A 288,358-nucleotide genomic window follows, 5' to 3' on the forward strand; every position below is an offset into this window, starting at 1 on the left:
TACCCAGATGGTGAGCGGGGATGCTGCAATCATTAGCGTCACCATTCCTCTGCTATGCCTCTTGAAAAGTTCCCTGCAAAGCATAAAGGCAGACGCTTTGGAATCAGAAACGGAGGCGGGGGAAGACAGTATGTCGCTGGATAGTCAGAGCAACCTCATGTCTATATCTCAGCGCGTTGAGGAGGAGGGGGAGGAGCATGAGGAGGAGGGGGAAGAGACAGCTTGGCCCACTGCTGAGGGGACAGATGCTGCTTGCCTGTCATCCTTTCAGCGTGTATGGCCAGAGGAGGAGGAGGAGGAGGAGGATCCTGAAAGTGATCTTCCGAGTGAGGACAGCCATGTGTTGCGTACAGGTACCCTGGCACACATGGCTAACTTCATGTTAGGATGCCTTTCTCGTGACCCTCGCGTTACACGCATTCTGGCCACTACGGATTACTGGGTGTACGCACTGCTCGATCCACGGTATAAGGAGAGCCTTTGCACTCTCATACCCGAAGAGGAAAGGGGTTCGAGAATGATGCTATACCACAGGGCGCTGGTGGACAAACTGATGGTAAACTTCCCATCCGACAGCGCTAGTGGCAGAAGGCGCAGTTCCGAGGGCCAGGTAGCAGGGGAGGCGCAGAGATCAGGCAGCATGTACAGAGCAGGCAGGGGAACATTCTCCAAGGCCTTTGCCAGCTTTATGGCTCCCCAGCAAGACTGTGTCACCGGTCCCCAGTCAAGGCTGAGTTGGCGGGAGCACTGTAAAAGGATGGTGAGGGAGTACGTAGCCGATTGCAGCACCGTCCTCGGTGACGCCTCTGCCCCCTACAACTACTGGGTGTTGAAGCTGGACACGTGGCCTGAACTCGCGCTGTATGCCCTGGAGGTGCTTGCTTGTCCTGCGGCTAGCGTCTTGTCAGAGAGTGTGTTTAGTGTGGCTGGGGGAATCATCACGGATAAGCGTACCCACCTGTCAACCGACAGTGCCGACAGGCTTACACTCATCAAGATGAACAAAGCCTGGATTTCCCCAGACTTCTCTTCTCCACCAGTGGACAGCAGCGATACCTAAGCAATACGTAGGCTGCACCCGCGGATGGAAGCATCGTTCTCTCTCACCATCCAAAACGGGGACATTTCTGCTTCATCAATCTGTGTATAATATTCCTCCTCCTCCTCCTGCTCCTCCTCCTGAAACCTCACGTAATCACGCCGAACGGGCAATTTTTCTTAGGGCCACAAGGCTCACTCATATAATTTTTCTAAACAATTTTTATACGTTTCAATGCTCTTAAAAGCGTTGAAACTTTAACTTGAACCAATTTTTCGTTCAACTGGGCTGCCTCCAGGCCCAGTTACCACTTAAGCCACATTAACCAAAGCGATTAATGGGTTTCACCTGCCATCTTGGTTGGGCATGGCCAATTTTTTCTGAGGTACATTAGTACTGTTGGTACACCAATTTTTTTGGGCCCTCACCTACACTGTAATCATAGTAATTTCTATGTTCTTCGCCTGCACTCATGGTACAGAAAGGTGTGTGGGGTTGGCCTACACTTTAGCTACATAAATGTCTATACTGCAGCTACTGAAATGTGAAAGAGACTGTTATCTCCCTAAACTGCTGCAATGGGAATGTTACTGGGGCCTGTCTTGAGTGCTACTATTACTGAAATGGAACTAAGACTGCGCTCCCCCTATACTGCTGCTAGTGATATGTTTGTGGGGCCTGTCCCTAATGCTACCGCTGAAATGTTAATAATTGTGGGCTCTGCCTATACCGCTGCTAATGGTATGTCACTGGGGTGTGGAAACAGAGGCTTCACAAAGACATGATGGCGGCGAGGCCATTTCCCACCAACGCTGTTACTGTTAAGGTGCATATAACCACGGACACGTGTAGAGGACACATAGTGCCTCCAAAACATCCCCCTCCTCCTCCAACAATGAAAACATTCTTGGCAAATACCTTTGCATTGGTCCGTCTGGTGGCAGTCCAAGAATTTCACCTTTAACGACACAACAAGAGAGCACCACCACCATCCCCCCGCCACGGCCCACTTAATCCTGGCCACATTCCGAAAACCAACTACATAAAACCGCGCTACCAGGTCCGCAGTCACCACCACATTATCACCAACGAGGTTACTGTTAAGGTATATATTACCAGTCAGACTGGGGCATGCAGTGTGGGCCGAAACCCACCGGCATTAAGCATGACATTACTACCTCAGCTGTGTTGGGTAATGCAATGGGATATATTTATGTACCGCCGGTGGCTTCCTGGCACCCACCCATGCTGTGGGTCCACAGACAATTATAAATGCATCTGTTTCCACTTCTAAAGAACCCCAGTCAGACTGGGGCATGCAGTGTGGGCCGAAGCCCACCTGCATTAAGCACGACATTACTACCTCAGCTGTGTTGGGTACTGCAATGGGATATTTTTATGTACCGCCGGTGGCTTCCTGGCACCCACCCATGCTGTGGGTCCACAGAGAATTATAAATGCATCTGTTTCCACTTCTAAAGAACCCCAGTCAGACTGGGGCATGCAGTGTGGGCCGAAGCCCACCTGTATTAAACACGACATTACTACCTCAGCTGTGTTGGGTACTGCAATGGGATATTTTTATGTACCGCCGGTGGCTTCCTGGCACCCACCCATGCTGTGGGTCCACAGAGAATTATAAATGCATCTGTTTCCACTTCTAAAGAACCCCAGTCAGACTGGGGCATGCAGTGTGGGCCGAAGCCCACCTGTATTAAGCACGACATTACTACCTCAGCTGTGTTGGGTAATGCAATGGGATATTTTTATGTACCGCCGGTGGCTTCCTGGCACCCACCCATGCTGTGGGTCCACAGAGAATTATAAATGCATCTGTTTCCACTTGTAAAGAACCCCAGTCTGACTGGGGCATGCAGTGTGGGCCGAAGCCCACCTGCATTAAACATGACATTACTACCTCAGCTGTGATGGGCACTGCAATGGGATATTTTTATGTACCGCCGGTGGGTTCCAGGGAGCCACCCATGCTGTCGGTCCACAGGGACTTCACAATAGGGAGTTGTACCTGCCTGTGTCTATGAATTAAAAACCGCGGTCTGACTGGGGCATGCAGACACCTTGACAGAATGAATAGTGTGTGGCACATAGGTTCCCCATTGCTATGCCCACGTGTGCAGCTCCTGATGGCGGTGGCACAGGATTATATTTCTCATTGCTTCTGTACAGCATTGTGGGCTATCGCCCCGCCCCTTTTAAAGAGGGTCGCTGCCTAGCCGTGCCAACCCTCTGCAGTGTGTGCCTGCGGTTATAAATAGACATGAGTGTGGCGTGGCATGAGGGCAGCTGAAGGCTGCGCAGGGACACTTTTGTGTGCGCTGTGGACACTGGGTCGTGCGGGGGGGTTGGGCAGCATGTAACCCAGGAGAAGTGGCAGCGGAGTGTCATGCAGGTAGTGATTGTGCTTTGTTGGAGGTAGTGTGGTTCTTAGCTAAGGTATGCATTGCTAATGAGGGCTTTTCAGAAGTAAAAGTTGTTGGGAGGTGGGGGGGGCCCACTCTTGCCGGTATTGTGGCTTAATAGTGGGACCTGTGAACTTGAGATGCAGCCCAACATGTAGCCCCTCGCCTGCCCTATCCGTTGCTGTGTCGTTTCCATCACTTTCTTGAATTGCCCAGATTTTCACACATGAAAACCTTAGCGAGCATCAGCGAAATACAAAAATGCTCGGGTCGCCCATTGACTTCAATGGGGTTCGTTACTCGAAACGAACCCTCGAGCATCACGATAATTTCGTCCCGAGTAACGAGCACCCGAGCATTTTGATGCTCGCTCATCTCTAATAGTAACACAATACGAACATACTATCAGATACAGCACCTCCACAAAGAAAAATAGATGCACTCTTCTTAAATCCAGACCCTTAAATCTTCCCTATCTATAGACTGAAGCAGTGACTGCGCAGACTGTTAGATGGATGCATCCAATGTAACCCTGAATAACAAATGATTAACTGTTTACAGAAGTTGATCTCTTATCACATCCATGGAAATAAATCTGCAGACTTGAGAAGCACAGCTTGTTTGCAGCAGCATTTTTACACCACAGTCCTTAGTGACATTGAAATCTAAGTCTCCGTGCAGCCCTGAACTTAGCCTGGACCTGCTTGTTTTCCTCTTTGTTTCATTATCTTGACCCTGAGGTAAAGCAGTTTCCTGAAGTATTGCTTGCAGGAACAAGTCTGTTATTTTCCAGCAGCAGAACAAGAAATTCAGCAATATAGAGTCCTCTTATAATAAGTCTATTCAGGCAGCCAGGAAGCAAGGAGCTGTCCGGGTTCACAAAAGAAGTCTAAAGCCTGCAGCAATCGCCATTGTGGAGCTCAGGATTAGCAAGGACTTTTCAGCAGCTCCAGTTAATGACATTTCATAAGGTTCTAGTCTTGATTCCAAGACTGAATGAGCTCTGGTTATATATCCAACAGTCATTGTGCAGGGTTTTATTTTCTTACACAGTTGGGTCATGGCCAGTTTGCGTGGATTGTTGTAAGAAATGGACAAGGCCCACTCCAGGAAGTCAAGGTTTTAAGTTAGAAGTAAGGCATGCCGTGTTTTATACTTGGTGAATGGACTCGGCAATGTTTTTGTCACATATTATTATTTCATTTCATTAAGTAGTACAAGCAACATGGCTGTATTCATCTTATAGCGCAACACTTAAAATGAAGTAGACCAGCAATGTCCTAGGGAATATTCACGTAATGACATTTATTTTACCACAGCCGTTATAAAAAGCTTCTCCTTTCCCCTTGGCAAAGAGCACCACCCCAGCCCTATATCTAAATACTTTCATGGGAAGAGTGCCTTCTTTGCCCCCCCCCCCCGTCCCCCACTCTGGCACCCAGGTCACATGCCCCGCTACCTTTCTCAGTGCTTAACATCCTATTTACATGCTGCAGTTAAAAACCATGAGGGTGACGATGTGTGGGACAGCACGGACACACTGCAATTGATAACTGTTGATATAAGCAGTTTTAACTCCTTAGCTGAGATTATAGCGTTGCGCCTATGTAAGATTACCGTACCGTTCCTGGGGTACAGACAAAACCGCCAAGAATGCAAGCCACCAAATTGCTTAAAGGTATTTTCCGGGAGTTTAATATTGATGACCTGTTTTAAGAGAAGGTGACCAATATCAGATTAGTGAGGGTCTGACTTCAGACACCCTCCTGATCTTTGGAGGGGCCATTGCACTTGTGTAAGTGCAGGCCCAGATGCTGCAGGTTCCTCCGGCAAGTATTTTTGAGGGTTTACCTGGAGGGGAGGATAGAGAGTTCTGTCATTGTCATAGGTGGAGGCCCTAGGTCCATATCTCTTGAAGAATGCCCGGTTGCATGGCCGCATGACGAACTCAAGATGCAGCGGTGCAGGAATGACATACCAAGAGCAGTTGTGACATAAACTTTTATAGGCCTTAGGAAAACGGCAACTTTGCGTCATAATCAGGGCAGTAAAACTTTGAGCATACTGAAGGAGAAGATAGCAAGGTGAAAATCCCGGATCACGAACACAGTCTCCAATGTAGAAACTGTTCTCCACCACAACTTTAGTGGGATCACCAGAGCTCACTCTCCTCTCCTTGTTAACTTTGCACAACTTGCCAACTACTCCCCTGGATACGAGGACACACATCCTCATATAAACTCTGACCCTAAATCCTGGAGTGAAGTTTTTCTTAGACACATATGTGCAGCATCCTGTGCTGAGCCCTTGTGTAAGAATACCACCATCTCTTTCTGTGGCTCCATTGTAATAGAAAGATGTTACTAGTAAAACGTGACCTTCTATAGTTAATAATTGGCTGCAGCAGTCTCATGTCCAGGTCAGCAGCAACCAGGAAAGAAAGATTGGCTGTTGTGGGAAAACTCCTTTAAAGACTGCTAGAGTACATTATTCAGCAGCATTGCCGGATCCTGACAGAGTCGTTGGACACCAAAAAGCATGGCTTCCTAACTGCTAGCTTGCAGTAGGAGATGCTAAACGTCAGTTCAGGCCCATGCAGATGGCAGGAAATGTGGTTCTCATGGTGTTCAGTGTTTGGACGATAGAACATCAGAGGCATTGAAAGGTGCCATAGTGCAACATGACCGTATGTGGTGATACCTGCAATCAGTGAGTTTAGCATATGGGTCCAAGTGCAGCCATTGTGAAAGTAGCTGGTGTGTTGCTGCAGAGGACCACAAAACTGCGAGAGCCTCAGTGAAGCTATGTGGCAAGTGGTCTGGAAACAGCGATTTGAATACCTACGGAATCTGAGATGCCACACAGCAGGGCTTTAGAATAACTGCCGTGGAACAAGCTGGTAGAGAAAGAGAGTGACTTTGTTCTGTGGATGCCCTGAGACCCACTGAGAAGCCTGGCCACCCAAGCATCGAAGAGTGAGAGGATGGCTAGGGCTAAGAAGGAAAGCAACAAGCAATTGTGCCATTGGTAGTAAGTCCAAGTGGAAGTGGGATATACCTCCTCCTGAGTAAGAGGGTTAACATTCAAGAATAGTGAGCCTAATTCTGTGAAATGTGAGGGATTTATTAAATTGATTTATTCTGCAACTATCAAGTATTGTATACTGCAAACTAAGAGTAACCTGTGTGAAGTTGAAGTTGTACGGTTGCTGCAAAGTACAATGAGCGGTTCCTTGAAAAAAATAAAACTGTATCTTTTATCCAACAGGACTTTGACTGGAACTGTATTTGCCAATCTGTGTCATTGAGGCATAATCTAGAGTTATGCAGATTGTTGCACACCTGCTGACAAGGTTCATCTGGAATTCCATGAAAGGTGGTAGCTTAGCAACAATGGAGGTAGTGAGCGATTCCTTACTGTGAAGACCAATCGCAGCACAAGAGGCGGCCTAAGACTAGCATTCATTTTGACAAATTCACTGTCTTCTATACAAGTGAACAGGAAATATCATATGACTACCTTGGGCCTCATTCACCTTTCCTAGACAGTAATTGTTACACCAAAGTGTAATTGCATTGTTGGCGCACGTGTAATCCTATCGAGGAGCCTGTTGTACCACTAACTCTGACATCTGAGATGGAGCAAAAAACTGTAATTCTACCATCTATAGGTGGGTCTTGTTTTTACAATGTACATCCTCCAGCAAAAATGACATCAAAACTTCATTCTACGGGTCAGTATGATTACGAAGATACCAAATTTATATCTATTTTTTTTTCTGTACTACTTTTAAAAAATCAAAACATGAAATAAAATTATTTTCTGCCGCCATCTTCTGACCACCATACCTTTTTGATGTTTCCATTGACATAGTTGTATGAGGCTCTTTTTTTTGCGGGATGTCCTGTAATTTCTGTCAGCACCATTTTGGAGTCATTTTTGATCAATTTTTTAAATTATTTTTTTTCTTGGAGATAAAATGACCAAAAAGTGCAATTCTGGTGTTGTGTATTTTTTTTTTCGACAATGTTCGCCATGCTCAATGGGAACTGCAATCAATGGAAGCTGCACCTGCAGTTACATGCATTGGCCACTATACAACGGTCAGAGCAGCAGCTTCAATTCCATACCCCTATGTGTTGCAGCACTGACAGCGGACAAGTCCCAAGCGGCAGACTCCACCTATCTTGAGAATAAGTAATCAATAGTACTGTATTTCCCTGGGAAATACCCTTTAACCCCTTAACGACCAGCCCATAGTGTTTTTACGTCCTCCCGAAGTGGGCCTTATTCTCTAAGGACGTAAAAACATGCTTCCTGCAGAGAATAATGCCCCTCGGGCTGTGGACGTGACAGCTCCATGCTGTTGGTGTCCGCAGGTAGCTGACAGCATGGAGCTGTCATCCCGGGCTGTTCGGAGCCCCCCCCCCCGGCATTGCGATCGGCGCTATGCAATGGATAGCGCCGATCGCAAAAAAGTAAATAAAAGTGCAATAAAAGTTAAAGATTCAGCTGCTCTGATGGATCGGATCCATCGGAGCAGCTGAAATTACTCACCGATGTCCGTCGCACGACTCCCAGCTGTCCCGATGCTCCGGGCGCCGTAGCCGTCCTTCTGCGCATGCGCGCCTGGCGGCATTACGTCAGCCGCATGCGCAGAAGGCCCGGCGGCGCGGGAGACTTAAAATCTCCTGGCTCCCGGCTCCTGTAGGTAGCCGGGAGGCAGGAGATGTCAGCAGGGACTGCGGTGAGCGGTCCCCGGTACCGCGATCGCCGTTATCCAATGGATAGCGGCGATCGCAAAAAAGTTAAAAAAAAGTGTAAAAAAAGAAAAGTTTCACCTCCCCTCATGGATCGGATCCATGAGGGGAGGTGAAAATACTCACCTCAGGTCCGCCGATGTCCTCCGGCCGGTGTCTGGACCCCCCGCTGGCTTCTGCGATGTGCCGATGCGGCGCGCATGCGCAGAAGCCGGCGAGCCCGGCAAATTCAAAATCTCCCTGCACCCGGCTGTCACAGATAGCCGAGTGCAGGGAGATATGACTGGGGACCACTGTATGCGGTTTCCAGTCATATGATTACTGTTATCCATCAGATAACGGTGATCATATAAAGTTAAAAAGTAAAAAAAAAAAAAAAAGTTAAAAGTAAAAAAAAGTTTAAAAAGTTAAAGTTTCATCTCCCCTTATGGATCGTATCCGTAAGGGGGGATGAAATTACGTACCCAAGGTCCCGGATTTGTTCCCTGGTGGGATGTTGATCCGCGGATCTTACCCCAGCTTCGGCGCATGCGCCCGTCAGCATGATGGCGGACGCATGCGCAAAAGTGAAAGATTGCCCAAGAAATATAAAATCTCCCTGCTGCTGGCTACAAAAGGTAGCCAAGAGCCTGGAGATGTCACGGGGAGCCGCGGTATGCGGTTACTGGTCACGTGATCGCCGTTATCCAATGCATAATGGCGATCACGTAAAAGTTCTTTAAAAAGTGGAAGTTTCATCTCCCATCACCTATGCGATCGGTGAGAGGAGATGAAACATCTTCTCGGAGGCTTCCGCATTTGAATCCAGATGCGATTATCCTCCATGGACCCTTCCGGCTGCTGCGCATGCGCCCGCCGGCAAAATGCCGGACACATTCGCAGGAGCCGGGAAGCCCAGGAAATGTTAAATCTCCTTGCTCCCAGCGACCAACGGTTGCTGAGTGCTTGGAGCAGTGACCGGTGGCCTCGCTGAGCGGTCCCCGGTCACATGATAAAGTAGCGAACTAACATTAGGCCGGTCACGCGTGACCGGAGAGGAATTATAGGTTCTGCATGCGCTTGATCAGCGGTAATCCACGGATCAATCGCATGCATTGGATTACACAATTCCCCCCAATTAGCGGGTCGGAATTACGTAATCCACTCGCAGAAACAGAACACAGCATGCTATATTTTACCACGAATATCTGCGACCTAGAGCCCTTTGTGCTCTATGACCGCGGATATACTCGCACCCCATATGCAAACACATTGTGTACGGGCTGCGGGTACCCGAGTCATCTCTAAGCGACGGCGCGGGAAATGCAAGCAAAAAACCGCCTGTGTGAGTAGGCAGTTATGTGCAGTACATTACGCAACCGTACGCAGGGTCACAGCCGGGCTCACAGCTGGAATCCGCTGCGGGCCTCCGCAAGCAGATTCCGCCTACGGCTACGTGAGCCCGGCGTTATTCAGACCGCTACCTGTAATCCGTAATTTACAAGAAGCCCCGGGAACGCTCGCCTTCCTGCAGTTCCAGGAGCAGCTTGTTGAGCGCCTTCTCTGTGAGACCGCTGCACCGCAGCAAGATTACAAAGCCTCACAGCGCCACTTTCTACATCCCATCACCGCTGCTGAGGTTACGAAATACCCCCCAAAATACATGAGAGGAGGGGGGGGGGGATACCCGGTTTTCTTGCCCCATGTGCCCAGCCCAACCAGCCTCCGTAATTACCCCTGTCTTCGGACATAAAACGCATTTATATTATTACCTTTATCTAATATTTAGAGAATGCCAAAAAATGGGGATGGCGGGGGGGGGGGGGGGGGATTATTTTTAGGAAGTCAATTTTTTTTCCGTATAAGTGGGCAATGGGGCCTGGGATTTATTCAGTTCTGCCCTGAAATCCAGCGGGCATTCCCTCCATTATGGGCCTAGTCATGTGTCCTGTAAGTAGATTAGGGCCACAATGGGTATGTTTCTGAACAGGGGACAAACAGGGGTATCCATTTTGGGGTGAAAGTCTTCATTCCTATGTAAAAAAAACAGTTTTTAAATTGACAAAATTGCCAAACAAATGAAAATCTTAATTTTTTCCTTTTGCTTTGCTTAGATTCATTCAAATACTTTGGGGTCAAAATATGCAGTACACCCCTAGATGAATTTGTTAAGGGGTCTAGTTTTTAAAATGGGTCATTTGTGGGGGTTCTCTATCGTTTTGGACTCTCAATGGCTCTACATGTGGGCAATGGGGACTGGAATTTATTCCGTTGTACCCTGAAATCCAACGGGTGCTCCTTCCATTATAGGCCTAGCTATGTTTCCTTTAAGTAGATTAGGGCCACAATGGGTATGTTTCTGAACACGGGACAAATGTGGGTATCCATTTTGGGGCGAAAGTCTTCATTCCTATGTACACTTTCCAAAAAAAACTGTTTTTAAATTGACAGAATTGCCAAAAAAATGAAAATCGTAATTTTTTCCTTCTGCTTGGCTTAGATTCATTCAAAAACTGTGAAGTCAAAAAAGTCATTATACCCCTAGATAAATTCGTTAGCGGGTCTACTTTTCAAAATGGGGTCACTTGTGGGGGTTCTCCATCGTTTTGGTCACTCAATGGCTCTACAAGTGGGCAATAGGGCCTAAATCTCCTTCAAGCAAAATTTCTGTTCCGAAAGCCACCGGTTGCTCCTTTCATTTTGGGCCCCATTGTGCATATAGACGTAATACTAGGGCCACAATGGGTATGTTTCTGTGCACAGGACAAACAGGGGTATCCATTTTGGGGTGCAAGTCTTCATTCATATATGTGCGGTACAAAAAAAACTGCTTTTGAAATGACAGAATTACCAAAAAATGAAAATCGTATTTTTTTTCCTTCGGCTTGGCTTAGATTCATTCAAAAACTGTGAAGTCAAAAAGTCATCCTACCCCTAGATAAATTCGTTAAGGGGTCTACTTTTCAAAATGGGGTCACTTGTGGGCGTTCTCCATCGTTTTGGTCACTCAAGGGCTCTACAAGTGGGCAATGGGGACTAAATCTCCTTCAAGCAAAATTTCTGTTCCGAAAGCCACCGGTTGCTCCTTTCATTTTGGGCCCCATTGTGCATCCAGACATATGATTAGGGCCACAATGGGTATGTTTCTGAGCACGGGAGAAACAGGGGTATCCATTTTGGGGTGCAAGTCTTCATTCATATATGTGCTGTACAAAAAAACTGCTTTTAAAATGACAGAATTACCAAAAAAATGAAAATTGTAATTTTTTTCCTTCGGCTTGGCTTAGATTCATTCAAAAACTGTGAAGTCAAAAAAGTCATTATACCCCTAGATAAATTCGTTAAGGGGTCTACTTTTCAAAATGGGGTCACTTGTGGGGATTCTCCATAGTTTTGGTCACTCAATGGCTCTACAAGTGGGCAATGGGGCCTAAATCTCCTTCAAGCAAAATTTCTGTTCCGAAAGCCACCGATTGCTCCTTTCATTTTGGGCCCCATTGTGCATCCAAACGTAAGATTAGGGCCACAATGGGTATGTTTCTGAGCACGGGACAAACAGGGGTATCCATTCTGGGGTGCAAATCCTAATTTTCATGTGTACTATAGAAAAAAGTCCTGTCTTTAAAATGACATATTTGCAAAAATATGAAATTTTTGTTTTTCTCTTCTAAATTGCATTGACTCCTGAAAAAAAACTGTGGGGTTAAAATACTCATGACACCCCTCAGTGAATACGTTAAAGGGTGTAGTTTTTAAAATGGGGTCACTTGTGGGGGTATCTATCATTTTGACTCCTATGAGCCTTTCCAATCTTGGATTGGTGTAGGAAAACAAAGTGTTCCTCAAAATGCTGAAAAGTAATGTTACATTTGTACGTCTCCTAAATGGTTAAAAAAAAAACCGAAAGTTTTTCCAATGTGCGCCCAAAATAAAGTAAACGGATGGAAATATAAATCTTAGCAAAAATTTCTATATTATGTTTGCACATATTTGAGATATTGCAGTTGGAAATGTGGAAAAATGACGATTTTTTCAAAATTTTCCCAATTTTGGCGCTTTTAATAAATAAACACAAATTCTATCGGTCTTTTTTTTCCACCTAAATGAAGTACAACATGTGGCGATAAAACAATGTCAGAATCGCTTGGATATGCAAAACCTTTCTGGTCTTTTTCCATGCTAAAGTGACACGTGTCAGATTTGCAAAATTTGGCCTGGTCATTAAGGCGTAAACAGGCTTGGTCACTAAGGGGTTAAGGAAATCCATTTTCAAACATTGTATTAGAGAATTCTGAGTTAGAAGATTGTTCCCTATTTTCGACCCCCATCGATTGAAAAGCAACTCTAAAAACTATCTATCAGGGTACTTCACACATAGCGGAAGGCTAAGATTTTGACACGTTTTTTGACCCAGAAATTCTGTGGATTTTCTGCTACCTGTGGAGGTACCCTTTCTCAAGGATCTGGCACATTAGGGTGAGATGTAGTGATGAGCGAGCATACTCGCTAAGGGCAATTACTCGAGCGACCATTGCCCTTAGCGAGTACCTGCCCGCTCGAGAGAAAAGGTTCGGGTGCCGGCGGCGGGCAGGGAGCTGCGGGGGAGAGCGGGGAGGAACGGAGGGGGGATCGCTCTCTCCATCTCTCCTACCCGCTTCCCCCTGCTGACTGCCGCAACTCACCGCTCCCCCACGCCGGCACCCGAACCTTTTCTCTCGAGCGGGCAGGTACTCGCTAAGGGCAATGCTCGCTCGAGCAATTGGCCTTAGCGAGTATGCTCACTCATCTCTAGTGACATGTAATTCTTCATTTCCCCTGTGATGGCGCTGCATGGTAATTGAACACTTGTCACAGATTCAAACACAAATTACAGCTAATCAACAGAGGGCCCGCCAGCAAATTAACCCGTGAGCATTTTATAATCCAGGACCCTTCTAACCAAATTGACAACCCTTTAATTTGTTGTCTCTGCCAGGTCAGAAAGCGTATCTATAGGGGGTGCAGGGGGCCCTGGTGCCTAAGGCACAGCTGGTAGGCCAGAATCAGTGTTCAAGATTTTGCATTGGGGACCGCAAGCTTCAGGTTACACCTCTGTCCAAAGTGGCGAAAAACTGAGCCAGAGTAGGAAGACAAAGCCACAAATCAAAGGCAACACTTTCAAATGCAGTAAAGTTCATCTACTGTGACAAATTGTCTTTCAATTTAAAGTTTCTGCATACAATGCAAAGCTGGTATTTAGAAAATGATACCCATAATGAACCTAAAACACATTTGCACCATTAGTTGGTCAACAATATAGAAAAAGCAGTCATGATGTGGGAGTGTAGGATCCCAGCAATTGAAAAGATTTGCATTTTTAGTGATGTGACCCCTGACCATTTGTAATAGGTAACAGAGACAAATGGGGAAAAGCTAGCAGTTAGATGTTGCTAATATTGTCAGTAATTAGCAGCTTACAGATAGTAATCTTCTGCAGCAAAGCATAACCAATCAGGACAGCAGCGTGAGACAATGGGGGAAAGCTTTGTCATTTTTCACATTATTATTCACAGAAATAAAATAGACAATTTAAGGAAATTCTATGTTGTATTTTTCACTGGTAAGGCAGTCTGTGTATAAGAAGTAGCTGCTGCTTTGTGGAATTACAGGGCCATTCAAATAGAAAAACTAGTGGGTGTGACAGATACGGCCCATTTCTAAAGGCAAAAAATACAATACAATAAAGAAAAAAGGCACAAAACCTCATTGTCTAATAGCTGTGAAGTCTGGAATTGCATGTGCCTCCGCATTATACGCATTTGGAAACACTTGGCTTTTCTTTAGTTGTAAATACTCTTGAATTACTTATTTCTCATGTAATCAAACTATTGGTAGCGTCTCTTTAGCACTAAGTATCTCCACATGCCTCCACCCAGGTCAGTCACCACTCTCATCCAATTATCCTTAAAGCTCTCCACAGTGCTGCACCTCCCTATATCTCCTCCCTCATCTCTGTCTACCACTCTTAGGTGTGTTTAGATGTAATGAATATCATTAAAAAATTGTTAAAATGAGCAAAAGTAAACAATAATCGATAAAATGATATTTTTCTTTTGTTTGCCTTCCAAAGAATACAATAAAAAGCATTCCAAAAGTCACATGTACCTCAATGTGATACCAATGAAAACTACATCTCTTCCTGCAAAAATCAAGCCCCATAAAGCTCTGTTACTGCAAAAATAAAAATTGTATGGGTCTTAGGGCGCATTCAGACGACCGTATATCGGCCGCGTATTCATGATATATGGCATCTCTCTCTGCAGGGAGAGGAGGCTAAAAGAACCGGGAGCAGTGCTCTGAGCTCCCACCCCCTCTCTGCCTCCTCTCCATCCCTCGGCACTATTTTCAATGAGGAGAGGCGGGACAGGGCGAAGCTAATTTCCGGAACTTAGCCCCGCCCCGTCCAACCTCTCATTTCAAATAGTGCAGAGGGGCGGAGAGGGGGTGGAGAGGAGGCAGAGAGGGGGAAGGAGCTCAGAGCACTGCTCCCGGCTCTTCCAGCCTCCTTCCCCTGCAGAGAGAGACGCCGTATATCGGCCGGCGTGAATACCTGGCCGATATACGGTCGTCTGAATAAGCCCTTAGACTGTGCGATGCAGATTCAATTTTTTTTCTTTAAAAAATAGGTTTTTATTGTGAAAAAATAGTAAAACCTAAAAAAATCAGTATAAACTTGGTATTACAGTAATCATGCTGATCCACACAAGAAACTTATCATGTTATTTTTACCGAATAGTGAACGCTGTGAAAAGAAAACCCCAAAACAAGGATGGAATTTCTGCATGTTTTTTCCATCTCTCCCCATAAAAAATGTAATAAATGTTATAGAGCACATTATATGTACCCCAGAGTGGTGCCATTAAAAAATACAACTCACTGCACTAAAAACAAGCCCTCATACGGCTATGTCAACCAGTTATGTCTCTTGCAATGTGATGATGAAAATCACTTGGTCCTTAAAGGGGTTTTCCATAGAAAATACTATTGATGACCTATCCTCAGGATAGGTCATCAATAGTTGAGTGGCTGGGGTCCGTCGCTCGGAACTCTGACTGATCAGCTGAGCAGGCGCATGCTGTCAGTGCTGCAAATACACAGAGGTCAGAGTGGAAGCAGCAGAAGTCTCTGCGCCTACCTATGTGTAGTGGCCAGCGCTTGTAACTGCAGGTATGGCTTTCATTGAAATCAACGTAAACTGTGCCTGCAGTTCCAAGCATGCTAGGAAATTGCCCCAGGGTCCCTATTTAATAGGGGACTCATGGTGATGGGAATCCAAAGAGAAAATTTAAGCCAACCACATTTACTTATCATAATATTGGTGGTATTATTCAGGAATTCAATTGCAGCATCATGTATTTACCGTGAGGCCTCATGTCCACGAGCGGGTCGGATTTCGTGCGAGAAATCCCGCATAGAATCTGCTCATGCCCGCGGCCGGTGACCACTGCGTACCTGTGTCTTGCAGGCTGCCGTGTCTGTGCGGACCTCGCTACTTCCAGGTTCATATTGTATTGTGCATGGTCCTCATGGCTCGCTGTCAGACATGTGCGGTACAGTTTTGTTTTTGTTTTTAAATCTCCTGCTTACCCGCAGGATCTGTACCCCATCTGCAGGTGCAGCTGCGGGCGGGCTGTGGATCAGACGGCTGCGATTGAGTTTAACGGAAGCCATCAGTGCGGGAACAGCAGTGAAATGGAGCATGATGCGATTTGTTTTCCGGACCAAGAGGTCTGCAAATCAAATCTGCCTGCTTTAATTCATTAGTGGACGTCATACTTCTAGAACTATGCGCGGTTTGATTTGTGGATTTCCCTCGCAGATTCTGCAAATCAAATCCGCCCGTGGACATTGGGCCTTAGGGTGTGTTCATACGTCACTGATTTACTGAAGATTTTGTCTCAGATTTCTGTAGGCTGCATATGGCAGTAATAACTTGGTACTGAAAAAAAATGTCGATGGTAGGCTATGAATACTTTAGAAATGAACCACCCCTTTTAATAAAAAGTATCATCAGAAAATCACCTATTATGTAAATTTTTGATTTTTTTTTACATTTTCAGTCACAATCTATATTTTAAAAAATCCTGCATTTTTCACACTGACCACAGAGCCTAATAATTAGTGTTGCTCATCTAGATTGGCCAGGCGATAAAATTGGCCCAATAGTCTGAAACTAATTTTTGGCAAAAATTGCAGGAAAATTGAATTTTCCATAATGCCTGCTGCAGAAGTTAGTATGCAGCTAAGCAGCAGCCAGGGAGACTTGCTGATTTTACCAAATGTGTCCTCAATCCTGCATATTGGTAGCAGTTTCATGGGACACCTGCATCACATGACCTAGCCATATATAACATAGGCACAGTGTAACCAGCGGCCATTTTACAGTTGCGCACAGGACAGAGACGCTGCATCACGTTTATATGCCTATATAACATGTGTCTGTTGTTAGGGCCAGATATTCTACAGAGGATATATAGCTGCTGCTGTGAAGGCTTGTATACTAGCAGAGAACTAAAACGGGGTTCTGTTGGAGGAAGCAGAGAAAGAAGCTGCATCACATTTACATGCCTATATGAGACACAGTCTGGACATCTTACAAAGATACAATCTATACTCTGTAGCCTTCTGTCCTTACATACATTACCGCACAGAAATAGAGCATGCCGCGATTTGTTTGCCCCGCGAGATTTCGCGCGGCCAAACCGCGGGCGTCTGCATAGGATTGCGTTCGTTAACACAATCCTATGCAGGCTTCCAGCGGCGGAAATTCCGTTGCGGAATTTCCGCCCATCTGCAGGCGGCCTTATGCAGTTAGCAGTGGTTTTCTGCAAACTACAAAGTTAGCTGATAAATTACATATAAACATGCTAAAAAGTGGACCAAAACAAATAAATAAAAAGGAAACATGAAGAAAGCAAGGCATAGGGGATATGAGAGTGGTTGAGATGGTAGAGGATGGGCTAAGTTGGCACTTCAAGTGGCTCCCACTAAAGCAACAGCTCCATGTTCTGGAGACGAGGCAAGACCGCTGCCATTCCTTAGAAGTGGTTCTGTCCATACGTTACATCCACAGCATGCAAAACAGGTCGTAAAATGGATGACAAAGCATACATCAATAACCATCAGTTCCTCTTCCTCCCAGTCGCAGGCCCAGGCAGTCAGTCGGCTATGAGCATCCCCTTCCTACTTCACCCCATGCCAATATCCTGCACCCTCCAAAGCAAGCCACATGGATCAGTCTTAGGAGCTGATTGATCATTCAGTGTGATGGATGTCTACAGGACAGTCCAAAGAACCAGAGGAAGACGACCAAGACATCTAATGCATACGGTCAGCCCTCCCCAGGCAATGTGTACTCAAGGAGATGTGGAGGCAGAGGTGCCAAATGCTGATCCCACCCAGGAGAGTCATCATAGCAGCTTGTAGGGAATGTGTGTGTGAGGGGTGGGTGGGGGGGCCTGTCATTACATGTCAGCACCTTGCTAAGGCAGTGAGTAGGGTGTCACAGAAAAACAAAAGGGCAGTGCCACCACCCTCAGCTACTACTAGTTGCAGCAGCATCATCCTCACAGCTTGGTCTGCTCACAGGACCTGTGCAGCCTGAGCATTCTTTGAAACCATGCGCGATGACAGAATAGTGGTCATCTGTAAGAGCTATGTGTTAGGTTGTGCTGATGAGACCTGTAGTATTATGGGTTTCCAAGAGTACATTCCCATAGGTGTGGCATGACTGAGCTGGCAGGTTGTTGTATTCTCCAGCCAGCCAATCGCTACAGATCTGTTGCATATAAATATTAGCCCCTCTGGCTAAGGGAGCTGGTTTTCCTCATTCCCCCTTGTGTTTGCATTCATTCTGTTTGTTCGGTAGGTGTGAGCTGCAATGTGCTCTGTGTGTCTGTGACGGTTGCCAGACATGTGGTGTGAACGGTCCTGTTTCGTTTTGTATGCATTCCATGCTGTGTTGGTGTGAACTGTGTCCTGTACTGCTTTGGATCATACTCCACCCTGGATGAGTTAGGTCCATAAGTTCCAGCACGGATCTGTCATTATCAGGACGATTGCCCTGCTTGTAGGCAGATGTCATGCGGAAGTTGCCTCATTAGAGTAGGGACACACGAGACAACAAGGACTCTTAAAGTGGGCTTGCAGGTTTAAGTATCTTGGCCAAAATACAAACTTATATGTCGTACATACTGTATCAATTTCTGTTCATGCGCATGGCTATGTTTGGTCATGTTTTGGGCGTTTGTCAATCTTTGCATTATGTCTGTATTCCGTTCTGTATCTGTTCCACCTCTCTACTGGTTTTTGGATGCCTGGTTCTTGATTGCTTGTTCTACCTATCCACTGGTGGGCGGACGCCCAAGCCTTATCCTGTTCCCCTTTATCCGTTGGTAGGCGGATGCTAGGGCCACATTTGTTTGTCTGCTCCTGCATCTAGCCATCTGTACAGCAGACTGACAAGTCCGCCCTGACTGCTCCAGTACAATGCGATTCTGGAGTCCTGTTGGAAGTCCAGGATGAACGTAACGCTATGATAAGTATTTAGAATGCAGCAAGAATATAAACAACTTCAACACAATGTGTATTAACAGCCACACGATCTCCTATCACTCATTGCCTTGGAGAGCCCACCTGGGCAAGATGGCAAAGAGTCAGCCTCATCCTGCTCCCTTTTCTGCTGACTCTTCCTCCATCTCTCTCCTTTGTAAAGGGGCAGCAGCGTGCCTTTTTCAGGCTTCTCTTTCGCAACTGACAATAGGGCTGCAGGCTTCAGGGCCAGGAGTGGGAAACGGAAAGCAGAAGTTGAGTCACCACCATCCCCACTGCCTTCAATGACATTGACATCTACCCCATATTTCAGCTTTTCCTAGGTCAACACCCAGCCCTCCATCCCCCAGCTGTGGGAATGTAAAAAAAAATCACGCCAATGATTAGCAAACACTCGAGGTTGGTTACTTGACGCCTGTGGACTGGCTACAGATCAAAGACATGAGTGACGTTTTAGCCTGCTTTGAGGGAGCGACCAAAATGGTCAGTTGTAATGACGCACTGATCAGTATGGCCATCTATGTTGTCCGTCTGCTGGAACAGGGATAATGACTAGAGATGAGCGAACGTACTCGTCCGAGCTTGATACTTGTTCGAGTATTAGCGTGTTCGAGATGCTCGTTACTAGAGGCGAGTACCACGCGATGTTCGAGTTACTTTCACTTTCATCTCTGAGACGTTAGCGCGCTTTTCTGGCCAATAGAAAGACAGGGAAGGCATTACAACTTCCCCCTGCGACGTTCAAGCCCTATACCACCCCCCTGCAGTGAGTGGCTGGCGAGATCAGGTGTCACCCGAGTATATAAATCGGCCCCTCCCGCGGCTCGCCACAGATGCATTCTGACAGAGATCAGGGAAAGTGCTGCTGGTGCCGGAGCTGCTATAGGGAGAGCGTTAGGAGTATTTTAGGCTTCAAGAACCCCAACGGTCCTTCTTAGGGCCACATCTGACCGTGTGCAGTACTGTTGAGGCTGCTTTTAGCAGTGTTGCACAATTTTTTTTTTGTATATCGGCCGTGCAGAGCATTGCGTCCGCAGTCTGCAGTCATTGTACAGAGTATAGGGCCAGTACTGGTGAGGCAGGGAAAGAGATATTTAGGCTATATAGGCAGTGGGCTTTTCCAAAAAATTGATCGCCATCATCCCACCAGAGGGAAACAGTATACGTAATATTATACGCTGCCTACAGTATCTATCTGCTGGGGGTAGTAGTCGTAATTAATACGCAGCTAAGCGTTACAGCAGGCTTGCGCAAAATTGTTTCCTGGATCTGCTGTCTCTGTTACATGATCGCCGTCATCCCGCCAGAGGGAAACAGTATACATAATATTATACGCTGCCTACAGTATCTATCTGCTGGGGGTAGTAGTCGTAATTAATACGCAGCTAAGCGTTACAGCAGGCTTGCGCAAAATTGTTTCCTGGATCTGCTGTCTCTGTTACATGATCACCGTCATCCCGCCAGAGGGAAAGAGTATACATAATATAATACGCTGCCTACAGTATCTATCTGCTGGGGGTCGTAGTCCTAATTAATACACAGCTAAGCGTTACAGCAGGCTTGCGCAAAATTGTTTTCTGGATCTGCTGTCTCTGTTACATGATCGCCGTCATCCCGCCAGAGGGAAACAGTATACATAATATTATATGCTGCCTACAGTATCTATCTGCTGGGGGTAGTAGTCGTAATTAATACGCAGCTAAGCGTTACAGCAGGCTTGCGCAAAATTGTTTCCTGTATCTGCTGTCTCTGTTACATGATTGCCGTCATCCCGCCAGAGGGAAAGAGTATACATAATATTATACGCTGCCTACAGTATCTATCTGCTGGGGGTAGTAATCCTAATTAATACGCAGCTAAGCGTTACAGCAGGCTTGCGCAAAATTGTTTCCTGGATCTGCTGTCTCTGTTACATGATCGGCGTCATCCCGCCAGAGGGAAACAGTATACATAATATTATACGCTGCCAACAGTATCTGTCTGCTGTATCAGCTCAGCATTTTAAAAAAATAGAAGCAAAATACTTAAGGCCTACTACTGGCCTTTGGCCACTTGACTGCTTCTGCGCTGTGAATTCCACTAGTTCAGTCATACGCACCTACGTCTCACTACAGGCGTGCGCAAAATTGTTTCCTGGCTCTGCTGTGCGTTCCGTAAGGGAAGTCAGCCTCCAACCACAGGCCAATAAGCGGCACATTTAATTACAGCGTTCTGTTTCTGCACTACTGGTAATACAACATGCTGAGGGGTAGGGGTAGGCCTAGAGGACGTGGACGCGGGTGAGGACGCGGAGGCCCAAGTCAGGGTGTGGGCACAGGCCGAGCTCCTGATCCAGGTGTATCGCAGCCGACTGCTGCGGGATTAGGAGAGAGGCACGTTTCTGGCGTCCCTACATTCATCTCACAATTAATGGGTCCACGCGGTAGACCTTTCTTAGAAAATGAGCAGTGTGAGCAGGTCCTGTCGTGGATGGTAGAAAGTGCATCCAGCAATCTATCGACCACCCAGAGTTCTGCGCCGTCCACTGCTGCAACTCTGAATCCTCTGGCTGCTGCTCCTCCTTCCTCCCAGCCTCCTCACTCCATTACAATGACACATTCTGAGGAGCAGGCAGACTCCCAGGAACTGTTCCCAGGCCCCTGCCCAGAATGGCCAGCAATGGTCGTCTCCCACCGGAGGAGTTTGTCGTGACCGATGCCCAACCTTTGGAAAGTTCCCGGGGTCCGGGGGATGAGGCTGGGAACTTCCGGCAACTGTCTCAAGAGCTTTCAGTGGGCGAGGAGGATGATGACGATGAGACACAGTTGTCTATCACTCAGGTAGTAGTAATTGGAGTAAGTCCGAGGGAGGAGCGCATAGAGGATTCGGAGGAAGAGCAGCAGGACGATGAGGTGACTGACCCCACCTGGTTTGCTACGCCTACTGAGGACAGGTCTTCAGAGGGGGAGGCAAGTGCAGCAGCAGGGCAGGATGGAAGAGGCAGTGCGGTGGCCAGGGGTAGAGGCAGGGCCAGACCGAATAATCAATCAACTGTTTCCCAAAGCGCCCCCTCGGGCCATGCCACCCTGCAGAGGCCCAGGTGCTCAAAGGTCTGGCAGTTTTTCACTGAGAGTGCAGACTACCGACGAACAGTGGTGTGCAACCTTTGTTGCGCCAAGATCAGTCGGGGAGCCACCACCACCAGCCTCACCACCACCAGCATGCGCAGACATATGATGGCCAAGCACCCCACAAGGTGGGACGAAGGCCGTTCACCGCCTCCGGTTTGAACTGCTGCCTCTCCCCCTGTGCCCCAACCTGCCACTGAGATCCAACCCCCCTCTCAGGACACAGGCACTACCGTCTCCGGGCCTGCACCCACACCCTCACCTCCGCTGTCCTCGGCCCCATCCACCAATGTCTCTCAGCGCACCGTCCAGCCATCGCTAGCGCAAGTACGCCGCCACGCACCCGCACGCTCAAGCGTTAAACGTGCACATAGCCAAATTTATCAGCCTGGAGATGCTGCCGTATAGGGTTGTGGTAAAGGAGGCATTCAAAGGTATGATGGCGGCGGCGGCCCCGCGCTACTCAGTTCCCAGTCGCCACTACTTTTCCCGATGTGCCGTCCCAGCCCTGCACGACCACGTCTCCCGCAACATTGTACGCGCCCTCACCAACGCAGCAACTGCCAAGGTCCACTTAACAACGGACACGTGGACAAGCACAGGCGGGCAGGGCCACTATATCTCCCTGACGGCACATTGGGTGAATTTAGTGGAGGCTGGGACAGAGTCAGAGCCTGGGACCGCTCACGTCCTACCCACCCCCAGAATTGCGGGCCCCAGCTCGTTGGTGGTATCTGCGGCGGTGTATGCTTCCTCCACTAAACCACCCTCCTCCTCCTCCTCCTACGCAACCTCTGTCTCGCAATCAAGATGTGTCAGCAGCAGCACGCCGCCAGCAGTCGGTGTCGCGCGGCACGGCAGCACAGCAGTGGGCAAGCGTCAGCAGGCCGTGCTGAAACTACTCAGCTTAGGAGAGATGAGGCACACGGCCCACGAACTGCTGCAGGGTCTGACAGAGCAGACCGACCGCTGGCTTGCGCCGCTGAGCCTCCAACCGGGCATGGTCGTGTGTGACAACGGCCATAACCTGGTGGCGGCTCTGCAGCTCGGCAGCCTCACGCATGTGCCATGCCTGGCCCACGTCTTTAATTTGGTGGTTCAGCGCTTTCTGAAAAGCTACCCACGCTTGTCAGACCTGCTCGGAAAGGTGCGCCGGCTCTGCGCACATTTCTGCAAGTCCCACACGGACGCTGCCACCCTGCGCACCCTGCAACATTGGTTTCATCTGCCAGTGCACCGACTGCTGTGCGACGTGCCCACACGGTGGAACTCTACGCTCCACACGTTGGCCAGGCTCTATGAGCAGCGTAGAGCTATAGTGGAATACCAACTCCAACATGGGCGGCGCAGTGGGAGTCAGCCTCCTCAATTCTTTACAGAAGAGTGGGCCTGGTTGGCAGACATCTGCCAGGTCCTTGGAAACTTTGAGGAGTCTACTCAGATGGTGAGCGGCGATGCTGCAATCATTAGCGTCACCATTCCTCTGCTATGCCTCTTGAGAAGTTCCCTGCAAAGCATAAAGGCAGACGCATTGCGCTCGGAAACAGAGGCGAGGGAAGACAGTATGTCGCTGGATAGTCAGAGCACCCTCCTGTTTATATCTCAGCGCGTTGAGGAGGAGGAGCATGAAGAGGATGAGGAGGAGGGGGAAGAGACAGCTTGGCCCAATGCTGAGGGTACCCATGCTGCTTGCCTGTCATCCTTTCAGCGTGTATGGCCTGAGGAGGAGGAGGAGGAGGATCCTGAAAGTGATCTTCCTAGTGCGGACAGCCATGTGTTGCGTACAGGTACCCTGGCACACATGGCTGACTTCATGTTAGGATGCCTTTCTCGTGACCCTCACGTTACACGCACTCTGGCCACTACGGATTACTGGGTGTACACACTGCTCGACCCACGGTATAAGGAGAACCTTTCCACTCTCATACCCGAAGAGGAAAGGGGTTCGAGAGTGATGCTATACCACAGGACCCTGGCGGACAAACTGATGGGAAAATTCCCATCCGACAGCGCTAGTGGCCGAAGGCGCAGTTCCGAGGGCCAGGTAGCAGGGGAGGCGCAGAGATCAGGCAGCATGTACAGCACAGGCAGGGGAACACACTCTAAGGCCCTTGACAGCTTTCTGGCTCCCCAGCAAGACTGTGTCACCGCTCCCCAGTCAAGGCTGAGTCGGCGGGAGCACTGTAAAAGGATGGTGAGGGAGTACGTAGCCGATCGCACGACTGTCCTCCATGACACCTCTGCCCCCTACAACTACTGGGTGTCGAAGCTGGACACGTGGCCTGAACTCGCGCTGTATGCCCTGGAGGTGCTTGCTTGTCCTGCGGCTAGCGTCTTGTCAGAGAGGGTGTTTAGTGCGGCTGGGGGAATCATCACAGATAAGCGTACCCGCCTGTCAACCGACAGTGCCGACAGGCTTACACTCATCAAGATGAACAAAGCCTGGATTTCCCCAGACTTCTCTTCTCCACCAGCGGACAGCAGCGATACCTAAACAATACGTAGGCTGCACCCGCGGATGGAAGCATTGTTCTCTATCACCATCAAAAACGTGGATCTTTTAGCTTCATCAATCTGTGTATAATATTCATCCTCCTTCTCCTGCTCCTCCTCCTGAAACCTGACGTAATCACGCCGAACGGGCAATTTTTCTTAGGCCCACAAGGCTCAGTCATATAATTTTTGTAAACAATTTTTATACATTTCAATGCTCATTAAAGCATTGAAACTTGCACCTGAACCAATTTTTATTTTAACTGGGCTGCCTCCAGGCCTAGTTACAAATTAAGCCACATTAACCAAAGCGATTAATGGGTTTCACCTGCCCTCTTGGTTGGGCATGGGCAATTTTTCTGACGTACATTAGTACTGTTGGTACACCAATTTTTTGGGGCCCTCGCCTACAGTGTAATCCAATTAATTTTTTGCCCACCTGCATTAAAGCTGACGTTACATCAGCTGTGCTGGGCACTGCAATGGGATATATTTATGTACCGCCGGTGGGTTCCAGGGAGCCACCCATGCTGTGGGTCCACAGGGAGTTGTAACTGCATGTGTCTACTTCTAAAGAACCCCAGTCTGACTGGGGCATGCAGTGTGGGCCGAAGCCCACCTGGATTTAATCGGACGTTACCTCAGCTGTGATGGGCACTGCAATTGGATACATTTATGTACCGCCGGTGGCTTCCTGGCACCCACCCATGCTGTGGGTCCACACGGAGTTGTAACTGCATGTGTCCACTTCTAAAGAACCCCAGTCTGACTGGGGTATGCAGTGTGGCCCGAAGCCCACCTGCATTTAACATGACATTACCTGAGCTGTGATGGGCAATGCAATGGGATATATTTATGTACTGCCAGTGGGTTCCAGGGAGCCACCCATGCTGTCGGTCCACACGGAGTTGTAACTGCATGTGTCCACTTCTAAAGAACCCCAGCGTGACTGGGGCATGCAGTGTGGGCCGAAGCCCACCTGCATTTAACATGACATTACCTCAGCTGTGATGGGCAATGCAATGGGATATATTTATGTACCGCCGGTGGGTTCCAGGGAGCCACCCATGCTGTGGGTGCACACGGAATTCCCATTGCGGAGTTGTACCTGCCTGTGACTATTTATAAAAAAACGCGGTCTGACTGGGGCATGCAGACACCTTGACAGAATGAATAGTGTGTGGCACATAGGTTCCCCATTGCTATGCCCACGTGTGCAGCTCCTGATGGCGGTGGCACAGGATTATATTTCTCATTGCTTCTGTACAGCATTGTGGGCTATCGCCCCGCCCCTTTTAAAGAGGGTCGCTGCCTAGCCGTGCCAACCCTCTGCAGTGTATGCTTGCGGTTCCTCCTCATGGCAGACGCACTTATAAATAGACATGATGGTGGTGTGGCATGAGGGCAGCTGAAGGCTGCGCAGGGACACTTTGGTGTGCGCTGTGGACACTGCGTCGTGCGCGGTGGGGGGGTTGGCAGCATGTAACCCAGAAGGAGTGGCAGCGGAGTGTCATGCAGGCAGTGATTGTGCTTTGTTGGAGGTAGTGTGGTGCTTAGCTAAGGTATGCATTGCTAATGAGGGCTTTTCAGAAGTAAAAGTTGTTGGGAGGGGGGGGCCACTCTTGCCGCTATTGTGGCTTAATAGTGGGACCTGGGAACTTGAGATGCAGCCCAACATGTAGCCCCTCGCCTGCCCTATCCGTTTCTGTGTCGTTCCCATCACTTTCTTGAATTGCCCAGATTTTTACAAATGGAAACCTTAGCGAGCATCGGCGATATACAAAAATGCTCGAGTCGCCCATTGACTTCAATGGGGTTCGTTATTCGAAACGACCCCTCGAGCATCGCGATAATTTCGTCCCAAGTAACGAGCACCCGAGCATTTTGGTGCTCGCTCATCTCTAATAATGACCTGATATTGTCACAGAAGGAGAAAGGGATACTAATCTCCCAAATGTTTGGCCAGTCCACCATTACTCAACACCACAGGGAGTGTGATTTTTGGCAAGAAAGGGGGGCTGGGCATCTTCTCCAATGCATTTCTGCACCCACGGGAGAAGTATAGAGGAGGAAAAAGAGAGGGGGGGGGGGGATAATATAGGACCAGAGGTAGGAGAAGGAGCTACGCAATGCTCCTTTTATCTATCACTAACACCAGCCGGGGGACACTCTTGGACCCAGAGGAATGTGGGCCATCACCCTTAGGCACTTTGTGACATATGAGTGCTTTTATGCTATGGTGCTTGCAGAAGGACTGTGGCATAGCCCTCATCAAAACATCAGATCATTACTGGGTGGACACCCTCCTTGATCCCCGCTACAAGGCCAAAATGACAAATCTCAAAAATGACCTCAAAATGCAGCACTATCAGGACAGACTGTTAAGCAGACACAAGTCCGTGTGTTGTCCAATTTACTCAAAGGCAGCAAATTGATGTGCATTGGCATGTCTTATTTCTCATAGTTGAAATGGGTAGAAATTGGTCATACTGTGAGTTTTTTCGGTCCACGTGAAAAATGTCAATGTGAATGCCCTTATGGGCATATAATGGGGCTGTTTGCAAGCTGTGGATTAGCACGGATAGCCAGCCCACAGCCCAAAATATGCTAGTGTGCGGCGTAAATCCGCTGAAAATAGAACATGCCGCGATTTTTTTTCCTGGTGAGGAAATCTGTGGTAGAATTCCGCATGTGAGCATTGGCAGGCAGAAAACTATTAGGTTCAATAGAACCTAATAGCTGCGGAATTCACGCGCGTTTTTCAGCAGTGGAAAACACGTAGCGATTCCGTCCATGGACATTCACCCTTAGGCTTAGTGTCTATGGGCGGGACGGAATATCGCTTGCACTAATGTCAATATTATCTTAATGATAGGTTCATCGTGGAAAATTGCAGCAAATCGCAGCATGCTGTGATTTTTAGACGATTTTCCGCTCGTGTACTTTGGGCTGCACTTTCCATAGTTATTCTGTGGAAAGCCTGTCATACGTGCTCCGTGTGCGATTTATCGCCGTGGATCACGCTATGACAAATCGCCCGTGGACACTCAGCCTTAGTGCACAGGTGGATTCTTCTTCTGCAGCACCATAGGACAGGTGAGTTATAATTTATTCTGTATTGGAACATGTTCTTATTACAGCTGCATGCGATGTAATCGGGAAGACATAACCCCAAGCTGAAAATTCCTCAAGACTCAAAACAACGTTCAGTACATGATATTATGGTGTTCTGGAGACATTTTATCATTGTCTGGGTGAAGATGACACAAAGCTGACATCCTTAATGATGAAACAGAGATGTCCCAGATTCTCACACCTTTGATATACAAATGCTTGTTGCACAACACATACTAATACCATGCAAGGTCCAATGAATGTTAGTGAGGCAGATGGACAGAATTTATAACATGTGATGTCAGCCATTGCCCAAACTTTATGAAGCTACTTATGCTACTATGCCTTCCAGCATTCTGCTACGTATTTCCCATTGTTCACTTAGTGTTAATACATCCCACAGGGGTCAGATCACATTAGTCTTGTTCCCAATAAGGGGTTAACAATCTAATTTCTGTATTTCAGACTCACAATCACTAGAGCCAATTGCACAGGAAGCCAAATGACCTACTAGTATGTTTTGGCATGTGGGAGGGTATCAGAGCCCCTGGAAGAAGCCCAAACAAGCACAAGGAGAATATGCAAACTCTATCCAGATTGGATTAGGAATTACTGCACAGTATAAACCACTCAGCCGCCCTGATAAACTATATTCTACATTTTAGCTATTTATGCTAGTACTATAGTACTGAAACCATATTGTATATATCAGCTATTTGTACTAGTAGTATAGTATATAGCGTATTTTAGATATTGATAGTAGTAGTATAGCATTGGGAAACTATATTGTATACAGTATAAATAAAGATTATTATTAGTATAACATTGAAAACTACTGCCCATTGTATAATTAACAGTAGGTACACCATCCTATTTAAAGTCATTGGACATCTGGGCAAGAATTAAAAGTAGTATTCATTTCCATATGTTAACACTTAGTGGGCCTCCTTTGGCCCTAATGACATTGTATACTCTCCATGGCATACTGTCTGCTAATGTCTGATACACTTTAGCTGGTATTTCATTCACCCTGCAAACGTTTGGCGAGTTTTGTCAAAGAAGATGGACATCGTTTTTATATTTCCTGACCCGGCATTCCAGTTTATCCCAGATATATTCAGTAGGGTTCAGCCAGTCCAGTCGTGGAACATTCATATCCTCAAACCAGCATAAAACTGCATTGGATTTGTGACAAGGTGTGTTGTTTTATTGGAAGTATCACTGACTATTCCCAGAGTATTACCACACTGTTGGCAGCACATTTTTGTCTAGAATGTCAAGTTACATCACTGTGTTCACAGTCCTTGCCACTACAACTAATGGACTGAGACCATGCCACGTAAAACCACCTCAGACCATAACAGAACCTCCGCCGTACTGTTGGCACAACACACTCTGACAAAGACTGCCTGTCCACGGGCGTTGCGGTATCCCGCGGTGCATCTCCGCTGTGGAAGCCCCCACCGGGGAGCAGGAGCCAGAGGACGGATCTCTGCTGTGAGCCTATCTGACACATAGGCTCATCGAGGAGAATCACGGCAATTCGCAGCATGCTGCGATTTGCCGTCCGCGGGCAGAAAATTGCTATGATTCTCCGCTCGTAGACAGGGGGGCTGCCTTTTCCATAGCAACGCTATGGAAAACGTGCACTGCGTTCACCGCAGCCGGATTATCGTGGCAGGGAACGCAATGCAAAAGGTGTTCTCCAGTCGTGGTCCACACCCAGGTACGTCCAACAGATCTGAAGATGGAGTAGCATGGTTCATCACTCCATAGGACATTTTTCCATTGCTCAACTGTCCAATAATGATGCTTCTTGCACTATTGTAGACAAATCAATGAATTAAACTTTGTGATGGATAACTTATATGCAGCAGCATAACCCGCATATCCAATAGTGCGCAGATCCCATCACAAACAATGGTTGACACCTCTGAGGGTCTGCATGATATGTAGCATGGGTTAGAATATGTTACATGTTAATAAGATATTCTATTGATAGAGGTGTCCAAATACTTTTGGTAGGAAAGTGTATTTGTACTAGCAGTATAGGATTTGCAACGGTATATTGTATATTTTGCGGTAGCAAGAATAATGGCATGGTAACTATTACTACTGGCAGTAATAGAATGTATATGGTATACTTTAGTATTTTATACTAGTATTATAGCATTAAAAACTATTGCTATACATAACACGCAACGCCTATTGATGACGACCCACCTGTTAAAATCTATGCACAAAAAATTGGTGTGGATTCCCATTAAAAGCAATAGATCACTGTTGGATATGGATTTTGCAGCAGATTTGATGCAAGAATAGTGTGGGGTCAGAGCAGATTCCATGTGAAATCCGCAGGAACACCTGTCAAGTGAACATAACCTTAGGGTATATTCACATGCAGCGTAAGGCTGCCTTCACACTGAAGATTTCGCCATGGAGTGATGAAGAATAGACACTGATTCTGCATCAAGTCTGCGGCAAAATACACCACCAAAAGTGTACCATTCATTAAGATTCATTGGTGCAGGGATTTGGAATACCCATGCAGAAAAAGAAAAATCACATGCTGCTTCTTGATGCAAGATCCATGATGATCCAAGATCTGCCCGAAATCCACATAGGGAAATCCAAACACGGAAAGGGGCTAATCCATGTGTGGATCCATCGCAACAGCATGTGCAAATCAGCACAAAGCAGATTATGAGGCAAATCTTTTCTGACACGGATCGTGCCGTGTGTATATACCCTAAATGCTGTGGGTTTTTTCACATGGATAATTTTCTGCATTTACAGTACAAACCATATGGATGAGATTTTAACAAATCTTATCCATATGATGTAGAAAAAAATTGTGCAAATTGTGCAAAATTAAATGCGGATTGACATATGCTGCGGATGTCATTGTTTTGTGTTCGTCTTGCAGTGGATTTCACCTTTTGCAATGCAAAGGGTTAAATCTGTTGCAAATTTGCACCAAAATACGTGGTTAAATTCGCAACATTTCAACACTACATAAAATCCACAAAGCAAAAAATATACAACTGTAAAAAAACAAAACAAAATCGATAAAACTATAAAAAAACAGAAAACTATAAAAACCATGGGCCCACAAACAGAACAGGGTCCATGGCTCTTGCCCTGGGAAAATTATCATCCTGCAAACGCTTCCACCTTTTGCATTTTAATGTTTTGTGAAAAATGAAAGAAATGACAACATTTTTCTATAAACTGTAGTATTTTTCACACAATGGCCTTATTTGCAGGTATTGTATATTTTACCCATTTATGCTAGTAGAACAGTACTGGAAACCATACTGTATATATCAGCTACTGTATTTGAACAAGTGGTATAGGGTTAGAAACCATATTTAATATATTAGCCATTTATACTAGTATTACAGTATTGGAAACTACATTGAACGATCACCGCATTGGGAACATCTCCTCAAAAATGGGTTGGTCCATCCTTTTTTGGGTGATCATGGCATTCAGATGTTGGGAAACAGATTCCAAAATTGTCAAACATCATCCAGATTCAATTGGACCCATGCCTGCTCTAGCTACTCTATCCATTGGTGTGTTATGGTATACTACCCTTGATATGCCAGCCCGGGTGCCCTAGATCTCACCCACAACCCCTGTCCCTGCCTACTTGCCTCCACTCCTGGCTAACCCCAGGCGGACACCTGGCGGCGATTCCTACTCTCACTAGGGACCAAAAAAGGGACGCTGCCGTACTTGGATGGAAAGGGTAGAACACTGACAGGAAAGGCAGATGTAAATAACCAACATGAACAATACTAAGCAGAACTGAGGCAGATGGTAAAACCTAGCGTATAATAGCAAAGTATAGCAGACAAGATGACAGAAGCAGGAGACCAACAGAGGCAGACTAGCTAGCACACTGAGGCCAATCGCGGCTGTTAACCCTTTAAATGCCGCTGTCAATTCTGACAGCGGCATTTAAATCCCCCGAAGTACGCCCCCCCCCCCCCCGCAGTGAGTTCGGGGCAGCGGTGCAGGTGTCATGGCAGCCGGGGGCCTTCTAAAAGGCCCCAGGGCTGCCTTGGGAGACTGCCTATCAAGCCATCCCTGCGGGCTGCTATAGCATTACGTCATACTGCAGGAGCGATCAAAGCATCGCTGGTTGTAGTCCTCTAGGAGGACTAAAAGAAAGTATAAAAATAAGAACAAAAAAGTTTTACTAATTATTAAAAAAAGAAGGAATAAAAGTTTTAAAAAAAACCTTTTGCAATATTTGCAATAAAAAAATCAAAATATTAAACCAAAAAGCCCTCTCCCCCCCACTCCCCGCTGCAACCCCCCACTCACCCACGGCGACCCCGAATCTTTTCGCCCGAGTACGGAAGTACTCGAAAATCGCGGCGCTCGAGCGAAAAAGGGGCGTGGCCGAGTACGTTCGCTCATCTCTAGTACTGACCCATAGAATAAAGTTATCGGGTCATATTTGTTGCAGTTTGTGCGCTGTAGAAACAGGACTAGAGATGAGCGAACACCAAAATGTTCGGGTGTTCGTTATTCGGAACGAACTTCCCGCGATGTTCGAGGGTTCGTTTCGAACAACGAACCCCATTGAAGTCAATGGGCGACCAGAGCATTTTTGTATTTCGCCGATGCTCGCTAAGGTTTTCATGTGTGAAAATCTGGGCAATTCAAGAAAGTGATGGGAATGACACAGAAACGGATAGGGCAGGCGAGGGGCTACATGTTGGGCTGCATCTCAAGTTCCCAGGTCCCACTATTAAGCCACAATACCGGCAAGAGTGGGCCCCCCCCTCCTCCCAACAACTTTTACTTCTGAAAAGCCCTCATTAGCATGGCATACCTTTGCTAAGCACCACACTAGCTACAACAAAGCACAATCACTGCCTGGATGACACTCCGCTGCCACTTCTCCTGGGTTACATGCTGACCAACCGCCCCCCCCTCCCCCCCACAGCGCACACCAAAGTGTCCCTGCACAGCCTTCAGCTGCCCTCATGCCACGCCACACTCATGTCTATTTAGAAGTGCGTCTGCCATGAGGAGGAACCGCAGGCACACACTGCAGAGGGTTGGCATGGCTAGGCAGCGGCCCTCTTTAAAAGGGGCGGGGCGATAGCCCACAATGCTGTACAGAAGCAATGAGAAATAGAATCCTGTGCCACCGCCATCAGGAGCTGCACACGTAGGCATAGCAATGGGGAACCTATGTGCCACACACTATTCATTCTGTCAAGGTGTCTGCATGCCCCAGTTAGACCGGCCTTTTTAATTCATAGACACAGGCAGGTACAACTCCCTATTGTGAAGTCCCTGTCGACCCACAGCATGGGTGGGTGCCAGGAAGCCACCGGCGGTACATAGAAATATCCCATTGCATTGCCCAACACAGCTGAGGTAGTAATGTCGTGCGTAATACAGGTGGGCTTCGGCCCACACTGCATGCCCCAGTCAGACTGGGGTTCTTTAGAAGTGGACACATGTAGGTTAAACTCCCTGTGGACCCACTGCCTGGGTGGGTGCCAGGAAGCCACCGGCAGTACATAGAAATATCCCATTGCATTGCCCAACACAGCTGAGGTAGTAATGTCGTGCGTAATGCAGGTGGGCTTCGGCCCACACTGCATGCCCCAGTCAGACTGGGGTTCTTTAGAAGTGTACAGATGTATTAAAAACTCCGTGTGCACCTACAGCATGGGTGGCTCCCTGGAACCCACCGGCGGTACATAAAAATATCCCATTGCATTGCCCAACACAGCTGAGGTAGTAATGTCGTGCTTAATGCAGGTGGGCTTCGGCCCACACTGCATGCCCCAGTCAGACTGGGGTTCTTTAGAAGTGGACACATGTAGGTTAAACTCCCTGTGGACCCACTGCCTGGGTGGGTGCCAGGAAGCCACCGGCGGTACATAGAAATATCCCATTGCATTGCCCAACACAGCTGAGGTAGTAATGTCGTGCGTAATGCAGGTGGGCTTCGGCCCACACTGCATGCCCCAGTCAGACTGGGGTTCTTTAGAAGTGTACAGATGTATTAAAAACTCCGTGTGCACCTACAGCATGGGTGGCTCCCTGGAACCCACCGGCGGTACATAAAAATATCCCATTGCATTGCCCAACACAGCTGAGGTAACGTCAGCTGTAATGCAGGTGGGCTAAAAATTAATTTGATTACACTGTAGGCGAGGGCCCACAAAAATTGCTGTATCAACAGTACTAATGTACATCCCAAAAATTGGCCATGGCCAGCCAAGAGGGCAGGTGAAACCCATTAATCGCTTTGGTTAATGTGGCTTAAGTGGTAACTAGGCCTGGAGGCAGCCCAGTGTAACGAAAAATTGGTTCAAGTTAAAGTTCCAACGCTTTTAAGCGCATTGAAACCTATAAAAATTGTTCAGAAAAATTATTTGAGTGAGCCTTGTGGCCCTAAGAAAAATTGCCCGTTCAGCGTGATTACGTGAGGTTTCAGGAGGAGGAGCAGGAGGAGGAGGAGGAATATTAGACACAGATTGATGAAGCAGAAATGTCCCCGTTTTGGATGGTGAGAGAGAACGTAGCTTCCATCCGCGGGTGCAGCCTACGTATTGCTTACGTATCGCTGCTGTCCGCTGGTGGAGAACAGAAGTCTGGCGAAATCCAGCCTTTGTTCATCTTGATGAGTGTTAGCCTGTCGGCACTGTCGGTTGACAAGCGGCTACGCTTATCTGTGATGATTCCCCCAGCCGCACTAAACACCCTCTCCGACAAGACGCTAGCCGCAGGACAAGCAAGCACCTCCAGGGCATACAGCGCTAGTTCAGGCCACGTGTCCAGCTTCGACACCCAGTAGTTGTAGGGGGCAGAGGCGTCACCAAGGATGGTCGTGCGATCCGCTACGTACTCCCTCACCATCCTTTTACAGTGCTCCCGCCGACTCAGCCGTGACTGGGGAGCGGTGACACAGTCTTGGTGGGGAGCCATAAAGCTGGCCAGGCCCTTAAAGACTGTTGCACTGCCTGGGATGTACATGCTGCTCGATCTACGCACATCCCCTGCTACCTTGCCCTCGGTACTGCGCCTTCTGCCACTAGCGCTGTCGGCTGGGAATTTTACCATCAGCTTGTCCGCAAGGGTCCTGTGGTATAGCAACACTCTCGAATCCCTTTCCTCTTCGGGAATCAGAGTGGGCAGGTTATCCTTATACCGTGGATCGAGCAGTGTGTACACCCAGTAATCCGTCGTGGCCAGAATGCGTGCAACGCGAGGGTCACGAGAAAGGCATCCTAACATGAAGTCAGCCATGTGTGCCAGGGTACCTGTACGCAACACATGGCTGTCTTCACTAGGAAGATCACTTTCAGGATCCTCCTCCTCCTCCTCCTCCTCCTCCTCAGGCCATACACGCTGAAAGGATGACAGGCAATCAGCCGGTGTACCGTCAGCAGCGGCCCAAGCTGTCTCTTCCCCCTCCTCCTCATCCTCCTCATGCTCCTCCTCCTCCTCCTGTACGCGCTGAGAAATAGACAGGAGGGTGCCCTGACTATCCAGCGGCATACTGTCTTCCCCCGCCCCCGTTTCCGAGCGCAAAGCAGCTGCCTTTATGCTTTGCAGGGAATTTCTCAAGATGCATAGCAGAGGAATGGTGACGCTAATGATTGTAGCATCGCCGCTCACCACCTGGGTAGACTCCTCAAAATTACCAAGGACATGGCAGATGTCTGCCAACCAGGCCCACTCTTCTGAAAGGAATTGAGGAGGCTGACTCCCACTGCGCCGCCCATGTTGGAGTTGGTATTCGACTATAGCTCTACGTTGTTCATAGAGCCTGGCCAACATGTGGAGCGTAGAGTTCCACCGTGTGGGCACGTCGCACAGCAGTCGGTGCACTGGCAGCTTAAAGTGATGTTGCAGGGTGCGCAGGGTGGCAGCGTCCGTGTGGGACTTGCGAAAATGTGCGCAGAGCCGGCGCGCCTTTACGAGCAGGTCTGACAAGCGTGGGTAGCTTTTCAGAAAGCGCTGAACCACCAAATTAAAGACGTGGGCCAGGCATGGCACGTGCGTGAGGCTGCCGAGCTGCAGAGCCGCCACCAGGTTACGGCCGTTGTCACACACGACCATGCCCGGTTGGAGGCTCAGCGGCGCACGCCAGCGGTCGGTCTGCTGTGTCAGACCCTGCAGCAGTTCGTGGGCCGTGTGCCTCTTATCGCCTAAGCTGAGTAGTTTCAGCACGGCCTGCTGACGCTTGCCCACCGCTGTGCTGCCACACCACGCGACACCGACTGCTGGCGACATGCTGCTGCTAACACATCTTGATTGCGAGACAGAGGAGGAGGAGGAGGAGGAGGGTGCTTTAGTGGAGGAAGCATACACCTCCGCAGATACCACCAACGAGCTGGGGCCCGCAATTCTGGGGGTGGGTAGGACATGAGCGGTCCCAGGCTCTGACTCTGTCCCAGCCTCCACTAAATTCACCCAATGTGCCGTCAGGGAGATGTAGTGGCCCTGCCCGCCTGTGCTTGTCCACGTGTCCGTAGTTAAGTGGACCGTGGCAGTAACCGCGTTGGTGAGGGCGCGTACAATGTTGCGGGAGACGTGGTCGTGCAGGGCTGGGACGGCACATCGGGAAAAGTAGTGGCGACTGGGAACTGAGTAGCGCGGGGCCGCCGCCTCCATGATACTTTTGAAGGACTCCGTTTCCACAACCCTATACGGCAGCATCTCCAGGCTGATGAATTTTGCTATGCGGACGGTTAACGTTTGAGCGTGCGGGTGCGTGGCGGCGTACTTGCGCTTGCGCTCCAACAGTTGCGCAAGCGACGGCTGGACGGTGCGCTGAACTACACTGCTGGATGGGGCCGAGGACAGCGGAGGTGAGGGTGTGGGTGCAGGCCAGGAGACGGTAGTGCCTGTGTCCTGAGAGGGGGGTTGCATCTCAGTGGCAGGTTGGGGCACAGGGGGAGAGGCAGGGGTGCAAACCGGAGGCGCTGAACGGCCTTCGTCCCACCTTGCGGGGTGCTTGGCCATCATATGTCTGCGCATGGTGGTGGTGGTGAGGCTGTTGGTGTTGGCTCCCCGGCTGAGCTTTGCGCGACAATGGTTGCACACCACTGTTCGTCGGTCGTCAGGCGTCTCTGTGAAAAACTGCCAGACCTTAGAGCACCTCGGCCTCTGCAGGGTGGCATGGCGCGAGGGGGCGCTTTGGGAAACACTTGGTGGATTATTCGGTCTGGCCCTGCCTCTACCCCTGGCCACCGCACTGCCTCTTGCAACCTGCCCTGCTGATGCCCTTGACTCCCCCTCTGAAGACCTGTCCTCCTGAGTAAGCATTGCACACCAGGTGGGGTCAGTCACCTCATCGTCCTGCTGCTCTTCCTCCGAATCCTCTGTGCGCTGCTCCCTCGGACTTACTGCCCTTACTACTACCTCACTGCAAGACAACTGTGTCTGATCGTCATCGTCCTCCTCACCCACAGAAAGTTGTTGAGACAGTTGGCGGAAGTCCCCAGCCTCTTCCCCCGGACCCCGGGAACTTTCGAATGGTTGGGCATCAGTGACGATAAACTCCTCTGGTGGGAGAGGAACCGCTGCTGCCCAATCTAAGCAGGGGCCCGAGAACAGTTCCTGGGAGTGTTCCCGCTCCTGAGCAGGTGTTATTGTAGTGGAGTGAGGAGGCTGGGAGGAAGGAGGAGCAGCAGACAGAGGATTCGGATTTGCAGCAGTGGACGGCGCAGAACTGCGGGTAGACGATAGGTTGCTCGAAGCACTTTCTGCCATCCAGGACAGGACCTGCTCACACTGCTCATTTTCTAATAACCGTCTCCCGCGTGGACCCATTAATTGGGCGATGAATGTGGGGACACCAGAAACGTGCCTCTCTCCTAATCGCGCAGCAGTCGGCTGCGACACACTTGGATCAGGAGCTCGGCCTGTGCCCACACCCTGACTTGGCCCTCCGCGTCCTCGGCCGCGTCCACGTCCTCTAGGCCTACCCCTACCCCTCAGCATGCTGTATTACCAGTGATTTGATTTCACAGGCAGCTAATAAATTGGCGCAAGACTGCAGGCCAAATATAATTTTTTCCCTTTTTTGAAAACGAAAGGCCCCACTGCCTCTAGTGAATGTATAATCTAAGTTTAATAACTGTGCTGTTTTCCTGCTAATGTGTCACAGAACGTGAGGGTAGCAGAGTTATTAACTGTGGCAGAGCAGGTATTTTTTTTCCCAATTAAGGAAAGCAAATGGCGAAGCCAGGAGTAAAACGTAGCTGGGTGCGTCTGATTTTTACAGGTTGCACACGCAGCCGACACGTGTCCACCGCCCTTAGGACGGACAGAGGCAGGACAAATAGAATTATTTTCCGTTTTTTTGCACCAAAAGGCAGCACTGCGTATATTCTATGAACATGAGAAGTTTAATAACTGTGCTGTTTTCCTGCTAATGTGTCACAGAACGTGAGGGTAGCAGAGTTATTAACTGTGGCAGAGCAGGTATTTTTTTTCCCAATTAAGGAAAGCAAATGGCGAAGCCAGGAGTAAAACGTAGCTGGGTGCGTCTGATTCTTACAGGTTGCACACGCAGCCGACACGTGTCCACCGCCCTTAGGACGGACAGAGGCAGGACAAATAGAATTATTTTCCGTTTTTTTGCACCAAAAGGCAGCACTGCGTATATTCTATAAACATGAGAAGTTTAATAACTGTGCTGTTTTCCTGCTAATGTGTCACAGAACGTGAGGGTAGCAGAGTTATTAACTGTGGCAGAGCAGGTATTTTTTTTCCCAATTAAGGAAAGCAAATGGCGAAGCCAGGAGTAAAACGTAGCTGGGTGCGTCTGATTTTTACTGGTTGCACACGCAGCCGACACGTGTCCACCGCCCTTAGGACGGACAGAGGCAGGACAAATAGAATTATTTTCCGTTTTTTTGCACCAAAAGGCAGCACTGCGTATATTCTATGAACATGAGAAGTTTAATAACTGTGCTGTTTTCCTGCTAATGTGTCACAGAACGTGAGGGTAGCAGAGTTATTAACTGTGGCAGAGCAGGTATTTTTTTTCCCCAATTAAGGAAAGCAAATGGCGAAGCCAGGAGTAAAACGTAGCTGGGTGCGTCTGATTTTTACAGGTTGCACACGCAGCCGACACGTGTCCACCGCCCTTAGGACGGACAGAGGCAGGACAAATAGAATTATTTTCACTTGTTTTACAAGCAAAAGGCAGCACTGCGTATATTCAATGAATAATAACTGTGTTGTGGCCCTGCCTATACAATTCTTTCCCTGCAGTATCAATGGAGGGTGCAATGCTCTGCAGAGGCGATTTTGAGAAGCAAAAAAAAATGCAGCACAGCTAACAGCAGCCTGGACAGTACTGCACACGGTTAAATATGGCCCTAGAAAGGACCGTTGAGGTTCTTGAAGGCTACACTCACTCCTAACACTCTCCCTGCCTATGCAGCACTTCTGTCCCTAATGCCAGGTGCAACGCTCTGCAGAGCCGATTTTGAGAAAAAAAAAAATTGCCACTGCTAACAGCAGCCAACACACAGCTATCAGTGGCCCTAATAAGGACCTTTGGGGGGTCTTGAAGCCTACACTAACTACCAATTCTTTCCCTACAGCAGCTCCGGTACAAACAGCACTGTCCCTCATCTAACTCACACGGCATCTGAGGCGAACCGCGGGAGGGGCCGACTTTTATGTTCGGGTGACACCTGATCTTCCCAGCCACTCACAGCAGGGGGGTGGTATAGGGCTTGAACGTCACAGGGGGAAGTTGTAATGCCTTCCCTGTCTTTCAATTGGCCAGAAAAGCACGCTAACGTCTCAGGGAAGGAAGTGAAAGTAACCAGAACACCGCATGGTGTTCGTTACGAATAACGAACATCCCGAACACCCTAATATTCGCACGAATATCAAGCTCGGAAGAACACGTTCGCTCATCTCTAAACAGGACGCAACGAAAGATGGTGGAATGTTGTTTTTTTTCCATTTCTCTCCACTTTTCTTTCAGTACATAATATGGTATAATAGATAGCACCATTGAAAACTGCAACTTGTTCCACAAAAAACAAGCCCTCATACAGCAACGTTGATGTATAAATAAAGGAGTTACGATTTTTTAAAAGGGGGGAGGAAAAAACGAAAATGAAAAAAAGGAAAAAAGCTCAGTCACTAAGGGGTTAAAGATATAGGCAACATGAAAGTATAGTATGGAGAAAGCTCTGTAGATAATCTGCGTTATCACTGCCCCCTTAGAGTAACGATTAATTCTGAAGAGCACGTTGTAACTCTGGAGCCCCTTTTGCATTTGATCTGTCGTCACAGTGAAGAACTAGTAATGACACAAACGTCATTGCATAAGGTAGAAAAATTAACAGCAGTGGTAGATTGTGATAGAGATATAAGATGCTTTAGTCATATGGCTTAACTATGGGTGTAGAGATCTAGAATTCCCAGAGAGTATGTTTTGGGTTTAGAGGGTAGAGATAATTGGATTGGAATTTACCGGGGGGAATTACTTATGCTCTTGTGAGTGTATGTCACATGCACACGTCCCTGGTGAACATAGAGGACAAGAGCTGAATAGGTTAATCACAGCAGGGGCAACCAGGCAATATGTTACTTCCCCGCAGGGCATAAACATAAGCACAACCTCATCATACATACCCCAAACCGCAGCCTGCAACCAGGATTATGCTCTTAGGCTAACTACTCAAGCATGGTTTTTTTTCTGCTTCACGTCAAACTACTTCATTAAAAGAAAAATAATTATGAATACGCAAACCTTCATTTTGCCATAGAAATCAGCAGTTATTAAACATGTACGGCCTGCATAAAGAGTTTTAGTAGAGCTTTATGTATTTGCATCCACTTTAAATTAGGAGGAAATATGAGACTAGAGGAATTACTAGTATCAACTAAATACAAGAAATCAGCAGCCGCACAATAACAATATTTGGGAGCTACAAATAAATCGTTAAATTAAAAAGGTAAGATAATCAGTCTGAAGAAGCGTAGATGAGTGGTTTAAGAGAATTCAAAGCCCCGGGCAAATTGGGGCTTTCTAGGATTCATTAAGAAACAATATGTGAAAAAAAAACATAACATTTGCATTAGCAGAAACATAAAAGTTGATTGTAGGGAAAGATCAAATGGTCTATGTAGTCTGCCTATCATAGCAATGATGATGGCAATAATAATGGATTGCATTGTCTATCTGAATATTGAAGCAAACTCGGTGATCAGCTGGTCCTGTTTCAGAAACCCATGGAGATCACCAGGATGGGCAGCTGCTTCAGGGGGAATGTTTCCATGTAAAAGAATCGGTCACGGTGCAAAACATGGGTGGGCTTTGTCTGTGAGAGTGGGGGCTATCTTAGGCTGCCTTCACATCTGCAAGGTTGGATTCCATTTTCCTGCTTCATTCAGGGAGCAAGAAAGGGGAATCCCCTGGCCGAAAGGGTCCGTTTTATAACAGAACCGAACAGCGCCCAACAAACCCTATTGACTATAACAGGGTCCGTTCAGTTTCCCCTCAGCTGCCCAGACTTTTACCGGAAGAGAAAGCACTACATGCAGCGCTATTTCTTACAGTATTTTATGCCAAATATGCGACGGAACCTCCGAGGTTCCAACGTAGATATGAAGGCAGTCTTAGGGGTTCTCTACTCTGAATTACAGAGGAGAATCCCAATCGAGAACATCCTCTATGATGGCTATATTGCATAACACACCATATGCAGACTTGGTGTTGTTTCCGCCACAGCTGATTAGAAAAATAGCGCAAAAGTTATAGATTAACAAGTGGCATGGAGTGTGAAGCAAGCCTCACCCACTTTTCTTGATACATTTGAATATGTCAAAAATGTGGTGCCAGTGCTTAATAAATGTGGCATAAACACCTTGGGGGAAATTTACTTAGACGAGCATATTATCTGCCAGTCTAAGTAAAGAGTGCCTTTAACCCTTTCCAATCCACTGTCTGACCTCTAAAGACATTAGGATTTAAAGCTGCACAGCTCCGATGTTGGAAGACGTCCACTGGGGTTCTCTTACTGTATATTGCCAGCCTCTCTGCTGTCGGAGGCTATCCAATGTGTAACCTCATGCAGTACTGGCTTTAGCCAGTATATAGCACCATTGTATAACAGCAGTAAAAGAGTAAGCCCCCTAGGAAAACCAGGATACAAATTGGATTGCAAAGGGTTAAGTGAAGTGTGAAGGAAGAGGGGTGGAGCAAACCCAATGGTATCAGAGTCTGGAGTGAAGTGTGTCAAGTCTGGCCAGTCTGTGTATCAAAATGTGAAATCTACACCAGCTATTATTTTATGCACATTTTTGGTGTAAATTTCTTGGGCTGTGGGAAGATGTGCCTTTTTTTGCTAAACCTTCCCACATTTAGAAAAGTAGTGAGCTGGGTAAAAAAAATAAAAAAGTTGTACATTTTTGCTTAACTGTTACTTGTGCTAAACTCTGTGGCTTTAAAACACCAAAAACTATCCCAATCAGCGGTAGTTAACCCTTATTTGGCCCTTTAAAAGTATTTCCAGGTTGTTTTCCATATTCTAAGCACCTTCAAAAGAAGAGAGAGCAGCAAGGAACCTATAGGTCAACTTCTACAGCATGTGGCTTCAGTTTAATATAGTAAGGGATGAAGCCAGGCTTTCGTTCACCCACAGCAACCATTTTGTTTGCTGCCCCTCCGCTACAAACCAATGCTGACTTGAATACATAAATTTATAACTCAGTGGCCCAGTTTGCCTGCCCTGCCCCAGTACTGGTGCTGGATGGTGGCACTGTGCTTCTCCACCATGTATGGTGTATCTGCTGCCAAAATAGTATCCCCATAATTATAAAAATGGTATTATTAACACTAGCTACAGTTGCCAATAGTGCCTCCCTACCTAGAACCAGGCTATATGCTCTATGAGCCCTAACCTAGTAACCTCCCTTTTGTTGGTTGGGGACTTGTCGCGCACACATCTAGTGAGGCTCTGTTCACATCTGTGTCGGAGGCTCTGGCGCAGATCCGACACTAAATCCTAAATGACATAGCACACATATCTGCGCTATTTCATCTGGGAAAATGTTGGACAGCCCGAAGGATCCCTTTATAATTCATGGAATCTGTTGGACAACGTCTATCAGTGAAGTGCTGATTCTGGCACCTGTGTCGTTATCATGGTCTGTCTTCTGAGGGGAAGTCAACATATTGCAAAGCGTATGCAACCCAATTGACAGGTTCTCGTTAATATACAACTGTAAAGAGTAACCTTTTTGTGTCCATTTCTCTAGTCAGCCATTTCCATTCACATACATTAGAATTCAAGTATGGCAGATAATTGTATTCACCTGCAGTAATTTAATTAGATTTTACCATATTGTAATGTATTGTAAGAAATGTTTTATAGTGCAATTTAGCAGTACAAATATAGGAATAGTTAGGAAAAACCTCCCTACAGGAAATTATTAAAAGCAGGGGAGAGCTTGAAAGAGTTAGCAGGAAGGCAATTACATATCCCTAGGCCACTTTTATGTTCCACATGAGATGCCGGCACCAAGATATGGATTAAACTATCTTCAGCTTTGCACATAAAATTCTAAGCAAAGGCTATTCTATGTAGCAAGTCTATGTTTTTATACAAGCATGCCATGAACCAGGGCAAACGATAATAGCCTATTATATATGCATAGCTGCTCATCTCGAACCCTCATACAAGTGCTTTCAAGTCCTATTTGCAAGAGAACAAATAATTTATCAATAATGATCAAACTTCAGATGACACATGGCAACTGATAAATTGTGTAAAAACAGAAAAGCTGAAATTAATACTATCTGGAAATGCCAGTCGGTGAAAAGGAAAGGTCTTCTCTATCTCTTCTTACCAATGCCACATCACAAGTCCAATCACTCCCATCAGCAAGACATCTACTTAAGAACTGGTCCTTACAAAGTCCTCCATGCATACATTACTGGCCTTGGAAAGTTGACCAATAGAGGACTTAGCTGCCTGTGAAGCATTCATTCCTTTCCATTAGACTTGTCAAGGGCAATCTTGGACAGAATACCAAGACTTCCAAGCTTTCTATAAAGTGATGCATGCACTCTATCCTCATAACTATATTCACATACCCTTAAGCCATTTTCTTGATACACTTAGGCCCTAGTATGTGATATTTGACTGTGGTTGGCCTCGTAGTCAGAATGTGTTTCTGAATATCTAAATGATTATTACATCATCATTCTTGTACAATACTGTTACCACACCAGTTTACAAATCAGTTAAATACATAGAATTTACACTCTTGTTGCTATGCTTTTCTTTTCACGTAATGTATTCTGTGCTGTTTTGGCTGACTTTTTTTGTAATTTCAATTAAAAAAAGAAAATACAATCCCATGTGTACACTAATTTTATCGGAAGTTAATAAACTTAAAAACATGGTATGTAAAGCCACACACACATTCCAAATATTTTTGTCAAGTTGGAGGAAATATAGCTAATAATAACTGTATTATTTGATGAATCCCTTGAACAATTGACGATCTCTCCATCATCCCATTCACCCTCCCCACCAGAACTATCAATCACAACCAAACCCTTACCAACTCCTGCTGCTTTAAGCACCAAAAAAATCCACTGTCTTCAGTCAAAATGCTTGGACATTCCCTCATCATATCCCGCCTAGACTACTGCAACATTCTGCTCTGCAGCCTTCCTTTTAATCCATCCTCAACTTCACTCCCCTTGTTTATCTGCTGCCTCACCTCCACCTATTCCTTCATATATCTCTCTTCTAATCTGCCAATACCTCCCTATTCATAATCTCCAATCCTGCAAAAGAAGCTTGTCTGCTGTCCTTTTGCTCTCCTATCACATCTTTGTCTCCAAGATTTCTTCCACACATCTATGAAACTATAACAATCACTAGCTGAGAAGATCAGACTTTCTACCACTATTTAAACTTTCAAAAGTAACCTGAAAACCTACTTCAGAAATGCATACAACCTGTAATAATACTGTCTCCACTAGTAACGCTATAAGTAGCTTATACCCTCACTTTAATTCTCTTCCCCTTTCCTTTGTAGAATGTGAGATCCTCGTGGGCGGGGCCCTCTCTCATTTTGTGCCAGTCTGTTTTCTGTTCCAGAAATTCATTTAAAATAATTTTTGTATTGTAGACATTGGGCATCTAAACATCTGCAATGATCAAAAGGTCAGACACCATAACTAAAATCATACATATGAGTTATGTAATATCATAATCATTGTTATTGTTCCCTTCCTTTTATTATTCAGCCTTGTAAAAGCCAATGATTTCAAATAAGGGGAAGAAAATTGAAACAAATGGATAATACCAATGGTACAAATGAATAGGACTTGTATTTATAATGTCTCATGCACAGGACTAAAATGAAACTACATTGTACAGCTTTTGGTGGGTCGTTTAGTTCCAAGTCAAGTTCCCTCTTTCATATTTCTATATTTTTAGGCACTAAAACACTGCCTGTGAATCGAGGGGACACTTTTTTGCAATATACAGCATGTAATGGCTCCATTCAAATGTACAGATGCAGCAAAGTTTAAAGGGGTTGTCTGGGACTTTGTGTTTTTTTTTCTATTGATGACCTATCCTCAGGGTAGGTTATCAATAGATGATTGATGGGGGTCTGCTGCTTTGAATCCCCACCAATTAGCTGATTCCTGGTGCCACTGTCAATGTGGTCAGCACTGACAACATTGATGTGGCCTGGTTTGGTACTGCCGGCACAGCTCCTAATGAGAGCTATGCCCGCAATGTCAACCTCGACCTCTACACTACGGACGGTGCAGTCAGCTGCCTGCACTGTCCTTGCTGACAGTGGCACCAATAATCAGCATTCTTCTAAAAAAAAATGCATGCCGGGTCTCTTTTTCCTGCCCACCCACAAAGCCCCCTATGTATCTTAGTAGTGTGCTCACATCTCCCCCTATGTTCACTGCCGGTAACCACTAGTTCTACTTCCTCTCCTATTCAGCAGTCGGCTCATGCATAGTTGCAACTGTAGAACTGTAGTAGGTTGAACTGAGCATGTTTGAAAGGAAACTTGCAATATCTGATCTCTCCACCACTGCAACATGAAGGTGACATCACATACAGATGGACAGAACCGGAAGAAGAATGAGAAATCTGAGTAAACATGATTTGGGCGGATGGAAAGTATTACGTCTGATCCGGACACCAAAACATCTCACCCGCAATAGTTGTCCCAAAGGACGGATATACACACAATAAAGAACTCGGAGAACAAACACTAGCAATAACGGAACTAATCAATGGGAAAGGTAAATCTCACCCTAACTACCTAACATAGGAAGTACCCTGCCTAAAAGCAGGGCAATCACTCTGACAAGGATGGCTTTATGTTAGCAACTGGGGAACTATCTAAACTGTCCTTAAGATGGAACAGGGGGTAAAAATATGCTAGGTGTTAATAGACAACAATACCATAGTGTATGGAAACTGATAAAACACTAAAGACTTATCTAAGGGCGCCCACCCACTGGCGTTTGCGATTTTCGTGCGTGAAAAACGCAGAGTTTTCGGCGCGTTTTTGGCGCGTTTCCCGCGCGTTTTTCGTGGCTTTTTCGCGGCATTTTCGCGGCTTTTTCCGTTAATTTACATTAACATGCATGGGTGCATTAAGAGAAAAATAAGGACACATATGCAACTGACAGTTCCTATGTTAAAAATTGCAACGGACTGAAAAAAAAAACGCCAGTGGACATGAGTACATTCAAAACTAATTGCTCTTGAGAAAAAACGCAAAACGCAAAGGAAAAAAAATCGCCTGTGGGTGGGCGCTCTAACTGTGAGGCAGCACCATACATAAAGAGACTAATCCAGCACTCCACATACAAAGGAATAACCAGCACCCTCTGAGAGGAGGCGCCAGAATAAATATACTATAATTGTGGCTGATTAGTCAGCTGGGGACAACATCCTCCTTCCAACCCCATACCACCAAATGATGTGACCTGGTTGGCGCCTGGCATCGAATGTCAGGGTGCATACACCAGCACTCCTGCCACATGGTTCAGATTGACTTCATAACATCAGCCTGGGCTTGCTTCCTCCATGTAGCGTACGTTGCTCCATGAAATTGTTGGTGAACTACGACTGAAAGAGGTGAATGTCATGTCACCAGGTGAAGAATGAGCAGACGCTGCATATTTCTATGTAAGTGTATATTACAAATTATACTAATAATCTATGGCAGCATTAATGGCCCATACTTTATGGCCCAGAAAACCCCTTTAAACTTTGGGACATTTGTAGTGACGTCCTATTGGGATATCAATTCCAAGGTAAAGTAAATATTTTCAGAATCTACAAATCCTTCGACAAAAGTAGCCCGAATTGCAACTTCTATGACACTGACATGGTAGAAAGATGAAAAAAGAAGACAGATGGGAGCACTTTGACGACATGACCATGACTGAGCATGTCATTGTGAGTAGAATGGTCAAAGAATACAAGAACCAAAAAATAGAAATTGTTACTGCTGACAACTTGACACAAAACTTCTCCATTTCTCTTGTGGACTCAGTTTAGATTTTTTCAGGTCAGTTCAGTAACTGCTTCTTCTTCTTCCACTTAAAATCCATATTCAGCCTGAAGTCTCTACTTTACTATATAGAAAGAATACGTTTCAATTCCATAACAAAAGTGTCTACCAAATTAAATTTTCCATAAAAGGATAGTGCTGTCTTGGCGTGAAGCATCTACCTCTACGTTTTATGGCATTTTGACAAGTGAATGGATGCCTCGTGGGAAAATGCTGTGACGGGTAGTCTGTTACAGGAGATACTTGTGAGAGCAAAAAAAAAAAAAAAGGTACTCTGAGCTATTTAATTCAGTGTGATAATTTGCATGCCATTACCCAGAATTCTCCTCGGGAATTAATCACTGCGTGACATATGCCAATTGGTTCAAGTATATTTACAGGGTTCATGTGCATATACAAATCCATACATGATGGAAAAGCTTAGAATAACTTTGAGGCTATCAGGTTATACATGCTGATGTTTCATTACATTGTTTGGGGCTTTTGCATGCAATTTATTCTTCTTCACTGGATTTTCTTGTTATTCCAGGCCTCTAGCACCTAGAATTGTGTTAGTTTGTGTGCTGATAAGATGCAAACCTGCACTGATTAAACTGTCACATGTTTCTGGAAGGACGGTTGACAGTATCAGGATTATGCTATGAGGGAGCTTGTAGCAATTTCAGAAATACAAATTTACCAGGAGATTTGACTTGTACATTTTAGGTTTGGGGTATATTGATTCCAGCAGTAGTGGATTGAAAAAAAATATAACAAGAGGGAAAAGTGGTATAAAAAGCGGATAGAATCTGCCCACAAATGATGCATTCCTATTAAAAAAGGGTGATTGTAAACCTAAACAAATACACTGTTAGGGTGTTGGAGAGAATAATGAAAAAAATATTATGCATTTTATTCCATTTCCATGTGGTGCTAGCTGTAGTCATCATTTATTCTGGCCTCTATCACCAGTATACGTCCACAAGGAGGCTAGATCATTTGTATCTAAGTACATTGCAAATATTAAAGAATACATTACTGAGCCGATGCTCGGTGGAGGGTGGGGAATGGCCTGACATTAAATCTCTATGCAATCTGAGTTCCAGTTAATATGAAACCTGGAAACCATACAAGCATTTCGGTTCTCTGTAATTTGCATAGGGTATAGCATAGCAGGTTTTATTCTGCAAGCCTTGCACACATTGGAGTAATGACACTGCACTTGTCTTCATGTGCCTAGGGAATAGCTGAGTGGGAGCCTATTCTCCAGCTGACAAAATTTGTCTTGCAGGCACTGCTCCACTTCACTGCTCTGTGGTCTTAGCAATGCCCACTCAGCCTGTTATCCTTATTACTAGAGGAATAAAAGCACAACAGACGAATAGAATATCGACTCGGAAATCAAATAGAGAAGCAGCATATTAGTGGGATTATATATTGTTATTTTGACGTTAGCATAAAACCGCTTTCCAATATCTTACCAGGATAGATGTCTATAGGGCTAGCCGTAGACATAGAGCTTTTCTCCTGATCGTCTTAAAGACAATGTACTTTATTATATTTTAACATGTATTGAAGGAGAGATCCGTTTTTCCCAAGATCGTGGAATCACTATGGTAAAGCAATTGTTTTAATCCCTTGAGTCCTATAGGAGTAACAACTTTGCAATATTTTCTCATGTTGGGTAAGGGCTTCGCACAGTGATAAATCTTAGAGGCATACCTAGATTTTGGCTGAAGTCAAAAACTCCAGATGTTAGTCTTTGTGTTTATTCCTGAAAGCCCAAGATCATAATCTCTCCAAGGGTCCTTTTAAACAAAACGATTATTGTTCAGTTTATCAATGGATTGTGTGAAACTGAACAATATCATTCAGTGTAAACAGTGCCAGTGATTCAATAATGAATGATAATTCGCTCAGTTACCATTCATCATTCAGTTTAGGTGGACAAAAAAAAATCAAACGACGATTGGCCTGTGTAAACCAGCAGTCATTCTACTATGAACGATCATCGCCTGTTTACTATGAATGGAGACGGGCAGACGGAGGGTATCTTCAGCCCGCTCCGCCTCTATTCACTGAATGATTATCGCTCCTGTGTGAGAGCGCAGGAACACTAATCGCTGGTACAACTGCCGGGTGTTTAAGCCACTAGGCAAAACAGTGTAAAATGAGTAATAATAATAAACTTTATTTGTATAGCGCCAACATATTCCGCAGCGCTTACATAGACAGGGGGAACACAGAAAGACAAAAAATATGAACATTACAGAACCACGGTTACATAGTAATCAGTTGATGGAAACAATAGGGGTGAGGGTCCTGCTCCAACAAGCTTACATAGTACGAATAGTGGGGTGATACAGAAGGTAAAGGGCTGGAGATGTGCACTGTATGGCGAGGTGGAGAGTGAAGGATGCTATACACATAAACAATGGTCAGACATTTAGCCGTGTGACGGCAGAAACAGTATGACTGCAGGAGCGGTTTATGACGGCTAGCAGGGATTGCAGTCAATAGGTCAGGGAGCATGTTATCAGGCGGAGTACAGAGGGGTTTGTTTAGGGAATGCGGTATGCCTCCCTGAAGAGGTGCGTTTTTAGAGCACGCCTGAAGTTCTGCGAGTCCTGGATTGCTCGGGTAGCCTTTGGTAGTGCGTTCCAGAGGACCGGTGCTGCTCTGGAGAAGTCTCGGAGACGGGAATGAGAAGTTCGAATTAAAGGGGCGCTCAGTCTGGTTTTGTTAGCAGAGCAGAGAGCCGGGGCTGGGTGATGGATTTAGATGAGGGTGGCGATATAGGGGGGCGCTGCACTGTGGAGGGCTTTGTGGATGAAGGTAGCAAGTTTAAATTGAATTCTGTATTTAATTGGCAGCCAGTGCAGTGACCGGCGCAGGGCAGAGGCGTCCGAGTAGGGTCTGGACAGGAAGATGAGCCTGGCCGCCGCATTCAGGATGGATTGGAGAGGGTAGAGTCTGGTGCAGGGGAGGCCGATCAGCAACGAGTTGCAATAATCGAGCCGAGAGTGGATGAGGGCAACAGTGAGCGTTTTTAGCGTGTCCACAGTGAGAAAAGAGCGGATTCTAGTGATGTTCTTCAGGTGCAGCTGACATGTTCGGGCCAGAGATTGGATGTAGGGGGTAAATGATAGATCAGAGTCAAATATGACCCCAAGGCAGCGGGCATATTGTCTAGGAGTTATGGTTGTGCAACACACTGAAATGGAGATGTCAGGATGAGGTCGGTTAGTGGAGGGTGGAAATACCAGTAAGTCAGTTTTAGAGAGGTTTAGTTTTATTGTTCACAATATTTTTATTGGGTTTTCGAATCACATTAAGATTAACATCAAATCGTTTACTTCTCACCGGTTCTATTATCATTAAGTGTGGTCAAAATAACGTTTTGTGAGAAAAGATATAATAGTCTATCTAAGTATTAAAATATAAAAGTAAAAGGATGGATAGAGAGGGAGAAGCAATTAAGTGAAAGAAAGACAAGGGGGTCGGAAGGGGGGGGGAGGGAAGTGGGGAGTGCCAACGGCATCGCAAGAACAGCTCACAATTAACGCAGCATAGACAATGGGAGTTGTAAATATTAGATTGAAACAACGCCTGATTGGAGCCATATCTTCAGATCCTTTGAGTTCGGAAGAGTATCCAAGCTGACCAGGTTAAGTAGTACTTTTCTCTTTTATTCTCGTCGTGTGCGATTATTTCTTCCATTTGGGCTATATGGTCCATAGTTTCCAGCCATAAAAATCTCGTGGGTGGCGAGGAAGATTTCCAGAGCCTTGGGATTATTTGTCTAATGGCTATTAGGAAAAATTTAAGTGTTTTTTTTTTTTTTTTTGGCTATGGAGCCAGGGAGTATAGATAACAGGGTCGCTTCCGGTGTGAGGACCACCAAATCTCTAAAGATGAGGTTTAGTTTTAGGTAGAGAGAGGACATAGTGTTAGAGACAGCGGACAAACAGTCGGTGCTGTTTTGGAGGAAAGGTGCAGAGATGTCACGGGCAGAGGTGTATAGCTGGGTGTCGTCAGCATACAGGTGGTATTGGAGGCCAAATCTCCTGATGGTTTGTTTAATAGGGGCTGTGTAAATAGAGAAAAGGAGGGGGCCGAGGACCGAGCTCTGGGGGACCCCAACAGCAAGAGGAAGAGGAAGAGGAGGTAGAGCCAGCAAAGGAGATGCTGAAAGAGTGGTCACATAGGTAGGAGGAGACCCAGGAGAGAGCAGTGTCCTTTAGGCCGATAGAGTGAAGCATACTGAGGAGGAGTTTGTGGTCAACAGTGTCGAATGCTGCGGAAAGGTCGAGGAGGATCAGTAGGGAGTAATCGCCCCTCGATTTGGCTGTCAGTAGGTCATTAGATACCCTTGTAAGGGCAGTTTCTGTCGAGTGTTGAGGTCGGAAGCTAGACTGTAGGGGGTCGAGGAGAGAGTGCTTTGATAGATAGCTTACAAGGAGGGAGTAAACTAGGTGTTCTAGTAGTTAGGAGATAAAGGGGAGATTAGAGATGGGTCGGTAGTTGGCAGCATCAGTCGCGTCCAGAGTCGGCTTCTTTAACAGTGGGGATATGATGGCGTGTTTGTACACTAAGATGCAATTTATTAGATGCCCATGGTCAAAAAGAGTGGGAGTGAGAGAAAAATGGCTCAAGGCACAACGACTCCAAAAAATGGCGATGATGAGATATAAAGATTTTACTATATAAGGCCTTAGTCAGACGGGCGTTTTTTCGCGCGATTTGCGGATCGCATGACGGATGCGCATCCGCAAATCGCGTGACCGGTGCCCGAAAATCGCCCGAAAATCTGCTCCTAGCCGCGTTTCATTAGAAACGGGCCGGAGCTGTCCAGCGCATTGCATTCAATGGAGCCGGCAATACAGCCCGCTCTATTGAAAGCAATGCGCTGCGGGCGAGTCGGGGATGAATTGTCGGGAAGGGCTTAAATATATAAGCCCTTCCCTGCAATTCATCCAGAAAAGTGTTAAAATAAAAAATATATACATACTCACCTGCTCCCGGCAGCCGGAGTTCAGAGCGTCCGGCCTGCAGTGCGTGTGAAGGGGGTGTGAGTCAGACCTGCCCCCTGATTGGCTCATAACGCCCGTCTGACTAAGGCCTAAAGGAGTTGCAGGATATTAGAAAAGTATGGCTAGAAACAGCGCCCCTATTGTCCACCTATGGTATAAGGTACTGCACTTGAATGAGGCTGTGCTGTAATACCACACACAGCCCAAGGATAAGAGTGGCGCTGTCTAAGAAAAAAAGCAGTCATGTTTTTTTCTTCTTATACAACCGCTCTAAAGAAAACTTTAATGATTTCCTTATTTTAATGTGTGACCCATATGCTGTTTCCGCAGTTTCTCTAATCTCTAATGATACATTCCAGTGCACAATTTCTCTACCACAATGGACTACAGTGTGAGGAACTGGACCGAGAAAGGATAAGCTTTTCAGCAGATGGTGCCAAGATATGTTTGAGTTGACTTGGAGCCCCCTCATGCTTGAGGCTCTAGTTTTACTATTGCCAGTATTACACTGTTTGCATGAGCTGGGGCTGCATTCCCAAATACACTCATACTTATCATGATGTGACAATGACGGCGGCTTTGGAGTTTGCTCAGTTTTCAAAGGAGTCAATGACTTAATCTTTGTATTGAATAGTATTGTGATTGCCATGGATGCAAAGTACAACATAACACCATTTGCTTAATAATTCACTAACCTTCTTTTAATTGGTTATCTATCAATCTCTGTAATGCCTGGAATGTAGAAGCTGAAACTCAATCGTGCATATATTAAACTGCTCTCTAATATACATCTATGCATGTATTATAACAACTTTATCACTGTTGTGGGGCTTTAAGAGTGATCTGTGTTTTGCTATATCACTTTATAATACTTCTCACACTAATACTTTGGTAATGCAAAATCACTTAAAGTTTATCGGTAGTGGCATACAGAGTTTATAGAGCCATGCTGGAATATGGTCCTCATTAACGAGAATCAAAGAGGCCCTGAACCATCATGGATAATGGACTTTAGTATTTCAACAACAGAAGAGCCAAGTGAAAATCTGAACCTAATGGCAGAATTTCTCAATACCTATACTTTGTAAATTTGTCTATATGAATACCTTATGATTAGATATGTAGACATTCCCTATATTCCCTATCTTGTAATCAATAACAGCATGCAATTAATATTAAAGTCCAATGACAGAAAATAGGTTTAAACCCTACTAACGGCTATGGACACTTTTGGGGGCAAAGTTTTTTCTGCCACTTAAATGCGTGTATTTTGGACTGACAATTAGTTTTGCAATTGGGTTTGCTTAAAAATTTTGCACCATTTGTCTTTTGCGGCTTCTACTTATAACTGTATATAGAAACGATGAGCGCCTGACAATTGTCTTAAGACTTACCGCTTCTGTGCTTTCATACAGGAGCAATAGCTATTCAAGATGAATAACTGCCTGTTTACACTGACTTACTCACTAGTCCCTTCATTTTAGTGTGTTGAAATGAAGCATATAGCGATCACTGAGCGATTTCCAACCCAATACTCTGTGGGGTCCCGTGTCCCATAATTTTTTAAGCTGATAGTTGTCCTGTGTAAAGCCATCCTAAATCTCAATAGGAGATCAGTAAAGGCCCATTTACACAAAAAGATAATCTTTTAAACGATTGAAAGGTTGAAAGTTTTAGCGATTATTTTGCATAAAGTGTTAATGGACACTAATGTCCATTAAAACTTTATTATCTTCATTTGCATGTAAAAGGGACTCCTGGAGCTGTTTGCAGAGCCCAGCATGCGTGCTGGGCTCTGCACACAGCTGCATTGTTCTTCTCAGGGCTGCCGGCAGAATAGAATGGGATCTCCCGACTCCCACAGAGAACACAGCATGCGGTCTGTTGAGAAATACCTTATCTCTCTGCGGCTGAACGATGGATTTTAAGCTCATCTTAAAATCATCGTTCAGACGAAAAGTGCATGATGGCAACGTTTACACACAACGATTATCGCTCATTTGTGGTCGTTTGAACAAATTTTGAGCGATAATCATTACATGTAAATGGGCCTTTAGTTTTCAGTCCTTATCTTTTCTCTCCTGCACTTTTTATCAGCTATTTTACTTCCATAACAATGATAAACTTTGTTGTGGTCATAAATGAGCTAATGAGAATGTGCATGAAAGGAAAGATAAGGACTGAAAACTAAAAGGCCATTTACACGGGACGATTATTGCTCAAAATTCGTTCAAATGATCAAAATTGAGCAATAATCATCCCGTGTAAATGCAAAAAAATTGTTTACTGTTCATTCACTTCTCGTTATCGCTGACTTTCAGTCAGCATAAAGAATATCGCTGCGTGTAAAACGCTCCCCACTCAGTGCTTCACATTAGGTGAAGTCCTGAGCGAGACGCCAGCGATCCGGTGGTGAACTCTGCCTGACTAAACACTCTCCCCGAGCGCTAACGACTTTAGCGGTGACATCAGCGCTTGTGCAGTGGTTTAGATGACTGTCATCTAGAGATGAGCAAATCTACTCGGTTCAGGTGCTTTTGAACTCGAACACCGCTTTTTCCGAGTAACTCACTACTCGGACGAAAAGATTTGGGGGGCGCCGGGGGTGAGCGAGGGGTTGCAGAGGGGAGTGGGGGGGGGGGGAGAGCTCCTCCCTGTTACCCACTGCTACCCCCTGCTCCACCACCACGCCGCCCCCTGGCGCCCCCCGAATCTTTTCGTCCGAGTAGTAAGTTACTCGGAAAAAGCGGTGCTCGAGTTCAAAAACACCCGAACCGAGTAGGTTCGCTCATCTCTACTGTCATCCCATCTAAATAAGACATAAGCGATGAGTCCAGTCTCACTGACACAAAATGATCATCCTTCAGTTCATCGCTGGATTGCGTGAAACGGAATGTTAATCGTTCATTGTAATCACTGCCAGGGACTGAATGACGAAACGATAATTTGTTGCTTATTATCATTCATGCTTCAGTTTATGAATGTTTGTATAAAAATTAAATGACATCTATGAATGACTACCTGTGTACTGTGGATGGAGATAAGCGTCCGGAAGAGATCTCTGCCTCTATTCACTGTGAAAATAAGAGAGAGAATAGGGGAGCCAGGCAGAGCGATGTACAGGCTTTGATCCTTGGATGGCAGTGGTGGACGGACTCATAGATGTTTTGCTTTGCCATCAGAGTTGAACAGAGCCGCTCACAGCCCAAGGCGCACAGCTTTCAGCTGAGAACCTCTGCTTCTTTGTAGTAGTGATCGATATTAGTCTTAACACTCTGACCCCGACCGATCATTACTTTTGACGTATCATTATGACATGTCAAAAAAGTTTCTGAAACTCTAGTTTTCCTTTTATCAATTTCTTCAGTAAGGACATATATGCCATTTAAGTAGACAGAGAAGCTATAATGGGGTCCCTAAGATTGGGCCAGACTAGGTTGCCTGCATCCCTGATTTTAATGGGTGCTAAACACTTGTACAGGGATTCACAGGTGCTAAAAAGAAGGGTTTGGGCAGTTAACCCAACTGTCGTAGAAAAGAAAAGGTGCAAAAAAGCAGCAAGTCCTGCTGGCCCAGAAGGTAAGGGGTGAGGTGGTGATATCCTGCACCAGAATTGGGGCTCACTCTAATCTTTACTCTGTTGCTCCCCATGTGTATGCACACCGGCTGATCTCCTACACTCATAACTCAGATATTTATTTTCGAGTGCCCTTTATTTGTCTTCATTTTAGTCGTCAGTTTTTCTTTTCACTTGATTTTATTTTTTACCATAGTGTTCATAACACAAATGTGAGGAGGTGAGGGTTTGTTCATTTTCTCCTTTGTAAAACGGTAGAAAATAAAAAAACAAGCAGCACTTGTCACATATTATTCACTTATGTTTTCATTATGACTGTTTGTAAAGGTGAGTGTTTTATTTCCTGTAAAGACACAGTGCAAAGATTCTCATACATTCTCACAAACCCATATCACAGAAAAGGTCAATAGGATGTTGAGATGACTAAGCTTAGATTTATAAGTAATGGCTTTTGAGAATACGCTCCATATATGTAGTTTTCTATTTGATTTGATATTTTTTTGTGAATTTTAGACTGATTAAGGTAGGACTCCAGAATCTTAATATGGAGAGTGTGTCAATGTACATCAAATCAGGGGCGTAACTAAAGGCTCAGGGGCCCTGATGCAAAAGGTGAGCTGGGGCCCCCCTCTATCTGTATCTGTACCCGTACCCATACCTAAACCATGCTGCACAGAGGCGTAACTTGAAGCTTCTGGGCCTCAATGCAAAACTTGCAACAGGGCCCCCAACTATAATGCTTTATTCATAGTACTGGGCTCCCTATATGGAGAAGAGAGGCCTTATGGGCCCCTAAGGCTCCTGGGCCCGGGTGCAACCGCATCCCCTGCATCCCCTATAGTTACGCCCCTGCATAAAATGTTTAAAGGACTTTTGTCATCTCCTTTGAGCCCCATAAACTACATTAAGGGGTGCAAAGGCGAGGAAGGGAAGTCCAGAGAGTTGTGTTTCCTACTCAACAGGTTCTAGCTCTGTGCCTCCAAGAAATCGGCACACACATAGTGTGACTTTTTTCACAAGGCTGTGTGTGCACGCTCTCCCATTCATCTTTATGTGAAAGTGGGAGCACAGAGCCTTGTGAAAAGAGTCACACTGTGTGCGCACTGATTCTTTGGGGGCATAGTGCTGGAAAAGGGGAACCTGGTGAGTATAAAAAGCAGCCTCTCGGACTTCTCATTCCCCCCCTTGAAGCCCCATGATATAGTTTATGGAGCTCAAAGGTGATGACAGACACCCATTAATGCATATAATAACTACTGTATAACCACTCCCACTAAATCCATAATACATGGCTAGTATACAAGTTGTGGTGCATGTATACCAATGTCAGCGTTAAAAGTAATAAATAATGCATGCAGATTAACTTGGTTGTGATAACTTTCTGTAACAAGTTATCTCATCATAGGGCTATTTTACATGCAATGATTAACATAGTAACATAGTATGCTAGGCTGAAAAAAGACAAGTGTCCATCCTATTCAGCCTGTTTCCACCCCTTATTGTTTGCTGGATGGTACAAAATTGAATCAGTCAGTATAAATGCTGCCAGAGATTAAACAGCAAATGATAATTTGCTTATTGTTTCTCATTCGCTTCATGCAGGCATAAAAATGAAACGACGATCGACCCGTGTAAACAGGCAGTTGTTCATCTATGAATGACTGCCTGTTTACTGTGAATGGAGGCAGGAGGCCCGAAGCGATCTCCAGCCCGATCCTGTATGGCACAGGAGCAATAATCATTGGGACGACTGCCCAGTGCTTAGGTGTCCGACAACTATCCCATGTAAAAGGACCTTTAAGCCAATAAAAAGCTATTGTTATCTCATCTTAACACAAAAAAACATTGTAAAGTAACTAAAAGCATATATAAACTTGCACAGAAAGTTATCATAACAAGTTAAAAGTCATGTTAAAGGGTATTTCCAATTAGTAAATCCATTGGTGGCAGTGAGTGGATGAATTATATAGATATAAATAAACTAACACTCACCTCTCTGCTGCCATGCGGCTCCCTTGCCATGCCTTGGCCCTCTGTTGATCTGTTTACTTCCGCTGCAGCGGTTATATAGTTGTTTACCCACATGACCGCTGCAGCCAATAGGTGGCCCCCGACACAGTACATCCAGTGCCGTCTTAACAGCATTATTGGCCCCCAGGCAAAGCAGTGTACTGGGGCCCCTACGACAACTACTGAAAGGGTTATTCATATTTGAACATCACAGAGCAATGTTCCTTGCTCAGAACCCCCTCTATGACCCAGAAAGAATAACAGCTCCCATTCTGGGGGACCTTCTGCTGTCCTGGTATTATAGGATGGCCATTTATGTGAATGGCTATCCTGTAATATTATATATTTCCCATTTTCCTGAAGCGGTCATTGCAATAGAAATGTATACCTGGCTATGCTTCCCTTTGCAAAATCAGATGATTGCAGGGGGTGCATGGAGCATTGCTTTTAGGATGGCCTATAGAGATATGGCATAAAATAAAGTGTCAGCTATACGGTAAGACTCCTTCCCAATTTGTTACATCTACTAATAGTAATGTTAGGGTAAAGTCTTAGCTTTAAATTCCAACTGCAAGATGATGCTCAAAACTGATGTATATTATGAGAAATGGTGCTTAGGTGCAAGATCTCCAATTACACAAGCTACAGCATTAATATTAACTATTTGCTTTTGCAAAACAACCACTATACTTTACAACATTACATATTGACAAAGGCATTTGTCCAATTTGACAATCTACACATTTGTGCTGTTCCTCCAAAAATAGTCAAAATTACGACACAGATCCTTGTCAGTCAGTGCTTAAGGACTGGACAGCAGACGTCTTGGTAATCCATGTTGGAACAGCCTTGCCATTTGCTTCCACGACTTGAAGCAACAGTTGTTTTTCTTCTTCCTCATTAGTAAAAAGTCTGAAAATTCATGCACAAGCTTGTCATGGACATAAGAACCTGAAACTGCCCCAAATAAAGGTTTGTTAAAAGGAAATAAAAATTAGAGAGTGTCTTACTTTGTAGATGAAAGTTGAGCTTTGGGGCCACCCTAATGCCTATATTCTGGGAGGTGTTGGCATGCTGCTGGTACAACCTATTTAAAAGAACTGCAAAAGTGCCGTGTAACCTTAACAACTAAAGCAAATTAAAAAGAGCAACTGCAAGACCTACTGTAGACGTAGCTATTCCCAGGGTGCAGATGACAATGGATGTATATAAAGTCTTTATATTAAAGATTTGGTTCTATTTGTTCAATGTTGCAAATGTTTGTTCAAGTTATGTAATAGTTCTTAGCACAAGAATGGGTGAAAACTGACTATGTATGCAAATAGCTTATAGCAAGACTGGGTAAATTAAACTTTATTAAAACATAGCTCCTTAAAATGTGTTTGCTGTCGAAAGAAAGGGAAAGGGAACTCGCTGACATTAGCCATCTGCTCCAGACATGTATTTATTTTATCATTTGCTACCACGAGTATCTAATTATGAATTCCAGCAGAATCATAAAAGTGAAATGGTTTATATTTTACAGCCCATAAAAATATAATCTAAAATGCCATCCAGATTATTGATACCTGATTTTGGACCCAAATATAAAATTACCATAAAAATTCAAGAAAGGAAAGCAGTTTTGTGTTGTGTATTAATGCAAGTAGCCGAAGACGTCTGCAGTAAAACCAGAGTGCACAAAGATTCATTTATAGCTATAACAATAAAAACAAATCTGTCTACATTTTATTATAAACTATAAGTACATTTCACTCCTGGCCTAGGAGCTTACAAACTAATCTCAGCACCTAAGGCAAGGGGAGATCTAATGACTTTCCAAATTATCATGACTTTTTTTTCTCTATATCATATATTAATGACATTGTGGGGGCTCATCAAATATTTAATGGAGATTGGTGGAAAGAATGTGTGTAATAGTAAGGTTTGATAAATCATTTACATAAGACTTATCTGACCCGAGTCTCTTCCTAACCCTTCTGTTATGCTGAAAATTACGTATAGGCTTAAAAGGCTCCCGAATTTCTTAAAAGGAAAGACTTTGTTCACCCATATTTATTTAAAGGAACAGTAAAAAGGGAAAAAACATAAATTAAGATAGCATTCCTGTCATCTCTTTTTTCATATTGCAATTGATACTGTGAGAAATACTCTATCCTACCAGAAGTATTTGGACACCCCTATTAGTAGAATGGATTGTGTCTTCTTAGCATGTCACATGTCCTAAAGCATACTACATAAGGTGCAGACTAGTGATGAGCGAGCATACTCGCTAAGGGCAATTGCTCAATCGAGCATTGCCCTTAGCGAGTACCTGCCCGCTCGGGAGCAAAGATTCGGCTGCCGGTGGCGGGCAGGGAGCTGCGGGGAAGAGCGGGGAGGAAAGGAGGGGAGATCTCCCCCCTGCTCACTACCGCAACTCACCTGTCACCCGCGCCGGCAGCCGAACCTTTTCTGCCGAGTGGGGAGATACTCGCTAAGGGCAATGCTCGATCGAGCAATTACCCTTAGTGAGTATGCTCGCTCATCTCTAGTGCAGACCCTTGGAGGTGACAGCCATAGTTTGAGACACGAACTGCATGCTATTGGATATACATGATATGCCGCTGCATGCAAGCCATCCATCAAGGACCGCAATGCATTGACCCATTCACATTGGTGCAAGAAGGGTCATCAGTTAAACAATGGAAGGACATTTTCTGGAGTGCCGAATGAACTACTTTATCTTCAAAACAGATGGGTGTACCTGAGTGTAAAGGGTGCCTAGGGAATGCCTTTTGCCGGATTGTGTTGTGCCAAACATTAAGTATGGTAGTGGTTCTGTTATGGCCTGGGGAGGTTTTACGTGGCATGGTCTTGGTCCATTGGTAGTAGTGGCAAGTACCATGAACACGGAGGTGTATCTTGACATTCTAGACAATAATGTGCTGCTGACAATTTGGCAATACCCTGGGAATGGTCAGCAATACGTCCAACAAGAAAACACACTTTACCACAAATCCAAAGCTTTTTTACATTAGTTTGAGGTTACGGATATTCCGTGATTGGACTGGCTGCACAGAGTCCCGATCTAAACCCTACTGAACATCTTTGGGATGAATTGGAACATTAGTTTAGGAAATATGAACAGTCTTTGTGTTCCTTGAAAGTCCTAACCAGATATTTGCAGGATGAGTGGAGGGAAATACCAGCTGAAGTGTATCAGACATTAGTATGCCAGATGGCCAAAGGAAGCCCCACAGAGTATTAACATTTGGAAATAGATGCTACTTGCTCAGGTGTCCAATTACTTTTGGTAGGATAGTGATTATAAAGAAATCTTCTCTACATGCCTTAGGAAATTTACAATTTTCCCCTCCTTCTTGTAATCCTATTTCTGTCTGTAAAATAATTGGCTGTCGTAAAACTCTCCTTTCACTGCTCAGTCTGTAATAGGAGATCATGAAGCTGGAGCCCCGCCCCTAGTGGCTAGTTTACTTGTATCCTTTATCTGTAGGTTTAGTGTTCCTTTAAGCATTTATTCTTCAGATGCAGTCACTATGAATACAGAGCCCCATGTCTCCATCCCTAACATTCAAGGTGATGAGGGGAAAACAAAACATGACATGCCTTTCTGGAGTTCAGCCTGCCATGCATGGCTAGCATTTTTGTTCCTATCTAGTATTCACTTAGAGCTTTTCCAATCTACCTAATAATGAGGTCTACTACTACATAGATAGGCACATAAGGACTGTAATATTATCACGCTGCTTTACACACTTCCTTCATTGAAATAATCCATATTGCATGTGTGTGAGAACTGAGAACCTAAGTGACACAATTTCGAATACTTGCTTTTGTTCCAATATACAAGGTGATTCAAAAAGAATGTTGCAAAAGTAAAGCTGATTTCTTCATACATGAATTGACCTACAACAGCCATAATGGCATGAAAGGATAGAAGAGCTCTTCAAGATTTTAATGCATCTTCCAGATGGTCAATGTGAGTCCTGTTGGTGACATGGAAGATGTCAAGTTGGTAGTCTAGCGCTGCCCAGAAGCGTCCGGCATATTCTCTGTTATCGATTCCACTGCAGAGGAAATGTGTTGTTTTAGGTCTAGTGTCATCAATGGCGCCCACATCGAACATCTGTAAGGTGCATTAAAAACATGAAGAATTCTTTCATCTTTTCATGCCATTCTGGCTGTTGTATATCAATTCATGTATGAGGAAATCAGCGTTACTTCTGCACCATTTTTTTTTAATCACCCTGTCGCTTTATATAGAGCAGACTGTCACTTTGGAGGCATGGATATCTGGTGGGATACTTGGATTTGGAGCATGTTGGTACCCCACTCAGTGCTGCTTTATCCATAGAGTAAAAGGTGCTACTGCACCAAGCCCAACTGCAGCTCAGACCTCCACATAGTTACAAGCCACATCAGCCCAATGACTCTGTTGTTGCTACTATGAAAGGAATTGTATGGGGGCCTCTAAGGCATGTGGCTGCTATGGCTAGTATATACGGTTAAGGAAATAATTTCTAAAAAAAACAGGCATTGAATTGCACATACTTTAGATTTTGCTGTAGTGAAAGTTAGCACTGCTACTCTAGCCTGGGGAGAGGCTCTTTGCACTGGTCCCACCAATGTGTTACAAAGGGTTCTTGTGCTGACTTGCAGTTGGAGGATCATCACTCATAGACTACTCTTTGCATGAAGTTAGTATATTCTCACTGTGTTTATGGGTGTTTAATCTGATTTGTAAAAATGAGGGAAAAAATGCTATGAAGTCACCCGGCTTCTTATATAACTGCTCCCTTGAACATGGACAAATGCAAATTTCCCATTCTATGTACAGTGCTGTTAAAATATATATTGCATGCGTTGGATACCGAGGAAGTTCATCTCTTCAGACTGCCACTGCAATCAGTCAATATTTTCAGGTGATTATTGAAAATGGTCTTAAGGCCCTTTTGCACAGGCCAGTAATTATGAAAGAATGTTCCTATGAAAGTTCCTTCATCTGATTGTTGCTCCATGTAAACAGGACAGCAATCAGCCGATAAGCAATTAAACACTTATTTGTTGGCTGATCATATATTTTGTGCTGATGCAAAAACCATTATTATCGATAAAAATACAAAATTGTGGACAGCGCTCCATAATGTAGAATATCTATAGGTGCATATGTCTCGCTAGAAGCACAATATTGATAATGAAGAAGTGAGGGGGACTTACCCGGTGCCTAGTGGAAGCTGATGTGGAAGGGGTCAAACTGCCCTAACGATCCTGTGATACCGGAAACAGAATTGCTTCAGATCACAATGAAACTTGTAAGTGCCTAGAGATAGGTATATAAATGTATGCCTGTATTATATGCCGGTTGGAGCTTCGAAACTCGTTGCATTTCGGTCTTTAAGACCAAATAAAAGATTAATACCTAAGCTTGTTTGTGAATACCTGGATGCAGACTTGGAGGAGCGCGGGGATCTTTTTTCTGGATTCGATATATATTATTATTGATAGGACATGTCACCCTATAAATGGGAGATGTGCTTCTGAAAAAAGTGAAACTGTATGAGGAATAAACAATTGCATTAATGATCATTTGTCCCCAATACTGCTTGGATTGGCTTGTGAAGGCCATTTAAATGAGAGATGATCTTGTTGATCAACAATTGTTATCTGGTTCAGATCTAACCATGGAACAGCACCCTTATTCTTGACAGTCAAACAAATTTGGGTATTTTGATATGAGACAACAAGCAGATTCACTATCTAAGAAACCACCATTGGCAACCCACTAAGTGTGTGTATAAGATTATCATACATGATAATATCTTGGAGAACCACACTGCAGTACATACTGTAGTTTATCATGAAACGTTGGATGCATTTCAACTCATACTCTTTTGTGGTATTTGAACTACTCTTGTACAATACATATATACTTTTACGAACTTCAACAAATAAAAACTTTTATAGTAGTAGCAAATTTAAGGCTCATTCACACTTAGCGTTTAACCTCCATTCAGGTTTTCCATCTCTCTTTTCTGTTTTTGAAGCAGAGAGATAGAATTAAAGTGATACTAAACTGTTCTGTTTCTACCACCATTGATTCCAATTCCATTGATAACCCCCCCCCCCCAAAAAAAAAACCCCAAGCAAATGGAAAGCATTTTTTTTGTTTCCGTCTGTGTTCCACTTTTTAAATGGAACAAATAGAGCTGCAGACTGCGCTATTTATCCTTCCAAAAAAAAAAAAAACCTGGCGGAATGGAAACTCTGTTGAAATTAATGGGGAAAAAACTGATCCGTTTTTTTTTTCAATTTTATTTCAGTTTCTCTCCTCAAAAATGGGTCTGAGAGACGGAAACCCCAAACTGAGCTGTAATGCAGGTGTGAAAGCAACCTGAGCAGAAACATAAATATTTCATGGGCAAAAGTCCTGGAACTAGTCCTGAACGGAGAGTTGGCAATAGAGATGAGCGAACGCGTTCGTCCGAGCTTGATATTCGTGCGAATATTAGGGTGTTCGGGATGTTCGTTATTCGTAACGAACACCATGCGGTGTTCTGGTTACTTTCACTTCCTTCCCTGAGACGTTAGCGCGCTTTTCTGGCCAATTGAAAGACAGGGAAGGCATTACAACTTCCCCCTGCAACGTTTAAGCCCTATACCACCCCCCTGCTGTGAGTGGCTGGCGAGATCAGGTGTTCGCCTAATATAAAAGTCGGCCCCTCCCGCGGCTCGCCTCAGATGCCTGGTGAGTTAGATGAGGGACAGTGCTGTTTATACCGGAGCTGCTGTAGGGAAAGAATTGGTAGTTAGTGTAGGCTTCAAGACCCCCCAAAGGTCCTTATTAGGGCCACTGATAGCTGTGTGTTGGCTGCTGTTAGCAGTGGGATTTTTTTTTTTCTCAAAATCGCCTCTGCAGACCGTTGCACCTGGCATTAGGGACAGAAGTGCTGCATAGGCAGGGAGAGTGTTAGGAGTGAGTGTAGCCTTCAAGAACCTCAACGGTCCTTTCTAGGGCCATATTTATCCGTGTGCAGTACTGTCCAGGCTGCTGTTAGCTGTGCTGCATTTTTTGTGGGCTTCTCAAAATCGCCTCTGCAGAGCATTCCACCCTCCATTGATACTGCAGGGAAAGAATTGTATAGGCAGGGCCACAACACAGTTATTATTCATAGAATATACGCAGTGCTGCCTTTTGGTGGGAAAAAACTGAAAACAAATCTATTTGTCCAGCCTCTGTCCGTCCTTACGGGCTGTGGACACGTGTGAGCTGCGTGAAAAACATTGCTAAATCATACGCACCCAGCTACGCTTTACTGCTGGCTTCGCCATTTGCTTTCCTTAATTGGGAAAAAAAATACCTGCTCTGCCAGAGTTATAATAACTCTGCTACCCTCACGTTCTGTGACACATAAGCAGGGACACAGCACAGTTATTAAACTTCTCATGTTCATAGAATATACGCAGTGCTGCCTTTTGGTGGGAAAAAACTGAAAACAAATCTATTTGTCCAGCCTCTGTCCGTCCTTACGGGCGGTGGAGACGTGTGAGCTGCGTGAAGAACAGTGCTAAATCATACGCACCCAGCTACGCTTTACTGCTGGCTTCGCCATTTGCTTTCCTTAATTGGGAAAAAAAATACCTGCTCTGCCAGAGTTATAATAACTCTGCTACCCTCACGTTCTGTGACACATAAGCAGGGACACAGCACAGTTATTAAACTTCTCATGTTCATAGAATATACGCAGTGCTGCCTTTTGGTGGGAAAAAACTGAAAACAAATCTATTTGTCCAGCCTCTGTCCGTCCTTACGGGCGGTGGAGACGTGTGAGCTGCGTGAAGAACAGTGCTAAATCATACGCACCCAGCTACGCTTTACTGCTGGCTTCGCCATTTGCTTTCCTTAATTGGGAAAAAAAATACCTGCTCTGCCAGAGTTATAATAACTCTGCTACCCTCACGTTCTGTGACACATAAGCAGGGACACAGCACAGTTATTAAACTTAGATAATTCATTCACTAGAGGCAGTGGGGCCTTTCGTTTTCCAAAAAGGGCAAAAATTATATTTGGCCTGCAGTCTTGCGCCAATTTATTTCCTGCCTGTGAAATCAAATCACTGGTAATACAGCATGCTGAGGGGTAGGGGTAGGCCTAGAGGACGTGGACGCGGCCGAGGACGCGGAGGGCCAAGTCAGGGTGTGGGCACAGGCCAAGCTCCTGATCCAGGTGTGTCGCAGCCGACTGCTGCGCGATTAAGAGAGAGGCACGTTTCTGGCGTCCCCACATTCATCGCCCAATTAATGGGTCCACGCGGGAGACGGTTATTAGAAAATGAGCAGTGTGAGCAGGTCCTGTCCTGGATGGCAGAAAGTGCTTCGAGCAACCTATCGTCTACCCGCAGGTCTGCGCCGTCCACTGCTGCCAATCCGAATCCTCTGTCTGCTGCTCCTCCTTCCTCCCAGCCTCCTCACTCCACTACAATAACACCTGCTCAGGAGCGGGAGCACTCCCAGGAACTGTTCTCGGGCCCCTGCTTAGATTGGGCAGCAGCGGTTCCTCTCCCACCAGAGGAGTTTATCGTCACTGATGCCCAACCATTCGAAAGTTCCCGGGGTCCGGGGGAAGAGGCTGGGGACTTCCGCCAACTGTCTCAACAACTTTCTGTGGGTGAGGAGGACGATGACGATCAGACACAGTTGTCTTGCAGTGAGGTAGTAGTAAGGGCAGTAAGTCCCAGGGAGCAGCGCACAGAGGATTCGGAGGAAGAGCAGCAGGACGATGAGGTGACTGACCCCACCTGGTGTGCAACGCTTACTCAGGAGGACAGGTCTTCAGAGGGGGAGTCAAGGGCATCAGCAGGGCAGGTTGCAAGAGGCAGTGCAGTGGCCAGGGGTAGAGGCAGGGCCAGACCGAATAATCCACCAAGTGTTTCCCAAAGCGCCCCCTCGCGCCATGCCACCCTGCGGAGGCCGAGGTGCTCTAAGGTCTGGCAGTTTTTCACAGAGACGCCTGACGACCGACGAACAGTGGTGTGCAACCTTTGTCGCGCAAAGCTCAGCCGGGGAGCCAACACCAACAGCCTCACCACCACCACCATGCGCAGACATATGATGGCCAAGCACCCCGCAAGGTGGGACAAAGGCCGTTCACCGCCTCCGGTTTGCACCCCTGCCTCTCCCCCTGTGCCCCAACCTGCCACTGAGATGCAACCCCCCTCTCAGGACACAGGCACTACCGCCTCATGGCCTGCACCCACACCCTCATCTCCGCTGTCCTCGGCCCCATCCAGCAGTGTAGTTCAGCGCACCGTTCAGCCGTCGCTTGCGCAAGTGTTCGAGCGCAAGCGCAAGTACGCCGCCACGCACCCGCACGCTCAAACGTTAACCGTCCGCATCGCAAAATTCATCAGCCTTGAGATGCTGCCGTATAGGGTTGTGGAAACGGAGTCCTTCAAAAGTATCATGGAGGCGGCGGCCCCGCGCTACTCAGTTCCCAGTCGCCACTACTTTTCCCGATGTGCCGTCCCAGCCCTGCACGACCACGTCTCCCGCAACATTGTGCGCGCCCTCACCAACGCGGTTACTGCCACGGTCCACTTAACTACGGACACGTGGACAAGCACAGGCGGGCAGGGCCACTACATCTCCCTGACGGCACATTGGGTGAATTTAGTGGAGGCTGGGACAGAGTCAGAGCCTGGGACCGCTCACGTCCTACCCACCCCCAGAATTGCGGGCCCCAGCTCGGTACTGGTATCTGCGGAGGTGTATGCTTCCTCCACTAAAGCACCCTCCTCCTCCTCCTCCTCCTCTGTCTCACAATCAAGATGTGTTAGCAGCAGCATGTCGCCAGCAGTCGGTGTCGCGCGGTGTGGCAGCACAGCGGTGGGCAAGCGTCAGCAGGCCGTGCTGAAACTACTCAGCTTAGGCGATAAGAGGCCCACGGCCCACGAACTGCTGCAGGGTCTGACACAGCAGACCGACCGCTGGCTTGCGCCGCTGAGCCTCCAACCGGGCATGGTCGTGTGTGACAACGGCCGTAACCTGGTGGCGGCTCTGCAGCTCGGCAGCCTCACGCACGTGCCATGCCTGGCCCACGTCTTTAATTTGGTGGTTCAGCGCTTTCTGAAAAGCTACCCACGCTTGTCAGACCTGCTCGTAAAGGCGCGCCGGCTCTGCGCACATTTCCGCAAGTCCCACACGGACGCTGCCACCCTGCGCACCCTGCAACATCACTTTAAGCTGCCAGTGCACCGACTGCTGTGCGACGTGCCCACACGGTGGAACTCTACGCTCCACATGTTGGCCAGGCTCTATGAACAACGGAGAGCTATAGTCGAATACCAACTCCAACATGGGCGGCGCAGTGGGAGTCAGCCTCCTCAATTCCTTTCAGAAGAGTGGGCCTGGTTGGCAGACATCTGCCATGTCCTTGGTAATTTTGAGGAGTCTACCCAGGTGGTGAGCGGCGATGCTGCAATCATTAGCGTCACCATTCCTCTGCTATGCATCTTGAGAAATTCCCTGCAAACCATAAAGGCAGCTGCTTTGCGCTCGGAAACGGGGGCGGGGGAAGACAGTATGCCGCTGGATAGTCAGGGCACCCTCCTGTCTATTTCTCAGCGCGTACAGGAGGAGGAGGAGGAGCATGAGGAGGATGAGGAGGAGGGGGAAGAGACAGCTTGGGCCGCTGCTGACGGTACACCGGCTGATTGCCTGTCATCCTTTCAGCGTGTATGGCCTGAGGAGGAGGAGGAGGAGGAGGATCCTGAAAGTGATCTTCCTAGTGAGGACAGCCATGTGTTGCGTACTGGTACCCTGGCACACATGGCTGACTTCATGTTAGGATGCCTTTCTCGTGACCCTCGCGTTGCACGCATTCTGGCCACGACGGATTACTGGGTGTACACACTGCTCGATCCACGGTATAAGGAGAACCTGCCCACTCTGATTCCCGAAGAGGAAAGGGGTTCGAGAGTGTTGCTATACCACAGGACCCTTGCGGACAAGCTGATGGTAAAATTCCCAGCCGACAGCGCTAGTGGCAGAAGGCGCAGTACCGAGGGCAAGGTAGCAGGGGATGTGCGTAGATCGAGCAGCATGTACATCCCAGGCAGTGCAACAGTCTTTAAGGGCCTGGCCAGCTTTATGGCTCCCCACCAAGACTGTGTCACCGCTCCCCAGTCACGGCTGAGTCGGCGGGAGCACTGTAAAAGGATGGTGAGGGAGTACGTAGCGGATCGCACGACCATCCTTGGTGACGCCTCTGCCCCCTACAACTACTGGGTGTCGAAGCTGGACATGTGGCCTGAACTAGCGCTGTATGCCCTGGAGGTGCTTGCTTGTCCTGCGGCTAGCGTCTTGTCGGAGAGGGTGTTTAGTGCGGCTGGGGGAATCATCACAGATAAGCGTAGCCGCTTGTCAACCGACAGTGCCGACAGGCTAACACTCATCAAGATGAACAAAGGCTGGATTTCCCCAGACTTCTGTTCTCCACCAGCGGACAGCAGCGATACGTAAGCAATACGTAGGCTGCACCCGCGGATGGAAGCTACGTTCTCTCTCACCATCCAAAACGGGGACATTTCTGCTTCATCAATCTGTGTCTAATATTCCTCCTCCTCCTCCTCCTGCTCCTCCTCCTGAAACCTCACGTAATCACGCTGAACGGGCAATTTTTCTTAGGGCCACAAGGCTCACTCAAATAATTTTTCAGAACAATTTTTATAAGTTTCAATGCGCTTAAAAGCATTGGAACTTTAACTTGAACCAATTTTTCGTTACACTGGGCTGCCTCCAGGCCTAGTTACCACTTAAGCCACATTAACCAAAGCGATTAATGGGTTTCACCTGCCCTCTTGGCTGGCCATGGCCAATTTTTGGGATGTACATTAGTACTGTTGATACAGCAATTTTTGTGGGCCCTCGCCTACAGTGTAATCAAATTAATTTTTAGCCCACCTGCATTACAGCTGACGTTACCTCAGCTGTGTTGGGCAATGCAATGGGATATTTTTATGTACCGCCGGTGGGTTCCAGGGAGCCACCCATGCTGTAGGTGCACACTGAGTTTTTAATACATCTGTACACTTCTAAAGAACCCGTCTGACTGGGGCATGCAGTGTGGGCCGAAGCCCACCTGTATTACGCACGACATTACTACCTCAGCTGTGTTGGGCAATGCAATGGGATATTTCTATGTAACGCCGGTGGCTTCCTGGCACCCACCCAGGCAGTGGGTCCACAGGGAGTTTAACCTACATGTGTCCACTTGTAAAGAACCCCAGTCTGACTGGGGCATGCAGTGTGGGCCGAAACCCACCTGCATTAACCCTTTCCAGTCCACTGTGTGACCTTTGAAGACATTAGGGTTTAAGGCTGTACAGCTCCGTTGTTGGTAGACGTCCGTCGGGGTTCTCTTACTGTATATTGCCAGCCTCTCTGCTGTCGGAGCCTATCCTACGTGTCAGCTCATGCAGTACTGGCTTTAGCCAGCATATAGCGCCGTTGTATAACAGCAGAAAAAGAGTAAGCCCCCTAGGAAAACCATATACAAATTGGATTGGAAAGGGTTAAGCACAACATTACTACCTCAGCTGTGTTGGGCAATGCAATGGGATATTTCTATGTACCGCCGGTGGCTTCCTGGCACCCACCCATGCTGTAGGTGCACACGGACTTTTTACTACATCTGTACACTTATAAAGAACCCCAGTCAGACTGGGGCATGCAGTGTGGGCCGAAGCCCACCTGCATTAAGCACGACATTACTACCTCAGCTGTGTTGGGCAATGCAATGGGATATTTCTGTGTACCGCCGGTGGGTTCCAGGGAGCCACCCATGCTGTGGGTCGACAGGGACTTCACAATAGGGAGTTGTACCTGCCTGTGTCTATGAATTAAAAAGCCCGGTCTGACTGGGGCATGCAGACACCTTGACAGAATGAATAGTGTGTGGCACATAGGTTCCCCATTGCTATGCCCACGTGTGCAGCTCCTGATGGCGGTGGCACAGGATTCTATTTCTCATTGCTTCTGTACAGCATTGTGGGCTATCGCTCCGCCACTTTTAAAGAGGGTCGCTGCCTAGCCGTGCCAACCTCTGCAGTGTGTGCCTGCGGTTCCTCCTCATGGCAGACGCAATTCTAAATAGACATGAGCGTGGTGTGGCATGAGGGCAGCTGAAGGCTGCCCAGGGACACTTTGGTGTGCGCTGTGGGGGGGGAGGGGGGGCGGTTGGGCAGCATGTAACCCAGGAGAAGTGTCAGTGGAGTGTCATGCAGGCAGTGATTGTGCTTTGTTGGAGGTAGTGTGGTGCTTAGCAAAGGTATGCCATGCTAATGAGCGCTTTTCAGAAGTAAAAGTTGTTGGGAGGGGGGGGGGGCCCACTCTTGCCGCTATTGTGGCTTAATAGTGGGACCTGTGAACTTAGGATGCAGCCCAACATGTAGCCCCTCGCCTGCCCTATCCGTCACTGTGTCATTCCCATCACTTTCCTGAATTGCCCAGATTTTCACACATGAAAACCTTAGCGAGCATCGGCGAAATACAAAAATGTTCTGGTCGCCCATTGACTTCAATGGGGTTCGTTGTTCGAAACGAACCCTCGAGCATCACGGGAAGTTCGTTACGAATAACGAACACCCGAACATTTTGGTGTTCGCTCATCTCTAGTTGGCAACTATGTTAAAACTTTTATTTTGAACTGTTTTTAACATTCTACAGATATCATAAAAAAAATTAAAAAGCCATACAAAAGGTTAACGAAACAACCTGCAACATGAGAAATACAGGTGAATAATAATATAATAATGATCTTTATTTGTATAGTGCAAACTTATTCCGCAGTGCTTGAAAAGACAACATAAGACAAAGGTACATAATAGAGAGTTCTTTCCAGTAGTCCTGGGCAAAAAGCATCTATATAAGCTGGAGATCACATATTATAGACTCAAATGGATATTGGTTGTTCTACCGGGAAGAAATACATCAGCCCCTCTAATGCCTGCTATTAATATTAAAAAACATACCTTTACAGACAACTGTTGTAGTATTCTTGATCACTCATGAGCACAGTGCAGAGTTAGATGGGTGAGGGTCTGTGGCATTACTGTTTCCCTGGTGAAGAGCACAATAGTGGGCCAAATTTCCTTCTTCCTCTAAGGAGAGCTAATTTGCATATTTTTTTCCCAGGAAACATTGCATATGCCAATGTTCATCAGGTAGTCAGAGAAGCAGTGCAGTCATCTTTGTTTGTCCTGGACCAGAGGGTTGCTTTAGAGGTTGCACATTGACATATAGAATGACTGCCTTCTAATAGGTGGCACTAGAAAAATAACATAGTATGTTAGGCTGAAAGTAGACAATGTCCATCCAGTTCAGCTTGTTTCCACCCTCTTCCCTTGTTGATCCAGAGGAAGGCAAAAAAATCCAGTTTTTTTCTTATTATTTGATCAGCACTGTTGCATCGCCTATAAGACTCCCTACGTCAATTTGGTGCTCTCCTCAAGGAAAAACAGCAGGCTCTAAAATGAGACAGGCAAGGGATAGGTGGGGATCAGACAAAGATGAGGGCAGTATGTCTGACATAACAATACTTTTAGACTAGGCAGAGTAGGCTTTGGCATAATTAGGAAACACTGAGGACAGTTTGAGCATGGATTTGTTCCAGTGCTTCATTATTTGTGTGATATATAGACATAATATCAGTGGTTGGCTGCCAAATGCCCAACAGCTTATGTGGGGGCAGACTAAATCAGACAGGTTGAATTCTAACTTTAGTGCTAAAGGTGCCTGACAACATTCTGTATCTCTTAAAATTAACACGACTGAGCATATTAGTAAGGGAATACTACTCTGCAATTGCCAGCTAAAAGGGAATCTATTGCCAAAAATGACCCATTATTTAGGCTGTATTTACACAGAAGAGTGCTATAATGCTCCAAGAAAATCAGACCGATATCGCATTCGCAAACCTGCAAGTGTTTTGCAATTGAAATGCGTCTTGTGAGAAAAATACTTAAAATGGAGAAAAATGCAGGCCATGCGATTTGCATGGAAGTGTGATGCGAGTGCGATTATTCTCACGCACCTATAGGAAATAATGGGAGATTCTTCAAAAGAAGCGCCCAAAAATAATCTCGCACTATCACTGAAAGAGACAAATCACTTGCGTAAACTAAAAGGAACTTTTTTATTAAAACACTTTTTCTCATTTTTTTCATGCCCCTGTGCATCTGGTCACTTAGTGCTCACAACAGGCCAATGCCTATTTTGTAGGGATCACTTTTTGCTGGTGCCATGTCCACTGGGGCAGTAATGATCTTATTATCATTTGTGGCAAGACTATGATGAAAAATACCACGTCTTTTATAAAGCTGGAGGCAGATAACATAGTATCCACCATTGCCAGTCAGTAGTGGACACAGTTCAGCTACTACTCCCCCTTCTGTAGTGTCCTCTGCATATGTCACAGAGTATGCCCACAAAATGCATAGAGATCAGTGAGTCCCTTTCTTACTGAGGTTCAGCAGATATTCCCACGCACCCTAAGGGCGCTTTCACACGACAGTTTTTATGTTCAGTTTTTGTGAGCCACAACCAGGAGTGGAGAGAAAGTATAATGGAAAGATTTGCATGTCCTTCGTATTTTGGACCCACCCCTGGTTTTGGCTCACAAAAAACTGAACATAAAAACTGTCATGTGAAAGCGCCCTAAGGCTTCATTCACATGGGCTTTTCATGTCAGCTCTGACAGCTTAATCCGCACTAGAACTGTGAAACGGATTTTGATGCATATCTGTAAGCAGATTTAGCCCCTTTCAATAAAGCAAATCCAAATGTGGTATCCCGATGCCTTTTCCGCATGCAAGCTGTACCAAGAATTGATATGCCAATACTTTTTTCCCACAACGCAATTTTTTTAGGTGTAACATCTTACCGGCACTGGATAGGAGCTGTGGGTGTAGTAGCCGCGCGGGATTGTAGAGTAGTCAGGAGGCAGCCAGAAGTCGTTACCGGGTAGTCACGTTTGCTGTACCAATGGATGAGGTAGGAAGCATAGTCAGATGGAAGGCAGGAGTCGTTATCGGGTAGTCATGTTTGCAGGAGGGGAGCACGTTTAGGAATTGATGCTTGATCAAAGCAAAGAGAACAATAATCTCACACTGAGGGAGTGGCAAGGCCAGGCTTTTATAGCATGTCCAATCAGGAACAGAGTGGAGCAGTCCAAAGGGCTAATGGCTCAGTAGGTAGAGCCGCCACCTGGAGTGCAGGAGGTCCTGGGTTTGAGTAGCATTCAACAGAATACTAAAATTATACAAATTTCGCTGCATAGTTGTGATGAGGATCTGAACCCAAATCTATGGCAAAATTCCACTGTGTAAACAAGGACTGCTATGATGTGGACCTATTGCTTACATTGATGACTGCTTAGGACCCCCGCTAATCAGCTGTTTGAAGAGATTACGATGTGCAGCGGTCTCCTCGAAGGCCAATGACATCATGTTTATGTATCACGTGGCCTGTGAATAGCTTAGTTCCATTAAACTGAATGAAATTGATGTGCTACACCAGGCACCACAGCTACAACACATTTAGCGCTAGGCCGTGTATGCAGTGAAGTGGCTACAGCTCTCGCCTGAACAAACAGCTGATTTGAGGGGTCCCAAGCAGCAGACCCCTACTGATCAGAAATTGATGACCTACCCTAAGTATAATATTGGTGTTGTGGAAAACCCCTTTAACTGCTGATGCAGCAACTCAGGCAGGATGGCGCCCCTTATAGTCAAGTAAGACAACAAAATTAAAAAATGAGAAAATAAAAAAGAAATTAGGAAAAGAAAGACCTATTTCAATAAATATAATTAGCGAAAATAGAGTAACTTTAACTGGCTGCTGTGTTTAAGATTAGAGATAAGCGAGTATACTCGCTAAGGCACATTACTCGAGCGAGTAGTGTCTTAGCCGAGTATCTCCCCGCTCGTCTCTAAAGATTCGGGGGCAGGTGGGGGAGAGCGGGGAGGAACGGAGGGGAGATCTCTCTCTCCCTCTCTCCCCCCTGCTCCCCGCCGCAACTCACCTGTCACCGGCGCCGGTCCCCGAATCTTTAGAGACGAGCGGGGAGATACTCGGCTAAGTCACTACTCGCTCGAGTAATGTGCCTTAGCGAGTATACTCGCTCACCTCTATTGAATGCTGATATTTTGTAAGTTGAACCGCCACTTGTTGGAAGCCATTGATTGCACTACTGATGACTTCCTGTCTGACAATTGCAGAAGAAACAGCACACTATTGTGGTATGCAGCAGCGTACTTTCCTCTGTTTAAAGTGAAAGTAGATTTTCTCTTCCTGGTTCTTTGTTTAAAGTGTTAACCAATAGTGTGAATAAGCCAGCCTACTTGGTATAAAGCTGTGTGAACTTCTTTTGTCTAGGCACTCAGAGATTTGGACTGAATTCCCTCTGGGTCTGTGCACACACAAATAAAAAAAACGTATCCACTTCCACTAATCCATTGTCATATTTAAAAATGTCAGAACACGATGTACGCCAACATTACCTATTTATTGTCCCCACTGTCACAAGACGACGGGTACTCTTTCTAGCCTATGCCTTTAAAGGAGATGTCCCGCGCCGAAACGGGTTTTTTTTTTTTTAAACCCCCCCCCCGTTCGGCGCGAGACAACCCCGATGCAGGGGTTAAAAAAACCACCCGCACAGCGCTTACCTGAATCCCGGCGGTCCGGTGACTTCAATACTTACCGCTGAAGATGGCCGCCGGGATCTTCTACCTTCGTGGACCGCAGCTCTTCTGTGCGGTCCACTGCCGATTCCAGCCTCCTGATTGGCTGGAATCGGCACGTGACGGGGCGGAGCTACACGGAGCCCCTCTCTGGCACGAGCGGCTCCATAGAAGAAAGCTGAAGACCCGGACTGCGCAAGCGCGGCTAATTTGGCCATCGGAGGCCAAAAATTAGTCGGCTCCATGGAGACGAGGACGCCAGCAACGGAGCAGGTAAGTAAAAAACTTTTTATAACTTCTGTATGGCTCATAATTAATGCACAATGTATATTACAAAGTGCATTATTATGGCCATACAGAAGTGTATAGACCCACTTGCTGCCTCGGGACATCTCCTTTAAACACATGAAGGTGGTAATAAAAACACAGGTTGAAATACTGTGACCTATGTGCTTTATTGTGGAGCGGGTCAGGGCAAGGTGGTCCACAGAGGAGTCTGCTTTGAAACATCTTAAGATATCTCATACTTTGAACTAAGCAGGGAGAAACACTTAATTTTTGACTACATGGAATTTTCTACTCGCAGTGTTGGCCCAATAAGCGAAAGGTGGCTGCATTTTCCTATTCATGAGAATGCAGTGATTCACTAATCCACTAGGAAACAGTCACATCAATATATATTTTGCTATAAAACACGGATGCGAATTGTTAACTGCACTCATTATTGAACTCAGATCTCTTCCTATCTCCCAAGAAGCCTACATTGTGTTATCTGAAAATAACATCTGCAGGAGCGGCTGCCCTGAGAGGTTGAAAGTGCATGGATGTTCCTGGTATAATGCAATGCATTTTTCTTGTTCTTTAATACAGGCAATTTAGCCTGCATATCACCAATACAGCTTTAATAGAACAAATACCGTATCATTATGGAGTCCACAAGGAAAGAAATGAGATGCTCCATTTGACAAATATGTGGCACAGGCTGCATACAAATCTCAGTAAGTGAGGAAATTGTTGGTTTATAGCCGAGATAGCGTGAGCAGAAGAAAGAAATGTGTAAATATCTGTTCTGGTATAAATAAATGTTTGAGGGAAACCTGTAACCTTCTTTTGACCCAGACAGTGAATTAAAACCATATCAGAGAATAACATTTCTATTCCCTGGAGATTAGGCAGCGGTAATAGAGAAGTGTTTTACCAAACACAACCTATAAATGCGGCAGTCACAAGAAAACGAGAGCCTGCGGGGATATTTATCTTTTCTTTTTCTGCACCCCTTCACAATGGGAGGTGCTACGTGATGTCCCAAACTGCGGCGGATGAGGTCATTGATCAATCAAGGGAACTAAGTACGTGACATAAGTCTCTATACATTAAACACATGATAATTTATTAAGAATCAGAGGCTTAAAGGGCAAAAAACTATTGATGACCTAACCTCAAGATAGGGACCCGCCACTTTGGATCCCCAGCGATCACCTGATTGTACAGCCTGCTGTCAGTGTAGCTGGCCGGACATGTGTCATAAGGGGTGGGAGCGGAAGTGCCCCAGCTGGTTTCACTCCTGTTGAAATCAATGGGAACTGAAGCGGCTATTACACTTCCATGTCCATCATCTATGTTGGAGATGGAAGTGCCGGAGGTGTAATAGCCGCTTTTGCTTCACTTGGAGTATTCGGCACAGATCCATTACAAAATCCTGGAGAAAATAGTGCAGCATGTTGCACTATTTCATCTGTAAAAATTCTGGCCATCATGCCGGAAGCTGGATGGACACCATTATAGTCAATGAGGTCTACCTGGCAATCTTTAGGTCCAGCACATGCCAGCCCCAATGGTTCTAGTATTTCCATTGTTTGGCTCTTATAATGGAACTGAACAATGGAAATCAGGGAGATCAAAGTGAAGGCCTTAGGCAGGTGTGAATGAGACCTTAGTTATAAGCCAAAATTGCCTTCATAATTCTGCTAGTTATTATGGAAAACAGTCAATAGTCAATAAATAATGGAAACTGAATATCACCATTCCTTTTGCCAATGGATCAAACGCTTCAGCGACACGCCTCATTGACAAGAAGTAGCAAACAGTTGTCACTCTATTCATATATTTTGAGGAAGAATAACAGAGAAATAGTGTTCTTTAAAAAGGTCCTGAATTGTGATTTTATACTGAACACAAGTATTTGGTACAGCAGATATGTCAGAAGAGCAGGTGTTGCGGTGGTTCTGGGATTGCCGCCTTACTGATAGTCTGGTGCTGGTTTTGGAGAGGTTCCTACATCTTCTGGCTCAGTGGGTGTGCTATTTGGTGTGACGTGCTTGGTCACACCTGTGCATGATTACTTGGGCTATTTAACCTGGCTGGAGGCTGAGCTGAACTGCAGTTGATTCTCACTCTCCCCGACTGGGCTAGCAGTCAGTAGATTTTTGCTGGATCGTCAGTTGCTAGCTGCATCTTAAGCTAAGTATTGCATTTGTTTGCTTTGTTATTTTGGTTTTCTTCCCTTTCCCCACGTAGGGTCAACTAGGGGGCCGAGGTATGCGGTCGGGGCCATCCTTATCGGGGCAATCGCCCTGCTTTCAGGCAGGGCCCTTCCCAGTGTTTGTTTGCATAGGGACAGTGTTTCCTTTATTTTTGTTCCATTCTTGTTCTATCGTTTATTTGCATTTTTGGTATATCTGCGAGTGACAGGTTGGACGTAACATAATCAACCGCCATATTTACTCGGTGGGATCCTTCCGTTTATCTAATATGAATCCCATTCAGGCTTTGTCAAACCAGCTAGGGGTGATGGGACTGGAGGTTGCTGAGGTAAAGCAGCAGCAACCAACCCTGGGGGCTTCAGGTAAGGAGCCTAAACTCGAACTACGTGATCGTTTCTCTGGAGACAGACAGAAATTTGTCTGCTTTAGAGAATCTTGCAAGCTGTATTTCACGTTATGCCCTGTATCCTCTGATGATGAGTTACAGAGGGTTGGCATTGTCATTTCCAGACTCCAGGGGTATGGGCTTTCTCCTTGCCTCCCTTCTCTGAACCTTTGTCATCTGTGGATCGTTTCTTCAACACCCTAAGGTTAATCTATGATGACACCAATAGGGTGTCACTGGCAGAGGGAAAGCTCAGAGCTTTACATCAGGGAGACTCTTCCATTGAGGATTTCTGTGCCACGTTGCACCGCTGGGCGACTGAGACTCAGTGGAATGACCCTGTTTTGCAAAGCCAGTTTTACTATGGTCTGGTTAATAATATTAAAGATCTATTGGTTGCTTATCTGATGCCTCGCAGTCTTGATGATGCCATGTCCTTGGCTGTTGGATAGGGAAAGGCAAAGTGAGCTATCCGCTATTTCATCTTTCCTGCCTACTGGTTGGGAGGAACCCATGCAACTGGGTACATTAGTTGGCAACATCAGGAGGGGGGAGAATTGTCCTCGTCATTAGCCTCGGTTGGAGGAATTAGGGGGCCTGAAGGTGGGAGGGAAGGTCCCTCAAGGGTCACTGATTGCTTGGATGGCGTCCTCGAGGCTGGTTCTACCCACTGAGATCCTTCTAGGGGACAATAGCAACCCAATCCCAGTTTTTCTTGATTGTGGAGCTGGTATTAACCTAATCCAACAGGAGACGGTCAATCGCTTGGGGTTGGAGATAAAACCTCTGGATCTGCCCATTCCTGTGTCTGCTGTTGATGCCTCTCCATTATCACAGTAGTGCCTGAGATTTTGTGTTCCAGATATATGTTTAAAGATCAGATTATTTCATTCCGAGATCATCACTTTATGTCATGGAATCCCTTCCAACGCAGGTAGTCTTAGGCCTACCGTGGTTGCGTTTGCATAATCCTGTGGTGGATTGGGAGAAGGGAGACATCTGTAAATGGAGTCCATACTGTAGTATGAAAGTTGAGGAGTTACCGGAATATATTGCTGATTTCGCTGATGTTTTTGATCCGGAGGGGGCAGATAAGTTACCGCCTCACAGGGAACAGGATTGCGGTATTGAACTTGTTCCAGACTGCAAACTTCCAAAAATTGTATGTTCAGCCTAACTACGCCCGAGAGACAATCTATGAAAGTTTATATGCAGGACAGTATGAAAAAGGGGCACATACATTCTTCAAATTCCCCACTGGCCGCCGGGTTTTTCTTTGGCAAGAAAAAAGATGGGGGTTTGCAGCCTTGCATTGATTTCAGAGAGCTAAACAAAATCACCAAGCGTAATCCATACCCATTGCCTCTCATTCCCGATCTGTTTTCACAGTTGAATGGTGCCAACTGGTTTTCAAAGCTGGATTTATGTGGGGCATATCATTTGATTCAGATTAAGGAGGGGGACAAATGGAAAACTGCCATTAACACCCCTGAAGGGCATTACGAGAACTTGGTTATGCCGTTTGGTTTAACAAATGCTCCTGCGGTTTTCCAATCCTTTATCAATGAGGTCCTCTATAAATTTATCGGCTGCTTTGTTTTTGTATACCTCAATGATATTCTTATCTTTTCGTCGGATTTTGATTCACATATTTCTCACGTTCGTCAGGTGCTCCAGGCATTGCGTGATAATAATTTGTTAGCAAAAAAGGAAAAGTGTGTTTTTTCCGTAAAAGAGATCACATTTCTGGGACACATTATTACTCCGAGGGGGTTCAAGAAGGATCCAGAGAAGGTCCGGGCGGTACAGGACTGGGTGCTACCAGAGAATGTGAAGGTGTTTCAAAGGTTTTGGGGGTTCGCCAGGTATTATCGGAAATTTATTAGGGGATTTCAGTGACGGATATGACAAAGAAAGGTTGCTTCTAGAGATGAGCGAACGTGCTCGGCCCCGCCCCTTTTTCGCCCGAGTACCGCGATTTTCGAGTACTTCCGTACTCGGGCGGAAAAATTCGGGGGGTGCCGTGGCGGCGCGGGGGGTTGCGGCGGGGAGTGGGGGGGAGAGGGAGAGAGAGAGGGCTCCCCCCTGTTCCCCGCTGCTCCCCCCCGCACCGCCGCGCCTCTCCCCGCCCCCGGCGCCCCCCGAATCTTTACGCGCGAGTACTGAAGTACTCGAAAATGGCGGTACTCGGGTGCGTAAGTACTCATTACGAGTACGTTCGCTCATCTCTAGTTGCTTCCTTTCTAAATGGTCCCCAAGGGCATTATAATCTTTTCATGCTTTGAGAAGATGTTTTGCGATAATTCCTCCAAACATTTTGTGGTGGAGGTTGATGCCTCAGAAGTTGGGGTTGGGGCAGTGCTGTCTCAGGGAACTAGTATGTCGCAAGATCTTTGTCCTTGTGCGTTTTTCTCACGTAAATTTTCTACTGCTGAGCAAAATTACGATATTGGTGACAGGGAGCTGTTGGCTATTAAGTGGGCTTTTGAGGAGTGGCAGCACCTCTTAGAAGGGGCTAGACATAAAGTGACAGTTTTTATGGACCACAAGAACCTGATCTACTTGAAGTCAGCCAAAAGACTTAACCCAAGACAGGCGCAGTGGTCACTGTTTTTTTCACGCTTCGTCTTTATGGTTACATATCGTCCTGGCAGTAAAAATGTTAAGGCCGATGTGCTTTCCAGGAGCTTTGTCCCGGTGGTTTCAGATGAACCCAGTGCGCCAATTCTTTCTGATGGGGTTGTAGTGTCAGCAGTTTCACTAGATTTGGAGGAGCAGGTCCGTAAAGCACAGGATTTAACCCCAGCAAGCCTTCCGCTGGGAAAGCTTTTTGTGCCTGTTCATTTGAGGCTGCAGGTGCTGTCTGACGTACATAGTTCTGTATTAGCTGGTCATCCGGGGATTAATGATACCCGAAAATTACTCACAAGAACTTTTTGATGGCTGTCATTACGACAAGATGTTTTCAGTTTTGTCTCTTCTTGTGAGGTTTGTGCCAGAACAAAATCACCTCAGACTGCCTCTGCCAGGAGGTTGATGCCTTTGCCGATACCAGTCAGACCTTGGACTCATTTGTCTATGGACTTTATTACAGATTTGCTGCTTTCTGAAGGTAATACTGTCATTTGGATTGTGGTAGATCGTTTTAGCAAGATGTGTCATTTTGTGGCTCTTCCCGGTTTTCCCAATGCTGAAACCTTGTCCAGATTGTTCATTACTCACATTGTGAGATTGCACGGGTTACCAGCAAATATTGTCTCAGATCATTGGGTCCAGTTTGTTTCCAGATTCTGGCATTTTGTTTGCTTTCGGTTGGGAATTCAGCTTAACTGAGAGATTTAACCAGAGTCTGGAACAATACTTGCGGTGTCATGTCTCAGAGAGGCAGGAAATTGGTCTGGGTTTTTGCCTTTAGCTGAATTCGCACTTAACAATAGATCGTTGGAATCTACGGGGTCGTCTCCTTTCTTTTGTAATTATGGGTTCCATCCATGTTTTGGTTCTTTTTCTAAGGAGGTGTCAGAGGAACCTGAGGAGAATGAGTTCTCCTCTAACATTGGGAGGATATTCAGAATAATTTTCAAAGGACAGTTAAACATTTTAAGCGGGTGGTAGATAATAGACCGTCTGAGGGGACTAACTTCTTGGTGGGAAACTTGGTATGGTTGTCAACTAAGAACATGAAAATCGAACAACAGTCTTTTAAATTTGGTCCAAATTTTATCGAGCTATTCAAAATCATTGAAAAAAATTAATCCTGTGTCTTTTCGTTAGGAGATTCCTAGTTCGATAAGAATAAATAATGTGTTTCATAAGTCTCTGTTAAGAAGTTTATTGACTCAAGAAATGGTTCATCTCCGCCAGCTCCGGTTGTGGTTGATGGGGATATTCATTTTGAGATAAGTCACATAGTGGACTCTCATCTGGTTAGGAGAGCACTGCAGTATTTAATGCATTGGCGTGGCTATGGTCCTGAGGAGAGAACATGGGTACCGGCGGCAGATGTCCATGCGGATCGGCTTGTGAAAATTTTCACAGACTAAATCCGAATCGACCTGGTCCCAAGGGTCCTAGAGCCCCTTCTGAAAAGGGAGGTATTGTTGTGGCGGTTCTGGGATTGCCGCCTTGCTGATAGTCTGGTGCTGGTTTTGGAGATGTTTCTACATCTTCTGGCTCAGTGGGTGTGCTATCTCAGTAACGGTGGGGTTCCCAGCAACCACACGTACAACTATCATACTTTTCTTGGCAAGAAATGTAAGCAAAACTAAAAGTGCTGGCTTTGTACAACAAGAAAAACTAATGACGTGTACATCAAGCCTCTCTAGGCGGCAACATCATGAAGAGTGAATATAAATAGTGGCATACATAAAGACCTAAATTCTAAATTAATGTTCCATATCTCATACTAGTATTATAGCTCCATATTTCATGTCAGTTAAAATGAGGCCTCGTTGTGCAGCTCATGGAGGCTGGGCTTCATGGTTAATTACAGCTGAGGTTTGGTTTAATCTTTAAAGATCTTCATGCGGCCACTAGAGGTAAAAGCTCCCTGTTGTTGATCTCTTATGTTCTGTAGCTCCAAGGACATGTTTTGTTTTCTTCAAAACCTCAACAAGACCCCACATCCTGCAGCAAGACTTTGAACTAGCATGCTGCCAGTTCTGAGGAACACAAGCCGACTCCTATATCTGATGACAAGCCTTTTTAAGCACATTGAAGCACCTGCAAAACATTTTCATCTCTTATAGCTTTGTACAAATGTATCTCTGAAGACATAGTTCGACCTAACTAGTTAACGTTTCCTCGTAGCTTACATCTCTCTACTCTGCTCTCCTCAGATCTCAGCTATCTGCCCCAGTTTTAGGGTCTATTACTCTACGACAATACTATGTTCTTGGAAAATAGTACATCACATGTTAACCTGTTCAAAACTCTGATTATGAGATAAAAGCAAAACCTAAAAAGTGTTTCTCCTGCATACTATCTCGTATAACTAGGTAATACCTACCGCTCTCAGAGAGATAAGAAATAATTTGCCATGGTAAGACAATTTCATTTATGAGCAAAATACTACACCACATGACTCAAGACCTCCATGGAGAAAGGGGCTTGGACCTCTGAACCTTTTTTTCTTTGCATGTACGTATGACTGACAATTTATAAGTCATTGATCATTGGCGTCATATGTTTCTGTTCTGTGTAATTGGAACTCCCTTGGACTAGGATAGTTGGAGAAAGTGAACCTTCTGTATCAGGGCTCTTTCACACGATCGCATAAACGGAGCGTATTTACGCCCAGGCGTATATACGCTCGCAATAGAGCCACAGTATTGCAATCGATTCGTTCACACGAGCGAAAACACTGTGATCAAATACGCCGGCAGCGTGAAAAATAGAACATACGCGCTCAGCGTATATACACTCAGCCAAAACATAGTTCTGAAACTGTTTTGGCCAAAATACGTCGGAGTGTGAAAATGTCCCTGCAGAGCAAGCGTATTTTCTCCAGCGCAAATACGCACCGTTTATGCGCTCGTGTGAAAGAGCCCTCACAGTGATACTTACAGGCGTCATTGGGTATCATACATATGGAGTAATACTTCTACAGGAGAATACCTGTGCATGTATGTAATTCAGTTGAACATGCCATGATTTTATAGGTCAGAGTTCTACAAAATATTCAAAATTGTTAGTATACTGTATGTAGGCACAAGAAGGGCCCATTTACTCATATGGGCACTATATTACATCTTTGTACAACTCAGGATTCCCTGGTCTTATTGGGGTTATTCAAGACTTTTACTATCGATAACCAGATCTATAGTTGATCAGTTGAGGTCTACCATTCAGGATCTCCCCCATATCAGATATTTGCTGAGCCAGCTGTCAGTGTTGAAAGTGCTGTAAGCAGGGAGTGCTGTAAACATTGTAGCAGCCTGCGTTGGTAAAGCTGGAACAGCTTCCATTGAATTCAATGGACTGCACTATCAAGCCGGGCCTCTACGATACAGACAGCACTGTGTGCTTCCAGAGCTGTCCACACTGACAGGTGGACCAATAAACAGCGGATCAGTGGCAATTCTGAGCGTGAGATCCTCACAAATCAACTGCTGATGACCTATCCTGAGGATAGGTCATCAACAATAAAAGTCCTAGACAACCTCTTTAAGCCTTAACTGCTACAAGGAAATTCTTAGGTCATATACCTTAAAGGAGCCAACGTCCAATGAGCCCAGTAGTAACAGTGACCACCATAGTGGCCCTAGTAGTAACGGTGTCCTCTATATTGGCCTCAGTAGTAACAGTGACCACCATAGCGGCCCCAGTAGTAAGTGTCCCTATATTGGCCTCAGTAGTAATAATGACCCCAATAGTGGCCATAGTAGTAACATTGTCCCCTATATTGGCCCCAGTAGTAACAGTAACCCCCATAGTGGCCCCATTAGTAATAGTGACCCCCATCGTATAGTAGTCTCAGGGATGCTGCCCGGCCAGAAGCCAATAGCAAAACTCCTATTGGTCTCTGGTTGGGCAGCATCCCTACAAGCTTTACACTCACCCCACTTGCAGTTCCGGTCCAGCGGCGCAGTACAGAGTCTGTGACCGTTCACCTCTACCCTTGGCGCAGACGTCAGCAGTCAGACACTGCACTGCGCCTTTGAAGAGAAGCGCTGCTCCGATCCCTGTGCAGCGGCTGGCGCTTGTAATTGCAGAAGCTCTCATTGAAATTAATTGTAATTGCAGGCTGGGGTGCAATTGAGTTCAATGAGAGCTGCACCTGCAATTATGAGCACTGGCCAAAACACAAGGGTTGAAGCAGCGCCTTTCCCTCTGACCCTAGTGTATCCTGGTGGGCACTGCCTGGATAGCCCCTTAAAATTCTAATGCACGGTCGGTGGGGCACATAAAACCTTGCAACATGTCTAAGGGCTTCTTCACACGGGCGCTGCGATTTTCGGCCGCCTGTGCCGTGGCTGAAAATCGCATTAACGAGTGGTATCTGTGACCAAGTCGCAGCTGTATTTCCCATTTTGATGCCCATTCAGACAACTGGGCTGTGGCGTGTATACGCCACAACCCAGAATACCGTCGGGTGTAGGGAGAGAGTTTAGCTCTGCTAAACTCTCTCCCCCTCTCCGCTTCTTGCTGGCTGCCAGCAAAGGGTGGAGGCGAGACGGGGCGGGAGCTAGTGTGTTAAACTCCAGCCCCTTGACAGCTTCTGGCAAGTGGAGTGGGCAGGACAGGGCAGGAGCTTAGCAGAGCTAGTGCGCTAATCTCCCAACCTCTCCCCCTTAGCTGGTAGCTAGCAAGGGGCAGAGAGGGGGAGGGAGTTTAGCAGAGCCACTGCTAAATTCCCTCCTACCTCCCTTTTCCAGCAACTTTCATAGGCTCCCATAGGAGTCTATGGGATGGGTTGGCGTATTCCGGCAAATGACAGGTCCAGACCTATCTTTTCTGGTCAGCATAAAAGAGGTTGGCCAGAATTTGCACCATGTGCGCTATTTTTTTGGTCCAGCTGATTTTGTGCACCAAAAAAATCGTCCAAGTGCATTGGAATCCAATGTTTCAGATGGTTGTGATTTTCAGCGGCTATTTTGCCGCTATAAACTGCTTGTGTGAAGGAGCCCTCAGGTTGTAAGCCAAACTAGAACTTTCTCCATAATGAAAGGATGGGTGTCTTCTCCTTAGAAGAAGACCCTTGGTTGGCTTACATCCTCAGACACCATTCCGATGGCAGTATTTGGTCAATATTTTGCATCAGCATTTGTAAGTCAAAACCAGGAATGGCTGCAAAATACGGAAGACATGCAAATCTTTTCATTATACTTTTCTTTGTAGATTTCATTCCTGGTTTTGACTTGCAATTATTGGTGCAAAATGCTGACCAATGTTGACTAATGCCTCCTTCATGCGGCAGTATTTGTGAGCCAAAACCAGGAATGAACCTGCAGATAAAAAAACATAATGCAAAGCTGGCACCACTTCCATATTTTGGATCCACTCATGGTTTTGGCTTACAAATACTGCTGTCTGAACCTTAATCATGTTTTAAGGTCTGTTAAAAGGTCAGACTTTGACTTATAGGGAAGCTGTTTTCCAATTAGTGGCACTGCAAAGCCATTTTCCATCTGTCTTTTGCATACCTTTTCCCAGGAAGCATTGCATGGCCTATAAGTCTCCCTATACCTGCTTGGTGGTATCCACAAGGAAAAACAGTACTCTTCCATAGCTAGGCATATTTAGCGGGGGCTTGAGAACATAACATGACCAGTTTGCATGAGCTTTAATTTTGATGTACTGGCTGATACCCAGCTTTCCTAGATACATATATTACTCATAAACAGCTGAATAAAATATTAAAATGTTTCCTACATGGGGATATCTCGCAGACAGATGCTGCTTTTATCTTAGAGGAGGATGCTATTTAAAATCCTTTGTGTGTCTGAACTTATCTGGATTTTTGCATACTTCCTTGCCTAAAATTTTTTTTGGCTTCTTGGACAGGAAATCAGAGAATTCTAGAAAGCCTTTGAGATCTGACCGTGAGGTCATTATCACAAAAGCTTTATTTTCCTAGTCTGTTACAAGTAAGCTGAATATAGTTTTACTATTGAGTAACCTCCATATTTCATTGCAAAGAAGTCATAAACTTAAAATGAAAATATGAAATTCAGAAATATTCACGGAGCATCGGAGTATAGGATAGGCAATAAACCGTGCCACATTCTGGTATCATATAATGTTATGGTATACTGAATTACATTGAGAAGTTGAGCAATATGTGTAACATGAAGTACTACAGGTACAGCTCCCATTGAATACAATGTTCTTAGGGAAGTAAGGCATACAAACAGGAACTAACTGAAAGTAAGTCTTCTATAGGTCAATACTAGCATGACCAAAAATATGTCAAACCAGAGTCTTTTCCATAAATCAAAAAACAAGCACCAACTGGTGCCCATATCAGGGCTCCCGCTCATCATCAGTGCTTGAGTTGACTAGGTGAGAAGCCTTCAGATGGGAAGAGGTCTAGTTTATTCTTATGGAGAACACCAAGAGGGCATACAATTCTCCCTGGGAAATAAGGTATATAAACAGAAGATGGAAAAAAGGGTACAAGTTTCTCTACATCATCATGGCCGTCTCCACAAGGAGAAACATGACCCCCTTCTGACCCACATCAAAGGTCTGTCTTTGAGTCAGAGTTATGTATTATAGAGGTGAGGAGAAAGAATTGAACCACTTTTCTTGACACGGATGTCTTTTCCTTATGGAGAAGACTCAAGGTTTTCTTATATCCTTACTCATATTGTAAGTCCTGTTATATGCCAAAATGTGGTATTTTTCCATTTGTATACCTTTTACGGAGGAAGAGCACATGACGATGGTGAAAGGCGAGTTTCATATGCAGTAAATTTGTGTTGTGTATTCTGCACCAAAATCCTATGGAGAAGTGTAGCATAATGCAAGTCAGTGGGTTTATTAAAACCCAATTTCCATGGTTTGGAAAAAATGGATGCAGGTTTGTGGACATACGACACATTATCCAATTTTCTGTGGATTTTGCTGTAGATTTTATCCTTGCCATTGCAAACGGTCAAATTCAATTTGCGCAAACTCTGCAGTTTAAATATGATGACTTAAGCCAATGGAAGAGATGTAAATTTTTCCATTATTTTATCTGTAGAGTCAAGTCTTGGTTTTGCCATCTTAATACTTTGTATGGGGCCTTTTTCCATATTTTAATTTTATGTGGACATGGTTTAAAGCTCGGGCTACATTGAAATGAGCTCTGTGTGAAGTCTGGTGCAAGATCTAGGTGGACACAGTCCACTTTCCTGCAAAACTTGTAAAATTTTTTCCTTTCTTGAACCAAACTCAATTTAAGGCCTTATGTGGACAATCATGCGCATTTTGTCTTGTAGCATGGTCAGCAAAACAACAGTATTGTCCACCGTATTGCTGCCATCTAGTTCTGCTTCCGCTCTACAGCTCACAATTTCCTCTATTTGGAATACGGTAGGCAATGGTGCATGTTGCACTTTTTTATGTAACTACCACACATGCTTCTGGCAAACCCCAATAGAATGCAGTGACTTATTCAGTATCCATGTAATAACGTGAGTGCATAAGGCCTATTTATATAGTTGTTACACTGTTTATATGGGATAAGGCCCCCGGAACATTAGGGTATTTGGGGCTTTATGTTGTCCGTGTTAGTCTACGGACAGCACACGGCCCCATTATAGGGCTAGGAGGATGTGTACACTGATGGTTTTTCACACAGATCAATGATCCACCTGAACATATTGCATGCCCTATTCTTGTCCATATCATAGATGAGAAATAGGTCATGCTAATACATATTAATGTGCTGCCTGGTCATAAATTAGACTGCACACGGAAAGTGCCCCGAAGGCCAAATACAAAAGAATGGCGCAAAACGAAAAGCTGATTTACTCACACATGACATACAACAGTCAGAATGGCATGAAAAGATAGAAGAACTGTAACTAGTCTGGTTCTTGGTTGGAGCCTCCGGTGTTGTAGACTGTGCAGACTGAGAGCGTGGTCAGAGGAGAGCCAGGAGTCGGTAATAGGTGATCATAGTTCGCAGGACAAGGGGCAATGTTGTCAGGAGGAATGCCAGCGGTCGATAACAATAGGTCTCAGTTTGGTTGCAGAGGAGCAGGCAGGTAGTTGAGCTTGATTATGACTATGAAGCACAATAATCTCAGAAGGAACTGGAGAAAGGGACAGACTTTTATAGGAAGTCAAATTAAGGAACAGGGAGGAGCCAATCAAGAATGTGGTTATGCAGGGGAGCTGTGCAGATGGCTGGATGGTTCAGCAGGGAGAGTTGCTGACTGGAGTACAGGAGGTCCTGGTTCAATCCCTGACAGCAGCCCACTCATTCTTGGATGGCCTCCGAACATCCCAGGGGCTGGCTTACCTGTATTTCTCCTGTGGAACTACCCCGTGAATCTTGGAGCATGCACATTTTGGTTCAGCTCCCATGAATTTTCCTCTGGCCCGTACCCTTTCCACTGCACAAAATATTGTAATCTTCCCCTGTGCCTTCTTCAATCAAGAATCTTTTCTACTACGAACTCTCCTCCCCCTAGACACTCATTGGTGGAGGAGGTGATTGGTTTCTTCCCAGGAAGGAGTTATCCACAAGTGGTTTCAGCAGCGCCATGTGAAACACGGGGTGTATCGTCAGCTTGCTAGGGAGTTTCAGACAAAAGGCGACCTATCCAACTTTTATGGTAACCCAGAAAGGCCTGATAAACCTTTGGTTCAATTTAGGAGACGGCAAATGCATCTTCAGGTTTCTAGTGGATAGCCAAACCTGATCCCTGACCTGGAAGGTAGGAGAAGCTTTGTGATGTCTATCCGCTGCCCCCTTATAACGTAGAGACTAGAGATGAGCGAGCACCAAAATGCTCGGGTGCTCGTTACTCGAGACGAATTTTTCGCGATGCTCGAGGGTTCGTTTCGAGTAACGAACCCCATTGAAGTCAATGGGCGACTCGAGCATTTTTGTATATCGCCGATGCTCGCTAAGGTTTTCATTTGTGAAAATCGGGGCAATTCAAGAAAGTGATGGGAACGACACAGAAACGGATAGGGCAGGCGAGGGGCTACATGTTGGGCTGCATCTCAAGTTCCCAGGTCCCACTATTAAGCCACAATAGCAGCAAGAGTGGGCCCCCCCCAACAACTTTTACATCTGAAAAGCCCTCATTAGCAATGCATACCTTAGCTAAGCACCACACTACCTCCAACAAAGCACAATCACTGCCTGCATGACACTCCGCTGCCCCTTCTCCTGGGTTACATGCTGCCAAATCCCCCCCCTCCACGACCCAGTGTCCACAGCGCACACCAAACTGTCCCTGCCCAGCCTTCAGCTGCCCTCATGCCACGCCACCCTCATGTCTATTTATAAGTGCATCTGCCACAGGAAAAGCAGGCACACACTGCAGAGGGTTGGCACGGCTAGGCAGCGACCCTCTTTAAAAGGGGCAGGGCGATAGCCCACAATGCTGTACAGAAGCAATGAGAAATCCAATCCTGTGCCACCTCCATCTGGAGCTGCACACGTGGGCATAGCAATAAGGAACTTATGTGCCACACACTATTCATTCTGTCAAGGTGTCTGCATGCCCCAGTCAGACCGCGTTTTTTTATATATAGTCACAGGCAGGTACAACTCCGCAATGGGAATTCCGTGTGCACCCACAGCATGGGTGGCTCCCTGGAACCCACCGGCGGTACATAAATATATCCCATTGCAGTGCCCATCACAGCTGATGTAATGTCGTGCTTAATGCAGGTGGGCTTCGGCCCACACTGCATGCCCCAGTCAGACTGGGGTTCTTTAGAAGTGGAAACAGATGCAGTTACAACTCCCTGTGGACCCACAGCATGGGTGGGTGCCAGGAAGCCACCGGCGGTACATAAATATATCCCATTGCATTGCCCAACACAGCTGAGGTAGTAATGTCATGTTTAATGCAGGTGGGCTTCGGCCCACACTGCATGCCCCAGTCAGACTGGGGTTCTTTAGAAGTGGACACATGCAGTTACAACTCCGTGTGGACCGACAGCATGGGTGGGTGCCAGGAAGCCACCGGCGGTACATAAATATATCCCATTGCAGTGCCCAACACAGCTGAGGTAGTAATGTCGTGCTTAATGCAGGTGGGCTTCGGCCCACACTGCATGCCCCAGTCAGACTGGGGTTCTTTAGAAGTGGAAACAGATGCATTTACAACTCCCTGTGGACCCACAGCATGGGTGGGTGCCAGGAAGCCACCGGCGGTACATAAATATATCCCATTGCATTGCCCAACACAGCTGATGTAACGTCAGCTGTAATGCAGGTGGGCTAAAAATTAATTTGATTACACTGTAGGCGAGGGCCCACAAAAATTGCTGTATCAACAGTACTAATGTACATCAGAAAAATTGCCCATGCCCAACCAAGAGGGCAGGTGAAACCCATTAATCGCTTTGGTTAATGTGGCTTAATTGGTAACTAGGCCAGGAGGCAGCCCAGTTAAAATAAAAATTGGTTGAGGTGAAAGTTTCAACGCTTTAATGAGCATTGAAACGTATAAAAATTGTTTAGAAAAATTATATGACTGAGCCTTGTGGGCCTAAGAAAAATTGCCCGTTCGGCGTGATTATGTGAGGTTTCAGGAGGAGGAGCAGGAGGAGGAGGAGGAATATTATACACAGATTGATGAAGCGAAAAGGTCCCCGTTTTTGATGGGGATACAGAACGATGCTTCCATCCGCGGGTGCAGCCTACATATTGCTTAGGTATCGCTGCTGTCCGCTGGTGGAGAAGAGAAGTCTGGGGAAATCCAGGCTTTGTTCATCTTGATGAGTGTTAGCCTGTCGGCACTGTCGGTTGACAGGCGGGTACGCTTATCCGTGATGATTCCCCCAGCCACACTAAACACCCTCTCTGACAAGACGCTAGCCGCAGGACAAGCAAGCACCTCCAGGGCATACAGCGGGAGTTCAAGCCACGTATCCAGCTTCGACACCCAGTAGTTGTAGGGGGCAGAGGCGTCACGGAGGACGGTCGTGCGATCGGCTACGCACTCCCTCACCATCCTTTTACAGTGCTCCTGCCGACTCAGCCGTGACTGGGGAGCGGTGACACAGTCTTGCTGGGAAGCCATAAAGCAGTCAAGGGCCTTAAAGAGTGTTGCCCTGCCTGCGCTGTACATGCTGCCTGATCTCTGCGCCTCCCCTGCTACCTGGCCCTCGGAACTGCGCCTTCGACCACTAGCGCTGTCGTATGGGAATTTTACCATCAGTTGGTCCGCCAGGGTCCTGTGGTATAGCAACACTCTCGAACCCCTTTCCTCTTCGGGTATGAGAGTGGAAAGGTTGTCCTTATACCGTGGGTCGAGCAGTGTGTACACCCAGTAATCCGTAGTGGCCAGAATGCGTGTAACGCGAGGGTCACGAGAAAGGCATCCTAACATGAAGTCCGCCATGTGTGCCAGGGTACCTGTACGCAACACATGACTGTCCTCACTAGGAAGTTCACTTTCAGGATCCTCCTCCTCCTCCTCCTCAGGCCATACACGCTGAAAGGATGACAGGCCAGCAGCATGTGTACCCTCACCAGTGGGCCAAGCTGTCTCTTCCCCCTCCTCCTCATCTTCCTCCTCCTCCTCCTCCTCCTCACCGCGCTGAGATATAGACAGGAGGGTGCTCTGACTATCCAGCGACATACTGTCTTCCCCCGGCTCTGTTTCCGAGCGCAAAGCGTCTGCCTTTATGCTTTGCAGGGAACTTCTCAACAGGCATAGCAGAGGAATGGTGACGCTAATGATTGCAGCATCCCCGCTCACCACCTGGGTAGACTCCCCAAACTTTCCAAGGACCTGGCAGATGTCTGCCAACCCCACTCTTCTGAAAATAATTGAGGAGGCTGACTCCCACTGCGCCGCCCATGTTGGAGTTGGTATTCCACTATAGCTCTACGCTGCTCATAGAGCCTGGCCAACATGTGGAGCGTAGAGTTCCACCGTGTGGGCACGTCGCACAGCAGTCGGTGCACTGGCAGATTAAACCGATGTTGCAGGGTGCGCAGGGTGGCAGCGTCCGTGTGGGACTTGCGGAAATGTGCGCAGAGCCGGCGCACCTTTCCGAGCAGGTCTGACAAGCGTGGGTAGCTTTTCAGAAAGCGCTGAACCACCAAATTAAAGACGTGGGCCAGGCATGGCACGTGCGTGAGGCTGCCGAGCTGCAGAGCCGCCACCAGGTTACAGCCGTTGTCACACACGACCATGCCCGGTTGGAGGCTCAGCGGCGCAAGCCAGCGGTCGGTCTGCTCTGTCAGACCCTGCAGCAGTTCGTGGGCCATGTGCCTCTTATCTCCTAAGCTGAGTAGTTTCAGCACGGCCTGCTGACGCTTGCCTACCGCTGTGCTGCCACTACGCGCGACACCGACTGCTGGCGTCGTGCTGCTGCTGCTGACACATCTTGATTGCGAGACAGAGGTTGTGTTGGAGGAGGAGGAGGAGTAGGAGGAGGGTGGTTTACTGGAGGAAGCATACACCGCCGCAGATACCACCACCGAGCTGGGGCCCGCAATTCTGGGGGTGGGTAGGACGTGAGCGGTCCCAGGCTCTGACTCTGTCCCAGCCTCCACTAAATTCACCCAATGTGCCGTCAGGGAGATATAGTGGCCCTGCCCGACTGTGCTTGTCCACGTGTCCGTTGTTAAGTGGACCTTGCCAGTAACCGCGTTGGTGAGGGCGCGTACAATGTTGCGGGAGACGTGGTCGTGCAGGGCTGGGACGGCACATCGGGAAAAATAGTGGAGACTGGGAACTGAGTAGCGCGGGGCCGCCGCCGCCATCATACTTTTGAAGGACTCCGTTTCCACAACCCTATACGGCAGCATCTCCAGGCTGATAAATTTGGCTGCGTGCACGTTTAACGCTTAAGCGTGCGGGTGCGTGGCGGCGTACTTGCGCTCAAACACTTGCGCTAGCGACGGCTGGACGGTGCGCTGAGAGACATTGGTGGATGAGGCCGAGGACAGCGGAGGTGAGGGTGTGGGTGCAGGCCAGGAGACGGTAGTGCCTGTGTCCTCAGAGCGGGGTTGGATCTCAGTGGCAGGTTGGGGCACAGGGGGAGAGGCAGCGGTGCAAACCGGAGGCGGTGGACGGCCTTCGTCCCACCTTGTGGGGTGCTTGGCCATCATATGTCTGCGCATGCTGGTGGTGGTGAGGCTGGTGGTGGTGGCTCCCCGGCTGATCTTGGCGCGACAAAGGTTGCACACCACTGTTCGTCGGTCGTCTGAACTCTCAGTGAAAAACTGCCAGACCTTTGAGCACCTCGGCCTCTGCAGGGTGGCATGGCGCGAGGGGGCGCTTTGGGAAACAGTTGGTGGATTATTCGGTCTGGCCCTGCCTCTACCCCTGGCCACCGCACTGCCTCTTGCAACCTGCCCTGCTGCTGCCCTTGCCTCCCCCTCTGAAGACCTGTCCTCAGTAGGCGTAGCAAACCAGGTGGGGTCAGTCACCTCATTGTCCTGCTGCTCTTCCTCAGAATCCTCAGTGCGCTCCTCCCTGGGACTTAATGCCCTTACTACTACCTCACTGATAGACAACTGTGTCTCATCGTCATCGGCCTCCTCACCCACTGAAAGGTCTTGAGACAGTTGCCGGAAGTCCCCAGCCTCATCCCCCGGACCCCGGGAACTTTCCAATGGTTGGGCATCAGTCAGGATAAACTCCTCTGGTGGGAGAGGAACCACTGCTGCCCAATCTGAGCAGGGGCCCGAGAACAGTTCCTGGAAGTCTGCCCACTCCTCAGAATGTCTCACTTTCATGGAGTGAGGAGGCTGGGAGGAAGGAGGAGCAGCAGCCAGAGGATTCTGAGTTGCAGCAGTGGACGGGGCAGAACTGTGGGTGGACGATAGGTTGCTGGAAGCACTTTCTGCCATCCACGACAGGACCTGCTCACACTGCTCATTTTCTAATAAAGGTCTACCGCGTGGACCCATTAACCCCTTGAGTGGCGGGTTTCCTACCACCCTGTCGTGCCCACCAGGGCAGGTTTTTTAAAATGGTCTAATCATTGAATTTCAACTAATTTTGCAGTTGCGTCTCAAGAGCCATAACTTTTTCATTTTTCCATTGACATGGCCATAGAAGGGCTTGTTTTTTGCGGGACAAGTTGTGATTTTTTAAACAGGAGGGAAGAAAAAAAGAAATGGGGAAAAAAGAAAAAAAGGGGCCATGTCATTAAGGGGTTAAATAATGTATTAACTTCCTTCTCTGGGTCATTACGACGCACGGATACCACATGTGTGATTGTATTTTTGATTTTTTTACAAAGTAAAGGGAGACAAGTGTTTTTATAATTTTTTTTTTAAATAATTTTTTAACTTTTTTTTTTTTTTTTTGTCCCTTTAGGGGACTTCCACAGGGACCCATCAGGACCCCCTGATCACATTCCGGGGGTCTGATGGTGACAGCCCTTTACATGCTGCAGTGACAGCCCTTTACATGCTGCAGTCACATAGACTGCAGCATGTAAAGGGTTAACACAGCAGAGATCGGAGGTTTTCTCTGATCTCTGCTTTAAGAGCAGGTACCTAGCTGTCCTCTGACAGCCAAGCACCAAGCTCTCCCTGTCACAGAGACCATCGCTTGCTTCTGACAAGCCGATGGTCTCTATGGCAACCTGTAAACAAAGCAGGACATTACCGATATGCCGGCAATATCTTCTGCTGGTTTTTCAAAGCCCTTGCTTTGTTCTCTGTGGGACTGTGCAGGCAGAGCACACTGTCACAGCTTGTGGCATTGTGTTCTGCAGCTCCCATAGTGATACATAGCCCGGAAATCTTCCGGGCTATGACACTATGAGCAGTGGAGCTCGTCCCGGAAAATTTCCGGGCGTGCCACTCAAGGGGTTAAATGTGCTATGAATGTGGGGACACCAGAAACGTGCCTCTCTCCTAATCCTGCAGCAGTCGGCTGCGATACACCTGGATCAGGAGCTCGGCCTGTGCCCACACCCGGACTAGGGCCTCTGCGTCCTCGGCCGCGCCCATGTCCTCTAGGCCTACCCCTACCCCTCTGCATGCTGTATTACCAGTAATGCAGAAACAGAACGCTGTAATTAAATGTGCTGCTTATTGGCCTGTCGTTGGAGGCTGACTTCGCTTACGGAACGCCAGGAAATAATTTGGCGCACGCCTGCTGTAACACTTAGCTGCCTGCGTATTTATTTGTAGAACTACTACACCCAGCACACACGGACCCAGAACACTGAGCACAGTGACAGTCAGGCCAAATAGATTTTTTGCCCAATATTTTTTTGAAAAGGACCACTGCGTATATTCACTCAATAATATATGTCTTCTGGCCCTGCCTACACAATTCTGTCCCTGGAGTATTACTGCAGGGCGCAATGCTCTGCACGGCCGATATACCAAAAAAAAAAAAAAGTGCAACACTGCAAAAAGCAGCCTCCACAGTACTGCACACGGTTAGATGTGGCCCTAAGAAGGACCGTTGGGGTTCTTGAAGCCTACAATCACTCCTAACACTCTCCCTGCCTAACCACCACTTCTGTCCCTGTAGTATTACTGCAGGGCGCAATGCTCTGCACGGCCGATATAGCAAAAAAAAAAAATGTGCAACACTGCAAAAAGCAGCCTCCACACTACTGCACACGGTTAGATGTGGCCCTAAGAAGGACCGTTGGGGTTCTTGAAGCCTACAATCACTCCTAACACTCTCTCTACAGCAGCTCCAACATGATACCACTGTCCCTCAGCTATCTCACAACGCATCTGAGGCGAGCCGCGGGAGGGGCCGATTTTTATACTCGGGTGACACCTGATCTCGCCAGCCACTCACTGCAGGGGGGTGGTATAGGGCTTGAACATCGCAGGGGGAAGTTGTAATGCCTTCCCTGTCTTTCTATTGGCCAGAAAAGCGCGCTAACGTCTCAGAGATGAAAGTGAAAGTAACCCGAACATCGCGTGGTGCTCGTTACGAGTAACGAGCATCTCGAACACGCTAATACTCGAACGAGTATCAAGCTCGGACGAGTACGTTCGCTCATCTCTAGTAGAGACAGAAATAAGTTTATGCAGGGAGAGTTGCTGAGTGGCGTACAGGAGGTCCTGGGTTCGATCCCTGACAAGAACCCCTCACGTATTTACTGCACCTTAGAAATGTTTGATGTGGGCGCTGTTGGTGACAACAGTCAAGTCAGTAGTCCAGCTCTGCCCAGACTCATCTGGCATATCCTCTGTTATTGATTTCACTTCAGCAGATATGCATTGTTTTAGGGCATCTAGTGTCAGCTAATACGCCCACATTGAACATCTGTATGCATCAAAAATGTGAAAAGTTCTATCTTTTCATGTCATTCTGGTTGTTGTGTGTCAAATCATGTATGACTAAAGCCATATTCACATGGCCGAGAGAGAGTTGTGCCTGAGGTCTTCGGGTGCATCTCACATCGGACAGCACACGTTCACCCTATCAGTGTGCTGGCCGATGTCCTAATCTCATCAGACAAGAATAGGACATGTAGCAAATTTTCAAACTTGGACTCTTAGGGTGCCCACCCACTAGCGTTTTTTTACTGCGAAATTCGCAGCGTTTTTTTTTTTCTGCAGGGGTCTTTGGGCTATGGGACATGCAAAGCTAAAATCGCGATTGCGCAAAATCGCGATATCGCGGTAAATCGCGATTTTGCGCGATCGCGATTTTTACATTACAAGTCCCATAGACCCCCTGCAGAAAAAAAAAACCTGCGAATTTCGCAGTGAAAAAAAACGCCAGTGGGTTGGCGCCCTAAGTCTGAGTTAAATATTGCTCATGTAAATGAACTTAGGGCTCATTCACACGGACGTACTTTCACCAAGTATTATGGTGAAACGTATATATCGCATGCATAATACGCGGTGAATAGAGTCGATGAAAGTAAAGGGATTTTCACTGGTCCATTCAGACTTGCGTATGGTAATTGCGTATGTGATGCGCGTAAGAAGAACCACAGTAAGGGCTTATTCAGATGAATGTAGGTGCAACTACGCTCGCCGGCATTGAAGTGTAGTTGCACCTGAACGCGCGGAATCCCTTGCCCGGCTTTTCAAACTCCGCAGCAGAGCACAGAAGTTTGAAAATAACCGCAGCAAGATAGGTGCTGACTGATCTTTCTCGCATGTAGGCTGGGTTCACACAGCACGGATTTGCCGTGGAAATTCCGTGCGGAATTTTTGTGCCGCAAATCCGCCCACGACTCCTAATCCTGGGATTAGCCAGCCATATGGACGAGATTTTGCAAAACTCTCCTCCACACGAGGCGTTCAATCCGTTGCGGCAAAGCCGGGCGGAACCAGTGATGCGGCGCGAAATTGACAGCCGCAGTATGTCAATTCTTTTTTTTTTCCATTGTGACCTCACTCCTCTCTATGGGGAGACAAAGCCGCAACGGAATGTCGGTAGCCGAACTGCTCCAAAACCCACGGCGAAATGCCACGGGTTCTGAAGCTGCGGCTCCCTGCGAAAATCTCTTTTCGGTACGGGAAAGATGAGGCGAGTCTTATCTATTCTTGGACGTACAATTAGCGGCTCAGAATCCCGTTAGTGAAAACGAACCCACTGAAATCCTATTGAAATCAGTGGTTTCGTTTTGTCCCATTACGCGGCCGTGATTATCATGGCCGCATAAGGGGAAAAACACGCTTGTCTCAAGCCGCCCTGGGGGCTCATGTCCAAGACCGTGTTTTCACTGCGTATCACACGTGCGATGACTGGAGTCAATGGACTTTGATTGATGCATGCACACCAGCATGTGGACACTGCGGATTCATATGCAAGGGAAATAACTCGCAGCATGCTCTATTTCTCTGCGTTCATACACAATGTGAGCACTATACACTGTATGGGCAGCGTATGATATGCTGCCCATAATCAATGCATTGTGTATGGGCAGTGTTTCCATACGCATCCCCGCTCTGAGTGGGGCTGAGAATTTAAAAAAGAAAAAAAATCACACCGCGCATGTCTGTGACCGTGTGATTTGCGGGCATGCGCAGTGCCATACGCGGCCTCTGCCGGCAGCGCATATGGCTGGAAATATGTAAAATGCTGCGGAAAGATCCGCATTGATTCACGCATAGGGCCGTGGGCATGAGCCCTATGTTTTTTTTTATCGTGTAAGAGCCCTATTGCTCTCTATAGGTGCATATGATACACAACGCCAGCGCAAGTACTAGCGGAACAGTTGCGTTTTCACGCATGTTGCTAGGAAACATGCTAATTAGAGATGAGCGAGCGTACTCGGTTCGGGTGTTTTTGCACTCGAGCACCGCTTTTTCCGAGTAACTGACTACTCGGACGAAAAGATTCGGGGGGCGCCGGGAGGAGGCGTGGTGGAGCGGGGGGTAGCAGTGGGGAACAGGGGGGAGCTCTCTCCCCCCCACTCCCCTCCCTCCTGCAACCCCCGGCGCCCCCCGAATCTTTTCGTCCGAGTAGTCAGTTACTCGGAAAAAGCAGTGCTCGAGTGCAAAAACACCCGAACCGAGTACACTCGCTCATCTCTAGTGCTAATGAATTAAAAAAGAATACAGGAAGAACATCATTCTAGGGTTGGGTGTTTTTTTTTTTGCATGCGTAACATACACTGTACATACATATGAAGTACATAAGCAGGAAAAATTGAAGGGTTACGCAATTGCAATTCTGCAATTTTTACGTATATGCCCGTGTAATCGAGCCCTTATTCAAATGAATGGGTTTTTTTCTTCTTGTTATGTAGCGTCCATTCTCGGCAGTCTCCTTCCGGCAGGTCAGTGTATGTTACGTCACTAGTGACATAACTTCACTGCCTAGCAAGGAATGCTGATCTATTGCTGAGACTGTGTATGCGCGCTGTCTCACCGCAAGTGTTCATATACTATTGTTGTGAGACAACGTGCATGCGCAGTCTTGGCAATAGCGCAGAATAGGAGTCGGCATTCCCTGCTCGGCAGCAAACACTACGTCACCAGTGACCGGGTACACTGACCTGCAGGAAGGAGACTGCCGAGACTGTACGTAGTGTCACAGGAAGAAGAGGATCCGGCTGGCTGGCGGTGAGGTGATCGGGGGACTGCAGGAGATAGGAGAAGATTGGGGAGGAGAAGATGCCGTAAGAAGACTGATGGGGGAGGAATAGGTAAGTATTCTTTTTTTTTTTTATGACAGAACCCCTTTAAGGCCCCTATATGGCAAGATTAAATGGAGAAACATGCAGCCAGCGGTGATGTAGGGATCGTATATTGTTTGCTAGGCATGCATTTATCTAGCTAGCTTCATCCGTTTAGTTGGTGTGGACGATCGGACACTTTAGGGATCAGCCCTCTCCCCGCGGATCTGTCTTGCTCCATCCTTTGTATGTTACTGTTGGCTGTGATAGTATCATGCCAGCACGTTCTTTGGCGCCATGTCTTCTTTTTCCGCTGCAAGCATTATCGAGGTTTCTAATGTATTAGCTCGCATTATGTGAAGCATGAGAGTCTTTATTTTTTCCCTCCAATGAAAACTTTGGTTTGACGCGGTCTAGGACTATTTTGTTCGTGATCTTGGCGGTCAAACGAATCCGTAGGAGCTTCCTCCAGCACCAAAGCTCAAAGGCATCACTCTACCTCCGGTCCGTTTTCTTGAGAGCCCAACCTTCGCACCATAAGTTGTGATTGGGAAGAGGATTGCGTTGGTTTCCGGCATTCGTTTTTCCAGATCTTATCCATACTTGCCGAGTGCGATTCGGCGTTTTATTTCCGGTCCTGCTTCTCCATTACGCTTGATCTGAGAAAGATAAAGTCTTAATCATATTAATCATCTTTATTTGTATTGCGCCAACTTATTCCGCAGCTCTTGAACCGCTGCGATTTTACACGGCCCAATAACCGGGCCGCCTCCAGCCATCCCTTCTGCCGCTGCCGTTTGGTAAATGATACAAGGCCTGTCTATACCAAGCGATGCAGCGGCCGATGAGAGATGATTGCCGCGTCCACATTAAGGATCAGATCAGTGATAATGTAACGATTTATTGCGGATCGCTCGCTCGCCGCACGCACCTACGCCGAAGCATTATGGCGCACACCACTCGGATCTAACGAGTATTTGTACAATGATTTTGCGGTGCATAAAGGACCTTTAGATGGAGCTGAAGGTCATGCAGGGGAGGCGCTGACGGCATTTTAATGGTGGTTGGCTCACATTCCATCAGGGAATGAAAACCATGTTTTTTAATAGGGCTGTAAAGGCAGCGCAGGGGTTAAGGAGGCTCTGCAGTGACAGCTGTCAGCACACAGAGGGTTAGCTGGCTGGGGGTGTGGACTCGGCGCTCTCCTCCCTGTCAGCTCTCCTCACACACTTCCTGACTCTGCCACATTTCTTTTGTTTTGAAAGGGGCCGTGACGTCACCCGCCGCCTCCATCACTGGGGCTCCGAGCCAGCCGAGGTCACAAGGTTCAGCCGGCCACGCCCACTCCGTCCGATCCCACCTCGGCCACGCCCACCCCCTCTTCCGCAGCAGAGTCCTCCTCATTTTTCCCGTCAGGAGGTGCGATATCCCGGTCACGTCAGACATCAAAGGCCACAGAGAGAACTTCAAAGGACAGTCGGCCTGCCCCTTTCCTTTATGACCGCCCCCATTCCCATCCTTTCCAGCCTCACTCCTCTATTTATGTTTCCAACCGGGATGGATTTGAATAGCCACGCCCCGCCCAATGACGTCACGCCAACTAGGCTTTACGTTGCCGGAGCCTGATAGGGGCGTGCCAAGTGTGAGAAATAGGCGTGCCCACGTGACGTGAGGGCGTGGCTTGCCGCGCCGCTGTGTGAATGCCGATCTCGCCCTTCCTCCCCCCCAGTTTATAACGTGGGGCCACTTCCGCTGGCTGCTCAGAAGCGGTGCGATCATGGCGGAGCGCGGTCAGCAGCCTCCCGCAAAACGGCTCTGCTGCAGACCAGGCTTCGGCTCGGCTTGCAGGCAGGGCCAGCGGGCGGCGGGTGGAGGAGGCCAGTGCGGGGCCGGCGGCTCCGGTCATGGTCTGTCGGGAAAGACACAGAACCCGGAGTCTCTGCTGGACATCGCGGCCCGCAAGGTAGCAGAGAAGTGGCCCTTCCAGAGGGTGGAGGAGCGCTTCGAGAGGATCCCGGAGCCCGTGCAGCGCCGCATCGTCTACTGGTCCTTCCCCCGCAGCGAGAGGGAGATCTGCATGTACTCGTCCTTTAACACGGGGGGAGAGGACGGGGCCGCCTCAGGGGGGGTGACCGCTGCCGCGGGGGGCACGGCGGCCACGGGGGCGGCCTCAGTAGCGGCCACGGCTGCTGTAGCTGCGGTGGCGGCGGCGGTGGCAGGCGGCGGCGGAGGAGGAGAGAGCAGCGACGAGAACAGACTCCCCTTCCGCCGGGGGATCGCTCTGCTGGAGGGCGGCTGCGTGGACAATGTCCTGCAAGTGGGTGAGTGTCCCCGGCCGTCATCTGCATGTGTCACGGGAGCCCCCCATCAGGTGTCAGCGGCCCCCCACATCCCCTGCGGCCCCGCAACACACAACAAAGGCAGCAATTTAAAGGGCAACGGCAGCGAGGAGGGGGCGCACAATGCACCGCACACCCCATGTCTGCCCTGATCGTGCCACCGGGGCTTCCTTTGTTGTGGGCTCTGGCCTTCCCTGTCACTGCTGGGCACAGCCTGGTGCTGACTGCTGATGGGGGCATCTGTGTCAGTCCTAAGCACCGCCTATGTGTGCCTTGGTACAGCCTGCTGTGGAGGTGCCAGTCCTCTGCATGTGTGGGTCTGTGCCAGTCCTAGACACAGGCTTATATGGATCTTTGTGCCAGCCTATACACAGCCTAGTATAGGTGTGTATGTAAATCTGTACCAGCCCTATTTACATCCTGGCATGTATATGTGCCAATCCTAAACACAGGCTTATATGGGTCTTTGTGCCAGCCCTGTACACCATGGTATACAGATGTGTATATGAATATCTGTGCCAGCCCTATTCACATCCTGGCATATATGTTGGTGCTATATAGTCTCTTATAGATATGTTCTGCTATTCTTATACATAGCATTATGTGTGAGTCTCTGTGCCAGCCCCATACCTGACTGGCAGTACAGCATGGTATGTGTATATGGATCTATGTGCCAGCCCTATACACATCCTGCCATGTATGTTGGTTCTATACAGTCTTTTATACATGTGCTGCAAACTTATGCAGATGCTGGTGTGCCTATGGATATCTGTGCCAGTCTTATTCACACCCTGGCATGTGTCAATCCTGTACAGCCTGTTATATATATGTAATGTGCCAGTCATGTGCAGAGTTATTTATGTGCCAGCCTATATGCATCCTGGTGTCAGTCCTAGACACAATAGGAATCTTATCAGAAAATATATATATCCTGTTAAGCTTGTGTATACATGCCAGCTTATACCCATCCTGGCACTATAGCCTGGTCTCTAGATGTTTGCATATGGATAGAAGTGTGAGCCTAGACCCATCCTGGCATCCCATCACTCCTAGGCACTCAACCTGTCTCATCCCATCCTTGTCCTCATGTCTCTTATAAACAATAAGCCCTTCCGCCCTCCTCCGTGTGCCATTTTCTATGCCATAATTTAAAGCTGTACTATATTTCCTGTCCATTTCCAGCTGTACAATTTGTTGTTCACTGTTATCAGCCGTTCTAGGCCAGGGACTGGTATCTATATTCAATAGGATGTCTGGCAGGAAGTCCCAGGAAGGGGAAAAAAAAAATCAGTATTTTTGAGCGTTGCTCAATGTGCCTACATGACTGGCATCCGGGGTAGTAGTCCCTTTAAACAAAAATCGAGGTTGTCTACTTCTTGTTTCTCACTAATTGCCTGGAGGTGTCTTTTAAGATTTGGGTGTCTGGGAGAAAGAGGTCACACCTCCTGGTGGGCCGTGCTGCATGACAGGATTGTGTGTGAAAGGCCCAGGGAGAGGGGGTGGCGAGGGCCGGATCACACACCCCTGGGCTGTGCTGCATTGTGCCAGCCTGAGCTCAGAATGGAGCTGTTTCTTGTCAGGACAAGGGAGTGGAGTGAAAACAATACCCACCTTTCATGTCCCCCTTCTCGCCTCCACCTCCTCCTCCGCTTTTATCCTTTATTTGTATTGTTCCAGTCCATACCATCTTATTATTGGCACAGGTTTCCAGTGACAACTTTGCCCACTGGTCATGTCTTGTGATTGATGAGCCACTGCCTGGATCTGAATGTATGGTGCCAGTTTATGGGGGCACTGGTCATTTATTTATTTTTTATGTTTTCATCCTATGACACTGATCATTTTTCCAATGGTTAGACACTATCGTTGGGAACAATACATTAGTCTGTGCCGGGATCAGAGGGTTGGCCACTGGCGTCACGTATGCCCGTTGTGCATCTCAAATAGCCGTCAGGCGTCTTCGGGTTTGTTCTCATTTTCATGTTTATTTGTGTCTCTTCAGTTTTCTGTCACCCCCTCAAAAGGAAGCCAAACAAAGGCGGCTCTTCTACTGCTTTTCAGTGCTCGTTAAATAGAGGAGACTTGACAAAGCTTGGCAGGCTGCGGATTTAAAGCGACAGTACCCTGTTTTTATCGGCTGCTGAGAAAATGGACGCTGTAGGAATAATTGTCCTTTCGTAATCCTGCTCTAATGCCGTCAGATGACCTATACCCCCATATAATGTTACCCGACCAATATCGTCTATATACCTTTTTGTGGTTTCGACCAAGGCCTGTCTGCTGGCGAAGCGGGCCGGTTGCCCTTTTTATCCGCCTAGAGGGCCTTCATCACTGACATCTTAGCTGCTCTTACGTTGCTTTGTTTTTCTCGTCTGGTCTATTCTCCTAGTCGTGAGTTGCATTTGTGGTTTCTGCGAGGAACCCACCTCTTTAGTTGGCATTAACGAGGAGTTTTTGTCTGTGCTTGACTCTGCACGCAGGCGATGGGGGATGACAGCGGAGGGAGTTTTGGCTGATTGCTTTTTAAGCCAGGAATTCATTGTAAAAATAAAGCCAAGGGGCAATAAATATAAAAAGATGCAATCTACTGGAGACAGGCGTACAAGCCAAGGCTGCCTTCGCTTTCAGCACTGGAGGAGAGGGCCCTTTTTTTTTTTTAGAGATTAGGAACATTTTTTTTTTTCTCCTCTTGCCTCAGCAGATGGGGAGTGGGCCTGTGCCCTCGTGATGGGGGAGAAGGGCGTCTGACGTACCTCTGATGTGACACTTGGGCCTCCTTTCACATAGTAACAAGAAGTAATTTTGATACATTTGTAGCAGTGCTGAGTTCCCATGGTACTTGCTACATATTTGTGACAAGGCAACATCCGCTGACGGCAGAAAGGACCGCTTCCCCAGTCTGTATTGCATTCTTGGCGAATCTATTATAGTCCACTTCCCCGTTTTCTATTACGCAAGGCAAAGATGGCAGCGTCTGTTTGTTTTCTCGTACCAAGGACAAACCCATACATATATAGATTCCTGCAAATGATGATAAAACGTTTTTTTTTTTTTTTCTCTAAACCCGGTTTTATTTGTAAACTACTAGTTTACTAAACGGGTGGATTGGCTCTAATCAGTTACCCAGCACTGGTTATCACGCAGCATATATAGCATGTTATGGTAAATACTCGCACTCGTGTAACTCGGTGATGAGTTATCCTTTAGATGTCTGTCGTATTAACATTCTGCCCATCCTTTACAATGTGACAGGGCTGATGTGTGGATTGTAATTGCAATGTATCAGTGTTGATCAGATAACACCCCGGGCAGGCGCTTTGTGGGTGAATCAGCAGAGCTTGTCCTAGCAATGTCTGACCATCCATCCTTCTGTGTATGGATATTTCCTATCCCTTAAAGCACTATTGTCACGACGTGTTAACATGATTGCATTGATGTGCTTGCATGTGGAACTACAAGTTCCAGTAGTGAACAGGGTTTTAACATGCTGTCTGCAACCTACGACCCCCAGCATGCAGGGTCTTGTAGTGTGCTGCTTGGCTTAAAGGGTGGGCACCTCACATATAGGGTTACTTGCAAGTTGGCATACAGATTTTTGGGAGGCCCTTTTTCTTTGTGCAGCAGTGTGATTTGTGGCGCTTGTTATGCAGTGAATGCATGCTTGGCTGCACCCGGCTAAACCAATTTCCTTTGCCGTCAAACATTCAGTAATATAAGGGACTGCGCCTGTATATGGTAATGTGCATTAGTAGGAGTTTAAATACAGTGACGGGTGTCAGGCCGGTGACTGGTTTCCTGGGCCTTCCCTTATGTCATTGTTGGAACATGCTAGGGCTTAATATTGGGTGTATATGTAATCCTCTACCGATGTCATGCGATGTGCCGGATGTTTACACGCCGCGGTTTTAATCCGACATCGTGTAAACAAACATGTCTGTCTGCAGTTTCCATCTTGGCAAGGTAGGCAACACCCAGCTGTTGGAATCGAGAAGTTAGAGGAATCTCTTGGCACTCTTTCAACCCTGGCATGGAAATGAAACTTGGGGGCATTTAAGAACACAGGTGCAAAGGAAATGGTGGTCTTGCAAAATTGCATGATATCCCTAGAGAATTGCCCAAGAAGCTGGCAACAGGGTAGATGGTTCTCCTTTATATACCTTGCTACTGATGTCTGAGATTTGCTCTGGAGTAGTAGGGATATACTGCAAATGGCGTGTTTATATGCCATTGGGTGCTTCAGGTGACTGCACATGAGGAATGCTTGCTACTTCATTATTAGCACTGTGACACTATTGGGAGGCTCTGGTAGTCTGAAATCTAGCTCGTGACATTTATTTTTTTCCCCCTGCTCTACACTGAAGGTACTTTGTGCGGGCACTGTTTAGTCCCTTTGCAAAATGGCTTCAATTGCACTAAGGATAGAATGATTAAAAACTGATCTTAAGTTTTTTGTTTGTCCTTGGGATGGGTTATCAATATCAGATTGGCGGGAAGGTGACTCCTGGCACAGCAGTTGGTTAGCTATTTGAAGGGGCCGAGAGGCTTGGCCAAGCACTGCAATTTTTGTGTGTGATGTCATGCTGGTCACATGGCATGTGTATCTCATTCATGTTTTTTCAGATTGAACTGCAATACCATGGACAGCCACTATATGTTGTACAGTGCTGTGCTTGGTATTCAGTGCAGAAGCCACAGCACTCACTGGAATGCCTCAACAACTTGAAACAGTCCATCTGGTCAGGGAGTCGGTCCTCACTGATCTGATGTTGATCGTTTTGTGTTTTTATATATTTTTGTCCCGGAGAACTTTTTTAACCACCATATATTTACGGAGTCAAGTAAGCTGAAGGGGGCAGGTGATGGTAGTTCCCTGTTAAGGATGCATAGCTTAGAGGGGTATTCTGCACATTTAACCCCTCTAGTACTGATGACCTGGATGATGGCTCTATCTGCATTGGGATCGGAGCTGGAAGTGTAGCAGAAGGCTTCTCACTAGAATCAATGATGGCTTTAGCTTTTACAACGCTTCCAGCTCTGACCCCCAATTTGGACTTTCTGTCCCTGCTGCTGTCTTGAGGGGTGGATTCCTGGCGGTCAACTGCTAGTAACCTATACTGAGGATGGGTCTTCCGTACTAAAAGGGTTAAAGGTCAAACACATGGAATACCCATTTTGAAGGGTTATTTGGACCATAAACATTCAGGGCATAATCCCTAAGAGTCCATGTATGCCTGAGGTGGGAGACATCACCTATCTGGGAAGCGGGCCCTATCTACCTCTGAGCCCGGTTGCAATGTGAAGTATTGCATTATCCATTCTAGTCCATGGAAAGTGATTAAAAACAGACCTTTCTGGTATGTTCTATGATGCCATGCGTACTGCTGAGTAGGACTACATATGAGATGTATGTTTAGGGGATATGGGTTCCTTGTGGAGAGTGCCAGTTTGGGGTTAGGAGTCTTAAGGTCTATTTAGACAACGATTATAGCTCAAAAGATGTCTTGAGCGATAATTGTTGTGCATCTACAGCACAAGGTGATCGCTCAAACGTTGAGTGATCACCTTGCGCTCCAAGCGGGGCATGCACTAGACAATTGGGGCCACTTGTCTTCTGCATCCAGCTTCTCCCCTCTCGGAGCACCTGGCTGTTATACAGCCGAGCGCTCCGGGTGAGGTATGCAGAATGCAGCTGGACCACTGTTCTTCATACCCCGCCTGTCGTTAGTGGGATACAGCTGAAACAATAGTATGTGAATGCCTGATAAGGCGTCTGAGTCTTAACGAAAACTGCACGATGTCAGTGCAGTTGGACACAACGATGATTGCTCAAGACTGCTTTTAAGCGACTTTCTTTGAGCAATAATCATTGTGTCTAAAGGTTTTTAGAAGTCACGCAATGTTCCTTGGGAAAAGGGTATGCAAATTAGCTTTCCTCTCCAGTACCTCCTATAAGAGTGCTGGCACATACGAGTTTGTTCGTGCCGCCTGTTTATACCAGCAGATAGGTTACTTACTAAATCCCTTAGGCTGGGCTCGCACGAACGGGTTGGATTTCCACAGCGGAAGACCTGCGATTTATTCTCAAAGTATCTGCACGTAATTACGGGTGCGCGCGGTTTTCCGTGCTGACGAGCGCTATGCACAGCGTGCCGACCGCACGTAAGAAAGCTGTCCCCCTCCAGCCGGCACTTCAGTTTCTCTATTGAAGTTGCAAGCGTTTTGCCACTTATACGCAAAGTTAATTGCATATGGGCGATGGAACACTCTCATCCATCGACTTCAATGGGGCCCATCTGCACAGAATAGAGTGTTCTGCTCCAGGAAACCGCAATTGCTATCTGCAATCTGAGCGACACTCAAGTCCATGCCTTTCAATGGCTGTATATTACAGCATGTCACACGCGTGGGCGCCGATTACGGCATATGTAAATCATATCCGCCTGTGTGACCCCGGCCATAGTTAGTTCACCGTGCTGGTGAGTGAGAGCGACTGAACAACCGGTATAGAAACTGATTAGTGAACGAGCCAACCATTTTCATGCTTTCGTGAAATTAATGAATTATCATCCAATCACCGGTTGTTTACACAGACTATGGTTCGAACTTTCTAGTTTAAAAAAAAAAAAAAAAAATATATATATATTTTTTTTAATCTTTACATATCAAAGCCCTGATTCACTCAAACTTATTTTTGCATTGTTTTGCATGTGCAATACGCAGTGACTAGAACTCACTGACTTCAATGGGTTCGCTCGCATAAGGATATTTTGCAAGTGTTTTGTTCATGCATAAAAAATGCAGGATTTGCGCACGAAAATAGCTTTTTGAACTAGCCAATTTAAATGCATATGGCAATGTGTTTTTTTTTTTTGTTGTACACAATTCAGTAAAAAAACTCAATGTTATGCAAATATGTGGTCATGTGACACCGGCCCAAGTCAGTGTTCAAACCCTTAAGAAGCCTTACAACATGTTTTTAGATATAAATGAAAGCAGAATGTAGCGCCGGCTGTCTTGGTCGCTCTTCATCACTGCGGGGCAGGGCTACGGCTGGGTTGAGAGGCCTTTGATGTGGGGCTGGGGAGGAACTGTTTCTCCTTGAGGAGAGTGCCAAGTTGGCTTACACTCTTATAGGCCATGCAGTGCTCCCTGGGGGAGAAGGTTATGCAGATGAGCTCCGGAGCTGGATGGAAGCAGCCGGCCCCCAGCAGATTGCTTTTACACACGTCAGGATCCCGGTTGACCCTTTATTAATAGTTTTGCACCCCTTTAATGTTTTCGGAGTTGACTGCAGACCTCCTAAACTTGTGCCTTTGGTGCGCGGCCCCTCAGATGCTGTAGGCACACCTGGTTCTGTTATTACCAGCCCCATCTGTCAGGATGATCAGAGGCTCACAAGTGCTGTCTGACGGGGGAGGGGCAGTACAGCCGGCCGCTCTTATTTCTATCCAGGAAAATTTCCTTTAACAAGGAAAACTGGTATTCGGGTCCCTTTGATTTATTTGATCTTGCGCTAAAACATATGCAAAACGAAAAAGGAAAGATTTCTGTTTTCCCCCCCCGACTGCAAAGCATCAGATCACATGCAAATAATAAAGCGTTGGACACGGGCCTAATGGTGGGTGCTTTCAAAGGGAAATGAGCCGTTGGTGTGGCCCCTCGTCAGACTTCCTTTCATCTCCGTGACCCCGTAGTTTCAGGACACCGATGCAGCTTCATGGCCTTCCCTTTAGCGGAAGCCGTTTATCAAGCACTAGTAACTATGTTGGCGACAAAAATAATTTGGGGTGGACCAACAAGTTTTCTGAAGTCATGAAAAGTTACTTTTTCTGCTGTCTCTCTGGTATTAACATGAAGGCTGGGCGCACACGACCGTATGGTAAAACGCAGTGTCTTACCAGCGTGCGGTGCTGCCTATCGCTGCGCTTCTGCGCATGATGGTGTATCGCACACATGTTGTCCACTGGCTTAGTTTTTTGTTTTTTCAATTTAAGTCATGTTTCCTAGCTATGCATTAAAAAAGCCGTTCACACGCAATGGTTTTTCGTACGCACCCGTAGAGGGCAATAGGGCTACCGTGCGCAGTACGTGGTAAAATAGAAGATGTTGCGTCTTTACACGTGCATTATACGCAGTGAATATACACAAGTTTGAATGGCTCAATGTATACTGAGCCGGGCTCACATAAATGCACCCAGGATGGCCACAGCAAAATAGGGCATGGTGTAGCATCGACTCCCTGAGTCTGGTCTGCGATGTCACGGCTGTTGCAACAATGTACACACAGGACGACCGCTGAACTCATTTACTTTAGATAATGCCAAGTAAGACTTGTTGAAATGTTGACAAACTCAGCCATCCGTGGCTTTAGTTGTGTTTCAGTCAGTTACGTTTCCCAGGCTTCTCCATGCCTTCTCCAGTGCACTTCCAATGACCTTTTACAAAAATATGTGCCGCTCCATCGTTGCCTCAATATGCTACAGTCCAAAAATATAGTGTTATCTTCAACCTTGAGAGGTTCTGGTATACACTGGAGATCAATGCATTCCCCTAACCCTGCGGGACTTCAAGGCCTGGTGATTAATGGCCGCAGTACTGGGCTCCATTATAGGGAGGGGGCTTTTTTTATCTAAGGCACTTAGGGTTTTTGTTTTTCCTTAATCACAAATACTCTGTTCTCTTCAAGGCTGTTAAAAAGGTCACTTCTAGTGACTTGTCATGCCTTGATGACTCGGATCCAATAACTGTCCCCGGCCACTGACACGCAGCAATAAGTTTGGTTACTTGGTGAAGTAACACATGTGCTGCCTTCTCATTTCAGTACTTCAGTGGGTGACTTGTTTTGGCGCTTTTGCGCTTTTTTTCTTTTTTTTCCCTCCCCACACTGCTACTTTGATGTAGGTTTCATGTGAGAAGCTTGCACAAAGTATGTATGTATATTTTTTTATATTTTTGCATTTTAAGCATACATTTACTCTTTAAAAATACTGTACGCAGTATAACTTTTAATCAATTTTCTCCTGAGTCTTTTTTCCGTTTACTGAAAAACGTACGTCTTCAAGTTCAACACTTTTCGTGTGATGCAAGTTTTACAGTAGAAAGTCCTACTGTAAAAGCTATTAAATGAGGCCTAACGGGCGCTGTCCGCTCTGGCAGACTTGCTTGTAGTCTTCAGCCAGTGCTTCCTGGTTTGGAGGTTCAAAATCCCCGCCTCCAGGAAGCGCTTGCTCTGACTGGCTGAGCCACAGTGCTCGAGAACCAATCAGAGCCAGCGCTTCCTGGAGCTGTGGATTTTGAACCTCCAAACCAGGAAGCACTGGCTGAAGACTACAAGCAAGTCTACCAGAGCTGCCGAGGAGATGTGACGGAGCGGGGACAACCCCTGTTGGGTGATTGTTGTGTTTTTTGTTTGAATTTTTTTTTTTAATGCAGATGGGCCTTGTTTTTGGGGTAGAGCTTATATTTTTTTTTGTCAGATAAAAAAAAAATGCAGCCGCTACACTTTTCAGTCCTACAAAAAACATGTTGGGTTAAACATGGCCAGACGTATGTATAGTTTAACTGCGGTTAGCCCATTATAACCTATGGATCTCTGAAATGCTACATTTTCATCCGTATCTTGGACTAAAGTGTGCGTCTCAGGGATAAACATATGCAAGTGTGAGCAGGCCCTTAAACATGGCCTGCTTCATGAGGCGTTAATTATATATAAATCGTAGTAACCGTTGCCCATACAGCATTTTATATGGATCGTGCTGTCAGTCTGCGCACTTGTACACTGATCTTCGTATTTTTCCATCTGTCCTATAAACCCAGATTGCACAGACGCCTCTATCAGCAGTATCAATGGTATACCTTCTATAGAGGAACTAGGGCTGGTGACCCACAAACATAATACAGATGTGTGCCGGCCTGGCCATGGGTGGTCTCAAACTCAAATGAGTGAGGAGACCCCTTAAAGTCAGGTCGGGACACTGGTCCATATTACGGACACGTGTGGCTGGAATAATGCTGGTGGGTCACTAAAATAATGCAGCTAAAGTGGCAAGAGACCATAAGACTGCAGACCTTTCCTAGCAATGGTTACAAAAGCCCTGCTGTAATTAGTTGCGTTGGGTAACACTGTGTCCCGTCTGTCATGGGTTTCGTAAATGAGACCTTCTGTATCTTGTATCTAGCGCTCGTTATACGTGATTGTACTATAGTCCAGCGTCTGATGGTCTGGAAATTCTAGTATTCTGGAGTCTATGTAAAATCTCTAAAATTTTGTCGAAATTTGCTAAAACCTGGAATGAAAAACTGCAATTTGTTGTGGCTCATTTCTGTCATCTGTGTTGGTTTTTTTAATCCTGAACTTGTGAAGCCTGTTAGATGTTTGGTTAAGGGCTCTTTTAACCCCATCTTATCAGATGTCTTGTAAGAAGATATTATCTTAAGCATTAATAAGAGCTGATGAAGACTGTCGTCATTGTTGGTGTTTTCTTTATTTGAAAAAAGTCTTAAAATATTCATAAGATTGTGTGCAGAAATAAGAAAATACTAGTGTATGTATATTTATTGGTAGATCTCATAGCTGTTGGAAAGAATCTGTCGCCCATAGCAACCCATCACAGCGCACCTTTAATGAAAGCTGTGCTGTGACTGGTTGCTATTTCTTATATTGCTGAGGTAAAATGAAAGCTCCACTGATTACCTATTTTGGGCGACCGTTTATTTTCGACAGCTTTCATAAATCTGCCCCAATATCTTGTTTGTTCATGCAGCTATGAAGTTCGTGAGTGACAGTCCATACGTTGACTGATCAGTTCCAGAAAGATGGCTGCCTCTCACTTCTGAGAATCCCCATGACCTCCATATTAGTGGCTTATGCTATAATGCTGATTTACAACTGGGGAGATTGTAGTAAGTCTGGAAAGGAAGAATGAAGCAGTCGCTCCCATTATTTAGAGGCCTGGGATCTGGTTGCTAGGGGCGACGCCTTCACCTTCCCATAGGTTACTTGCATCTCCTCCATTGGGTACAGGGCTTCTTTCACGACGTCTTAAGTTCTGTAGCGTCTTGTATAAATGGCCTTTGTCTCAGTGTGCCGCTGGCGTTTCCTGTAGCATGTTTTTAGTTTTTCTAGGCAGCTTTCATTGTGCTGTTGCCCAATTTGCAGTTGTAAGAAGCCCTGGGAAGTGAAGACATTGCACAAGGGTCCCTTCAGAGCCCTTTGTCAGAGTCTGTCAACATGGTGCTTCCTCTTGTGCTCCTAGGCCTCACATCCCATTATCTGAGGGAAGCAGGATCTGATGTGACTCCTTACTTCCTCAAACCACCACATCCTGCCAGATTACGGCTTGTGGTAAGATGCTTCGGGCTCTTCCTCTCCGAGGACCTCATGGCTTAGGAAATACACACTTTGCTAATTCTGCATCGTCAGCGGAGCAAAGTTGTTGTGCTTCTTGTTTGTTCGCTTTAAGACACCCTGGTGGTTACAACGGCCTCTTGGTGCTGTGCTTCTAGAATATGGCGCAATATGCGGGTCACTTTGTACGGTCTGTCCAAAAATGGATATAAAACGGTACACAAGAGGCATTTTGCGCTGCTTTGGAATCCCTAATACAGATTGGCATAAAAGTACACCATATTATGGCCTTAAAGGGGCACCACTGCCACCCCTGATTAACCACTGGTATGGCTGGGGCTGCTGTGGGTAGCCAGGCGGTTCACTGCAGGGAAAATGTACTAGAACAAGGCGGCCGTTGGATGCAGGGCTGTCCTGTAATGCGGGAGCTGCTGCGCTCCATTCTGACTCTTGGGGGGGGGGTGGGGGTGGGAGTCCTCTCTGATCATATTCTCTAGTGGGAAATCTGATCATTCTTCTTAGCACAATTCCTTTAGGCCAGTGTCATATGATCATATTGTAACCCGTCCGTAATATGGTGTTAGATGACGCAGTAACTTCATCGTTATCTATTTTTTTTAATTTATTTTTTTTAATTCATACATACTGATGTTTGTCCAATAGAAAACCATACCAATTGATGTAACTGCAGGGGCAAAAATTAAAATGCTGAATTTTTAAAAGCCAGCAGCAAAATATGGCCATGTAAGGGGGTGCATGGATTTGCATTAGCTCTATTCGCAAAACGTGGACCAAATGGGGAGTAAAAAAAGGCACTCGTCTGAAAGCAGCCTTGGGCTGCAGTCACACGGCGCCAAAATCCGCACAGTATCTTGCACTATGGCGTGTGATTCAGATATTTGATGTGGTTTTTGACTCGTCTGCAGACCTCTCACCCTTTCATATAAAAGGGTGAAATCTGCAACAGTGGGTGCTGCTGCTGCAGAAAGTCCTCAAGTTCTGACACATGTGAGCGTGCCCTTAGGGCTGGCTCGCACAAGCCTATTTTGGCTGCATATAAGGGCTTGTTCACATGGACGTATGAGTAAAATGCTGCGAGACTCCCGCAGCCCCTGCAATCTGCCCGCAGATCATAGGGGCTTAGATGGGTACTGCGCATTCCTGGGATCATGGCGTAACGGACGTGCCAAGTGTGACTTTCTTTTTCTTCATATCCTGCTGCTCTGTGCAGAGCAGGGCTCTGAATTAAATGCTACCCTTTTGCAGATAGGGGCGAAGGGGCAGCCCTTCAAGGCCTCCATATGAAACGCAGAGAAATGGAGCATGCTGTGATTTTTCTCCTGTGTTTATATACGGATGTCCCCTCGCAGCACCAATGCTCGTGTGAATGGAAGAACGAAAATCCGTAGACGTTCACTGTCTCCATTCACTGCACGTGTAATACACGGTGTGAATGAGCCCTTATGCATGTAATAGGCAAATGGAATATGTATTTTATGTACCCATAGCCCATAATGGTGCATATTATGCACCAAAATAGGACCTGCTGCATTTTTCTTTATTATATAAGGCTGGGTTCACATGGGGTGGATTTGCCGCAGAAATTCCATGCGGAATTTCGCCACGGCAAATCTGCAAGCGGACGCTAATCCCGGGATTAGCCAGCCATGTATTTCTCAGAAATCTCGTCCACACGGGACGGCAAATCCGCTGCAGCTAAGCCGGCAGAAGCCACCGCTGCAGCGCGGTGGATTTGCCGACTGCAGCATGTCCCTTTTTTAAAAAAATAAAAAATAAAACTTTCCCCCCGCTGCGGCTGCGCTCTCCTCTATGGGAGCGCCGGCCGCAGCGGAAGAGCGAGCGGCCAGGCCGCTTCAAAACCGCCACAGGTTTTGAAGCAGTTGTTCTCCCAGCGGAAATCTCACGTTTTTTCGCTGCGGCCAAACCGTGAGATTTCTGCCGAGAATCCGCCCCGTGAGAACCCAGCCTATGTTTGAAAAAGGCAGGTCTGAATAGCCCAATGTATTTCCATTGGGTTTTAGCCCTGCGTAGTACATGCATTGAAAAAAAATAATAATTATATGCACTATGCAGCCAAAATACACATGTGAGTGAGCCCTGAAGTAGAAACTGGACCTAACAGCTGGTGGTGTCACAACCATTTTTCACTTCCCCATATGCATTTTAACATTCGAGGAGCAATTTTCAAAAATGACTCAAGTTGCAAGGAATTGTGTTAGAAAATCTAATTAATTTAACAATCTTTTGCTCTCAAACTGTTCTACAATGGGAAATGATTCACTTGGCATATATGTTGCCATTTTAAACAGAAGCAAAGGTATCTCTACCATATCCCAAGGCACAAAATCTTTAAAAATGGACTTGACTCACTTTGGAACAATGTTCATGTGACCGCCATAGACATCCCATTGGGATATGTTTAGGGAGTCGGCGTGCTGCACTAACATACATGCTACTGGCTCTCTAGGCACTACTAACCTACATGGGGGTTCAACACAAACACTGCTGCGTCAACCCATAATATGGCTTCTTCTAAAGGCCCCTTCACATGGACCGTTTGTCAGATCATCGGCTTGTGAGTTGGGCTGCTTTCAGACGAATATTTTTGGGCCCCATAATTGGTCTGTTTTGCAGAGCAGAATACATGGCTTATGTAACTCTCCACATGGCTGTGTTTTTCACTGCTGGTTTTCATAAATGCACTAAAGTCATGCTGTATTTACCTGCATACTGTTTTTTTTTTTTTAAACTGGGCAATTATGGATCAGTTTTTGCCCAATGGAAATTACAACCATAGGTAATTGCCACTTTAATCAATATATTTTAATGTCCTCTGTAATGTGCCCAACATACAGATGCATATCACGGATGTTATAATACACTCGACGAACAGCCCTAAGCCAACAAACCAGCTGACAAATCTGAAATTGCTGGTTTGTTGGCTGATCGGAACTTATATGTGCAAAAAAAAAAATTGCTCGCAGGCAGCATATCTCCCCGTATAAATGCCCATTTAGACACACAGATCGCTCAAAAGATGGCATTTGAGCGATCATTTTGCATAATCTCCTAATTGGTACTAATGCCTATTACTACCAATTAGTGTGTGAACTGCTGGCAGCTGAATTTATTCATTATTTTGTACCAATGTAGATTGGGAGCTGTAGTCAGGGAACAGACACTTACTGTTCGCTGAATACATCCCTTTTGCTCTGCCGTGCTGATTACAGCTGAGACAATGTAATCAGCTGTTAGCTCTCCCCGGGCAGAACACAGCATGCGGGCCATCAGCTGTTCCGCTGAACGACTGATTTCATGCCGAACTGAAATCCATCGTCCGGCAAAAAACTGAAAGATGGGCCCATTTACATGCAACAATTCAAAAGATGGGTTTTGAACACAATTTTTTTTTCAGTGCTTGCATAAGTTTTTTTTAAATGGTTTTTTTTTGTGAATATTGCCTTGAATGGCCGACTCTAGTTAGTGAAATAGACCAGAATGATATGCTGCGCCCCCCCCCCCTCCGCCTTCTTACAGACCACTGGTCCGTTTAAAAAAACAAGTTTCATATGCGACTAGCCCCATTGACTTTAACAGGTCTGTGCAGTCAGTTGCATGCATGAACAGCACACGGACCAACAATACGCCCATGTAAATAAGCTGTGTGTGTGTGTGTGTGTGTGACTTCACTTATCCCGTATATCATAATTTCCAACATTTTGCAATATGAACATGGCCTGGTGTGATACAAGGCTGGGGTTTCAGCGGCTTCACATGCACATGGTGAATGTCCCTGTTTGAACTTGGCCTCTAAGGTAATGGTCATCCCACCCACAGCTGTAATTTAGATGTTCCGGCATTTAGCAGGGTCGGTGTCACTTCTGCCAGTGTTGGTGACGGAGCAGGGATTGTAGTGACCGCACCCTATCGCTTATGTGCTGAATTGTGACTGGCACAGAGGGTGGCATAGACGTGACTTATTTAATGTGTAATACGTTTTTATATGTTGGTTGCATGTTACATCTTCACTTAGATCAGATCAAGATTACCACCCCTGACTTGTGAAAGCCTTTATTTTCTTCGCTCATGTGGAAAATGTATTTTTTAAGAGGTCACCTCAACTCGCCAGCGCTTGGCACATGCCACGACTGTGTGATCCAGGAAACATTCATTGGCTGCTGGGATGTGAAAGATTTATTTGATGAATGGTGGCTTTTAGAGCTTTTTAATCCTTAAAGTAGCAGCACCCATTGCCTGAATGAATTACTGCCAAGTGGTATATAACAGTGGGCTTTTTGTGAGCTCTGAGGAGAACAGTACTGCATAATGTATTTGTTAATAATTCAAGACCATCGTAGAGTAAACAGTCATAATCAAAGCTGTTCTTTGTGCTTCATCACATATTTCTAAAGTAGAATTAATTCTGGACCCTGGAGGTTCCAAAGCAACCATCACATTTTCCTCCCAATATCCCCATGTACTGTGAATTTATTACATCCGACTGTAATGTAAATGTGATGGGTCTCATATGACCTAGAAATGTGGTCTGTTTTTCCCTACTCGAATGTTCCCTTATTTATGAAGATTGCAGAGCCACCAAGAAATTCATGTTTGGTTTTGGGGTAATCTCATAGGCTCCTAAAGCTAACATTATTTTGTCTACATGGGCAATTTCCAGTAAAATGATCTGGGAAATCTGTTAGGCCCTTCATTTGTTGATTGGTGTAGAAAGTAGCATGTTCTTCCAAGAATTTAGCAGGTCTTATTGTGACTGGTTGACTTCTTGTTGTCTTCAGTAGAGTTGGACAAACCCAAGATGCTGGCTAGCCTAGGCACCTAATTTATATTTGTGGTATTTTATTTTTTGGGCACTGTGGATGTTGATTCTTGGAACTTGTAACTCCCAGGCCACTAAAGTCAAGAGGACCACTGAAAGTCAAACTAGCTCCCGATATTTCAGTAATATCCCTTTGAGTTTAGTTCTATGCTGGCCATATTTGTTGATCCGGACAGAATAAATGGCCTGGTCACTGAGAACCTCTTGTAGACTCTTCATGGTCTGCATTACCAAACCAGTATCTACTGAGAAGACATCAGTTACAGTAGATTTATCACCCACTCATTGTCTGCAAAGATGTGTGGGACAATGCTAAAGAAGCACGTATGTAACACGTTGACTTGTGAGTGATTTTTATCATAACCCAAGGTATCACTGTATAAGAGTGCCTCAACTTGGCAGGCTCTCTCCTGAATTTTTGCTTTGTGTTAAGAGACTTGCTCTTAATGTGGCTGCCACTGCTGCTAGTGGCCCCATTGAAAGCAATGGCCTGCCGACAACCCCTGCAGTGATTTTTGGGGAAAGGCTTTAAATATAAGCCCTTCCCTGAAAAATCATCCCTAGCCGTAGTAAAAAATATATATATACTCACCTGTCCGCCGCTGCCGGGCTCAGGCATGTCTAGCCACCGCTTGTTCTCCCTGCATTTTTAATCCCCGCCTGCTGAAACGTTTCAGAGCAGTACAGGGAGAACAAGTGGCGGCTAGATGCGCCTGAGCCCTGGCAGCAGCGGACAGGTGAGTATATATTCATTTAAGTTTTTACTGCAGCTAGGGATGATTTCAGGGAAGGGTTTCTATTTAAAGCCCTTCCCCGAAAATCACTGCAGGGATGCTGGCATACTATTGCTTTCAATGGGGCAACACCATCCCCATTGAAATCAGTGGGAGAGCTTCATGATCCGGAATGAATTAATGGCTTTTCCATTCATTTCAATGGGGAAATTGGTTTTGAGATGAGTGTTTTGGGTTAAGAGCTCCATCACTGAACAAATTAAACTCTTAACGCAAGGCACCACTGTACTTGAAAAACCCATACAACAAGCTTTTTTTAATTTTGTGGGTTGGCACCAATCTGATGTAGGGCCGGCCAGATTTTGCCCGCTTTCTGTCTAGTATATAGTCAGACGTGGTGTTGGTGTTGACCCAAGAGTTGCTGTGAGCATATTGTAGGTGCAGCTGTTTTGTCTTGACTGTACCAGCCAACAGAACTCTGAATGTTTGTTACTGCCCATTTACACGGGCTGAAAATCTCATGATTCTTTGCCCAACAGACCGCTTCACCGTGACATCACCAGCTGGTTCACACTCTTCCTCGGGCACTTGTTTATACACCCACTGATCAGTGTATAAATGGCACGGTAAGTGCCTAAGCTGGCAATGACTTTTATGCTGGCCTAAACTGAACAACCAACAAGAAGCTTGCGATTCTCGTTAGTCGTTCAAACGTTGGCGTGTTCTTAAACTGAACGTTCATTCCGTTTCATTCGTACAATTATTGCTCAGTGTACACGGGGCTTAGCTGGATGGTTTTACGGTCTGTCGTCTGAATTCCGGTCTTAGTAGCCACAATTAGACATTTATAGAGCCTGGTGGTAGATTTCTTGAAGAGCAGATTGTTTACACCTTCCAGTTTTCCCAAGAGCTACCCCAAGGAGGTATGATAGAATTCTTTTGTATAAGTTGCCCCTAGCAGCCCGCCGACTGTTCTGACTAACTGATTGGCCGCTCTTGGGCTTTGTTCGCTTTATTGCCATAAACACTTGAAGCTGTCTGGAGCCAGTTACAAGTCATTGGGACTGGTTTGGAAATTGATGGTCATGGCTCCTTTAAGAGCTGTCATTTTTAAAGTTCTTTTTCTTTCCATTTCTATACCTTCCCAAGCTGCAGAGTTGTCACCGGCGCTCTCTAATGCTGTCTGTCTTCGGCGCGCCTGGCGTATCTCCTAACGTCTCGCTTGTGAATCTTGGTGTTGAACCTGTTGATGGGGGAACCACGTGTGCACAGCTGAGCTTTCTAGAGTTTCTGGGCGAACAATTGTAAATGTTTAATGCAGAATGTGTAAGGTTTCCTGGCGGTGCCCTTCCCCCAACAAGGCCATGCTTGTTAAGATGTATACTTAAGCTGGCTCATGAAAATGTAGAGCTCATGACATAACAGAGGCTGGAATAATTCCCACTTGCCCATTGAGTTGGCAGAACATCTGTTCACGGATTTTTCTGTACCTGAGCCTCTCGACAGAAAGCGTTGTGTGTTTTATCTGCCTTTCTTTGTTTTGACTGTAATGTAGACACTCTTGCACTTTAGTGCAGCATAAGAGCCCAACAGTTGATCCGAGTATGTGAATGTCGGCCGTGCGTGGCTGCGCACCTGTCTGCAGACAATGGCGTGAGCTACTTCATCTGCCAAACCAGCGTGTTACTCACTGCTTTTACAGGGACTACAAACTTCTTGGTGTCGGCACGGCGTACCAATTCCCATAGAAACGGATCTTTAACTTTCCTGAGTGTTGTTTTTTAAAGGGGATTTTTCAGGCTTTTTTTTTTAAAACTTATTTTTGTACTGCCCTTTTAATGGCTCCTGTACACATTAGGGAAAATTTGGGAAAACGCACCAGCTTTCAAGAGGACATGGATGACTATTGAGTGTGGGGAAGGCTTCCCAAATCTTCCTTGACAGATATCTGGGGAGAGGGGCAAGTTGAGTATCAATTCCCCATCTTTTTGCTTCCTATAGAGATGGGCGGCTACTGCCAGAACTGTTTGCCAGCAGGAGCCGAACGCACCCCATTATAAGGACTGGTCAGCGCCGTTCAGGTCTGGCATATGCTGGATCCGGCGCTTCAGGTTTTCCTGTTTGGCTCCTAGGACAGAGTGCAACCAAGCTGTAAAATGTGCCAGGCTTATCACCGTGACTCACGCTGGATGATGAATATGATGGCATTTTAGTCTAATTTTATACTGCTTAGTAGTTGGCTCCGTTTTGACAGATTTTGTGCCAACATTTTGGTGAGAAGCACACTTGGGCTACACACCTTCCCATTATAGCCACAAAGTGTCACGTGTGTTTTTTAATATAATGTCCTATACATGTAATTGTGGCAAGGGGTTTATGCAACTTCTTGTTAGACCTCACTTGGTTACGTTCACATGGGATTGGTACAATGCAGGATTTCTGGTGTATAGTCTTTTAAACTCCTAGCAAAATAATTTTTTTTATTTTTAAATTTTTTTATTTTTTAATCTGCAGGTATCTGCTCCATGTAGAGAAAAATGTGCATACGGCCCAACGCACGCGGCCGGATTTGTCTTGCAGAATATGGAGGGGGCGCCCGCCTCTGGATTCCACAGCAAATACCTGCCATACCATGCAATGTAAAAGCAGGTTTCCCTGTCCCCGGGCAGAAAGCAATTGCAATTTCTCGCTTGCGGGGGGAAAAAAATTGCAGCATGCTCTACTTTGTGCTGGATTCAGTGTGGACAGCTTCCATTGAAGTCAATGGAAGCTGTCTGTCCCGCAGCCCTTCCGCAGTCCTCATTAGGGGATCCTCAACATCAGCTAGTGATGGTGCGGTCACATCTGTACTGTGCATGCGCACCAGCCAGCATGTCCGCTGTACAGAAGAAAACATCGGCCAGGTACTGCATCTGATTCTGCTGCGGGATCCTGCATGCGGAATATGACCCAGCCCTGTGCATTCGGCCTTGGTCCTGAAATCTGCAAGACCTAAAGACTGTTCACAAACGGAAGTTCACAGCATACCCTTCCTGTGTGAACATGGCCTTATAGGGGTATTCCCAGCTCAGTTTTTCATAGCGGAGATAGGGAAACCGCTGTTCTAGTTACTGGCCCCCCAGCCAAGGCCTATGGACACAGGTAAGCACTTCATCCCAGTGTCTTCTGTAGCTCGCATTGAAGGGAATAGAAGCTATGGTAATGGCATAGTACGACATGCTGTGACTTCTGTAAAAGTGCATTTAGACAGAGGATCGCTCAAAAGATGGCTTTTGAACGATCATTTTGCATAATCTACTAATGCCTCTTAGTACTAATTAGTAGTGTGTGAGCCTCAGGGAGCTGAATTTATTCGAAGGACCACCCGCTGTTCTCTGAATAAATTCTTTGTTCTGACAGCTGAGACAATGTAATCAGCTGTTATCAGCTGTCCCCAGGCAGAGCACAGCATGCAGTCCATCTTATCAGCTATTCTGCTAAGCAAGGGATTTCAAGCAGAACTGAAATCCATCGTTCGGCAGAAAACTTAAAGATGCGCACGTTTACACGCAACATTTATCGCTCAAAAGATGGCTTTTGAGCGATAATCGTTGTCTTAATGGGCCTTAACTCCCCAAGTTCTGGAAACTGTGTAGCATGCTGTGCTACTGTTTCTGTAGCACGTTCACTTCAATGAGTGCTGCAAAAACTGAGGGCCAGGTTTTCCCATCTTGGCCATGAAAGACTGAGATTGGAATACCCCTTTAAGTGGGAAGCAAGCCAGTTTCTACGTAGGCTACAATGAATCGTGATGCAAGTCACTTGCTGTCGGTAGTGCCACTTTGTTTGCATTGACCTAAGCGAAGAGGCTGCTGCCGGTTTGAGTGACGGAGGCAGGAGGATGGGTTTCTTCAGTAGCCTGTTCCTCATAGTACTCTTCTGTTTCCCAGTGCTCCTTTCAGCTGTTGCAGTTGTGTCACTTTCTCCACAGTGAGAGCCAGTAGTTTGGATATCGTCCTCGCTTTGGGCACGTAGGTGGCCCATTCCATCTGTAAATACTGCTCATTCCAGGCCGGCCTGGACAGCGGTGTGCGTGGAACGCTCAAGATCCTTGGTGCTTATTAGTTTAGCAGATGTAGCATAGAGTGACAAACAAATGTTCCCATAAGTCATTACCCACCTGCTTGGATTTGCACACTGGCAGAAGGGCTGGTGAGGCTGTGTTTTCATGGTACTCGCTGTACACGCTCTTGTAAATGATTGCTTGTTGGAGAGCTGTAACTGGACTGCAAATTTGGAAGGGGGTTGGGAAAGTTAAATTGAACGGACATTCGGGCCCTCCTTTTCTGCTCTTGTATTACCGGCTTACAATTGTGTTTCTTGAAGTATAAACTTAAGAGTCAATGTAATGCCATATTTGGGTGCTAGTGTTTATTATAGGGTCCCCTATCCACAGTATGACCATTAAGACCCCGATCCATAGATATCTTCCCTGGCATGTTACTATACTCTGATAGTAGTGGCCGGGCATGTGCCACTGCTCCATTCAGTGGGAACGGCCGCCGATGAGAGTTGAAACAAGGTTGTCAAAATTGAGGGACCAGCCGGGTAAGATCTCTGTGGGGTCCCAGTGGTTGAGTATCAATAAGTTATTCACACTCAACAGGATAGGGGGTTACTTCTTGATCGGTGACAATCCAACCTCTAGGACCCACTGATCCAGAGAGCTTTCCTGACAGGTCCCTCAATTTTGACAATGGTGGTTCAACAATTGGCTGCAGTTCCCACTGAATAAAGCAGTGGCGCACATGTACAGTCAAAATCTGGCAACAGACCATGGAAGATGACTATGGATCAGTTGGGGTCCTAGTGGTCATACTGTGGATGGGGGACAGCTTGCTGAGTTGGGAATACCTAATCAATAAAAAGGAGTCCAACACAGTCATGCAGATGGTACCCTGGATAGAGCTAAACACCTAATTTGCTTAGAGCAGTGTTTCTTAACTCCAGTCCTCGGGGACCCCCAACAGGTCATGTTTTCAGGGTTTCCCTCAGTATTGCACAGGTGATGTAATTATTGTTGGAGCCTTAGACATTGCCATAGGTGGTGCTACTATAGGATATCCTGAAAACATGACCTGTTAGGGATCTGAGTACCAGTTGAGAAACACTGGCTTAGAGTACTTTTTGCACTTCCTTCACAGCGCTACTGCTCAGGCTGTTTTCAGCTCCTTCTGGCAGCTGAAGGTGACCCCATATAGCGGTCTTCAGCTGCTGAAAACTCAACAGAGCAGGAGTGCTCTGAAGTGAAAGTGCAGGTACTCAAAGGAGTTGTCTTGTCTTTAAAAAAGACCAAAAAAAAACTTTTGTCCAGAAACGACACCACTACTGCCCATGGGCTGTTTGATATTATAGCTTGGCTCTGTTGAAATGAATAGGCTGAGCTTCAATATCAAATGCAGCCTTTGGATAGAAGGGGGCTGTTTCTGGAAAAGAGCCGCTTTTTTTTCTCGTCAAAAGGAAACAAGATGGAACTGAAACAAAAATAAATCATTGAAATCAATGGGGATTTTGTCAATTTCTACTTTCCTGGTCCTGAAAATGAAAGGCCGATGTGAAGGCAGCCTAAACTATACTCCGTATGTAACCTAGTAATGGTGGGTGTCTGCCTGGCATCTGTGAGTACTCTACACAGGATCTTTATCTGTTTGCATTCAGTTTCATGTTAAAGGAATCCACTCCGACTCTTGAAAGGGTTACGAAGTGTTTCCACCTCCCCCATCTAGGTGCTTTCCACACGACTACTCAAGTGTATAAGCCAGAGGAGGCCTATTAACTCTGCGGCTTGCTCCCTTCATCGGAAGGGTTAATCTGGTGCCTGGTGAAGGCAAGACGTTCCGTGGATCAGATTTATGGGGATTGTGTGGCTCCCAGCTGTTGGAGTCGGCTTCCAAAGCCCCAGAAGGTAAATACAATATAAAGCCCATCTTTGAAGTAAGGTTATTAATTTGCGGGGGATGAGGTGCTATGACGAGCTGTTGCCCACGCTCTTGAGTTTCCGGTGGTTTTAGAAGATTATATTTTTGCTTGTTCTATAAGTGAACAAAAATAAACTAAAATTACAACAAATTTGTCACTGAAATTGGTTTTTTGGTGTAGCTATAGCTCTGTATGTAACATACTTATAAACCAGATGGCAGGCTACAACCGTCGCCTTCATTCTCCATGGGTGTATCTGGTTGTATGTCACCACAATTAAATATTCAATGGAGTGAAAATTGTGTTTACCAATAATTCTTCATGGGCCACTGTGTTAACCTGTGTAGAAACGGAGGCCATCTTGGCAGTGCCCGCTTTGCTGGCAGTTGGAATTGCCTGTATCATTTGCATGTGAACATCTGGGACTTTCTGCGCTTCTCTTGCCAATTTTCTAATATGGCAGAAAAAGGGGGCCAGCCTTAGTGTAAGGGCTTATTCACATGGCTGCCATTACAGGCTGTGCTGGCCTTGTATTCCACATGGCCCCATTATGGCCTATGAGGCTATGCACAAGTGACTTTTTTTTCATATTAATGGGTGGTTCGTGTGGAAGACGTCATTGAATGCCTTCTTCTCACGGATGAGAATAGGCCGTACCGTGTGCACGGTCTGATTGGCCAGGACGGCAGGTTGCTATGTGTGGTTTTACGTGAAGATTGTCAGGCGCAGCTCCACAATTTGGCTGTGAATCTGGCCATATGTAGTGTGGTGTATACCATAAACTGGTGTAGCACACGGACATTCAAAGATGTGTCAGAATTTGGAGGCCCTTTCACAGAATAGTAGGATTAGGTGCATAGCTCTGCAACCGTGGCACCGATGACCCCTTGTTCTCCATATTCTCCTCTGTATGGATCAGGTCGTAGTGCTGTCAGTGATGGCGGACTACTTTTTAAAAAAATTTTTTTTTATGCTGCTGGCCTTTATTAGGCTAACCATAGTTTGACTAGAACATAAGTAATGTACAACAGAAACCACCTGCCTTCGTGGTGCCATATTCAGGTGAAGCTCAAGTCTTCGGAGTTGTGCTGTGCAGTTTGTGCAAGACCAGTTGTCTGAGATTAAAAGGATTTGCTGTTTTCTCAGGAAGTGGCGCCATTTCCGTCCATGGCATATGTCTCTTATTGCCTTTCCTCACCATTTAAGTAGATGGGGCAAAGCTGTAATACCTGGAAAGGCCCATGGATACGAGGGATACTGTTGTAGACGGGGAAAATCTACTTGTATTTCCCGATCTTGTTTGATTATAGTTGGACCTTCTAGGTCCAAGCGCATCCCCCACAACTGTCATATTAAGGCCCCCTGTCCATGGGTGCAGTGGAATATCGCTAGTGATATGCCGCTGGGGGGGAACTGACAGTTCTCTGTGGTGAGCCTATATGACAGATAGGATCATCGCAGAGAATTGCGGTATGCCACGATTTGAGTTCTGCGAGTGAAGAATCACTATGATCCTCTGCTTGTGGACAGGGGGCTGTGCTTTCCATAGCAACGCTATGGAATGTGTGCACAGTGCTACTCATCGCTGCGAGTAACGCAATGCAAGGTCGCCTGTGGACAGGAGCCCTAATTCTGTAGCTTTAGGCCACGACCCCAGTTTGTATTTTGGGGTCATCACGCCTGTTATGGTCAGAGCTCAGGGCTGGTGGGAGGTGGACACTTTATCTCATACACAAAGGCAAGAGTGACGAACTGCCGAATTTCCATCAAACTTTCACTGTACGCGTTGATCAGGTGATGACGTGTATCCGTGAGCAGGGTCTCCTGGGTCACATGTGGAAACCTAGATGTGCTGGGATTTGGTGCGCTGCCTAGTAGTGAGACCCGCGGCTCACACCCATCCTATCTTTAGCCTTGTGTGCTTCCCTCTGGCTCGATGAGGACACAGAAGCCATGTGAGTTCAGGATGCAGCACCAGCGGATGTGGAGCAGACAGGACTGGGTAGCTAAAATGTTCCCTTTCAGACCTGTTGCTGAAGCGTTAACCATGTGTGCGCTGTCACTTGGTCTTTCCATCAGTTTTATGGCATCAGGGCCCTTATGAAATATCTAGTTGTTAAAGCCATGAAATACTTTAGATTTTGAGCACACAATTTTCTGTACTGATGAAATTTTTAAAAATTGAAAAATTGTGTAGTTTTGGAGAGTTTTTGTTTTTTTTATAGAACAGATATCCCTTGCTGGTTTTATGTAACTATAGGTGTTGAATAAATAAGACTTTACATCTGAATACACCAATTTACTTCAAGGGGTCTAAATATTCATAATCCGTTAGTAAAAAGATATGGACAGGGCTTATACCACAACTTAAAAATGCTTCACTCTGTCACATCAACTCTGTCCTTCCTGGTGGTGACAGCTGCAGCCAATCACTGCCTGTAGAAGGCCAGGCTGTGGTCTGTGATTGGCTGCAGCAGTCACAGGTCCTGGTCAGCCGCAAACGGGAAGGACAGAGTTTGTGAAGTTGTAAGTAAAGACATGCATAGCGGTAGTCATGGCTTACAGCCTGCAACGTTGCCGTAAAAACAGGTTGTTAAAGGATAGCTAAACTTGAAAAAACAAACTTGGGATACAAAATATCGCTTGGTATGTGTAGGTGCTGAGACACCCCCACCCAACTGCTAGAACAGGCAGAAGACTCTTGTACCCATTCAGCGGTCTCCATCCATGCTCTGATCAGTGTGGGTACAACACTCAGCTGAGTTTCCTCTGCCTATTTGTTTTGGTGGTTAGCGGGGGGGGGGGGGGGGGGGGGGGAGAAGGGGAGGGAGGGAGTCTCAGCAACCCCCCCCCCCCCCCCCCCCCCCCCCAACTAATCAGTACTTCTGGCAGGATGTGTTTCAAAATTGTCAGGCAGTTATCTATATCAATTTGTAAAACGGACCCGCCACTTGTTGGGGTACACAGGGGTCGCCACTGTCATTTATTCTTGCTATCAAATACTGGACTGTTTGACGGCGCCTGGACACAACGGTGGACAGACTCGTAATAAGGCGTCACTTTCTTTAAATGTACGACAGTTTTCCTACTTCTGGGATATTTTCCTGTTTTTGGTTGACATAACTTTCTCTTCATGCCTGTATATTCACATAGGCCATGCAAACAACTAAAAAGTTGTACATTTTTATCCAGAAATGTGTATTTGTAGATTAACTGACTTTGTATAGTCGTGTCTAAGGTATAAACATTGTTTTTGTGGTCCTGAAATTTTCTTTAAAAAACTCTAGAAAATGGTGTGTGCAAAAAAATAACTTTCCCCTCTTGCATGGATAAGCTGGTTTTGTACTGGGCATGTTAAGGCCTTCCGTGCAGAACATTGCCCTGCCCAGATTTTTTCCCCCTTCTCCCCCCTCATCGTTCCCCCTACCACCGCCTCTCCCTCCAAGCCAACTAGTTGCGGAGAAGGGGTTAAAGGTGGATTGGCTGAGGCATTATGCAAGCTGTTAAGTAAAAAGGAAGTGCATTACAAAATGCTGAGCTCAGTAGTCTGGCTCCCAGCCAAGCCTTTGCTTTCTTCACTACAGCTGAGGGCTTTCTAAGCTTCCCACAAGTGGGTTTGTCTGAACTGTTTAGGAATGCTGCCTCAGTCGCCAGCTGACGTCAGTGCGAGCGGTTCAGCTGAGGGCCAGGCTAGACTGACAGTGCGGCGGGGAGGTGCCTGCCACTGCTGCTGTTGTGGGTGGCTCTGCAGCCCTCCTCTCCTCATCACCAGCTCTTCTTACTTTCCACTTTTTCTCTTCCAGTCCCTGGGCTGTGGTGGAGCCACGTGAATAACAGGAACTTCTTTTTTTTTTTTTAATGGCCTTATTCCTTGTGCAAATCTAGATGACTGTCATGAGCTTACAGGCTGGAGTCAGCTGTTTGGCACGTAGCATCCGCTGTCTTGCAAAGCTAAACTGCTCGATGGACAATTCCCCAATGGAACGTGAACGGAAAGAATCAGACGCCAAGGAGGATCCAGAAATGCTGCAGGAGTGTCACTATTGCAGCTAATGGTGTGGTTTATAGGAATGTTCGATTCTGGGGATTGATGTTTAAGCAACGCCTGGACTTAAAGGAGTTTTCCGCATGTCATTGGGGTGGGAGCAGGGAGACCGCTTCACTTACATTAGCTTCAGTAAGGAGTGAAGCCGCCTCTGAGACTTCCTGCTCTGACCCACTACACTGACAGCAGGCAGCACAGTCAACTGATCGGTGATTCCAAGTGATCGCCCCCACCCCTTCCTTCCCCTCCCCCAACAATTGCAGTTGAACACCGATTTTTGTTTTAGTCAGTTGTCTGTCTACACCAGACATTAATAAACCAGCAACTATTTCTAGGTAAGCCGAAACAAAGTGACTAGTGAACTAATTCTCACCAGTCCCCTAGCTGGTGGCCATGTTTAAACAGAACTTTTGCTTACATTTGCTCTATTGAGAGACTATTTGGACAATGGTTGACCCGTGTAAAGCCACTCATTACATGGGATGAGCTGCATAAGCTCCCAACAGTCTCCCAAACATTATTGCTCTTTTGCGTCCACCTAGGAGCGATGGTACTTTAGTGAAAGCGGGATGAGCAGAGATTTCTTCTGCCCACCTCCTTGCACATTGAACAGGCAGTCATTCAAAGATTGAATGACACCTGTTCACACCTGAGCGAGAAGTTGCTCGCAAGTCTCCACTTCAGTGAGTCACTAACTACTCCTCGCTCCATGCCCTTTCTGGGCCATGCTCACCATATGACTCATTTTCGAGCGGTTTGGGTAATCGTCCAATGTTACGGTACCGTTTTAGTTAGATCCTTTAATGCGTCCGCTGTACAACCATATTGGCAGGTACGCCTCTGTGATAATGCAGCCTATTATCTCTGTACGCCATTTTCATTCTCCGGCGAACAGTCTGGCCCTGGACCGCTGTAGGTGATGCTCTATGTTAATTTTCCTGCAGCATTTGCCTTTCCTTTCATCACTTAATAGGTTAATGACCAACTAATGGTTTCTGGCAGGAAGATGGAGCCGCGTACCAGCTCACCACTTTGTATACGTGTACAGAGGAGGCAGCTGCGGCTTTCACATTTAGACTTCGGAGACAGCTGAAAGCATTTAAACGGCCTGGGTAATATTAAATGTGGGGGTAGCTCGGCTCCGGCACGCCTGTGGCAGGCTTCAATCTGCACCCATTTTTCTCCTGCTAAATAAAGGAGCGTGCGGTTGTTCTCCTTCGTAGGGCCTCAGATCTGATGTTGCTAAGAGCAGGGCTATGGAATCGCTCTTCACTCTAGTGGCTTAATTGGAAGAAGCGGTGAAGGGTGTTGTGTGCAGGGGTTTTGCTCTTCGCTCTTGGCCTTGTTTTGAATGCTGAGGCTTCGGGGAGGGGTTTTATGCTTTATAATCAAGAGGATACTGGATCTTTCACTTTCAGGCCTGTTGCCAGGGAGTGCAGGAAGGAAGTCTGCACCCCAGATGTTCTTGCCGATACTGAGCCTCCTCAAAAACCGCTGCATTAGAAGGATAGACACTTAAAAGCCAATGCTGGAACTGATCAGACCCGGTAGAATTAAGGCAGCCCTATTCAGAAACCCACAAAAAGCCACTTAGTGGTATCTACTCCCTCCTACCTAGTCATAGTTTCCAGTATGTACGCTCCATACTCCAATTATTTGACCCGTAGATCTAAGACTGTGTCCGGGGGGGAGGGGGGAGGTTGAAAGGGTATCCTGGGACATCAACAAATGACCTTTGAGTTTGATTGTTGATGCCCAGCCTTAACCCTTTGCAATCCAATTTTGGATTCAGGGTTTTCTAGGGGGTTTTCTTTCTGCCATAATATAGAATGGTGCCATCTGCTGGCTAGAGCCAGTACTGGGGTATGACATGCTGGAGAGGCCCCAGACAACAGCGCAGCCAGTAATGTACAGTAAGAATACCCTGCTGGACATCTTCTGCTGTACAGCCTTCAATCAGAATGTCTTTAGACGTCAGACAGTGGATTGGAAAGGGTTAATACACCATAGTGTTGATTCTGTTAAGCGGTGTATTGTGCGTGTCAAGGATGGACAAATCCAAGGTGCCTAGAAATTGGTGATTACTTTTGTTTTTGTTTTTTTCAATCCATGTCATGCAATGTCGCCTGTGTGGATGCGGCCTAACTAAGTTGACATGATAGCAACGCAAGGAAATCGCAGTGATATCGCATCGGTGGTCCGTGCAATTTTTATCTCTGCATTTTCTCTGATACAGCGATTTTGTGCCACCACTTGCTAGGATTTTCAAGGAGGGACTTGAAATATAGGCCCTACCCCTAAAATAAGCCCTAGCTGCAGAAAAAAATCTCCCAGCACTGGTTTTCAGCATGTCTTCTGGCCAGGGATTGTAAAATCCCTACCTCCTGGAAGCGCTGCCTCCGATTGCCAGTGCTGTGATGCTTAACCAATCAGAGCCAGCGCTCAATGGCTGTGATTGATTCATTCATTCATCAAGTGCTGGCTCTGAGTTCCGTGACTCTTGGCCAATCAGAGGCAGCACTTCTAGGTAGTGGGGATTCTACAATCCCCTGCCAGAAGAGATGGCCAGTGCCAGGAATTGGGAGGAAGATGCAGTGGTGCTGACAGCACTTCTATGGTGGTGTGGGCACCCCCTTTCCACTTTCCATAGCTAAGGCTTAGTTTAGGGCTTTTAAAGTAGGATTTCCCACTGCAAAAGCTGCGTCGCTCTGCAAAAAAACTTTTCATGCAATACAACAGAAAGGAAGGCTCCATAGGGAAACGTGGGCTACAAAAAACTGCAAAGCGTGGCTTTATAGAGCATGCTGTTTTTTTTTGTTTTGTTTTTTTTTGTCTCAAAATGGCTACAAAACATCACTGTGGAAGAATTCATAGGAAAGCATGGGCTCTACATACATGTGACTTGTAGCACTGTCGCATCACTACAAAATCGCCTGAGCAAATAGCCTATGTGAATGTGGCCTCAAGTAGTGATTGGAGCTAGCTGTGATTTGCTGCTGCTCCTATATTTACAGTGGGTGGTCCTTAACATGCTAAAACATTTTGTTGGAAGCCCCCTTTAAATGGGTTATAAACTATTGATGGCAAATCCTCAGGGTGGGTCATCAATAGTAGATTGGCAGAGGTCTGTCATCTGGGACTCCCTCCAACCAGCTATTCGCTAGGCCTACATGCTCATGCACTTAGCTGACTTCTTCAGGAAGCAAACTACTCTATTCTCACTGCTGTGGCCAGGCTTGGCATTGCAGCTAAAGTTCCCATCTAGTTCAATGGGAAACGTAACCTGCAGTACCAAGCCTGGCCATTGCAGTAAGAACAGAGCTGCCTGCTTCCTGCAGAAATCAGCTCAGTAACAAGTACAAGAGCCTGGCAAACAGCTGATTGGTGGAAGTCTGTTGCATAGAACCTCCACCAGTTTACCTCTGAGGATAGGCCATCAATAGTTGACAACTGGACAGCTGCTAAGTGTAATTGACGTTGAGCAAGTTTATAGATCCGAACGGAAAATAATCCAAAAAGTTAGCCTAGAAATCTGTAGCTGGTAGGTTACTGGTTAATTGGCTCTTGGGATTTGTCCAATTTTTTTTTTTTTTTTTTACATATCTTAGACTCTAACTTATTGCAAATGTCAATTGATACTGCAGTTGTATGACCAACATTCACAAGTCACATATGTCCCGAACAGGTGTCTGGCCCTCAGTGGTGAGAACATGTTGTATCAATAAGCTTTGCCTAGCAATTCTTTGATCCACATATTTGTCTGCTAACTTAATTTTCGGTGCTGGCAGGGGGTGCTTATGTGTACGGCTCTTGTATATAGCAATAGTGTGCAGCTGTAACTGCAGAGACCCCCACCTTAGTTGGAGCATGCACTCATGTTCTGATTAAAGGGCTAATTCCAATAGCCCACACGCCGCGTGTCTGCAAGGTCAAGTGTGGTCATATGGCGGTAAAATAGAAACCAGCCGTATACTGACGGCTGCAAACCATCGCATCTTTTATTTCATGTGATTACGGTAAAATGGCTCCAATATGGAACGCACCTTGGACAGGAGAAGGGAAGAAGTCCGAAAAGTTTGCAATTCCAGTGAGATCAAGTATGGCCGACATACAATATAGGGATGTCCTTTCCTGAAAGTCCTATAAATAACCTACATGAGAATGCCGGCTTTGTCTGGCTGCTAATGCTCGCATTTTCCCATGTAGCTTCTGGCTTTAAAAGGCTGAGTCACGTCTCTGCAGACATTGCTGATGGCGAATATAAACCTTAAATGTTTGAGGTCCGGCGTGGGGGAAGTAGAGGATCGATGACATCACTCAAACCGATCACCTACCTCCTTTCTCTCTCGTCCGAGTTTCAGATTTGCTAGGGATCAGATTATTTCACGTGATTGTCTAAAGCCCAGACTGGGCCACTGGAGTCCTTCAGCACCAGTCTGATGCGCGGCAGATTGGCAGCCGGATAAAACGTCATGAATTTTTAACACCACTTTTGCCATTTGCTTCACTCAGAAAATATTCCTGTCTAATTCCTGTAAGAATCTTTTCCAGTCTGCTGATCTGATGGTCAAGGAATTTGCTTTTGGACAACTTGTCGAAATTAAACTGTAGGTTTTGTGATCTCTGCTACCCGGGGGCCATGAGTAGGACAATGAAGCGTGTCTGCTTGGACTTTTTGAGTATTTCAGGATTGCTGTGGTTTTTAACTAGGACATGGTTTTCTTTAATAGGTCATTTACATGCATTTTTTTATACATAAAACTCTATGGTTAACTGGGAAACACATTGTACAACGGCTGCTCAGCTGAAATGGGTAGTTTCAGTAGATGTTTCTGACTTTGACTCATTCAAGTATTGATGATCTAATTGAGCAGATGATTATATACTCTAAGTATGAGATCTATAACATAGATGACACTGCTGACCTGATGATCGCTTAACATTTAAGGCTGGTTTAGACACCCATTTATAGCTCAAAATGTCTTTTGAGCAATAATCGTTGTGTGCATTTAGGGCAAGGTGATCGCTCAAATGTTGAGCGATCACCTTGTGCTCCGAACGGGGGATGCGGAAGACAAGCGGGGCCGCTTATCTTCTGCATCCAGCTGTTCTCTGCTTGGAGCACCCAGCTGTTATACAGCTGTGCAGTGTATGAAGAACAATAGTATCAGGAGTTCACAGCGGGATACAGCTGATAAGGCTCGTGTTCTCAGCATGCTGAAAGAACGATCAGCGATTCGTTAACGAAAACTGCACGATGTCAGTGCAGTTAGACACTATTATCGCTCAAAAGACTGTCTTTTGAGCGCTTAATCGTGTCTAAAAGGGCCTTAATTCAGGGACCATAAAACCTTCATCTGTGTATTTCTGTTGTATTCTAGTGCAAATTAATTTGTATGTATTTAACTTTTTTCTTTAATATGCATGCCTCTTCAGAACCATTTCATTATGCCTTGATGAAGGACCCTGTGAGGTCTGAAAGCTCGCTATAACATCATGTATTTGTTAGCCATTAAAAGGTATATCTTCAAGATTACTTGGTTTCTCTTACTGAGAACGGTCACAAAGAATTGGAATAAGGGTTTCTCCTTTTTCTTAAAGAAGCTTGCTATTGGGGAAGTAAAACCTGTGCCCATGCATCTGTGAGGAGGCCAAGTTTTGCTTCCCTGTTGCAAAAATGATAACTTTCTGCTTCTGTTTTTGGGCAACTTGACCAGGTTGTAAGGAACCCCAGTTGGGTGTTGCTCATTTGCATAGTCTTCAATGAGAGAAAAAAACTGCACAAAATATTTGTAGCCTAAAAGAATTTTTTTCTTCAATTTTTGAGTCTTTTGCATACATGAACTTTTTTTTTTTTTGTACCAGGATGTAAAATCATTGGGTAAGCAGAGTAGTCCATTGCACTCTTGTGCTTGCAATTAATGAGGAACTCACTAAGTGGCAGCCATAGAAATGTCTCTATTGAAGTCCCAGATTTCTGCAGTGTTCAGTACCTGAAGTCCTGCGCTCTGCTCTATTGATTGTGCACATGTGTGTACACCCAATAGTTGGCGCTGCAGAGGTATTGTCCCATCTTCCTTATTTGCATACATTTCCCAGAGGAGCATGCATGGCCTTATGTCTCCTCATTCACCCCCCCCCCCCCAGGTGCTCTCCTCAAGGAGTAATGGTACCCCTCCCAACTTTCTGGTTTAAGCACGTTGTGGAAGGAATTCTCTGGCATGAAAATTACATCTACATAGCAATACAGTTAATAAATTGATCTGTAGGGAGGAGGCAAAGAGATGGACCCATCAAGGTCAACCCTTTAAGGAGTTTGATCATTAGTGAGAACTGACCAGCTTTTGTTCCCGTTTTACAGTCTTCCTTGGTGGACCTCCTTTACTTAAGCACTTCGGTGATGTTGAAGTATTGTACACGTATGTCCAGAGCACAAGGTTTTTTTACATTTGCATCTGTCTTGTGTTACTCTACATCAGGCACGTGCTTAAAATAGGTTTTTCTTCAGTCACCCAGCAATTTATTTTTTGTTCTGTAATCTAAAATGTAATGTAGGTAATGCCGAAACTGTCGGAATGTATTGGTGGGAAATTTATTCAGAAGCGTTTTTGAAATCGTTTATATTGAATTCTGCTCAGGCTTTTCAAAGTCGTCATGTGCTATAGCAATCTTAACTTCATACTGTTGACCTATCATTGTTTGAGTTAAGTGATTTCAAAGTGTTTTACATGGTGGTTGTCCACCATTTTGCTAGATGCACAAGCTTAAACCAGCCTTCATACACACTGAAGAACTTGAGGTAATTTCTTCACGGCACTATAGGCTTTGCAATTTCAGGAGAACCATATTGCTTCGTCCCCCTCCACTTACGCAGGGGACATGAAATGGCCTCAGCTACACACATTCGGTAGAATGGCGTTCAAGGATGCAGACTAGATTTTTGAACTTTTATCTCTAGGGCCATTAAGTAAAATGTTGAACCATGTGTATCCGGCAGAATGGTGGACACCTCAAACGCTTCAAGGCTTTTCAGTTATGCCTTTTCCTTAAGGAGTTTTCCTTATGGAGAAGATTCTGGCTTGACTTGTGTCCCTAGTCAGGTTTGCAAAGCCTGTTAGACTTGGACATTGCCTCACAGGGTAGCTACCTGCCATGGCTGGCACTGTTTTCTTCTTCTGGAGGAGAGCTAATTTGCATACTTTCCCATGGAGCATTACCCAAGTCACTTCAGTGAGAAACGGTATCCCTTGAGAGCTACTTGCTTTCAGAAAAAACTTGGAGCTTTATTTTTTATGTACTCCCTTTACATTTTATATTCTCCAGGTTGGCTCAGAAGATGGAGTTTGCCTTTAATGAGTCATTGGAAGACATTGTATGCTACATAAGTTCTCCAAAAAGAAGCCAATTTGGCAGCATTTTCCACTCTTCAGTTTTAGTTGCTTTGTACAGTCCTGGCCAATTTTGAGACTGACACAAATTTTTGGTTTTCAGTTTGCGGCTTGTGTTAGATCTTTAGTCAGACATTCCTATGGTATACTGAAGTACAACTTGATATAAGCATTTCATAAGCTTTTGATTTGTCACTAAAAGTTTAAGGTTTTCTTTTTTTGAGGATTGACCATAAGGTTCTCAATGGGATTGAGATCTGGGGAGTTTCTTGGCCACAGACCCAAAATGTCAATATTTTGTTCACTGAACCCCACTGGGTTATTACTATTACCAAAAAGCATTGTTCCTGGATCATGGGGAGAAGTTGCTCTTGGAGGTTTATGCTATTGTTCATGAAGTGTTCTAAGGCAAACTTGTGAGCGAGCCGACTCCCTTGGATGAAAAGCAACCCCACTCATGAATGGTCTCTGCATGGATTACTATTGGCATGACACAGGACTCATGGGAACGCTCACCTTTTTTCCAGACAGTCATTCTTCCAGATGTCCCAAACGGTCTGCAGGGGGCTTCATCAGAGAAAATAATCGTACTCCAGTCCTCTGCCATCTAATCGCTGTCAAGCTTCTTCTCTGAACCCCCTTTGAAACTGTTTGGGACATCTGGAAGAATGAATGTACAGGAAAAAAAAGGGAGCACTAGGAGTCCTGTGTCATGCCAACAGTAATACATGCCGAGACCATTCATGTATGTGGGCTCACTTACAGATTTGCCTTTAGAACACTTCATGAATAAAGAATGGTATCTAAACCTCCTCCAAGAGCAACTTCTCCCAATGATCCAGGGGCAATTTGACTAACAATGCTTTTTCTGGCATTATGCGACATGTCACAAGGCAAAAGTGATAACCCAGTGGCTCAGTGAACAAAACATTGAAACTTTGGGTCCATGACAAGGAAACTTCCCAGATCTCAATCCCATTGAGAACCTATAGTTAATCCTTAGTGTATGAACAAACACAGAAATTACGATTAAACTCCAAGCACGGATTCGGCAAGAATGACTTGCCATCAGTCAGGATTTAGCCCGAAAGCTCATATGGGGTGAATTGAAGAGTGCTTGAAAAATGGGTCAACACTGTAAATATTAAGTCCTTGCCTAAACTTGTGACAAAGTTTAAAAACTTCTGAAATGCTTATTGTAATTAAGTACACACCATAGAAACATTTGACTAAGGGCTGGCTCACATGAGCCCTCTACTGCTGTGTCAGCCGGTGGTGAGCAGGCGTATCGCTGCCTATGGCAACAGTGTTTGCAGTGTGCATGACAGCGTATCTCATGCATGCTGTCATGTGCAGTCTGACTTTTTTTTCTTTGCAATGTAATTGCATATACAGCTTTTGATTACATGGCCATAGAGAACAATGGGGCTAGATCACTCCTAATATATAGGAAAAATAGAACATGCTATTTTTTTTTTTTTTTACACGCGTAGTATATGCAATGAAAACCGCTAGTGATTGGGTCAATGAAAATCAATGTACTTTCGTTGACTCCATTCACCACCTATTATGCACCCATACATTACATACATCATAGTAATTAAATTACGCTCGTGTGATCCCTGAAGCAGCAAAGTTTGTGAAAAGCCAAAATGTGTCAATCTCTAAATTTTTGGCCATGACTGAATAAATTATACAGTTACAGGAGTCCCCCCCCCCCCCCCCCCCACCCCCCACCCCCCCCTTACAGCTTTTTAGCCATAAGCGCAAGATATGCAGTGGACCGGGTAGGGAAAAAGCCTTTGCTGCTGTGGCAAAACTGATACTTGGGTACTCAAATTCCACCTTGAACAGGACTTGTAGTTTTTGGTCCAGCACTTGGTACAATATGATCCATCCTGGACTGCTGCTTTATGGTTGACGTAGCTGCGTGCCCTGGATAGCGCAATATTCTTAGCACCTAGCTTGCTCTGGACGACTACCCAGACGTTCTGGCTTTAATGCAATACAAAAGCTCTCTCGATGGTGATCCCCCACCCTTCTGAACCTTTTTTGGAAGATGCCAGTCTGCATGCAACACTTCCCGTGGTATTTCTTAAGCCATGTCACCAAGGTGGTACGACTTGCATTTGTTTAACCTTGGCGAGCTTCTTGCGCTATTGTTTTTCACCCTTAACGAATGCCTGTTGTCTTGATTGTATTATAAACCACAAGGACGCAGGCTAAAATTCCGTAATTGTGTCTGCACACGCGGCCTAATAAATGTTCCAAATTTCAGTGGGATCCATTTGAAAGCAATTCCAGACAAGAGTACATTACAGCTGAGCAAACAAGCAAAGCGCAGCACATCATTTTGCCCATTATGCAGTGACATTAAATATACATATCAGGAAGGTAGCAGATGCTTTTGTTCAGGAATTGACATGTAAAGAAGCGGCGCTCTCAGCAGGGCCGTGCGCAGTCTGCTACTCCTTCACATGTAATGAATAGCTAATTTCAGCCGAATGGTCCATAAGAGACCAGGAGGGAGGTTGCTGGAGTACAGACCGGGAGCGCTGCAGCAAGTAAAACCAGCGGGATGTAGAGCGATGTGCTTCTTAATGGGGAAGCATTTCCACACTCGTAGGGGGTGAAAATCATAAAGCGCTGCTCATCTGTTACTTCGTATTCAAATGAGAGATTTACACAAACAAGCAGGTGTTTAGATCGGTGAGCGGCTCCATAACAGCCGGGCGGGCACGGAAGGGCGAGTCTGGCTGTATAATGGGGAACCGCAAGTCTCCTTGTAGTAGTTGTACTTTCGGCTTAATTGTTTTGCCCTTGTGTTAAAGGAGACTCTGTTCGTTTAGCTGGTATGCAGAGATCTGCTCGTGGGGAGAACAGGCCTGAAGCCTGAGGCGGCTCTACTGGGAGTCGCATGACTACACGGCCTGTTCTGGTTGCTGCAGGCTTAAGGGGATTCAAGCTCCCATATATTGATATACAGGTTGGGCCACAAAACTAGGCCAGCACCACACTTATGGAAGGTAGATAAAAAAAAAATATTCTTTGTTGCCCATAGCAACCAATCACAGCACAGCTTTCATTACTGGAGTAAAACGACTCTGTAATCCCACTAAATATTGGGTGGGTCATGGAAAATTAGCCCAGCACCATATTCTTATGAAAGCTGTCAGAGAATCTGTCTGTTGCGCCTAGCAACCAATCACAGCGCAGCTTTCATTTTAAATCAGCCGCTTAAGAAATGAAAGCTGTGCTGTGATTGGTTGCCATGGGCAACAAAGATTTTCTTTAGCTTTCATAAGGGTATAGGGCCGGTTAACCAAACTATTATCGCTCAAAATTCGTTATAACAATCAAAAGTGAGCGATGGTTTTGCTTTCAAAGATGGATGGTTTAACTAACAAAAATCGTTGGAAAACGGACGTAGCGGCCGGGCGTTTCATTCGTTAGATTATCGTTGTGTAGCGTTTGCATTAAATGGTTGAGCGATAATTGAGTGATTTGTTTGAAAGGGGTGTGCATTTAGTGAAGGGGAAAAAGCTTTTTTTGTATTTGCTCGTAAAAATTGTGGCTGCGCTTATCTTGTCTTAAAAAAACGTATCTAGTTTTTCTGTTACCGCTAAACAGCTGTCTTTAATATTAAAGTATGAAAAAGCCAAGCGATCTATGCTTGGGAATTGCGAAGCCTAAATAAAAATAAATTCACCATTTTAAACACGCGTGGTAAGGGCTCGGATTAACTCTTAATGGCCTTGGTTGCTGCTTGCAGGGTTCGTCACAATGGCACGGGCAATGGTTGAGCACCAGGTGGGCGTGTGGTAAAATCCAAGCTTTGTTCTCCCGACAGCCAATCGCGTTGCCTTGAGGCGGCTGAATGTACGCCCGAGAAACTATTAAACACTCCCCTCAAATCGCTGGACCAATGTCCTTAAACGCCGTCGTTCGGCAGATCGCTTTTTTCGCTTGGTTTAAAGTGGACTGAAAGAATAATAAACGAATAAATAAAATGCACTATGGGCGCGCGTTTACACACTATCGCTCAAAAGGGCTTTTGAGCAAATCCTGAGCGATAATCGTTGTCTAAATGGGCCTTATGGTGCGGGGTTAATTATCGGTGACCCACCCTGTATTTTATGGAAATAGTATCAAGCAGCTACTTTATGGGTCTCCTTTATCAAGATTAACAGTAAGACTGTCCTGGTTGCCCATAGCAACCAATCGCCATGCAAGCTGCTTTTCTTTTCTGGGAAATCGAAAGCGATCTTACTTAAGGCCTCCTTCACACTAGCGAGAAAATCTCGCAGTCATTCTCTTGATACGAGAGAATGAAAACGCGTGGTTATAAAACCAATGATTTTATTTTTTTTTTGGAAATGGTTTCATTTTCATTTGCAATGTTCTCACTCCTGCGACGCGTAAAAAAAAAATCACAGCGTGTTCTTTGCGTTATCACCTATTGCTTTCAATGGGGCTGGCAGCAGGAGCGCCGGCCCCATTGAAACCAATGGGACAACATCATGATCTCCTGCCACAGCGGGGATGAAGAGAACCCATGTGAGCGCCTCGCATCCAGGGGTTTTCAGAAGTATTGCGAGGGCGATATCGAGCCAAGAATCGCAGCCTGATATTGCTCTTGCCAGTGTGCAGGAGCCCTAAGGCCCAATGTCCACGGGCAAAATGGACTTATTAAATCCACGCAGGTCCCACACGCATGATCCGCGCCCATAGAGAATCATTGAACACCCGCAGGTAATTAAATATTTGCGGATGTCTTTCCCTGGCATGCGGAGAAAAATGTGGTGGATTGTGATATTTTTACAGAGTCAATCAGCTCTAAATTGTGATCTTTTCTGCAAATTAACACTGTCCAAACTGTGGGCATCATGTTATAGAGCAGGAGGAGCTGAGCAGACTGATATACTGAATCTTTTCCCATAAGACAATATAACTTGTATTCTATTCATTTATATCTGCACTTTCTGAGCTATACCGTCCAATGTCAGTGATTGACAGTCCGAGTTGCTGCTTAAGAGGTCAGAGCTGCTTTATAGCAGCTACATAGACGTAGGGAACTGGTGTCTGGAGATTCTTTCACTTCTGTGGGAAAGTGTTGTGGGCATGCTGTGTGACCTGTACACATTTTGCAGGGAGGGGAGGAGGTGAGCTGTGACAACCTAAATCTGACCCTTAATAATATAAAGACACACAGAACAAGGATAGGCCTATCACTCGGTGACTTAGCAGTGTCAGAGGCTCTGTGGTCATTTTTAGACCCAGGGAAACCTTTTAGGTGCATTCTCCACTTCCAGGCACTAAATTGAACTTGTAGTTAATTTGCAGACAAATGAGTAACCATGCCCTTTTTAGTTTAAGGTTGCTCAGTGTAATTGGGCAGCAAGTAGTCTGTCACAAGACAAAGGAATGCTGGAGTAATCCAGGGACGGCAGTAATGACAACCTCAAGTTTAGAAAGTTCTCATTAGCATAACTGGTTATGTGTTGGACTGCAAAGCCTCTGATCTGTCCCTGGGTTAGAGAATGCCTCCCGATGGTCACAGTAATATAGATGACTCTTCCTCATTAGCCATATTGCTTGCAGTCACTACATTATGGCTAAAGAGCACCTGTCGCTGTTAGAGCTGCACTTCTGTACAATGTCCAGTTGAGCTGACCTAGGGGGTGCAATGGCAACTTCAGCAATATTTAGTTCCTTTAGGAAAGCGAAGTGTTTGAGATACATGTGCATTTTTTTTTCTTCAGAGCTGGCCAGTTTACTCTTCTGGTTTTGTATGCAGATGATGCGCAAAATGGGATTTGTCCTCCATTCCACAAGCAGAATCTGCATTTCAAAGAGCAAGCCCTGATATTGTAATCTCATTGAGCTGGGATCCCCCGAGAGGTCTCTGGCCCCCTGTGCAGAATAAATTAGGGAAATGCTTCAGCATCACAGACCACATCTGACAGTGTTGTCATGGCGGTGTGTTTTCTTGATTTTTAGTAGTTAGGTTTTTTAATTTTTATTTTATGCAGTCTTGTAAACGATAATGGGGGACGATTATGCATAACGATGGCATTTCCGATTTTGTATAGTCTGGTAGCATTTAGAAGCTAATGTGTGTTCTCGAAGACCATTTTAGACCCTACTCGAGTTCTTAGAAGTGATACATGTGTCTCAGTGTATATGTATTCTGCCCAAATAACAGACTAAGCTGATTTTATGAGTCAAAAATAAGGTTAACGTCTCACAGCAGCAGCAAAAATAGATCACGTTTCAGAAGGACTGAAGGCGTGTAATCCCGATTTATGCGAGAGTTGTTGGATGAAACCTTAGCTTGTTAGCTGAGACCCTTTGAGGGGGAAGTCTGAGGATCTCTACGGTTTCACCAGTAATCTCGGATGTCCTTTCCGATCCCTCGCTGCCTCCATCTGGGTATTCCTACCACATGTCATCCCTAAAGGAGTAACTAGAAGCTTCCCCTCTTTAATGCCATCGTCCTTGGGGAAAGTTTGAAGCTCCTCATGCCTTCTAAGATATGATGGAAGGGAAGTGATGTGCCTTGTGCATGAAAGTCTTGTCGCACTAAAAAAAAAAAAAAACTTGCTACACCGGATGGAGTTTCCTGCTAGGATTCTATATTTTGCTATACTTTTGCTTCATGTTTTACAGACTGATGAAGGTCTACAGATTTGCTTTTCATGGTTTCTAGCCTTGGCTGGAAGACCAGTTGCTCTCTGATTTTTGCGTTATTTACATGAACCCTCTTCTGTTTCCAAACATGCAAACCACATATATGAGGGAATACGGACTGAAACATTGTATTTCTGAATCCAGCCAGGGTTATATTGAGTATATCATATGTAGGGTAATCCCATCAGTGCCAATTACCGGCTTCTCCTATAGGGGATGTATAGTCTATATTTTCATTGTGTACCCGGGAGACTCGTGTTTTAGGGAATACACTAGTATGAGATCTTTTGTCATAAATTCTTTTTACCTTTTTTGCCTTACACTTGGCCTTCAGCACAAATCAAGTAACTTCTAAGGACCAGCTGGCAGATTTTTGCCAAAGGTTCTCCTCGGAGCCGTTCCTTGGTTAGCAGTAATATTTATCTTCTGAGTAATATGCACCTTGGGGCGCATTCTCACCACCTTATTTGTAAGCTTTGTACGTGTAGTAATCTTATTTTGGAAATGTGCGTTCAGGTGCAGGGACTACGTCTTGGTATTTAAATATTTAATGTGAAAGATACAAAGTGCAGAATTTTCAATGTGCCAAAATTCAAAGCGCTTTTTGTCCAGTTTCGGAACCTGCAGTTGATTGTGTAGGCCATACCTCTGTTCTGCTGGTTCCCGTGCTAATCAAATGGGTATAGAGTCCTAACTGTATCCATGCACTATGGACTTCAAGGTAGTCTAAAGATGGCTGAAACCATCTTGGCCACCTGAAAAATGTATCAAGAACCAGATGAACTGAGGGGCGACTGACACCCTCAACTGCAGGTAATATCCACCCATCCCGGGACAGAATTTTGTCTCTACAGTATTGCTTTAATGCTCAGCAAGATGGGTAACTTGTGGTCCAGACTTGAGTAATGGTCCTCTCGTGTGAGACTTATCGGGCCCAAATGTTGTTCTGAATACCAGTTTGCCCAATTATCAGGCCATGTAAAAGTACCTACAATCTCCTGACAAACGAGAGAACACTTGTACCACTGATTAGCTGTACATCTCCCATGTGAACATCAGGATGAACGACTGTAGTCGTTCACATGTGTGAACATGGCTTTACCCACTTTTTAACATAAGCTGGTTTCTGTGAATGGCCAACGGTTGAGGCAGACTGGCATAACTCTTTAGGATGCATTCCCACTTGGAGGAAGATGGCGTGGGTTTTCTGCAGCAGAAAATCTGCATCAAAAAGCACGTCAAAATCCACACCAGTGATGCGGCTCCGTGGTGGACGTTACCTGTTCTGTATGCACGTTCAGGCTACAAAACATCTCATGTGAAAGAACCCATTGGAAACCATGGGCTTCACATACATGCGTTTTGAAGCCCGTGTGAAAGAGGCCTTAAGCGGCCCGTGTAAAAGGTCCTTTAGTTCTATTCAGGAAAATATTCTCCAAGCTTTGTCGTCTATATAGATTGTGGTGGAGTGTAGTGTCTGCGTTATGTATGTGACCTTCATATTGAAGATCTTGTAATTTTAGTAAAAGGCCACGGTTTTCCATCTCTAACCCGCACCCACCACCCCCTAACCTGATTGCGTGTCTCACTCTGGAGGTCTTGTATGTATTTCAGTCACTTCCCTGCAGTGTAGCCCGCTTGATGCAGGAAAGATTTTGGTTTCCCTTTCGCACCAGTACAGCCATACAATTTCTTTATGCAAGGGAGGATAATTTTTAATTCCTATAGGCTTCTAAATAAGCTACAGACTAGTATACAGTAAAGAGGATGAGATGTGATCTCCTCTATCATAGCTGTGTGGCAGTGGCTATGGGGGATTGGCAGTGGCTATGGGGGATTGGCAGTGGCTATGGGGGATTGGCAGTGGCTATGGGGGATTGGCAGTGGCTATGGGGGATTGGCAGTGGCTATGGGGGATTGGCAGTGGCTATGGGGGATTGGCAGTGGCTATGACTGCCCCCTGTAGCCAGGCCCTGGAACATCATACAGACTGAAAAATTGACTAGAAACGAACACTAATGACCGAGTAGATCTGAACTGCTCAGAACTGGGACCACATGATCAGCTGAGGCAGAAGATTATGTGTATGTGAATTTTTATTTTTTTACTTTAATTCAGTAGCTGTTTGTGGATTTTACATGATAATTCAAAGTATATCAATTACGCTTTCTCCAATTGAATGCACCTAACTCGTATAGACATTTGGGCTTTGATTGTTGGAGCATACATGTAAATTAGATCTGATGTCCGTTTTGGCTAGTTTAGCTTGGCTCGTCCTAACCTGGACTGATTACTACTGGACACACTTCATATCCTGCGCTGATGAGAACTAATAAGGTTTTTAGGACTGTGCGAGATGGACATTTGGCAGTACTTGTTGGCTTTTTTTTTTTTTCCGATTCCGTGTTTGGTACCTTCACATCTAATGGGCTTGGCATTGGTTCTACACACTTCATGTAATTTGCAGGTAATGTATTTTTTAGAACATAAATCGCTTTGATTTATACAGGTTTTCTATTGAGTCACTCACTTTTAAATTAGGTTTTCCAGGGAAATGCTATTGATAACCTATCCTCGGGGGCCGGTGGTCCACCGCTGTCATTGTTGCTACACTGATGTATAGTATGATGTGGAAGCTGGCGCTGATTATTGCAGGCGCAGCTCTCTTTAAAGTTGGTGGAAGCAGCACCTGCAGTTACAAGTGTCGGCCACTACAGATTGGAGCCGCAGCTTCTGCTTCGCACCCCTGTCTCATTTCCCCACTACTGTACTCGGCATTACCTGAACTATTAATACTTAATAAATTTCCCAATATTCCTATTACTCATTTTACGTTAATGCAACTTGAAGAGATTGCCCCGCTTTTACCTATTGATGCTCTATCCTTCATTGGGAACTTGAACCAAAGTATGAAGCTGGGGCCATTGCAAAGACCACTTAGCTGTCTGCTTCTTGGACAGATGAGTTGTGTTGATGGCTTGGCGAATGGCTGAATGGAGGGGTGTGCTATGTGGTGGGTCCCCACGTATCTAGCTATTGATGGTCAGTTAGCAAAAGGCAGCAATATAGCAAATCAGTTTTTACAGACCTGATGATCTCATGGTTGGTCATCAACAGTTGATCTGGGAGGTGGTTCTGCTTCTCGGGATACTTACTGATTAGTTAATCGTCAGGCCTGCTAGACAGCGATGAAGTGACAGAGGATGATCAATGAGTGGAACAGATTGCCATGGGAGGTGGTGAGTTCTTTTTCAATGAAAGTCTTTACACAGGCTGGACAGACATCTGTCTGGGATGATTTAGTGATCCTCCACTGAGCAGGGGGTTGGACCCAATGACCCTGGAGGTCCCTTCCAACTTTACCATTCTATGAGATGGTGCTGTCAACATTGCAGTTGGGCGATTTTTAAATTTTTTTTCTTTTTTTTCTTTACTGCAAAAATGGCTCTCATTAAATTCAACCTGCTGTAATACGGACAGCACTGTCTGTTCCTGCTGATGACCAGTCCTGATGGTGGGTCATCAATGGTAAAGGTCCCCCCCCAAAAGACCTTAAACTGTTCGCCCCTGAAGTGCTCAACAGTTCCAACCATGATCACTCCTGTGCTCTCACACAGCAGCAATCGCTGTTCAATGGATGGAGGTGGAGCGGCTGAGAATCGGTCCTGCCCGCATGCTTCATCCAGTTAACACGCATTCATAGATTAACTGCCGGTTTACAGATGAAGCGGGAGACCGCCGATTATTTTATGGCCTGCATTAAAGATCTGAGCAGCGATTTATGGCTGATCGATCTTTAATTGCATGTATTTGTGTTGCAGTTAATGTGCAAACCGCTCGATCTGACGAAAAGGTCTGCGCAATAGTGCCATGTAAGCTTGGGCACACACACCGGAATCCTGGTGGAAATCTCGCAGTTTGGCTGCAGCGAAAAACCACGAGATTTCCGCCGGGAAAAGCGCCGCTTTAAAACCCGCGGCACTTAGCCGTGGGTTTTGAAGCGGACTGGCCGCTTGCTCTTCCGCTGTGGGCGGCACTCACATGGAGGAGAGCGCGGCCACAGCGGAAGAAAAAAATGTACATGCTGCGGCCGGGGAATCCGCACCGCAGCGCCGGCTTTGCTGCGGTAGATTCGTCGTCCCGTGTGGACTAGATTTCTGAGAAATCTCATCCACATGGCTTGCTCAACCCGGGATTAGCAGCTGCAGGCGGATTTGCCGTGGCGAAATTCCTCATGGAATTTCTGCGGCAAATCCGCCCTGTGTGAACCCAGCCTTAAGGTTTCTTCACACTGGCCACTCATCGCCTGAATTCTCGCTAGAAACAGTCAGTCTGGGCAATAACTTGTCATGTATGTAATTGTGGCTGCTAACAGGGCATTAAGTGACACATCGCTCACCTGTCAGAGGTGCTTGCGTTTTGTCTTTTTTTTTGTTTGTTTACCATACTCCATGATTTTACAGTTTTGTTTTTTTTAACTCTGGCAACCCCTTTAACAATGAGGGCAAAGCAATCCTGATTTGTAGTATTACCGTGTCCATTCATCCCCCTACCCCATTCGCCATACTGCTGTAGTCCTAACTGTTGCATTTGGATAGTCCTTTTGTCTGTTTATACTAATTTATGTTTGTTTTCTTCAGGTTTTCACTTAAGCGGCACAGTGACTGAGCCAGCGATGCAGTCTGAACCGGAATCCGTTTGCAATGTAGCCATCAGCTTCGATCGTTGCAAGATTACCTCAGTGACCTGCAGCTGTGGGAACAAGGACATCTTCTATTGCGCACATGTGGTGGCGCTGTCTTTATACCGCATCCGCAAGCCCGATCAGGTCAAGCTTCATCTTCCTATTTCAGAAACCCTCTTTCAAATGAACAGAGACCAGCTGCAGAAATTTGTACAGTATTTGATTACAGTTCACCACACGGAGGTCTTACCGACCGCTCAGAAACTAGCAGACGAAATTCTGTCACAGAACTCTGAAATCAATCAAGTACATGGTGAGTGCCCTTCATTTGGTAAGATCACCCCGCTTTGTTTTCAGGATTATTGCAATGGGCACTCTTCTGTCACTCCTCACATCCCTATTGCTTGGTTATGTAATGCTGGATTTTCTGGATAACAGATTTTACATCAAAGGAAAATGTCTGTTTTTTTTGTTTGTTTCTGGCATGCTACTTTTGGTTTGTTCATAACTTTCACTTTTTTAAAATTGTCCATTTTACTTAAGGGGTTTTTCCAGGCAAAAACTGACTACCTATCCTCAGGTCATCAATAGTTGATCGGCTCAGGACCTCAGACTATTAGCTGATTTGAGAGTCCGCAGTCAGCGCCAGTGTAGGAGTCAGAGCAGAAGCGTTTTACTCTGTAGAAGCCGAGGCTGATAATTGCAGATGCAGTTCTCGTTGGTTTTATTGAACAGCATCAGCCGCTATACAAGGGTTGGCCATAACTGCGTCTGCTCTAATGCCTGTGATTGCAATGCTGACAGTGGCACCCAATCAGCTGATTGACTGAGCTCCTCAGGGGCGGATCCCAGTTGATCAAATATTGGTGACCTATCCCAAGAATAGATCATAAATGGTATTTGCCTGGAAAACCCCTTTTTTAATATACCGTGACAAGTTTGTTAGGATCTGTTAAAGGGAATCTGTCACAAAGTTTGGGGTAGGTAGTCTGTGTGGGGTGTAATTTTTACCTTTACCTACACTACTGTTCAAAAGTTTGGGGTCACCCAAACAATTTTGTGTTTTCCATGAAAAGTCACACTTATTCACCACCATGCGTTGTGAAATGAATAGAAAATAGAGTCAAGACATTGACAAGGTTAGAAATAATGATTTGTATTTGAAATAACATTGTTTTTACATCAAACTTTGCTTTCGTCAAAGAATCCTCCTTTTGCAGCAATTACAGCATTGCACACCTTTGACATTCTAGCTGTTAATTTGTTGAGGTAAGCTTGTGAAATTGCACCCCACGCTTCTAGAAGCATCTCCCACAAGTTGGATTGGTTGGATGGGCACTTCTGGCGTACCATACGGTCAAGCTGCTCCCACAACAGCTCAATGGGGTTCAGATCTGGTGACTGCGCTGGCCACTCCATTACCGATAGAATACCAGCTGCCTGCTTCTGCTGTAAATAGTTCTTGCACAATTTGGAGGTGTGTTTAGGGTCATTGTCCTGTTGTAGGATGAAATTGGTTCCAATCAAGCGCTGTCCACTGGGTATGGCATGGCGTTGCAAAATGGAGTGATAGCCTTCCTTATTCAGAATCCCTTTTACCCTGTACAAATCTCCCACCTTACCAGCACCAAAGCAACCCCAGACCATCACATTACCTCCACCATGCTTAACAGATGGCGTCAGGCATTCTTCCAGCATCTTTTCATTTGTTCTGCGTCTCACAAACGTTCTTCTTTGTGATCCAAACACCTCAAACTTGGATTCATCCGTCCACAACACTTTTTTCCAGTCTTCCTCTGTCCAATGTCTGTGTTCTTTTGCCCATCTTAATCTTTTTCTTTTATTGGCCAGTCTCAGATATGGCTTTTTCTTTGCCACTCTGCCCTGAAGCCCCAAATCCCGCAGCCGCCTCTTCACTGTAGATGTTGACACTGGGGTTTTGCGGGTACTATTTAATGAAGATGCCAGTTGGGTACCTGTGAGGCGTCTGTTTCTCAAACTAGAGACTCTAATGTGCTTATCTTCTTGCTTAGTTGTGCAACGCGGCCTCCCACTTCTTTTTCTACTCTGGTTAGAGCCTGTTTGTGCTGTCCTCTGAAGGGAGTAGTACACACCGTTGTAGGAAATCTTCAATTTCTTAGCAATTTCTCGCATGGAATAGCCTTCATTTCTAAGAACAAGAATAGACTGTCGATTTCAGATGAAAGTTCTCTTTTTCTGGCCATTTTGAGTGTTTAATTGACCCCACAAATGTGATGCTCCAGAAACTCAATCTGCTCACAGGAAGGTCAGTTTTGTAGCTTCTGTAACGAGCTAGACTGTTTTCAGATGTGTGAACATGATTGCACAAGGGTTTTCTAATCATCAATTAGCCTTCTGAGCCAATGAGCAAACACATTGTACCATTAGAACACTGGAGTGATAGTTGCTGGAAATGGGCCTCTATACACCTTTGTAGATATTGCACAAAAAACCAGACATTTGCAGCTAGAATAGTCATTTACCACATTAGCAATGTATACAGTGCATTTGTTTAAAGTTAGGACTAGTTTAAAGTTATCTTCATTGAAAAGTACAGTGCTTTTCCTTCAAAAATAAGGACATTTCAATGTGACCCCAAACTTTTGAACGGTAGTGTACCTCTGAGTTTCCACGCACTAACATCAGCAAGTCGGCACTCCGTCTATTTGCGTGACTACTCATTGAGCCTGTGTGCGCTCGCTCACATGCAAAACAGTGGAGTGTACGCAAATGAAACTAGTTATGGCGATGGATGGAGTAACCATGTGGCAAGTGATAAGTGTGACCTATCCTATAATCGCCATAACTTAGTTTATGCTGATTATAAGAGGTGACAGGTTCCTTTTAAGGGGGAGGGTTGGTAGTGGGCCCATTTACTTAGATCCCCTTGATGAGCAAACTTTTAGGAGAGGTCCAAGAGCCTTGGTTTACCAGTCTGAAGGACTTTATTTGGGGATTTCTGGGAATTCTCATTGAAAAGATCTCATGGCTCTTTAGTCTCAGCATTAGTGGGGGTTCATTTTATCCATCACGATCTTCTGACCTGTCAGCAGCAGATCAGTGGAACTGTCACTTTAAGAGAATTCTTGTATAAATATTGAATATTGACTGCCGTAAAAAGTTTTGCAATGTTTTGAGAAACTATCTCTGCGTCTCATGAGGTTGATGGAATTAAAAAGGGAAGACAAATTGCATGTGTGGCTTTTTTTGTTTTTTTCCTTCAGACCAGTGAATATAATAAGTCAGAGCAGCCAAGAAGAAAATGATTAGTCTATGGGTAAAGGAAAATGTTACCTTTTCTCATATGCAGCTAGGAAGCCCTTTTCTTAAAGGAGCACTAATCCTAGAAATGATAAAGTAAACGGGTGATAATCCTGCCAACATGGTTTGTCACTCTACCAGATTTTCTGCATGGTCCTGAAGGTCTGGTAGTTCCTGCAGAGAACACAAGGGTCAGGCCCACTGTCAATAGGCGAGGCGGAGTATCACTAGCGATGGGCTCACCGCAGAGAACTGTCAGTTCTCTCCCCGGGGGTGGAATATCTGACAGGCTCACCACAGCAAACCGCATCATGCCGCGATTGGAGTACCGTGAGCAGAGAATCGCTATGTTTCTCCACTTGTGGACAGGGGGCTGTGCTTCCCATAGCAATGCTATAGAAAGCATGCACTGCGTTACTCGCGGCCAGATTATTGCCGTGGGGAATGCAATGCACTATCCTGGGACAGGAGCCCTTAATCTAAGGATCTGTTCCAGTTTTCACTGGAAACTTGCTGAGGGAGAGCTGGGGCTTAGCCAAGGGGATGGCAGACATTGCAGGGTGGGCAGAGGGGTGGATCTGCTGCAGCCAGTTGTCTTACAGCTACAAACAGGACAGTGAAAAAGAGGAGGGTGGCATGGATAATCCAATGGGACGCAGAAAAGAAAAACTGAGCGAGCAATCGATAAATACTGTCTAAGGGCTTATTCATCTGGGAGACAAAATCGTACACCTATGTTTTTGCATGACATAACTTGTGTAATGTATTACGCTATTGATTCTAATGGGTTAATTTAGACCAGCGGATTTCCCCTCAGAGCCGGCAGAACTGCAGCATGTTTCATTTTTGGGTGATTTCAGCCTGAGAATCGCCCAATCTCTGGGAGACCAAAAATCACATCACCCTGTCTTCATGCGAGTGCGGTCCCCCAATGTGATTTTTTTAATGCGTGTGAATGTACCATGATCGTTTTCTTGCAAGAAATGCATCTAATTTGCATAAAAATCTTGGGTTTACGGCCTCTTTCACACGGGTTACACAATCTTGCATACAAAAACACATGTATGTGAAGCGCATGTTCTGAAGGAACCCATTAAAGACCCTGGGCTTCACATACATGTGTTTTGTAGCCCGTGTGAAAGAGGCCTAATTGGTCCGTTTCTCGGACAGGTCGCACTCAGCCGTGTAACTCCAGCCTCATATGGCATCTGTAGTTCAGCTTGCACATGTATTTTGACGTGTCTGTAGGTTGTTGTGCTGGGTTCACCGCAGCGCTTTGGTTTCTGTTCTGGAGTCAAGTCTTACTGCTCTATAAAAGCAGGAAAATGGAATTCTTGCTCAAACGACTCAGTCTTCTGATGGAATTGGTGCCAAGTGGACCTCGTTGACTTTCATCAAGTCCGCCTGGTGCTCGTTGCGCCCTCCAACAATTTTCCTCAGGCATTAAAATCAATAGGCCTGTGTGAACAGGCAGCTCATCTATGAGCGACTGCCTTTTTATTGTGAATGAAGGCAGATGACTGGAGTGATTTCCAGAAAGTAGGGCTAGGTCAAGAATGCATCCATTCACTAACAGTACACAGGACCTGGAAATAAAACGCTTTTTATATATGACCTAATCTATATGATCAAGGGGAGTCTGGAGTCCTAATCCATGGGGGGGAGAAAGAGGGGCTCAGTCAACGGGGTGTCGGCATTCCTATAGGCCTTACTTGGCTTTACTTTGAAGACACCCGGCTGACCTATTGGGCACGTTCATCCAACATTGACTTAACCCCTTAGTGACGGAGCTTTTTTGCTTTTTTTTCCATTTTTGTTTTTTCCTACTCCCTTTTAAAAAATCGTAGCTCCTTAATTTATCCATCGACGTCGCTGTATGAGGGCTTGTTTTTTGCGGGATGAGTTGTATTTTTCAATGGCACTATTTATTGTACCATATAATGTACTGAAACTTTTTAAAAATTCTTAGCGGAGAGAAATGGAAAAAAACCGACATTCCACCATCTTTCGGTGCGTCCTGTTTCTACAGCACACAAATTGCAACAAAAACGACCTGATATTTTTATTCTATGGGTCAGTACGATTACTACGATACCAAAGTTGTATAGTGTTTTTTTTATTGCTGTAGTACTTTTATTATTTTTTTTAAAGATATTTAATTTTTTATTTTCTGCGGTCATTTTGTGCGCGCAATACCTTTTTTATTTTTTCGTCGACGTAGTTGTGCAAGGGCTCAATTTTTGCGGGATGTCCAGTAGTTTCCAATTATCAATTTGGAATACATACGACTTTTTGATCGCTTTTGATTGCATTTTTTCTGGGAGACAGGGTAACTAAAGTGTATTTCTGGTGTACTTTATTTTTTTAAAGGGTTAATGGCCGCGAACGACCGAGCGCAGCTATTGCCCGCGGATGTCAGCTGTAATAAACAGCTGATGCCTGCGCTGTATGGAGGGAGATAGCGCCGCTACCTCCCTCCATATACGTCCTGCAACAGCAGGAAGTAGTTTTACGATAGGGCTGTCACTAAGGGCTTAATGTGTATAGGCACCGTGGCCCTGTTTTATCAAAACGATCTAAAAGCAAGATTGTTGCTCATAGCAACCGATCAGAACATTGCTTTCATTTCTGAAACTGCTCGTTAAAAAAAAGTTGAGCTCTGGTTGCTATGGGCAACAAATGTTTTCTTCTTTTAGACTGTTCTAATGAGCCCCGGTAAGGCTGTGTTCACATGGCGCATGGCTAAATGGCACATAGATTTGGCCCGAAGTTGTTTTGTGATGAAGTTACTGCTTGAGGGGTGTTCACACATTGCTGAATTTGCTGTGGATCTGCACACCAAATTAAAGGGGTGACATTTGCTGTAGATCTGCACCAAAATTCACGACAGATGGTAGCAAATCAGCAGCATGTGAACATATCCTAAAGTCTACACCTGTAAAGCCTGCAGGCTGATAGCCATGCAGTTCTGCAGTGTAGTGTGAACCCAGGCGAAGGGCTCATTCATGTAGCAATGTATACCATTTCGGTCCATAAACGCTTTTTTTTTTGTTGTTGTTTTTTTGTACTCTAACTTTTAAAGCAGTTTTCATCCATGAATGTGAACCAAAGTAGGGAATGCACATAAAATTTGAGGGAGGGGGGGGGGGGGGGGGGAGAAACACAGCAACGTTAATTTGCATAAAAATGCTCTTCTGAATCCTAACTCGGTGGATCCGTGTGCAATCCTATATTCAGGCTGTAAAAAATGGACTGATACGGACAGAAAATTCACCAGTGTGAGTGGGCCTTAACCCTTTCTAATCCAATTATTTTTTTCTCATCCATTCTCCCCAGCTCCAAATAAACTGGAGCTGGTGAGAATGGATGAGAAAAAATACATTTCCCTGCACCCTCCTGAACTGACAATTCAGGAGGGTGCAGGTGCTCACCGCACATGGAAGGAACCTGCTTACCTGTCCAGCGGTTTCCGCATTCTCCCTTCTGCCTCGGCGATCATGTGACCGCTGGGGTCAGGTGGCACCCAGCGGTCACATGATCGCCGAGCCGGGAGACAGAAGGGAGAATGCGGAAGACGCCAGACAGGTAAGCAGCCTCCCCACGGTGCAGGTTCCCGGCTTGGCGTTCATGTGACCGCTGGGGGTCAGGTGACACCGGCGGTCACATGATCGCCGGCTGGAATCTCCGTGCATTACATAGCGCTAATTGAGCGCTATGTAATGTGTAAAGGAGAAGGCAGAAAGGGTTATAAACCCTTTCTGCCTTCTCCTCGGGGGTCCTCGATGAGGACTAGTGCAGGAGTGTATCTGCACCTGATGTGTCTGATCGGGTGCAGATGCACTCCTGCAGTGTCGGGCCTGCCCCGACATCGGAGCTGTGGAGGGAAATTATGATGTCTGGGCAGGCCCGACATTGGATTGCAAAGGATTAATGGAGATCTGAGCAATCTCTTAAATTCACCAACTTGCTTCCCTCCAGACGAGATGAATTGGTGAAATTTGTTACCACGTGCAAAAAGCAAAGTCCCTTTTCCACAGGGTGACGAGGCGTTTGTCCGATCCAGCTGTGTGATTCCCACGATCGGCAGACCAACAAAACACTTTAATCAGATCAGATTTTTTTTCTCTGAACAAAAATATGTATTCATCTTCACCGCATGGCTCGATCACTCAATTGTCAGTCGCCATTTGCTGCCACAACCATCTCTGTAAAGCCACCTGTACCCAATCCTTGTACGTCTTGTAGTCAACATGGTGACCTGAATCCATCTTTCACCAGCGGTGTCAAATCGTGACTGCTCCTACATCACCAGGAGCTCAGAGCTGTGGAATAGGCCGACGTAGCATCCAGTAACAGATGGTTGGGAAATGATGCACAGAGCTAGAAAAGTTATAGACTGAAGTGAAACTCTTGCCCAAGAGCCAAGGAACACCCAGATCTGGATGGGGACCGGCCCTCATGGCTCTGCAGCCACTGATGGAAGAAGGGCTTGCTGGGCAGCAGTGTAATATATAATGGGAGCTCTTTCCAACCCACCATGTTTTTATTTCTTTTTTTGTTTCTGGTCGCCAAGGTAGCGTGTAAACCTCCACAAGTGGTATGGCCAATAGACCATAATAGTAGATTGGTAATAGTATGGCATTTACAGTCATACAGAGACTTCTTTCCTCGTTCCTTTTACATATTTTATAGGTCAAGTGCACTATTAAAAAATAAAATAACATTTCTTTCTTAAAACTCTTGGCAACTGAGCGATTCCAAGGGGCAAGATCAACAGAAGGAAAACAAAGGGTGGTTGGGCAGCGGCGTACTAAAATGGAGTGGAGACAACAGAAGTGCAGACGCCAAACTAGTAAAATGAATTCTTGGAGACAGACTCACCACAGGACCAGGACATTCCTCTGTTACAGCCAGTATTGTGTGGGGGTTTGATAAGATGACCTGAAATGTGACTTGTTCTGCCACGAATCTGTTCCCAAGAGTCATGCCAGACATGGCTGCATAGATTAGTGAAGTATTCAGTATATAGCCTGGTCTTTGAAATAAAGCATATAAAAGTAAGCGTCTGGAGGGCAAGCAATGATCTTGGCAAAAACTTGAATCAGTAGCGCGCAGTTGATCATCGGTTGGTTGGTATATTATCTGCCAGCATTTGTGGCTTATTTCTTGTTGACGGGACCGTGAGCTACTTGCTGCCCTTTTGGACCTCCTGCACGGCTTCAGCAGCTTATCAAGTGCCAACGGAGAGGTGTTGTTCCCCCCCCACTCCCCAGATGGGACGATTGTCAAGTACTTATCGTTCTTGTTCGTTCACTGAGCACTCATCACCAGAGATTGTCTGGCTGCCTGACTCGATTCACTGTAAACAGGCAGTCCTCCATAGATGTAGGCTGGCTTTTTACAGTTTGATCGTAATATTTGCTTATCGTTCATTGTTCAGTTTTGTCAGGCACTAAAATGAATAAACAAATGTTGTTAATCATTCAGTTGCTGACCTCTCCTACACTGACCCATCAGATTTGCACCAGCCGACATTAATCTGAATGATTGTTGTTAAGACAAGTCCATCTGCTAACTTTTTGCTATTTTATTTTTTTTATTTGCACATGGTGTACCATTTTGAACCCATATTTTGTTGGGCCCGGCATGGGCAGAAATAAAATGGTCCTTGTGGTCCAGTGCAGCCAGTGTAACCCCAGGAGCTCCTGCCGTGGTTGGGTGCTGTTCATTATTCATATGAGCCCTGCAGCCAGTCCAGCACGGTAGCTATGGTGGACAGGTGGTCACTTTAAAATGGAACTGTACTTTCTAAAAACTTTGACATGTCATAGGGACATCTCAAAAGTTTTTTGATCACTTATTGTCTGTCTGCTGAGCCCCTCAATGATCGCAAGAATGGTTCTTTCCAGGGATGATTGAGGTCTCGGCAACCAGACCTCCAGTGATCAAAGCTTTTAACATGTCGTTACAACGTGTCAAAAGTTTTTAGAAAGCGAAATTGCACTTTAATTAGTGAGTGATGTGGTTTCTTTTGGCCCCATTCCTCTTTTTTAGATTTTAAAATATTTTCTTTAAAAAAAAAAAAAAAATTTCCATTGTTTTTTAAATCTACAAAAGTAATCAAGTAACAGTTTTGCAAATGTTGAAATCTCTTGTTCTCCATATTCATAGCTGTTCACAGAATTTTTTTAGTCGCTATTGGACACACAAGTCAGGCTAGAAGTATAGTGGATCAGGAACCCTATCTTCTCAGGGAGAGCACCTAGAAGGTGAGTGAGGAGACTTATAAGGCCATGCATGCTCCTCTGGGTAATGTGCAAATAAGGGAGATGGAACCATACCTCTGCAGCGCCACCTATTGGATGGCAGCCTTCCTGCAAGGCAATGTTAGACTCTTTTTACAAGCCTTGTAACAATGACTGAGAATTAAAGCCAAGCAAGGATCCATACAAGAACTATATTCACATTCGGCAGATTTGTTGCAGAGGTTTCTGCGACCCAATTCCCTTGCATTCATCTAAATGGGGGGTGTCATGGCAGCTGGCACATTGATTTCTGCAAGTCCTGTTCAGGTGAGGTGGAATATTGGCAGGAACGTCTGCAACAAACCTATCCTGTAATGCACAGACCTCAGACAACAGCAAGCAAATAGCATTCCGCATGAAGCTTTAGATGTGACTGGAGAATAAACCATCTTGTATAAGTAAAGCAATGTAGTAGTTTTCACTTGCATATTCTGTCTAGAACTAGGACTACCTGCGACTGCACAGCTTCTGCAGAACTAAAACTCCCAGCATGCCTCTCGTCGCAGGCTGAATTGTAGTTGCTACATATACTCTGCGCAGTGACCGATCAGTTTACTACGGCTCCTGGTTTTCTTGGTGCCTGTCTAGTTTTCTGTAATGACCCTTGGGGTGATCTGCTCTGTACAGGAAGTTGGCTTACCTCCGCACCCAGCAGTCCTTACGGCTTGTGCCTAAGTAGTGCTCTGTAGACTCTTCCCTGTGATGATCGGGGGATGAGGCAATTCCATGCTGTTGGATTGTCGTGAACAGTTGGTTCTGTGCCGGCGTACAGGTGAGATGACAATAGGAGGCCATAAAATGAGATTACTGTGCCGCTGAACAATACGCTCATTCACGCCAGTTATTTGCAAAATAACACAAGGGGGATTTTCACCCGCTGCACTTTGTGCCAAGATTCTTGTTGCAGGCATGTGGGAGTTTTCTGTAGAGGCTCACAGCCACGTTCCAATCGACCCATCGTAGTGTCACTTCAGAGGTGGAGCTTGGGCTTGTAGGGTGAAATATTGGGGCATTTGCCTCTGAATAGTGACTATTAAAGGGCCTGTCTGACAGGCAGTAGGACTGCTACCTCTTATCACCTCATTACTGTTGTTCATACCTGGCCATGTGGTCTTGTATGGGGTTTTAGTTGTCACTTCTGACAATATGAATGTGTGAAGTAGACTGTCGCCACCACTCAGTTACTGACAGTGGGGTCTTCTCGCTTGACAGATTTGCAGCAATAGAGTTGGATCTAAGGAGAGCTGGTGTGGGTGACACATTATTTCTACTTTTTCTTTTCTTTAAAGGGGTTGTCCCGCACCGAAACGGTTTTTTTTTTTTTTTTTTTAACACCCCCCCCCCCCCCCCCCCCCCCGTTCGGCGCGAGACAACCCCGATGCAGGGGTTAAAAAAAACAACCCGCACAGCGCTTACCTGAATCCCGGCGGTCCGGCGTCTTCATACTTACCTGCTGAAGATGGCCGCCGGGATCCTCTGTCTCCGTGGACCGCAGGGCTTCTGTGCGGTCCATTGCCGATTCCAGCCTCCTGATTGGCTGGAATCGGCACGTGACGGGGCGGAGCTACACGGAGCCCCATTGAGAAGATAAGAAGACCCGGACTGCGCAAGCGCGGCTAATTTGGCCATCGGAGGGCGAAAATTAGTCGGCTCCATGGGAACGAGGACGCTAGCAACGGAGCAGGTAAGTATAAAACTTTTTATAACTTCTGTATGGCTCATAATTAATGCACAATGTATATTACAAAGTGCATTATTATGGCCATACAGAAGTGTATAGACCCACTTGCTGCCGCGGGACAACCCCTTTAAGTTTGGTCCCTTAACCATCTTCTGGGGAACTCCACAATTGCCTTACCATCAATGTCTGCCAGCTTTCCACAGCCTCTTGAATGACTCGTCTACGTTGTAATAATGGAGTAGGATATCTGAGTATTACTGCATATAACATGGGGCACATGTTGCCATTCAGGAATTTAGGAAGTTGGATTGCCTGGAAGCTTTTTTTTGTTTTTTTATTTTTATTTTTATTTTTTTTTTCTACTTGCTGAAATTACCCCATAGTTCAAATGTCTCCTGTGTCATACTGTTAATGTCTGATTATCTGAGGAAAAGGGAGGCAAGGTGCTGACCTTTAAAGGGGTTGTCCATCTTTTGTCAGCTTTGTTGCAGGAAGCTGACAGCCTGCAGTACCAGCCCAGACCACTATGCAATGTATGGAGCAGAGTCCTCTAGAAGTGAATGTGACTTAGTCTGCAGTATCACCCTGGGTCACTGTGCAATGTACAGAGCTGTTAGCATCCTGCTGCAAAACTATTAGAAATGGGACATTTACTTTAATAACCTAGGAAATGTGTTACTGGAAAATGCCAGGGTGGTAAAGGTGTATAGAGGGAAGTAGAAACCGGGTATAAGGGGTCCTGCAAAACACAAGCCCTCACACAGCTATGGCGCCAAAAAATTCTCCCGCAATGCTCTGAAAGTCAGAACTTCATCAAAGCCCCACCTGCAAACATACTTTAATTTTTAGAAGTTGTACAACAAAAAAAAACTAGATAAATTTTGAATTGTTATTGTACTGACCTATAGAATAAGAGTGCCAGAATTGCAGTTTTTTTCAATTTCACTCCACTTAGAATTTAAGTTTTGCAGTACATTAACTGGTACAATTCCAAAATACAACTTGTTCCACAAGAATGGGCCCTCTGACAGCTATGTGATTGGATAAATATGGCTTTTTTTCTTTATAGTTTTTTTTCTCCCCACTTTAAAAAAAAAAAAAAAAAACTTTTTTAAGGGGTTAAAGGTGACCGTACACACTACATAAAAGTAGATTGGTATTTCAATAAATGATTGTCACTGACTTTGCCCTTTACCTGGTGTCACTGAAGAGGTAGAGCTAACAATCTTTCTTGAAATATTCTTTTTAGGCTAGATCGTAATTATTGGACACAAAAATTTAAAATTAGTCTGCTGCTTTCCAGGTGAGGACAGGTAGATCACTGATCATCTAAAATGATCGTTCTTTAAGTTTCCCTTTTTAATGAGCAATTTTGTTACTGAAGTAAACTTTCATGAACTTTAGTCTGGTCATATTGACCTTTACGGCCCAAGGATAGGCTGTACCCGGCTGATTGCTGCAGGTCTGCACCGATCCCCAGTTGCGGGCCACCAATGCTCTGGTTGATTGTATACTGTGGCTGAGACTTACTGACAATGGAGCATGCACTACATGGTTTCCCGAACTGCCATCGAAGAGAATGGGAGTTAAGGAAGCTGCACAGCACTGACAGCTGCGCTATTTCTGCACCTCTTGAGTGATGGAAGCTGTGTAGCCCAGCTGTGCGCAGTTTTTTCCATCCATCCTTGCTACGTCATTGCCCATCATGGCCATGTTTGGCCCCTTTTAAGAGCTATGCTGGTATTGAAGAGCTCTGTAATGGTCATTCCATATAGCGGTTTTTGCATAACCTTCTCATGGGCTGACGTTGGCTGGGCCAATAGCAAAAAATCTGAAACCTAACCCACTATTTGAAAGCACCTTTTCTCGGTTGTCTTTCCTTTTCTCATGGTCCATGGCATTTTTTTTTACAAGCAACAACCAACCTCTGAAGGAATCCTTATACAGTGTCTTAAAGAGCCTGGCTGTATTATGGGATCTGATGAGAAGAAAGGGCCATGTGCATGAGGCGATATCGCACGTGCCTGTTTCTCAATATCCTTATTTAGATAGTGATATTTTATGATATCTTGGGCAGCTTTGAAGAATGTAATAGGCACTTTCATAGGCAGAGAGGCCTCTTGTACCTGTGCCCTATGGCCTGATACACTACAGCCCTGTTGCACAATGCCATGCATTACTCTAGGCGATGGGATGTAAAGGCCTGAGCCTCCCTACATTTGTTTGTTTTTCACACTGGTATCCTTAATGGAGTCCACAGCCAAGTGTAATCTTATCACAGCCATAAAAGCAAACATGTTACTTTCTCAATAAACACACATTTAATGTACTGTACGACCCCGGCTCAGCCTTGCCCTGCTCCAACACCTTCTCTTTGAAGTTCTTCCTGGTCTGTGGTGGCAATCCGCACCTCATCCATAACTTTACTACATTCTACCTCTGGTTTTTGGTGGCAGGAATTTCAAAGCTTTCTCTGAGATGATTACCAGGGAGGTAGGTTCTGGGTAACTCGCTGTCATCAGCCTCTTACACCAGCCTCTATTTAGGCATTTGTAGTCATTTCAAGGATTTAGGCCGTGCGAAGTATTGCTGAGTTTTGATGTAGTTTTTGCTAAAACGTCGCACCCGGGCGTGTGAAATGACAAGAAAACGTGAATGAAGCTCAGGCCTTGATCAGCGAAAATTGTCCATTTATGCATGGCTAATAAGTATCTGCCATGGGGCTGCACTGAATGGAAGTAGCTGGAATACACAGAGGAGACCGCTGGTTTGTGACGGGTGAGGGAAGGAGCAAAGGGAAAATGTGTTTACCAAAGTCCTCGGTTCGATTTGATTGTGGGCCCCAAGCCCTGCAGGCCAATAGTGCTACCTACTGAGCAACAAACTGAAGGACTCAAAATAAAGGGTATTCTGAACATTTACTATTGCTGACCTAACCTCGGCATAGTTCAGCAGTAGTTGATCAGTAGGGATTCTCCACTTGGGGTCCCTGCTGATCCTCCGCCTTGCTGGATGGTCGCATCAGTGGGATCGCTGCCTTCTATTACACTCCTGGTTCTTCATTGCAGTCAGAGCTGAAAGTGTAATATAAGGCATTGCTCCTATTGATTCAATAAGAGTGAAGCCGTCTATTACACTTCCAGTCCTGACAACCGATGTGAACGACCAGCCCCGCTGCACAGACTGGGGCTGGAGGATCAGCTGATTGGCAGGGATCCCCCATAATAGATTCCCCATCAATCAACTATTGATGGCCTGTTTTGTGGATACTATAGGTAAGCAATAATCCCTGGAATACCCCTTTTTAAGGGCAAAATGTCAGACTAGTACATAGACACTACTTTCCTTTTTAACATTCTGCTTTGCCATCACAACTTTGGGGCGGACTACTGTGTTTGCTTTACATACAGCTGCCTGTGGTTAGCTCTCCTCCAAAACCAGCAGTATAGGCAATGCTACAGTTTCCCTTCGTAATCAGATTACTTGTTCTAAGGGTGGCTCCCTAAAAGTCTGTGCGCACATGTGCACTAAAAGCGTGCGGTTTTTTCTTCGTACATGCAAAAACAAGAATGAAGCCATTCAATACAATAGGTTCTACTCTCAAATACGTCTGTGTGCAACTGCCCACAGTGTTCATCTGATCAGAAACTGGCACTGATTTTTGAAGATTCTATGCCATATCCACTATGATTAGGGATGAGCGAGTATACTCGCTAAAGCACTACTCGTCCGAGTAATGTGCCTTAGACGAGTATCGCTGTGCTCGTCCCTGAAGATTCGGGGGCCGCCGTGGCTGACAGGTGAGTCGCGGCGGGGAGCAGGGGAGAGCGGGAGGGAGGGAGAGAGAGATCTCCCCTCCGTTCCTCCCCGCTCTCCCCCGCGGCGGCACCGGAATCTTCAGGGACGAGTAGTGCCTTAGCGAGTATAATCGCTCATCCCTAACTATGATACAAGTTCCCATTCAAATAAATTGGAAGCTAAACTTGCAACCATTTAGCCTGTGTGAATCCGGCTTTATGTGCGTTGTGTGACTTCTGCAGTCTGGTTGCTGTGGGCACTTACACCTCTTGGATATGGAATTGCCCCTGTTGTATGTAAAGGTCAAATGGTGGACGATGTAAGCAACTACAATTTTTATACAGGGCTAGTCAAAAGAGTAAAATTGGGGATTTATTACAAACCACCAAAGACAGGAACATAAGCCACAGAGGAAGGGGCAAAGTTTTGACATACCAATATGGTCCATTTTCTGCCACAAGAGCAGTTGTTTTGTGCTTCAGTTTAGGAAATGTGAATTCTGACGTCTTCCACAAAAAAAAAAAACCCGCTGCGGTGCCAGCAGACTTGAGTAGCACAGAAAACTTATTGAACCAGGTTGCATATGTACCTCAGTGCCCATAAAACGGCAAATGTGGCAGAAAATGGAACTTACTGGTAGGTCATATAAAAAAATAAAAAGTATTGAACCTTCCTCTTTTCAGTGATGTGTGGATTGTGGACTGTTTTGTAATTCAACCCCCCAATCTGCATCTTCTTTAATAGCTCTGTGTGTTAGTGCTGTACTTTATCACTTGTCACTTCCTCCCACTTTCTGTTCCAGTAAGGGCTCATTCACATCTGTTAATTCTGAATCTTTCATTCCTTTTGGAAAAACAAAACCTTGTCCGTCCATTTAAATGGCTCTATTCACATTTCCGTTTTTATGTGCGCTCTTTTATATAGGCCGAGCTTTTCAGTGATATTGGTGTCATTTTTAGCCCATAGTCGATGGGGTTGAATTTGAAAGCAAATCTTCTGTCTACATAAAAGAAAATCCATGCGAGAACTATGCAGTATGTTAAATCATCCATAGTTCTGCATCATAACTATACATGAGGTTCCTTTCAAACTCCCCCAGCGCAGAAACTATCAATGATAGGAAAAGGAAACTACAGCAAATGTAAGAACTCCATTTTTTATCTTTAGCTACTAATAAACTACAAGTGCCTCACTAGTAGCACAAACCATATGCAGCCTGTCCTCCAGTTCTGGCCACGGTCTTCTACATGTCCACTCTTACAGTAGTAATTGGATGGGCTCACAAGTCTGGGAGATTACTCTCTGTTATCACGTAACTGCAGAGGAAGAAATCCAGCGGCGTAAGATCTGGTGATCGGCGCAGCCACAAAATTGGTCTGCTGCATCCATTCGATAATCTGGAACGTTGTTGACTTGTACTCTAAGGTGAGGAGCCCCGTCTTCCTGGAGGAGGTTACGTCATGGGTAGCGCCTTCTTCGGATATAGCAACTGATCCAACGTGGCAAGGTATTCGGGACCAGTTATTGTACGTTCACCGAAGAAGAACCGGACCCGGAATCCTGTCCTTCATTACACAACACCAAACATTCAATTGGGACTCTCTGAGATGGTCTGTGGATTATCTGCTCCTCATATCGACACATTGATGGATGAAGTGTGGTCTCGTCTGAGAACAATGGGCAGATTTCATAAATCTGTCTTAGTTGCCCGTAGCAGCCAATCAGTTTCTCTTATACTGCTCTGCTACAATGAAAGCTGACTGTGATTGGTTGCTATGGGTAACAGATATTTTACTATTTGATGGGTTTGATAAATAAGGCCCAACTTTTTCTTGGAGTTATTCATTCTTCTAATGCTGATTAGAATCCATCATTTGTCATGATTTTCTTATATCGATTGCTTGAAATGTTGGAGATTTGAACGACGCTCCTTGCATGTTCAGCTTTTGCAAATGCATTTAACAAAACTCATACAGATAACAGACTGACAAGGCAGAAGTATGCAGGACCTCGCCAAAATGTCACAAACTGTAATAAATAAAAATTCTATATATTTAAGTTGTATAAATATGCAATGCATCTGTATTTGATTTAAATGTTGATACATTGTGGATGAGCTCTTATGGATGTCAAACCAATTGTAGAAGAGTCTAGCCTGACCTGCTAACCATGTGCCCCCTAGTGGGTATATTTACATGTAGGAAATGGCCTAATCACGCAAGCATTAAACTGTCTAGAGTGCCAGCCCAAAACTAATGCATGTGCCTGTAAGAAAAACATTACTCAGAAGTGATTAAATGTGTGTGGGAGTCTTCGTATCATTTGGACGGATCTCCTGGCATAGGTTTTGCTTAGATAATCAATAGTATTTGAATGGCCTGACCTACTTCATAATGCGCTAAGACTTAATTTAATTTGCTTTCCAAATGTGACGCTGGCTTATGGTCCCTATTACAGATCCTAAAGAAGTTGTCGCTGGTGTTGGCTAACCTACCAGACAGTTCTGCAAATATAGAGGCTAACTATATATATAAATGGGCAGATCGCAGTGGACGCTATGTATTTTACTCATGAGTTTTTATTCTTGGGGCTGATGCTCTCTATGCAGCTTTTTTTTTTTTCCGTTTGCATATTTTTCGGCACTGCTTTGCCTTCGCTGTAGATGACATTTTTTCCTCACCCAATCTGTGTATATTACATTCACTGATGAATGAGGGGGAGCTAATAAGTCTGAAAGAATGTCCTGACAAAAAGAGGAGCTGCTTGTTTGGCTGAACAGTCGCTCTTTGTTAGGAGCGTAGCTGCAGGCCTGTGAGCTCAGCGCTCAGGTATGTGATGGGAGCGCAGTAGGCACAGGTGTGTGGTAGAAACACCACAAAATCATGTAGTCGGCCCCGATCATCCACCAGAGCGCCACCGGCCCTCTGACATCATCTTGGTAGGCGCACAAGGAGTCGGGAGTGGTTTCTGCATGATAGATGAGAGTAGATCAGCCGCTCCATATAAAGAAACGGATACAGAAGTGGGAGCCGTAGTGATTGGGTTTGTTGCCCGATTCTAGCTACAGAAGGGCTACGAAAAAGTAGCCTGGCACCACACTTTGCTGAAAGGTGTACAAAAAAATTGTTGCCCATAACAACCAATCACAATGCTGCTTCCATTTCTGAGGTACAATGAAAGCTCTGTTGTCATTGGTTGCCAAAGACTTTCCTTTAGAGCATGGTCGAACGGAAAATATGCAGCATGTACGTTAGTAGTGGGGCGGATGAGATTTTCAAAATATCGTCCACATGCTGTAGAAGAAATCCATACGCAACCCGTAAGGAAACTGACCTGTGAAATTTTAAAGCTACCGCAAGTTTATTTTAGCACTCTTTACACCACAGAAACGACACAATTTTAATAAAAATTAAAAAGGAAAAAAAACTCTGGCACGTGCATATCAGTCCCAGAAGGTTTGCTTCCCCTTGAATGTGAGGTAGGTCTATAGTGCTGCTGCCGACTGCAGTTGTTACACAATACTACGAAACAGTGCACATGACCGTGTGCGGGAAATACGCGCCAATAGCCGGCTCCAATGAGGCTAAAAGGCTGCGTGATCCACCCTTTTGTTTACGCATACAGCCGTGGGAATGAGCCCCGAGGGTGAGTTGTTTCCAACATTTGTACCCATATCTGAAAAATCCTCCCCATCCGTACATTTACCCAATGGGTGACCATGGATACGGTAAACTGAATTTTCTTAATTGCCAGAATCTTTAACAAGTTATTATGATATTGATTTTTAAGCTGGGGGTCACACAGGATGGAATTTTAGCGGAATTCTCGCAGAATGGCCGCACGGAAAAACCCCAGAATTCCGCTGGAAAAGTGAAGCTTCAAAACCAGCAGCCTTTAGAGTGGTTTTGCCGTCTGCATTCTGCTGCGGCTTTCTCTCCCCATAGAGAGGCCGCTGTGAAAAAGAGAAATAATTGACATGCTGCGGAATTGAATACCGCGCCGCATGTCAGTTTTCATGTGGACGAGATTTTAGTGAAATCTTTTCCACTTTGCTGGCTAACACTGTGATTAGGAGCCGCAGGCGGAATGGCCGTGCGGACTTACCGCCCCGTGTGAACTCCGCCTTCTAGGATATATAACACTTGTTTAAAAAAAAACAAAAAAACATATAAGTGCTTGGCTTAAAGGGGTTTTGTCATTGGCCAAAAAAAATAAAAAAATTAAATACTTACCTATTCATTCCCCCGTCCGTCTTCTTCTTGCATCGTCTCCTGGCTCCTGCAGTCCCCCTGGTCACCTCACCTCCGGCTGCATCGTTGTCCTCCTGTGAGGTTACGTACAGTCTTGGCATTCTGCTTCTTGCAGGTCAGTGTCACTAGTGACGTAGCATTCTCCGGCAAGCAGGTAATGCAGAATCCTATGCTGGGCTATTGTTGCAACTGCGCATTCGCGTTGTCTCGTAGCAATAGTAAATTAACACTCACGGCGAGACTAGCGCGCATGCGCAGTCGCGGCAATAGCCCAGCATAGGATTCTGCATTACCTGCTCAGCAGAGCACGCTACGTCACTAGTGACTGGGTGCACTGACCTGCAGGAAGCAGAATGCCGAGACTGTATGTAACGTCACAGGAGGAAGAAGAGCCAGCTGGTTAGCTGTGAGGCGACACGACCCCGGCGACTGCAAGAGACAGGATCGGATGCCGTAAGTATTTAATTTTTTTTCTAGTGATAGAACCCCTTTACCCAGAGAGTAAATATATGGTATACTGGGTTGTTGGACTTTTTAGTCAACAGGTATAGGTTGAAGGAACTCCAAATCTGATTGCTAGAGCCCCTCTTTCAGAACACAGCGCGTGATCTATCGGCATGACTCAATCCTGGATGGATGGATGGATGGATGGATGGATGGATAAAATTATTATCGCTTTACATGCATCAGCACAAAGCTAAGTTCTAGTACAAATCCAAGCGGTGAGCATCTATATGTGGGTCAGGCTGTGGAACCACGTAGTACATTTCTTGTAATAGAATGACAAATCTTGTCTGGAAAACAAATGATTTTTCGACTCTGCCGTGCTCTATAAGGATAGATCAGATCCCCAGTTATGAAACATTTAAGAATCTGTGCAAGATGATATTAGAAACATACGCTGACAACAGCTGCCTCATCCTGCAGAGAGCTGAGCTTTCCTCCTGTGTGTTATCCGCAACCTTTTGAAGAGGAGTCGGGAAGGAGTCCCGTCATTTGAACCTTTACAGAAGATGAATAGCAGAGAGCATCAGGAATAGTGCGTCTCAAGGCTCCTTGTTTGTACAATCCTGCAAGGGTCTGGCGGTAGTGCAATCATTGATTCGTCTGTATTAAAAGCAATGCACATGTTCTGCAACTCTTCCACCCCCCGCTACAGTTTTGTGTCTACAGCACTTACGCAGACCTACGTGTCTCCATGGTAACTGCAAACTGTGCAATCTGAATCTGTAGATAAACAGATCTCAAACTACATGATAAAGACAACACTGCTATAGGCAAGGCCGATGATGAACCGCTGTCCACCTGCTCTGGTTCCCTGTGATCGGAGCGAGGACAATGAAGGCTATGGCTGAATGGCGCTATTCTGCTAGAAAATCTGAGGATATTCCAAGTATTCTTTAAGGACCACGGGCAGGTCGGACTCCACCTGCGAAATATTGCAGTGGAATCGGACCCGGCGCTACACAGGGACCCCATACTCTTCTATCCAGATCCGCGGCGAGGCTGTCAGCCGGCGCGCATGCACAGTACAGGGTGTGACACGCTGGACTGTGACACTGATACTTCTGCTCTGCTCACAATGGACTGCAATGGAAGCTGTCCGTGCGATTTTTACATTTTTTTTTTTTCTTCTCCCTTCTTCTTCTCCATTCCCCCCCCCCCCCCCCCCCCCGCGGAGAATAGAACATGCTGCGATTCTGTTAACATAGCGTGTATATGAACGGGTATTGCAGCGGGTGTCGGGCGGATAATAACTGTGGGATTTGCAGTCCGTGGGCATTCGGCCTAAAGAGCCAATCCAGCAAAAAACATTTTTCTGTTCCTGCCGCCTCAACTGATTGCCTATCACACCTCTGTATATTGCAGACACTTCCATGCAGTGCAGCCCCCTGTCTGGCTGATACTTATCAGGCACCATCTTAATGATGAAAATTTTAGCTTTCATGTTTAATCAATCTCATGATGCATTAGCTGAAGCTATACATTTTGTGGGGGAGGGAGCTGGTTAAACTCTCCTTTTACCTTTTTGAAATATTACATCTTTCGTTTCGAAATCGGGGTGCTATACTTGATTCACAAGTCTCGTAAAATGATCACGAAAAATGTAATAACATGAAACCTATTAAGAAGAGATACAGGAAGGATATTGCATTACATAAGCATGTTTTATATACTGATTGACCTTGCGCTGATTTAATCAGCTGATGGAAGTGCTAAAGTTGAGTGCTGCATGAATCCTGCCACAGAACCCATCCAGAGGGGAACACATACTCCTGGCACACAGTTATAAGAGAGGAGATCAAAGCTCATCCTCTTGACTTTTTATTTATATATTTTTAATAAGCTACAAACCATAAATATATCGAGGGGACGGGGCTTTGTCGAGACACAGCCGCTAGATTTAAGGCATAGAATACGTCAGTGTGGGCACGTTGTAGCAAACATGGCTTCAGTGGGAATGGAAAGCCATTAGATTTTGGTAATGGTGGTATTTTGTTCTCCACTGACTACACAACATGAAATCATTCATACTGGACTGCGGAACCTCGTGATGGAGCAGTGATATCACGCTGGTGTTCCGTGACTGGGATGGACTTTGGTTTGAGGATTTCTTGAAGCAAACCTTACACGAATATCCAAATTCATTATGAATACGGAACAAATCTGTCTATTAGCATTCTCCCAAATTCTTGCACATGTATCACATTTGGTGCACTTGCTGTTGAGGTTTGTGGCTCGTTATCAACCTCCATGGGTTTAATTCTATCACTCGACAATGGACCGTTTAGGTCATGAGATATGCCATAATTTGCGTCAAACTGAGCCGTGGAAGTACTCCGTGCATTTGTATCCGGCACTTATTCACCTTGGAGGCGCAACACCTCAATTTTGAAGTGCTCCCGTTGACGCTCAGCCATGGACACCGGGACCTTCTTGAATTCCCCATCTCTCGCTTCTTATTCAGGTTCCAGTTTGCTATAATTCTTCCGGTGTTTATAGTGCATAGTTGGGGGTTTTTTTTCTACAAAAATTTCCACACCTCGAAGTCAGAAGTGTAGACCAGTATTAAATATTGAGGTTTTATGTATAACCTATACAGCACAAAAAGACACAACAAATAACACCTCAGACATCGTACTCGCAGAATGGAAGCCAGCGCTAGACCATTTGTGCGCAACTTTGCATCTTTGTGACAGCAGCCTCACACAGGTGCAGAAACGTAACCAGATTTATTTGAGGTTATGTTGTCTGAAAACTAATCTGGCCAGAACTTGATCACATGACTATCTAGCGCACTTATACTGTAAATATTCTGGGGGGGGGGGGAATACATAATGAATGAAAAAAAGCACAACAGTGGCCCCTTTTTTAAAATTTAGATCTTTCTTATGGTGACATTTGAAGCATACTGGATTAGTTTTACGATCCTGCTAATCTTTAAATAGCGCCTACATATTCTGCAGCACTTTAACAGGCAAAGCGTCCATGTACAGACCAAATCAGATGTTACATGTACCGTTTATTGCTTTAATACTATAATAGAGATGAGGACTCTACTCAAGAGCTTGCAGACTATGAGGAAAGGGGTGACACAAAGTACAAATATTAATACAGTGGTACAGCTATCAAACTACCAACTACCTGTTCGTCTGTGCATGAATGATTGGGTTTGTGGGTGACTTACTTGCTCCGCCCCTGATCACATGACGGGGATGTCATCAAAGGTCCTTCATCCCCGGTGAGGGAGTTACATGCTCCGTCCCCGATCACATGACGGTGACATCATCATCATCAGGTCCGGTACGCACACGGCTGCTGTCCAGCTAGGTGTTCGTTAGTATTCCATAACAACTGAGGCTGCAGGGGGTTTGCAGTGCGCCCATAATCTGTACAAGGATGCAAGATCTTTGATGAGGTCACTATCGTGATCAAAGGTGGAGCATGTAAGTCAATCAATCGGGATGAGCGGCACCATCATGTGATCAGGGGCGGAGCATGACAATGACATTATCGCAGGTCCTTCATCTCCAGTACTGTGCTGCTTCTGATCCCTGTTTTATGGGATAAACAATGTATCTGGCAGTGGTGTGTGTGTGCGATGTGCATGTAGCATTGCACCACCAGAAACCCTACTACTATAATTACTAGTATTTATTTTTTTTTATAAAATATATATATATATATATATATATATATATTGAAGCCAATGGAAGCTGTCCAGATTCACGGTACAGACTCAGCTGTCACTGCGTCGGTGCGACAGGAAAGCAGGAGCTAAATAAAAAAAGACAGCATGGTGCATGCGAGCAGCACGCCCTGGCGTCTTAAGCACATCCGCCGTGCAGAAGAAAGAAGATCCGGCCTGCACGGAGGAGGACCCTGTCACGCCCAAACAGGTGAGTATATTGTATTTTCTGGCCTCATGTCCACGGGCGAATCGGATTCCTCAGCAGGAGCCCTGCAGAAACCATTTGTGGCTGATCGCGATGTAATCCTTTTTCCATGCGGAGGGGAAAAAAATCCACAACCCCACCTCCCATCCTTTTCCCCACCTGCCTAATTGATTTTAACCTTCAAATATGCACCTATTGACTTCTGAGCCCACCTGCATGGAATCCGCACTGAAATGGATCATGCTGCGTCTTTTTTTTTTTCTGCAGCGGGAGGTCCGCAATTCAAAACCGCATGCTTAAATACAGTTGCGAATGCCAATGCTTCCCTATGGGCACTTTGACTTGCAGGTGACCTGCGCGGATTCCGCAATTCAAATCCGCCCGTGGCCATGAGCCCTAAGGCCAGTTTCACATATGTGTTGGAATCTCTGGAGGTTCGGCTTAGAATACAGGAAGAAAAAGCCTGGCAGCTGAGCGGAAACTGAACAGACCCCATTCTAGTCAGTGGGGTCTGTTCAGTGCTGTTCGGCCGTGGGAATTCCTCTTTCTTGCTCCCCGAATGGAGCCGGAAAGCGGAACCCTGGGCACAGGTGTGAAACCACCCTTAATTGCGGAATGGGATAGGCCTTCCCAAAGTTTTTTTGTTTTTATGTTTTTTGGATATGCTTTAAAACTGGGAGTTGGGGTAACTCGTTCCAGAGAACTGGCAGCTCGAGAAAAACCTTTGAGACAGGAATGGGAGATTAGGATTAGGCTGGGCTCACATGCAGCAAGTAGGCGTTGCGTGTGGGAAAATGCACGCCGAATAACAATACGCCCGTGTGAGACCGGCCTTGAGGAACTTGGTGTAAGGTCATTGGAGTGGAGCACACCGATGAGGGAGGTGCAGCACTGGGGAGAGCTTTAGATGAGGGAGGTGCAGCACTGGGGAGAGCTTTATGGATGACAGGAGTTTTATATCATATTCTATATTACGGTAGTAGAAAGCCCATCCCAGGTTGGTGACTGCAATCCTATATATATCCATGCTCAGGAGCCACTTGCTGCAGCTTGCTGCTCTTCACTTTCGTTGGCTCATTCTCTCTGCTTGTTCAGTGCGGCGCTCCTCTTTGCTACAATGTATTCAAGGACATACCGGGATTTCGCAGGACTTGGGTTTCGAAATTGAATTAAAATTTTGCCACTTCATGAAACAGTCATCGTGGAACCTCAGCAGATGATTGATGAAAAGGTGTACATTCTACAATGCAGGCTTGTGTGTGTCTGAGAGAGGCAGCTTTGTGCCGCTCGTGTGGATGTAGATGGGAGGCAAGTTAGTTGTTGTTATCGTTTCTTTATACCGCTGAGGTCAACTGAAAGCTGCGCTGTGATTGGTTGCTACGGGCAGAATTGTTTTGATACCACATCAGGCTTGGGTGGAAAAATGTATATAATATAACTAACCAGTGCAGTGACTGGCCCAGGGTGGAGTCCTCTGTGTAGCAACTGGACAGATGAGCCTGGCTGCAGCATGCAGGCTATATGGATCGGTCTGCCCTCTGCATTCAGTAGTGAATTGCAATGATCAAGCTGAGGACGGATCAGGGCATCAATAAGCATTTTTGATACCATATCCACAGTAAGAAAAGGGCAGATCCTGGAGATGTTTTTAAAGGAGTCCTGTAGTAATGAGCGCGTGTCATGGGAAGAAGTGTATATTCGGCTGCATCAGCAACTGCAGAGTTTGTCCGGTAGGGGTTGAGTAAATGGAGAACAGGAGAGGGCTGAACCCCGAGGAACCCCAACAACAAGAGGAATAGGAAAAGCAGAACATTCCCTCTACTACGGGGGCTCCTGTACTTCTAGCTGAGCTTCATGGCTGTTTAGCTTTGAGGAAAAATGTAAGTAAAGAATATACATTATTGAAGCGCTTACTCTGGTGGGACTCTGGGTGGCACCTATTATGGGAGCCATATGGGGAGCCGCATTGCTCGTTGCTGCACTTTTGCAGAAGCAAAACGTAGCATTTTGGAAGGTTTCTTCCCGAAAAACATACTGATATCGTAGTTGTGTGTCTTAAATAGGGGGCAGCGACTGATGTAAATGGTGACAGTCTATGTGAATACAATGGTGGTATATAAGCAGCATAAAGGTTGAATGAAATAATAATGCGTCTCTGTATTGATGTAATCGATACCCATCCATAGTAGTTGGTGACCAATGGGTAGGTACAACCATAATCCGCCAGTGAGGTCCGGTGCCCAGTAGAAATGTCAGCAATGATGAGAATGTAGAAGCTGATGCATGACTTGTGTTTAATGTGTATGATCTCCTTGCAGGGAGTAGACCGCAGCCTCGCTGCCCATATCCTTTGCATTAATGTACAGCTGTCTTTTCATGTGAACAGGTGCTCCAGACCCGACAGCCGGTGCCAGTATAGATGATGAGAACTGCTGGCATCTGGACGAAGAACAGGTCCAAGAACAGGTCAAGCTCTTCCTCTCCCAGGGTGGTTACCATGGATCAGGAAAGCAGCTCAACTTGCTTTTTGCCAAGGTATGGCTTTGTTATATGTTCCTGGCGAGGACTCCTGGGATGGATGCATAGGGATATGTTCCCACGTGGGCACCATGCCCATGTTTATGCCCAACGTCCAGCCTTGTAATCAGCATGAAAACTATTACATTAAACACATCCATGAGGAGCGGTTTTTCCAAAATGGTTTTGCACCTTAGGAGATATTACTAATCCCTTCTTGCTTCTGTTTACATGTCTACAAGGTGATCACCTAAAATATGCCTCATATGGTCCCAGAACACTAATACTTAATATCACTTTTTAAAACTTTTTCTTACAATATTATTTTTATAGATTTACTCATACAATTCCTTGTGACTCCATGTATAACATATATATTATTTAATCCGATTAGTACCAGGATTCTGATTTGTCCGTCTCCCAAAACTACATGTCGGACGATCTGAAGCAGTCTCTGAAAGTGATCCTAGAAGATTTAGTGCTGTCCTCTATTGGGGCCCTTTCACACGGAGTGATAGTCATTCAGTGTAACTGCTGCCAGTTACTGAAAGGCCAACGATAATTCGATTTGCTTATCGATCATCCTTCACTTTGAGCAGGCATAAAAATCAAATGCCGATTGATCTGTGTAAACCGGCAGTCGTTAATCTATGACTGTTTGCTGTGAATGGAGGCGGCCGGCAGGAAGATCTCCGGCCCCTGAGCGATCATCGCTCCTGTGGGATTGCTTAGCCTTATGGAGAGCACCTAGAGGGTGTGAGGACACCTATTTAATGCCACCCATGCACCTCCTGGGAGATTTATGCAAATAGTAAGATGGAACAATGCCTCCACAGCGCCACCTATTAGAAGGCAGCGTTCCTGCAAGTCAGTGTCTGACCTTTTTAAGATGTTTCATCTTTCTGTCTGCATAAATTTCCCATAGGAGCATGCATGGCCTTATAAGTGTCCTCACACCTTCTTAGTGCTCTCCCTAAGGAGTAACAATACCCTTTCTGACCTGCATCATAAGCCTCTCACCCAGCAACCTACTGCACACTAATGAGGTGCAAAAACCCCGAAACAGCTGTCCATACATAATGACCTTTTTCCTTTCGGAGAGGACTGGCTTTAGCTTATATTCCCGTCATTACAAGGCCTGTGAAAAGGTCAGACCTTGACTTGCAGGAATGCTGCCTTCTAATAGGTGGCGCTGTAGAGGCTTTGTTCCGTCTCGTAGCATGAATTCCTTCATGATAAATCCAGTATGACAGCACTTTGTCTGCCAGTTGTTTCAGCAGGTTTATAGTTGGATATTCGGAAGTCTTTGCCCTTAAATTCAAGTATTGCATTTAGCAGCGTTTTTATTTGCATCCATGTATTAGTGTGCACCTAATGAGAAATGAAAGTCAGACTGCAAAGATCTGCTCTGAAAAATGTGTTCTCCTCGGAGTCACTGCGGAGCTATAAAGTACCTTGCAAGGTCGCCCCCTTAAGGCCAAATAAATGACTACAGCCCTACATATACAACACGTGATGAATGGCTTCCTTATTATTCTGTATATGCTGGGCTAGCAGACGTGTTTTACCTTGCATGCTCCTATGTAATACACGGGTGGGATTTATATGTACATTTTGTTTCAGCAGGAGGTATTTGAATGATTTTTCTTACTATTTATTTTAGACCGCCATTAATTTAAGGGCGCTGTACATATGAAAACCGCAGTTTACATAGCACATGAGAGAAAAACGTATAGGAAAAAAAATGAACTAAATGTGTGGCAGACTGGGAGAGAGGATCCTGCTGCAAATTGACAATTTAAAGGGATTTTCCAGGGAAAAGCTATTGATAACCTGTCCTCACGATAGATCATCACTAGTTGAGCGGCTGGGGTTCACTGCTTGGTACCCTGGCCAATCAGCTGATCGGGTGCCCGCTATATCCGCGCTGCAATGCACAGGCAGTGGAAATACTGCTTCGACCTCTCTGCAGTAGCCAGGCCTTGTAACTGCAGGAATGAGGTCTGATTAAAATCAATGGGAGCAGTTGCATGCACTGGCCACTACGTGGGTCGAAGCAGCAGCTTCTGTTCCTACCCCTGTGTATTGCGGCGCTGACAGCAGGCGCCTCATCAGCTGATTGACTAAGATCTCAAGCAGCAGACTCTAGCTAATCAACTATTGATGACCTATCCCTGGGTTACATCATTAATGGTATTTTAATGGAAACCCCCTTTTAGCTATTTTGGTTGATTTCAGTGTTGCATAGGGCTATTTTATATGGGAAGGTTCTCTGACGTTGAGGGTCTTTTTACTTTTGCTGAATTATTGGCCACATGTAACGAATATAGATCAATCCTCATGCTGATCAGCGCCAATTTCATTTTAATTTATATATGCAGAGAATCCGCTTAAGGGGACAAACAATCACTAGTAAAATCATCCGTCCCCATTGGCTGGCTGTACAGCCAATCAGCAAGCTTTTTCTCAACAATTGGTTGATGAACGAGAGTTTGCTTGTTCGTCGGCTGATTGTGGATCCTTTAATATGGCCCTGTCGTCAGGCGAATAAGCATTCGGTAGAATGTCCGGACCCAATAATTGACCCATGTATAAGGACAAGCTCTGATCACAAATACATCATGTCAGTTGGAGCTTGATCTGTCATTCATATCAGAGGATCGCTAGTGATGGGATGCATGATTGTTACTATGATCTTTTGTAACCATACAGATTGCATTCATTGGTAGGATATCTCCCTGTTTACATAGGGAATTGTGCTGCTGACAAGTGAGCTTACCTACCTCCACAAAAACAACCAAATCAACCCACCGGGTAAAATAATGTCCGTGATCCTAGTATCTTTACTTGTAATATTTGTCGGGCATTTTCCTTCGGACTGATCCTTTTAGCGTAAGACATTTTATTAAATGCCCTCATAAAGTTGAGTTGGCTGCAGGGCTGTGAAGTCAATAAGCCAGACTTCAGACTCCTCTGTTTTTCCACACTTGACTCCAGCTCCGACTCCCTCTTAAATGACTGGGTGTGATGTCTAATCATTAGTAATGGCACATTTACTGCAGTAAAATGGTAACATTCGGTTTAATCGTAAATATTATATATTTTTAAGCCGTAGTTGGTGCATTTCAAAAACAGACTCCAACTTCACAGCCCTGATTGATTGCTACACCCCACCGCACGGCCACCTAGTCCTCCAGTAGTGAAAAACCAAGCATGATGTACATTATTTACTGCGTCTGATGGCAGTTTTTGATACCTACTACTTATCATGTAACGGCACTCCATATGACTTTGTTCTTTTTGTTCATTATCGACAGGTACGGGAGATGTTAAAAATGAGGGACTCCAATGGAGCTCGTATGTTGACCTTAATAACGGAGCAATTCATGGCTGATCCACGTCTTTCACTATGGAGACAACAAGGCACTGCGATGACTGACAAGTACAGGCAGCTCTGGGACGAACTAGGTATTGCTTCCATTCGTTCTCTCAATGTCAGATGGGTTTCGGATGTCCTTTTTCGGTTTGTTTACGCCACGCCATCGCACGTTGATCTCTGGGGTTTTGTGGTCTTAACTAACCTTCAGCCCATCTCGAATGACTCATGGAAATGGTCTTCAATGATTGTCTTCTAATGCATATTCCGTGGTGCCGCCCCCATGGCATGGTCAGTGGGTCCATTTTTCTTGTCCCTTTTTGTAGGGAGCTTCTAACATTGATGGAGATGAGATAAAGTTAAAAGCTCTTGTGACTCCTCATTAAAGGAAGATTTTCTACTTGTAGGCTCTTACCTTTTATTTATGTGGCGTGAACCATGGCCCTGCCATTGTAAACTATTTGGCCGCGGCTCGCCTTCTCTCTGTTTGTATATTTGGCTTGATGTTTAATTCCTGTTTTGTAGCTTTAATCCCTTGTATGTGTTTACTATTCTAATGAACACGTTTGCAGCCAACTTGGCAGCGGTTGAGGGAGTTATTTGGCTTACAATGCAGGAACTGTGTGTTCACTTTATTTTTTTTCTTCTCCTTCATCCCCCTCCCTGCGGTTGGGACGAATGAACCATGGGAATGGCCCGTGGTCCTGGCTCTAAGAGGATCCATGAGCGGCATTCTCTTGCTGTTACCAGAGAGGGAACTGGCTGTACTGATACGCTTTGTAGAGGAAGGACGCTGCTGGACCTTTTTTGTCTTTTGGTAATAAATGACAGATTGTACAGAGCATGGATGGACCGCCGCAGTGTGTGTTATCGGACTGCTTGTGATGGGTTAGCAGTTTCTTCACAACATTTTAAACTTTTTTCAATTTTGGAAGTAGCTGTAGTTGAACAAAAATAGAAAGCATTTATTTTTATATTTAAAGGGGGTTTCCGACCTTTTACAATAGCTTATTTTTTTATGCCATTTACTAGTCTGGGGCAAAACTGCCATTACTTGCCTTTCTACTATTCCTCCATTCCAATGCCACTGACCTGGTCTCTGGCGTCAACGGTCATGACCCTGATGTCATCACTTCCTATTTCAGTAGCCTCAGCAGTCATGTGGTCTTGGCGATTGACTGTGACGGCTTCCTGTTTCAATTGAACTGGAGGGGAAAGAACTGGGTCAGCAGCACAGAATCTGAAGTACATTGGAACGGTGAATAATGGCTATTTTTTTTCCTTACGCAATTTTTTTAAAGGCCTTTTGATACATTTTTACAGCCATGACAGCTGCGTGGCTTTAATGATTTCTCCCATTTAAAAGGTTTCTCCCATTATCGTCTGGGAGAAACCTTTTTCTTACCACATCATGGAGAATTTATTTGGATGTCTGACCTTGCATACGCAGTCATTTCATCATGTTTGGACTTGGGCTTTGACTTGGCCCACGCACCCTTCCTTCGCCTTTTTATATGCAGTTCGAATAAAGATCAAGTATGTCCACTCTAGAAAGCCCGTTCCGGGGGAAGCAACTGCAATCTATACATAGTTCCAGGTTTTCTTGTATTGTCAATGTCGTCCTGTGTGATGCGGACCTTGTTTATCCGTGCAGTGTCCAAGTTAGCAATATTCTTCATGTCACACTCCTGTTTTGAGGTGGTCATGTGCAGTGTTAGGGGTTTTGCCCAAAGGCTTCTACTCCACTGGAGAGGCAGGTTTCATCTAGGTATAGGATTCAAACCCCAGTCTCCCATGTCAAAGGTGGTGCTCTAACCACTAAACTGGCTCGGTGGAATTAGGGATAATAGTTATAATACAAAGCCGTCAGCTATTTAGAATACTCGGGACATACCAATGTGGAGGTCTCTTTGCCTGTTGCCCCACTGGTCTACTTTTTGTAGACACTGGTGGAACTTTTCAAAGCCCCCCGCACGGTTTTCTTTTGGCTGATCGAATTCAAAGGCATTTGAGGCATAGTGTGTAGTACATAATGCTAAACATTAGGGCAGAGTAGTTTTGGTAACAAACTGCACCACATCAGGCTAAGGTGTTTAACCCCTTAGTACTGAAATGTGTTTGTGCCTTAATGACAACTAATAGTTTGCAGTATTTTTTTTGTTACATTGTTGCATTCCAAGAGCCATATAATGTTCTAATTTTTCCAGTCAACATAGTCGTATGAGGGCTTGTGTTTTGCGGTATTATTTTGAGGTACATATAGTGTATTATATAACATGTATTTTTTTATTTTAATAATAATTATATATTTTTAAACATGTACGTTTGTGTCTCTGCATTCCAAGAGCCATAAGAATTATTTTTCCATTGATGGAGCTCTATGAGGGCTTTTTAATTTTTTTTTATTTGCAGATGAGCTCTAGTATTCACTAATCCCACTTCTGAGAATATATAACATAACATTTTGACCACATTTTTTTTTTTTTTAACATTTTTTTTTTCTATCAGATAAAATCTGCAATTCTGACATGGTGTTTTGGGTGCTTTTTTGTTTGTGTTACATTAATTTTTCGGGGTCAGTATCATTACATGGATACCAAATTTACGTAGCTTTTTAGAAAAAATAAAAATAAACCTTTCGTTATCGGTGTATTCAAAAATGCCAACATTTTTCTTTTTCTTTTTCCACGGGTGCTGTGTGAGCGTGTTTTTTTTGTTTTTTTTTTAAACTTTTGTGTGGGATGAGTTAGTTATTCTTTCTGATGGTACCATTTGTTGATCCATACAACTTTTTTGATCGCTTTCTCTTCTGTTTTTTTTTGTAAGGCAGTTAGCTATTTTTACAACGTTTTTTGTATTTTTTTATTTTCACAGCTTTCACCGTACGGTTTAAATGTAGCAGTTTTTTTTTGGTTGCATGAGCCATTACACGTGGTAACACCAAAATTCTAATGTTTTTTTACATACTCTGCGTACATACACACGGCTGATTTCTTGAATTTCACCACTTTCGATTGTTCTTATAATACATGGCTATATTTCTGTATAGTAATATATTCTAAAGCTCGCAGGCCACTGTACCTAGCAGACCCAGAGGCCATGCATGCATGTTCCTCCCCACCCCCTCCTCTATTTTAGATATTTAATGCTCACCGGATACATATTTTTTTCCCTTCCACTAAAATAACTTGCGCTATTTCAGTGGTAACGGGAGAACGTCCTAAACTATAATTTTGACAATAATGTCTTGGTAAACAAAGCCAGAAGCTCTTGAACCATAAATCAGCGGCGTGTTTATGCAAGTCTTGAGTTTTGACCGAGTTCTAGATAATTTTTCACATCTATAATATTTCTCCTTTTTTACCGTTATTTTAGCGTGATTTCAGACAAGACGTTAATAGATGCCTTTTTCATGTTTTTATTTTAGAGCTGTGACTTACAACACTAAATAGATTTTCTCGGCATTCCTAGAAGCTCCTCCGGTCGTGCCCTGTCCCCGTTACAATTAGGCGCTTGCCATTGGCGGACCACTCAGTGTTTCGCCTGTCACTATTGTATGCCGCTTGAGCATTAGTATCCAGATGTACTGTATACATTGTCCCTCATGGGATGGAGCACGATGTATCCTGTGGGGGAATGTCCTCTGTAGACATAATAACCGTGCTCCAAAATAGGGGACAATGCACTAGAACATCTGAGACCACGGCTATGTACCTCCCGGGATTGGAAACCATAGGCTGTACCTGCCAATTATGACAACCGCCTATTACTTATAGCAGCAATGGTCCTAATGCACCACAGCAGCCTCAATCAGGTTATGCTATAGGATTTCCAGGCTGTATAATGGAAAGCTCCGTTTAACTACATGAGGGTGACATGATATCCCAATCATGGGCATTCTGCGTTACTGCATGCAACATTGCTTGGAGGTGCTGTTAAAGCCGCAGCAAAATCTCATCCTCTGTTCTCTGGCATATTTCTAGTATTTACACTGTCCATACATTCCAATGGCCGCACACGGACCCATAATGGCCTATTGGGCTATTTGGACAGCTGTTTTGTTTTTTTTTCACTAGGACCAATGTTAATCTACAGGGTTTATCAATCGGTTGCAACCCTTTTTACAGTGGGGTTAAAGTACAATGTATATGTGCAACCTTAATGGACTAATATTAGCAGTAATAATTCACAATATTACACTGAATGCAAGTATTGCAGTACGTAATTACTGAAGAGGGAAGCTAATTTAATTTCTAGGTGCATTAGAGTCAAATCTCACAGCAATTGCAATATATTTTGAGAGGATTTCTAGATGTATACTGATGTATGCCACTGTGTACAATGGCATGTTGCCCATAGGCGCCTGTGGTAAAATGTATGCTGTGCAGTATGTCGTTTTTGCAGGATGTTTGTACAGAATAGTACAGTTCCTTATGTCAGAAAAAAGATAGGTCACATGGGGGCCTGTAGGTATGTATGACTTGCGTGCTGGGAACTTTCCTTGTGTATACGGAAGCTACAAATGTAGTGTGAAGGTGGCCGAAAATCCATGTTTGCAGTTCCTAATGTGGGTTCTATTCTTTTTTTTTTTTTTTATAAGATAAGCAGTGTTCACAAAAGTGACTTAAGGACACGGGTTATTCCTTGACTGCCACTTGCATGACTCGGAGGAGCTTGTGTGTAATTTCAGGTCTTTCCAGCTTTCTGGAGACGTGTTTCACATGGAAGATGAAATGGATGGTTCATATAGTGTTTTTTCTACTTTCCTAGTTCTGGATTAACAGGTTTCACACACCTGGCTGTCGGGGTATAGTGGGAATTGTAGTTTTGCAATGGTTGGAGACATCTACATGCGTTTGAACCACTTCCAAGGACTGCAATGACACATAAAGGGGTGTTACCATATGGGACATTTATAGGATTGCAAAAGTATATGGCATAAATATCTGATAGGTCTAGTGGGAAATGTGGGTCTCCGTCTTCTGTAATCAGCACTTTAGAGAGAAGAAACGGTGCATGCATGGGACTCTCTACATTGTTGATGATGGGTATTGTGGTAACAGCCGAGCCCCACAAACTGCAATGGAAAGAGACAGATGCATAGCTGACCACATATACTCCTCTCTGGAGTGCAAATTGGGGTCCTGAGACCCTAATTCTCCTGGTATGTGAAAGTAAGAGTTGGTTGCATAGTGCACCATTTCTACCTGCGCAACTCCTCTTTCCTATGACGGGGAAACTACATGTAAGCAGCTACACACAGACAAGCCTTTTTGTGTCCTGATGGTTGGGGCCACACAGAATGGCATCCTGGGCCATAGGTTGTGTACCATAGAGAAAATAATGCATCCTATGGTACAGGTTATACGCCCCTGCCCTAGAGGAGACGATGCATCCTATGATACAGGTTGTACGCAGCTGCCCTAGAGAAGATGATGCATCCTATGATACAGGTTGTACACCCCTGGCCTAGAGGAGACGATGCATCCTATGATACAGGTTGTACGCCCCTGTCCTAGAGGAGATGATGCATCCTATGATACAGGTTGTACACCCCTGGCCTAGAGGAGACGGTGCATCCTATGATACAGGTTGTACACCCCTGCCCTAGAGGAGATGATGCATCCTATGATACAGGCTGTACACCCCTGGCCTAGAGGAGACGATGCATCCTATGACACAGGTTGTATGCCCTATCCTAGAGGAGGCTATGCATCCTATGACACAGGTTGTGCACCCCTATCCTAGAGGAGACGATGCATCCCATGATACAGGTTGTACGCCCCTGTCCTAGAGGAGACTATGCATCCTATGATATAGGTTGTACGCCCCTGTCCTAAAGGAGGCAATGCATCCTATGATGCAGGTTGTACACCCCTTTCCTAGAGGAGACAATGCATCCTATGATACAGGTTGTATGCCCCTGCCTTAGAGAAGGCTATGCATCCTTTGACACAGGTTTTACGCTCTTGTCCTAGAGGAAGCGATGCATCCTATGATACAGGTTGTACACCCCTGGCCTAGAGGAGACGATGCATCCTATGATACAGGTTGTACGCCCCTGTCCTAGAGGAGATGATGCATCCTATGATACAGGTTGTACACCCCTGGCCTAGAGGAGACGATGCATCCTATGATTCAGGTTGTACACCCCCGTCCTAGAGGAGACTATGCATCCCATGATACAGGTTGTACACCCCTGACCTACAGGAGACTATGCATCCCATGATACAGGTTGTGCGCCCCCTGTCCTAGAGGAGATGATGCATCCTATGATACAGGTTGTACACCCCAGGCCTAGAGGAGACGATGCATCCTATGATACAGGTTGTACGCCCCCTGTCCTAGAGGAGACGATGCATCCTATGATACAGGTTGTGCGCCCCCTGTCCTAGAGGAGATGATGCATCCTATGATACAGGTTGTACACCCCTGTCCTAGAGGAGGCTATGCATCCTATGATACAGGTTGTACGCCCCCTGTCCTAGAGGAGGCTATGCATCCTATGATACAGGTTGTACGCCCCTGTCCTAGAGGAGATGATGCATCCTATGATACAGGTTGTGCGCCCCTGTCCTAGAGGAGATGATGCATCCTATGATACAGGTTGTGCGCCCCTGTCCTAGAGGAGGCTATGCATCCTATGATACAGGTTGTACACCCCTGTCCTAGAGGAGGCTATGCATCCCATGATACAGGTTGTACGCCCCTGTCCTAGAGGAGGCTATGCATCCTATGATACAGGTTGTACACCCCTGTCCTAGAGGAGGCTATGCATCCCATGATACAGGTTGTATGCCCCATCCTAGAGGAGACGATGCATCCCATGATACAGGTTGTACACCCCTGTCCTAGAGGAGACGATGCATCCTATGATACAGGTTGTACGCCCCCTGTCCTAGAGGAGGCTATGCATCCTATGATACAGGTTGTACACCCCTGCCCTAGAGGAGACGATGCATCCCATGATACAGGTTGTACACCCCTGTCCTAGAGGAGACGATGCATCCCATGATACAGGTTGTACACCCCCGTCCTAGAGGAGACGGTGCATCCTATGATACAGGTTGTACGCCCCCTGTCCTAGAGGAGATGATGCATCCTATGATACAGGTTGTACGCCCCTGTCCTAGAGGAGACGGTGCATCCTATGATACAGGTTGTACGCCCCTGTCCTAGAGGAGACGATGCATCCTATGATACAGGTTGTACACCCCTGTCCTAGAGGAGACGATGCATCCTATGATACAGGTTGTACACCCCTGTCCTAGAGGAGGCTATGCATCCTATGATACAGGCTGTACGCCCCTGTCCTAGAGGAGGCTATGCATCCTATGATACAGGTTGTACACCCCTGTCCTAGAGGAGACAATCCATCATATGATACAGGTTGTACACCCCTGTCCTAGAGGAGACGATGCATCCTATGATACAGGTTGTACACCCCCTGTCCTAGAGGAGGCTATGCATCCTATGATACAGGCTGTACGCCCCTGTCCTAGAGGAGGCTATGCATCCTATGATACAGGTTGTACACCCCTGTCCTAGAGGAGACAATCCATCATATGATACAGGTTGTGCGCCCCTGCCCTAGAGGAGTCTGTGCATCCTATGATACAGGTTGTACACCCCCTGTCCTAGAGGAGTCTATGCATCCCCTGATACAGGTTGTATGCCCCATCCTAGAGGAGACGATGCTATTAACATGGAATGTGAGGAATAATCCTTAACATTTTTTAACTAAAACTTGGAGCATAATTTACTGCAAAAATGGCTGATATTTGTTACTGGCAAAAATTCCTTAGTCTGCTGTCAGCCCTTCTGGTCCTATTGGACTCAATACCCGAAACTTACAGTAGGACTCCAGATGGACATCATTAACAAAGGCAAAAGCATCGTTTGGGTCAACCCACCAGCAGAATCTGAGCTTCTACATAACCAGTATAAAAAGTGGTGCAGCGATGAAGGTACGGAGCAGCGGGCAGGGCATGCTGGTGCCCCTACTAGGTGCCAGGATGTGAGGGCTGCACAGAGCTCCTCCGCAGCAGTATTCGCAGTGGTTAGATCAGGTTTACAAGCAGCTGCTTTCAGAAGATCGGCTTGTATCTTGCTCCTTTTATTAGTGCGGCCATATGTCCACAACAGCTATACATCCCGAAAGTTCCAGTAAAATGTCCAGAATTTTGAAAGTTTCCCTCCTGCTCATTGTGCCCGTGAGCCGGCGGGTGCCAATCACACAGAATGTCATGGTACATGGCTATAGAGGCGGCAGCTTGTGGGAGAGATGTCCAGAACGAGACAGGCCTGTGGAGGTAATCCAGCACATTTGTGACAGGAAACTGCAGCCGAGAGGATATTTGTCTTCTCTATCTGTGCGCTGCCTTCTGTCAAGACTGCAGAAAGGAAGAACAATCAGCAAATGTTGGCTTTTTTTTTTTTCTTCATCTAAATAGGCGAGGAAATTGCAGTCTCATTTCAGCGGAGAAACAATCGCTGTCAGACTATTCATAGCCGCTGTTGTCTGTTTTATTTTACATACTTTCCATAAATCTATATTTTTGTTCTGCTGTTGGAAATTGAAGGTGATGTTTGGAAATTATAGCCTTTTTACAAAGCATGTTTTGATACTTTATGTGCCATGTAATATAAGTGTGGACCTGACATATCCACCGTGAATAAATGTGGAATAGAAGGAGGAGAGATTATTCAGAATGCACATACAAAAGCATCGGCCCTGAAATGTTGGCTGGAATGACCCCTGGAATGGTGCGAGTATCTGGTTGGGTGATAAATGGGTTGGTGGGACCCCATTGATTGTGGTTGCTCTCTGTACTACTGGGCTTAGCATTTTCTGTATCTCCCATAGTCGCTGGTGGGTAGCAAATGGAAACTCAGGTCCTCCAGTCTGACTGAATTGATTGTGGTCTGACAGCTATGATACAAATCAATCTAATACCTATTTCTCCAGCAGGTTGATTATTGGGGTTATCGCAGATCTCCCATTGCGGTCACAGGGCTGCTGCCCTCAGCCATTGTGTGCATGAACGGCAAGTGATTGCTGAGGCCAGTAATTGGTTGTAGTGGTCAAGTGATTGAGCAATGCCATGTGAATGTTGCGTTAGCATAGTGAGGGATTTTAAAAAAATGAGTAGTGACGTGGCTTCTCTTTCCCTTTTTTGACCTTCCTTTTTGCTCTCCTTTTTTTGACCTTCTCTCTTTGCTCTCCTTTTTTTGACCTTCTCTCTTTGCTCTCCTTTTTTTGACCTTCTCTCTTTGCTCTCCTTTTTTTGACCTTCCCTTTTGCGCTGCTTCTTTCTTTGACCTTTCCTTTTGCTCTTCTCCTTTTTTGACCTTCCCTTTTGCTCTTCTTTTTTTTGACCTTCCCTTTTGCTCTTCTCCTTTTTTTTGACCTGCCCTTTTCCTCTTCTTTTTTGACCTTCCCGTTTCCTCTTCTTTTTTGACCTTCCCGTTTCCTCTTCTTTTTTGACCTTCCCGTTTCCTCTTCTCCTTTTTTTGACCTTCCCGTTTCCTCTTCTCCTTTTTTTGACCTTCCCTTTTGCTCTCCTTTTTTTGACCTTCCCTTTTGCTCTTCTTTTTTTGACCTTCCCTTTTGCTCTTCTTTTTTTGACCTTCCCTTTTGCTCTTCTTTTTTTGACCTTCCCTTTTGCTCTTCTCCCTTTTTTTGACCTTCCCTTTTGCTCTTCTCCCTTTTTTTGACCTTCCCTTTTGCTCTTCTCCCTTTTTTTGACCTTCCCTTTTGCTCTTCTCCCTTTTTTTGACCTTCCCTTTTGCTCTTCTCCCTTTTTTTGACCTTCCCTTTTGCTCTTCTCCCTTTTTTTGACCTTCCCTTTTGCTCTTCTCCCTTTTTTTGACCTTTCCTTTTGCTCTTCTCCTTTTTTGACCTTCCTTTTGCTCTTCTCCTTTTTTGACCTTCCCTTTTGCTCTTCTCCTTTTTTGACCTTCCCTTTTGCTCTTCTCCTTTTTTTTGACCTTCCCTTTTGCTCTTCTCCTTTTTTTTGACCTTCCCTTTTGCTCTTCTCCTTTTTTTTGACCTTCCCTTTTGCTCTTCTCCTTTTTTTTGACCTTCCCTTTTGCTCTTCTCCTTTTTTTTGACCTTCCCTTTTGCTCTTCTCCTTTTTTTTGACCTTCCCTTTTGCTCTTCTCCTTTTTTTTGACCTTCCCTTTTGCTCTTCTCCTTTTTTTGACCTTCCCTTTTGCTCTTCTCCTTTTTTTTGACCTTCCCTTTTGCTCTTCTTTTTTGACCTTCCCGTTTCCTCTTCTTTTTTGACCTTCCCGTTTCCTCTTCTTTTTTGACCTTCCCGTTTCCTCTTCTTTTTTGACCTTCCCGTTTCCTCTTCTTTTTTGACCTTCCCGTTTCCTCTTCTTTTTTGACCTTCCCGTTTCCTCTTCTTTTTTGACCTTCCCGTTTCCTCTTCTCCCTTTTTTTGACCTTCCCGTTTCCTCTTCTCCCTTTTTTTGACCTTCCCTTTTGCTCTTCTCCCTTTTTTTGACCTTCCCTTTTGCTCTTCTCCCTTTTTTTGACCTTCCCTTTTGCTCTTCTCCCTTTTTTTGACCTTCCCTTTTGCTCTTCTCCCTTTTTTTGACCTTCCCTTTTGCTCTTCTCCCTTTTTTTGACCTTCCCTTTTGCTCGTCTCCCTTTTTTTGACCTTCCCTTTTGCTCGTCTCCTTTTTCTTGGCAATTTTTAATTGGTGTAAAAATGACCAGGAAACTCATTTTTGGGGTCTATTCCTGTGTGGCAGATTTGGTGCATATTTTTCTGCTGTGGCAAATCTTCTGTGGAATCTTTGTCAAAAACTTCAAGAAAGGTTGTAAATTCTGACATGAAACTACAGCAGATTCCACCCCTTCAATTGAAGCGGTGAAGTTTCATGCAGATTTTGCCACTACAGAAATCTGTTGTGTGAACATACAGGTCAGATATACAGTAGATTTCACTTGAATTCAAATTGATGGGGTGAATTTTGATGCAGATCTGCACCACATGCGGATTTAAAAAAAAAATTTTTAGCTGCTGCAAATTTCACAGTCAGTCCTGGCTTCGTGTGAACGCACTCTTAAAGCGCCATTGATATTGTCCCTTTCTTGGAAAGCTTGATGACAACCAGTACTACCGCCAATTGTTGGGAAGGAAGTTGGCTGCTGTGTCTATACAGGCATAGTCACTCTGCTTTTCATGACCCCTGAATGTCACATTCAGTCATACTTTAATATCTCCTGTATTGCACAGCTAGATGGATTTGCCATTGCCTTGTATCTATAATAACCAATGAGACTAGCAGTACAGCTTCTAGACAGAACAGATATGACTAAGAAGGCTGCATATTATGACAGATGACTCAAGACTTATTCTACTTCTATACAGGAGTGACTTGGAGGTGTTAGTTTGAGAAGGACATTGTATGTATATAGATATAGAGGACCCAGAGCGATGGGGCTGACGCACGTTGTATAGCAATGTGCTCAAAGGTAACAAACCTGTATAAGCTCCCGATATAATGCAAGCTTTTCTTTTCCCTTTAATCTCTGTTATTAAAAAATGTGACTTGTGCCCTTGCATGGTTGTACGCGCAAATCAGAGCTCCACCAGATGCCAGGCGTTGAGAAGGGGGCCGATTCTTGTCAGCAAATGGGATCTGCAAGTTAATTGGTGTTTTCTGCTCGCTCCTGGCTGCGAAATGAAATTGGAAGCCCTTTAGCAATATGGAGAACATAGGACCTGAATACAAATGTCACAAGTCACCGGTGGGGCTCACTGCGAGACAATGGCCGTCTTCCTCAAACACTACGGCCATTGCGGATCATTTAAATATGGGGATTATATTTAAACTAAAAGCCCTATTTGTGCCTCTGCTGCAATTTAAATGTCTGCTTAGCAAAAGATAAGTGACAAATTAAATGAAAAAAAGGACCCACATTTTGTTTTAAGCCGTAATGCAAAACAACCTCCAGGTCCTTCTCTCGTGCCACCACTGAATCATTATAGTTGTCAGCGCCCGGCGCAGCTATCCGAGGAGGCTTATTTATTTGACAGTTTAATAAAGCTGAAATTGTTACAATAAATCCCAGAAGTTTAATTTGAAGGTAAAACGGGGAGCAGAGTATGGAGGACCGCATCTAGCAGGCTTGGCCAGGGGACATGCTAAAGGGGTTTCCCCACATAGACACATGTGCCACGAAGATGACCTTCGCAGACCTGACCAATGTGAGACTCCCTACAGATTCCAAGACCTGTTGTGCAGTCCTTCTCTATTGAAATCTATGGCCAATGCAGAAGCGGCTCAAACGGCATGCTGTTTTTTTTTCTGGCTCTATTACCTTTTACAGGCCAAATAGTAGTAGTAGTAGTATTATAATTTTTTTTAAAGTGGCCAATTTAAAAATTTTTGTTTTTAAACAAAAGTAAAATTTAGGCCACTAAAAAGATTTTGACGTAATGATCCAATTTAGAAACATTTGGCTTGTAAAAGCTTTAATATCTGGTCAATATGGTCTGACAACTTTGTTGCAAAAGTTAAATGCATAAGGCCCGGTGTTTCTCCACTCTTCTTTTGGTTATTTTTGAGTCTATCATTTTGAGTGTTTTCATGATTTTTCGCACACAGTTCATTCTCTATTTTTCCCTTAAAGGGGTTGTCCCGCGGCGAAATCCAAATTTTTTTTTTTAACTTACCCCCCACATTCTGCCCCGTTAAAATCAATTCCGTTAGTTATTTAAAAAAAAAATAAAAATCACTTACCTGCATCCCCATTCGCGCAGCATCTTCTTTTCTTCTTTTAAAGATGGCCGCTGGTCCTCTCCCATGGTGCACCGCGGTTTTCTCCCATGGTGCACCGCGGGGCTTCTCCCATGGTGCACTATGGATTGTCTTCTCCTTCCTTGCGGTCCACTGCCGATACAGCCACCTAATTGGCTGATCGGCAGCACGTGACGGAGGCGGAGCTACGATGACGTGGAGAAGAGGGAGGAGCCAGGACGCTGCTCGTGAGCCCGGAGGGAGTAAGAAGAGGAATCCTTACAGCGCAAGCCCGACTGTTCGTGCGACTAAAGAAGTAGCTTTAGTCGGCACCATGGAGACGGGGACGCCAGCAACGGAGCAGGTAAGTGAATAACTTCTGTATGGCTCATAATTAATGCACAATGTACATTACAAAGTGCATTAATATGGCCATACAGAAGTGTATAGACCCACTTGATTTCACGGGACAACCCCTTTAACTTTGAGTTTTTTTCTTCTTATAATGTCCTTCAAGCTTATTTTTCCATCAGGGTGACAAATTACAGAATTGTTTAATCCATGATCAAGTTCAAAGGCATTATTACATGTCTTTCCTTTAAAGGGGTTGTCCAGGTGGGAAGCAACTTTTTTATAATTTGGTCCAGGCTTGTTAAACCAATAAAAGCAGGGGGACTTGCCCATCGTTAGTACTAGCGATCCAGCGCTGCAACTCTACAGTCCTCCTGATCTTTGGCTGCAGCAGTCTGATTGGCTACAGCAATCAGGTGGTTTCTATTCCACAACAGTCAGGTGCCATTCTCCAGATATTACGGCTCCCTGCATCTGTGCAGTGATGCTTGGAGTATGGCACCGGACCACTGCGGCCTGTGATTGGCTGCAACGCTGGATCACTGGGGCAAAGGATGGTAAGTACCCTTGCTTTTTATTGTTTCATGGGTCTGGATCAATTTTTAAATGCTTGCCTTGCTCCTAGACAACCCCTTTAACCCTTTCAGGAGCAAGGGTTGTTAGAACGTTTTGGATGGATAAAATTGAATTTTTTTTTTCCTTTTGTTTTATAGTCTACTAATATTTTTAGTTTTTCTTTCTGTGGGACATTCAGGGCTTCTTTATAGGGTCCTAAAGGAGCCACAATCTTTTTCAATGTAACTGCATTTTATATGGAAAATGGACAAAAATTGGAGAAAATGCAACTCTCCTTATTTTATATTTTTCTCCTGATACGCTTATGTGGTTTTTGTAAAACCAGTTGACCACATTTTTGGTAATTATTTTTTTTTTATGTTAAGAATATGAAGAAGGCAGTAAGTGAATAACCGGAGAACCAAGGATTATATTTTTGTGGGTTGCATGATGTGTGCACACTGTGTCTGGGGCATTGGCATTCTGTATGTGTGCCCACACTGGGAGGTGGGGGGCTTTGACAACTTTTTTTATTTCATCTTTTTTTTTTTTTTGTTTAATTCTAAGGAGCAAAATGTTTCCTTTCAATTTTGGGAACCGGATATTTACATTTGGTACAATTTTAGTAATACGCACACATAATAGTAATTTCACTTCTTTGTCAAGTTACTAAGGTCAATTTATCGCTATGACAGCGTGCGCCAGAGAATTGCAGTGTTCTTTTGAAACCTCCAAGACCTATCCTTAGAGGTCAATATCTGATCTTTCGTGGGTTCTCTGCTCAGGACCTCACTGATGAGTTGTTGAAGAAGCTACATTGCTCTGATAAGCACAGCGCCCTCTTCATTGCATATTGGGCACAGCAACGTACAAGTCATTGTGGTTGTGCCTGGTATAGCAACTAAATCCCATTCACTTGAAGGGCCACGTTTAATGTTAAGCCACGTTAGGAATGAATGTGATATCACTGGCCTGAGAAGAGGCTGTGGCCTTTTCAAACACCTGATGGGCAATGGTCCCAAGCCGTAGCCCCCCCACCAAGCAGATATTGATGACCTTGTCCTAAAGATAGGTCATCGGTATTGGAGAACTGGACAATCCCTTTTAAATAGTAAGATTGTAGACTTGAAGGGGTTATCAAGGCAAAATAAATGGACATCACAACACAGGAACATGGACTGCTTCAGACCGCAGTGGGATGGCGACGTGGCTGCAGTATCCAGGTGTCAGTGACAATCACTGCAGCAGGGAATCGGGCATCAGCGGAGTGGGGGTACTGTGGGATCTGGTGAGTAAGTGACTGATGGTTTTCCAGCATGCTGCGCTGGCCTTTCAAAATTTTGTTTTGCATGGATAACCCCTTTTAATATGTCTAAATCCAGTATATCCCGAGATGAATGGTACAAGATGTTCAAAGAAACCTGAAAAACTATACATATGAGGGCTACCGTGGAGAAGACTAGCCATTAGCCATCAGTCACCCAAGTTTAAAATAGGTTTTAAACTTGCAATTTATTGTATTTTTTTGTTGTTGTTCATTCTCTCCTAGTGTATTGACATTAGAAATTGCATAACTTAATTTGAGAAAAATTAAAGGTCCAACGAAAGCCCATTTTTCCATACCTGCTCTCTCACCTGATTGCTTGTTGTGCTTTGGAAGTCTCGGTGTATTGCAGCCACTTCCCTGCAGTGCAGCCTCTTGTCCGATGCTTATCGGGCACCATCTTGACGATGGATCATGGATTTGAGGGGAAAATGAAACACAAAAATTTCCATTAGCACATTATTAGCTAAAGACTATACCATTTCTGCCTGCTGTGTGAACAGTTTAATTATCATTACCTTCTATATTCTAAATGAGGTACAGACCATAAGTATACACTCAGTCAAGAGGATGAGCTGTGATCTCCTCTATTATAACTAAGTAATGGTTAGGCGGCGCTCCAAGAGAGAATTAGGAAGAGATCTTACTGGTGAAAAGAGGTGCTGTCATCAACTCACCCTGACACACCTAGGCACACCCCTGAATAAGAGTGACAGGGGGCCCTAGGGTGTCCACAATCCAAGTGGGCACATAATTATTGATATCTGCTGGTCCTCAGGACATCCAATCAGGAGAGCATCATATGGGAGGCGAATAATATACGGGAATATAACGGAAAAGACAGAGAAATAGAGTGTAGGTAAAAACCTTGATGCGCTCCAGCAGATAGCTAATAAATAATTAGCAGGCGACTAATTATTAGCAGTCGCCCGCTAATTATTTATTATCTATCTGCTGGAGCGCATCAAGGTTTTTTTTTTAGGTTTTTACCTACACTCTATTTCTTTCTCTATTATAACTGTGTGACAGGAGCTTTGACATCAGTAACTGTGATAGGAGTGACTCTGCCCCACCCCACCTCCCTGCAAGCAGTTTTTGTGGTACAGTCCATGTTTAGTTCTTACAGACTGAGAAACTGACTAGGAACTGAGTACATAGCCCCAAGTAAATCTGGGCTGGTCAGAATGGAGATCACATGACCATCTGAGGAAAAAGCCAGGAGTTTCAGTCAGAAAGGAATAACTGCAACAAACAGCAACTTTGTCTTGCGGATGCCAGGACGGTTAATCAACTACCCTGCGGAAATTCCGCAGCGCATCCACCTCATGTGAACATAGCCTTACTGCACACTAAAACTGCGTTTACATGTTACTATTTCTAAAACCATTTATGAGCAATAAGTTGGGTGAAAACCTGCTGTAAGTATGCCTCTCATCACTACAACTATTGTCACAGTTATGCCGCCATTCTCAAAGGTACAATTATCTGCGGTGGCTGCGTACGTTTCATAGGAAAAGTTGGACAATTGGCAATAACTGTTCCTGAGACTTGTGAACAGATGTGAATGGATTTGTAAACCGGTAATGGCTCATTCGCAGTTGCATATGAGTATACAGATCAGTTTCTTCTTTGTTACTATATTTATTTTACCCATTTACATAGCACATATCCTGCAGCTCTGCACACAGACGGTTGTCCCTTACATTGGTCCCTCTACCAATCAGGTTTCTCAGTCTAAATGCACTTATGTTTTTGGAGTATGAAAGGAAACCTGAGTAACCGGAGGAAATCTATGCAAACGTGGGGAGAAGGTAGAAACTCTGTGCAGATTTTGTCCTTGGTTGCATTTGAACCCAGGACCCAAGAATTGCAAGACAACAGTGCTAACCACTATTCCAACAGTGCTGTAGAAAAAAAGATATGGACGCGCATCTGTATATTATGCAGTGATCTAGTTCTTCTCAACAAAAGTTATAGACCTGAAGTTACATTTTAAACAAATTGTATAAGCCCACTAGCCAGTTTACGGCAACTTTTTATCTAAGTCTGTCCCTACGATACTGGGCGGAGCACCAAATGGGGACCCCCACCATCAAAACAAAATGCCTGCAGGAGCAGCAGCCCAGTTGTCCAACAACACCGCTTCTGACAGGGTAAGCCTCCATGACTCTGGATCACACCACTGCACCACAGTGGCCACCATACAGTACAGCACCATTTGAAGCTTATGACCTGAAGGTTGAAGGTTCAATCCCATTGTCGTTCAGGTAGCCAGCTCAAGGTTGACTCAGCCTTTCATCCTTCCGAGGTTGGTAAAATGAGTACCCAGCTTGCTGGAGGGTAATAGATTACTGGGGAAGGCAGTGGCAAACCATGCCGCAAAAATAGTCAGAAAATGTCACAATATGACACCGGCTAAGGAGTCAGTAATAACTCTGTGCTTGCTCCAGGGGACTTTACCTACCTTAGAGCTTACCTGTCCATATGTTCTTAGGAACTACTCTTAGAACCAACTACGGAGTTGCCATTTTGCAGTCTCCTGTCAATGAAAGACACATGCCAAATGGGTTGCAGTGCTAACCAATAATACACCATTTTTAAGTATTGTCCTTTTAATTTGTCAATTTATCATTGAACCGCGATCTATCGCGGGATAGCTGTACATGGTAACTGAGAAAGTTATATGGTGAAATGGTTTTAAATAATTGGCAAGAACTTATAGCCCCATGACCTTAGTGCTACCTTTTGGACAACCTTACCACCAAGTTGGACCAAACTGTTCCATGGTGGAGACTATTTGAAGTATTTCACCTTTTTATACCAATTTATGATTTTATATGTAAGTTTTTACATTACCTGGAATTCTTAAGATTCCTAAGAGTTCCGTGTGGCGCAGAGTGCTAAGGCAGCAGAAATCCAGCCCTAAGCTCTCGCTCACGACCTGAAGGTCTTCCATCCTTCCTTGGAGGTAATAAATAAATTACTTGAAAGTGCTGCAGAATAAGTCGATGCTATACAAATCACAAGATTATTTATATATATATATATATATATATATATATATATAATATAAAAATATATAATTTTTTTTTTTTAAGAGAATAGCCACTGGTATTACCATTATTAAAAGTCTTTGGTCCGTTTTAGACTTGTCCTTGCATAGTCCTTCGAAGATATTTGAATTTAAACAAAAAAAATCTAACAAGAATTTAATGTAAGACACATTACTGTTCAAAAATATACACCAAAGCGCCAAAGCTATTTTTTTTTCCCTGAGCTCCAGTACGGTTTCCTCGTTTCCCATCCCCCTCTGCTTACAAATAGTATGCGGTCTTCAGGATAGCAAGGTCTCCCCCCTTGCCATCAAAAATCTATTGCATTAATCAGCCAGCCAGTGCGAAATGCATGGGGAGTGATTATACTATCATGCACAATACAATCAGCATGAAGCACTTGTCAAGACCAATACATCAAAGTTTAATTCAGTAATAGAATGAATTAGAGCAAAATGAAACATTCTGTTCTTCCAAGAAACGCAGCCTCTAGAACTGGTTCTTTCTGCAGACCCCATTCGGGAGCATTGAGGCCTTGAACCAGTGTCAGTGCTTCAGTAACGCTTGGGACTATGGAAGGTGATTTGCTTGTGTTTGAGTGTTTCTCAGGGTTCTGTAAATTACGGACATGCTTGGCTGCTGGAATCTATTCAACCAGATAGGTCTGTGGTGGTCATGTTCTCTGTAATAGGAAGGGAAGACGTGACTGGAGATGAAGGTACCCTCGGTCTGGCTGGTAATTACTGCTGGTCCTAATATAGAATCCACTTTGTGTGATTGGTTACCAAATGCCTTCAGCACAACGGAGGTCAAAGGAGCACTCTCCTGATTTATCACAGTTGCAGAGCTTTAATACTTATGAACTGCCCTCCACCCTTCGACTGAAAGAAGCCATTACTCTAGCCTTTCTAGATGTGTAAATTACGTCCGATCTTGTGTGCTCGTTCAATTGACTTCTGGCTATAGTTTATGCATGGCTCATTCCTGCATGTTTTATTGTACTTCGGAGAGTGAACCGTACTCAGAAGATTGAGGCTTGGCATATATTAGGCCTTGGGCTCTACATGACAACCAAAAGAATTTCTGGAACATGTACCTCTTGGACCTTGTTCACCCCTACATCAAAAGTTCTGCTAAATTAACAGAAAAGATAGTGCATCCTACAATCCCCCCCCAGTAAAATGCAAGGCACCATGATGGAAACCTGACGAACCCAATTATAATCATTGGGGCCATTTGTGTGCAGTATATGAGGGATCCGGCACCAACATAAGTGATAAACAGTAATGTGAACAAGGCCTTAGCTTAGTACTGTAGTGTCTTTATGATTGTACAACACCACCTTTTTTTCTTTTTGTCAAGGCACATATGTGGATGCTTTAAAAGAATTTCCAATTTTTTTGGGTGGTATTAATGGTTTTGAGGGTTCCTGCCTTCAAATCTAACCAGGCCGACATCCATAATACCTGGTAGTGCCTTAAAAGCGACTTTTGGGACAAAATTTCATGAAGTCACCGGAGTAGGAGGGTGTAGGATTACATGCAATTGTTGTTTTCTACTGGCCCTTTGATCCACTGGTTCCGGTCTTGCTTTTCTGCCACCCAAGATGGTCACCACAATTTAGTAACTACTTTATGCACGCTGTGCACATTATTGATCTTGTGAGCAGCTCTGGCCTATCAGAGAGCAAGTATAGTCTTACTCCACGAAAGCACCATGGAGATTGGGTAGTATGAAGATTGCGTAGGCCATCTTGGATGGCTGAAAACAGGACCCAGAAGCAGTGGTTTGCAGGACCAGCCAAGAAAAACAAGGGCAGTTAATATAGATCCACTGCTCCTTACAGGCCTGGGAAAGAATTTGGTCCAAAAGCGAAGAGTTACTTTAACTCCATAGTGTGTGTCATAGAAATTAAGGCCCAATACAGATTGCCAAACGTGTATCGGGGGCCACTTGACTTTCTCGACCGATGATGTCAAGAGCAGGAAGGATCAGCCATGTTGAATTTCAATGCCCGATCTATTGGTTGTCCCTGGACATAAATGATTGGTCCCGTGGAAGCCTCATGAATGTATGGTCTACCGGGCGTTCATATGTATGGTTGAGAGGAACAGCTTCCAGTTAGACAAGCTTTTAGCCAACGGCTTTGGAAGGTGTGTGGGCGCCTATAGATTAGAAAGAGGAGCTGGAGTTTCTGATTACAGTCCGTGTATGGCGCTGTGGATTATGTCAGTGCTACATAAAGCAAAAATAATTGGACTTCTGCTGTCTTAAGACTGCAGACGCCTGCTCTTCAGTTTTGATAAAGCATTGCCTATCCTCTCCCGATCACATTGAGATGCAGGAGCATAGGGCAGCTTCTTTTTGGATTTGCAAAGGCTAAAGATTTCTTTGTGGTGACGTGCCAAAGTGTCCTTTCATTTATTCCTACTTATTGCATCCTCCAAACCAATATATAGAAGGATTTTTGGCTTTAGGAAGGACAGCCGCTGACTGGAGAGATTGCTCACCAGGTTTGAATAAAATCTTGCTATTTTTATCCATCGTCTCTTGGATTGGGTTCCCTAGAATTGTAAGTGCCTATTAAAACGTAATTGGGGGAATATGTGATTGGCAGTGGCATATCCACCACATATGTTTTGAGAGTCAGTGTAGGGTAAAGTCTTTTATTAGATGCTTTCCCGGGAGAATTGAGTGATGAGCTGGATACAGCAGAACAGAAGGAGCGCATGTGGCGAAGGAATGTGACTGCCATCAAATCCTCCTCATATCGACCATTTCTCTTATCTTGAATATTTTTTTTTCGTCTTGCGTGACTTCTTTGTGAATAGCATAAATGATAACTCTTCACAAGCTTCCCACTCTACCGGATGCCTTGAAATCCTTAAAGGCCCACCCGCAATGTTTTCTGTAACAAAGAGGCTTATGTGAATTTCCTAAGATGGATTCTTTCTCTAGACATATTGTTATACGGTAAATCTGCTTTAAGAACAATGCCTGCTACTATTGGTAGTCTACGAATGTATGCAATTAATTGGCCTTCACCATAATGCGCCAATGTTTTTGATAGCACCTCAATTTATTGAGCACTTTTGGTCTTGGCTTTTGGTCTTTGGTCTTGGGCCGATTGTCTGGGATTTTGCGTTGGATCTCTGCTGTAGGCTTTGAATGAAGCCAAAAACGCCAATGTGGACCTTTGCTGATGACTTCTTGACCCAAATTTTGTGGTTGGTAATTTCATATGAGTATTGGGTTGATTTTAGGTTTGAGATGTGATTGAAATGGTTCCATCCTCGTGTTGGGGTCTGTTGACTTGTGCACTGTTGAATAACTGAAGAGCTGGATCTGGCAAGTCAGACACCAATGTCACTTGCTGGACTTTATTGACTGCAGTAGGTTTGTTGGGTTTCCACCAGCATTTTAGATTGGATCTTCAACACAAATGTGAACAGAGCCTTAAGGGACCTTTCTCATGGTTGAATTATTTCCGCAACCCCCAACAGAATTTGCAGTGTGGGAGATTCTGCACCAAAATACAGAGATTTCGATGTAGAGCTGTCAAAGTCCACTCTTCATGGCTGCAAATTCTGCTGCGGTGTTGCAGAAATAATCTGTCGGTGTGAAAGGTCCCTAAAAGAGTTTTTCTGACACTAAGATATTCATGACGGAGTGCATGCCAGGCATTGCTTTGTAAATTGCATAGCCGCTCATTCCCATTTACTTGAATGGGACTGAGCTTGTGTCAAGCCATGTGGCTGATGAACTTGACGTCCAATACCTGAGAAGAGGCCACGGCGCCACCTCCTGAGTCAGCTGATCGGGTGGCAGACCACCCAGGTCTGATATTGATGCTCTCTCCTGAGAATAAGTCATATTTTAGTCCCAAAAAACCCTTTAGGACCCTATTACATGTGCTACTGATTGGGCATCAGTGTTCCTAAGTTACTCAGTTTGTATGTGATCTCACCCAATATAAATGCAAAACAAAGAGCTTCCCTCGCTTTGCCGATTACGTCATTGATGGAGGTTTCTGCATTACATCTGCATCTCTTGGATTATTCCTCTGGGTTAGTTTAGGCGCACAATTGTGTAAAGAAAAAAGTCAGTGTTACGTCTGTAAAAAAAAAATAGTTTTTTTTTTTTTTTTTTTTTTTAAATTCATGTGCCCTTTTTATTTGGTCCATACGGATGAGTCTAATCTGTAAATCGGATCAGAATAGAGCATGCAATTTTTATTTTTTCTCATGCAGTCCTTATATGTATGAAAAAAACTTTGTAGTGTGGTTGCACTATAAAATAATAGCAGTCCGTATGTATTCGTTTTTTTTTTTTCAACAAACGTATTGCTAGTGCCTCAGGCCTTAGCAGTATTCACACAGGTGAGTTCTGTCCGAGTCCAAGATGGACAGAGAACGCATGGATCCCCACTTGGTTCAAAAATACGAGTTGGTCGAATTGCACAAAAATATGACATGCAACAATTTTTCACATTTTTTTTTTTCTTAAGAGATCATTCAATAAAAGGATCACACTTGCATGCCATGGCAATATGATCCGTTTTTAACACATTAGTACGGAGGACCACATGAAAAAAAGAACCGGGAGGTGCAGGTCCTTGAAAAAAAGTTAAAAAAAACACAGATGCAAACGCATTAAAATCGCACAGAAGGCGATCATTTCTTCCCTGAACAAAATCCCACTTGCCTGTGTGAACACAGCCTTACGTCTACTTTATTTCCAGCTTTTCCGGTGAAGGTCGGTAGTAAATGTTTGCATACGTCTTACCATAGATGGTTTACTCAAAGCCGATTCCTTATCTGAATCTACAGCGGATAGTAATCCTGCGCTCCCCAACCCCCTCCTCTGTTTACTTGTCAGGGCTGGGACTCCAATCCTTCAAAGTGTGATTCCATGCATGACCTCTGGAGGTAATTGCATGATGTCTCCTCGGTGCACAGCATCGCCTAGACAGGCCTTAAATTCATCCTTGCCTTGTGAAGCTGTGGCACTCTTGGGGTTAAACGTAGCTCCTGGGTTTTTTTTTTTCTCTTTTGTCCTCCTTCTCCTTCTGCTCCCAGTCTTAAGACCCTGCGCTGGCCAGAATAGAAGAAGGCCTGTATGTCCTTGCTCAGATTGCCTTGTTCGGCACTTTCTTGCAGAATCTCCTGCTCCAGCAGATTGTTCAAGTGACTGAGCAAATGTCCTCAAGTGTGCAAAAACGCATCCTTTAATGAGCAAATGAAGTGTGGCTGAATAGCACTTTCAGACGTTCTTCACGCCGCTGTCAGAGTTCACGTCGGTGAAGAGACAGCTGATTAAAAAATCTCTCCATGTGAAAATTGGCTTGTTTCAGACCTTGATGCATTCAGACGAACCCGTTATGCAGTGTCAGGGATGCAGATTGGGAGCCCACGCTACGTGTGAAATGTCAGCACAAATTAGATTTTTTTTCTCTTGCAGTTCTTCAAAGGGAAAAAGATAATGTTAAACAAATTTCTCGGTTAACCTAATTACTGAAATAATGACAATAAAAAGGAGTCTGGTCCCATTAAAAGGCAGCCGAAGTCTTGATGAATGATGGGAGGCTGACTTGTGGTCTGTAAATGAGACGCTGAATAATCATTCGGCTTTTGTTTGCTGCAGGTATGTCTGTGTTCATTTATTCACGTGCCGCTCCATCCTACTTGACGGGTCCCGGCAATTTGTTTTTCTGTAGGCTGATCGTATGTTGGGCTGTTCTTAATATGCTCCGGTTTTGATATTGCGCTGCGTGGTCTTTCCCAACCCACCTGGCAATTTTGGGATATTCTCATTCGTGGTGCCATGGAATGCCTCTTCCATTGTGTACATGCTGTTGCAATACTGTTGAAGTCGCCCCCAATACGAGATCCGCCAAGGTCACCGTACACCTTCAATAGATGTCCGCCAAATGCTTGTACATCTGCTCTTAACAAGTCGAGGGAAATAAGCTGCGGCCAGAGGTGACTTATCTCCCCCGAGAACAAAGGAATGAGGCATGTTGAAATTTGGCATGCGCAATCCTTTCTTTTTGGGTGAATAGATATCCTCCGGTTCAGCCAATGTTGGTCTAGTCCTGTATATGGACACCCTTTTTTTTAAGGAGGTTGTCCAGTGGTGAAAATTATTTTAGGGTCACCTAATTTGCTGCAGATTTTGGTGCAGACTTTTGTACAGATCTGCAGCCGATTTTACCCCTTGAATTTGAATTAATCTGCAGCAAATCAGCAGCGTGTGAGAGGGCACTCCTAAAACGGCACACACTAGTATAGAAGAAAAAAGGAAGTCGTAGTCCCCTTACCGATCCCTTTCTGATCCAGCTCTAACTCCTTCCAACCCCCCATTGCTGGCCTTCGCAATAGCTAAATATTCTATCTAATCGTGTGGCCACTGCAGCCAATCACTGGCCACACTAGCTGAATGTAGTGATCAGTGACTGGCGGCATCGGTCACATGGTTGAATGGAAGGCGATCAGCTGCAGGGAAGTGCAGGATCGGTGGCGTAGTGGAAGGAGTCGGAATCACAAGGGCATCGATAAGGTGAATGGTATAGAAAAAAAAAGGGAAGCCAGTCTTAACTGTTGGCAAGAACCAACAGCAGTTGCACTTTATCTTTAGAAGGGGTTGACCAACATCTGTGATGCACTTTACTCGAAGATGAGCTGACTTGCATTTGGGTCATGTATACCCTTGCTTTCATATCTAGCCCTGTCTGAGCACTAGCCTATAAGTGAGCACCCACCTTTTTACTCCAACTAAATGGTTTATTAATTAAAGGAAGGGGGGTAGTCCACCGATCTAGCATAAACTACTGAATGATAAAGCCAGAGTTAATGCTATAGTCTTTTGAATGAAGCAGCAATTCATACCTTGCCCACTGCTGCATTCAGATTCCTCCTAGCTGCTGACTTGCAGCAGAGGGCAACCAGGACTTCCTGTTGGGGCGATCGACGGGATAACCAGCGGCTGGACTTCCTTCAAGCTAGCCTTTATCGCCTATTTAGTGGCTAGATGTATGCTTCTGGCTGGATTATCCCTTTTAAAAGCTAGCATGCTGACTATGTTCCGCTCCCTCTAGTGGTGGCCTCACACAGACAGCATTTATCTTAAAATGTGTGAGGGCAATTTGGGATTCCATATCAGAAAAGCAAAGCTTCTGCCTCTATAAAGATAGAATTTCGGATGGTGTTCACAGGAGGACATTCACTTTATACTTTATTTCCTGCACTGTACAAACCATGAACCGGCATGCTTGTCTCAAACACACTTCCTCATTTGCAGTACGCTCTGTGGATTGGTTGAAAACTGGTAAATGGTCGGTCCTCTTGGGAAGAGAGTGGTCAGCCAGCGCCCCTATAGAGTAAACGGTCTGTCAATCCTGCCGGCCTCGGTTGCACTATTGAAAATAATCCATGTTACTGTGGTGTGTTGTGTGTGTATATAACAGCATATATTGTCTATATGACCCCTTTGTAGACACTGTATGCTTTAATGTGATGGTAATGTGGGCAGCGATTCTGCGGATGAAGCCGATCAGCTGACCCAGTGTTACATACAGAACATCCTATAAGGTGCGGTTTGTCGCTGTACTCTCATCCGAGGCTTTTGCATTACTTGTTATACGTGTAATTTGGTAAATATTTTATAGGGGCATCTGTGCCATTTTCTGCATCTTATTTGGAATTTTCCTCAAGGGCTTTCTAGAATAATCGGCACGGTGCGGATCACATTTTTGTCCTTTTTGGTTCTCTGATACACTTTTTCTATTGTCTGCCACATGCCAAACCTTTTTCTGGGAGTGCTTGAACACCTCCTGATATGACATTGATGTAACGCGCCTCGTTTCCTTCCCTGCTAGGTGCTCTGTGGATGTGCATCGTCCTGAATCCCCACTGCAAACCTGAGCAGAAGGCCAGTTGGCTGAAACAGCTGAAAAAATGGAACAGCGTGGATGTTTGTCCCTGGGAAGATGGCAACCACGGAAATGAGCTGCCTAATTTAACCAATGCATTGCCTCAGGCTGGAAATGCCAACCAAGGTGAGAAAGCGGGCATCTGTGTTCCTAGTCGTTGACTCGTGCGTGCACATAGCAGAGCTCCGTTCTCTCCGGTTGCTGTTAGCGGGCATCTGTGTTTCTAGTGTTTGACTTGTGCGCGCACATAGCGGAGCTTCGTTCTCTCTAGTAGCTGTTAGCGGGACTCTGTGTTTCTAGTCGTTGACTTGTGCGCGCACATAGCGGCGCTCCATTCTCTCTGGTTGCCGTTAGCGGGCATCTGTGTTTCTAGTCGTGGAATCGTGCACGCACACAGCGGAGCTTCCTTATCTCCCGTTGCCATTAGCAGGCATCTGTGTTTCTAGTCGTTGACTCGTGCGTGCACATAGAAGAGCTACGTTTTCTCCGGTTGCTGTTAGCGGGCATCTGTGTTTCTATTCGTTGACTCGTGCACACACATAGCGGCGCTCCATTCTTTCCGGTTGCCGTTAGCGGGCATCTGTGTTTCTAGTCGTTGACTCGTGCGTGCACATAGAAGAGCTCCGTTCTCTCCAGTTGCCGTTAGCAGGCATCTGTGTTTGTAGTGATTGACTCGTGCGCGCACATAGCGGCGCTCCATTCTTTCCGGTTGCCGTTAGCGGGCATCTGTGTTTCTAGTCGTTGACTCGTGTGCGCACATAGCAGAGCTCCGTTCTGTCCGGTTGCCGTTAGCAGGCATCTGTGTTTGTAGTGATTGACTCGTGCGCGCACATAGCGGCGCTCCATTCTCTCTGGTTGCCGTTAGCGGGCATCTGTGTTTCTAGTCGTGGAATCGTGCACGCACACAGCGGAGCTTCCTTCTCTCCGGTTGCCATTAGCAGGCATAGTCGTTGACTCGTGCACGCACATAGCGGAGCTCCGTTCTCTCCGTTCGCTGTTAGCGGGCATCTGTGTTTCTAGTCGTTGACTCGTGCGCTCATAGCGGAGCTCCGTTCTTTCTGTTGCCGTTAGCAGGCATCTGTGTGTGTAGTGATTGACTCACGCACACATAGCGGCGCTCCATTCTCTTTGGTTGCCATTAGCGGACATCTATGTTTCTAGTCGTTGACTCGTGCATGCACATAACGTTGCTCTGTTCTCTCCAGTTGCCGTTATCAGGCATCTGTGTTTCTAGTCGTTGACTCGTGCGCGCACATAGTGACGCTCCATTCTCTCCGGTTGCCGTTAGCAGGCATCTGTGTTTCTAGTCATTGACTCGTGCACACACATAGCGGCGCTCCATTCTCTTTGGTTGCCGTTAGCAGGCATCTGTGTTTCTAGTCGTTGACTCGTGCACGCACATAACATCGCTCCGTTCTCTCCAGTTGCCGTTAGCGGGCATCTGTGTTCCTAGTCGTTGATTTGTACGCACACATACTGGAGCTCCGCTCTCTCCGGTTGCCGTTAGCGGGCATCTGTGTTCCTAGTCGTTGATTTGTACGCACACATACTGGAGCTCCGCTCTCTCCGGTTGCCGTTAGCAGGCATCTGTGTTTCTATTCGTTGACTCGTGCACACACATAGCGGAGCTCCGTTCTCTCCGTTCGCTGTTAGCGGGCATCTGTGTTTCTAGTCGTTGACTCGTGCGCTCATAGCGGAGCTCCGTTCCTTCTGTTGCCGTTAGCAGGCATCTGTGTGTGTAGTCATTGACTCACGCACACATAGTGGCGCTCCATTCTCTTTGGTTGCCGTTAGCGGACATCTATGTTTCTAGTCGTTGACTCGTGCATGCACATAACGTTGCTCTGTTCTCTCCGGTTGCCGTTATCAGGCATCTGTGTTTCTAGTCGTTGACTCGTGCGCGCACATAGTGACGCTCCATTCTCTCCGGTTGCCGTTAGCAGGCATCTGTGTTTCTAGTCGTTGACTCGTGCACACACAGCGGCGCTCCATTCTCTTTGGTTGCCGTTAGCAGGCATCTGTGTTTCTAGTCGTTGACTCGTGCACGCACATAACATCGCTCCGTTCTCTCCAGTTGCCGTTAGCGGGCATCTGTGTTCCTAGTCGTTGATTTGTACGCACACATACTGGAGCTCCGCTCTCTCCGGTTGCCGTTAGCGGGCATCTGTGTTTCTAGTCGTTGATTTGCGCGCACACATACTGGAGCTCTGCTCTCTCCGGTTGCCGTTTAGGCTACTTTGGTTGTGCATTACGGTGCTTTCTTGTAATGTGCTTGGTTTACCAGCGGTCGTATATAAAAGCACACAGCTAACACGTGACATGAGTTGGGTCCCATCTTTCCTGCAGCTGTTCTTCCCTGCTAATTAATAGCACGTATTGTTTTTTTGGAAGTTGTCCATTTTGCACATTATCACTTATTTTGGCGTTTCCCTCCCTTCCCCTACAGATTCCTCACACAGGCCTCATCGAACAGTGTTCACACGAGCCATCGAGGCGTGCGATCTCCACTGGCAGGATAGCCACTTGCAGCACATTATCAGCAGCGACCTTTATACCAACTACTGTTACCATGACGACACTGAAAACTCCCTCTTTGACTCTCGTGGGTGGCCCCTCTGGCACGGTAAGTTGCGCAGCCACAATGACGAAACTGTTGACTGGACGCTTTGTTCGCTTTTTCTATGAACCTCTGAAATCAGAAGCGGTGGTGGGCACGAGAAATGCTCGGCCACAAGAGATGATGTTGTTCTCTTATTACACTAGTAGGATATGGAAAATTATGCTGGAATGACCGGGACAAGCTTATCACTGTAAGTTGTGTCTTTCAGAGCACGTCCCTACGGCGTGTGCGCGGGTGGACGCACTGAGGTCACATGGCTACCCACGGGAGGCCCTCCGACTAGCAATAGCCATTGTCAACACTCTTAGAAGACAGCAGCAGAAAAGAATGGATATGTTCCGGCTACAGAAGAAAGGTATGCATCTAGTAAGCCATGCCAGGCTGTATCTGGAGCAACATGCAGAAGGCCTGGCAGCATTACATGTGTCTGCTGCATTCATTACATGGACAATATACCCTTTCTATCCCCTCCTATTGATGTTTCTGTAAGGCTCACTGGATTGAATAGGTTCTTCTTTAACGCCAATAAATGGGCATATTTCTTATTTAATTGCATGTGTACAGAAGTGGAGCGCTGCCATGAAGGCTACCAAATCATGAGTCTTTAACCAATACAAGAAGTCCCAGTAGATCCTTTCAGTCAAACTGACTACTGTAATGGTGACTACAGATTTGCCATGTCTTGATCTTATAAAGGTGGAGCCAGTTTTTTAGAAAACTATACGGAAGCTGCTTTTTTTTTCTGAAAGCGGCGCCACACCAGTCCACAGGTTGTTTTTGGTATTGCTGTTCAGTCTGAATCACTTACGTAAAGCTGAGAGTCAAAAGTGTGCCTGCAATACCCTCTCAGGCTACTGCAGTGCATATGAAGCTGAGTGATTTTCCAACACAGACTCTGTATAGCTTGGCTATCAGCTGATCGTTAGGTTCCCTAAGCAGTGAACCCCGCTGATCAACTACTGATCATATGTCCTGGGGAAATGTCACCAACAGTTCAATTCTGTCAAACCCCTTTACAGTGACCCGCTTTCGGTGCAAAATTTTGCCCCAGGACTGCAGGTAGGAGAGTATTTTACCGCCTGTCGTTCTCTGACAGTGTACCTCCGATCCATTGATTCAGGATCCTGTTTCTGCTATCCAAGATGCCAGCTATCTAATGCATACTGTGCACTGCTCTCCGATTGGCCAGAACTGATCACGTGAGCATTGCCTGCCAATCAGAGCAGATGTAGTGCATTGGTAGTCTTAACAGCACAAATGCACAGTGGGGTTTAGGTAGTCTGAAGATTGCTGTGCATCTTGGAAAGCTGGAAATGGTACCTGGAAACGGCGCATCAGGGGACACTGGCACAGAAGACCAACAAGCGGGTAAGATAACTGCTCTATCTGGTCCCAGGACAAAATGTAGTCCCAAAACTGGTCTCTTCAAGGATACATGTCATGTGTGTTCTAGTAAATATGTGTCATTCCACAAAAATAATGCTGGAACATCTTTTCCTAAAACTTAAGTTGTGCCATTCCTCTATTGGTCCTCCTGGAAACGAATCAATTGACAGTTGCATGTTTCAAGTAGGCTTAACAATACTCCAAGTGGACTCTTTTCTATGTAGGATCTCACACCATTGATAAGTGGAATGGGAAACACCCAGTTGCCAGTTTATTCATATACCTATTTCCAGGAAGCATAACAGAGGAATGGAACAATAGAGTTCTAAGCAGAAATACACCTTTTTTTTTTCGTTTTTTTTTTCAGCCTGACCTTTTTTTTAATGGTTTCTTTGTTAATCTGGCTGCCTTTTTGCTATCACCCATGGATCTAAGTGAATGGCATTGCAGAGTAACGGCATCAGGCATGCTACCAGTCTTGAAAGGGTTAATCTTTTCCAATTGAAAGTCATAATTCAATTGCTTGGAGATGACTCGCTCTCTGCAGACTGTATAAATAATACAGAACCCACCACTCTCCGGAAATATTTCTTCTTTTGACTCGGAGCCACAGAAGCCGCTTTGAGCGCTACAAATGTGCACACTGTGTGTCCACTTCAGACGGAGGAAGAACAGCTTAATAAAGGAAAGCACCAGGCCTAATATTTCCTTAAACGTCTCGAAAATGGCACCATAATGGGACTTTATTAAGCCAATAAATATTCAGATGCTGCAGAAGGAGATGTTTAATTTATACCCATTGATAATGACTTACCGCGGGTTTGCTTATTTTACTGGGTTTTTGCCAGTATTGCTGCCCCTGTTTGATTCATAGTCTATGTTGTAGGCAAGACGCAATGTGAATGATAGAAATGGAGATTATTGTTCCTGTTTCATGACTCCCCCACCCCCACAAGAGTCAAGGTCTCAGCCAATCATGTAATGAAACGTGAACACGCATGCGTGACAACCTCTTTGTTGGTGGCTGGCCCGGGAGCAATATTTTATGATGTGCCCTGATGATGCATAGAAATGGTAACTTAAGTAATGCGGGGTATACAATGTGTATACATAAGAGGGAACTCAAAAAAAGCAGTAGGGGTGGTACTACCGTGTTTCCCTGATAGTAAGACCTACCCCGATTTTTTTGGGGAGGCTTGAAATATAAGCGCTTTCCCGAAAATAAGCCCTAGCTAGGCTACATGTTAAGAAGAAAAAAAAAATACTCACCTGACGCTGGCGTTCCGGTCCGCGCGCTGATCTCCGTCGCTGCTGCAGGCTGCCGCGTCCTCCTTCAAGCCAACAGAGCAGTTCTTCCAGGAAGCGGGGCTTGAATACCCTGCCTCCAGGAAGCTAATGCTCTGATTGATTAATTCAGTACAGCATCAGCCAATGAAAGCCCAGCGCTGGATTACCAATCACAGCTCTCATTGGCTGATGCAGCACTCTACTAACCAATTAGAGCATTAGCTTCCTGGAGGAGGGGTATTCAAGCCCCGCTTCCTGGAAGAACTGCTCTGTCGGCTTGAAGCAGCACGCGGCAGCCTGCAGCAGCGACTGATGCCAGCACGAAGACTGGATCACCTGCAGTAGGTGAGTATTATTCGACCCACCACCACCCCCCTGAAAATAAGATACTGTACCTCTTTTGAGGCAAAAAATTAATATAAGACAGTGGCTTATTTTCAGGGAAATACGGTAGTACAGGCTCCTGCTGCTAGGTGAATGTCTGTGGACCCCTTCTGTTGGGGAAGGTTGCGTTCGGTGATTTAAAAAATTTTTTCAACAAGTTGTTCAGTCTTTCGCCTATTTTGCAATGGCTTATTCATATCAACAACATGCAGTTGGAAGATTTAGTTTCCTTTCCCACTGCTCAAACACTTGAAGAAGGGAAAAAAAAAAAGTTGCACAGAGCGGGAGCTGGTGAATATGGAGGGCGAGACAAGGGTGTCATGCTGTTTGTTTTGTCAAACATCTCTTAGCACCCAGCGCTGTGTGGGCAGGTGTGTTGTCATGACGGAAGAACCAGTCACCTGTTTGCCCACACAGCACTCAGTGTTAAGCAGTTTTTGACAAAAAAAAAGTGCATGACACCCTTCCCACCCCCTCCGTAATCACTCGCTCTCGCTCCATGCGAAATCTCCTTTTCCTAGCACTCGTAGAAGAAAAACAAAACTAAACTAACATTCACAGCTGAATGTTGTTCGTATGAATCAGCCATCACAAAATAGGCGAAAAACTGAACAACTTGTTAAAAAAACAAACAAGGAACCAAGCACTACTCTTCCCAACAGAAGGGTTCCACAGACCTTCGCTGAGCAACAGAAGCCTGTACTAGTAACACCCCACCCATCAGAAGATGATTCCGGCTTCTTTTGGGTGCCCCCTGGTATATACTGCTTAGTATTGCAGATCTTCCCAGGACAGAACAATACAGACCAGGTCAGACTTGATGTATTGGATGCCGGATTTGTAGTTGCATCGGTCATGTGTTGTGCATTGATGAGCTGCGTATTTGTGGGCTCGGGCCCAGAATGGCTGCTTTGACAGCAGTTAACTTCATGCAGGTGAAATTGATTATTTTTTATTTCTGTGCTTATAAACAGAACTTCTGCATAAAGGCGTCACTTCCATCACCAATCTGGAAGGCTGGGTGGGGCATCCTTTGGATCCAATTGGTACCCTTTTCAGCAGTCTAATGGAGGCCTGTAGGGTGGATGATGAAGGGTTTCACGGCTTTCCAGATTTTGCAGGTAAGGAGATCTTTTAAATGTTGCAGTGCCCTGCGGTTTAGAATAAGAAATGTGGTTTACTTTGAAGAAATGTGTTAATGCTAGAGCGTTTTTATGTCCTTTCTAGCTCGTCTCTACGGACTGCACATGAGGCTGTGGGTAAAGCACTGTTCCTGCTTTCAGAAGATGCTAGAATGTTGCCAGTTGATAGTTAAAGAACTATTTAAGATTTGTTTGTAGAACTTGGTGAACTAGTTGTGCCTAAAGATCTAGCAAGCTCCAAACGAATGTTAGGCCCACTACACTATCCTACAAAAAGCAATTGGACACATGAGCAAGAATCAAAAGTAGTGTTTATTTACATATGTTAATATTTAGTAAGGCTTCCTTCGGCGCTAATAACATCAGATACTCTCCATGGCATACTTTCTAGTAACGTCTGATACACTTTAGAATTTCCCTCCATTCATCCTGCAAACATCTGCAATTTCTCTTAAAAGATAGATGCTGTTGATATTTCCCGACCTGACATTGCAGTTCGTACCAAAGATGTTCAGTAGGCTTCAGGTCAGGACTCTGTGCAGCCAGTCCAATCGTGTCCTCAAATCAACGTAAAACAGCAATGGATTTTTGACCAGGCGTGTCTTGTTGGAAGTATTGCTGACCATTCCCAGAGTATTCGCACATTGTCAGCATCACGTGATTGTCTAGAATGTCAAGTTACGCCTTCATGATCATGATCATGGTCGGTGCCACTACAACCAACAGACAAGAGACCATGCCACATAAAACATCCCCAGACCATACTGGAACCTCCGCTGTACTTAACTGTTGGCACAGCACACCTGGGCAAACTGCTATCCGCACAACCGTGTAAATCCATCTGATTTGAAGATGGAGTAGCATGAATAGTCACTCCACCGAACGTTCTTCCATTGCTTAACTGTCCAATGACAATGTTCCTCACACGTTAGACAGATGCAGTGCACTTCTGGGGAAAGCGTGCAGCACCTGTCTATAGGTTATGCCTGCGATTACAGCTCACCTCCATTGTAGTGAATGGAGCCAAGCTTAGATGCCGGATCACACGTTATATGTGGTGTTTATCTCCATTGAGGTGAGGCCTCATTCATGAGTGGAGCCTAAAGGTGACCTGCAGGCTTCTAAGATGTAAATCCAGTACTGGTTGCAATACTTCATTATGCATTTTGTTTGCCAGTTGTAGTCCATGTTAAAGGGATATTCCTGTGTGGGCCCCTGACCTCATCCAGGCTCCAAGAGTTGGCCGAGTTTTTTAGACCCAGTCAAGCACTTTATGCCAGGCTGGTAATATAACTCCCCAACAAATGGAAGTTAGCCATGCTATTTTTGCATCTTACAAGTTAGGCTCTATTAAAACGGGCGATGCATCTCTGAGATAAAATCTGCAACAGATTTCCATGATGTTTTCACGTGCGTTCTAATAGTAAAATGCTTGAAAAACACATCACATGGCATATGAATGTGATGCTTTTTTTCCCCCACGTTCCCATAGAAAATAATGCGCAATTCTTGAGGAAGAATCGCAGAGAATTAGGACATGCTGTGAATTTTCAATCTGAGACTGAGTGTGTATTAACCCATTGAAATGAATGCATTCTTTTCCTGTGCAAGTTCTTTCCATCTTGTAGTTGGACAGATTTCACATGGGAAAATTGTCCATATAAATATAGTCTTATGGAAGAGAGGCGGCATCTATGAGACATTTTATGTGATCTCCATAGAATATGCCATTAATATCTGAGATAGGAATACCCAATTAAATGGACACCACATTTGCAGGATATAGGGTCTCAAAACCACAGGGCTCCATAATAGGTCCCATTCACTAATGATGCAGCAGATATTACAATGGCAGGACCACACAGGTGTGTATACACCTGTTTCTCTTATCTAGAGGAGTTTGTTAAGGCCCATTTAGACAACTATTCTCACTGAAAATCATGTTTTGGTCGATAAACGTTGTGTATAAATGCACGGACATCGTGCAGTTTTCGTGCACGATTCGTTCCTCGCTCTACTCTAGTTCTCTAGAATTGAGCGATGAACTCTTATCAGCGGTGCAGGCTGTTATTACAGTCAGCAGTACTGATAAGATTCTTTCAGCTCGTGTCCCACTGGTAGTACACAGTGGGATACGAGCTGTTAACGTGGAGAACAATGCAGCTGTTTGCTTATGCAAAACAGCTGTATTTTTCGCTGAGCGATAGCGGCGGTGTCCTGATCCGCTTGCATAGTTCTTTAGTAGCTAATTAGCTACTATAAACTATGCAAAGATGATCGCTCAAATGACCGTTTGAGAGGCAGTTTTGAGCGATCATCTTTTAGGCCTCATGTCCACGGGGAAAATCAGGCCCGCTACGGATTCTACATGTAGAATCTGCAGCGGGTCCCTCCTGCCCCGCGGACATGAGCGCTGAAAATAAGAATTTAAAAGAATTTACCTATCCGTAGCGGGCGGGGAAGGTCTGCTGTTCCTCACGGCCGGATCTTCTTTTTCGGCCGGCGGATGAATTCGTCACGCCGGCGGCACGTCGCCGGCACGTCGTCGACGTGCCGGGCACATCCGCCTAGCCGAAGCAAGAAAGATGCGGCCGTGAGGAAGAGAAGACCTTCCCGGTCCGCTCCGGATGGGTAAATACTTTTAAATTCCTATTTTAGGTCTCCCGCGGATCCGGACGGCTTCCATAGGCTTCAATAGAAGCCCGCGGGAGACCCGCACGAAAATGGAGCATGGTCCAGATTTTTTCATGCTCCATTTTTTTTAAAATCCCTTTTATTGACCATCCGCGGGTATTTATCAACCCGCGGGTGGTCAATGCATCCCTATGGGATGCGGATCCGCATGCGGGAGATCCGCTGCGGATCTTAAATCATATTTTGCCCGTGGACATGAGGCCTTAGTGTAAATAGGGTCTTACATGGACACTACACTGTTGATTCACGCCTGCCTCGTGACTAAGATCCACCCGTAAGTTATCATTCAGCATGGAAGAAATTTGATAACACGGTTTAATGTGTTATAACTGAATTCCAGGGTGATTAAATAATTCTGACACGAACGAGCGTGATTGCCCGGCACTCGGAGTACCGTGTGCCAGCATTTCAATAAGTGACTTTATGCCTACTGCTAGTATTGAATGATTGATGGCATTCCTGCTGCAGTTTTTATTAACTTCTAAGTAGGTATTATTGAGATTTGTCACAAGCCATTGTGGTGGCCATTGTCATCGATAACATTGTTTTCCTAGAAAATGCAATTTCTAATTCTTTTATTATAGGACTTTTTACACATTTTCAAAAGCTAAATCTTGCAGCCGTATACCATAATCTTATAAATAAAGGCAAGTCTTCCTCTTTTATGTATAACTGTATCTATGCAGAACGAAGGCTGCTCTTAATGGACTGAATCAATATTCATGAGGGACCAGCATCGGGTCACTTTGCTTCAAATATGCCACCCAAGCTTCACCCTTCATTGATGTCAAAATCAGGCTGGACCCACAGAAAGGCGTAATTACTGGATTCAGCCATATGCATTTTTTATGGTTTCTGTGTTTCTAGCAGGAGGGCGGTGGTTAATAAACGAGGGGGGATCTTGCATTATAATGCCTCATTGCACGCTGTAGTCCCTTGAACTCTTGAATGTCTTTCTTATTGCTGGTGTGTTTTTATACCGCAGATGGCTTTGGGCATTGTAAATCTCTGGAATACCAACACCTGTCGCCCCACAAGTTCCTTGAAGAAGGAGAGTCTTACTTAACGCTGGCGGTGGAGGTAGCTCTGATAGGACTGGGGCAGCAGCGAATAATGCCAGATGGCTTGTATGCACAAGAGAAAGTCTGCCGCAACGAAGAGCAACTCATTTCTAAACTGCAAGAGATTGAGCTGGATGATACGCTGGTGAAGATCTTCAGAAAACAAGCAGTCTTCCTGTTAGAAGGTGAGCAGCTGGGACGCCGCTACTTTTTTGATAAAATATTCATTGCATTGAATTGCTTCAGGACTTGACTCGCTGTCAGTTTTCTAGTAAGGACTAGGCAATTCGTCTCTTGTTGATGCTGCCCATAGACGGTAGATTAATGTTGGCAGATCCCACACATCTAATGTATATGGAGTCTGATCGTTGTCTACCAGCAAGTAAGTTGCCTTCAGCCATGTCTGGCATTGGCGTGCACATGTGAAAAATGTTCATGGGGAAGAGGACTGTCTTATGTCTGTAACCAGCCTTAAAGGCGAGCAAAAAATGAACTGAAATCTTCTCACAACTGGGTAAAATAATAATAATAATCTTTATATAGCGTAAACTTTAGTCCTACTTTATATAGCGCAAACTTTAGTCCTACTTCCTGTACTCGATTCCTTGCTGCTTCCGTCCTCAAGCGCCCAGACCCCTGCTGCATTCTTCTTCCGGCTCTAGTGACAACATCCCAGTCCATGTTCATATGACCGTTGTAGCTAATTACCGTCTGATAATGAGTTGCATACAGTTGGCTGCAGCGGTCATGGTTTCCTGTAACAGGACATCGTCATTGGGGCTGGAAGAAGAGTGCAGCAGGGGACCGGATACCGTCAGAATGCAAGGACCTTTGACATTTCAATTCAACTGTTGCTCCCCCAGGCTACACATTTTTAAAGGGGGTTTCCAGGCAAAAACTATTGGTGGCCAATCTCAGGATAGGTCAGCAATAGTTATTTGCCAGGGACCTGCCGCTTGAATTCCCAGCGATCATCTCTAAGTGCATCATAAAGGACAGGAGAGGAGGTGCTCTGGCTGCCTTGCTTGACTCCCATTGCAATCGATGGGAGCTGAAGCAGTTATTGCACTTCCACCTTCAACACTGGGAATGGACACAGGCATGTAATGGCCGCTTCCTCAGGATAGGTTATCAATAATTTTTGCCTGGAAAACCCTGCCCATATACCTTTTTAATACAGCAATCAACTAAACACACATTATTTCTCCTGACTTCTCAAAAAAAATGAATGATCGGTTCGACTGAGAGTTCCTGGGTTTTAACAGACACCTCTGACTGGTAAACTTTTGTTAGCCCTTGAGGTAACCCATTTTACCTCAAGGGCTAACAAAAGTATCCGTCATTGAAATTCAACACAGCCCATTTTCTTCTTTCTCTGAACCTAGTCTGTTAGGAGAAAGTCAGGAAGCCCCCATGCACATGACTCGTTGGTTCTGCCAAAGTCGTACATTTAGCACAGCTGTAGTCTTATGAATTTATAACCAGGCAATCCATCTAAGACACTCATACACGTTTTCAAAAGACTTAAAACCATAATACAAACCGTACTTTCCTATCCTTAGCCAGGCAATCAAGCACTGCAGTTCTCCTGGTTTCTGACAGCTGAAGTCAGCTGAACACTGCCTGGCAATCAGAGGCAACAGCGCCCCCACCCGTTCTCTTGGCATCCACGCTCACATCACGGGCGTCATGATGCCAGGAGTTCAAAATGGTGACCATGTGGCCTCTGATAGGCAGTCAGCTGACTTCTGCTGTCAGAGAGCAATATGATCGTGGGGCTGCATCGCTGGGGCTGAGGACAGGTAAGTACCAGGAGTTTAATTGCTAAACTTTTTCTTTTTTTTAGCTCTAAATTTCTGATATTTTGTAACAGCATTTCAGAATAAAACTGACATGGGGGCAATAGGCATACCTGTCTCGGGTTCATGCTGCCTGTGCCTTGGGCAGCATAAACCAGATGACGGAATTCCTTTTAAGAAACATAGCCCCCTGCTAAAGAGACAATGAAGTTGCACAAGACAATTTGGCTGAGACTTTGTCTTGGTGATCAACTGTGACCCTTTGTTGCATGTAATGACTTTGCAAATTGCATGCAACTCTAAAGCCCCATTTACACGGGACGCCTGTTGGGCAAACGATGCCCGACACTCGTCCCCGCATCTACTAGCTCCCATGCTGTTGCTCTGGAGCGAGTATCATTGGCTTGCAGCGGGGCGGCTGGAGGAAATTTCTCTCCTCGCTCTCCCACGCCCCTCACTATTGACTTAACATAGTGGCTGTTCAGTACTGAACGGCTGCTGTTTACACTGATGGATCATCGTTCAGGATTTTATGCAGCTTAAAATCCACAGCACGACTACGTGTGAATACACCCTAATGTCCCTTTTACACGCGACGAGAGTCTGGTAAACGACTGTACAAGCGCTGATGCCGCCGCTAAGGGTGTTAGCGCTTGTGCAGAGCGTTTAGACAGACTTCACCGCAGGATTACGGGCTTCTCGCTCAGCGCTTCAACTTCTATGTGAAGTGCTGAGCAGGGAGTATTTACACGGAACGACAAGCCCGCAGTCCAGCGATGGTTATTACGCTGAGTGAAAGTTAGTGATAACAAATAGTAAGTGATGTTGCATTTACCCTACACAATTATCACTCAATTTTGTTCGTTTGAACAAATTTGGAGCGATGATCATCCTGTGTAAATGGCCCATAAGGCATAATTTGTATTAAACCAACTCTTGTAGATTTTAAAGTGGGAACACAAAGTGCTACTAAAGTTTCAGCAAAGAAACTTCATGGTCCTTTTAGAAGGGCCGTACAATGAGCTCTGATCAGCTAGATCACTGCTCCTTTAATTGGCCTTCACACAGGCGAATTTGGACATGGATGATCTCCGTACTTTTTCCTCTCTGTCGGAAGCACATCCCCCATTCACGTAGGGAGATGTGCCATTAACGACAATGATTTTTGTGCCACGTTGAAAATACCATTACTTGTTCATCAGGTATTTGTTCTCCTCATCATCTGCCCATGTAAAGTTGTTGCTAAATGTTCAAATGAACAGTGGTTCAGGTTTGCCCATGTACAAGGCTTTTTATTCCTTACTAGGTGATATACCCATGCGTTGTACGCCGCTATAATCACTGTGATTGATTATTGAAAATTGGATTTTCAAAGTTATTTCCTTCTTCTACATAACAACTGATGTTACTACGCCCTTTTGCAATAATCCCAAATCATTCGCTCGTCAAAAATTTCATTATGAAGCACTGAGCAATTGGCACATCAAACTTATGCACAATCCTCTTCAGTAATATTTTTTTTTTTAGCTGAAATGTTCATTAATGTCATTAGTTGCTACATAAAGGCCCATTTACATGCAAAGATAATCTTTCAAATGATCGAAAGTTTTAGCAATCATTTTGCCTAAATTGTTAATGAACACTAATGCCCATTAACACTTTATCATCCTTATTTGCATGTAAAAGGACCTCCAGGAGCTGTTTGCAGAACTCTGCATGTGGGCTGGACTCTGCACATAGCTGCATTGTTCTCACAAGGACTGTCGGCAGAATACAACAGAATCTCCCGTCTCCTGCGGAGAACGCAGCATGCAGTCTATTGAGAGATACTTTATCTCTCTGCAGCTGAGTGATGGATTTTAAGTAGAGATGAGCGAGCACGCTCGTTTAAGGCTGCTACTCGATCGAGTAGCAGTCTTATCAAGTAACTCTGTACTCGCCCGAGCAGCATGCAGGGGGGGGGGGGGGCGGTGGGGACCAGCGGGGGGGGGGGGGGGGGAGACAGAGATCTCCCTCACTCTCCTCCCACTCCCCCCGCCGACAAAAAGTGAACGCAGTGATTATTATCACTCATCGTTTTGAGTGATAATTGTTGCTTGTGAATGCGCCTTAGGTGCACTGTTGAGTGTAAGAAATGTAATCTGAGCTGTGATTGGTTGCACAATTACAGGGGAATTTGTTGAGTTTTCGATTTTTAATTACGCCAGTATTCGTTGCCTGGTGCTGAAGAACGCTCATGCAAAATTTCACTCAATTTCACTCAAATCGGACCAGAACTGTGGATTTGTATTCGACACAAAGAAACAAACAGATTTTGCGTTTTACATATGAGATATAATGAAAAGTTCTAAAAGTCTCCAATATACTTTCCCTTTCTATCCTTCAGTCTTAAAGATCTCTGCTTGCAGTCAGAGTGTAAACTTTCGTTGTTGACCCCCACTTGATGACCCTTCTGCTTTGGTCATGTGATGGACACATGGGTGCACGGATCGTTAAAAGTACTGTCATCAGAGCTGTCTCTTGTAGTCTTGTGTGTCCATGATACACCCGGTTGAAGCAAGCAGTGAATGGTTCTATTGTAGGACAAAAGCAAGCAGAGATCTTGAAATCGTGAGGGATTGATGCAGCAAGTACAAAGGAAAATTATAAAGTATACACTACTCATTTAATGGAAACCACCCATCATTTGCTGAACCCTTCCTACCCCTTTAAGACCATCTTGATGCTGCATCTATTTAACAAGCACTTATTGTATTCCAATAACGGTTTTAATATTTGCAGCAGGCATTTCTCTGTTTTCCCTAAATGCCTCATCAATGAGCAGATAAGTGGTTTTGTGCGAGCCGCCTATTGCAGTGCTCTGTGTAATGAAGGGAGCTGCAGCAGATGCTGATGTGACCCAGTATTCTGGGATGTGTTATTATGCAGAGCTGTGTGAGCACATTGAAGTAATGTATGTTTTCTTGGCACAGCTGGGCCATACAGCGGTTTGGGCGAAATCATCCATCGAGAGAGTATTCCAATGCACACATTTGCCAAGTATCTTTTCACCTCCCTCCTACCTCACGATGCTGAACTGGCATACAAGATTGCACTGCGAGCAATGAGGTAAGTGCGGCTCTCCGCGGATCTAGCACGCCTTATTGGGGACCAATGGCTGGCGCTTCCTAAGCGCACATTTGGAGGAGTCGGGCTGGGTTCACATCTGTGTTTTTAGCCACTGCAGCCAATCCGTTTAATTTCTTTTTTCAGAATGTAAAAAGCGGATGTTTAAATGATGCAAACTGAAGTGAACGGATCTGTTATATGGATCCATTTAAAAAACGGATTACTAGGTTCGGTTTGCATCAGATTTTTAACTGTTCAGTTTGTAGCTCTAGTTTAAGGCTGGGTTTACTTGGGGCGGACATCTTGCGCAATGTCCACAGTGAGACCGCACGGAAATTCCGTGAGATTTATGCAGCTGAAGTCCCGAGACATTTGGTGCGGGTTTTGAAAGTGGTTTATTCCGCTGCAGCCTTCTTTCCCCATAGAGAGGAGAGAGCCCTCAGTAGAAAGGGCGATACAGTTGACATGCTGCAGCTTAGAGTTCTGCGCGGCATGTCCATTTCAGCACAGTTTGGCGGACTGTCCGCAGAGTGGGGATGGGATTTTTGCAAGTCTCGTCCACTTTGCTGCTTAGTCTCAGGTTTAAGATTGCAGGTGGAATTTCCGTGCGGCAAGTCCACACAGAAATTCTGCCCCGTGTGAACCCAGCCTTACAACTACGTGGGATTTAAAGGAAGTCTGGTAGGTCATTTTGGCAATCAACATCCTGTAATATATGGGAGGCTGTATGATGAATTAGTCACTAACTTTTTCTCCCCCTCCCCCCCCTACAGGCTCTCATCTGAAGAAATGGCCTTAGAATTCCTTCCTAGTGCGGTATGCTAATTAATGATGGACCGTCCAATGGGTGATTCACCCTTTGCCGTGGACCAGGCTCTCGCCTTTCTCCTAATTGTTGAGGGACGTCTCCAGCAATATCTGCAGGAAGACGTCTTGCGTTCCATCTGCAGCCCCCTGTGCTGCACTGAGGGAGCGGATACATGCGCTGTGACTTCCTCTCGGTCTGGAATGACACTCTTCCCAGGTGGCAAGATGGAATGCAAGACGTCTTCCTGCGGACATTGCTGGAGACGTTGTTCAGCAATAAGAGGGCATTTTTACTGTAAGAGGAGGGAGGGAGAGCGCCTATGAGGTAAACTAATATTATTTAGCAAACCGTGTGGGAAGAGGTTTTAAGGCAATTTCTCCTGGTGCGAGCCTGTGAGTTAAAAAAAACAAACAAAAAAACTTTAAAAAAAAAAATGTATCCTGCAGTCTTACATATTATAGTATATAAATCAATTTTGATTGCCAAAAAGACCTGACAGACATCTTTTAAAGGATCCGTTAAGTGGATACAAACTAAGTAGTTTTCGTTGTTTGTGTCTGTTGTCCATTGAGTATAATGTGTAGGGGAAAGAAAGCACCATTCCATCCCGTTCCTATTTTTGGACAAAGTCCTGCACTTCAGACTTTCCTTTTCTATTAAAAATCGAAAACAAGATGTTACAGAAGCAAATAAGTCCCATTGAAATCGGTTGGAATTTTACTAGATCAGCTTTTTTCCCATTTTTATGCTCTCCGGACGGAACAGAAAATTAAACACTAATGTGAACTCCACCTTATGTGGCTGCAAGAAGCTCCGTGGGGTTAAGTGAATCAAACTTCTATTCCTAAACCATTCCTAGGGTTATCAAATGTCAGATCAAGCAGACCAAGGCTGGAGTCTGGATATTCCAGACCTAGTATGCAGCGGCATTCTGTAGAACTTCTTACTGTAGCATTTTCCAGCAGTCCAGAATAGATGATGCAGTTAAAATCCTACTATTAAAGTGACCCTCCGGTCCGCGACAGACAAGGATGGCCAAACTGCTCCTCTGACTACCTGATGTACCCTGCGCATTAGTATACGTTTGTAGTCTAAAGGTACCATACATGGGGTGATTATCGCCTGAATTCTCCCTGGAGGCAGCAAATTTGGGTAACGCATGTCCCGTGTGCATGCAACCACCAACAGGGCACTGAGCGGGAAATCGCTGACTTGTCAGTTGCTTGGTTTTTTAGCAGAGCTAAAAACTAAGCAACTATCAGGGTGTGGACACAGGATATGTGATGCGGGGCGTGTATTCACGGTATACTTCAGCTGTGCTACAGCAGAAGTATAGCGTGACGGGTGGCTTCCATTGTAGTCAATGGAAGCCGTCCGCGCATATGCCCGCGGCAAATAGGACATGCTGCGGGTAATTTCATGCTGCGGAATTCCGTAGCATGTACATTGAGCTATTAGGTTCAATAGAACTTAATAGCTGCAGTGAAACGCCACCGGAAATCCGGCTGTGGGCATCAGGCCTAAGCAGTTTGGCCATCTTTGTTTGTTCAGACTTGGAGGGTCGCTTTAATGTAATGAGACTTACTGGTTGTCCAGCCTTAAAATCATATAAGAAAAGTACATAACGGGTTTTAACAGCTGAAAGAGCACAGCACCAGGCTGAGCAGTTCTGCCCCTTGGTTTGCAACTAGTGGGAGTCTAAGGACCCCAGCCAATCAAAATTTTAACAATCTAAAACGTCAACTTTTTGGAAAGTGCAGTTACTCTTTAAACGTACGCCCACAGCTAGTGGTTTCTCCATGGAAAATTTGCAACATTTTATTTGTACAAGCAGGGCCTCGTGTGGCGCAGAGTGTTAAGGCAGCAGAAATGCAGTCCCAAGCTCTTGCTCATGACCTGAAGGTTGCAGGTTCAATCCCCATGTGGTTCAGGTAGCCAGCCCAAAGTTGACTCGGCCTTCCATCCTTCTGAGGTCGGTAAAATGAGTACCCAGCTTACTTACAATGGCAAACCACTCCACTAAAACAGTCTGCCGAGAAAACGTCATGTTGTGCCATCACCCAAGGAGTCAGTCCTGACTCGGTGCTTGTACTAGGGGACTTTACCTTACTGTACAAGCAATGTGGATAGGATTTCAAAAAAATCAGCTATGTAAATTGGCCTACATTGTGTTAGATCCATTTATGTTGTAGATTCAACTCTGTAGCATTTCTGCACCAATATCCTCACCATCTTTGCTGCAGAAAATGTTTAGCGGACTTGCAACACATCGCCTTATCCTTAAAGGAACTTTGACAGCTTAATTTTGATTATAGAAACACATTTGTCATGCTACAAATCTCTTCTTTAGAAATGTATCCAGAGTTCTAGACACTTGGTTAAACATTCCCTAGAAATGACTGTGTTTAATGTGGCATTGAATACATTCCTGTGTGCAAATGGAATAAGTCAAGTGACTACTGAGTCTCGGTTTAATTATTCATTCGGTGCCGTTTCTTTCGATGCAGGTTGCTTGTGTTGGAATCTACGGCTCCCACTGGAGATATGTCCCGGCCACACCACATCGCCTCAGTTGTTCCTAACCGTTATCCCCGTTGGTTCACCCTGAGTCATATTGAGTCACAACAGTGTGAGCTGGCATCTACAATGTTGACCGCAGCCAAAGGTATGCCAAGCCTTGTTACATGGCACAGGCTTATACTTATTAGATTGTGGTGAGAGCTGCAAAACAAGTGTTCTTACATAAGGAACTGCAAAACTAGTGTTCTTTTGAAACCACATATACATTTATTGTGCATTCTAGTGGAATCAGGTTGCTAGGAGTCTGCTCAGCTACCGGTGAAGCTTTTTGCATAAATGTTCCCTGGTGTGCAGCATGCATATTTCATGTGAATGCATTCAAATGGCTGAGATTACACACCGCCTCATAGGCACAATTATGAAAAGTTCCCCCTTTTTACAAACTATGGGCCTTACTTATTAAAACGATTTGTCTGGTTGCTATGGGCAACAAATCCAGTTTTCTTGTCGACTCAACTGTAGAATATGAACGCTGCACCTTGATTGGTTGATTTGCTCAGTAATATGGTCAGTTTCTCCATATTATATTAATTTATAGAATCCCTTATGTGCATAACTCTGCTCAAACTGGGAAAATTTGTGTGGTCTCTGTTGACCCCAACTGCCCTTCGCTGACCGTTCCCATATCTGTATTCTGGTTAGGGAAGGTTACGTAGGCCATCACACTGAAGAACTGCATTACCCGTCTCTGATATGGAGTAAGAACAAGCCTACGCTGGATTAATCCTTTTGATTATTTGACCCGATGTGCCTAATGGTTCTCTTTAAAAAAAATTAATCAATTGTGAAGTTTTGAATGTTTGATTTTTTTTTTTCTTTGTTCTTATTAGCGTCTTTATTTGCATTTAAAAGAGTCCAGATGGGAAATTTTTCTCCTTGTGGAGAGCACCACGAGGGTGTACAGAGTCTTATATAGGCCATGTAATGCCCCCTGGGTAAAATATGCAAATGAGTGATGGAATCCTCCTCTACAGTGCCACCTATTGGAAGGTTAGCTACTCTGAATCCATATACAATCTTTTAACAGGCCTCACAGCATCACAAGGGATATAAGCCAAACCAGAATACACATGTACAGACAGCTGCTTAGAATCGCATGGAGTACTGATGAGGAGCAAGAACTTCAAGTTACCTTGGTGAGAGGCCATCAACATAAGTCCAACATAAGGCTCCATAGACCCTTGTGGTGGAGAGCACCACCAAGGTGTAGGGAGCCTTATTTGAATGGCTTTTCCCAAGGAGCACTGTTTGGCCTATAGAAGTGTACAGCTGTATGTACATGGATATTCTGGTTTGGCTTGCATCCCTAATCCAGTTGTAATGCCTGTTTAAAAGTAGGATGTTGATTAGCAGGGTAACAACCATTCCAAAAGGGGGCGCTGTTGAGGATTATTTCATAATTTTGTTTAAGATCAGTCATATGGCAGATCCAACAGCAACTGTTGGGCTCCATTGCATCAACGGCAAGATTTGTGCTAGATGCTATGCTCTTCTTGCCTTCAAGAGTGATCAGCCAATCACTGGTGCTGCAGAATACCAATGTGTACAAAAGCTTTAACGCTCATCGTGTGCTTTTGTAGCTACAACATTACATATAAATAGGTTGTCTTGCACATGCAGGCTATACTCTGGCTTAAGTGTTTAAACTTGTATACAAGAGCTTACAATCTATCATGCATTTGACAATTGCTTTGGAAGACCTGACAAATCACAGGAGGTGGGATCATATTACTTAAAGGGCTTGTCTGAGATTAAATCTTGCTTGTACAAACTGGGACCCCATGGCAAAACATTACAAAGCTGCTTATACTTGCGTCTCACGTCTCCCACCGGCGGCGTTGGGTCTCCTCACTGATGTCATGTTTGCAGGCTGCTGCAACCAATAATAGACCTCAGCAATTATCGCTAAGATCTGTCATTGGCTGCAGTGGCAAGTTTATGGGACATAAAACAGAGACCCAGAGCAGCAGCAAGGGACTTGTGGGGAGAGGGGAGTATGAGCTGCTTTGTTTTGCCATGAGGGACCATACAGTGGAGGAATGCTTACTGTGTTCCCCCAAAAATAAGACCTACCCCGATAATAAGCCCCAGACTAATTTTGGGGGATTTTCAAAGGGTCTTGAAATATAAGCCCTATGCCGAAAATAAGCCCTAGCTACACTACATAAAAAAATTAAAAAAGGAATGTATTACCTAGCAGGCGCAGTCAGTGTCCCTCACTCCACTCTCCAGAGGTATGTGCTGTTCTCATAGTCCTAGCCGCTTGTACATTATCACTTCTGGGTAAGGGATTCATCGCATTGGTTCATCCAGTGCTGCGTTGATTGGTTCTTTGCGTGCTGCGGCTTAGCCAATCAACAGTCATTGCATTGTGGAGGCAGGATTTATGAATAGGCTGAGTTGCGGCTAGCCAATTCATAAATCCCGCCTCCACAACGCAATGTCTGTTGATTCGCTGAGCCATGGTGCTTGAAGAATCAATCAATGCAGCACTGGATAAGCCAATGGGATGTCTGTGATTGGTTCATCGAGCGCTGCATTAATTGGCCGAACGCGGGGCTCAAGAACCAATTGCAGCCATTGCTTCCTGTAGGCAGGATTCATGAATGCCTTAACCAGAAAGTAATGATGTAGGAGCGGCTAGGACTGAAAACCCGTGTGGACCTCTGGAAAGCAGCACGATGGATGTAGACTGAGCCTGCTGGGTAAGTAAATTAAGACCTCCCCGAAAATAAGACACTGCCTCTTTTGGAGCAACAATTAATATAAGACAGGGTCTTATTTTCAGGGAAATACTGTAGTATTATACTTGCACATAGATAAGGGCAGCAGCTACACGACTACGTGTAGAGTTCCGTACAGTCTATTAGTCACACCCATAGTATTAGATGAGGCCGGCTGCCCTGCATATTCACTCTTCCAGTTCTAAAAACAGAAACCGATTTTGATTCCCATTTGAATTGCTTGCCTTGTATTTGGTGAAATTTTCCTGAAATGATATATTCTAGTTTTCGTTAAAGCCTTCCCCGGTCAGCCATGCTTCAGGGCCGTACGCTTTCTTAACAACAGGGTTTTTCTCCACTGATCCTCGAGATGTGCCTGGAATCAGTAATTTCTTGAGGACCTAGATGCTGATCAGATGCCTCTTCTCCCCTCCCGTCTGCAGGTGATGTTAGGAGACTGGAAACAGTGTTAGAATCCATCCAGAAAAACATTCACTCCTCATCGCACATATTTAAACTAGCACAAGATGCATTCAAGATAGCAACGTTAATGGACAGCTTACCGGATATAACGCTGCTGAAAGTATCCTTGGAGCTGGGCCTTCAGGTGGGTGACCTTTTACTATACTTTACCATCCAGTCGCTGGGTCATGTAGTTCCCAAACCCTGCTACATATAGGAATGCTTCTCCTTTTCTACACCCGTATATGAATTACACAGCTGTCCCCAACCAGTTGACTTATAGAATTAATTTGCAGAAAAAGTTCAGGAAACTTGTAAGTACTTTCTATTAAGGTACCCTTACACGGGACAGCGCATAAGTGTCCGACAGCCTACCCAATGACTAGCGCGCCTGTGCTTTCACGCAGGAGCAATAGTCACTTAGTAAATGGGGGTGGAGCGTGCCCAAGATCTCTTCCGGCCGCCCTCCTCCATTCACTGCAAAAGGCAGCCATTCGTAAACGTTTAAAGATTGATTGGCTGCTGTTTACACGGAGTGAGAAGTCGCTCACTCAATACTGAAAAGAACCTATTGGTGGCTGTATGTGCATAGAGGTATGATTACCACGTATTAGGCGTGTGCTGTATGCCCATGTGATACACGGTAACACGCATGCAATCAGTTACACTGCTTATGCAGTTCTGTTTAAATTGGCATGTCGAAATTGCGTAATATGCAAACACAAAAAAGAACGCAGCATGTTCTATTTTGCCATTGTTGGCAATTACAGTCGTGACGGAGTGGGAAATATAAACAAAAAAGACCAGGTGCACTGCGCATGACGGCGTGCGTGAGATATTGTCATGGGCAGCACAACTTCGCCGCCATACGTGGCGGTACGCTGACTCCAGAGCTGTAAATTGCCGCACGACCCCACAGCGGTTTACGCTTTTGGCCATGTGATCCCAGCCTTATTATTAAGTTGATAATCACTCCGTGTAAAGGTAACGTTACTTATATACTTAACTTGACTTGCAGCTTGTGTAAAGGCTCGTTTACATGGCTTATGATCGGGCAAGAACGTTTGTAGAAGCAATCGCTCATTCATCGGCTGATCGAATCATTGCGCGGCTGACGAAACTCCTTGCTATCTGCAGCAGATCTCGCTGTGTGAGCAGTGAATGTGCCGCAGACAATGGGGATGAATGATCACGTTAGCAATTATTCATTCGCAATGCAGAGCGCATCACCCTGTGTAAAAGTCACGGACATCATTGATCGGTGCTCACTACACAACTCCACTTGGGGTGGGTAAGGCTGTGTTCACACGTGGCTGATTTGGTGTGGATTTTCCCAAGGATTTCGGTAGAGATCTGCAGCAGATTTCACTCCTGGGTGTGAAATGTGCTGCAGATCTCCCAATAAAATCTTTGACCAAATCTGCTATGTGTGAACACCCCCTAAAAGGACCTTTTGGTTGGGTTGGAAAGCCCTTGTTGCCAATTTCCTTGCAGATACCAATCTTTGTATAGCCAAACACAGAACATCTAGGTGATATAGATAGATAGATAGATAGATAGATATAGATAGATATAGATAGATAGATAGATAGATAGATAGATAGATATTGATTGGCTGCTGTATATATGTGTGTATATAATATTCTAACCTAAATAACTTGCTATCGGTCAATCCTATATACTCAAGGATAGTGATGCTCGAATCCCCAAAAATGTAGCACAGTGTTCTTTAACAACAAAACTGCAAACTTGCACTTGTCATCATTGCCAGATTAATCTATGGAGCGGTTTCTGGCGTTGGCCGCACCATTATAATGAGAGCGTGTACAAAGCAGACATTTATTCTTTGCATAGGCTATACAAAATTTAGTAATTTGCACTCCAGTAAAACACCCCAGCATTGAGCAGAGGGGTGATGTATAGGTTAAGCTTAATATTGATTCCTCATAATGGTTATCTATGGGCCCTCTAATAGCCTTGCCAAACAGCGTGTGAAATCAATTTCTGTATTCCCGAGTGGTAAATGGCATACATTCAAAACAGACATTTTGTATAAACTACTAAGCAAAACTCATTTCCCCCGGTACGTCCAGTATGTACAGACAGAATGGTGCATCAGCTGTTTGACAGTGTGGCCAAAACAGACCCATCAAATCCCAAGATTCATAATTTGTGGAGGAGCCCGGCACCTTGTAGTGTGCGTCATGGCACTGATTAGGGGAATTTTCAGCTTGCCTAGGTGTAATTGAGGTCTGTGCTAGATTTTACCATCTTCCATTGTTATGCTAATCAGTCAATTACCAACAGATATATATTTATTAATACAAGCTCATCACCTCTGATTGGAATATATGATGGCTTCAGAATAAATACTGTCCAATAACAGTGGAACAGCCAAGTCCTTGTAATCCCATAACATACATATCTTACACCAAAATGCATCAGTACTGTTGAAAAAAACACATGACATTAAAGGGGTTTTCCAGGGAAAAACTATTGATAACCTATCCTCCATCACGAGGGACTGGCCACTCGGGATCGCCAGCGATGAGCTGATCGCCTAGCCCACTTTCAGTGCAGCAGGGCTGGACATGGTCATATGGGATGGGAGTGGAAGTGCCATAGGTGACTTCATTGCCATTGATATCAATAGGAGCTGCAGCGGCTATTACACTTCCAGTGTTTCTGCCTTCAATGCAGAAGTGTAAAAGCTACTGGAGCTCTCATTGATTTCAATGGTTGTGAGGCCAGCTATGGCATTCCACATGCAGCCCCACTACTCTGACAGCGGGACGGATGATCGGACGATATACGCTGTGATCTGATGCATTGTATTCCAATGCATCAGATCGCATGGCCGTATTCCCGTGACGTAAAAGTGCCTGGCCGGCCAATATAGCGCCGGCCATTTTTACATCAGGCCCAAAAGACAGTCCTGGAACTATCTTTTGGGTCGGAATAAATAGGCCTCTGGATGGGCTCCTATGGGAGCTAATGACAGCGGCCAGAGAAGGGAGGTGGGAGTTTAGCAGTGTCACTGCTAAACTCCCACCTCTTCTCTCCTCCCCTCCAGCTGATTCCAACAGGAGGGGGGGGGGCACAGGGGCGGAGCTAAGCACCGCTCGTCCCACCTCCTCCCAATGCTCGCTGCGGGCAGGGGACGGGGGCAACGCTAAGCCCCTGGTCCTTGTCCGCAGCCAACATTGGGAGGAGACGGGGCGATGCTTAGCTCCACCCTTGTCCCACCCATTGGAATCAGACGGAGGGGAGGAAAGAGGAGGTGAGCCGGCAAGGGGGAGGTGAAGAGGCACAGCGGCATGGCAGCCTTGGCGTACTATATGCGCCAGGGCCCATGCCAACTGAAAGGGTGCACAATCATTAGATTTGTGCACCTGTTCACGAGGTTTTGCGCCTAACATCGTAGCATATAGTGCCAGCTGTGAAAACAGCGAGCGATATACGCTTGTGGGAATAAAGTCTAAGGCTGTATTTATATGGGCAATGCCAGTTTATTCCTGAGATTGTCGGGGTGCACCTCACATTGCACAGCACACAGACACCCCATCCGAGTGCTGGGTGAGATGTGGGACTCTGCACATCGTATGTCCTATTATTGGGTGAAACTCACACAAAAATAAGACATAATGTGAAAAATCGCTCATGTACATGAATCCGTTCAAGTGAGTTCCGTCCACATCACATTGGACGGAACTCGCACAAGTTTCTCGCCTGTGTTAATACAGAATTGAGGGGTTGTCTACTTTGAAAATCTTTTTTAATCCAGTAGCTGGTACCCTCCCTAGCAATACCACTACAGGGGAGATGAGGCGTTCATCAGTTATTAATGGCGGGCTGTCTGTGTAATACATGAACTTCCTTCTCCAGAGTACCATGTGTTCTTTATAGCTATTAGTTCTCGCCAGTTTTAGATAGTGGAGGGCTACTGGACACAGGACCCTATAGGTGCTATTATACAAAAGCTTAATGGCTGCTGCTTGCAATTTACCACTCATTGCTGTTCTGCACTTGCAACTTCAAATTAGTGGAAAATTGCTTCAAATTAGCAAATTGGTGCAGCTGCTAACTCTTGTGTAATGGTATGCTAATAATGTTTGAAAATGGGTTTTCTAAACCAGACTTGCTCCTTTTAAAGCGACCCTTAGTTCTCAGGACAAAATTCTATCTCAGGACCTGCAGTTCTTCTCTGCCGTCCCTTTTGATCTATTTTGTGGTTTGGGCTTTTGTTTTTGGTCATTCGAGATGGCTGACACAATCTTCAGGGTACCTAATTTCCCACAGTGTATTAGACTGTTGCGCTATACCTGCTCTCTCATTGACCGTGATCAGCACTGGCCAATCAGAGAGCAGTGCACAGTGTGAATTAGGTAGTTAGAAAATTACAGCCATCTTGGATGGTCAAAAACCAGGCCCGAAACCAGCGGATCGGAGAGGTAGTAGAGAAAACACCAATTGTCAGTATAAACACAATCTTTGTGAACTCCGATTTTAATACATCACCTTATTTTAATCTTTTAGGTAATGCGTATGACGTTATCCACTTTAAACTGGAGGCGGCGGGAAATGGTCAGATGGCTGGTAACATGTGCAACCGAAGTGGGTAAGTAGCTACGTGCGGCTCAATTATATATTCAGATCACGAACCCATCTCCAGGCATTGTAGAGAGTACTTTTTGTATCTCTACTCACTTTGTGAATGTTGGCTTCATAATTTGTTTTCAGTAAAGTCATGCAGGGTAGCATTAGTGGATTTACATTTGTACATTTGGTTGGTTATTTTTTGTTTTTCCTTGTTCTCAGTAGCAATTCGGAGAATTGATTTTCTTGAAGCTGTTGTGTGTTGCTGGAACGAACTGACTGGATGGACTTGAGGACTAGTCTAGGAAATTAACAAAATAGCTGCAGCCTGCAAGAACCCCTATGCTAGAATGTAATTGGGACCGGTTGATTACACCTGAGAGCGTGGGGGAGGTCAGACTTTCTTACAGCAGCATGCAGTATGGCTTTAGGCCCTGTGCCAGCCTATGGCTCTAGTCCCTGCTTTTGGGTCTCGCCAACCCACCCTACGGGTTTCTCAGAGATGATGGACGTTCTATTATTTTTCCTAGACTATTTCTCTAAGAAGGGGGTCACCTTCCAACATTAAATGGGTTGTACCAAGATCACAAGTTATTCTCTATCCGGGGGATCGGGGAAAACTTACTGATCAGTAGTGGTCTCACCGCTGAGGCCATCACCAATCCTTTAATTGTAATGTATCTGAAAATTCAATGCTTGTTCTCCATTTATGTGTGTTCAGACAGAATTCAGTTTTTTTTAAAATAGAAAATCCATTTCATACACCTGCATCGGGTGGTTTTGGTGGCAAGCACATGGATTTCTGCAAGCCCCGCTCAGCTGAAAGTTTCTATTTCAAATTTTGCCTCATCTGAATAATAAAGTATAGAAAATACTCTGCATCGGAAAAGAGAAATACATAGTCTGATAGTCTGATCATCTAACACAACTGCTTTTAAGGGTCTTCGAGGGGGGATTTTTAGTTAATTTTTATGGGAGAGATGCTTAAAAAATTGGAAAAATTTAAGAAAGCAAATTTGTAGTAGAAGTCAGAAAACCATTTTTCATATGGATTCCAAGTGGAGTCATTGGGTCTCGTTCATAAAAACGCATGATCTGTTAGGACAGTGCCGTACTGATAGAGGAAGACAGTGAGTAGGTTCAAAAATCTTCAACACGAATGTGATCCCACTCGTTAATTCTCTCTTCTTTTTGTATGCAGGTGTTTATGCCCTGGACAGCATCATGCAGAGCTGGTTCACTCTCTTCACACCAACGGAGGCCACTAGCATCGTTGCTACAACAGTGATGTCTAACAGCACCATTGTCCGTTTGCATCTGGACTGCCATCAACAGGAAAAGTTGGCCGGCAGTGCTAGGACGCTTGCACTCCAGTGTGCTATGAAGGACCCTCAAAACTGCGCTCTGTCAGCACTTACTTTATGTGAAAAGGATCACATAGCTTTTGAGACTGCTTACCAAATTGTCCTGGATGCTGCTGCCACCGGCATGAGCTACACACAGCTTTTTACGATAGCACGGTACATGGAACACCGTGGTTATCCCATGAGGGCGTACAAACTGGCTACCTTGGCCATGACGCATCTTAACCTGAGTTACAACCAGGATACACACCCTGCCATTAATGACGTTTTGTGGGCATGTGCGCTCAGCCACTCTCTTGGGAAAAATGAGCTAGCAGCGATAATACCTCTTGTGGTCACAAGTGTCAAATGTGCAACAGTACTTTCAGACATTTTGCGCAGGTGCACTTTGACCACCCCTGGGATGGTGGGACTTCACGGACGGAGGAACTCTGGCAAACTTATGTCACTGGACAAATCCCCTTTGAGACAGCTCTTGGATGCCACAATTGGGGCCTATATAAACACAACACATTCGCGGCTCACACACATCAGTCCTCGACACTACAGTGAATTTATAGAGTTTCTTAGCAAGGCCCGAGAGACCTTCTTAATGGCTCACGACGGACACATTCAGTTTACACAGTTCATCGACAACCTAAAACAAATCTACAAAGGAAAAAAGAAACTGATGATGTTGGTCCGCGAGCGCTTCGGTTGACAATGTGTGAATGGGGGAGGGGTGGGGGGGGGTGGAGAAGGTTTGTTTTTACTTGAGCCTGCCTTTTTATCCTTTTTAACTTAAGAAAAAAAAATGTCAAAACACAAAAAAAGAGCCACACCGGTATTATGTGTATAGTTAAAAAAAATTGAGTTTGCAAAACTAAATTGTCATGTTGTGAAAGTTTTTGTGTTTTTTTTTTAAATATTTTTATTTTTATCTTTTTTTTTTTTTTCTTATTTTTGAATTTTTTTTTTTTTTTTTTTCGTTCCAATTCTCTGTGTGTATGAGAGAGGTTTAAGGTTTGGTTTACACTGAGTATATGTTGTCGAGTGGCAAAAGCCCACATAGCTCTCCTGTTTCTGTATTCGTTCACAGCCTCAAAGAGAAAAAAAAAACGCAAATGGCTTTAAAAGAGATAGAAAATCGTGAAAAAAGAAAAAAAAATACCAAACGTAAAAAAAAAAAATCCTTAAACCCTTCATCCCGTGACAAGTACCTCGAATGGATCCAGCTTTACTCCTCTGTATATCATTCTTACATTTCAACGTACTTAACCACAGAACCCCAAAAAACAACAATACTAGTAGATACGAAAAACACAAAAAAAAAAATTAAGGCTGACTTTTTATGTGGCTTTGCAACACAGTTCATCTAAAAGCATGGCACCACAAGCATGTGGAAACTTAGCGACTGTCAACATACATTCTCAGGGATTATCAAGAAAAAAAAAGAATGAGAGCATTTATTGTACTGTATATATATATTATAGTATATGTCTGAATATTGAAAACAAAGTATAACATTAACTAATTTATAAAGAATATTCTATGTAATGCAAAATACTTGAAGCTGCAGTAGCTTGGTTTAAAACAGATTAAACACGGGAGGAAAAACATATCCAAGTGAGACATGAGCCTTGCTTCAGTGTTGGCTTTGGTGGTGATCATTACATGCTGGGCATCTATGCAGAGCCACCTTGATTCACTGCATGGCTGGGCTGATACTGGTTGGAAAATACGCATTAATTTTTTAGGTTTTTTTTTTCTGTTTTTGTTCTTGTTTTATCAATTCGTAGGACTCTTTTACCTTAATATGCGCATACCTGGCCTGTTGATTTTAGAAAAAAGTGACATCTATAGCCAGAGCCGCAAGCCTTAGCATTAATAGTATATTATGCCACAAAAAAGGGGTTTGGGGCCGCCGAAAGATCTTCCAAGAGACACTTCAACACATACAAATGCATCCAAAAATAGATGTTCATCCATGACACCTTGGCAGCGAGCTAACAATAAGCTAACCTGTTGTGCACAATTATTATATATGTCTGCATTGGTATTTTGACTTTGTGCAGGACAGAAAGTTGTGTAGGTATGACTGTTCAAACGTGTTAATTTTTGGCTTTTTTGTTTTTATTTTATTTTTTTTTTACGTTTTATTTTCAAATTTTTAATTTAATTTTTTTGGTTGTCGTCGTTGTTGTTTTTGCCTCTAGATTTCTTCAAAAACAAAAAACAGCCTTCTATCTTGCCTTGTCTTAATGCTTTAAAATAACCAAACTGGAGATCTAACTACCAAACTGTTCATTATAATTAAATACCAACTTTATCGGTTCAACTATTTGTCTTTTAATTTTAGCTGAATGGTTCTGTATCCTTGTGCTTTCTAAAGCCTTTTTTTTTCTTTAATTTTTTTCGTTTTTTGGTGCAAAAGTTGTCTAGTGTCTCTCGTTCCCTTCATTAGAGAACATGCTTTAGGTATGTTTGTAAGTATTTTTGTTTAGAAAAAAAAAAAACTTTCATGCTCTTCATTTTATTTATTATACTAGGTAAAAAGGTTGTACTTCATCACCCCATGTAAACATGCTCATGAAGTTGAAAGTAATTAAGATTTGATACACTGATATCAATTTATTTATGTAACTAAATCACTGTTTTATAAACTTGTTAATGATCAACAATTTTTTTTGTTTTGATTAAAATTAGTTTTTTGAAAGTTGATTCTGTTTGCTTTTTGGTTCCATATCGGGTTGAGCGAACGTACTCTGCCGAGCTTGATGCTCGTTCGAGTATTAGCGTACTCGATGGTGCTCGTTACTCGAACGATCATCAAGCCGTGTTCGACCCCGCCCCAGTTTTTGGCTCCTCCCCACTGTGACGTGTCTGTTTTGGCCCCTCTCTGCCGCAGCGCGCGTCAATGGCAAATTTTTTGTCTGGCAGGCAGGGGAGGGGGGGGGGAGAGAGAGAGAGACAGAGAAAGAAAGAGAGAGAGAAAAAAGCTCGGGACTCGGCGTCCCACATACAAAAATGCTGAAGTCTCCCTTTGTAGTCAATGGGGTTCGTTACTCGAGTAGAGCTCTCGAATTTTACGAAAATCTCAACTCGAATAACGCGGACCCGAGCATTTGGGGGCTCGCTCATCTCTCGTTCCATAGGACTGTTTTTACTGATCTTTTAAAGGCACATTAACTGTTTTGTAGTTATGATCAGGAGGAAAACGGATGTTGACCTGCTCCACTACAAGTCATTTTGGTTCTTCATTAACTGTGTTGTTAGCAAGGCTTCAGGTTAGAATATTTATGTACAAAATATAGTATAGAAGAATCTGGCACGCAATAGGCATTTTGAGAATAATTTTTTATTGCAAATCCATGGTCATCTATAACATGTTGGTTCTTAGAAGATCTTTCAATAGTTGGATTGCTCTCCATGCAATAGCCGAATGGAAAAAGGAAAGGTAAAATCGGTAGGTTTTGTCATGCACGGTCAAGTATGTCGTAGAGAAAAAAGCAGTTAAAATCTGTATGGATTTGTATCGTGAAAGAAAACTTACCAACATTAGAGAATCTTAAAGTGACCTCCCTGTCCTGGACAAACAAAGATGGCCACAACACTTTTCTGAGTGCACACTGTGCATTAGTGTGTGTATATATATATATCATTCGTCTAGGACACTACATGCTGCTTTGCTTGACCAGTGCATCCCACACGATCAGTACTAGCCAATCAGAGCAGCATGTAGTGACTTTGACTCCCAATGCATACTAATGCAAAGTCAAAGTAAAGCAGCCAGCTTTATTTGTCCAGGACCAGAGGGTTGCTTTAACATGCGCCCACAAAATGATGCTGGTTATTGGTCCTAGAGCCTTGAGGGCTGATACCTGCCTTTTTAACACCTTAATGACATGGCCGATTTTGGGCTTTAGGACGCAACGATTTTTGGCGGATTTTCTTTTCCATTTTTCAAAAGTCATAACTTTTTTATTTTTCCGTTGATGCGGCCGTATAAGGGCTTGTTTTTTGCGTGGCGAACTGTAGTTTTTATCGGTGGCACTTTTGGGTGCATTGACTATATTGTAAAACTTTTATTACTTTTTTTATGATAGAGGGGGAGAGAAAACGCATCAATTCTGCCATAGATTTTTTTTTTTACAGCGTTAATCAGGCAGCATAAATCACACAATCCATTTTTTCTGCGGGTTGGTGCGATTACAAGGATATCAAAATTCTTATTTTTTTTTTTTAGATTTTTCCACTTTTCTGCAATAAAAACCATTTTTTTGGAAATCTTTTTTTTCTTCTAAATCGCTGCATTCAAAGTCCTGTAACTTTTTAGTTTTTTTATGTACGGAGCTCTATGAGGGCTTATTTTTTGCGAGACGAGCTGCAGTTTTTATTGGTACCATTTTGGGGTACATACGACTTTTTTGATCACTTTTATTGCGTTCTTGTTGAGGCAACATGCTAAAAATTAGCATTTTGCCTCAGTTTTTAGCTTTTTTTTCACGTTTTTTTCCAGGCACAGTCAAAAGCATGTGCAGCTTATTGTACGCATCGTTACGGATGCGACAATACCAAATATGTGGGGTTTTAATTTTTTTTAACCTTTTTTTATGCTAATAGAAGAAAAAGCATAAAAAAAGGTTTGTTTTTTTTTACATTTTTATTTTTTATTCATTTTTTAAATCTTTTTCTTACACCATTTGAGTCCCTCTGAGGGACTTGCAGCACAGCACTTATGATCGCTGTGATAAGGCATGGCAGGGCTACTGCCCTGCCATGCCTTATCGCTTATATAGCGATCATAGGCTATGGCACTACAGGACGCCAGTGTCTGGCGTCCTGTTGCCATGGCAACCGGCCAGGCTCTCGCGATGTTATAGCGAGAGCCGGCTGGAGTCACAGAGAGCGCGCTCCCTCTGTGAACCCTTCCCATGCCGTGATCTACATGGATCGCGGCAGGGAAGGGGTTAACAGCGGGAGGCCGGCTGTGACGGACAGCCGACTCCCGCTGCGGGATAGCGCGAGATCATAGGTGATCTCGCGCTATCCCCAGGACGTAAGTTTACTCCCTGTTGCGGGAAGTACTCCGCTGCCAGGACGTAAACTTACGCCCTGGAGCGGGAAGGGGTTAAAGTTAGGCCTACATGGCAACTTTGGTAATGTGATCTGACAATCCTAATGTAGCACTGCAGCACCATGTTTAATAATTGTCAATAGGGCCAATTTGCGACCTAACGACCATGATACAACAGGGGCTGAAAAAAAAATCCCAGACCTTTTGGAGCTTGGGTTGCACGCAACCAAATACATGTGACTCTGACCGGTCTTTAATTTGTCTGTTTTTTAACGGCCAAAACCCAACTATAAAACTGTTGTGACTTTTTTGAGGCTTGATGTTGCGCCACCAAAGTCTTCATTTAGCTGTAGCCTAAAGGGGGAAGTCAGGATATATAAATTATTCAGTTTGGCCTCAAAGAAAACCAAGATTATTCTCGAATTTCCAGCTGCTTGTCTGTTGCATCTCCCTACCACTTCTACTGTTGCAACATAACACATAAAGGCTAGAGATGAGCGAGTATACTCGCTAAGGCACATTACTCGAGTGAGTAGTGCCTTAGCCGAGTATCTCCCCACTCGTCTCTAAAGATTCGGGGGTGGGGAGCGGCGGGGGAGAGCGGGGAGGAACGGAGCGGAGATCTCTCTCTCCCTGTCTTCCCCCCGCTCCCCCCTGCCCACTGCCGCAACTCACCTGTCACCTGCGCCGGCCCCCGAATCTTTAGAGACGAGCAGGGAGATACTCGGCTAAGGCACTACTCGCTCGAGTAATGTGCCTTAGCGAGTATACTCGCTCATCTCTAATAAAGGCACCATGGATGTGATGTATGATTTGTGCCATTGGTGGCCATGGGCATAGTGGAAACTATGTATATAGCAGCATTTGCACAATGGCCCACAAACTATATCAAAAATTTTTTTAGTAGTATGATCACGTGATCAAAAAACAGGTCTTCTATAGCCATTATTGGCATTCTTGAACTGTAATACAAGAAAATGGGGAAGTTTAATAGATTAAAACTCTCTAGTTTTAGGACAGAATTCTGTCTCGGGACTGGAATGAGCGTACGTTATCGTACCCTGCAATTGTTCTCTGCCATCCCTGGATTCCACTGGTTTCCAGCCCTGTTATTGACCAATTTTCTAACCGTAGTAATCTCTGATTGGCCATTGCTGATCACATGAGCAGCACTGGCCAATCGGAGAGCAGGTGTTGTGCATTTGTATTTTAACACTATCAATGTACATTAGGAGATTAGGTAGTCTGAAGATTGTATTGGCCGTTTTGAACAGACGATAACAGGACTGAGAACCAGCAGATTGGAGAAACGGCAGAGAAGAACAAGTGCAACCGTGCCGGTAATATACCACCACCTGTCCCCTCTGGTCCCAGGACTGAAGTTTATCCTGAAATAGGAGGGTAGCTTTAGGAAGGATTGCAATATAATCTGTTTAAGTCTGTACTGAATACTGTTCCTTTTTAATGATAATGCCATGATGGAGCAGCTTCAGGAGTGATTGGTATATACTGTATGTTGGATTATTTTCACTTTTGTACAGACTCAATGCTTTTGTGGAGCCAGTGGATGCTTACGAAAGGTAAATTACTGCAAATGAAAAATAATGTGGTTGCTGAAAAGGTCTAATGAGAGGGTTGCTTACACTTTCTAAACTGTACTAGAATTAATGTAAAGTCCCAGCCTGGTCTGCTAACCTCATCATTTTCTAGATCTAATGATGACTTGCATTATTCATCGATGGATCGGAAGTAGACTTGTCAGAAAATCTTAATGGCAACTTTGCGTAAACAAAGTACATCACTTGTAACTTTTTTGTAGACATGCCTAATGTGCTTGAACTTGGCTAAACTTTTCAGATAAAGACTATATCCTTAAATTCGTTGGAATTGTCCAGTGTGGACATGGCTGTAATCCAGAGTGACAGTAGACTTTATTGAGTACATCAAAGTTTAGAAGCAACTTTCCCTTATATGAATGGCTAGTGAGACACTTCTATGATGAAAGGCCTAAAATATCAAAGCTAGAGGTTTTTTTTATACATTGGATGGCAACGTTCAAAATGCTCTATCATTGACTGCACACCACCAGCTCCCCTGTCATCCCTTTTCTTGATCGTAAAAGGACATGTAATGCTAGCGGAAGGAAGAGCTAATGATGTTCAATTCCGGCTTGTCTAGGTTTCTGTAGTTTTTTTTCATACCATATTAAATTCCTACTGTTTAATTATAAGAGTATCCGGTTTATAGGAATGGTGAAAGGTCCCATAACATGCGCAGTACAGCGCCTGACACGCCGGCAGTGGCCGATGACTAGGTGGGCAGAGACACGTAATCGCACGATACTTCCGCTGTGTTCACAGTGAAAGTATAGCGTGATGGCTGGCTTCCGTTGACTACAATGGAAGTCGCCTGCGCGTTTTCTGCGGAAAATAAAGCATGCCGCGGTTTCTTTTACGCTGTGGAATTCCGCAGTGTGAACATTCAGCTATTAGGTTCAATAAAACCTAATAGATGTGGGACAAAGTGTCCGAAAACCGTCTGTGAGCATTAGCCCTAAGTCAGATGTTTCTATAGTATACTGAAGTACATTTATAAGAATATCACGTTTTTAAACTTTTATTGAAAAATACATCAAGTTTAGGCCAAGACTAAATATTTACAGTGTTGCATACTGGATGTCCGCTTCTAAGCCAAATCGTAATGATGGCAACCCATTCTTGCCTAATCCATGCTTAGAGTTTATCACAGTTTCTGTGTTTTTGTTTGTCCACCTGCTTTTTGAGGATTGACCACAGGTTCTCAATGGGATTAAAATCTAGGGAGTTTTCTGGCCATTGACCCAAAATTTCAGTGTTTTGTTCACCGAGACACTTGGTTATCACTTTTGCCTTGTGGCATGGTGCTCTATAATCCTGGAAAAAGTAAAGTTTAGAGATGAGCGAGCACCAAAATGCTCGAGTGCTCGTTACTCGAGGCGAACTTTCAGTGATGCTCGAGAGTTCGTTTCGAGTAACGAACCCCATTGAAGTCAATGGGCGACTCGAGCATTTTTGTATATGACTGGTGCTCCGCTAAGGTTTTCATTTGTGAAAATCTTAGCAAATCACCAAAGTCATGTAAAAAACACAGAAATGGATAGGGCAGGCGAGGAGCAACATGCAGGGCTGTATTTTGGGCTCCAAGGTCTCACTATTAAGCCACAATAGTGGCAAGAGTGAGCCCCCCCCCCCCTACTGTCAGCATAAAGATCGTTCTCCTCTGCCACAGCTGTAACAGCTGTGGCAGAGAACAACGATCTAAGCCCATTGAATTCAATGGAGCCGACAATACAGCCGGCTCCATTGAAAGCAATGGGCTGCCGGCGAGCGCGGGATGAATTTTCGGGAAGGGCTTAAAAATATAAGCCCTTACCTGAAAATCATCCTAAAATGTGTAAAAAAAAAAAAATGTATACTCACCTTAACGCTGCAGCCGGAGTTCAGCCGCGTCTGGCCGGCAGTTCTCCTGAACTGCTTTCTGTAGTATTCAGCAGGTGGGGATTTAAAATCCCCGTCTGCTGTATGAGCTGCCTCTGATTGGTCACAGCCTCACCAATCAGAGGCAGCTCTCACTCACCCATTCATGAATTCATGAATGGGTGAGTGAGAGCTGCCTCTGATTGGTGAAGCTGTGACCAATCAGAGGCAGCTCATTCAGCAGGCGGGGATTTTAAATCCCCGGCTGCTGAATACTACTCACAGCAGTTCAGAAGAACTGCCAGCCGGCCGCGGCTGAACTCCATCTGCCGGGACAAGGTGAGTATATATTTTTTTTTTACTTTTTACACATTTCTGGATGAATTTCAGGGAAGGGCTTATATTTTTAAGCCCTTCCCGAAAATTCATCCCGTGCTCGCCGGCAGCCCATTGCTTTCAATGGAGCCGGCTGTATTGCCGGCTCCATTGAATTCAATGGTCAGTGCTCGTTTATTCGAGACGAGTACCGCGTGGTGCTCGTCTCGAGTAACGAGCATCTCGAGCACCCTAATACTCGAACGAGCATCAAGCTCGGACGAGTATGCTCGCTCATCTCTAGTAAAGTTCACTGAGTTTTTACCTAAACTTGATGTATTTGTTAAAAGTTTAAAAACTAATTAAATGCTTAGAATTGTACTTCGGCATACCATAGAAACATCTGACTTTTTAGTTTCAGATCGATCTTTTGATCTAAAAACACTGGAGCAACGAACTCTGTGAAAGCCAAAATTTGTGTTTTGGTTTCAAAATTTTTGGTGGAAGAGGATGACAACATTGCATAGCCTTATAGGGAACATAAAATAAAAGCGTAAAAATTAGTTTTGTATTTTTCTTTTTAATTCCCCAGGTCGCCTCTATTTAATGACCCTCTTTCCACAAATGTAACATTTTAACTTGATAATTTTATCCCCCAAGTATATGGTTGAGAGGTTGGTGAATACACATTTATTTTAGAAAAAAAGTTTACCATCACCAACTTTATAGGTTTTCAACTCAATTTAGTTTTACGTTACACTGGTATTCGTATTCAAAATGAGTATATTGTATTGTATACAGGTAGAACAAATGAGATAATGGGGGGTTCAATATTTTAAAAAAAAAAGCTACGGCAGGGTAGGTATTGGTATAAATAAATTAAATAATAGAGATGAGCGAACGTACTCGTTTAGGGCAATTACTCGATCGAGCATCGCTTTTTTCGAGTAACTGCCTAATTGGGCGAAAAGATTCGCGGGGCACCGGGGGTGAGCAGGGGGTTGCAGAGGGGAGTGGGGGGGGGGGAGAGCTCCCCCCTGTTCTCCACTGCTATCCCCCGCTCCACCACGCCGCCCCCCGGTGCCCCGACTCTTTTCACCCGAGTAGGCAGTTACTCGATCGAGTAATTGCCCTAAACGAGTACATTCGCTCATCTCTATTAAATAACCACTACTTGCTCTAAAGCTCCTGTTTAGCACTACCAACTGTTTTGTGTCCGTGCCAGCTGAAACAGGAAGAGATGTCAGGTTCACCACGCATTTGATCATGAAGGTCAGTGATTGGCTGCAGTTTTCATGTGAGCGATGAATGTGACCTCATTGCTTCCTGCATCAGTGAGAACTATGTGAGCAGCTGTAGATCAAAGGCGCAGCAAGAAGGTTGAGTAATGGATATACATATATATTTCTTTTTCATTTACTTTTTTTGCCCATTTTCTCTTGTTTTATTGGGGGTAAAAAGCTGGGAAAAAAATTATAAATGTAAATTTTAAAAAATTAGTATATTTATGCTAAAGTATGGGAATAGGTTCCTCCTTTTATTTTGGCCGTTTTGATATAATATGTATGGTTTTGGATCATAGGGTGCATACGGCGACTGTTTTGGATGGTGTCTGCTTTGGGATATTGTCGTTTTTATGTATATATTTGTATTTTGTTCTGTAATTTTGTTTTACTTATTTATGTAATTATTTTTTTACTATCTATGTCCCACATGACATCATATAAGACCAGTGGGGGACATTAACATGTTTTTTTTTTTTTATTTGACACTTTTCCACTGTAGTTGGGGCATCCAAAGGAGCCCCAGTAACAGGGAAAACATCCCCTGTAGTGACAATAGTCACTAACAGAGCTGATCATGGTCTGCTAACACCCTGCAGCCCTGGCGGTCACGTGACTACTGGCTCATGTAGTGAAGTTATACTTTCACTTTTTAATACATAGCGCTCATTGAGCCCTGTGTACTAAAGAAAGGAGGAGGCAGAAAGGGTTAAAAAAAAAAAAACACTCTTGCCTTCTCCGAGTTCTCAGCCGTGACTAACAGCTGACAACCTGACCTGCTTCTGATTAATTGCAAAAGCAGGGGCTTTCATCCACCCCTCCCATTATTTGATATATATATATGTGTGTGTGTGTGTATTATTATTATTATTAAATTTTTTATTTTTTTTTTCTTTAAACTATCGGCTGGGACCAAAGCCTAGGACCAAGTGCCATAAATTTACAGTGCTTGGTCCTTAATGGCTTAACAGCAGACTATCATACACCAACGTGTAATGCAATCACGCATCTTTTGTTTAGTTGTTTATAATCACGCGCAGTAGACTTGTTGCAGAAATTCTTGTGACTGCTTAATTTGTCTGAATGGAGTTTAAAGAGTAACTGCACTTTTTTTTCAAACTCTTGACATGTCAAAAGTTTTGGACTGTGGGAGTCCAGATGCTGAGAACCCTGATAATTGCTGAAATGAAGGTGCTGCAGCACTCACCCAAGCGCTGTATCGTTTCGTCTGTCTTCGTTGCTTGCCAGCTCCCCGTGGCAGCTGCAGACGGACTCTTAGGCCTCATGTCCACTAGCTAAATGGAATTGCGGATTCCGCAGCGGATTTTGCCCATAGGGAATCATTGGCCATCCGCGGGTCCATTAAATTGATTTTTGCACCCGCGGATGGCATTTTAAAAGAATTGCGTTTTTCACGTGCGGGAGAAAAAATGTGGCATGCTCTATTCTGACGCGGATTCTGCGCGGATTGGCAACATGGCTATCACATTGATAGCAATGTGTGCGGATATCTGCATGCAAAAAAAATACCATTTAAAGCAAATCTGTGCGGAATCCGCCGCGGAAATCTGCGGCAGATTCTGCGCGGATTGTATTTTTCAAGTGGACATGAGGCCTTATAGGTCTATAGACATCTTCTATAGACCTCTATGCATCCATCTTCAGCTGCTCATAGGAGCCGACAGGCAATGAGGCCAGCTGAAGGGATGCGGTGCTTGGGTGAGTGCTGCAACCCCTTGTTGTAGCAGTCAGGGACCCCCACTGACCAAGACCTTTGCCATGTCGCTCTGACATATCAAAATTTTGGAAAAAAGTGCTGTTACTCTTTAAGGAAATCCATATGCTTGCTCTAGAAATAAGCCCTTTCAGATGAAAAGAACCAATTTTTCAATTGCAGAAATTTCTGTGGCATACCACTGCCTACACATATACCTTAAGCTAACCTTGGTTGTGACGTTTTCCCTTAATATGTATTTACAAGCCTGTTATAGGGACTTGCACACAGGGTTTTCAGACTACATGTAAAATTGTGTATTATGGGAAATATTGCACCACATGCACTTTTAGATTCTATTCTATGTATTAAAGCATATGATACAATCTTAGTAGTTATTGTAATTGCCAAGAACATTCTTGATCCAGTAGGCATGTCTATGAGCAGTCTGAACGTCGGGGATTATTTGTCTGATGATTTTTATTTTTTCTGGGAAACGCTTTCCCTGGTTAATTGTGATCCTGCAGCAATGTTGCCATAGTTTTTGCATCAGCATCAGTATGTAGCCTCTAACCAATCAGATATTCAAATGCCATGTGTCAAATGTGAGTGAAAGGGAGATTTCAGCTTTTTATTTATATTTCCCAATTATCTGTTGTTAGATTTTCTTCAGTTGAGTTTGGCTTAATGGCCAAAAAAAACTTTTCAGATTTTTTTTTTTGAGTTTTTGCTTTACATACACTAATAAATGTCTGCTGCATCCAATAAGATTGTGTGTTCAACTCTTCTAATTTTGCATTTTGTCAGGATAATGTAGGTCATATCCTTTGCTCCTCAGGCTACTCCCAGATCTGCTCAAGGCACAGCTCCAAATCTTCAAACACAATCTATGTTCAGCCTTGAAAGTCTAGAATATGCTTACACAAATGATCACCCTTTGTATGTATTAGACCAGTGTCACACAAAGCATATTACGATCACATTTCTGCACTGATGAGTGACCTGACCAAGGGTCTACTGACCTGCACCTTGACCATCATAGCCAACAATGATGCTCCGAGTTTGGGTCAGTACAGCCATGGTCAGACCAAGGCACTTGTGCAGAAATATGACCATTATATGCATCTGTGAATATGGTCTTATAAAGAGTCAGATGTGTTATCGGCTCAGTTACTTTATTGGCTTCTGACTTATTTTCCTCCAGTTCTCTCAGAAATGAAAATCCAGCCTAAAAGTAATTTTGCTTAAATTTCATATACATGTAACATTGGTAGAGTCTATTAACTTAGACCTTCACTGACTCCCAAAAGATTTGGATAGACTTTTATTTAGAGTAGGGGTGTCAGAGATTTGGAGAGATGGAAGTCTCCGTGTAGTGCAAAAAAGGTTTGGATAGCATTGCCACCATTTCCAGCCAAAATAACAGCCAGGTTTGAAACTTTTTGTGTCGAAAGTTAATGTGGGTGTGGTTTTGGTGGCCTGACCACCCTTTGGTCTCCAGTCACCTGCCTCATTTCACAGTAAACAGGCAGTCGTTCATAAATGAGCTAAAGACCAAGACTATAGTTGGGCTAAAACCCAAGTGACTCTGACAGCTGAACAATTCTCGTTCACTTGCCTTTTCGGGTCCTTTGTTTAGAGGGACCAACAGTCATCTGTATCGCTTGTCTGAGCGATTATTGGCCCATGTAAATGTATCCTTAATAGTGATGAGCGAGCAGACTCGCTAAGGGCAATTGCTTGAGCGAGCATTGCCCTTAGCGAGTACCTGCCAGCTCAAGACAAAAGGTTCGGGTGCCGGCGACGGGCAGGGAGCTGCGGGGGATAGCGGGGAGGAACGGAGGGGAGATCTCCCTCTCCCCCCCCCCCCCCCCCGCTGCCCCCTGCTGACTGCCGCTACTCACCGCTCCCCCGCGCCGGAACCTGAACCTTTTGTCTCGAGCGGGCAGGTACTCGCTAAGGGCAATGCTTGCTCGAGCAATTGTCCTTAGCGAGTATGCTTGCTCATCTCTAATCCTTAAACATACTGATAGATTATTTGGCTTCCCCATGAAATTGGCCCAAGAGTGTTTGCATGTCTGAAATAGGGGTATTAGATTGACACTATACAGTGCTACAGAATCTGTTGACATTAAGCAAGCAAGTTGGACAAAGGTGCTTGTAAAGATGTACAATTGGGCTAAATAATGACTTTGTAATATAGGTAAACAATACATCTCTTGGACCTTGACGGTCAGAATATTCAGGTTGGCCAAGGGTTAAGCAAAGTGAATGGCTATATACTCACATGTCTGCCGCTTCTGAATAAATGGTTGCAATAAAAACAATAATAAATCAAAGAGCACAAGATCCCAAACGTCCTGAGAATAGATGTGCTAAAATCAGCCTCAGATATAATTGGATAATACGGCCTTGTGATTTACTGGAGAGCATTAAAATGAGACCGCTGCTTCTAATAATATCTAATGATAGGAATGCAAGAATACATCACTGTCTATATTGACAAAACATCCGTCTTCTTCTACATTGATGGAAAGATTGGTATGATTCAAAAGGAAATCGACCAAAATAAAAGTCAACACAAAAGATCATTGAAAAGTGGAATATTTTCACTGGCATGTTAAGCAAAGGATTGGACTTCACCATCAACAGCAGGCAGCAAAATAGACAGTGGTTTATGCAGCATTAGCTATACAATACACCACATACATCTGTCTACAGGAATTCTTAGTCACTGGGTCTCACAGTCGTTACAAAATCAAGAATTCAAACGTCATGGGGCATTTAGAAAATGGCATACTAAAGTCCTTGAGATGTCCTTAGGGGCATAAATATAGGAAATATAGAGGTTGCTTCTTGGCCTGAGTAGAGATGAGGGAACTTTTGAAAAGTTTAATTTGGACTGAAACAGTTTGAACTGAACTGGAAGTTCATAAAAACTGGTAAAACAAATACTGAAACTTTCTAAGAGTCCTGAAATACTGTTGGCAGCTCAGTGGTTAGCACTGTTGTCTTGCAGTCCTGGGACAATATCTGCATGGACTCAGTCAGATTTGAATCCAGCACTGCAAGGCAACAGTGCTAACCACTGAACCACCATGTGTTCTCTACTTTCTTCCTCTTCTAGAGGAGAAGAAGAACAAGAAGAAGCACAGGTAGGAAATAAACAGTCCATGCAGATATAGTCCTGAGTCAGATTTAAACCTAGGAACCCAGTGCTGCAAGGCAAAAGTGCTAACTGAGGAGGAATAGATGATCTCCTTCACTTCCTTCTTCCTCCTCTTCATTTCTCCTCCTACTTTCTCCTTTTCCTCCTCCTCCTTCCTTCTCTTCCAGAGGAGGAAGAAAGAATAAGTATTGTGGCTGAGTTGTTAGCAGTGTTGCCTTGCAAGCTGGGTCCTAGATTTAAATCTAACCAAGGACAACATTTGCATGAAGTTTGTATGTTGTGTATTTGTTTTTCTCCTTCGTCTCTTCCTGAGAGGTTAGCACTGTTGCCTTGCAGTGCTGGAGTCCAAGGATGATATCTGACTGAGGACAACATCTGTATGGAGGTTGCAAGTTCTTTTTTTGTTCTCTTGTGGAGGAGAATAGGAAACAAAGAAGTGTGGTGGCTCAGAGGTTAATGCTATTGCCTTGCAGTGCTGGAATCCTAGCTTCAAATCTAATTACGACATCTGTATGGAGTTTTTCAAAGTCCATGAAGATGTTGTCCTCAGTGATATTTGCACATAGGACCCCAGCACTGCAAGGCAGCAGTGCTAACCACTGAGCTGACCACCATGGTTTCAGGGCTTTCAGAAAGTTTACTTCATTTAGAGGTTTTTGTGAACTTGCTTCCGGTTCGGTAGAAATGAACCACCTGAAGTTCAGATTGTTGCTGAAACACATTTTTAGCAAAATTCGACCTGAATTTTGGTTCTCCAGGTTCGGTTCACTCATCTCTAAGTCTAAAGGAGGCAAAAAGGTTATTCTGCCCCATATACGTTTAAGCCCTTAACTACACAGGACATAAGATTACGTCCTGCACGTTCTGGGTGTTTATGGAGGGAGATTGCGGAGTGATCTCCCTCCATAGATCGCGACACCCGGCGGCTCATTAGAGCTATTAACCCTATAAACGCCGCTGGCAATTCTGACCGGCATTTAAATCCCCCGACAAATGTTCCAGGGTGATGAGATCGCAGGTGGCCGTGTGGGTGTCATGGCAACCGGGGGCCTTCAGAAAGGCCCCTGGGCTATCTTAGCAGAATGCCTAAAAATTAAGTTTTAAAAAGTTTTACTAATCATTAAAAAAACAAAAAAATATGGTAAAAGGTTTTTTTTTTTTACTTTTATTACCTATTTATAAAAGAATCGAATAAAACAAAAATACATATTTGGTATTGCTGCGTCCGTAAAAGTCCGATCTATCAAAGTAACACATTATTTACTGCACGCGATGAACATCAGAAAAAAAATTCAATAAATGCTCTTTTTTGGTCACCCTGTCTCCAAGAAAAAATGTAATAAAAAGCGATCAAAAAGTCGTATGTACTCCAGAATGGTACCAACAGAAACTACAGTACGACCCACACAAAATGAGATGTCCCACAACTATGTCGTTGAAAAAAATAAAGTTATAGCTGTCAGAAGATGGCAGCAGAAAGTAATTTTAAAAAATTAAATATCTTTGAAAAAAATAACAATAGTACAGCAAAAAAAACAAAACATATAAGTTTGGTATTGTAGTAATTGTACTGACTCATAGAATAAAGTTAGCAGGTCATTTTTGTTGCAGTTTGTGCACTATAGAAACAAGACTCGCCAAAAGAAGGCAGAATTTAGTTTTTTTTCCTTTTCACTCCACTAAAAAAAATTTTTACGTTTTTCAGTACATTATATAGGACTATTGAAAAATACATCCCACAAAAAACAAGCCCTCATACACATATGTCGATAAATAAATAAAAGAGTTACGATTTTTTTTAAAAGGGTAGAGAAAACAAGGAAAATGGGAAAAAATAAAGGGGACCATCCTTAAGGGGTTAAGGACACCAGTACTCTAAGTGATGTTTGGGGCCTTATTTCCAATTTTGCATTGAGGGCCAGGAACTTCAGGTCACAGCTCTGGAATGTCTCTTAATTACAATATATTGGTTTATGAGAGATCTGTATTATTAGTAATATGCCCACTGATATGCCTCTCACAGTGGTTGTCACCCCGCATTCATAGAGTTCTCATGAGCTTGCAGACCAATGAAGCTGCATTCATGCCTCTTTAAAATAGGTTTTTGTGGGATCGGGTCCTATAATGGAAATGCAGGGAAACTTTTCCCAAACTTTTTATCTTTAGGAAAGGCTGTCATGCATTTCAATGACTTGATCCCATTTTTGGCCCTATTGGGCACTATTTTTTCACTTTCTAGTTGTCAACAATACTCCCATTCACTGAAAGCAAACAGAAATCTTCAAAATATTGAGGAATTGGAAAGTTAACTTCAAAGGGCTTTTCCTAGGAAGGCAATCCTTACCCAATCCAGTTTTGGTTCAGCAGTGTCGGCATCTTCAGTTCTGGTCCAGTTCAAACACCAGGTCACATAGTATGGAGGCTTCCTCTTGTTGATGCCATGATCACAGGGTCTAGCTGTTTATCTTGTTTCACTAACAAACCAAGCCTTTCTTCTCTGTTTCCATATTAGCCATGGAATAGCAGAAATATTCCTGGTCTGTATAGAAAATGAACCCTGCAATTGGGGGAAGTGGAGAGCTGCATCTGTCCCTGGCTATCAATTGCCATGCCTTGTTTATCTTTACCAAGGTGAGAATTTAAAGGCCCTTTTAGACACGATTTTTGTTTAAAAATTACTCAAAGCCGTCTTTTGAGCGAATCGTTGTGTCTAACTGCACTGACATCATGCAGTTCTTGTTAAGCCATGCTGAAAAATCAGCGATCAGTTATCAGGAATTCACAGCGGGATTCAGCTGATACTATTGTTTCAGCTGTATCCCGCTCCCTGATGACAGGCGGGGTATGAAGAACAGAGCTGCCCAGCTGTGTTCTCCATACCCTTGTCAGAGCGCTCGGCTGTATAACAGCTAGGTGCTGCGAGTGTGGAACAGAGGGATGCAGAAGCCAAGCGGGGACACTCCGCTTGTCTTCTGCTTCCTCCGCTGGGAGCGCAAGGTGATCGCTCAACGTTTGAGCGATCCCCTTGCGCTTAGAACACAACGATTAACACTCAAAAATCGCTCAAAAGTTTTTTTGAGCGATAATCGTTGTGTCTAAACCAGCCTTCATTTTGCCTTTGAGTTCTCCCACATATCCCTTGAAATCTGCACCATGGAAGCATTGTTTTTATTTTCTTTATAGTGATTCATTTCAGCCGTGACAGTGGAGGGTTTGGCTTAGTCATTGGAATTGGTGAACAGTTGGCCTCTATGATGACATTACCAACAGAAAGACAGCACACCATGTGATCCAGTGATGGAACCAGACCAGAAGTGGAAACACCATTAAAACAAATCCACAGAAGACATATAGAAGTCTATATATGATGCACGGTTTTCTTTTGCATTCACACTACTAAGCAGAGCAGCGGCACTGAGTGATTCAACACTGGTTTTATTAGGACTACAGTGTATTACAAAGTGGCTTAGGGGTCAACTGAAAGCTTTGACATTAATTGCTGCCTCCAGTCCCCTCTAGAAGAGTAAGTGTTTGTCTAAAGCCGCAAGGAAGAAAGTCTGCAGTCCCAGCAGGAACTGACCGATCACCACTGAGCAATTACTATGCGGGAAGCTTTAGGAATAAATTCTTGTTTCATCAAGATAATGTAAGCTATATTCATCTCAGTAGAGAGATCTAGTAGGTACAATATATTGATAATACATAGAAGATATCCTTATACAGAGTTAAAGTTTTACAATTTGAACGGTGCCTGCGAAAATGGTAGTAAATACGATTTGGGGGTAATACTTTGAGTCCAGTTACTGTCCCTCATCAACAGATGTTGCATGAGATAAGAATTTTGTTATCTGAGAAAAAAATTGCGGCTTTCTCCCCTTTTCTATTGAGATCACATTCTCACTTAATGGAGCATGCATGTATATGAGTGGATTGGGAGAGAAAGCTGTTGGCCAAAGACTCAGTCATCTTATATGTATGGTCAACTCAAGCTAACCCTCCGGTCCTGGACAAACAAAGATGGCAGTACCAGCTTCTCTGACTACCTAATGCACACCAAGACACTCACATAAAATACTAATACGCGTAAGCAGATGGAATAGCAAAAGTCGGTACGGGGTATTGGTTCATATTTTGGCCAAGATACTTGAGCTCACAAGCCCACGGCAAGGGTCCTTTTTATATTGTGAGTCCCTACTCTAACAAGACAGCTCACATCCCTAGGAGTCATGCCTGCAAGCCGGCAATCATCCCAATATGGACAGCCCAATGCTGGAACCTAGGGGCCTGGCTCGCTATAGATGGTAAATGGCATACAAGCAGAACAGAACATTATTCACACCAACAGATAAGGGAATCATACCCAGAACCTCATGCATGCAGCAACATCAAGCAAAACATGCAAGACTCCAAACACCAGGGTTCTGGGAGGAATGAGGAGAAGGAAAAACGACCAGCATCCTCTAGTCAGAGGAGCTGGTATTTATGTGCAGCTGACTGGTGGTTATTGGCTGTCAGGAGAACTCCACACCCAGCCAGCTCAATCATCCCACTACTGTAGAAGTGTGCTCCTGGAAAAGCATAGAACTATAAGGGCACAATGTGACAAGTTCACACCAACAGTCAGAACCCTGAACAAGCCATTGTTCACACCAAGTGTCTGCATACCTACAGACATAGGGGAATCCCACCCAGAACTTCCACGTACACAGAACAGGACATAGTTTAAATGTCCACACTCACACACATAAGGGGCAATGCGTCAGATATCACCTATCTAACAGAGAAGAGAGTATGGTGTAGATGTCACCCATCTGACAGAGTAAAGGACAGCCGATGTCTGGAACAACACCTGACCAGGCTAAGGAAAAACGGACCCTTAAACAATGCAAACAGAGGAATCAGGTGTCCAGACTATCTTCAGGGAGTGTGTGGAAGAATGACTCAAACTAGCCATACAGTATGCATGACTGCAAACACCAGAGTTCTGAGAGGGAAAGATGAGAAATGGATAATAACCAGCATTCTCTACCAAGAGGGGCTAATACCTATGTGCACAGACCAATGGCAATTGGCTGGCTGGAAAAATCCACATCATCAGGCAGCCAAATCAACCACTGTATGCTCTTGGAATTCCATAGTACTACAGGTCCCAGGTGCACAACATGATGGGAATGAGTTATATCTTTCAATGGTACCATTTAATCTGCCATATAATGTATTAGAAGACTTTTAAAAGTGAGGAGAAATGGGAAAAAACACAATTGCACCATTTTCAGGGAGCGAAAAGTGGGGGTTGAACACTTCTTTAGAGTTGGGGAGTGACCTCAGAAATAACAGATCACCTATATACCTGGAATACTATATATTAGGGGCATATCTATAGGGGTGCAGTGGTAGCAGTCGTACCTGGAACCATGGTGCGTGAAGAAGCCCATAGGTCCCTATGCGATATAAAAAGACACCACTATTATATATGGCACATGGTAAGTGGAGGGTCATCCACTGAGGCCCCAGAGCTTCAAGTTACACCTCTGCTACATGCATTCATTTACACACTATACTATTTAGTTTTTCGTCCTGTTCACCTTTATATTTTTTTTCGGTGTGCTCGCCATTTCTTTCAAAATATTATTTCTCTGTCAATTTTTTTATGCAATCGAATTAATCCCTTCACCTCCGGTAGCACAAGGCTGATATAATATGCATTCATCTCTCTTTGCCTTGCTAAGCGTTTTATGCCATTGATAGAAGAAAGTGTAGAGCCAAAAGGTCACTCATAACCTTGTCATTTCTGTGAGATCACATCGTTTCAGATCCATATGATTTTAATGGTGTCCTGCTTTATCCCAAGGACAATCTCTGAGAGCTGACCGGGCGAGCACCTGGCTTCAAACAATTTCATTTTACAAGCATTGTTCCTGCAAGAGTGATTGTGGTTTCTGCAATGGAGACGGGATACTATTTCAAGCTCCTGGTCATTTGCTGAATGCTGTTATCAGGACAATACTTTCTATAATAGGTACAGAGTCAGATGACGGGGAAGGGGTTGAGAAAACATCTATTCAACGGAAGTCTATTTAAAAGCTACACATTTTCCCTAGGTTTTACATGGATAGGATACATCCCATATATAAAGGATATTATATATTAGTAATCTATATAGCCACCTCCCCATGGTATGTACCATGCTACTCTCTCCCTGCTGCTCTGTCAGATGGTTGCGTTACATTATGATGACTGGCCACTGAAGACCTCATTTGGGCATGGGATTTAAGCCCCACATTTCCTGACACTCACTGCCTGATAGTCTCTATGGCTTCTTCTAGCCCTGATTATTTACTTTTCTGGTTGTTCTTGGTTGTCACACCTAGGCTGTGGACTTTTCCTGACCTATGTCTAAGACCATTATGCTAGGAACTGAACAAGCCCTCAGGAGTCTCAGTATACCCACTATAAGTCCCTAAAGTGTAACATGATAGCTGTTGGATGGGCACCACTTCCTCACCAACTCTCATGGTCCTCCAACACATGACAAGGTTTCCTGGCCATCTCACCATGTATCTTTACTAGATTTATTAGCATCTTACATCTGTTGTCCTGGCGCCATCCATCCATCAACACTTAATCCCATGAACCCATGAATAAATCACTTCCCTCTACTATTCATATATACATCCTAGGTGCAAAAGGGTTCCTGAGAAAGTATGTATATTGGCATCATGTAGTTGGCATAGGCCACACCATTCACAGCTGAAGCCGGCTGTGAATGAAGGCTGGCCTACTATTGCAACAGCAGGGATTGGTGTTAACGCCTTTAACATGCTGCAATCAATGTTGATTGCAGCATGTACGAGGTGAACAAAGGGAGGGCTCTCCTCCTGTGACATCCTCAGCCTTCCGCCATGAAATTACAGAGGGCCGATGAGTTTCCATGGCAACCAAATGACATTCAATGGCCTCTGGATCTGCCATGGCTTGCTATAGACAGAAATAGTGATAATACACTGCAATACAGAAAAATAATTTTAAAAAAAACAAACTTTTTGCATCCTTTCCCCCTTTTTTTTGTTTAAAACCTTTTGAAAAACAGCATTTCGTATAGTCACACCTGTGCAATAAATTGAACACACTTTTTATCCCACACAGCAAACACAATAAGGCCTAATGCCCACGGGCGTGACGGGCTCCGCAAGCAGAATACTGCAGCGGAGCCCATCACGGCGTCCCCCCAGAGACCCCTTACTTACCTCTGGATCCGCTGCCCCACGTTCCGCATGGCGCTCCGGTGCGCATGCGCAGTAGAGCGCATGACGCGCCGGCAGTATCATGCGACGCGCAGGCAGCGTCATATGACACACCCACAGCGTCACATGATGCGCCGGTTGCGTCATATGATGCGTCCAGCGGTAGGCGGGGAAGAATTTTCACGCTATCTTCCGCTGTGCTACAGCGGAAGATAGCGTGTTGGACGGCTTCCATTGACTGCAATGGAAGCCATCTGCGCATACGCCCCTGGCAAATGGAACATGCCGCGGGTGAGTACGGGAGAATTCACGGAGTGGAATTCCACGGTGGAATTCCGCACCGTGAGCATTGCATTATTAGGTTCAATAGAACCTAATAGCTGCGGGGCAACGCTGCGGATTTCCGCCGTGCGGGAGTTAGTCCTCAAAGTAATCAAAAACATTATATGTAGCCAAAAAATGGTGCCAAAAAAAACTGCAGTTTGTCATGCAACAAACAAGCCCTCATACAGCGATGCTGATGGAAACATGAAAATATCATGGCTTTTGAAAAGTGTAGATGAAAATCTCCGAAAAATTATTACATCCTTAGATCCAAAATAGGCAGCGTCCTTAATGGGTTAAGGGAGTAAGCGAAGACTCTTTTTGACCAAGAAGCTTGATTAGCTGCCCTCCAAAATGTTATACTTAAAGGGGTTGTCTCGCGGAAGCAAGTGGGGTTATACACTTCTGTATGGCCATATTAATGCACTTTGTAATGTACATCGTGCATTAAATATGAGCCATACAGAAGTTATTCACTTACCTGCTCCGTTGCTAGCGTCCTCGTCTCCATGGTTCCGTCTAAATTCGCTGGCAGCTTGCTTTTTTTAGACGCGCTTGCGCAGTCTGGTCTTCTCCTTTCAGCACGAGCCGCTTCAGTGTGCTCGCCGCTACAGCTCTTCTGCGCATGCGCAGACGAGCTGTCACTGCTCGGGAGCGCGCTGGAGCGGCCATTCTGTACCATCCTCTGTTAGAGGAAGGTGCAGAGCCGCCCAGCCGTCCAGGTAAGTGATGGGCCGGGGGGGGGCTGCCGCTGGGCCGGGGGGGGGGCTGTCGCTAGGCCGGGGAAACTGTCGCTAGGCCGGGGGAACTGTCGCTGGGCCGGGGGGGGCTGTCGCTAGGCCGGGGGAACTGTCGCTGGGCCGGGGGGGGGGGCTGTCGATGGGCCGGGGGGGCTGCGCCGGTTACCTGCTGCCTGGCGGTGGGTGACTGGTCGGCCGCGTTGAATCCAGGGGTCCGGTCGGCGGCTGCGGGGCGTCTGGTTGTCAGGGAGACACAGCTGGTAGCGTCTCGGGAGCGCGCACGTCGGGCTACAGCAAGCGAAGGGAAAAGAGCTGGCGGCCATCTTGGGAAAATTTTTATAAGTTGCTGAAACGCTGGAACTGTAAGTAGAAACCAGCTAGAAAAGTCATTTACAGGGGTAATTAGTAATGTATGTTTAATTAGGGGGACTGGGCAAAAAAAAAAATTCACTGCTTCCTCGAGACATCTCCTTTAAGAGTTCCAGGGATCTCAGGTGATTCTCCTGTACTCTTCCTCAGGAATGTGAAACTATTAGCACATGCATGGAGTGATGGGATGTATCCTGGGCTTTGGATTATCATATTTCAGTTGATTTCCATAATACCTACCAGAAATAGACGTCATTTGTATAAAAAATGGACAGAGGAGCAGATTTATGAAAACTGTCAAGAAAAGTAAAACTGTCTTTGTTGCCCATAGTAGCCAATCACAGAGCAGCTTTCATTTTTCAAGAGCACTCTGAGGAATATAATGTTTATATTGTGGTACCTCAGAAATGTTCAGTTTTTGTGTTGTGCGTTAAATAATAACTGATCAGCTTTAACCTTGAGATAGACAAACATATTGGAGAAGGTTTACTAATCCTGCTTAATAGATATTGTAAACTTTGACAAGGTGGTCTAAAAATGCACAGAATTTATCACAATGGCTCATGCTAGATGCTAATAGATTTGGTGCATTTTAGATACTTTTGTAGAACTTTATACCACCTATTGGATGGCTTAGTTTGTGCCTAATTTTTAGTGTAATTGTAGTACATTTAAGTCACACCCCATTTTAAATAAGCCATGCCCCTTTTTGAGCTTGGCGATGTGGATTATTTTTTTGGTGCATTTGCTTAATAAATAGGTCTTGATGCAATATTATGTCCTAGATATGAATCAGAAATGGCACATTTTGCAAACGATCTTCTATAGAACGTCTGGCTACTTATTTTCCATTTTTACAGCAACTTGAATTTTAAACTATTTCTAAATGAGGGATAAGGCTTACAGGTGTACGTCACATTGTGCCTCCTATACAGATTGCTTAGATACAACATTTCTGACTTTTGAGGCCAAACAGTCCCTTCTAACAAATCTAATGTAGATTCTATTGATTTTCCTCCAGCCCTTCCTCAACATCCTCTCAATAGATTGTATTATACATTGATTCAATCATTATTTTGTATATTTATTTGTTTATGGCACACTCCTTGGCATTTCTCCATCCAATACTGAAGGCCCCACCAGCTCACTGAATATGCATGATGAGCCGTAGAGCAACTCGAAGATTTTTGGCTGACAGAAGTTCAATTTTCTCTCCAACATTCAATTACAGCGATGCGATTCTGCACAGGTTGTGAAACTAAATGTTATCAGTCTCAGTTATAGGCTGCCAGCATTTAGTTTCCTGTCCTCTAAACTCTTCTTTAGCTTCTGGAGTTCAGAGAAGTTGAATAAAAAAGCTTGTGTAAGCAATACGGATGTTAAATGTCGACCCAAGCATGCTGAGTCTAAATGCTTCCCCCAGTCAATGGTGCTTGTATTGACGCTAGGGCTGCCTGCTGACCGGTAAACCACCGTCTCGGCTGAAAATTAGGTGCAAAGGCTGGTGCCAGTATTTATTTTTTACCGGCAATGTTAATTGGCGGTGAAAAATAATTTAGGTTACCACCGCCGGCCGAGTGGTAACTCTTTCTTTGATGCGTGCAGGCCTACTCAAATATCTCGGAAGCAGGAGGACTCACATGGTCAGACACAACCTGCTGCAGCCAAAAACATTGCTCTAAGGGGGACACAACAAGGAACTAATAGTATATTGGGGGGCACTACATTTAAGGGAGACCACTGGGGTGAGTCACTAATACTACTGGGGCCACTGTGTGGAGTTACTATTACTATTGGGATCACTGTGGGGGGTCACTATTACTACTGGGGCTGATACCGGGAGCAATGTTACTACTGGGGCAACTAAAAGGGACACTATTACTACTGGGGCAACTAATGGGGGCACTATTGCTACTGTGGCCACAAAGGTTGGCACTATTACTACTGGGGCCACTAATAGGGTCACTGTTACTATTGGGACTACTAGTGGGGTCACTATGTCTATTAGGTCTAATAAGGGGGGGCCACTATTATTATTGGAACCACTAAGGGGGACACTTACTATTTGGGCCACTACTGGGAGCACTGTTATTTTTGGGGCCACTGAGAGGGGCACAATTACTAGTTGGGAGCCACTAAAATAATAGTGTTAAAAGCATATGTCATGATAAGCCATACCTTCAATCACACCCTCTTTTGCCTTGGCTGGTATTTCTTTGTGACAAAGTGGTAACCCTAATTGATGCCTAAGGAATTTGCTCTACTATCTTCTGGGGGTAAGTGCATGAGGAATTATACTTTCTACCAAGCCCCATAAGTGCTTGGACCAGCCCACAGGTGCACAGGTGATTCCCTTGGTGGGCCGTAAACCAGGAGTGGGCCACTGGCCAGTCAAAGACTCAGCAAATGCTTGGTCATTGGCGAATTAATTTTTTTGACAGCTGAAAAAAAATCCTTGTTATTTGCAGCATATCTCCCTGTATGAACAGGAGATGTGATGCTGGCAACGATTGAAAAAACACCAGCTTTGAGTGGTGCTGAGTACTCACTTTAAGATGAAACCACTTCGCTCCTAGCTATTCTGCTGTGCTGCCTGGAAGATCATTAGGTCACTTATGGGCAGCACAGAAGAGTAGTGAATGCTGTGAAATTGGAGCTCGTGGTCTATCGGACTGGTTTTGTGTTAAAGCGTTTGCCTGGCACTGCTTAAGATACAAGCACCTCCACCCCCAAAAAAAAAACCACAGTGCAGGGAATGGGGGACAATTATTTGCCCACCATAATGCTGATATTTGCTCATGTAAAAAGGGCCCTTAGTTTCTACACTAAATGCATATATCTCTACACAGAAGAGTATAGCAGCGTTTGAGACTATAGGAAGCATTGGCTTTGGAATTGGATGTGTCCCTCCGGTTACACACTGTCACAAGTTTCAATGTAAAGTAATCAGATGATTGATACAGCTGGTTGGCATATAATGATATTTGGTTTGCTGCAAAGGGTGCTTGGGAGTAGTTCTGTAGTAGGTAGTGATTTTGTGGTCACAAGGACCACCGGAATTGCTGAGCAGAGCAATATGGACTGGCTGATGTGACCCCATGAGTAACTCAGGTGGAGCATACTGATAGTAAGAAGAAGGCTCCTGGAGAAGCCAAAAAATCAACTCATGAAGGATAAGCAGGCTTATGGCAGAGATTACTAGTTTAGATGCCCTGAAGGTTAAGTTTAGTCATGTTTAAGTACTGTTCCTTTAAGGTTGTTCTGCAACCATCAAACTTACTGTGCCACTCTGTTTGTAAGCAACCATCAAGCTTTCTGTGCCTCCTTGTGAAGAAATAAAGATGACTATTGTACGCTTCATTCTGTGACCATTCTTTAAAGGGAATGTGTCATCAAAAAAGGACCTATTGTATAAATCAAGTTTTCATGTTAAATATATTCTTTAACCCCTTAGTGATGGAGCTTTTTTGCTTTTTTCCATATTCGTTTTTTCCTCCTCCTTTTTAAAAAATCGTAAATCCTTTATTTATCCATCAATGACGCTGTATTAGGGCTTGTTTTTTGCAGGAGAAGTTGTAGTTTTCAATGGTACTATTTATTATACCATATAATGTACTTAAAAACGTAAAAAAAATTCTAAGTGGAGAGAAATGGGAAAAAAAACAACATTACACCATCTTTCGTTGCTTCCTGCTTCTATGGCGCACAAACTGCAACAAAGATGACCTGATAACGTTATTCTATGGGTCAGTACGATTACTACGATACCAAACTTGTATAGTTTTTTTTTTTTGCTGTAGTACTTGTATTTTTTTTAAAGATATTTAATTTTTGAAAATTATTTTTTGTGTCCATTTTCTGCACACAATAACGTTTTTATTTTTCCATTGACATAGTTGAGTGAGGGCTCATTTTATGTGGTACGTCCTGTCGTTTCTGTTGGTATCATCTTTGCAAACAGTTGACTTCTTGATCGCTTTTCTTACATTTTTTCTTGGAGATAGGGTAACCAAAAAAGTGCATTTCTAGCGTTCTTTATATATTTTTTTCATACCACGTTCACAATGCAGGTAAAATAATGTATTATTTGATAGATTGGACTTCTACGAACGCAGCGATACCAAACACGTATTTTTGGTTTAATATTTAGATTTTTTATTTCAAATAAGGCAAAGGGTTTTTTAAAAAAACTTTTATAATTTTTTTTTAAATAATTAGTAAAACATTTTTGTTCTTATATTTACACTTTTTTTTTAGTCCTCCTAGAGGATCACAACCAGCGGTATTTTGATCGCTCCTGCAGTATGACGTAATGCTATAGCATTATGTCATACTGCTTTTTGAAAGGCAGTCTATCAAGCCACCCCATGGGGATGGCTTGATAGGCAGTCTCCCAAGGCAGCCCTTGGCACCTGCATGGCTCCCCCGATCTCACCGCGGGGGGTGGCCATACGGGACCCCGAACGTCGTTCGGGGGATTTAAATGCTGCTGTCAGCGACATTTAATGGGTTAATAGAATCTTAAAGGGTTCTTATAGAATCATTCATATGTGCGAAATTAACAGCACAAAACAGTACGCACCTAAAAAGATAGGACATGGTGCGCGTTTTGCTTGAGTTTCTATTGACTCCTATTGGAGCAGGAGTTAATGGAAACTCCTGCACACGGAATAGCTGGCCAGAAGCACCTTTTGAATGTCCCACTGTAAACCCCATAGTCCCCGCTGGGATGAGGGGACTCCCCGAGGGTTCCGTTAATCCAGTGTTCAGTGATGAGGGGACTGCAGTGGGGATGAAATAATCCCCTGCCACAGCTGTCACAGCTGTGGCAGAGGAGTAGGATGCTATCTCATTGCTTTCATTGGGGCCAGTGCTGCTGCCACCCCATTGAAAGCAATGGGATGAAGCAACCCCTGCAGGGATTTTCGGGTAAGGGCTTAAAATATAAGCTCCTATCTGAAAATAACCCCTAGCTCCTGGAAAAAAAAATACATCACCTAGCAGCGCTGTCGGGGCTCCGGCGCGTCTTCTCCCTGACTCCCCGTCACTCTTCTGAATCATTTCTTCTGGCCAAGGATTTAAAAATCACGGCCTCCTGGATGCTCTGCTTCTGATTGGCTGAGCGCAGGGACCAAACACAGCCATTCTATGACTGGTCCCTGCACTGCTAGGTGATTTTCCGCTAATGCGTGCAGCGCATTTTTTCACGCACACAGGTGCGCAAAAAAAAATTACAGCTCATCTGACCGTGGCCTAAGCCTAATAATTGTCTGACAAGTCCTGTTCTGTAGAGAAAACCTTTCAGGAGTCATCTCATTATCATCACAGGCAAGATTACAATGAAAGATAACACATATATAGATAATACTGGATCCACCATTCACAATAGGTAATAGGTACAACTCACCTCTTCCCCATGTCCGCATAATGATCTCTGCACAGATCACATAGCATGCCTAGAACAGCTGTTTCCGGGCCTCTGTGTCAGTGTACGGAGCCGGAAGCACACAGTTCTGTACATTGTGCAGCAGCCCGGCATGGTATTTTAGACACAGCTCCCATTTACTTTAATGGGAACTGTACCTGCAATAACATGCAAGGCCACTGCAGTGTGCAAGGATAGGGCTGTTTGCTTCCGGCTCCATACATTGAAATAGCAAACTGGCAAACAGCATTAGATGGACTCCATTGATCGGCTATCACCTATTCTGAGGATAGGTCATCAGTCATTTAGACATGAGCCACCCTTTAACAGGGGTACATTGACTGGTACTGGAGCCCGTCTGGCTGATAGGGGGCACTTTTGATAGTACCAGTGATATGTCTCCATTTTCGCATCAATGGTGATTGTTGATGAGCTGCCGAAGAAAAAGCTTTAGAAGTCCCACAGTACACTTATTAGAAACTATAGAACCATAGCAGCATAGGCCTTTGAGAGATATAGGTACCGTTGGGTCTTATCCACTGGTTACGGAAAATGACTACTGTATCAGCTGCGTCTTTAGTACTTGAATAGTTTGTCTACTCATTGGCTTTGAGAAATGACATTGTTATAGTTCACTATGTCCTCTATCAATTACAGTAATTTCATTTATAGAGGATTTCTTAAAGGGATGCTGCAGGTTATTTTTTTAGCATCACTTTTCAATATGAAGATGAAGGATTACAAAAATTTAGAATGAAAACCAAGAAGCGTTTAATACAGAATTTATTACATACACATCACCATCATTGAGAAGCCAAATTAGTCGTTCGTTTTTACTTAGTCCCGTGGGCCCATTCATGTCCTAAGCAAGCTCCAAAAATGATTTCTGTGGCATTTGTAGAGCAGACATCTCTACGGCTGGGAAGCTGAGAGTTTGCCACGAGGCGTGAGGTTCCCTCAGACCAATGTTTCTTACATCAAAGACATTTATGGTCATTAGTACTTTGAAGCTTGTTCTTTCCCCTGTGAAACTGCTGACCTTTACTATCCAGTCACAAAGTCCAATGCCTGCTTTTGTGGCCCGCTATAGAGTTGAGCATACTGAAAAAATATATTGTACACAGATAAGAGGCAAAAAGGAATATGTGCAGAGGCAACTGCTGGTGGATGGTGCATGACGACTTTGGTAATCAGTTGTCTTTCATGCAATAACATTATATGACTATTAGTCTGCCATGACATAATGCTAACAGGTAATATGTCATAAAAGTAATGTGTAATACCCTTCATCCTTGTGGCTTTATGACGTCTACTCATTGAAGGCCACCGTGACTATGAAGGACGACACCATTAGTAAGTAAGTAGACCTACCTATACTAGATCACTAATCTACGTGGTCAGCAAAATATATAATAGAAAGTTTATATCAGTAACAGTGAATGCATGGGTTGTCTGTTCAGTATATGGGCAATCTGGGTAGAACATGAGTATTAACTCATGCCAGATTCCATTCAGTATGTCCATCGGTGACTTCATGACTCGGTTCAATCCTTGATCATGGAGAATTGATAGCTTGAATGAGTTGTTATCAGTTTCCAAATCCATTCTTGGCTTCAACTTGGATAGAAAATTTTGAATTTCCCAATAAAATTAGAAAAATGAAAAAAAAAATATTGCATTCTGTGCATGGAGAAGATGAATTAGGGTTTCAAAAATATCATATCAGAAAATAGTGGTCACGTTTTTATTTGCGCAGCCTCATTCTTTCTTTTCTCCATTTAGTGTTGCACATTGAACTATAGTACAAAGTGCAAAGAACTTACACTCTGCCCTGCGACAAATGCAAAAAACACCAATGAAAAATAAATAGTTTATATTAGCGAATTGCGCATTTACTTAACATTATCAGTGAGACCAAATTCTTAGAATTGGAAGATTTCTTTTAGGCCTTATGCAGTTACTTCCATCATGGCTACTTACAAGTTTACACTGTCTAAGGCCGCTTTCAGATGAACGTATTTTACTTCGTATTTGGTTCATGTTTTGCAGACCGTAATACAGAGTTAATGTAAATCAATGTATCTATTTACATGGCCGTATATTATACAACTGTGTTTAAAAAATGCAGCATGCGCTACTTTTATCCGTTTTTGCCCCTGAATTTGCATTCATTGGTATGATTTTCTATTGGGTATTATACAGATATGTATTTAGCCAGTAGAAAATAAAACCAATGATGGCAAATATGCAGGCAAATACAGATCAAACAATGATATACAGTTGTAATATAATATATATAATATAATCTGTAACATGTTCGCATTACAGATCCATATTATGACCATGTCATAATATGCTCATGTGGAACTGGACAAATAGTTAGCCAGTCTACACTTGCAAACTTAGACTAGACAGGCTAAAAATGCACCATATTTATCACAGTGGCTCATGGTGGTTGATAAATCCTGCACAACTTTAGACCTTTTTTATTAGTTTGCTTACTTTTTGTGTCCAAAGTTTTGTGCAATTTTTGGCACCCGATGTCACATTTGGGTCACACCTCCATTTTCATGAAGTCTTTTAAAAAAGTTTCCTGCACAATTTGTACCAAAAAACTTGTGCATTTTCAGTGGTAAATCTGGTAAAAATAGTAATATTGTTAACACCTTTCAACTATCAATATAGTCTCATAGAAATACAGATTACAAAACACACTCGCAATGTCTCTATATCTAAGGCTCGCATACTACCCAAAGTGAGCTGTGAGCAAAGTCTATTTTACTTTGCCCTTTGCAGCAATATCTCAGTCTGTAAACAGGGGTTCGAGCAATGGCAACTTGTCAACAGTCCAGTTTCCTTGGTGTAGACTTTATCTCCCTGCAACAGACCTGCTAACTAACTATTTCTAACTTTGATGGTGTGCACACCTAAAGTCTCAGTTGAGGCTGGCCTCACTTACGGTTTGTTGCGTGGGAGTTGGCACTTCTACAAACCTAAGTGATCTGGAAACATTGTCTAGGTTAAGGAGCACTACTCTCCATTCCTCTTAGCATCTTTCTACCAGACTTGGTTGATCCTACTTCTCTCTGTCCCAGGCAGCACCATCTCTCACTTCTCTAGTCTCTCTCTTGTGCCAGCTCAACTCTTTCTGTCTGCCTTACAGTTCCTGTGCAGCCTAATATTCAGCAGAAATTGTCCTCTGTTATAGCAGGGCAGCATCATTCAATAAATCAGTTACCAGTGAGCATGCTCAGTTCCTTGCACCAAAATTTGACATAAATTTTTCCACACATGGTGATTTTGGCACAATGTTTGGAGCATCTCTTTAGTCAGTCTACATGGCAACATTACATCCTTGGGGTATGTTTCGTAGAATATCTTTGTAACATGGTGCTGCATGAAGTCATCATATGGTGACACACATAGTCTCACAATTATTGATGGTGCAAAATTGTTAAGTGTATCTTGAGTTTTAAGGGCCCAAAAGCCACATAATTGGAAATCAGTGCTATCAAAGAAAAAGTTGAGGAGCTCTGTTACAAATTCTGTACTAAGGCCCAGGAGCTTTGAAATATACACTATATGGACAAAAGTATTTGGACACTGCATGTTTTTCAGAAAAAGTGCTTTGTTCTGTAGCGTCCCATAGGGACACCCTGGACACCTGACATACGTGGGGAGCTGGGAGGGTAAACTGATGGCTTGTCATGGCGGCACTTACCAAACTCCTTTCCCAGAGGGATACACGCAGTCAAGGCAGAGTATAACTGCAGGCCATCTCTATGATATCGAATGCCAATAAACACTGGAAAACAAGTAGTTTTGTAGTTGTCACGGGTGACACCACGGTTTCTACATACCGGAATGACCTTTGGCGCTGAATAAATGCAGACAGAGGCAGTCTTTGAGAACCACAGGTCCCTAGGAATGGTTAGGGCCCGGCATAAACTTTTATTTGTAAAACTTGAACAGAATACACAAGGCAGTTCACTTTATGACTTTATAGTGCAGGCAAATGATTTTCAAAATGTAATAAAGATTATTCTCTTGCAGTACCTCCACCCTGACTCAGAGACACAGGGGTGTAACAATTAAGGGTGTACCTCTACATGGTGATCCTGGCTCTGGATGGCCACATGGGAAAACTAAACAGAGAGGTAGTACCTCTGCACTGGCATTGTCTGAAGAATTACTTACAATTGCTCTCTCACTATTGGGGACTCACTCCACTCACATCCAGAATATAGACATCATGGGAAATCTCTCCTCTTCCATCTTCACCACAAGAAAGCTGAAGGTGCTTCCATGTTGCTCTGTGTTAGGTGAAACTTTGGTAGCAGACAAGATGGAACTCCTATTTATACCTTCTCTCATACCATGTGACATGACAAACTTGATACATTTACATACAGACTTGGATTTTATTAAAGTTAACCTCTCAAGCGCCGCAGTTGTGCAACACACAGACTGGAAATGACAAGACAGATTTTATGCAGTGCATCCACATAAGACAAACATGTATGACATTTATGGAGGGGACCAGGATGATGTGCTGGGCCACTACATATTATTCTATTTAGTAACATGTCGGACCTCCTTTTGCTTGTATTACTGCTGCAACATATCGAGGCATACTTTCCACAAGTTCTCTAAGTCTGGGCAGGAATAGCTCGCCATTCCTCATGCAAGGCTGTGAGAAGAGATTGTTATGAAGATGGGCGTGCGTGGCGGTGTCGTACCTGTCACTCCAGTTCGTCCCACAAGTGCTCGATCAGATAAATAAAAAGTTATTACAAAATGAGCAGCTTTTTATTTTACCCATGCCCTTCCCAGCATACTGTTTGGCAAACTCAGTATTTGCATATTTGCTGATTTTCTGCGGTGTCCAAATACTTTTTTCCATATAGTGCACATACATAATGGGACTGTTAGAAGCATTCATTTTAAAGGGGTTATACCAGAATTTCAAGTTATCCATAGGGCATAACTTGCTGATCAGTGGGATGTCTCACAGCTGAGACCCCTGCCAATCTCAAGAATGGAATTCCCGTATCCCAATCTCCTGTCACTGCGGGAGTCGATTCTCCCCCACAGTGACATCCTTCTGAATGGAGCAGTAGCAACACATGCATGGTCTATGCTCCATTCATTTCAATTGGGCTGAAGGAAATACCCAAGCGGTGCCACTCATAGAATATAGAATCATAGAGTTGGGAGGGACCTCCAGGGTCATCGGGTCCAACCTGTTCCACTCATTGGTCACCCTCACTGTCAGAAAGTTTTTTCTAATATATAATCTGTGTCTCCTCCCTTTCAGTTTCATCCCATTGCTTCTAGTCTTTCCTTGTACAAATGAGAATAGGGCTGATCCCTCTGCAATGTGACAGTCCTTCAGATATTTGTAGCAGCTATTAACCCGTTAACGACCAGCCCATAGTGTTTTTACGTCCTCCCGAAGTGGGCTTTATTCTCTGAGGATGTAAAAACATGTGTCCTGCAGAGAATAAAGCCCCTCGGGCTGTGGACGTGACAGCTCCATGCTGTCGGTGTCCGCAGGTAGCTGACAGCATGGAGCTGTCATCCCAGGCTGTTCGGACCCCCCCCCCCCCCCCCGGCATTGCGATCAGCGCTATGCAATGGATAGCGCTGATCGCAAAAAAGTAAATAAAACTGCAAAAAAAGGGACATATTCAGCTGCTCCGATGGATCGGATCCATCGGAGCAGCTGAAATTACTCACCGAGGTCCGCCGCACGACTCCCCGCTGTCCCGATGCTCAGGGCGCCGTAGCCGTCCTTCTGCGCATGCGCGCCAGGCGGCATTACGTCAGCTGCATGCGCAGAAGGCCCGGCGGCGCAGGAGACTTAAAATCTCCTGGCTCCCGGCTCCTGTAGGTAGCCGGGAGGCAGGAGATGTCAGCGGGGACCACGGTGAGCGGTCCCCGGTACCGTGATCGTCGTTATCCAATGGATAACGATGATTGCGGAAAAGTGAAAAAAAGTGTAAAAAAAGAAAAGTTTCACCTCCCCTCATGGATCGGATCCATGAGGGGAGGTGAAAATACTCACCTCAGGTCCGCCGATGTCCTCCGGCCGGTGTCGGGACCCCCCGCTGGCTTCTGCGATGTGCCGATGTGGCGCGCATGCGCAGAAGCCGGCGAGCCCGGCAAATTCAAAATCTCCCTGCACCCGGCTGTCACAGTTAGCCGAGTGCAGGGAGATATGACTGGCGACCGCTGTATGCGGTTTCCAGTCATATGATCACCGTTATCCATCGGAAAACAGTGATCATATAAAGTTAAAAAGTAAAAAAAAAAAAAAAAAAGTTAAAAGTTAAAAAAAAGTTTAAAAAGTTAAAGTTTCGGGGGGCGTGGCCTGGACCATGAGGAGCTAAGTCGCACACAACAGGAGCTCCGTCCTTCCCACGCCAAAATTAACTAAAAAAGGCATCCAGACCTTCCAGTAATAGCCCAAAAGCAGGAATGGGCAAGAAGAAGAGAGGAGAGAGCACGCCAGGAGGCAGAGAAGAAGACGCGGGACCGCTGGATCGCTTCATCACGACCGCCGGTGAGCGCCGCAAGCAGCAGGAGGACAAAGGCGGGAAGCGACCTCCGGCGACACAGACGGAGGAGAGAAAAGGGAGAAGACGCCGGCCAGCGGAGGACGAAGACTCCGGTCGGAGCGACAACTCCCCGATCCAGCCGCCAAGGGGAGCACCGCACACAAGCCCGCCACCACCTGCAGCTCAGCCGAGCGGAATGGCGCCGGAGGAAAGCGCGCGACCGCGCGAACACCGCGAACCGCCGGACACCCACCGTGAGCCGATAGAGAGCCCCAGCTGCCCCCCGACACCAGACAACAGGTACTCACCATCTCCGGCGGCTGCAGAACACCCGAGGCCGGAGCCGCAAAGCAGAGAGGCCCCGCCGGAAGTGCGCGCACGGCCGCCATCTTCCCCAACCCCGAGACCGGAAGTGGGGAGAGATCGGGACGCGGCGGCCGGGAGGACGGCGGAGAGCAGCGCAGACACGCGGGGAGCCACAGAAGAACGCGCAGGTACAGGGGCAGGGAACCACATTAACCCCTTAACCCCCACTGAGGAAAAACAGATACCCACAGGGGGCAGGGGCGCTGAGGGGCAGAAGAAGGGGCAAGCAGAGGCTATTAAACAGGCATATAAGCCCCTGGAGCTCCCCCAGGAAAGTGAGGAGGAGGGGGCAGATCCCCCAGGATCACCACCAAGGCCCCAAGGAAATAAGGGGAAAGAACTCCCCATAGACCCCAGAGACTCAGATTGGTGGGCCTCCCCACCAAAAGATCATGAAAGGGGAGCGCACACGAGACAAGGGGCAAGGAGGAAAGAGGTGCCATACACACCTGCGCTCCAGATAAGGGGCAACAGCAACGAGCACACTGAGCGGCATATCCCCGCAACTGCAATCTCAGCCCAGCAAGACACGTCAAGGCCAGGAAAGCGCAGCATGAGCACAAAATCGCACCAACCCCAGGGCGACACCAGCAACCAGATACAGTCATCCGAATCAGACTCGGACGATTGGAATTGGAAGGAACACCTCCGATCCATTCCTACTAAAAGGGACTTAGACAACCTCTTTGCCCAGTTTGCCTCATCCCAAAAATCCGCGCTACAGTCCCTACAAAAAGAAATCCACCAGATGGGACAACGTCTCATGGAAACAGAAGAGACACAAGAACAAGTGTTCCACCGAATAGACGAACATCATGACATCTTATGTGAACACGCGAGCCAAATCGCCGAGTTAGCAACCCAATTAGATGACATAGAAAATCGCCATAGGCGAAACAACTTGAGAATACGGGGACTAAGTGAGGAAGTCGAGAACAAACATCTAGAGGCCTGGGCGCAGAAATGCTTCGGCGATCTCCTGAACAGAACCCCGAACAACCCAATCGAAGTAGATAGGATCCACAGGGCGCTGGGCCCTAGATCAATAGATCCTGCGAGACCACGAGACGTGGTGTGTAGGATCCACTTCTACAAGGAAAAAGAGGAGATCCTACGCCTGATCAGATCCAAGGGTCCGATAAAATTCGGCGACAGGAACCTACTTATACTACCAGATTTATCCAGAAGAACGCTCCAGCAACGCCGAGCATTGAGACCCCTATTGACAATCCTCAAAGAAAAAGAAATTCCATACAGATGGGGATACCCATTCCAGCTGATAGCAGGCACCGGGCAAGAGACAGTTATATTTAGATCACTAGGCGACTTACCCAAGTTCCTTACAACATTGAAACTTCCGATGGTCTCGCTACCAGAATGGCAGAGAACAAGCGCACCGACTCCACAACCCCCTCGAGACCAGTGGCAAGTAGCTACCTCCAAACGCAAACAGCCACAAAAGGACGATAGGGTTCGCCCACCAAGAGAACATTCCAAGTGAGTCTGGCGTGACTAAAAACCTGCATGAAGCCTTACTGAACCCCGAACGATATCAGCGGAAGAGAGGACCCGACGAACCCATCATACAGAAGCACCGCCCTCAACGACAAGTCCAAAAACCAGAGAGAAAGTTTCGGCCCGAAACGCACAAAGACCGCGGAAAGAACTATTAAAACTACCATACAGAGGCCGACTAACCACACCCCCGGAAAGGACATAATATCACAACGGACCTCCAAGCAAGATCACAGACACCCAATTGCTCTTCCACATGTTGAACCTCTTTGTTGCAATCTGTCTGCTCTCCTCTCCTTTCATCTCAAAATGCGCCCCTTCTAGGCGCAAAGGAAAAAGGGGACTTCTCTAGGCTCTCCCAAATAACAACAAACTCCTCTCACCTGCTCTAACACTCATACATGCACTCAATCACATCCCTCTGATTACTATACCTTTTCCTGCTTACTATACCTATCCGTCCCTCTCATTCTTCTCTCGTAAAGGTCTGGATGCCCACCATAATGTTTCACAACAGATGTGGGGTGGGGAGGCACGGCTCGTGGACTTGACTCACCCAGCCTCCCTCCCACTAGGGACCGCAGCATCACGTTGCTGCATAGACGTCAGCCGTCTATTAGTTCTAGAAGGTTTACCACATCGGACTACGATATTAATAATTGTTTCGTTATCAATGTTCATTTGTGGTTTTAAGTTTCCCCCCCTCCCCGCCCTGATCCACCCTTATGTTTGGCCCCTATCCCCCCCCCCAGCTCCAGGTGACACCCTTGGGTAAGACACAGGGCCAAGATGCCCGCACAATATGGTCAACCCACAGCATACTCCAATGGCTAATCTAAGAATATGCTCCTTCAACGCAAAGGGCCTTAATTGTCCCAACAAGCGCAACCAGGTGCTGTACAGGCTCCACAGGAAAAGGGTGCTGTTAGTAATGCTCCAAGAAACACATTTCCCGCGTACCGGTGCGCCGGACTGCAGTAGAAACAAATATTATACTAAATGGTTTCACTCCACTCACCCTGAAAACAAAACCTGTGGGGTCTCTATAGCCCTGCACAAGTCATTAGCCCCAGAGGTGCTGGCACAGAAGTCAGATGAAGACGGACGGTACATATTCATAAAGATACTTATTGCTAACAAAATTTTCACAATTGCCAATATGTATTTTCCCAACCAAGGACAGGTGGGGTTCGCCTCCAGGGCTCTTCGGGGACTTTCAGACTTTGCAGAGGGGACTCCGATCGTGTTAGGAGGTGACTTCAACATGTGCATGGAGCCCCGACTGGATTCCTCCACGGGACGTTCAGCACTGACCAAAGCTGCTATCCGCAAAGTACAAAAGACACTCGTGAGTATGGATCTGATCGACCTATGGCGCATCCTCCACCCGGGTAAGCGAGACTATAGTTTTCACTCCACAGCACACAACTCGTATAGTAGGATTGACTATGTATTCATTTCACATGGTTTGCTCGACGGGGCCCCTAGGTGCTCTATGGACATATTTCTATGGTCCGACCACTCTCCGATATATGCGTCCCTGGGCTCGGGGGACAACATGGGGGGGACACGTACATGGCGTCTTAATGAGAACTTACTCAAGGACACCGCATGCTTGCACGACATTAAGAAGACGATAGAAAACTTTAAAAAAGATCACGAGTCAGACCCCACGAGCGCCCCAATAAAATGGGAAACCCTTAAGTGTGTGTTGAGAGGAGTTTTCATCTCACACAGTGCGAGGATCAAAAAAGACCACACCACGCGCCTCACCCAATTAATACAAGAACTCAACTCAAAAGAAACCTCCAATAAAGCAGCCTCTTCCACTATCCTCCAAGCGGAGATATCGGAACTCCGGCATAAAATACTAGATATCCTAGACCAAAAAGCTCTCTGCAGAAGAGACAAATTGAAAGCCGGATACTACGAATATGGCGATAAGAGCGGTAGTTGGCTCGCCAGAGCATTACATCCAAGGGCGACCCACCCGCACATACACTCTATTAACTCCTCAGGGGGCGGGCGGGTTCACTCCCCACAGGAAATATTGGAGGAATTTAGACTATTTTACTCCAAATTATATAACATACGTGAGCCGGGGACCGAGACAGAAACTCAGCACACACAAAAAATAGCGGAATATCTGGACCTCTACGCCCCCGGGTCCCTCCCACCGGAGGAATCCGGGGGACTAGAAAGAGATTTTGAATCAGAGGAGTTCAGGCGGGTACTCTCAGAAATTAAAGCAGGGAAGAGCCCGGGCCCAGACGGGTTCCCCCCGAGATTTTATAAAATATGCGGAGACCTGATTATAGACATGATGCTCCAAGCATTTAACGAGGTATCCGGGGGCTGTCCCTTCCCACCCCAGGCCCTCCAGGCACACATAGTTCTGATACCCAAACCAGGAAAGGACCCCCTGTCGTGCGGCAGCTACCGACCAATCTCACTTATCAACTGCGATCTAAAAATTTTTTCCAAAATGATAGCTAATAGATTGAATCCTGCAGTCCCTCGGATTATTCACGGGGACCAAGTGGGTTTCGTCTTGGGGAGAGAAGCAAGAGATAACTCCATAAAGACCCTGGTCCTGATCGATCGGGCTAGAAAGGAGGGGACACCATTATGTCTGCTGTCTGTCGACGCCGAAAAAGCGTTCAACAGAATCAGCTGGAAATTCTTAGAAGCAACCCTCTGGAAGGTGGGACTTGGCCCCAGAGCAATAGCATGGATAATGGCCCTCTACCATCGCCCCTCGGCACAGGTCAGGGTCAACGGCAAGCTGTCAGCCCCATTTGAGGTCGGGAATGGCACGCGACAGGGGTGTCCCCTATCCCCCACCCTATATATTCTGGTTATGGAGGCACTTGCAAACGCCATCAGGAATAATCCATCAATACGCGGAATACGGAGCGGAAAGGAGGAACATAAACTATCACTATATGCGGACGACCTCCTGCTGTATGTCACCGAACCCCGTATAGGCTTCCCCAATATCATGCAAGAGTTTGCCACCTTTGGTAAGCTCAGCAACTATAAAGTAAATGTCCAAAAGTCGGTAGTTCTGAATATTACGATCCCACAACAAGAGGCTGGGAACATAGCCACAGCTCTCCCGTTCCAGTGGGGACGAGACTCAATTAAATATCTAGGGATCCAGATCCCACCCGACCCAACTCAACTATACGAATTAAATTACAAGCCCCTGTTATCAACTCTGAAAAGAGACCTGGAGGGATGGGCAGGAGGGTCACTGTCATGGTTCGGTAGGATGAATGCAGTCAAGATGGATATCCTCCCACGGCTCCTATACATATTCCAAACCGCACCATGCAACCCCCCGAAAACCTTCTTTGACAGATTGAGAAGTCATATACTTCGCTTTATATGGAGGGGAGGATCCAAAAGGCTTAGCTACAAAAGCCTAACCAAACCAAAATCCAAAGGGGGGGTAGGCCTCCCTGACATATATCTCTACCATAAAGCCACAATCGGTACCCTAATATTAGATTTATACCACCACAGGTCAGATAAATTATGGGTGCAAATAGAAGAAGAGAACAACACCCTCTTACCAAAGGGGGCATTCTGGATCCCGAAAGGGGTTAAAGGGGAAAAAGTGGAAACCTCGGCCCTGATGGTCACTCTCCTGGGGGCATGGAGGGGAGGGTGCCGAACATCCATCCCGGGTGCCCTCACCCCATTAGCAGGAAACCCGCAGATCCCGGCAACCCTGGACACTCGTAGTCTGGGATTCCTGCCCTCTGGAGCGGAAGCAAGGGTGGGAGAGGTACTAGACGCCCAGGGCCTCCGCGACAGGGCGAGCTTACAGGGGAATGGGGGGATTCCCCCGGGCTCATGGATGCAATATCTGCAGGTTCGAAGCTACCTGGGAAAGATAAGACCTGAGCGAGGGTGGAACCTGGATCTCACACCCTTCGAGAGATTGTGTGTCATGGAAGAGGCACCTAGACATACTGTGTCATTATTATATAGTCAAATACTAGAAGAGCGATTAGGTGACCACACCCCCAGGTGGATTACCGCTTGGGAGGAGGCGCTGGGTCGATCCATCCCCGGAGAGCTCTGGAACAAGGCATTCCAATACACCCACAAGATGTCGGTGTCTAGTAGGTTACAAGAATTGAATTTCAAAATCTTATCAAGGTGGTACATGACACCGGAAAGACTCCACTCTCTCTTTCCAGCGACGTCAGATACTTGCTGGCGATGCCACGGGGAAGTGGGTTCGATGCTGCACATATGGTGGGAGTGCCCCATGATTACACCCATATGGAAAGACATAGAGAAGCTATACGAGAAGGTGAGCAGGGAACCATTGTCCCTGACGCCGGAGGCGGCGCTATTGTCCATCCCTCCACCCGGCACCCACTCACTTGAAAAAGGCCTGTTGAAATTTTTCATTATGGCCACAAGACAAGTAATTCCCAGATTCTGGAAACAGGACATCGAAATTCCCAGATGTGCGTGGGTGGGGGCGATGGACGAAATCGAGCGACTAGAGAAATTGAGGACACAGGACGACATAACCAGACACGAGAGCTTTTATCGCACCTGGGCGGTTTGGATAAGTGCACGCAACTCACATTCATTCACTAGGTGGCTGCAGAGTGGCAACTATGAGTGACCGGCCCACACCATAAGTGGTAAGCTAACCAGGGGGTCCAACCTGGAGCACCCCCCCCCCCGACACCCCCTCCCCTTCCCCCTCGACCCCAACCCCCACTTCCTACCCTCCCCTCTGCCCCTGTCTGTCAAGTAATGGAATGTAACAATCATATCTTAGTGGTTTCATAAGTTCTCTTTTAACGGTTACAACAACAAGATGAGCAGTGGAATTCACGACTCTATCAGTTCTTGACATTGTAAAGTTATATATATATACTGTAAAATCAATAAAATATATTGAAAGAAAAAGTTAAAGTTTCATCTCCCCTTACGGATCGTATCCGTAAGGGGGGATGAAATTACGTACCCAAGGTCCCGGATTTGTTCCCTGATGGGATGTTGATCCGCAGACCTTACCCCAGCTTCGGCGCATGCGCCCACCAGCATGATGGCGGATGCATGCGCAAAAGTGAAATATTGCCCAAGAAATGTAAAATCTCCCTGCTGCTGGCTACCAAAGGTAGCTAAGAACTGGTATGGAGGCGCAACACTCTAAGCTACTAGAAGATGTAGATCAAAGTCCAATGTGTGATGGTGAAAGCACTTCTTTTTTATTATTTTTTCAGAAATTAAAAACCAGCAATGGAATACGCGTTTCGGGGAAGAACCCCTTCGTCAGTTCGGCTGGATAGGACAACAGGATGCCTAGGGGTGACACGATACCAAAGATGTATTGGATGTGTCGGAGGTCCTGTGTGCAGGAGGACAGGGGAGAAAAAAGTGCTTTAAAGCACATTTTTCTCCCCTGTCCTCCTGCACACAGGACCTCCGACACATCCAATACATCTTTGGCACATTTTTCTCCCCTGTCCTCCTGCACACAGGACCTCCGACACATCCAATACATCTTTGGAATCGTGTCACCCCTAGGCATCCTGTTGTCCTATCCAGCCGAACTGACGAAGGGGTTCTTCCCCGAAACGCGTATTCCATTGCTGGTTTTTAATTTCTGAAAAAATAATAAAAAAGAAGTGCTTTCACCATCACACATTGGACTTTGATCTACATCTTCTAGTAGCTTAGAGTGTTGCGCCTTCATACCAGTTCTTTTCACATCCTTTTCGCTACACTTACGCCCACACTGGTGGAGCGTCATCTGGTTGGCAGCACCTCCACCATTCAAAATACTCAATCATTGAAAACTCTTTGTACTCCATAAATATTCCACTACCCTCACTGGGTCTTGCTCCACCCTCCTTTTTCATTTCTTTTACTCACAAAGGTAGCTAAGAGACTGGAGATGTCACCGGGAGCCGCGGTATGCGGTTACTGGTCACGTGATCGCCGTTATCCAATGGATAAAGGCGATCACGTAAAAGTTCTTTAAAAAGTGGCAGTTTCATCTCCCCTCACCGATGCGATCGGTGGGGGGAGATGAAACATCTTCTCGGAGGCTTCCGCATTTGAATCCAGATGCGATTATCCTCCATTGACCGTTCCGGCTGCTGCGCATGCGCCCGCCGGCAAAATGCCAGACACATTCGCAGGAGCCGGGGAGCCCAGGAAATTTTAAATCTCCTTGCTCCCAGCAACCAACGGTCGCTGAGTGCTTGGAGCAGTGACCAGTGGCCTCGCTGAGCGGCCCCCGGTCACGTAATAAAGTAGGGATATAACATTAGGCCGGTCACACATGACCGGAGAGGAATTACAGGTTCTGCATGCGCTTGATCAGCGGTAATCCACGGATCAATCGCATGCATTGGATCACACAATTCCCCCCAATTAGCGGGTCGGAATTACGGAATCCATTCGCAGAAACAGAACACAGCATGCTATATTTTACCGCGGATATCCGCGACCTAGAGCCCATTGTGCTCTATGACGGCGGATATACTCGCAGCCCATGTGCAAATACATTGTGTATGAGCTGCGGGTACCCGGGCCATCGCTAAGCAACGGCGCGGGAAATGCAAAAAAAAAAAAAGTACTGCGCATGACCGCCTGTGTGAGTAGGCAGTTATGCGCAGTACATTACGCGGCCGTACGCAGGGTCACAGCCGGCTCACAGCTGGAATCCGCTGCACGCCTCCGCAAGCAGATTCCGCATACAGCCGTGTGAGCCCGGCATTATTCAGACCGCTACCTGTAATCCATAATTTACAAGAAGCCCCGGGAACGTTCGCCTTCCTGCAGTTCCAGGAGCAGCTTGTTGAGCGCCTTCTCTGTGAGACCGCCGCACCGCAGCAAGATTACAAAGCCTCACAGAGGGCCACTTTTTACACCCCATACCCACCACTGAGGTCACGAAATACCCCCCAAAATACATGAGAGGAGGGGGGGATACCCGGTTTTCTTGCCCCATGTGCCCAACCCAACCAGCCTCCGTAATTACCCCTGTCTTCGGACATAAAACGCAGTTTATATTATTACCTTTATCTAATATTTAGGGAATGCCAAAAAATGGGGATAGCGGGGGTGGGGTGGGGGGTGGGGATTATTTTTAGGAAGTTAATTTTTTTTCCGTATAAGTGGGCAAGGGGGCCTGGAATTTATTCAGTTCTGCCCTGAAATCCAGCGGGCATTCCCTCCATTATGTGCCTAGCCATGTGTCCTGTAAGTAGATTAGGGCCACAATGGGTATGTTTCTGAACACGGGACAAATGGGGGGATCCATTTTGGGGTGAACGTCTTCATTCCTATATACACTGTGCAAAAAAAACAAGTTTTTAAATTGACAAAATTGCCAAAAAAATGAAAATCGTAATTTTTTTCTTTTGCTTTGCTTAGATTCATTCAAATACTGTGGGGTCAAAATACGCAGTACACCCCTAGATGAATTTGTTAAGGGGTCTAGTTTTCAAAATGGGGTCATTTGAGGGGGTTCTCTATCGTCTTTGCCACTCAATGGCTCTACAAGTGGGCAATGGGGACTGGAATTTATTCCGTTGTACCCTGAAATCCAACGGGTGCTCCTTCCATTATAGGCTTAGCTATGTTTCCTTTAAGTAGATTAGGGCCACAATGGGTATGTTTCTGAACACGGGACAAACAGAGGTATCCATTTTGGGGTGAACGTCTTCATTCCTATGTACACTGTACAAAAAAAACATGTTTTTAAATTGACACAATTGCCAAAAAAATGAAAATCATAATTTTTTCCTTCTGCTTGGCTTAGATTCATTCAAAAACTGTGAAGTAAAAAAAGTCCTCATACCCCTAGATAAATTTGTTAAGGGGTCTACTTTTCAAAATGGGGTCACTTGTGGGGGTTCTCCATCGTTTTGGTCACTCAATGGCTCTACAAGTGGGCAATGGGGACTAAATCTCCTTCAAGCAAAATTTCTGCTCCGAAAGCCACCGGTTGCTCCTTTCATTTTGGGCCCCATTGTGCATACAGACGTAATACTAGGGTCACAATGGGTATGTTTCTGAGCACGGGACAAAGAGGGGTATCCATTTTGGGGTGCAAGTCTTCATTCATATATGTGCGGTACAAAACAAACTGCTTTTGAAATGACAGAATTACCGAAAAAATGAAAATCGTAATTTTTTTCCTTCGGCTTGGCTTAGATTCATTCAAAAACTGTGAAGTCAAAAAAGTCATCGTACCCCTAGATAAATTCGTTAAGGGGTCTACTTTTCAAAATGGGGTCACTTGTGGGCGTTCTCTATCGTTTTGCTTACTCAATGGCTCTACAAATGTGCAATAGGGCCTAAATTTCCTTCAAGCAAAATTTCTGTTCCGAAAGCCACCGGTTGCTCCTTTCATTTTGGGCCCCATTGTGCATCCAGACGTAAGATTAGGGCCACAATGGCTATGTTTCTGCACACGGGACAAACAGGGGTATCCATTCTGGGGTGCAAATCCTAATTTTCATGTGTACTATAGAAAAAAGTCCTGTCTTTAAAATGACATATTTGCAAAAATATGAAATTTTAGTTTTTCTCTTCTAAATTGCATTGACTCCTAAAAAAAACCTGTGGGGTTAAAATACTCATGACACCCCTCAGTGAATACCTTAAAGGGTGTAGTTTTTAAAATGGGGTCACTTGTGGGGGTATCTATCATTTTGCCTCCTATGAGCCTTTCCAATCTTGGTTTGGTGTAGGAAAACAAAGTGTTCATCAAAGTGCTGAAAAGTAATGTTAAATTTGTACATCTCCTAAATGGTAAAAAAAAAATGAAAGTTTTTCCAATGTGCACCAAAAATAAAGTAAACGGATGGAAATATATATCTTAACAAAAATTTCTATATTATGTTTGCACATATTTGAGATATTGCAGTTGGAAATGTGAAAAAATGACGATTTTTTCAAAATTTTCCCAATTTTGGCGCTTTTAATAAATAAAAACAAATTCTATCGGTCTTTTTTTTCCGCCTAGATGAAGTACAACATGTGGCGAAAAAACAATGTCAGAATCGCTTGGATATGCAAAACCTTTCTGGTGTTTTTCCATGCTAAAGTGACACGTGTCAGATTTGCAAAATTTGGCCTGGTCATTAAGGCGCAAACAGGCTTGGTCACTAAGGGGTTAAGCCTCCTCTCAGCCTATTTTTTGCAAGCTAAATATTCCCAGATTCTTTAACCGTTCCTCATAGGACATGATTTGCAGACCGATCACCATCCTGGTGGCTCTTCTCTGAGCTTGTTCCAATTTCTAGTTGTGTTTTCTTTTTTTAAAGTGGGGGGCCCAGAACTGGACACAGTATTCCAGATGAGGTCTGACCAAAAAAGAGTAGAGGGGGATAATTACTTCACGTTATCTAGACTCTATGCTTCTCTTAACACATGCCAGAATTATGTTTGCCTTTCTTGCTGCTGCATCACACTGTTTGACTGGTGTTCAATCTGTGATCTATTAGTATATCCAAGTTTTTTTCACATGTGCTGCTGCTTAGCTTATTTCCTACCACTCTGTATGTGTTTTGTTCATTTTTCTCGCTGGATGTAGGACTATGCCTTTCTTCCTGTTACATACCATTCTATTAGTCACAGCCCACTATTTCAGCTTGTCTAGATCTCTGTCTTTATTCTCTGGTGTTAACTATCCCTCCTAGCTTTGTGTTGTCTGCAAATTTCATCAGTTTCCCATCAATTCTTCCAATTGGATGTGCAGCCATTTACAACTACTCTTAGAGGATGTTCACTAATTCAGTTGTGGATTCACCTAACAGTTGTCTTGTCAATCCCATATTTGGTCATTTTGTTCAATATGGATGGTATGAGAGACTTTGTTAAATGCTTTGCTGAAGTCAAGATATACTAAATCTACGGCATTATCCTGATCAACCCAGTCCGTGATTCTGTCATAGAAGGAAATTAGGTTAATCTGGCATGACTTGTTTGTTACACACCCATGCTGGATCTGGTTAATTAGTCCATTGTCATCCAAATACTTGCTGTTCAATAATTTTTTCAAGGTTCTTTCCCAGTATAGAAGTCAGGCTCACAGGCCTGTAGTTTCCTGGATCCACCTTTTTCCCTTCTTGAAAATAGGGACAACATTTGCTTGTCTTTAATCTTCTGGGACTTCTGTTGTTCTCCACGAATTTTCAAAGATTATGGCATATTGTTCAGCAATTACCTCCACTGCTTCCTTTATTATCCTAGAATGCAATTTATCTGGACCTGAAGACTTGATTGAATTTAAGTTAGCTAGGTGTTCCCTCACCATCTCTCTGCTTATAGATAGCCTGCATTCTTTTATTCTGAGAGAACAGATACAAAATAGTAATTTAAAATATCAGATTTCTCAACATCATTTTTGACCAATTCACCATTTTATCCTATACCATCTTTGACTTTTGTTTTGCTATTGACGAATCCCCCAAATCCTTTTTTATTGTTTTTAGCCTCTCCTGCAAGCCTCAGTTCATTGCAAGCTTTAACTATCCTCACACTTGCCCTACAGTTTCTGCAGACTGCATTATATTCTTCTATGGACATACCCTCTCTTTGCATTTGCTAAACATGTCTTTCTTCCTTTTTAGCATGTGTTTAGGTTCTGTGTTCATCCATTCTGGTCTTTTTTAATTTCAAAGATTTTTATTCGATTTTTACATAACTTTACATATTAAAGAGCTGAAGAATGCCCCTCACATAGGGGACTTTAGAAATAACAATCGTAAGACTGTAGATATTTGTTGAACAAACAACTAATCAAATAAACATATCATATAGGTTTCCACTCATTATTGTATCTGTAGCAAAATATTTCTCATTTGTATATAAGATGCTATTGATAACACTGTCTGGTGTGTCTCAGGAAGTTTTCTCCTATGAGGTCAGTAGTCGCAGCATACTCGGGATATTTAGATAGTCAGCCCATGGTTGTCAAGTCTTAGGGAAACCCTCCATTGAGTCATCACTCATAGCAGACAGTTTTTCACAGATCATCATTTTGGAGATTCTAGCTATGATGGGGTTCAGGTTAAGGGAAGTTTTCAACCAATGGGCTGCTATGTAAATCCTTGCTGCCATACAATAAACTGGGAGACTTTGTGTTGTTGATTATTATACCCAGTTGGTTTGTCCACCCGCAGGGGTGAGGGGGAATGTCTTGCCCAAAACTCTTGAAACCAAGCTGGCTACCTGTCTCCACAGGGATCTGACCGCTTGGCATGTCCACCAAGTATGCAAAACAGAACCCAGTGCTGCACAACAGTGGTGCCATTAATAAACATGGCTTCCGTTTTGCCTTTATTTACTAAGAGACCAGAGACTTGCTCAAATTTGTCCATTGTAGCCTTTAAGTTTGGGAGAGTAGGGAGAGGCCTGGTTAGCGTAAAGAAAATATCATCGTCAAAAAGGCTTATTTTATACTCTTTCCGCCCTTGTGTAATTCCAGCTCTGTTTGGATTATTCCTTATCAAGCAGGCTAGGGATTACATAGCTAAAGTGAACAGTGCTGGGGAGAGTGGGCACCCCTGCCTCTGTTTCTTATAAATAAGTTGTATTCTTCAAGCCTTGTATCCCAATCATGTGTATCATCCCACCAAGTTTCTGTGATGCCTATGACATCATATTTCTCTTCCTATGTTAGGAGCTCAAATTTTCCGTGTTTGTTTCCCATGCTCTGTGCATTTGTATAGAAGCAGTAGTTTCTGAGTGCTTACTAGGCTGTTTTTTTGTGGGCAAAGTCATATCTTGATGCAACTTTTCATTGTTCTGTTGTCTGAGTGCCTAGCACCGGTCCTGAGCAGTATGGGTGCTGGCTGACTCCTTTGTGGGCATAACCATATCTGGATGTACCTCTTCATAGTTCTCCTGTGTTTTGGCTATCCCATTAAGAGTGAACGTGCAACCACCACTGCATTCATTCTCCTCCTCACTGTGTGGGGTGCGGTAACTACATAGTGAGGAGGGCTGGCAGCACAGAACCCCCATTCTTGAGATCAGCAGGACTCTCAGTGATCAGCGACCCCCAACAATCAGCAAGTTGTCCCCTGTCCTGTAGTAAAGGAATAACTTGAAATTCAGGTACAACCCCTTTAAGTAGCAGATTCAGCGAATGAACCCAGAACAATTTCTACAGAAACAAGTAATCATCTTTATCAAAGCTATATAGTGCAATAGTTAAAAAAGGACCTTTACCAATCCCTGTTTACCTGCAAGGACAGGTGGAAATACATGAAAAACACCACAATGATTTCCCATATAAATTACAATAAGGAATTCCCATTTATTTACTTGCTCATATTTCTCAATTACTTTAAATACCACAACATATTTCTCTCTGTTCTCTATCATTTCTCTTCCACTTTGGCATTATACAAGGTCCTAAAAGGTCAGAAAATCTGTTCACTTTATTCTGTACCTTGATTTATGTATTCTAGGACAAATAACAGACACAAAATAAACTTGTAGATGGAGAAAATCATCAAAAGGATAAAGTAAGGCAGAAATTTGACTATAGTAGGGAAATGGGATCATATAGAATTTTTTAATGTCTTGGTGTAAAATCTCCCATTAGGCTATAATAAACATTACGTGTGCTATATAGAACTGCAGCAAGGAATCCAGAATACTGGAGGGTGATCCATCATTCTAATTGACTTTTATTTTGTTATCAAAGCATTCTAAATGCTCCCCTCGGCAATCTAGTGAACAGTGCGCATTGTTGTTTTTCATCCTTTGGCTGTGCTTGAAGGAGAGTCATAGGTTACAATGTATTCCCTGTATTTACCAGTAAAGTGCAAGGCTTGAGATTTGATTAACAAGGCGAGGTTACGTTTTAATTGATCTCGTTATTCCCCATTTGCCATGTTAATCTCCTGAGAATACCATTGCTAATACCAGTGCTGTGGTTATTCCACAGATTGTCTGTAGTAGCCATAGAATTCTTTCCAAGTGCTAATCACCGGCTTTTTTTATTGCTTAATAACATTGGTATCATTCCTAATTTTGATGTTATCTAAATACATTCACAGTCTCAGTATAATTAACGGGGTTGTCCCGCAGAAGCAAGTGCAGTTATGCACTTCTGTATGGCCATATTAATGCACTTTGTAATATACATTGTGCATTAAATATTGGCCATACAGAAGTTATATACTTACCCCCTCCCGGTGCTGGAGTCCCTGTCTCCATGGCGACGACCAAACTTCTCCTCTGGTCGCCGCAACAGTCGCGCTTGCGCAGAGAGGAATCCTCTTCTGGAGGGTCCAGGCTCCTCCCCCTTCTCAGAGTCATCGCGTAGCTCCGCCCCATCACATGGCGCCAATCAGCCAATGAGATGGCTGGAATCGGCAGTGGAGCGCAGACAGCAGAAGAACATCCACGGTGCACCATGGGAGAAGACCCGCAGTGCACCGTGGGAGAAGACCAGCGGCAGCTATCTTGGAAAGAAGATTTTTTTAAAGTTGCTGAATGGGGATTCAGGTAAGGGAATTTTTTTTTTTAATAACACCTGGCAGCAGTATTCCTTTACAGGTACTGGGGGACTGGGCCCCAAAATTTTTTTCTCTTTAGGCGCGGGACAACCCCTTTAAGACTGCACTATCAGGGTTCTTACATAGTGAAATGATTACGTTTCCCAAAATTGTAAACACTTTCCAGTTTACACTTTTCTAGCTTCCTGTGCAGATGTCCTTATTCTTGATTCTATGATCTCAGTGCTTGAAGCAGGAAAGGGGCCAACCACCCAAAGTTCTTGTAGTTTATTCCTAGCTTCAGAGAGTAGAAGATGCAAGTACAGCATCCCTCACGGACCTCTTCATCACATCAAACCAAAATATAATTAATGTCTGCAATGGACCAATATATACATGATCTTCCTAATTTGAAACCCTTATAACTTACGTTTGAAAATAAAATGACGAGGGGTAGGGCCCAGGAAATGTGGAAGCCAAGTAAAAAGTTCACTATCGTCACAACCTGCTCGGTCAAATCATCTATTTGGTAGTCGTCTATTGAGCTCACTTCATTGTGACAATGGGGGAATGCTCTGTCCTGTTGGAAGATGAAACCTGGAATTTCCTGCTCCATCTGCAATAGAAGTCATATCTGTATCGTCCAGGTACGAAATGCCTAGGATTGTTTCCTCATGGAGAAAGAAGGGGCCGGACACTTTCCTACATGGTATAGCACAAAACACATTCCCCTTGGGGAAGTCGCGTATATATTCACATATACACGTGGGTTTTCCTTCTGCAAGATTCTGACATTACATTTGGTAGCTGAGCCCCAAAGGGGGAAGGCAGCTTCATCACCTAACACTAAAGACTCCATGAAACCATCGCTCTCCATTACAGCTTGCATACTTTCAAAGAAAGAACGTCACCTCGCTTTGTCATCCGGTTTCAGGGCCGGTAACAGTTGGAATGAATAACATGACAAACGTTTGCGCAGAATCTTCCACACATTCGACTACAGTATATCCAATTCTCTGCTGCTCTGACGGTGACGGTGTGGCTCTGTTGTTTCCACACTTTTTACATCAGTGGCTTGGAAAATGAAAGTTGTGCTGTAATTGGTTGCTATGGGCAATAAGGACAGTCTTACTGCTAGACAATTTTGCTAAATGAAAGCTTTTGAGTTTCTATTTCCATTGATTATTTCCATTCAAATTTACGTATCTGAGTGTCATTAAACATGATGTCACAGCTCGACAGTACTAGGTCCGAGCCACGTTTTGACACTTTTGTGGTTGTATTGTTATGTTCGTGTGGGCAAACAAACACCAGGCCCACACGAACGTGACCAGGACACAAACAGGAACCGACTGATGACACACACTCGCCATGCATACCAGCAAACATAATAGATGTTATAGCTATAAAAGTATGAGGTTTTGGTTCGTATATTGGCCAAAATAGTTAAGCCCACAAGCCGCGATCAAGGCTCCTTGTTGTCTTGCGGGTTTCTACACTAGCAAGACAACTGACCCCAAGCTGCAGGAAGAATGTCAGGACCCTACCTAATAAGCAAGGTGTTCGCCTTGATAGAGGCACCCCCACGCTGGAACCTTGGTCCTGACTATCCCTCAAGGGTAAATACATGGAACCAGAACAGACCGGCACACCGAAGACAAATCACATAGCAACACACTAGGGTTAGCATGCCGATCACACAACCACATGGAACAGGACAGTTCACTCCTCATGACTAGCCACCTGAACAGACATACAGAACATGACACTGCTCAATAGGGAATCCCCCCCAACCAGCACTCTCCTTTACTTCTTCACAACACTTCATTTTCTCCATCCAAGAGGTTTCTGAGTGCTTACTAGGCTGTTCTTTGTGGGCAAAGTCATATCTTGATGTACCTTTTCATTGTTCTGCTGTGTGAGAGCCTGGTATCGGTCCTGGGCAGTATGGGTGCTGTCTGACTCCTATGTGGGCATAACCATATATTGATGCACCTCTTCATAGTTCTCCTGCAATCCCATTAAGAGTGAACATGCAACCACCGTTTCATTCATTCTCCTCCTCACTGTGTGGGGTGCAGTAACTACATAGTGAGGAGGGCTGGCGACACTGAAGCCCCATTCTTGAGATCTGCAGGACTCTCAGCGATCAGCGACCCCCAACAATCAGCAAGTTATCCCCTGTCCTATGGTAAAGGAATAACTTGAAATTCAGGTCCAACCCCTTTAAGTAGATCATACCATATATGCAAAACAGGGCTATCCACACCTAATGTCTGGCCACCTGCACAAACACTGGACTAGCCCCTGTTCACACTATCCACAGAACAGGACAGTTCACACCTCATGTCTAGCCACCTGCACAGACATACAAAACATGACACTGTTCACACCATATACACACAACACGGCTATCACACCTAATGTCTGGCTGCCTGCACAAACACTTGTCAAGCCCGTGTTCAAACACATAACACATGTACAGGCATGCAGGACCAACAAACCCTAGAGTGAAGAGAAACCAGCTTCCTCTTGCAGAGGGAGGATACTTAACTACAACCAGATGGGTGGTGATTGGCTAGCAGAAGAACACCACACCCAGGCAGCACAATCATTCCACACCTGTGAGGTTGTACTGCTAGAAACCTATGTGGTACAACAGATCCCAGCCAGCACAACCCTAACATGTATGTTTGTTATCCCCTTGGGTTTCCCCGTCATTGATAAAAGGTCATTGGGAGCTCTATGTTGAAATTCTCCTAGGTGGTTTATATATTTCAACCCCAGCTCTCACTAGTTGCTGATCTCTTGTGGTGAATTTGGTCTAGTCCACATTTCCCTTGGAGTTGTTATCCTGATTCATTTAGGTAGCTGGTGTATTATTTGTATATTTGAGTTGCTCCTGTTGCCTATAGTTGTTACCACCTGTTCTTAGTTATTCCCTGTTTCTAGCTAGACAAAGTGCAGATTGCACTTAAGTTACAGTGAGGGGTCGTCCCGATCAGGGCAATCGCCCCACTTTAGGCAAAGTTTTTTCCCTCTTCTGGCTGTTAGGGCTATATTTTCCATTTCCCCCCCCCCCCCCCCCTTGTTTGTGTTTGGCTGGTGTTTTATTTGGGATTCACCGGTGTTTATTTGTCCTGTGTGAACATTACCTTGCATCCATGCTGGGTATGGTGCATAAACGCTCAGCATGGATGTAACACGTGAATTATGAGTGTTTCAAATCTGGAAGATAATTTATAATTACCCTGTATTATATCACCAAAACGATAGAAACACAAAAGGGGTCAAAAACGGTAACAAAATACGAGAGTGGGAACACTATCTCTAAACAACACTGCCTAAACGGACACTGCCTAAGAACAGGGTGATCACCCTGAAAGAGATCGCCCCATGTCTGGAACCAAGAGGAACTAGCCTGTCCCTAGATGGAGGATAGGAAAGAATATATAGCAGATGGAAATGCTAACAGAGCTAGGCAAAGGTGAATAAACCACCACACAGCCACAGGTACATTGCTGACAGGAGTCTATTGCCACACCAAACACCTCAGACAGGACAGGGTATAGGCATCCAACACCGGAACATACTGGATAAGACTTATGCATCCAACAACCCTTTGCATGGGGGTTGGGGACAGACTGGAGAAAAGACAGGACAAGACTCAGACATGGACAAAACTTTAGACAAACTGCATGTATGCACACAGGAGAATAACTGACACCAATGTAGGGGTGGGATCAGAAAAAATACACTTCGTTATGGTTGATTGGCCAACTAGGAAAAACACCTTCCAGCCAGCCAATCAGATCACATATCACAGGAGATACTGAAACAGGGTAGAGAAGAAGGAAGTATTAACAGTGAAGAATTTCTGACAGATGACACCCAAAGGACCTTCTGCAGTGACAAGAAACACTGAGGGATCTCTGACAGACAACACCCAATGGGCCTTCTGCAGTGACAGAAAAGAGGCACTTACAGGTGCTCAGCACCAAATGACAGGCGCAATCAAGCAGGCGAATGATGTCATGACACCACCTGAGCTCAACTTCCTGATTGTGGCCGTCACGCTGCAGTAAAAGGTACCTTTATATACTGTAGGATGACTATTGTCATAGTAAACACGGACATCAACAGGGTGATGAGTGATAATTCGCCCACTAGTCGTTAGTTGTTTCATTTCAGCTCACATAAAAAATTGTTGCTGCTTAATCAAAGGCATCTGGTGTAAAGTCACAGTCATTCGTACTTGAATGACTTGCAAACAAATTTGCATGGAGATCCTCCCTACAAACGATACGCCAGCAAATAACTAATGAATAGAGATGAGCGAGCATACCCGTCCGAGCTTGATGCTCATTCGAGTATTAGGGTGCTCGAGATGCTCGTTACTCGAGACGAGCACCACGCAGTACTCGTCTCGATTAAACGAGCACTGACCATTGAATTCAATGGAGTCGGCAATATAGCCGGCTCCATTGAAAGCAATGGGCTGCCGGCGAGCGCGGGATGAATTTTCGGGAAGGGCTTAAAAATATAAGCCCTTACCTCAAAATCATCCTAAAATGTGTAAAAAAAAAAAAAAAAAATGTATACTCACCTTTCCACTGCAGCTGGAGTTCAGCCGCGTCTTGCCGGCAGTTCTCCTGAACTGCTGTGAGTAGTATTCAGCAGCCGGGGATTTAAAATCCCCGCCTGCTGAATGAGCTGCATCTGATTGGTCACAGCCTCACCAATCAGAGGCAGCTCTCACTCACCCATTCATGAATTCGTGAATGGGTGAGTGAGTGCTGCCTCTGATTGGCTCAGCGCTGTAGCTTAATAGTGAGACTTTGGAGCCCGAAATGCAGCCCTGCATGTTGCTCCTTGCCTGCCCTATCCATTTCTGTGTTTTTTACATGACTTTGGTGATTTGCTAAGATTTTCACAAATGAAAACCTTAGCGGAGCACCAGCCATATACAAAAATGCTCGAGTCACCCATTGACTTCAATGGGGTTCGTTACTCGAAACGAACTCCCGAGCATCACTGAAAGTTCGACTCGAGTAATGAGCACTCGAGCATTTTGGTGCTCGCTCATCTCTACTAATGAACAATCATCACTCTGTGTAAAAGCAAAGGAATGGCTGTTGTCTGTACCTGTCAGGACTTTTCTGAGTGACTATCTGAATGATAGTTGCTAAGTGTAAAGATAGAGGACGTACAGTTATGTCCTGCAGCATTGGGGTATTATGAAAAGAAATCGCGTGGCGATCTTTCTTCATACAACACGGGCGCTGGCTGTTTCTTACAGCCCACCGGTGGCAACAGCTCCAATAAGCCTTCTAAAGGGCCCCAGGGCTGTCTTGGTAGAATGCCTATCAAGCCTCACCCATGGGGTGGCTTGATCGTGTATATTGGTCATGGGGTGGCTTGATAGTGTAGTGGCCCCGTACATGCTTTCCTGGCCCCCTCCATAATGTCATACATGTAATATCTTATGTAGATGCTCTGTGCAAAAATGTCTTGTCATTCTGTTTTGTGTATTGCACAGCTGCAGCGTGTGATTGTTTAATGTCTGCAATGCATGAGCTGCCTGTCTGTAAATGTAACAATCTATGTCCTGTCACGTGGTATAAGAGAAGGTATAAATGGGAGTGCTTGAGAGAAGGAAAAGATCCATGTCTTCTTGGTTCCTGTCA

General features: G+C 45.0%; 1 protein-coding gene across 1 annotated transcript; it reads left to right on the forward strand.

Annotated features, from left to right (window-relative positions):
• Positions 1 to 101,776: 101,776 nt before the first annotated feature.
• On the forward strand, positions 101,777 to 234,329 carry ZSWIM6 (zinc finger SWIM-type containing 6). Its single transcript, XM_066602781.1, has 14 exons — positions 101,777 to 102,320; positions 147,999 to 148,355; positions 174,142 to 174,290; positions 177,590 to 177,740; positions 203,564 to 203,743; positions 206,064 to 206,240; positions 206,446 to 206,592; positions 210,269 to 210,415; positions 214,116 to 214,376; positions 218,963 to 219,098; positions 222,414 to 222,571; positions 225,653 to 225,816; positions 230,208 to 230,289; positions 231,469 to 234,329. The coding sequence occupies exons 1-14, from the start codon at positions 101,777 to 101,779 to the stop codon at positions 232,329 to 232,331; spliced, it is 3,516 nt and encodes a 1,171-aa protein (XP_066458878.1). The 3' UTR covers positions 232,332 to 234,329.
• Positions 234,330 to 288,358: the final 54,029 nt, after the last annotated feature.

This window comes from Eleutherodactylus coqui, chromosome 5 (genome assembly GCF_035609145.1).
Source record: "Eleutherodactylus coqui strain aEleCoq1 chromosome 5, aEleCoq1.hap1, whole genome shotgun sequence".
Classification (NCBI taxonomy): Eukaryota; Metazoa; Chordata; class Amphibia; order Anura; family Eleutherodactylidae; genus Eleutherodactylus; species Eleutherodactylus coqui.

Excerpts from the sequence above, each read along its gene's own strand:
- ZSWIM6 (XM_066602781.1), top strand. The coding sequence starts at position 101,777 with ATGGCGGAGCGCGGTCAGCAGCCTCCCGCAAAACGGCTCTGCTGCAGA. Across the intron at positions 177,741-203,563 it reads GCAGCTCTGGGACGAACTAG|GTGCTCTGTGGATGTGCATC; the intron begins GTATTGCTTCCA and ends CTTCCCTGCTAG. Across the intron at positions 206,593-210,268 it reads GTTCCGGCTACAGAAGAAAG|AACTTCTGCATAAAGGCGTC; the intron begins GTATGCATCTAG and ends GCTTATAAACAG.